The 233,973-nt window shown below is 45.3% G+C and overlaps 4 protein-coding genes across 7 annotated transcripts; 2 read left to right on the top strand and 2 right to left on the bottom strand.

The window, feature by feature from the left end:
* Window positions 1–57,310: 57,310 nt before the first annotated feature.
* LOC127691126 (putative mitochondrial import inner membrane translocase subunit Tim8 A-B) lies at window positions 57,311–58,061 on the bottom strand. The gene has a single exon (XM_052190710.1). It carries the CDS (start codon window positions 57,602–57,604, stop codon window positions 57,311–57,313), a length of 294 nt encoding a protein of 97 aa, XP_052046670.1. The 5' UTR covers window positions 57,605–58,061.
* A 16,620-nt stretch (window positions 58,062–74,681) lies between these two features.
* Ubac2 (UBA domain containing 2) lies at window positions 74,682–216,606 on the bottom strand. Of its 2 annotated transcripts, XM_052190591.1 has the most exons (9): window positions 216,417–216,605; window positions 191,044–191,171; window positions 189,109–189,228; window positions 188,331–188,440; window positions 126,737–126,860; window positions 116,349–116,396; window positions 105,760–106,005; window positions 88,741–88,863; window positions 74,682–75,845 (listed from the first exon to the last, which is right to left on the bottom strand). In XM_052190591.1, exons 1-9 carry the CDS (start codon window positions 216,445–216,447, stop codon window positions 75,738–75,740), a joined length of 1,038 nt encoding a protein of 345 aa, XP_052046551.1. In that variant the 5' UTR covers window positions 216,448–216,605; the 3' UTR covers window positions 74,682–75,737. The 2 variants fall into 2 exon arrangements, with proteins under 2 accessions (XP_052046551.1, XP_052046552.1); XM_052190592.1 differs by lacking the exon at window positions 116,349–116,396 and having other exon boundaries at window positions 216,417–216,606.
* Window positions 134,526–147,875, top strand: Gpr183 (G protein-coupled receptor 183). 3 transcript variants are annotated; one of them, XM_052190589.1, is made up of 4 exons: window positions 134,527–134,664; window positions 141,241–141,363; window positions 143,303–143,429; window positions 144,926–147,875. In XM_052190589.1, the coding sequence occupies exon 4, from the start codon at window positions 144,953–144,955 to the stop codon at window positions 146,024–146,026; it is 1,074 nt and encodes a 357-aa protein (XP_052046549.1). In that variant the 5' UTR covers window positions 134,527–134,664; window positions 141,241–141,363; window positions 143,303–143,429; window positions 144,926–144,952; the 3' UTR covers window positions 146,027–147,875. The 3 variants fall into 3 exon arrangements, with proteins under 3 accessions (XP_052046550.1, XP_052046549.1, XP_052046548.1); XM_052190588.1 differs by lacking the exon at window positions 141,241–141,363; XM_052190590.1 differs by lacking the exons at window positions 141,241–141,363; window positions 143,303–143,429 and having other exon boundaries at window positions 134,526–134,664.
* Window positions 178,902–183,167, top strand: Gpr18 (G protein-coupled receptor 18). The gene is made up of 2 exons (XM_052190593.1): window positions 178,902–179,139; window positions 181,959–183,167. The coding sequence occupies exon 2, from the start codon at window positions 181,993–181,995 to the stop codon at window positions 182,986–182,988; it is 996 nt and encodes a 331-aa protein (XP_052046553.1). The 5' UTR covers window positions 178,902–179,139; window positions 181,959–181,992; the 3' UTR covers window positions 182,989–183,167.
* Window positions 216,607–233,973: the final 17,367 nt, after the last annotated feature.

The raw sequence follows: 233,973 nt of genomic DNA on the forward strand, positions 1-233,973 counted from the left end.
ATACTCTGGGGTCTGGTTTGACTTCACTGCATACACTAGGAACTTGTTTCTAGCTTGTTAAGAACTTGGTATGAAAATGGGGTGGGAGAGCAAACAGGAATGATTTAAATAAAGATGAGGGCAAGGTGGAGAGTTAACTAACACTGAGGACCTATGAAAAAAGTAGAAATTTTGCAAGGGTTGGTAGCATACATTTTTAATCCCTGCACTGAGGAGGCAGAGGCAGGCAGGTCTCTGTGAGTGTGAGGCCAGCCGTGTCTACTCAGCATTCTGGGTCAGCAAGGGATACACATTTGAGACTACCCCCTTTTTTAAAAGCTTAGAAAGTAGGAAAGTTTTTTCCCCTCTATTTTTACCTAAAATATTTAACTTTTAAAAGTTTGAATGGAGGTATTCTGCATGGGGTAGAAAATGCTGCTCCCAGAAACCATAGGTTTCTAGATGAAAAAATCTCAGTGCTAGGTTCAAAATACCTCCCTACAAGGTATTTGAGAGGCCACCAGTCAACATGGGCTGCCGTTGCTTTTGGTTGTGCATCAGGACCAAATGGTAAGCCGCTACTGCTGTCCATGTTTTCAGGACACGTGGAGATCAAGCTGAAGCTGAGCTTCTTCCCAAGTGGCTCTCTCACAGTGCTGGAGGGTACAGACTGCTGGGGTAAATCATCGATGGCCTTCCCAGTCCGAGAACACTGTGTGCTACATATGTGCCAGGCAAGATAGACAACATGCAAAAGTGGCGTGACTTTTTGGAGGGTGTGATGGTTTGAATATGCTTGGCCCAGGGAGTGGCACTATTAGAAGGTGTAGTCTTGTTGGAGTAGGTGTGACACCGTGGGTGTGGGGTTTAAGACCCTTTATCCTAGCTGTCTGGAAGTCAGTCTTTCATTAGCAGCCTTCAGATGAAGATGTAGAACTCTCAGTTCCTCCTGCACCATGCCTGCCTGGATGCTGCCCTGTTCCCACTTTGATGATAATGGACTGAACCTCTGAACCTGTAGGCCAGCCCCTATTAAATGCTGTCGTTTATAAGACTTTCCTTGGTCATGGTGTCTGTTCGCTGCAGTAAAACCCTAACTAAGACAGATGGCAATCTACAACTTTCTGAACAAGTTCAGGCCTGCTCCTAGGAGAGAACGCATGCCTGGTGTTAGAAACTTGGTTAACAGCCCATGGCTGGAGAGGTCATGTACCGTGGGAGGGAATATATTACCGTTGGTTTGCTACATGGACATATATGCAATCTTCTATTTAAATTCTTGTGCTCACACTTATGGACGAATGCTTCTCTAACCCTAACCTTGGTCGGAGAAGCTTCTTTTTGTTGCAGGCAGAGGTTAATGAAGACTCATAATTGGTCAAAGTGTTTAACATAAGTTACTATGGAGTACAGTGAGACATCAAGGGAGTGGGACTTGGTCACTCCCCTGATGGCCAAGGAACATCAGAGAAGAGGGGCAGAGATTGGAGAGGAGAGTGTGAAATGTGTCTTCAGGACAGGATGCAGTCACTACAGTCACAAACACAACTGTGACTGCCAGCACAGGATCAGCACAAACACGGCCCTTCAACAGCACATCGTGGATGCAGGAGGGGCTCAGATGGTCCCACCCACCCCTCTCTGAGGAGCTACTGGTAGTTAGTGGTTGCTGGGGGGTGGGGGCAAGATCCATTTTCTTCAATGGTGTAGTCACTGGTAAGTTGCCTATGATCCAGCAGACGACAGCACCCAGCCTATGCTCATGGAGGTAATCCTAATTACATCCAATCGGTTATTTTTTAAAAGGACACGACAGGAGGACAATAAGACAGTGGCCATCAGGAGTGGGAGATATGACAGGGAGATAATAGAAATGAATAGATCACAATAATTATATATGTATATATAATTATATATTATATTTATAATACAATTATATATATTAAATTGTCATAAAATTAAGAAATGAAGCTGGTACTTGTGTTTTGATGCTGAAGAAAGAAGTTATCTGAGGAGGAAATGACAGTAAGACTTAGAACTACCCTTACCTCCTCTTCCTCCTCTCCCTCCTCTCCCTCCTCTCCCTCCTCTCTTTTTCCTCCTCCAAGACAGGGTCTCTCTGTGTAGCTCTGGCTATCCTGGAACTCACTATATAGATCAAGCTGGCCTCAAACTCACAGAGATCTGCTAGGATTACTAACTGACTCCTCTTTTTAAGGGTGCAAATTGCACCCTCATCCCAACCTAGTCAGCTCCCACAGGGCCCAGCTCCGATGCACTGTGCTGAGTGAGAGTCAATTCAATTTGTGAATCTTGAGGTAACACACACCCAGCTCATCACACAGATCTTATGCTGAAATCATAGTGGGTGGCTACACAGGGAAATGAGAGCCTGGCCGGCCAGTACCCTTCATCCTCTCCTCTTACCACTGACCCAGCCCCTCACCCTGTTGACGATTCTAGTTATTGTCCTCATTACTGCAGCCAAATTCTCCACAAGAGGCAATGGAAGGAAGAAAAGATTTATATTTTGGCTCAGGGTTTGAGAGTACAGTTCACCACACTGGGGAAGGTATGGAGGTGGGGGGGGGGGAACAGAAGATCCCATTACTCTACAATCAGGAAGCAAAGAGAAATGCATGCTGGTACTCAACTGACATCACCCTCCTTTTTCTTCAGTTCAGCAACTCAGCCCATGGGATGCTACTGACTCCATTTAGGGCAAGGTTCCCATCCTCAGTTAAATGGCTCCGGAAATTTCCACACAGACACCAAGAAAGATGAGTAGCAACAGCGAAGGTTCCTCCTCCTGGTGAAGGGAGTTGGGACTTTTCAGAATCCATAGTTGAGGCAGCGAGCAGACTAGATCCAGGGCACGCTGGACAAGCTTGTAGCAAGTTTGTGGTTGAGCCATTCCACAAACAGACCGGCCATAAAAGATAAGGGGCATGCCTGGGAAAACTCCTATGGGTCATACACTATCTGGACTGGAGTCTCCTGTCTCCTGTCCCTTAGATACAGTTTAAAATGACCTTCCTGCTAACAAAAATAAACTGCCCTCCTACATTGCTGACGGCCCGATCTGCATGTATGCCAAAAAAAAACCACCCTGCGCACCAGAATCCCCCGCCAATGTTTGAATCAGCAAATCATGTGTAACCGTGCCAACCCCCCCTGACAACCCCCCTGACTTTTCCTATATAAACCCCTAACTTTTGAGCCTCAGGGTCAACTCCTCTGTCTCCTGTGTGAGATACGCGTCGATCCAGAGCTCTGATAATAAACTATCTCATGTGTTTGCATCAAGTCGGTCTCTCATGTTTCCTTGGGTGTATGCTATCCCAAGAATGGAGTGGGGGTCTCCCCAAAAGGAGGTCCTACACTGGGAGGTCCTGCTAGTCTGGGGCTGTGGCAAGGGGCTCTTATTGATACTAACTGAGAGCAACATGACTAATACAGTTTGTCGGAATTTCCAAGGATTTCCTCTATCCACTGCTCTGTGCTGTGCTTAGACAATGCCAGAAGTTGTCAGACTTGTGTTGGCTTTTCATGCCTGGATCCAGGCAGCGGGGAAAGAAATGGCAACAAAGTATCTGAGACACCTGGAGTACAGCGAAGTAACAACAAAACGGGAAACTGTGATGGAGCCAACAGACCAAACTCGGACAAGTGAGCAGGCTTAACGTGATGCTTTGTATATGTTTGGAACTACTAGGAGGTGTAACCTTGTTGGAATAGGTGTGTCACGGTGGGTGTGGGCTTTAATATTCTAGTCCTAGCTACCTGGAAGTCAGTATTCTGCTAGCAGCCTTCAGATGAAGATGTAGACATTTCAGCTCCTCCTGCACCATGCCTGCTTGGATGCTGTAATGTTTCTGTCTTAATAATAATAGACTGAACCTCTAAACCAGTAAGCCAGCCCCAATTTAATGTTGTCCTTATAAGCGTTGCCTTGGTCATGGTGTCTGTTCACAGCAGTAAAGCCCTAACTAAGACACTTGGCTTTCATGCTTTCAGCTTTCAGATCTTTCTTTCTTTCTTTCTTTCTTTCTTTCTTTCTTTCTTTCTTTCTTTCTTTCTTTCTTTCTTTCTTTCTTTTTTTGTTTTTTTTTTCAAGACAATGTTTTCAGACTTTATCATAAGCATTCCCCACAGCAGTTGATGTGCTTCTGGGGGTTCTGAAAACCACCTCGGAAGGCTTGAGGCCAATCTTTTTAAAAAAATCAACAAGAAGTCTGCACTTCTGCTTCAGAAATATTTAAGTTGGTTTTATTATAACATTATATTTCACTTCTCTGAAAATCTTTAGAGAATGTGCGGTGAGGAACTGGTGCTGTGTCCAGCCATATTTGTGCCTTGATTACATATGCTCCATGACGGCACTCGCTGAGTGCCCCAGAAGGAAACAACCTCCCCTCCCCACTTTTCTCCAAGTCTAACCATTTCCCAAGTAAGGAAGAGAAGCATAGACTCTCTTCTTGTGTCATGCGTCTCCGGGCACAGGTTGGCCATTCACCTAGTTACATTATTTAGATCTTTTATTTCTGTACATTAATAGTGGGGAATTAGACTCTACTAGTACAGCAGTATTTAAACCCACCACTTCTTAGAACATGTATCCCTGCAGTCTGGAATACATTTGCATAGTGCCAGCTCTCCAGTGTTGTCACCTCTTAAAGCCAACATCCACCTTCATGACACTAATCCATCTCCTTCTTGGGAGCTCCCACTGTGCTTTTTTTATTCTTTTGTAACAGGGTCTTACTGTATAGCCCAGGCTGGTCTCAAATTTGTAATCCTCTTGCCTCAGAATCCCTAGTGCTAGGATTACAGGCATGAGCTCCCAGGTATTTTGCATTTTTTATGCCTAAATCATAGGCGATTAGCTGAACCAAAGAACGAGAGCTCAACCAGCAAAGGAATTGAGGACAGCAAAAACCTGACTGCTGTCCAGGGGAGAGTAAGGATGGAGCTGTGGCAGCAGGTAAGAAAGAGTGTGGAGAGGCTGAGGTGAAGGTTACAGGTACAACCTTAGAGAATTCTCCAGAAAAATAGATAAACAAGAACATTAAGATAATCAGAGCAGAAGTCTCTAGGTCAATGGAGACATCTGCTTCCTGTTTGCCTAACCTGACAGTTCACTTCTCAAACACATTCATCCAGCACTCCCAGTGCTTTACTGACTTGTAAACCAGCTCATTGTGGGCCTGAGGATGGAGCTGGGCATTGAGTTCAAACCAGAAAGAATCATCCTTGCATCCTTGCACCCACTATGCTACAGCAGTCTTTGTTAGGCATCCAGTCACTTCCTTCTATTTCTGCAATCAAGAAGGGCTGTCTTGGGTAAGAAGATACCCACAGGTTCAAGACATCAGCCAGCTTAAACCTCTGAGTAGCTACGAAAGCTGTGAAGCCCCAGATCGAGCTTAACTGGGCTCTGTCTCTAGAGATTCTATGCTTTGATTGGCCATATCCTAGTCCTCCGCTCTCAGGAGGCAACACTCACAAGATACACTACATGGAAAGCTTTTGGGCTTCTTTGGTGACACTGCCATAAAAACAGGATGTTCGTTCACTTGTCTGTAATTCCATTCCTGCTTAGACAAGGCGCTCTGTCAGATGTAGAACTAAGTCACTGAATGAAGACTACCGCTCAGCCACATGCCAGCCACTAGTCTACAGGGTGAGGACTCAATAGCAAGTCTAAAGTCATTCAAAGACTGCTGACCTGTGGTTAGTCAGCCAGAGGTCTTAGTGTTCAGACTTAGGTATGAGAACAGGCCTGTGTGCCCATATCCAGCCCTTGGCTTCACCATTACCACTCTGTGATCTAATACAATGAACAATGGTGTCCTGATGCACTGTGGTTTGTTTTGAAGATGGGCCTTTTTCAGCTGCCCCCCCACGTTGACTAGAAGAACAAGCTGAGTTTGTGGGAAGTCTCTGGAGGCTAAAGTCTGCTCCGGCTTGGCCCTGACCTCACTTCCTGCTTCTCCTCTGGGTTTCACCCTTAGCTTGAGCTGGATGATCTACTTTTCTGATTTTGAAAGGCATGAGATTATCTGGTTTTGAATATCATACTTTTCTAGTCCCTGGAGAAATGTCTTCCCCTGAAAAGTTGGTTATTTTTTGGGGGGGGGGGGTTTGCCAGGAGCCATTCTCACATAGATCTCAAAACCCCCTCCTCTCAGCCATTTCTAGCCTGCTTTCTCTAGCCTGCTTTTAGAAGGAAATGTACTAGTTTAAAGATTAGCCAAGTAAGTCCAGTACATGCAGAGCTTACTCGAGTTAGCTAGAACAAATGAAGCTCACCTGTGGTTAGGTTACCATAGCAACTCCTTCCCACTTCACCTCCTCATGATCAATTTTTAGTGCCAAGTTCCTACAGCAATTGCCAATTCTTTCCTGAGATTCTGAGAGACAATTCTGAGAAACTGTTCCTGAGAAATGATGTTAGCCCCCTGAGATTGTTCCTGAATACAATGACTTTCCCCCTTCACCCCTCCCCACACCTGCTTGCTTGCCTTTATAATGCCTTGGGTAAAAAATTAAAGATGACAGGTTGATCAGAATCTGTCTTGCTGTCTGTCTCTCATGTCTCGTGTCTCTTGTCTCTGTCTTGCTGTCCATCTCTCGTGTCTCTTGTCTCTCGCCTTCTCCTAGGTGGTCTGGGGACCCTGTTGACTGTCCTGCAGGTCAGGACAGTTTTTCATTTTTCTTTTATTCCAAAGCTTGTCTGTTGGGCCTTATTCGGCCAGATACAGAGACCCAGTGAGGGAACCTGAGCCTTTCCTCGAGGTTAGAGACCTGTCTCAGTCACTTCAGAACTGGAGTGACTCAGCACAACCTGCTTAAGCCTGTCCTTGCCTAGCTACCACTGATGTTGAATAACTTTATTGGCCGTCACCCCATACCCTCTGTCACCCTTCTCCTCTCCTATGTCATCTCACTCCACCAGAAATCCCCACCTCCTTCCTCAACCCTATATAAACAAGAGATTGATACAATAAAACAAGTTCCTGCTTTGACAGACTCCCTGGGTGGTTATTCTCCGGAGAGCCTTGACACTCACCCTCCTGCTCAGCCCTGGAGCGACTCCTCTCAGCCTAGACCCGCTGGCAGAGAGCCGCGCTTGTCTCTTTCTGGTGGATCCTTCTAAAGGAGGCGTGGTTTGATTCATATTCCCCTTGCTCTGCTCTGTTTTGCTTCAAACTTTGAAACAATTGCTGCCATCTGCAGTGCTTATGTCAAGGGTTCCAAGGAAGAAGGATTTCGTTTGCTCAACTCTGGCACTGTGTTTGTCCCAGTGGCAAGGACAGGGAGGCCTCAGCTGGTAGCACCACGGAGAGTACTTGTGATGAGCCGTGTAGTGCACCAGCAAAGGCAAGGTGCTCTTTATGAAGGAAGGACCACCATCTCTGAGGAGACAGGCTTGAGTCAGTCTGCCTACACATCCAAGGCTTACCCAGCACACAAACTGTCTCAGAATCTGGTTAAGTTGAAAAAATTCTGGGGGTCAGGGGGTAACCTGAGAAATAACAGCTTAGTAACTCCTTTGATTATGCCAGTGCTGCTGACCTATTGTGTGCTATCCTCTGACCTACTATGGGCTGTGCTCTGAGAAGCCAAGTGTTGTGGTCATCTTCCTTGAGGCAAAACACCATTCTGTCTCCTCAGCTTCCCTTGGTGCCCTGGTGTGGTGCCCTGGTGAGAACAGTGCTGAGAACAGGCCATCCGGAGACACTGAGATGGAAGGGTTCCCTTCTACTGCGCCTGCTGCGTGGAGTGTTAACCAGTTTTAAAACTAGAAACTAAAGAATGTCCTATTTCCTACATGTAAAGTATAATCAAGTAGAAGAGGCAAATGGAGGCATCTAGCTGATGCCATTTTAAATTAGTGGATGAGTTTATCATTTCGTAATAATTGGGTACAAGTTTAAAGAAAAAAATAGAGCTAGGACCTTATCTCACACTACGTATAAAATAAAAATTCTCCAGTTAAATAACTCTAGTTTTCAAAAGTATAAAAGTATTAAAGGGGAGTGCAAGAGGCTTGTTTTATCATCTCGTAGGGGAGAGATTTTCTAAACATGAGTTAGAACTCAAACGTTATCAAAATGATAGAGTTGGGTACCTGAAAACTTTGTATATAATGAATAGCATTATAGAAAGAAATGAGAACAGGAGCCGGGCATGGTCGCACATGCCTGTAATCCCATCACTTGGGAGGCAGAGGCAGGCGGATTTCTGAGTTCGAGGCCAGCCTGGTCTACAGAGTGAGTTCCAGGACAGCCAGGACTACACAGAGAAACCCTGTCTCAAAAAACAAAAACAAAAACAAAAACAAAAACAAAAGAAAAAGAAAGAAATGAGAACAGGAAACCAGGGCAAGAAGGATGCTCCTGCAGACAACCTGAGTCCAGTTTTCTTTCTTTCTTTCTTTCTTTTTAGATTTATTATTATATGTAAGTACACTGTAGCTATCTTTAGGCACATCATAAGAGAGCGTCAGATCTCATTACAGATGGTTGTGAGCCACCATGTGGTTGCTGGGATTTGAACTCAGGACTTTTGGAAGAGCAGTCAGTGCTCTTACCTGCTAAGCCGTCCATCTCACCAGCCCTGAGTCCAGTTTTCTGCATCCACATCAAATCACTGATTCCAGTGCCAGCCAGGAGACCTGATGCCTCTGGCCTCTGTGGTTGCTTGTATTCACATATACAAACACACCAACACCCCCCCCCCACACACACATGAGTGCATACAATCAAAATAATAAATCTTAAAATAAAAAATTAGGAAGACAGCTTCATTCATAGTGTAAAACCAAAGATATCCATAATATAAAAGATCCCCACAGCCAATTAGAAACCCAATGAAGATGCAGTTCAGAAGCAGGGCATGATGGCACACACCTTAATCCCAGCACTTGGGAGGCAGAGGCAGAAGCAGGTTAATCTCTGAGTTCAAGGCCAGCCTTGTCTGTATAGGAGTTTCAGAACAGCCACAGATACACAGAGAAATCCTGTCTCAAAATTATATATATACATATATATATGTATATATATATATAAAAAACAATGAAATATATGGGTAAAGAATATCAGCAGGCAACTTAGGGAGGAATGTTTACAAGCAATAAATATAAGAAATTATTCTTGACCTCAATTTCACTCTCATTCAAGAAACTAGGTATTTTTACTGAACTTTACCAACTTATAAGGAGGAAGGTGGGGGCTGTGGGAGCAGCAGATGAAGACTCTTGCCCCAAAGTCTGACACTGGAACGTACAAGAGAACCGTCTCTGACTCCCTTGCGCATGCGCATACCATAACACATAGCACACACGAGAACCTTTCTGCGGGATGTTCTCTGACTCCCGCACACACGCCGTAGCACATGAGCAATTCACACAACCAGCCCCCAACTACATTTAAAAGAAAACTCTTTTTGAAGGGGGAGAGTTTACTTCAGATTCAGAGGTCTCAAGCCTGTGATCAGTTGGCCTGTCGCTTTGGCCCCCTGTGGTGAGGACATAAAGGAGTGGAAGCTACTCTTGTTAGGCAAGCAAAAGAGACAGCAAAGGCCAATGTGTATGTGGTGTCTCTCAGGATCTCCTTCAAGGGGAGCCGCAGCTGACCTAACTTCTCCCTATTAGGTTCCACCTCTTGAAGGTTCTACCATCCCTGGGTACCAAACCTTTAACCCATGGGCCTTTGGGAGACATTCCGGATCCCAGCTTGTAAGCGCCTGCATTTACCTGGCCAAGGTCACCTCATCTGGATGTGATGAATTAAACCAGCCCAGTTGGAGGATCCACAGCAAAACTGAGGCTGCGGTTTATTGAAAACAATAAGACTTGTGATTACCCTTATCAGAAACAGAATATAATGGAAATTGCCAGAATCAATACAGTTGTAGTTGCTAAGATACAATGACGTTTGCGAGTTATACAGGGCACACAAGATTAATGTCTAAGACCAATAGTCCTGTCAAGCTTCCATGCTTTCTTGACTTCCAAGGGAATGTACAGAGAAACACAAAGAGACCTGACCGCTTCACTGCCTGAGGGAGTGCATCAGTCTCTCAGGGACTGGAAAGCACATTGTGCCCCAGGAGCCACTGACTCTAACCTGAAAACCCTATGATGCAGCCTCTCAGGGCAGCTGGGCCAGGTCAGCTCCACAGTTCTCTGCGCCAATGAAAGCAGTGCACACCACTACAGTCCCCAGGGCTGTGGCACAGAGAGGAGTTCACCATACACTGAGCTCCCAGGGAAGCTTGAATCATCTAGCAACAATGTATCATTCAGCAACAATGAATAAACTAAAATGCCTAAAACTAGAACAATACTAATTGGTCTTAGAATGTAAAATTCACAAAGAATAAGAATACACATCGCCAGCAAAGCCATCGTTTTTCCTGGGTAAAACCATCTGAGAGGGCCATGTTAGGGATTGCCATGTTTTGATGCTTCATTCTGGCACTGGAAACCATAAAATGGGCTTTTATGAAACGCTCTCCAAGTATAATAGCATTAGCTGTCTGACTTGTCCTCGTAACGCCAATGTCAAAACACAGCTGTTTGCAATATTAGGAGAAAATTATGATGGAACTCCTGGCTACCCTCAGATGGTTAATGCAAAAGAAACTTCTAGACTAGGAATAAAAGATGTCCACCAGGACCGTCACCGTCATGTGACCCAATGTCTCTCTCCAGCTGCATGCAGCTGGCTGTCCTGGTCTATTGCCTGCTTGAGTCAGATCAGTAACTTTGGGCACATCAAGAATACTCTAGGGCTGGAGAGATGGCTTAGCAGTTAAGAACACTGACTGCTTTTCTGAAGGTTCTGAGTTCAAATCCCAGCAACCACATGGTGACTCCCAACCATCTGTAATGAGATCTGACGCCCTCTTCTGGTGTGTCTGAAGACAGCTACAGTGTACTTACATATAATAATAAGTGAATCTTGAGGCCAGAGTGAGCAGAGGTCCTGAAGTTCAATTCCCAGCAAATACATGATGGCTCACGAGCATTCTGGTGTTTCCATTTGTTTTGCATTGGGGTTGACTGAGAGCTGGAGTAAGTGACGCCCACTCCTAGCATTCTTCCTCTCCCTGAAGCCAGGCTTTCTCCCAAGCCTGCGGACATCAAAAGGCTCACGCCCAGAAAGCTGCCCCTGATGGTTTCTCCTCTTGCCCCTTTCCTGGCTGCATGCCCCTTCTCTTAGCACTGCTACATTATTCATTTGAAAAGTCACACTCGTTTTACAAAGTGCCCTGGGATTGGGATGCTTTCCCTGATCCATTTTTGTTTGGATGACTCTCAATCACTGGAGTTATGCCCCAGAGTGCTAATAAGAACACTGCGCTCTTGGGCTGGGTAATAAGTACCTCAGATCCTCCCCTGACCTTTAGAGAACACTCAGGGCTCTCTATTTGAAGAAAACAAAACCCACACTAAGTAGATGACCTATCCAGCTCATAGCTATTGGTGTCTAGTACGTTTTCAGAAACAAAGCTGGATTCACTCCAACACTGCATGGGGCCAATTTACAGGGTTAGGACAGTCATGACACACACAGATAATGATGGCTGCTGGCCTGGAGTCCTGGGACTACAGGCAGTCTCTCCACTCTCAACAGGGTGTAGTAGTATACATGTCTATAATCCAGTGACTTAGAGAATGGGAGAATCAGGAGTTCAAAATCACCCTCATTTATGCAGCAAATTTGAGGCCACCCTGAGCTACATGAAATCATCTCAAAAAATTAAAAAAAAAACCCTTATCTCTATTTAAAAACAAAACATTTGGGGAGCTGAAGAGATGGCTCAGTGGATAGGGGTGCTTGCTGTGCAGGCATAAAGACCTGGTTTCAAATGCTCTTACCCTGCATAAAAAGTTCAGCATGGTTGAGCGTGCCTGTCACTCCAGCGTCAGGGTAGGGAAATGAGAGGATCTCTTGATTTAATGTTGCTGTGTTCCCAGCAGAGAAGTCCTCATCTACACAGTTATGAGTCTATTCCAGTCAGTTGGCAACGACACCTGGGTATTTGAGGCCCAAGTGCAGTCCCAAGCCTTTCTTGGGGCCCACATCCTGGGTGGGAAGTCCCCAAGGTTCCCTGCCCACAGCTGCACGCTAAGTAGATAGTTACAAAAGCCAGAATATACAATCTAGCAGTCTGACCCCTGAAAAGAGCCTGCATCATACCCTTGAATTTTTTTTTAACTTCCTCCTTGTGAGACAAAACCAGGATGGGCTTACCATAGTCAGCTTGAAGTTCTCGTCACATTCTCTGTCTGTTCCATGTGCATGGGTCAAATGGTAGACTCGTCCTGGGAAAGACAATCATACTGTTCCTTTAGGACTACAGATTTAGGTCCCTGATTCTTTTTCTAGAATGGGTAGCCAGGTTGTTCAGGATACAAGGGCCAACAGTTAGGGTCTGGAGGGGTTTAAGGGGCGGGTGATGACAAAGACCAGGGTGGTCAGCCAAGGTGACCAGAAAAATAGGGATTGATGCTGATTATTGGACTCAATGTCTTTCCTTTTCTGTCTCTTTTACGTTATTTTTGACATGTTTCTAGACTGATTAGCAAAGAAAAAGCATTTCCCCTGAGGCCACGTAAAGACCTCCCTGTTTCACAGAAAGGCCCAGCCCACTTCCGGTTTTGCAGGCCTCCCTCTAAGAGGGCATGAACTTGGCTCTCCTACCTGGAAATACAATTCTCCAAATGGCCTGGATCTAAGTCTATCTGGGAGCTTGAGTTCCCAACAATTAAGGCTGAGACGCACTAACTACACTAGGAACAGGACAAGAATCAGAGCGTGTTTAACCCTTGCATGAGCTTTCCCCTCTGGTCCGTTATAAACGCACATTGGTCTGGGGATAACAGACAGCGTACACAGAGGGGACATGTAACCGCCCAGTGAGTGGGGGAGGAGTCACACTTAGTCTAAGCTTAAACGTAAGCCAGCCAGATATTCAGGGGCATCAAACAAAGAACATGTGGTCCCCTAAGCTAGCATCTGTTTGCTGGATGTTTGAGAAAATCCAAGTATTAGGTGAGGAAGAACTGTGACGTGAAGATGTGATGTAGGAGCTGTTTCCTTGCAGGTCTCCTAAACTAATTTTAAGTTCTTTACATTCACATCTGTAGAGTCCCCAGTCCGAGAGAACATTTGGTTGGGCTGTCTCTACTCCTATATAGTAAGGTGGCAGTGGATCCAGACATAACCAGCAGTCCTGCCCTAAGCCAGAGTCTGGAGTGTCTAAAAGGAAATGGATTTTTCAAAGCCTGTCTAGAATGGAAGGAGGGGCTTCGACTAGAATGGGGTGGGGCTTTGACTGGGATGGGCATATCTTAATCACTGTCCTACTGCTGTGAAGAGACACATGACCAAGAAAACTTATGGAAAAAAAAGGATTTAATTAGAGGCTTGCTGAGTTTTAGAAATTTAGTTCATTTTAACCATCGTGGGGGGAATGGTGGCAGGCACTGGAGCAGTAGTCAGTAGTCAAGAACTACATCCTGATATACACAAAGACACACACACACACACACACAGAGAGAGAGAGAGAGAGAGAGAGAGAGAGAAAGACACAGAGAGAGACAGAGACAGACAGACAGACAGACACACATTCAGAGAGAGACAGAGAAGGAGAGGGGGAGAGAGGGAGAGACAGAGAGAGATACAGGGATACACACAGAGAGGCAGAGGCAGAAAGACAGACATGCACAGAGAGACAGAGGGAGGGGGGAGAGAGAGACAGAGTGAGAGGGAGAGAGGCAGAAAGGGAGAGACCAAGAGGGAGAGACAGAAAGACAGAGACATAGAGAGACAGAGAGGGGGGAGAGAGAGAGAGACAGACAGAGGCAGACACTGTCCTGGCTTGGGCTTCTGAAACCTAAAAGCTCACCACCAGTGACACACTTCCTGCTACAGAGCGACACCCCCTAATCCTTCTAATACTATCAAAGAGTTCCACTCTCTGGAGGGTAAGCTTTTAGGGTTTTGTTTTGTTTTGTTTTGTTTTTTGTTTTTTTTTTTTTTTGGTTTTTTGGATTTGGTTTTTTCGAGACAGGGTTTCTCTGTATAGCCCTGGCTGTCCTGGAACTCACTTGGTAGACCAGGCTGGCCTCGAACTCAGAAATCCGCCTGCCTCTGCCTCCCAGAGTGCTGGGATTACAGGCGTGCGCCACCACGCCCGGCGAGGGTAAGCTTTTAAAGCTGAGCCTTTGAGGGCCATTCTAGACAACCGCTGGGGATGTGAGTGAGTCTAGGCTCTCTGGTAGTCGGGCGAATGTAGAGTAGAGCAGGCTCTCTAGAGCCTTGGTCCTCTTTCAGGATTGGGTCTGGGATGAGCATATCAGAAGCGGGACTGATGGAAGGGTTTTGTTTTGTTTTGTTTTGTTTTCTGGATAGTAAATGAGTGCCTTGGGTCCCTTCCAATGGTATAAAGCAAGATTTTTTTTCCTGCAACCCAATGGTGGGTGCCTGTACCAGTCCAGGCCTTGACCTTAATGGCCATGAAGGTTACATCTTCCAGTGTTAGAGGTTGAAGGGGGTGTTTCTCTCTTTTTATCTGAATATAGGGGTCATCCCAAGTGATAATTCCCATTTCCTTCACAGAAGGATGGACCATTTGCAGGACAGGCACAGGACGGAAGCATCTTAAGCTCCCTCTCCTGGAAAAAAAAGCCACAACCCAACCTCTTCATGATGCTGGGAGGGAGGGAGGGTCATAAGGGTACAAATGTTCAACTAGAAAGTAGCTTGGCCATTCAAAGTCTGTGAACTGGCTGGCTTTGTATGTCAACTCGACACAGGCTGGAGTTATCACAGAGAAGGCCTTCAGTTGAGGAAGTGCCTCCATGAGATCCAACTGTGAGGCATTTTCTCGATTAGTGATCAAGAGGGGAGAGCCCCTTGTGGGTGGTGCCATTCCTGGGTTGGTAGTCCTGGGTTCTATAAGAAAGCAGGCTCAGCAAACCAGGGGAAGCAAGTCAGTAAGGAACATCCCTCCATGGGCTCTGCATTAGCTCCTGCTTCCTGACCTGCTTGAGTTCCTGTCCTGACCCTTTCTTCCCCAACTTGCTTCTTGGTCATATTTGTGCAGGAATAGAAACCCTAAGATAGTCTGGTTGAAGAGAATCTTTCCATCTCCTGTCTTTCTCAGTTCCCAAGTCCAGATTTCCTATCTATGGGGGTTATAGGCCCATCTTCCAGGGAGAAAGAAATAAATATGATACCCACATTTAAGGGACCAGGGTAACCTTATCTTTAGGGATCAGAGGTTCAGGGTGACAGTCCATCAGTCTATCAGTCTCTGTGGTCTCATTTAGTTGGGATTGAAGAATCCAAGGGAGGGGCAGTTGTCTTGACAGCATTGGGTGGTGATGATGACTGGGTAGTGTCCCTTCCAATGAGGCTCCAGGGGCTGGGCTCTCAGTATCCACATTAAGTCTCATGGTTGGAACCATCGGGTGGGGGGGGGGGAGCCATCTACATTACCAGAGCAGGGTGCATTCCAACAGTTCTGCATTCAGGGATTCCTCAAACAATGTAGGTGATTTTTTTTTTTTTTGAACACTTGTGACAACTAAGACTATGTTAGTTGACCACTCTCCAGATTGGTCCATTCAAAAGCAAATATGTGTTAGCTAGTCACACACAGGAGGCAGAAGAGGGCATCCTGTAGATCTAGGACAGGTTAGATCTTCCTTTCTAAGGGCAGCTGTTGGGGGATGGTTTTGTGCACTGTGTATTCAGATGCTGATTACTGTGGCCCAGAGATCTGGTTGCAGTCCAGACATCCGCACCGTCCACAAGCATCTCCTGCCTCAATGTAGTGCTAAAAAACTGTTTTCCATCACCTCTGATTGGTTAACAAAGACCCAATCAGCCAATAGCTGGGTAGGAGAGAATAAGGCGGGACTGTCAATACCTTGTTGGGGTCTGGGAGGAAAGAGAGAGGCAATTAATTCATCATGAGGAGTCACCAGAAGAGAACAGATGGAGCAGGAGCAGCCAATGTGGGCAGGTAATGCCACGTGGCTGGGAAGTCGCTAGGAGGTAGGTCAGCCCTGTGAGGTCGGATTAGACGAGATGAAAACCCCACCCAGCTATAGTGCTAAAAGCTTTTTAATAAATACACCGGGTCTCCGTGTCATTATTTCAGAGCAAGGCTGGGCACAGAAAAGCCCTGCGCCTTCTCCGGCAACAGGTGTTGGGAGGCATAGGGCTTGCTACTGTGGGGTGGATGGTCCCTGCCCCATTTGATGACTTCCTGTGGGTTTCAGTGCAGGAAGTGATGGAGTTGTTTCCTAAGAGTGGCAGCGAGTAAGGACTCTAGTCTCCCTCAATTGCTTGATGTGTCTGGCGATTCCTTGCTCGGCCTTGAGTAATGCTTAACCCCACCCCACCTCCCACTGTTGTTACGGAACTTATTAACTGAATTATGATGGTCAGCTGGTAAGCTGCTATGCACAGTGGGCTATACCCAAACAGCAGGGGACCTTGTGTTGAGTTCCTGTAGGTAGCCTAGAGGTAGTTCATCCTTCCTTGTGGCCAAGTCCTCCTGTCAAGAGGTGCTCCTCAGTTGAGAACAAGTGATGAGAGTGTTCGTAGGATCTTGGCCTAAGTCCAGAGCCATTCTGGGCTCCCAGGGCCTAAGGTGTATGGAGCCGTGGCAAGGTCAGTTTCCGGTTAGCTGAGGAATGGGGCAGCTTTTGTTTTAATTTTCTTTTCTGCTAGGACATCTATCTGCCGTGGCCTTCTGGCACATTAATCCATTTTCCAAACATTTTCTTTCTTTTTTGTTTTTTAAGATTTATTTATTTATTTACTTTATGTATGTGAGTACACCATTGCCCTCTTCAGACACACCAGAAGAGGGCATCGATCCCATTACAGATGGTTGTGAGCCACCATGTGGTTGCTGAGAATTGAACTCAGGACCTCTGGAAGAGCAGTTGGTGCTCTGAACCACTGAGCCACCTCTCCAGACCCATTTTCTTTTCCTTATTTCTCTATTTCTCTCCTGTCTGCTTCCCTCAGAGCAGTGATCACCACATGGGAGTTTCTTTCCCTGTCTGTCTTAGGATCAACTTCAGGTGTAACTGAGCAATTTCTAAAAGTTGAGACAGATTCATTCCCTCCAATTCCTCTAAATTCTAGAGCTGTCTCCTTATGTCTGAGACCGGCTGCAGAACAACGGCAGTTATTACCGGCTTGCTGGTTTTTGAGGGCATCTGTATCAGTGGGGGTGAAAACCTGACATGTCTCACAGTGCTTTGCAGACACCCACCCAGTGGCGATTCTTCAGGGCCTGAGTAACCAGACTTACCTCGGACAGACTGGTGTTTTTTCCGGCTGTGGCTTTTAGTGTCTGATAGCGTCTGGTGAAAAGCACTTCAAGGCACTTCAATGATATTGGGGTTCCAGTCAGCCTGGGTGGGCTCTATCAGGGTTTCGCTGTCTGACAGAGATCCTCCGCCCAGGCCCTGAGCCAGTTTTCTGCTTTCCAGACAGGCCCTGCTTTGCTTACTCCTCAGTTGACTGTGAACAAGGTGGTCCCAGAGTTAACAGTCAATCCAACCCAGCTGGTGAGTGTTAAAAGATGGTTTCCAAGAGACTGATAAGGGCCCGTGGTTTTTTATAGAAGGGAGGGTTTTGAGTGTTGTGATCATAAAAAGAGAAAGAGGCTAGAGAATATGTTCTAAGACAGTGTGGGGAGAAGGGGGCGCCTCCACAGGCCCATGCTGAGGCATCCCTTCCCCCTGAGGAACCAGACGCACGATGGTATAGTATAGAATAGAGTTTATTCAGGACATGGGGAGGGGAGTTAAGGGGGTGGTAGAGGCAGAGAAAGGCAGAGAGAGGGAGAGAGTAGAGAAGCAGAGGCCGGCCATGACCTTGTGGAGAGAGGAGGGAGGGGAGGAGAGCCCAAGAGGGGCAAGAGAGAAGCTGAGAGTGAGAGAATAGAGATGCAGGAGAGGGAGAAGGGGCAGAGCATCCCCCTTTTATAGTAGGCCAGGCCTACCTGGCTGTCAATAGGGAACTGTGGGGTGGAGCTTAGAATCCTAACATTGGGTCTTCCAATTATATAAGTCACTGATAGATAAGGTGACATAAGCCATGAACAGGGGTTGGGAAGTCTCCTCCCCATCCTATGCAGGCCTGCCTTCCCATACGTGGAACGGCTCATTGAGTGTGGGGGAAAGGCAGCCAGGTGTAGTAGTCTCCCCCTGGCTTCTCTCCTGAGGGGTCCGTCTCTCCTGGCCTCCTGTGCACCTCCCAAAGGTCTAGACGTAACAAGGAGGATTTTCCACCTCCTCGGTCGGAGCATGAAGAACTGGTGGTACTTTTGGTTTCTCCACGTGTTCTGACTGGGACCCTAACTTCCAGGGATGGGGTGGATGAAGGACTCAGGTTAGCTGGTGAGCAGCGTGGGGGACTGGTCAGGGTGTCCAGAAGAGCCGGTCATGGAATTCCAGACCGCCTTAACCACCTGGGAGTCTAAGGATCATAAGGAAATAAGGAGTCTAAGGCAGACGACCTACTTCAGATGAAGGCCATCCGGGTTCACAGAGGGTGCAGGAGTTTTCCTGGTGAGAAACAGACGCTATAATCACCGTTCTCTAACTTACATGCTTCCAGCATACATTTCAAAGAGGGTTTTTGGGCAACTCCAAATCCCTCCCATCACACCCGACAAGATAAACATATAAGCAGACAATAACTATGACAAGACAAACCATGGGCGGCCACCGAACCAAGCATCCATCCACCTAACTAACCAAGGGCTTCAGTGGGGTCTCGCTTGGACCCCGTGGTTGAGTGTGACCTCTTCTCTGTGTCCTAACCAGATGGCACCTTATACAGACCAGACTCACCTCCAGAGGTGTGCAGACAATATGACTTTCAAATTTGGGTGGCATAGTCAGATGCCTCTGGAGCATTTGGCAGAGACCAGTCAGAAAGGATTTTCCAAGGGCCGTGGAACATCTCAGGGTACACACCCCCTAGGAGTCCCCTCCAGCCAGTACACTCTTCTCTACTCCTGGGGGTCCTGAAGCCCCTAAGTGTCAGAGTCCAAATTCTGGAGATCTCACTGGGGCCTCCAAAATGTTGTGGGCACCCCCACCAGAAAAGAGTACTTGGACACAGGTTATGAGCCTATTGAAAGTCTTTAGTCGGCTGGTGACTACAGCTGGGTAACTGGGACCCAAGTACAGTGCTGAGCCTTTCTCAGGGTACACATTTATGCAAGAAGAATACACCCTGGCACACAATCTCTTTAAGCTTAGTGATTTTTGTTTCTGTTATAGCTAGACGCCTGCAACCATCCCTACCCCTCCAGCCTGTGAGGTGCCCTCTGCCCATTGGCAGGTCCAATTCTCCCCCAGCAGTGCTCCAGGCAACCACAAACCAGCCGTTGCTCTCTGTAAATTGTCCTTTGCCAGACACCTCGCACTGAGGGATTCAGAGCGGTGGCTGCATCTCTGAACCGCCTCTCCATGGCTCCATGCTCTGATCATCTTCTAGTGGCACCTGTGTATTGTCTGCTCGATTGTCCCACCCTGGGCCACAAGTCCCCAGCCCCCAGCGCCCAGTGCCCCATCTAGCCAGGAGCCATTTCTACAAGGCCACTGGCTTGTCTCTGTCCCTTTGTTCCACGCATCCCAGGGGACACCAGCCAGGTTCTAACTGCCAGCACCTTGTTTTCCTTTTCTGTGCTTCTCACTGGCCATGAACTCAGCGGGGGTGGGGGTGGGGGGTGAGGAGGTGGGGGGTGGGGTGGGGGAGGGCGGGGCTATGGACAACTTCAACCAAAGTGTGGCAGAGATCAGTGTGTGAGTTCCCTTTGTGGGTTTTTGTGTTGAAATGCTGACATAAACAACTTAAAGGCAAAAGGAAAGATTTTCATTTACAATTTCAAAGAGTTTGGTCCATGTGCCTTGGTCACAGGTGCTTGGGTAGGTAACAGAATCTCGTGGTGGGAGAGGGTAGCTTAACTTCACCTGAGACAGGAAATGAGAAGAATAGGAAGTAGTTAGGGATGTGAAACTATTCAAGAACCCTTCTCTAGAGACCTGCTCCCCCGAACTAAAATCTACCTCAGAAAGTTTCTAGAACCCCCCCAAAACCAGTGCCATCACCTGGACCCCATGCTCCCCTGAGGACCAAGTTGTGAACTGTAACAGACAGAACATAAACATCCCGTCCCTCACTTCCATGGGAGACCACAGTGTGCTTCATGCTGACTGCTGGATCACCCTGTGGTGCCTGGTCTCCTCACTGATCTGATGTCGACGACACATGAACTAGGTGTGTCTGTCACCAAGGGCAGTAAGCCCGCTAAGACCACTCAGGTTCAGACCTTCACTTTGCCTACTTATTAAAGGATGCAGGTGACAGACCAGGCCGGTGTGTCCCACCTAGGAGCCATGGCTGCACATTAAATGTGGAAGGAACTGGAGCACTTTATTTTTGAATAATTCCCAAAGTTGAGGGAATCTTACAGTGAACGTCCATTATACTTCCTGCCTAGAATCTTCTATTCAGATTTTATAGTTCATTAAAACCCACCTACCTTTTTCCATTTCTATCAGTCATCCCTTATTTTTGTTGATAAAAATTTACAAGCAATGGGATGCTTCTCTTTAGATGTTTTGTTAACAGGGTGGAAAGATGTCTCAATGGCTAGGAGCACCAGCTGCTCTTGCAGAAGACCTGTGGCTGAGTTAAGGTTTCTGCTTCTATGAAGAAACAATGCGACCACTGCAACTCTTAATTTCTTCTTCTTTTTTCTTAACCTCTTGCAATATTTTAAAGCTTGTTTTTTAATTAATGTGTGAGTACTCTGCTGCATATACACCTGCACACCAGAAGAGGGCGTCAGATCCCTTTATAGACAGTCATGAGCTACCAGGTGGCTTGCTGGGAATTGAACTCAGGATCTCTGGAAGAGCAGCCAGTGCTTTTAAGAGCTGAGCCATCTCTCCAACCACAACCATGGCAACTCTGATGAGGAAACATTTCATTGGCGCTGGCTCACACACAGTACAGAGTGAAGGATGAATGATGATGAATGATGATGAAGAAGGGGGAATATAAGGGGTTAGGTGAGAATATAGGTGAGTTAGGTGAGTGTGGCTAGGCGGCGTGGGGGAAGGTGTCCAGGCGGGCCCTTGCCTGGGCACCTCTGCCCCTAAGGGACCACACACACACAGACATGGTATAGAATAGAGTTTATTCAGAATAGGGGATGGGAGTTAGTGGTAGAGAGAGAGAGGTAGAGAGGGAGAGAGAGAGAGAGAGTGGAGGCAGAGAGAGAGAGAGTGGAGGCCGGCCATGACCACGTGGGGGGGGGGGGGGGAAGAGCCCCAGGGGCAGAGAGGTGAGAGTATGTGGGAGAGCAGAGAGCAAAGAGAGAGAGGAGGAGCAAGTAGCCCCTCTTATAGTGGGCCAGATCTCTGGGGCAGGGCATATCTGGCTATTGCCAGGTAGGTGTGGGGTGGAGCTTACACAAAACCCCAACAGTCCCCAATGTTTGGTTTATTAATAAAAGAAAAAGAAAAAAGAAAAAAGAAGTGACGGCGCATACGGCGAAGCAGGAATAGGGTCGTTGTTGTGATCTGACTGCTTCATGCTGACATTGGGGCGGCGTGTCTCTGGGGAACCTAGAGAAAGGGGTATGGGGGGTGATTGTCCAGTCTCAGGAGGACTGGCTGCTTCTTTGCTGTCCAGGGTTTGTAGAGCCATTTGAGGATAGGTCAGGAGAACAGGTCCAGTAGAAGCTGTCTGCGTCTGGAGAAGCTGAGAGGAGATTGGAGCATCTGAAGGTTGCTTCTCTGGAGTTGTCCTGGATATGGCAGGGGCCTGGACTTAACAAGATGTTGGAACACATTAGTATAGTTAGGGAATAAGACTAAGTACATTTGGGAGAAAGGAAAATTTTCTTAAGATGTACAATTGAAACCCAGAGGAATCCCACCCTTTGGAAAGGTAATAAAGTAGGAACTTGGGCAGATGTACTTATCTGGATGGAGCCTACTTGGTCCATGAGCAGTAGATTTGGGTAGGTTTCCTGTAGCTAACAAGTTTATTAAAGAGATAACAACATGAGTTAACCACATGAACAGTCTTTAAGATGAGCCTTTGTGGATCAGAAGGAATAGAATTGAAGGTTGGGAAAGTGACAGAGCAAGAAGAGGTAATATGAAGCATTTAATGGAAACAGAGTTTAGGTAAGGAGATAACTGTCTAGCTGTCAATGTAGTCAGAAGTCTGAGGAATAAACAATAACTTAGCAGTTATATTATTAAAGAATGACAGATTCCAGTGGCCAGCAGTTCTTTGTGGTCTCTGGTCTCCATGGTGGCTTTGGTTGTCAGTCTGGCTTTCAAGCACAGAAGATGCACGGCTTTTCTCTGTGGAATGGATACCCATGACATGAGAAATGGCTTACCTTTGTTTAGCTAAGTCATTTGATTCAAGGTATCTAGTTTTGTCCACTGCACTTTCAGGCAGCATCCTGTGGTGGTGTCCATCTTTCTTCTGAGACCTCCTGGGAGAAGCTGTCAGGCCTTTGGGAATTCTGTCTGTCTTAAATCTAATAACAAACTTCTGACAAGATTGAGCGCAAGATAGGAGAGCAATAGTTAAAGAGAGACTAGGAATGGAAGGCTTAAGTAGCTTTGACAGGTTGCATAGGTAGAGGAAAGTATATTGCCTTGGTTAGTAAAGATGCTAGGATCACAGAAAGAAAGCTGGCAGCAATGGATAAAATTGTGGTGTCTAGGCAGATTTAGGCTTGTTAACATCAACTTGAGCACTCAGCCTATAGGGGCAAATGAGCTAAGGGTGTAGGAACACAGATGGGAAGCAGGCAGGGCAAAGCGAAGGCTTAGACCAGAGATAGATAAAAGCTTGAATGTATAGGATTCGGTCCCATTTACCGGATTGCTGACAGTATGTATTAAGATCCCTTAAAACAATTGGATCTAGGGTGTCATTAGGTGGCCATTTTGAATTATTGTCTGGCTTATATTGAGTCCAGACCTTATTGTAGAGGTTTATTAGTTCAGAGACTTGAGATTTTCCAGGAGGCATCACAGAGGGCTTCCTGGGGGTACCGGCGAAGACGCTCTATTTCCCATCAGGTGTGTGTGTGTGGGGGGTTGTTATATCACAATTGGCGTCCCGGAGAGTGTATATAACAAAGAACGGCAGCTAAGCCAGAGGGTCCGGACCGTCGTGCGGACTCCTGGGAGCTGAGGCAAAAAGCCAGAAGAAGTAACCTGCCTGGGCCCAGGGTTTGAGAGAACGGCTGGAAGCCAATGGGGGGAGACTCAGGATTACTTCTGGAACGGAAACCACCTGTGGTTGAGCGTCATAAAACGAATGTTAGCTCAGGCAGCGTCTAGCTCTAGAAGAAAACTGGCCAGGTCTCTTCTGAACTTAAGAAACCGCCCAGCCAACCGAAAGACCTTACCTTCTTAGGCCGATGGTGTTTGCTAAGGAAGTGCAATCCGATATCCGGGAACGTGGAAGCCAGTGTGGATTGCTTGGCTGTGGGACCCGGTTCCCCAACCTTGCTTCACCTGCCTGTGCGTGGCTGCAAGACCAGTCATGGACTGCTGTAGGACATTGGGAGACCACGCAGTGTAGAAGAGGGAAGACAGGGTGGTAGGAAGAGCTGTAGAACTATGAGAGAATCGGGTAGTAGAATTGATGGGGGCGTGGGCTGTGGCTAGACTTTTGCAGGTAAAGGTCCTAGAAATCTGTGTTGTAGCCAGCAGAGTGGGACAGTATGGTGGTGGTGGGTGGGGCGCAGCCACTGGAAAGGGTGTAGGCTTGCTGCGGCGAGGAGGCAGCATCGCTCGGCAGGGATGGAGTGCAGCCGATTCTGAGAGCCTGGAGACCGTGCCATGTGTAACAGTTGCGCTACCAGAACCTGGTTTGGCTCTGATGGTAGACTGTCAGCAAGAAAACTGTAGCAGGGAAAGTTAGTACAGGCTTGCTGAGCCGAGGAGGCATCAGTGATCGCGCATGCACGGGGCGGAACTTCCTGTCAGCAGCGGAAGTAGGAAGTTAGGTAGCATGCACTGGGAAGTAGCTTGTTTCGTATCTTAGCAACGACGCGGGAGGGGCGGAGCTGTTGCAGAAGTGGCAGCGGCAGCTTCGCCAGCAGTTCTGGAGCGGGAGGGGGTCTGGCGTGGGATGCGCAGCGGGGGTGGTGGTGGTGGTGCCAGCGGCGGCAGCTTCCGCAGCAGTTGAGGCCCCGGGAGCAACCGCTACCGTGGCCAGCGTGCCATGAGTCCCGAGGGCCGCCAAGCCAGCGCGCGGGAAAACAAGGAACCAGTAATAAGACGCAGGAGTGAATTAATTAGCAGAGCCTGGTGGCACTCGCTGCGCGGGGCATTGTGGCTGCACGCCACTGAGTTCCAGCGGGAAAGAGGGAGGGAACAGAACACCAGCGTCCTACAGGGAAACGCGGGAAGTGCCAGACTTACCCATTGGTGGAAGAGGCTTAATATCCCATGGTGTTTCTCGTATCTGGGCCAACCGCACCAATGAAGGATGATGAAGTATGATGAGGCTTAAAGGTGGGGGTATAGTGGTGAGCATAGCTGCCTTCCAAGCAGTTGACCCGGTTTCGATTCCCAGCCAACGCACCAATGAAGGATGAATGATGATGAAGGATGATGAAGTAGGGGGAATATAAGGGGTTAGGTGAGAATATAGGTGAGTTAGGTGAGTGTGGCTAGGCGGCGTGGGGGAAGGTGTCCAGGCGGGCCCTTGCCTGGGCACCTCTGCCCCTAAGGGACCACACACACACAGACATGGTATAGAATAGAGTTTATTCAGAATAGGGGATGGGAGTTAGTGGTAGAGAGAGAGAGGTAGAGAGGGAGAGAGAGAGAGAGAGTGGAGGCAGAGAGAGAGAGAGTGTGGAGGCCAGCCATGACCACGTGGGGGGTGGGGGGAAGAGCCCCAGGGGCAGAGAGGTGAGAGTATGTGGGAGATCGGAGAGCAAAGAGAGAGAGGAGGAGCAAGTAGCCCCTCTTATAGTGGGCCAGATCTCTGGGGTGGGGCATACCTGGCTATTGCCAGGTAGGTGTGGGGTGGAGCTTACACAAAACCCCAACACAGAGGGCTAGTCTATTGCCAGGTGGCACGCAGGCATACATGGGGCTGGAGAGGAGCTGAGAGTCCTGCATCTGGATCTGCACACAGCAGGACAACAGAGTGACACTGGGACTGGCTTGAGCATTTGAAACTGCAGAAATCACCCCCAGTGACACACTTCCCCCAGCACAGCTACACCTCCTAATAGTGCCACTCCCTAGGGGCCTGTTGAAGCCATTTTCAGTCAAACCACAACAATCTGGGTTTGGATCCCAGCATCTCACATGGTGGAGTCAGTGCTGAACATCACATCCTGAAAGCCTATATTAAGCACATGCCCAATTACTGAGCTACTACACCCCAACTCTAGGCTATTCTTACTTTTATTATTGTGTATGTGCATGTGTGCATGTTTCTGTGTGTGTATGCTCTTGTGTGCATGTGTGTGCGCGTGTCTCTGTGTGCATGTTTGTTTCTGTATGTGTATGTGCGTGTGTATGTGTGTATGTTTGTGGGCATGTGTGTTTCTGTGTGTGTGTGTCTATGTTTGTGTGTGTGTGTGTGTGTGTTTTCAGGTGCACTTGTTTGGGATACACATCTGAAGACTAGATGCTGGCTGTCCTCTATAGCTCTCCACTGTATTTTCTGACACAGGGTCTCTTACTGAACCTGGAGCTCACTATTTGGCTACACTGGGTGCCATGTGCGGCCCTGGGATCAGCCAGTTCCCTCCAGTGCTGGGGTTACAGGAGCCACGTCACTCACTGCACATGGCTTTTACATGGGTTCTGGAGAACTCAGGCCTTCGTGCTGGGGTAGCAAGCACCTGACCCACGGAACCACTGCCCCAGCTCTGTTGTGTATCTGCACACTGCCTGCTGTCCTACAGAACTTAGACATTACAGGTAACCCCAGCTAGAGGATATTTTGGTTTAAAACAACCTCAATACCAAATGCTCATGCAATCATTGGAAAAAATGGTAGGAAATATTTAGTTCATCAAGTAGCCAGGATGGAAGGCTTGAAGGTGATTCCACATTTTGATCACAGCACATTCTAAGGGTAATGTGAATCAAGAGAGGACATTTCTATATCCATGGTGGAGTGAAATGCAGCAAGAGGGTGAAGTACCATTCTTTGCATAGGTCCTCTAGTGCCCTCTTCTGACAGGATGTGGTACTGCATCCAAGGCTGCCGTGGATGGTCCCCTTTAAGGGTCCCCCTCCCAAAGCACCACACTTCTGTTAAAGATTCTGCAAGCAGGCTAAGGACTGGTCAGGACTTCATGACTGTGAAGAGATGAAATGTTGCAAAGTTATCTTGGGCTGACTTTGGACCCTTTAGTTGCTCTCATTGCAAATCTGTCTGACCTAACATCTTGTGACCTTCCAGTGAAGCCTTTGGGATATATGAACAGACTCTGAGCCTACATTGTCCCAAAGGTTGAGAATGTCATGACAGAGCACAGCGCATGTTGCTCCCTTCAGTATGGTGAGATCCACAGCAGACATGTACCCATGCGGCGACCACCAATGGATTTGGAAGTGCTTTAAGGGTTTTTCCTATAGTTATAAGAACATGAAACTGTTCTTACATGTATGAAGAGGTATTTGAGGCAACCTGAATCCATCTTCACTGGTCTTAGTCACTCATGTTTGCTTCCAGAAGTAACTATCTCTTATTCCCTTTGAGGTGAGAGTTGTATTGTGTGTGGACAAATTCTGGTAAAGCCAAATTTTCTTGGAATAATGTTTGTAAATGCCTAAAGTAAAACGAAGAGTAGATGAATTATTGAATTGAAATACAGAGACACTAGCACTGGAGTGTGGAATAAACATGTTTGTGATTTAATACCTTATTAAATAATTAGTAAATTATATTTTCAAAGTTATGAAACATTAAACATAAAAACGGAGAGATGTTCAGATCTCTATAGCAATGGTAATCTGCACATAAACACCTGTGGTTTTGCCAGCGGAAAAGCAGTAGATGATGTACTGAGGAAGTTCTAACAGCCACCAATAACAGTATGCCACAAACGGTGGCTTAAAGCGAGACTTTCATTCTCCCGCTCTCCTGGGAGATGACATTCTAAACTCAAGGTGCAGTCAGGACCATGCTCCCTCCAGGGCCCCTGGGGACGATGCTTCCCGTTTCATCCAGCTTCCAGTGAGCCTGGGATTTCCATGGCTTGTGGCTAGACTACGCCATCTTCGCTCTGTCTTCATGGACTTGTTTCTATAGCTTTCATTATGACACGGGACACCCTGAACTGCACCCAGGGAACGGCTATTTCAGGACAGTAAGCATTCACTGTGGTCGCTGTGTTGCTGGAGCGGAGAGGATGCTCTTGCTGCTAAGCAGGGTCCAGACAACACTGTCAGGTAGCATGACGCTTCAGATCAACCCCAGGCTTCTAGCATTCCAGAGATCAAGGTGAAATGTGTCGTGTAGATGGGCATAGCCAGGAATCTTGTACTGAGGCTCTGGAACTCGGCTTGGAGCTAGGATGGTGGGAGAGTGAGAACCGTCAAGACAACTATCAGATGATGGGAAAAGAATAAGATTAAATAAAACCCCAGAAAGATTTTTGATACATAGTTTAAAAGTTATCAAGTACACACACACACACACACAATCACCACCACCACCACCACCTTGGCCATTGTAACATAAGCTAGGGTCATCTGAAGAAAAGAGAGCCTCCGTGAGAAAATGCCTCCACAAGACTGGCCTATAGGCAACCCAGGCATTTTCTTGATTAGTGACTGATGTCGGAGGGCTGAGCCCACAGTGGGCAGTGCCACCCTTGGCAGCAGTCCGGTGATGTCTAGGAAAGCTTGTGCTTCTAGGTTCCTGCCTACTTGGAGACTCTGAGTGTGAGATGAAATAAGCCTTTTCCTCTCCCAGCTGGCTTGGGTCAGAGTTTTATCACAACAACTTTGAGGAGGCTCGGGCCACCGTGCTTTGCCTTTTACATGGGTGCTTGAGGTCTGGATTTCAATTCTGGATGGCAAGTGCCTTACTCACCAAGCCACCTCCCCAGCCTTAAGATGTTTTCTAAAGTTTACTTTTTAGTTTTATGTGTATGAATTTTGGCTGTATGTACATGGGTGCACTGTGTGTGTGGGTGTCTGGTGCCAGCAGAGGTCAAGAGAGCAGAGGTCAGGAAGGCACACAATCCCTGCAACTAGAGTTAGGGTAGCTGTGAGCTGCCCTGTGGATACGGAGAATGTAGGTCAGCACCTCTGCATGAATAGCAAAGGGATATTAAGTGATCATCTAGCTTTCCAGTACTAACACTCCCCACGCCCCCACGGAGGCGGGCTCTCAGTTTTAGAGACAGGATCTCACTGTGTACCACTGGCTGGCCTAGAACTTGCTCTGTAGGCCAGGATATCCTCAAATCAGAACCATTGGCTTCTGCCTCCTGAGTGCTGGGATTAAAGGGATGTTATTCTATCACCATTGTGCTCAGCTCTGGGTAATCTTTATTGACTTATTTTTGATGTGTAAAAGTTTTTCCAGTGGTGACTACATGGCAGGCACATAGCCCATGCTGTCCTTGCCTGAATCCCCAGCAGTTGCAGTGCTGCCAAAGTCCTTCACTCATGCTATGGACCTGATCCTGAAATGCTTGGCAGAGCTGTAATGTCCCAGTGATAAGTAGACATGGTGTCTAGACAAGAGACATTTCCTTGTTACAGGTTCCTGAGAGTTTAGTTCTGTTTATTTCTAGGTGATGATCTGAGAAAATGATCAGGTCTGGTGGCTCAGGTCTGTACTCCCAGCTACTCAGGAAGCTGAGGCAAGAGGATCAAAAATTCAGTGCTTGCCTAGGGTACAGAGTAAGTTCGAGACTAGCCTGGGCAACTGAGAGAGCAGTGTGCCCTCAGCTGGCTCTCCCCATGGCAACCCCAGTGTGCCCTCAGCTGGCTCTCCCCATGAGATCTCCAGTGTGCCCTCAGCTGGCTCTCCCCATGGCAACCCCAGTGTGCCCTCAGCTGGCTCTCCCCATGGCAACCCCAGTGTGCCCTCAGCTGGCTCTCCCCATGGCAACCCCTGTGTGCCCTCAGCTGGCTCTCCCCATGGCAACCCCAGTGTGCCCTCAGCTGGCTCTCCCCATGGCAACCCCAGTGTGCCCTCAGCTGGCTCTCCCCATGAGATCTCCAGTGTGCCCTCAGCTGGCTCTCCCCATGGCAACCCCAGTGTGCCCTCAGCTGGCTCTCCCCATGGCAACCCCAGTGTGCCCTCAGCTGGCTCTCCCCATGGCAACCCCAGTGTGCCCTCAGCTGGCTCTCCCCATGGCAACCCCAGTGTGCCCTCAGCTGGCTCTCCCCATGAGATCTCCAGTGTGCCCTCAGCTGGCTCTCCCCATGGCAACCCCAGTGTGCCCTCAGCTGGCTCTCCCCATGGCAACCCCAGTGTGCCCTCCATGTGTGATCTCTCCATGGGATCTCCAATGGGTCCTCAGCCGTCTCTCTCTGTAGGAGCCCTGTTCTTCTGCCCTGGGCTGTCAAAAGTCCCCATCTCTGCTGTTTTACTGCTTCAGTCTCTCAAATGGAAGATCCTTTCACTCCACTGCTGGAAGTTGAGCCAGGACCTCCCTTGTGCTTGTCATCGAAGTGCTGTACCATAAGCTATACCCAGCACACTGTATGAAATAAAAATAATTTTCTTTGCCAAGAATCCACTTAGAGCTCGATTTAGAGAAACACTGATGTTGTGGCCTCTTGGGTCAGTGGCTAAGAGCAAGGGATTAGCCCTGTAGTGAAGCACTGGCCTGTTTCCTACAAGCCGTGTGACTCATCCCGAGAAGCAGCTTTCTACTCTATATATGGAAATAGTCATTCAATGAGGTTCTTGGAGCATTTTTTAAAAAGATTTTAAATCTTTATTTTAGCTGGGTGGCAGCCGCACACGCTTTTGATCTAAGCACTGAGGAAGCAGACGTAGGCAGATCTCTGCCTTTGAGGCCCACCTGGTCTACAGAGAGTTCGTTCCAAGACAGCCAAGGCTACACAGAGAAACCCTGTCTTGAAAAAATATTTTTTTATTTTATGTATGTGTTTTGTCTGCATGTATGTCTATGTATCAAATGTGTGCAGTACCTGTGTGTAGTACACATATGTGTACTGTATAGACATGTGTGAGGGCCCCAAAACAGGACTCAGGTCCACTGAATTTACAGATGGTTATGAATTGCTAGTTGGGTGCTTGGAACCAAATCCTAGCCATCTACAAGAACAGAAAGTTCTCTTAACTGCTGAGCCTGCTGCCCAGCCTGTTGTAACTGATGTATGAAAGAAAGTTTATAGAAGACTTCCCCAGCACACTTCTGGGCTACAATCTAATATTACATTACCATCAGTAGTCAACCAATATTATATTACATTGCAGTAGACAGCCAATCACACTGAAAAATACAGCTAACCTGCCAGGAGAATCTGCTGCGTTCTAGCAGTGTGACCGTCATGCTCTGTTTCTGCCACCAGGGGGCATATGATGAACCTAAAGTATTGAGAAAGCCAATCTGGTGCTTCCCCTCCGGGACAGCATGTCTAAAGTTGCATTCCTGGGTCCCCCTCCACTTCTGTTCATACCAAATTCTAAGGACCAGACTTTATCTGTGACAACAATAGCTGCTAACTGCATGTTTGTGAGGCTGTGAGGAAAGTTGTGTGCGTGCCTGTGTGCTTGCACATCTGCAATTGTGTGTATGCCCACATTTAAGTATATTCTTTTTTTAAAGTTAACTCTTTTTATTGTATTTTTTATTTTATTTATTATCCCCTTTCACAGTTTCCCCTCTGCAAACCTCCTATCCCATCCCCCCTTACCCTGCTTCTATGAGGGTGCTCCCCCACCCACCCACCCACTCCTGCCTCACTGCCCTAGCTTTCCTCTACACTGGGGTACAAGCCTTCACAGAACCAAGGGCCTCCCCTCACACTGATGTCAGATAAGGCCCCTTCAGCTCCTTCAGTCTTTCCCCTGACTCCTCCATTGGGGTCCCTGTGCTCAGTCCAATGGTTGGCTGCGAGCCTCTGCATCTGTATTGGTCAGGATCTGGCAGAGCATCTCAGGAGACAGCTTTATCAGGCTCCTGTCAGCAAGTACTTGTTGGCATCCTCAATAGTGTCTGGGTTTGTTGTCTGCATGTGAGATGGATCCCCAGGTGGGGCAGCCTTTGAATGGCCTTTCCTTCAGTCTCTGTTCCACTCTCTGTCCCTGTATTTCCTTTAGACAGGAGCAATTCTGGATTAAAATTTTGGAGATGGGTGGGTGGCCTAGAAAGGATCATCCTGAGCAGAGTAAATCGGTCACAAAAGAATACACATTGTATGTACTCACTGATAAGTGGATATTAGGCAAAGACCATGGAATATTCATGATACAACTCACGGACCGCATGAAGCTCAAGAGGAAGGAAGTCTTCAGTCCTACTTAGAAGGGGGAACAAAATAATCAAAGGAAGTAGAGGGTGGGAGGGACTTGGGAGGAAGATAAGAGGGGGAGGGGAAAGGGGCAGAATCAGGTATGGGAGGGGATGGAGATGTATACAGAGGGCTGGGAAATTGAACAGAGGTGTGTAGCAGTGGGGGATGGGGAGCTGGGGATAGCAACCAAAAAGTCCCAGATGCCAGGAAAGCAAGAGCCTCCCAGGACCCCACGGGGATGACATTCGCTGAAATACCCCATGAAGGGGAGGGAGAACCTGCCAAGACCATATCCAGAGGTTAGGCATGACCCCCTGGTTGAGGGATGGGGCCGCCCACCCATCTCCAAAATTTTAACCCAGAATTGCTCCTAAGTAAATTCTTAATATTTGGTATATCTCCAGGTAAAGGGCAGATGTTGCTGCCTGCAGCTGCTGCCAACTGTAGCACAGGAATCCCTGTTCAACAAAGGCTGGGAGAAGTTCACCTTGACCAGCGTCGAGTTCCTACCATGTGCGTGACACCCCGTTATGGCTCTGTACAGGCAGAGCAGAACCAGAATAGGAAAAGATTGAACAGCGAGGCAGAGCCAGCCCAGAAGAAGCTGGGCAAGTGTGAGTTTGTGGCATCCTCATCCACAGACACACACACTGTACACAGCGAACCTATAGCCCCCAAATGCACTGGGAGAGAAGTTGGGCTCATCAGCACAGGGCTGGGGTGAGGTTGGGCTCATCAGGAGAGGACGTGGGGTTAAAAGACCCCCGCCTGCTCTGCCCCAGAGCCACTCACCAGGGTCGCAGCTCCATTCATAGTTTTGGTGGGAAAACTAGGAAGTGTCCGAAACCACGAGACCCACTGGAGCCCTGTGAGACTCAAGAAGTTTCCACGTGGCTTTTTAAAAAAGGTTGCCATGGATTGAACGAGTTTGCCCAGCCAGGCAAACCCTCTGGAACCCTAGGGCCGCTTGGTTAGGTGCCCAGGCTGGCACAAGCATGGAGAGGAAGGAGTGGGCAGCTAAGGTGAACCACTGTGAAGCCAGATCCATCTCACCAGCCATAAAATAACATTTTAAAAAGTTGTTTTAGATTTTGTATGTGAGGTCGGAAGGATGACGGGTATGACTGAGAGCTATGTGCTGTTTTTGCGGGGGACCCAAATTCAGTTCAAAACCCACACTGGGTGACTATAACTGCCTGTAACTTCAGTTCCAGAGGACATGGGGGAATCTAACGCCACCTGCCCTTGTGTGCACTAGAACACATATACTTTGTATATGTCTCGGCTAGTCCTAGCTAAGCTGGACACAGCGTAGTGTGTTGTGTGAGATCAGAGACTAGAACAGCAGCACACCTTCATTCTGACGTCAGTGGGTGGAGTAGGATGCGTGTGGTCTGCGGGTGCAGAAGGAGTCACAGTCCTGTGAGGAGGGGAGAAAGGAGACAGGGAAGGTGTGCCTAGTGGTCAGGGTATCCACGTATGGCCCGTGGCCATGAATGTCCGTCTAACCCTCGTGAAGGTCCTCTGAGGGGTGGCTGTGGACACGAAGCGCAGAGAGCAAAGGCCTCCTTGTACCCTCTCCTGACAAGCTCAGGCCCCAGAGGAGCTGGCTCACACTCGGGGCGAGGGCCGCGGGAGGTGCCGTGCCACAGCGGAGGGGGTTCAGGTAGGACCAGATGGAGGTTTCATAGAGGAGCGGTGGCCACCAGCCACTCCTGAACCAACAGGTTTCCAGGACTTTCTGGTAGCAGGTGGGAAAAGAGCTCTGACTTGTTGAGGCAGGGCCCAGCTTCCGGGACGAGGGACGGAAGGGCCAGTGAGCAGGGTCCCACGTGCCTTTCCAGAGTCCCCTGTGTATTTCCAGTCAGTGAGCAAAACGCATTTGAAACCCAAATCCTGGCTGCCAAGTGCCTGAGACTTCAAAGCTGCCTCCTCAGTTTGTTACTTCGCACACAGGCACACGGCTAATAAGCCAGGTAAAAGACCTGGGGGGTTGAGCTTTGGCTTGTTTCTTTCTTAGCCCACTTGAAGGGACTCTGACCAACACGGCTCTGTCCGGCCTTGTCCTTCTCCCATTCCCTCTGCCTTGCTAAAAACCGCACTTGGCCGCTTCCTCCTCCTGAGGCTGACTACCAAGGTTCAGCTACCAAAATAGTGAAGTCCAGCGACCAAAAGCCCCCTTTGGTTCTAACTAACATGCCCAGTTAAAATCCACCGCTATATCCCTCATCCAGTCTCACACAGACCTCCCCCTTTTCGCTTCTTAAAAGTTACACTGGCGAGATCATCTGCTGCTGTTTTTCTGCCTGAGTCAGAGAGCGGCCATTTTAACTTCTTCCCGCGCTTAATAAAGGCTCTCTGTGGAAACAGGTGCTTGCTGTGGTTTGCGCCTCTCGGAGGTCCGAAGGGAACCCCCGCCCCCCGGCTGTGTGGGAGGGAGGCGGCTCCTAACACCCTTTATCTCCCTGTAGCCAAGAGCCATTTAACCGGATGAAGACTGCAGTTCTGGGTAGACAAAGCGTACTCCAGCAAACACTGCGTATCGTAAGGCGGCTGTTGCCGTCAGCACGCTGATCACGGGCTGCGGGGAAACCACACTCAACCTGGCCTTTTGTCCCCAGTGGGAGCCTAGTTACCCAGTACTCCACACCCCTGGGGAGTGGCGGGGCTTTTCTAAGGTATGGCTATGACCAGCGTCTCTGTCCTTCCTCTGGTGACAGAGCACGGGTGCTCACTGACACCTGTTAGTCTGACTAAGCCGCTACCACAGGCAGGGCTGTTCCCACAGGGATCCCTCAAGCTCTGGAGCCTGCATGGCCCTGATCAAAACACAGGCAGAGATGGCCTCTTCTCCTCGCCTCTGGGTCTCCGCCTGCCATTCTTTGTGTTCCAGTCACCTTTTCTTTTTTAAAGATTTGTTTGTTTGTTTCATGTATGTGAGTACACTGCCTCTGTCTTCAGACACACGAGAAGAAGGCATTGGATCCCCATTACAGATGGTTGTGAGCCATCTTGTGGTTGCTGGGAATTGAACTCAGGATCTCTGGAAGAGCAGTTCAGTGCTCTTAACCACTGGGCCATCTCTCCAGCCCCACAGTCACGTTTCCTTTCCTTTTTTCTTTTTCTTTTTTTCCTTTATTTATTTATTTATTTTATTTTTTTTTTGGTTTTTTTGGATTTGGTTTTTTCGAGACAGGGTTTCTCTGTATAGCCCTGTCTGTCCTGGAACTCACTCTGTAGACCAGGCTGGCCTCGAACTCAGAAATCCGCCTGCCTCTGCCTCCTAGAGTGCTGGGATTACAGACGTGCGCCACCATCGCCTGGCTCTTTTTCTTAAATATTTATTTTATGTATATGAGTACACGGTAGCTGTCTTCAGACACATCAGAAGAGGACATCAGGCACCGTTACAGATTGTGAGTGAAGGCATCAGCACCGCCTTAGATTCTGGTCCACGCATTGACCTCTTTCTTTTTTTGGGGGGGGGGGTTCATTTCCTTTTCACACATCCTCTGGGTATTGGAATTTGGACTTTAACACCTGTAATGATGTTGCAAGTGGCAGAGAAATACTGCGGAAATATCCTATTTCTCGTTACTGATCAGGATCTAGCCTGTGTTAGGCCTCAGAGGGGGCCTTCCTGACCCCCCCCCCATCAATGTGAGTCTTGTTCTTCGTGCTCAAGCCCCCTTGGAGGGAAGAGTCCCTATTCTATATCACTCTAGCTCTGGCTAAGACCCACAGGCAGCTTTCTACACCCCTGGAGAGCCCAGGGTTGAAGCACTCTACCTGCTCAAGGCAGTGAAGAGACTTTGTCACCACTGGGGTCAGACAGGCTGACTTTTCCAGAATGCACACACATGAGGGTGTTTGGAAATGCACATGTCAAGCACAGAAAGGCATGTCCACTTCTTTTCAATTCTGGAAAGATTTCTTCGCGCAAATCCACACCAGGTACAGATGCTATCATTTTGCTGCAAACCAGCGAGTGCCCAGCAGCCTCCTGGAGCTGCTTCTTTCAAGAGGCGGGAACGCACAGGTGGAAGCTGCACCCAGAAATGTTTCTTGTGAAAGCCTCCACCTGTCCTGGGAGCTGGGAACCCCCTCCCCCACCCAGTTTCATCTGCAGAGGGTTCCTGGGTAGTTTCCTGTTTCAATCCCACAGCCGGGGAAATTTCTGCTTTTTGCTTCTCTGAACTCTTAAGCAGAGCTATACATGTTCTTGACATGGGATTTTTCTGGTTAAAGGAAAGTCCTGTGTCCGTGTGCATGCTTCTCTGCAGATCCCGAAAAGGCCAGATCAAAGGTCACTTCCCATGAGAAAGCCTGTCTGACTTTCCAACCGCCCCCATGCACTCTTGGCTGTGACTCACGGAGCCTCCACCACAGACAGCCTCTGCTGGGTTCATCCTTGGTCCTGCCTTGGGCCACCAGAAGTCCAGCCCAGAAAAAGTGGTCAGTGATATTTACAGGACACAAAAAGCCAAGAATGAAGGCTCTAGCGGGACACCTTCATTTGCTGGGAGTTAGACCTTGAGGGTCCACACCCAGGATATTTTCTGATATCCAGAAATGTAGATCTCAGAGCACATGCTTTCTGAGGGGCAGTGAACATGACCAGTCTTTTGAGATACTAGCAATAACAGAGCACCTGCTACAGTTCTGATATAATGTGGCCTTCCCCAAATACTAACACCTTAAGGGTGTGATTCAGTGGTGGGACTTTTGGGAAACGACTGGCTATGGGCTCATCAATGGAACAATCAATCAACACTCATGATTTAGAGGCACGTTTGGGTGGCAGTGGGTGACACCTGGCTAGAGGACGCAGCTCACTGGGAGGACGCCTTTGGAGAGCCTTGCCCTCCTCTCTTCTTGTCCTCCCGGCTCTGCTTCTCGCTTTAGTTTCCTTCTCTGTTGATAAAACTCAAAATCCTAGGAGTATATTCAACAATGGTAACAACAACAAACTATTGAGAACTGCATACTACAAACAGAACCTCAAAATCATGGAATTCACTGCTGCCAGATACAAAAGGCCCCACATAAGAGTTTGCCCCCTCTCCCCTCCTTCCTCCCAAGTGCACTCAGGGTGTGTATTAGTTACTTTCCTGCTGCTGTAACAAAATACCTGACAAGCAATTTAAGGAAAAGAGGGGTTTGTTTTAGTTCAAAGTCTGAGGACATGGGATCCACCACAGAGTGAGGAGGCAGCCGACTACGTTACATCAGCAGCCAGGAAGCAGAGAGATCAGTCCTGGGGCTCAGCTGACATCCCTCGACCCCACCACCAACCTCTTTTTCCCAGTCCAGGACCCAGCCCACAGGACAGTGCTGCTGACATTCAGGGTGTGTCTTCCATCTTTAGTTAAATCTACCTGGAAACTCCCTCAAAGACACAGGTGATTGTGAGTCCTGTCAAGCCCCATCAAGCTGACCATGAATGGGGCCATGACACTCAGCTCCCCTGAGCCCTTCCTCTCCTTATTCTAGAAAACTTAGCCCTGTTTCAGCTCCTGTCCTGTCTCTGTCTCTAGCACTCAAGACTTTCCTCAGATATGCAGTTCAATCATTCAAGCTGTTTACCAGATAATTTCTTTCAAACACACCTAGGATTCTTCTCAGGATTCTTCCCCGGCCTCCATCTTATATAAGGTCAGAAGTTCCTTGAAGGACTTTTTCTCTTGGGACTCCGCAATCAATGATCCTCTTTGGGGCCAGAACGTATCTGTCATTGCCGTTTTCTAAACTCGCTGGCTGCCTTTTGTATGGATAACCTGGTTTTGCTGCCAGTTCCTGTAAAATCCTTGTCTCATCAAGTCTGGGGGCTAAACAGGTTCTGTGTGCCAAACAGGGTCACTCAACAAGCACAAGCACAGGCTATCACCAGAGAATCAGTGCAGTTTAATGCATTGAGCTGTCTAATTACCTCAACAGACACCCAAAACAGCATTTGATCAAGCTGAGCATTGAGAAAATGCTGAGCACTCCAGGCACGGAAAGCCACACGGCTGATTTGGCCAGGGTGCCAGCAGACACTTGTATGGACCACAGCTTCCACTTGCCTATAAAGCATCTAAGAGTAACTTAGAGTAACTTGCCACTGCTGCTACTCTCTGCCTTTAGACATGTCTCCATCAATCTGGTAAAATAAGACAAGGAATTCCAAAATATATTAATCAATGCTATCACTAGTGGCAGAGGCCTGGTGATGTACTCAGAAGATCCAATATACCAGCTAAAGATCTACCCAGAAGCTCATTGGTGGATGGATACAAGGTATCCATGACATCAGCTGAAGACGTACTGAAAAGTTCACTGGTAGATACAAGGTATCCAACATACCAGCTGAAGATGTACGGAAAAGTTCACTGGTGGATACAAGGTATCCAATATACCAGCTGAAGATGTACTGAAAAGTTCACTGGTAGATACAAGGTATCCAATATACCAGCTGAAGATTGTACTGAGAGTGTTCACTGGTGGATACAAGGTATCCAACATACCAGCTGAAGATGTACTGAGAGTGTTCACTGGTGGATACAAGGTATCCAACATACCAGCTGAAGATGTACTGAGCATGTTCACTGGTGGATACAAGGTATCCAACATACCAGCTGAAGATGTACTGAAAAGTTCACTGGTGGATACAAGGTATCCAATATACCAGCTGAAGATGTACTGAAAAGTTCGCTGGTAGATACAAGGTATCCAACATTCCAGCTGAAGAGTGTACTGAGAGTGTTCACTGGTGGATACAAGGTATCCAACATACCAGCTGAAGATGTACGGAGAATGTTCACTGGTGGATACAAGGTATCCAACATACCAGCTGAAGATGTACCGAGAGTGTTCACTGGTGGATACAAGGTATCCAACATACCAGCTGAAGATGTACCGAGAGTGTTCACTGGTGGATACAAGGTATCCAACATACCAGCTGAAGATGTACCGAGAGTGTTCACTGGTGGATACAAGGTATCCAACATACCAGCTGAAGATGTACCGAGAGTGTTCACTGGTGGATACAAGGTATCCAACATACCAGCTGAAGATGTACCGAGAGTGTTCACTGGTGGATACAAGGTATCCAACATACCAGCTGAAGATGTACCGAGAGTGTTCACTGGTGGATACAAGGTATCCAACATACCAGCTGAAGATGTACCGAGAGTGTTCACTGGTGGATACAAGGTATCCAACATACCAGCTGAAGATGTACCGAGAGTGTTCACTGGTGGATGGATACAAGGTTGATAAATAGTCAACAGCTCTCATACTCATCAAGACAGTGATGAGGTGGTGCAAAAAACATGTATGGAAAAGGCAAGTCTGTGCCAAGAAGTTAGACAGGAGGCTTCACTAGGGCTGAAGCTGATAGCAACAGCACAGTCTTTTGGGGATCATGAGAGTGCCCTGGTACTGGCCAATGGTGATAACTTTACATTTGCTAAAATGCATCAAATCACACTTGAGACCTACATTCTATGGTGTGTACACTATCCCTCAATTGTGATAATTAGCAGAATAAAACTGGACTCACTTTCAAACAAGTTCTCTGAGAATATTGGATAAAGGAGCTGTCAAATGATGGATGTGACAGGTCTCAAGTGACACCATCTATGGCGTCAACAGCTGGTCTGTTGGTCCTGGTCTGTGCTTCCCTTGGTGCTAACACTTCAGAGGATGCTCTTCTCAGTTGGAGTAGAACTTTCCCCGCAGGGAATCTAGCATGTCCCTCAGGACTGCAGTTATATAGGTGAGATGTGGTTATGGTCATCTTGATTCTTGCTCTTTAGAGCACAAACAGGAAACTAGCAGCCACTTTAAACCATCCGCTGAATGTCTAGACATGGTGGGAGGGTATAAGGCCAGAGGGAGCTCCTCCTTTCTGTAGGCCCCACCTTCCCCAAACCTCTCTCTGTTCCTACATCTTTCTTCCCTCCAGTCCCTTCCATGCCTTCCCCAGCCCTAGTGACTCAGGTCCTGGGTACTATCTCCCAGGTAAGCCTAGTTCTAGAGGTGGGTGACAGAATCAACCTGGACTGTCTCTAGGGTTCTCAGACCATTGGGAGAAGGGAGAGGATGTGGCTGAGCCTAAGCTGCAGTGGGATCCCTGAAGCCTTCTCAGCATGATGATAAGAGATGGAGGAGTGGAAGATGGAGGGCAGTGGGTGTGGCACTGTGGGGTGTGAAAGGCAGGCATTGTTGGCTGGGGGACAAATTGAGAGAGAGAGGGTTAACAATCTCTGACTATTTCTCTTTCTACTAAAGTTGGTTCCCAAGAAACTTACTGTGTAAATAAGCTCAACAGATGTTGCCAAGCACAGCAGCACATGGGGACCTGGGCTCCTCCCACCTTGCTGCCACATCCTCTTCTGAACAAAATGAGGCCTTGCAATGAGGAGGCACGGTGGCATGGTGAAGTGAGAGCCTTCTGAAGCCTCAGGAAGGTGATGCTGGTTGTTCTGGGGTGTGACCTGTTCTAATGTGTCAGACGCTGTTGGCTGCCAAAAGACTCCTAAAGTCAGATTGCAGTCTCCAAGAATCCCCTACTTTTCCAAGCTGCGGGAGGACCCTGCAGTCATGCTTGATAGGGCTTGAAGTTTCAGAAAGCTTCAGAGAGGCCTGGGAAAGTTTCAAGAGGGGGCTGGGGTGGGACCCGCTTTTGAACTGCCCCCTCCAAAAGCCCCTCCAGAGCCCTAGATTTAGAGATCAGCAAGAGTTCTGAGCATGTTTCCTCCCCCCTCCCAGCCACCTCCTTCTCTGAGGCCTCTTCTATTTTAATTCTTCCTCTCCTGTGCTGCACACATGAAAAACACTATTGAAACACACACACACACACACACACACACACACAAAGAATTCTGAAAAATGTCAAACCACAGGTCCTTTCCCCGGCTCCTCTCTTAAGTTTCTAGATTTATACTATTCCTGGCTGACCCCACAGCAGACAGGGTCAAATGGGGCACCCTTGGGTGAACACAGTAGAGATTCAGAAGAACGTCCTGACTTCTGGCTCCCCCTACAGTCTGCTGAACTTGGAAGCAGAAGAGCCCTTCCTACCCCCTTTATCGGCAGTAAACTATGAACCAGGTGAGATCAGTAGTTGAGAGTGAGGCAAACTCAGCTGCCAAGATGCTGAGAAACAGGGACACTGAGGACTGGAAGCCCCGTGTGAAGGCCTGGTCCAGGCTCTGCGTGGGAACACAACTTCCACATCTGAGGGAATTTGCCCTTTTACACAGTTGTGTTCAGAGGGCTGTAGCCTGTGTTCTAGGAAAGCCCTGATGTTAGGACGGCTTTCTTTCCCATCTGTGATGTTCACTCCACTCTGGTTTTAAAGCCACGAATATGACAACTAAAATGATCCCAACCCCGTTCTTACTGGTTAAGATGGTAGACAAATTCGGAAACAGGGTTTTACTCATTAACCCAGGCTGGTGTGATAGTCATGGTGGACTTCAGCCTGGCCTCAGCCTCCCAGCAATCCTGTTCTCTCCGCCTCCCAAGTGCTGGGATTACAGGTGAGAGTCACCACACCTGCCGTAAGATTGTTTCCAAATATGGTCCACGAAAATATTCTTAAACACAATATAACTACACAAAATGGTAAGTTTTATATTATATACATTGTCACAATTTTAACAATTATAATTATTGTGAATTTCAGTGTAAAGTTTGAATAAACACACCTTAGCCCCTTCTTTTGAGACAGGGTCTCATCTCGATATGTAGCCTCCCGGGACTACAGCTGTGCGCCAACACATCGGTCTCTTGATTACTATTACTGGTTAATTATTATTGCCAGGGATAGTAGCTCATTGAACACGAGTTCAAGGCCAGTCAACCTATGCTACATATTAAATTCAGGCCAGCATAAGGTTTCAGGTGAGATTCTAACCAGAAAAAAAAAAAAGAACCAAAACACATCATTATCATTATCATTAAATTGTGGTGGTGCCAGATACTAATCCAGAGCTTTGCAAATACTGCACAAATGCTCTAACACAAATGCTTCCTTCTCAACTATTCTTGTAAAGATTTTTTTTAAAAAAATTATGTGTCTGTGTATGTGTGTAGGGGTACAAGTGTCCCCTGAGCCAGAAGGTGTCAGGTTCCCTGAAGCTAGAGTTACAGGTTGTGTGTGCTGCTGGACATGTGCTGGGAACTGAACTCAGGTCCTATATATAAGACCTGAATGTACTCTTAACTGTTGAGCCATCTCGTGTGTGTGTGTGTGTGTGTGTGTGTGTGTGTGTGTGTGTGTGTGTATTTGCCACGTGTCCAGGTACCTGCAGAGTCCAGAAGAGGGTGTTTTAAGTTATGATAAAATGCTGAGAACCAAACTCAGGTTCTCTGAGAGAAGAGCAGGAACTCTTATCTACTGAGCCATTTCTCCAGCTGTCAATTAGTTTTGAAAAAAAGTCTAATTATATAACCACAGAGGGAAAGGGCTCCATTGATCAATTGATCAAAAACACTGATCAATTATAAATGCCATTTTTAGGGCTTTCTCCACTTTACGACAGTCTTCCATGTGGCCAGGCTGCAGTAAGCTCACCATCTGCCCGTCTCTGCCTGTGGAATTACGGTGGGATCCACCACTCTGCTTTCTCACTTGATCTTAGTCAAAAAGTCGAGAAGTCATACCACTCTGCTTTGTTATTTTTGAGTTTTAAAATACTTTCTCTCTTACTATTACTTTGTTTTTTTGTTCATTTGTTTGTTTTTTAGATGAGGTCTCACCACATAGCCTTGGCTGTCCTGGAACTCACTCTGTAGACCAGGCTGGCTTCAAATTCACAGAGATCTGTCTGCCTCTGCCTCCTGAGTGCTGGGAACTGAGGTATGTATACACCACCACTCTCTCAGTATTTAAAAAAAACAAAAACAAAAACAAAAAACCAAACAGCCCTCCAGAGCCTGAACCTGAACGCACCCCAGGGCACAGTAATTCCATGTGGGTGTCCCCAGGGAAAATGAGTGTGTGTGTGCTCAGAAAAGGGTGGGACAGAAATATTCATGGCAGCGCCGTCCACTGTGATGGTCCCACAGGAGATGCGGTTCAGTGTCATCAGAGGATAAACAAACACATCCAAGCAGAGCACTACTGTGTGAGATAAGTGAGCGAATGGCAAACACGTCTGCCAGGGCTCAGACTATGACACCCCAAATATGGTAGCATAGTAGTTGAGAAAGCCCCTTCCTCCTCCTTTCTGACCACAAGAGAATTCTCTGATCCCGCTGGCCTGAAAGTAGGTCAGAAGCTTCCATTCTACCCTATCCCAGAGGCCAAGTAGGGTCTAGAGTCTAGACGGAATCCTATCACCCCTCTTTTGCTCAAGTGTACGTTGCTCATAGCAGTTCCTCAAATGGAGAACATGATACCTTCCCCGAGTATTATCAAAGGAAGTCAGTGTACAGCGGAGGCGCCCACACGCCCACTTTCCTGGCCCCATTCACATAGCCACGTTATAGAGTTGACCCAGCTGCCCATGTGTGAGATGGAGAAATGTGCGGCATGTGTGCACAATAGAGATCTATTTGATCCCAAAGAAGACACATGCTGCTTGCAGGGAAAAAGTGAGTGAAACTGGATCACCATGTTAAACGCAATAAACCAAACTCACAAAGACATGCTTTCTTGTGTTTTCAGAATCTTAGACTTTAAAACGGCATAACGGTGGCAAGGGAACGACTGGGAAAGGGAAAGGGGACGAGAGGCGAATGACTGAAGAACGTTATGCATGCGCTAATATGCAGTAATATATGCATGTGCTTATATATCGGAATAAAATCGTTCTGTGTGCAACAGATATATGTTAGGTTAATTTTACACATGTGCTAATATGTATTAATATATGAATCTATATATTGAAATATTCTTTGTGCAATGAATATATACTAGGTTTTTTTCTTTGGGACAGAAGCTCTAGCTCAGGCTGGCCTCAAACTTCCTGTGTGGCCAAGAATAACCTTAAATTTCTTATCCTCCTGTGTCCATCTCCCAAGTGCTGGGATTGTAAGTGTGGACCACCAAGCCCAATTTACACAATACTGGGAACAGAACCCAGGCCTATGTGTGCACATCTAACAACGGTCTTCTGATCTGCTAAAGGAAGAAGGGTAAGGGAAGTTGAGAGTGACTTCCTGCGTTTTCAAATGCTGGTATGCCGTATCTTGGGACAGGGTGTCCCAGAGCCCATCACACCCCTCTAAGGTTGAACCCCTGTGGCAGGAACACTGTAGAAGAAAGGGAACCGTGTTCACTTCCATCACCCCCTGGTTCCTGCTGCCTGACCCAGGCACCACGCGGCCGGGGAGTGCTGCTTCCCTACCCCAAATCTCTGCCTTTCCAGAAGAGCCTGTCTAGTGTGGATGGCCACGTCGTCTGTGTGTGGGCTCGACATCTGAAGTCACCATGAGCAGTAGGCCACAGCATTTGAGATGCTGGCTCTGGGTCAGGGACTCAGCCCAGGGATCTCCCCAGAAGTTGCTTTTCTGACTAAGTTTCTCCTTGGGGCGCTTTCCTGTGAAGTTTCTGCCAGCTGCCTTCCTGCTCTGCCCTCTCTTTCTGGTCAGTGTGACAGGCACACAGGCTTGTGTGTGGCCTCCCTCAGGAGTGGGCTTTTCTCTTGGTTCTTACCCTCTTCGATGCCGTGAACACTAATTGAATTTTTTGAAATCACTGACCCAGAGAGGGAAGTAAGAGGAGGACACAGCTGCGGTGTCCCAACAGGCGGGCCTGGCTCCCTGGGGGCATGTGGCTGGGTGTAAGCTTTGCCCGGTAAGATCTATCTGGGAATTTGAGTTTCATGTTGTGTCTTTATGGTAAGTAAGCACATTTTTTGACACTTAGTTGAATAAACAAGTTTATTTGTAAATTTAGTCAACATACATAATTGACCTAAAAACTTCGATAGGAAACTTTTAAAAACCACTTGAAGGCCATCTCTATAAAAGTGATTTTTTTTTTTTTTTTTTTTGGCCAGGATAGTAACCAGGTGTAACAGAGGTCCAATAAGCTGAAGCTGTATTTTTACTCCCATGTTTATAAACTCTACAAGGAAAAACAAAACCTGTACAGTTTCTTCCCTTAAAGATTAAAAAGAGCCGGGCGGTGGTGACGCACGCCTGTAATCCCAGCACTCTGGGAGGCAGAGGCAGGCAGATTTCTGAGTTTGAGGCCACCCTGGTCTACAGAGTGAGTTCCAGGACAGACAGGGCTATACAGAGAAACCTTGTCTCAAAAAAAAAAAAAAAAAATCCAAAATCCAAAAAAAAAAAAAGATTAAAAAGAAACAAAACTGAACTCAGTCTAGGCATAAGAGCAAACGCAATGGAAAGCTGCACTGACTAGATTAGTAAAGGACGATGCTGGTGTGAAGAGCTTGTTATTTTACTCTAGATCCCTTATAAATAAAAGTATCCTTAGTGCTGTGTTACCAGCCAGAGGTAACGCATTAAAACAAAAACCACATTTTTTTAAAAGCACATTTTTAAAAAAAAAAATTTTTTTTTTAGCCTATCCTAGCCTTGGACTCACTTGGTAATCCAGGTTGGCTCTAACTCGTAGCAATCCTCCTGCCCCAGCTTCTCCCTGCTATAACACAAGTACACCACCATGGCTAGCTGGCTTTGGTTTTGTTTTCTTTCCTTATATAAGCAATGCCATCAGGAGTAGGCTTTCTGGCCTGTGGAAACCTGTGACTATCCAGACTTTGTAGGAAAGGAGACTGAAAACTGGGGGCCACAGGTGCCCCCCCTCCCGCTACCAATGAGGCATGAAGGTCACTTGCTTCCTGCAGTTCCTGAAACTCCCTGAGGTAATCAGTTACTGGGCAGCTGCAGCTTCACTGTGCCATTTTTGTGAGAAGTGTCAATCAAACTGCTGACTGGTGGGTGTTTCCTAGAGCTGACAGGCTAATAAGTGACAGTTTTACTTCAGCTGCAGACAGCGAAGACTCTGCTCTAGCTAAGGAAGCACCACTGCTGTGGCTGCCCTGGACTGACTGTAGCCAGCCCCACTCTGGTGGGCCTTCCCACCGGCAGCTGGTGCAGTCAGTAGCTAGCTGCTGGCAAGGCTCCGGTGTGCGGTTTCCAGTTGGTCCCTGGAAGGCAGGCTTCCCTGGGTGGTCTGGACTGCTAACTTAAGTATTTTATCTCGGGAACGGTGGATGTTGAACTGCTTGCCTGAGAAGTCGATGAAACCCTGTGGCTTCCAGCCTCCGTCATGGCCGAGTGGTCACAGCTACAAGTAAATGCATTCAGAAAGCAGAAGCAGAGACGTGCTTTGAAGAGCCGCGATTGAGGAGGCAATGGAGGCTGAAGACTGCAAAAGCAACACGTAGAGGGCTGGTGGGATGATTCACTGGATAAAGTCGCTTGCTGGCAAGCCTGATGATCCAAGTTCAATCCCCAGAGCTGCACTGGGGTAGAGCCAACCTGGATATACCCTGACTTCCACTTATATAGTGTGGCACATGTACACACAACACACACACACACACACAATTTAATCAAATTTTTAAAAAGTGCCTGGTGGATGAGATGCCACTGGAAGAATTCCAGAAGGCTTCCGGAAATGACCAGCTCTGGCTACCATGGAGTGTCCCAGAGGACAACTGACATTTCCTTTGACAACTGACCTTAGAAGCGGGAGGGTGTGAAGTGAAAGAATCATCCCACCAGCCCTCAGTGCGGTAAGCTTCTGACTCAAGCCCCTCGCTTTGAAAGCTTGGGCCATGAGCTCCTTTACTCTCCAGCCCTAGAGTTGTCTCTGGCTTTGAAAGCCCAGCACACAAGCACTCGTGGTTCATAGTTAAGAACCTCTGGTTTTGAGAGTCTAGAGTTGGAAGTTGGGTGTCCGGATGGGGTGTAGGCCTTCTGCTCCGAGGACCTAGCTCACAGGCACTCCGAGGCTCCAGGGCACCAGAAACAAAAAAGCCCATCTTTGCGTATTCTCCATTTCCACACTGGGCATCTGTGACGAAGTTAGAGTTGGCTCGGGTTTTTATTGTAGGTGGTAAAGGGAGGGGTGGGGTGCCCATTTCTTCTTTAATGGCATGTTTCAGAGCCCTGCGTAGCCTGGGTCTCAGCAATGTTAATGCTGCCTAGCTGACTACAGGTGACTCAGTCTGTGCCTCTGGGCTTCTGCTACATCATCTGAAACACACGGATGCTTAGGAGTCTCCATGCTGTTCCTCTTTCGGGTGACTCGGCCGGGGATGAGGTTGGCTTTACCCCAGCTGCCATCCTCACAGCACACACCACATGGTCCTCTGTGGCCTGCAGGTGTCTCAGGTTTGGCACCCACTCCTAACCATTCATCTACTACCTTCCAAGCAACTCTTCTCTATCTGTCGGGCCTGGTGGGACAGCAATGAGTGGGGGTTGTCACGTCCATAGGTGACTTTCCACCTGATCAGAGGTGGAACATGGTCATGTATAGTGTACACCAATCTGGAGACATGACAATGATGGTTAGAAAGGGAACATCTAACCAGGTAGAAGCAGCCAAAGAGGGTTGTTCCAAGGAAGTCTTGCTTGAAGACAATGTGCGCAGAGTTAATCAGCATACGCCAGAAGGAAAATGAGTGCCTTTCTCTCAAAGCGGAGGAAATCTGCAGCCAGCGAAGCAATTCGCACGGTTGGTACCCATCACTTACAGGTGCCTTGGATCATTCATTCAGGTGTGTTCCCTCACGACCCTGGGCCTGTGACCCCGTGAGCTGTTACCCCCCAGATGCACACTCCCAGATGCTGAGGCTCTTCCTGCTCCCTACTTACTCTTCTCCTCCTCTGGCTGTGGCTGCCTGGGCATGCTCGGTCTCTACAATGCACCACACCAGCTTGTGTAATTTAACTGGTGTGGCCACAAGCCCTAGAATGCTCCATCCACCTAGGCAGGAGCTCTTGCTCTGTCTCCCTGCTGCGTCTGAGGGGTCACCAAGCCCTTACCTACAAGCCTTCCTACCTACAGGCCCAGGAGTATTCTGGACTGCCCTAATCAATTTTCCCATGAGACATCGTCTTAACTGCCATCAGGAAGACACTGGAATTATAAAGGGGCAAAAGACGTAACTTAGACTAACACGGTCTGTGCACAAATAAGAAATAAGAAGCTCTCGGGGTTGGGGAAGTGGCCCTTTGAACTAAGATCTCCCACAGTCCATGGATACTGTCTGTCCCTCTAATTAGAAGGTTATGGGATATCATTAGATCTTGGAAATAGAAACTACAGGACTACATCTGTGAGGCAGGGGCCTTAATATAAGCTGTCAAGTATACCAGCTACCTCCTGCCACAGGAGGAACTTCGGGCAGGCAATCAATGGAAGAATCGACAGAAAAGGGAACTAAGACATGGATCTTCTGGTCAATCACTAACCAAAACTCTGAGGCCCAAGTCCAACCAAAAGCTCAGCCTCTCCACTGTCAGCTTCCCTTCCAGGCATGCTGGCATCTTGGGAATTCTCAAACCAAAGGGCCATACAAGACTGGTAGGTCAGCTGTCCTCTTGATAAGAGAGGTCACAGAGACCCAAGGGGCTGGGCTCTAATGAGTAGACATTCTGCAGAGAGGAAGGTCTTTGGAGAGGAAATTTCCTCATTGCTTTCACGAAAGGTCAGATGGTTGACACCACAATATGGCATAAGTGGAAGGGAAAGCTAAAGGAGCCTCGGAGTCTGTCAGGGAGCCCACAAGGAGTCACAACTCCCCTCCACACTCAAAAGAAGAGAGGGTAATCTGGGGCCACCCACATGGTCTTAAACACCCAAAGGAATGAAAACCAAATGTTGGAGTAGTGACGATACACAGTGGAAGGGCAGGCCTGGGCCTAAGGCACCTGCCTGCCTGTTGGCTGCTATGCTCAAGTCCCCGGTCGGTCGGCGGCAGTGACAGGTGCTGATGGATGCAAGCCTCTCTGGCCACATCTCGTTCTGACCTTGTTCAGACAGCAGAGGCACACCCATCAGTGCTCCTAAAGACCCACGAAGCCAGTCATCTGACACAGCTTTGGCCCGTTTGTAAAGGGCCTTACCAGGCCTTACTGAGCACCCTAAAGGCTGTCGAACTCCAGGGAAGTGTTTATCAATTCCACATGTCCAGAGTAAATCTATTTTGCATTCAGTGCTAAAGGTAAGGTGTAAAAGCTGTGAGTCAATCACAGACTAGCGACTTCTTCTCGAAGGACCCCCAAACGTTACTTGACTAAATCTGCTAACCCAGGATCCATAGCCTCTGCCTTGGTGATCCCTGACAGCAGATGCCCTGCCTGTCCTGCCTGCGCCTCACTGGACAAATTTATGCTTGCCTGCCATGCAAGCCCTTTTAAGAGATGCTCTTAGCTGGGCGTGGTGGCGCACGCCAGCACTTGGGAGGCAGAGGCAGGCGGGTTTCTGAGTTCGAGGCCAGCCTGGTCTACAGAGTGAGTTCCAGGACAGCTAGGACCACACAGAGAAACCCTGTCTCGGAAAAACTAAAAAAACCAAAAAACCAAAAACCAAAAAAAAAAAAAAAAAAAAAAAAAAACCAAGAGAGAGAGAGAGAGAGAGAGAGAGAGAGAGAGAGAGAAAGAGAGAGAGATGCTCTTCCAGCGGGAATGATTTACGCAGCTCTGAATAAACAAATGGAAGTCCATCATCTTTCTACTGAGCCCACCCCCCTTCCCTACTCTCAATCAAGGCTTCCAGAGCAGTTTCTCAATTGACCAAGTATTGGCTCTTCTCTTGGGGAACACCAGGACTTCCTCTCTCAGATCTCTCCTGCCCAACACACACCATTAATTTTTCTTTCCCTACTGCTGCTGCAAGTCCTCCTTCCAGGACAACAACATCTGCTGGCAACAATGGCGACTCTCAGCTCTGGCCATACCAGGCTGTTGCTGCTTCATCTGCTTTCTGCTTTCTCTGAGACTGTGAGGGGCAGGAAACTCTAGGCAGGGACAACATCCTAAAAAGTCCCTCCTTGTAAGAACATTAGTCCCTAGGGCTGAGTGACAACTCAGTGGTTTTCTATAAGCCCTACTCCTTAGAAGAGGAAATGTTGGGGGAGGCAGGGAGGCAGGGAATTGGCTAGGTGTAGGGAGGATGGGAATATTTCCAAATACTGTCCTTTCTGAAAAGATCACAAAACGTGAAGGTAACAGACAAAGTGGCATTAGCCCTTCATTAAATAGTGGGAAATACCAAAATATCCTCACGTTCTGAAACTAAACTATAGACCAGTGGCTATAGAAAATGGTTGAGTAGTTTTTCCTCAGCCCAGAAAAGAGAAATAAATCAACAACAATAAATTTTGCCATTGCCCACCTAAAATGCACACCTAACCGTTGGGCCACCAATCTGCCCTGCTACCTCATCGCGTACACATCACCGCTAACTCGTCTACCCAGCAAGGCACGAGACCTACAGGGAAGAGGTGGGCTTCTCCATGAGTGCTTATCTGTCATTTCACAGTGTGGGTTTCTGTCTTCCCAGCAGTGTCTCCACTAGGCATGCATGTCTGAGGACCTGGGAAGGAATAGCCTGGCCTTTCATATGGGAAACCTTGTTTTCACGCCCACAACCCTGCGCCACCCTAATTCCACCTTGACCTTTAAGACAAACAAACAAACAAGGCAGAATAAACAAAGACCCACAGCCAGTTCTCCCAGCCGTCTGTCCATCTGGCCTCCTGGAAGACGTACTTTACATTCTTGTCTGTACTCCTTCAAAGGTTCCTAACCTGTCCTCTGGTCTCCACTTCATCCTGGAGATCAGGAGGCATCCCTAACTTTAGCTGTGTCACCCAAGGACCTGGTTGTTTTTACCCAATTGATAACAAAACCACAGAGGCATTCAGATCTAGAGTTCTAGGATGGTCCCCCACAGACTCTAAAATCCCCCCTCTTCAGTGTGTGTGTGTGTTGGGTAAATGTTGCATGTACACAAAGCCAGGCTCAGAACTTTTTTCTTAAAACATGAGTTCCAAGAATTGAACTCAGGAAGGCAAGCACCTTACCAACTGAGCCACCTCCCAGCCCCAACGTTCTGTTTCTAAAATGACTGAGACCTGCAGTAAGTTAAAACAAGAAGGGCTGGAGAGATGGTTCTGTGGTTAAAAGCACACAGCGTCTTAAAGAGGAGCCTTAGTTCAGTTCTTAGGCATTTATGCCAAGCAGCTGCTGCAAATCCAGATCCAGGGAAATCCGGAGACCCCTTCTGGCTTCCTCAGACACCTGCACTCACCTGCAGAGATACGGACGTACTCATAATTAAATATTTAAAAGAGCTAACAAGGAAAGCATCAACACACTGTGAAGACGCTGTGGTTGAATGAGAAATGTCCCCATAGGCTCAGACAGTTAACACCTGGTCCCCAGCTGGTGCCACTGTTTGCAGAGGTCGTGGAAGTACAGTTCACATGCTGTCTCTCTGTCTCTGTCTCTCCCTCTCCCTCCATCCCCCCTGTTGGCTTCCCACTCTTCCCAGCTGCCTGATGTTGTGTCTGTCCCCTGAGTCAGCACAGCCATGGTATTCTATCACAGCAGCAGAGACGTAACGGATGGATACAGATGCCCTCCAAAGGCAGTCCAAGCAGACACAGTGTTCTGTGTGCTTTGTTAAAGGGCTGTGTCCTTAAGTCGGTAAAATAAGACAGTGGTTATGTCAAAAGGAGTTATGTCTACCAGCTCAACTAAGCTCCAAAGTGTGGTTTCCCAACAATTACAACTCCCTATTCTCAAAGTCTTTATAAAATAAAGCTGAAAAAAAAAAAAAGCATTTCTACTCTAATGGTGATACCCTCTCTATGGACTCACACTGCAGGAAAAGATCTTAAATCTACACAGGTCTTCCCCTTGGCCATTTTATCTGGCCTTGGCATTTCCGTGCTCTCCTCTTTTCCAAGCAAATAGTGATATTTAGGACTATTCTGTTTATTTAAGATGCATATTTTTGTACCTTGTTTTTTAACAGGAAGTCTTATCTTTAAAATATAAATTTCGGATTGCTTGGCTGTACAGATAAATTTGAGGTAATAAACATATAATAAAGGCTGACATAAGACCACTAATAAACTAGCCAGTGAAGAACCCCAAATGAAAGCTGTAAGTTCTTATTTTTATCTATACATTATTATGTAGATATGCACAAATGTGTACCTTAGATCTACCTGTAAACTTCTATCTATACATGTGTTTGTATGTTATGTATTTGTTGCCTCATTGATATGGGGAAAACTTCACTTACAAAGTTAACCTAAACACTTTTTATTTCTTTACATTTATTTGCTTATTTATGGGGGGGGGGCGGAGCACAGTTACAGTACAGCAGTTACAAGGTCTAGCTCAGGCTATCGGGGGCGGAGCACAGTTACAGTACAGCAGTTACAAGGTCTAGCTCAGGCTATCAGGGGCGGAGCACAGTTACAGTACAGCAGTTACAGGGTCTAGCTCAGGCTATCAGGGGCGGAGCACAGTTACAGTACAGCAGTTACAAGGTCTAGCTCAGGCTATCAGGGGTGGAGCACAGTTACAGTACAGCAGTTACAAGGTCTAGCTCAGGCTATCAGGCTTGCCAAGGAACAATTTCACTGGATGCGTCATCTTGCCCATACCTAAATCCTTAAATTTGAATAACTTTGAAAAATGGTGATATCCAAGTTTGTATAGCTTATAAAGCTTTAAGTTCACGTTATAATAAATTAAGTGCCACGTATGGTGGTATATGCCTTGCACTTGGAAGGAGGAGGCAGGACAGTCAGGAGTTCAAGGTCTACATGAGGTCCTGTCTCAAAACAACTACAAAGTCATCTACACAGAGTTAAATCATGTTCACTGGAGGTCTCAATCATTCCTAAATGAGTTAAAATAATAAAACATCATTGATTGTGTGTTTAAATTTTACATGTTTTAACATTTTGCTTTATTACTTCAAACAAGTTTACATATATTGGGTCTGTTTCCATATTCAAGAGTTGTTAGGAAATCAGCACATACTTTATAGATGTTGTAAGCTGGTCTGTACACAGGAGTGCTGAGGGTCATGACTGAAACTCCAAGTAGAAGGGGAACTGCTATCTCAGAGGAACATGGTGTGTGTTTTACAAAGGAAGTTATAAATACGGTGATACATTTTGAGACAGCTCTTGCTCTGCAGCCAAGTCATCCTGAAAGTGTGTTGCCCGGACTCTACTCAAACTCAATACCCACCCACTGCCCCCCCTCCCGCCTCTTGCTGTCTCCTGCCTGCTGGCATTACAGGCATGTGCTCACACCAGGCCAAGAAAGTGTTAATTTTTATTTGAGACTCTTGTGTGGCTAAGGTGACAAGGACAAAGGGTTGGAGAAAGGGCTGAGCAGTCAAGAGACTGGCTCCTCTTCCAGACGACCTGGGTTTGATTCCTGTACCCAAGTAAAGACTCACAACTACCTGTACCTCCCTCCAAATCTGACAACCAGAGCTCTCTTCTGGCCTTTGTAGGTACTGAACAGACAGACAGACAGACAGACAGACAGACAGACAGACAGACAGACACACACACACACACACACACCAGTGTTGACATCCAGGGCTCTCTTCTGGCCTTTGTAGGTATGGAACAGACAGACAGACAGATAGACAGACAGACACACACACAGTAAAAAAAAATCAATAATTATAGAACAAAAAGTAGAGAACAAAATTGAAGGCACAAATCGGAATATCATTTTGCTACTATTGCCTATTAAGGAGTAGATCTTAGAACAAAACCACCTGCTACTGTTCTAAGAGGCTAGGATATAAATAAAGCAAAAGAGAAGCAAAATTCAACTTAAAAATGGACTCCAGGTGACAGCCTAATGGCCAGCCTCACCTTCTAAACGAAACTAAGTCAGCCTCTTTCTCCCCAACACAGGACCGGATCACACCAACCTGGACAAATCTCACCCTGGCACCAAATGACCAAGACTAAATCACAGGAGTTTTGATCAGCAATGTATTCATAGAAAACTGTTCAGAGATGACGGATGAAGCTATCAAACAAGGCAAGCACGCATAGGAGGGAAGAAGGGAAGGAGGGAGGGAGAGAGGGAGGGAGGGAGAGAAAGAGGGAGGGAGAGAGGGAGAGAAGGAGGGAAGAAGGAAAAATGGAGACCCTCATGTCAGTCCTATCCAAAGCTGATAGGTTACAAAGCACAGGATCCTTTTTTTTTTTTTGACCTTTATTTTTATTTTGTGTGCATGAGTGTTTTACCTGCATGCATGTCTGTTTACCATGCGTGTGCAGTGCCTGTGGATGCCAGAGGAGGGGTAACATGTCGGATCCTCTGGAACTGGAGTTCCAGATGCTGTGAGCCACCATGTGGTTGCTGGGAAATTAATGCAGGTGTTCTGGAAGAGCAAGCAGTAGTCATCACTGCCTCATCTTGCCAGGCCATTATGTGAATATAAGGGTGCCATGAGTCTAGGATGCCCCGGGGGTCAGGAAAGGCTGCTGAGTCCGCCAGAACTGGCATTATAAACAGTTGAGAGCCATCGGATGGGCACCAGCTCTCTGCAAGTCTCTTCCCTGCTGAGCCATGTCTCCAGCCCTCAAGGAAGAGGCTCTTGTGCACAGAGACTGAGACTGGCGCCCCCTGAGTCCAGCTGCTCCATGTGTGTTGCCTGCTTCCTTCAGGCATGGATGATTTCAGGATTTTCTCATCAGTCTTGCAGCAGACAGCACAGCATCGGAAGCCCTAAGGAACAGGGATCTGAAAGAAGAGAACTTTCTCTAGGGAATCCCATTCACAAGTGAGAACAGCCCGAGCCCCTGGCAGCGCCTTCTCCTGGCTTACCTCATACATTGCAAACCCTTCTCTGTGTCTCCCTAGCCCTGGATTCCTCTTTCTTATACCCTCTGACCCTGCTGCAGACACAGCAATGAGAAGTTAGATCCTCTCTCCTCCCAGCTCTGGCCCTCTGTTTACTAATTCCTGTCTCCTACTGGATCTGAGTCAGAACAGGTAGTCAACAAGGCCCAGAGAGCCCTGCACTCTCTTCCTTCCTGATTACTGAAGAGTTTTCTCAGTCGTGAAGGAGCGAAGCTTTGGTTAAAACTTATTTTTCTTAAGCTTTTAATGACTTATTTATTGTCCTGAGTACATGCTGTCACAGCACACACGCAGAGGTCAGGGGACACCTCTGTGGACTTAGTTCTCTCTATTCACTTCTATGTGGGCTCCAGGGATCAAATGAAGGTTACTCAGCTCCTGTGGCGAGCACCTTTTACCCTTTGAGCCTTTGTAAAGGCCTCCCTTTACATTTTTATTGTGATTAACCAAGGCCATGATCAACTGTCTTAAACCCCTCTGTCTTTTAAACAGATATGTCCAAATCAAATTCTAAAAACATAGAGATTTCTAGAGGGCATCTGAAAGTTCAAAAGACCTGTATTTGCATAATTACAATACATAATAATAATGTATTATTAGGTCTTCCAAATGGAATGAGATACCTGGAATCAGATACATCTTGAAAGCTTTCAGTAATAATTGTAATGACAAATTCTTTTGATTTCTTAAGAAATAACCAAGCCAGCTATGGATGGTACATGCCCGTGTTCCCAGGGGTCAGGACACTGAGACAGAGGATCTGCTCCAAGTTTGAGGTCAACTTGATCTACATGGCGAATTCCAGGCCAGTCAGGCAACTACATAGCAAGCAAGATCCTGTCTTTAAAAAAAAAAAGTTGTCCATAGCAAAGCTACTTTATTCTGATATCTGTCCTTCTGTCTGTCTGTCTGTCCATCTATCTATGTATCTATATCTCCCTTCTTCTTTTCTCTCCCTCCCTTCTGCCTACTCCCCTTTACCTATAAGCATAACAGGTTGTGTTGTGTCTTCCAAGGAAAGGTTATGGAGACTGGAAAGAATTCTGAAAGTGAAAGGTTTGCTTTGGGGGTATGTTTTATTTTTCAAACCTCATAGATACTTTTTTTTACATCAATCAAAATAATCTAATAAGTGGATCTTATAATAATAATCACCAGGCATGCCCCCTCCCTGAAACTACACAAATCTTTATATTTCTTAAGGTACATCTTGAAATTTTTGCACCCTGCTATATAGACAGAGTACATTAAGTTCTTCCTTTGACAGTCTAGTAGTGAGAATTAACTTCATAGGCGAATTCCTTTATAAAAATGGCCCACCAAGTCTCTGGCTGCCTGCTCTACCTTGAGAACACACTGTAGGATAAATGCCTAATAAGGCATTGGGGAAGGAACCTACTGAAGGGCACTGTATGAGCATACTACAGATCTTATTCCCAGCCCTGGACACCACTAGATAAAGAGCCTCAGTCGAACGCCAAATAATTCTCCCTCAGCTGTTTCCTTCGCTCCTGCCTCCTCTCCCCTCCCTTTCCTTCTCTCACAAGTGTCAGCCATAATTGTTGCAGTGGTTTGAACATGATTGGCCCAGGGTGTGGCACTATTAGGAGGTGTGGCCTTGTTGGAGGAAGTGTGTCACAGTGGATGTGGGCTTTGAGACCCTTCTGCTAGCTGCCTGGAAGCCAGACTTTTTTTTTTTTTTTAAGATTTATTTATTTATTATGTAAGTACACTGTAGCTCTCTTCAGACACACCAGAAAAGGGTGTCAGATCTTGTTACGGATGGTTGTGAGCCACCATGTGGTTGTGGGATTTGAACTTAGGACCTTCAGAAGAACAATCAAGTGCTCTTAACCGCTGAGCCATCTCTCTAGCCCCAATGGAAGCCAGTCTTCTTCTGCCTTCAGAACAAGATGTAAAACTCTTAGCTCTTATACAGCCATATCTTCCTGGACATTGTGATGCTTCCTGCATGATGATAATGGACTGAACCGCAGAACTAGGAATTAAATGTCCTTTATAAGAGTTGCCTTGGTCATGGTGCCTCTCTGCAGCAATGGAGACACTAACTAAGACCACTGTAATGTCAATTTTGATTTCTTAATAAATTCTTAAGAAGTACCTGTATCTCATTATATAGCCCAGACTGCCCATGAACTTGCAGTCAATCTGCCTTCTAGTGCTAGGATTAAAGGCATGTGTCATTAAGCCTGACTTCACCTAATAATCCCTAATATAATATCTAAAATGAACTCACAGAAATAGGGATTTACCTGTGTGGTTTCAAATCATGGAATACAGTTAGTTCCACTATCACTTTCGGCAGTGAAGGGGACCTTGTCTGGAGCCAGGCCCACATCCACCTAATGCAGCTCTCATTCTCTGTGAATCACTTTCAGAACATTGCCATTTAAAACACAACACAGGCCAGAGAGATGCCTTAGTGGTTACGAGCACTTCCTGGTCTCCCTGTGAGACCTGTAACTCCAGCTCCAGGAATCTGAAGCCCTCTTCTGGCATCCATGGGCACTGCACTCACAGTAGCATAAATTCACACAGACACACACAGACATACACGCACATCTTTAATGCCAACACTCAGGAGGCAGGAGCAGGCAAATGCAGAATTCCAGGCTAGTTTTGTTTGCAGAGTAAGTTGCAGGCTGGCCAGGGCTATTTGGTGACACCCTATCTAAAAGCAGAAAGAAATAAACGATCACTCACAACTCAAACCCCCATGAACCTCAACCCCACAACACATACATACACACACACATACACACAGAGTAATTAATCTTTCTTAATTCTTAGATGACAAGATTACCCTCCATGTTGTTTCCATACCATCCCCTCAAAGCTCTCCATTTCTCCACTTACCTTCCTTTTCCAAAGGGGGAAACTCTGAGATCAGTAGGAAAGTCTTTCTGAGAAGAATGGTCTAGCCTTCTGGGTCTGCTCCAGTCGATTCAAGATAAACTGGCTCGTATCGATGAAGCGCTCGACGCAGTTCACCAAGCAGAGCTCGGCCCGGCCGTCCAGCTTGGGCCCGGGCTTGTCCATGCACTTCTCCCAGCAGAGCTCAGTCATGTGGTGGACGAGCAACTGCGCCCGCTGCTTCTGCACCTCCACCTCCATGAAACGCTGCAGCTGTGGGTCTGTAGATCCCAGGCTGCCACCCAGGGAAGACCAGGCGGACTCCATGCCAGCGAGCCAGGGACCGGAAGTTCCCCCCCCCAGGAGTCCTGGCTAGAGAACAGGAACCGGAAGTGTCATGGCCGCCTCAGGCCCACCTAGGAAGCTTTACCCCTTTAGTCTGCAGGCTGCTCTGCCTGGCTCTGCTTACCTTAGTAAAGATTTTAAAGTAACTCTTAGATTAACACTATTAGACTCCATAAGGCTTTCCAAATCGTTCATGAACAAGCTGATGGTTTTATAAAATGCCAGGCAAACTCAAGCTGAATGAAGAAGACAATGAACCAAGGAAGCAATGTTTTGAGACCTTTGGTTTATCCTAAACCCATTGACTTAAATTTCCCTAGATAAAATTTGACCGGACTTTTCGAAGAAACAGAAGGCTACAGACCATTCTCAGCATTTCTGACTGATGTCAACGCTTCTGACTGTCTGCCAAAGCTCAGGTCCTAATAGACTGCGAAGCCTCCCACCATTTTCAAGCCTGGACAGTCGTCATCCCTACCTCAGTCTCCTTGACTAGAGTATTACATCGGGTGGGGTGTCTTGAGGAGCACTCCTGAAGCTAGGATTTCAGATTACCCTTGCTTGTTCTGTTTGCAATATTCCAAATTAGGGGAGACGTGGAAGAAAGTACCTGGCCCAACGAACAGACACCATAAACACACTTGTATGACTTCAGCCTCCTGCACGCCTGCTGCCACCCCACACATTTATTTGGCCCTGGCCTTCTAACAGAAGTCTCTTCTTTCCTGTGGGGCATGACCACTGAATATAAGCCTTTTTAGGGATGTGAGATCTTCAGCTCTTTAACCTTTAAGAAGATTTTGGCCAAAAATGAGAAATAAAGGATTGAAAATGTCACTGTGTTGAGAACAAGCAAAAAAATTTTTTTCTAAATACTACATTTTCAGACTCCATTTAAACACAGGGAAAAACTAAATGCAAGGTCCTGGGCCCTCAGGGACTGGGGAGTTCCGGATAGCTGAACAGCTTCTGTTGTGTCTGAGTCCAGATGTCTCAGAGACAGCTTTTCCACCTTTCTGGCGGGGTCAAACTAGTTCATATTCCCAGGCCTAGGAACCAACACCTATCCCACTTCTCCAAATATTTTAATTGTCTTTTAACCAGTAAAGAATGTAGAAATTGTTATCTAAAGCAAGGTGCATAAGTTGTGAAAATATATAACCAATTCCATGTTTTGTTCTAATTAACCACATGCAGCTGGCCTGCTCCTTTATCCCCTTGTCACTCTGAGCTCAGGACCTAATGTCTAGGAGAATGCATTAAGGACCTTGAAGCCAGGTGCCCTGAATACAGTCCAGCCTCCAACAGGTACTCCCTTGTTTAACCCTAAATGTCAAAATACAATTGGATAACACTGCAGCTACCACCCTCACCCCCCATCCCATCCCCACCCCCACCCCACCCCACCCCCACCCCAGATCACCCATCTTTTAAAAATGTTGTACAATCTCCCTTCTGGCATGTGCTTCAGATCCAGAGCTGGCCACCTCACTGAACACTTGGAAAATAAAGCTTTCATCTTTAAGCTTCCATATCTGAAGCGAGTTTTCTTGGCATCCACCCTGAACCCAACAGCTAGAAGTCTGGAGATGGTCCAGATGTTAGAAACAATTAAAGTTCTCCCAGGGGACCTGAATTAGTTTCCAGCACCCACATGGCAGCTCACAACTGTCTTCTAGTTCCAGGGAATCAGACACCATCTTCTGACCTCTGTGGACACCAGGCGTGCAGGTGGTGTACAGACATACACGCAGGCAAGCACTGAAATACATTTTTAAAAATTTGAAGAAATTCTTCAGTCTGTGGAAATGCAAGAGACCCAGTCAGGCAGGTTTCTGGAGACTTGGATGCCATAAGGTAAGGAATACAGCCATCCGAAACCTACTCTACCGCTGGCAGGGATGCGTAAGTATTTACCAGTGAACCTCTCAGGCTGCTCCTCACTAGGCTAGCACCAAACTCTTAATCCTCCACTTCAGTCCCCTAGAATGCTGGGGTTACAGGTAAGCGAACAAGAGACCCTACTTTTTATTTTTTGCAGCAGTGCCGGTGACTGAATCCAGGGCTCCTGCATGCTATACAAGCACACTATCACTGAGCCAGGTGCCCAACCCTTTCCCCTATGTACATCTGTAAACCTGTGAAACCAACACCTTTGGGGTGCCATTTGGGGACTTGCTCTGGGCAGTTAGAATTCCTGTTTTCTCCTTGGGTGACTCTCCTCATTTTTGTTCTCTTGCAAGGTGTGCCTTGGCTGGCCCTCTCAGGTTGCTCAGCTTAAGTATGTGCGTGGACACAGGCACTCGGCAATCACACACGTGAACTTAGTGTGTGCCTCGCTCACACGGGCGCCTCAGTAAATGCTTGCTGGATGAATAATGCGTGTACACAGTGTGAGGGGGCATCCCATAATATCTTGCCTTTATCAGACTTCCTAGGTGGCACTGTTTAACAAGGGACTCTAAACGGCTCGAGGCTATAAAAGATATTACTCACTGGAGCTTGTGATCTGTTTGTCAATCATTTATCTGTAAAACTTGTTTCAGCTCTTCCTTACATGGGCAGTAGGGAAGGAAATTTATGGCTATTTAGGGCTTTTTAATTTGAGTTATCTTTGACAGACCTGGAGTTTGGAAGGAATCATTTGGGGCCTCAACTTACAAGTGGTAAAACTTCATTGTAATGGTCTTTGTGGGTAGGAGGGAGTTTGGGGTTTGCTGACACATTGTAGTCTGTGGGAAAGCAGAGCGGTGGCCAGATGTGATGCCCACGCACTGAGACCCATGCTACTCCGCCCAGGTTGTAGAGCTGGCTGCTGACAGAACTGGGTCTCACCTGGGATTCAGAGCCAGCCTCTGAAGAGAGAAACAGCTACATTTCAGTGACAACAACTGAAGCCCCATCTTAATCAATGGATGTATGAAGCCTTCTCTTAGTCAGTCAGTGCTCTAGTAGGGAAAAGCATTTTCTGTGAAATGGAAAGAAGGAAACAATGGTGGCCACAGGCCAGCTCAACCTCTTTTGCCTTTCCCTAATGGTGAAGAGACAATTTAATTTGCACTAGGGTGCCAGCCAGTCCCCCCACCACCCCCAACTATTCCAGCTAGCCTCCCCCCACCCCCTGCCCCCAACCTCAGCACTTCTTAGAGTGATGTCTATCTGGGTTGCAAGTGTGTATTTCCAGCCCAGGGAGTCTGGAGCCAGGGCCAACACCCTGTCTACATATGCGAGTCCCCAGGCAACTCTTCATGCTTTACCCGGCTCTCTGCTCCCAGTCAGAGCAGAACAGTGACTGCTCTTGAGTTTCCTGCATCGATGACTTGGTTATTGCATATGTAGTCCAAATCTCAGCCTGGGGCAGGTGTGTGTGTGTGTGTGTGTGTGTGTGTGTGTGTGATGCTCAGAAATGGAGCTGAAATGTAGCAGGCCTCCTGGGGTGACATTCCTCCCTCATGCTCCCCTTTACCTACAGAGTCTCTACTCTAAGTAAGGCAGCATCCTGTGGCACGGAGATCACCTTGCCTGGCACCCTGTTATTGGTTTGTTTTGTTTTTTAGTGGAGCTTTAAAGGGAGGAAGCTATAGAGTCTAGTACTGTGAGCTGGTTCATTTTCCACAGACGAGCATAGCCATGGGCACCCTTCCATACTTTGCAGGTAGGAGAGTGACTGCTCAGCAGGTCTTTGCTGACATCATGTGAGTTCATTGCCCTTGGTGAGTGAGGTGAGCTAGCGGGGACCTTCTTGGGTAGCGGTAAGGCCTTTGGTCAGCTTTCAGATGTCCTTTCATTATTCTGCTCTTGGTTCTAGCCCTCTCTGCTACTGCTGTGCAATCTCCTAAGCTCCCTCTGCACAGTAAACCATGCTGTTCCCTCTGGAAGGACAGGCCAGAGTCCTGTCCTCACACCACAGAGCAAAACCTGCTGATATGTCCAGAATGGCTCTCTGGGTTGTATTTGGAGGAGACACTTGAGAGTACTTTTGGAAGTCCTTTTGATAGTTCTTCCCACACGTGATTGTATTTTTGGTCATCAATTGCCTCTGAAGGGAACCGTACCTTACCCTTTCCAGTCACACACCTGTGGCTCTCTCAAAAGACAGGTACTTTTTGTGGGTAGGAAATGACGAGAGAGCAACTTCATAGTAAGGCTTCAGTGAGCAGTACTTCCCAAGAGCAGAGGCTGAACAGGGACAGTGGAAACTTTCGTGTTACTGAGGAAGAACCGAGAGACGAGCTGGGTGTAAAGTGCTGAGGAGCAGCACACCTTTGGCAGGCAAGGGGCCAGAGCTTACAGCGCACCAATCTGAGGGCCAGCCCTGAAACTGGTCATGTAGCACTGCCTTTTTTTTTCTTCTGAGTTTTGTACCAACACCAAGAAGTACAAGAGCAGAAGACATCAGTTGAGAGTTAGGGGGCCCCAGTCTGAGGTTTAAGGTCCCACAAGCTTCGTAGTTTAGTGGCTCCTGCTTTGGATCTCTGACAATTCAACCCATGCCAACTTCCCCAGAGCCACAGCTGTTGAGGCAGCTCTCCCTGGGTGTGGCTATTCTGTCTCTTCTGGCATACTGAGCAGTGTCTCATGCCTAGGACTGTGTCTCTGACTTGGTCTGTTGGAGAAGCACCATACATGAGTTCAGTGAGTTCCTATCCAGAGGCAGACAAGCAAGGAGGGGCAAGGGTTGCAGGTTCTGCAAGAGGTGGGAAGCTTCAGAGGAGGGGACTGTGGCAAGACCTCCAGGGAAGAACAGTCTGTGGAGAGAGAAGGGCCCGAACAGCGAAGGCAGCATGTCCTGAGGCAGAACTATAGGAAAACCCAAAAAGGGGGACCAGGTACTTGAGCCTTGAGCTAAGCCAAGGTGAGCCCAAACCAAGTCAAGAAATGCAAACAAATTATCCAGTGGCCCTGAGACAGCATTCTCTGTGGGCTTTGGTAGATTCTGGACAGTAAACCGATTTGTGGCTTAGATCCTCCTGAGCTGAACTTGGCCTTTGAACAGTTCCCCTTCCCGTACTAGGCACACTCACGCCCCTTCCCCATACTCTGTACCGAAACTCAGCATGGATTGAGAATGAATTATTCAGGAAACAAAGGTTAGAGGAAGAAGAGCACACTCCTAGTCACAGCTGGCAAAACCCAGCATAGGCACTGGTAGAGTCAGACTCTCTGCCTGTGGAATCCTATTTCCTACCTGGAAGCAGGGGTGGGTTATGTGGAGTGAGCAGATGCATGGTGTTTGTGGGTGTGTGGCAAGATGGCCATTTAAACTATATTAATCCTGCCAATCCAAGAACATGGAAGATTTTTCCATTTTCTGAGGTCTTCTTCAATTTCCTTCTTCAGGGACTTGAAGTTCTTGTCATACAGATCTTTCACTTGTTTGGTTAGTCACACAAGATACTTTATATTGTTTGTGGCTATTGTGAAGGGTGTCATTTCCCTAACTTCTTTCTCAGCCTGCTTATCCTTTGAGTATAGGAAGGCAAATGATTTGCTTGAGTTGATTTTATAACCTGCCACTTTGCTTTGTTTATCAGCTGTAGGAGTTCTCTAGTAGAGGTTTTTTGGGTCACTTAAGTATATGATCATATCATCTGCAAATAATGATAGTTTGACTTTTTCCTTTCCAATTTGCATCCCTTTGACCTCCTTATGTTGTCTAATTGCTCTAGCAAGTATCTCAAGTACAATATTGAAAAGATAAGAAGAAAGGGGGCAGCCTTGTCTAGTCCCTGATTTTAGAAGGATTGCTTCAAGTTCTCTCCATTTAGTTTGATGTTGGCTACTGGTTTGCTGTATATTGCTTTTACTACTACGTTTAGGTATGGACATTGAATTCCTGTTCTTTCCAAGACTTTTAGCATGAAAGGATACTGAATTTTGTCAAATGCTTTTTCAGCATCTAATGAAATGACCATGTGGATTTTGTCTTTGAGTTTATGTAGTGGATTTCATTGATGGATTTCCATATATTGAACCATCCCTGCATCCCTAGGATAAAGCCTACTTGATCATGTTGAATGATCGTTTTGATGTGCTCTTAGATTCTGTTGGCAAGAATTTGATTGAGTATTTTTGCATCGATGTTCATAAGGGAAATTGGCCTGAAGTTCTCTTTCTTTGTTGGATCTTTGTGTGGTTTTGGTATCAACACAATCCCCATGAAAATCCCAACTCAGTTCTTCATGACTTAGAAAGAGCAATTCTCAAATTCATCTAGAATAACAAAAAATCAGGATAGCTAAAACTATTCTCAACAGTAAAAGAACTTCTGGGGGAATCAGTATCCCAGACCTCAGGCAGTACTACAGAGCAATAGTGTTAAAAACTGCATGGTATTGGTACAGTGACAAGCAGGTGGATCAATGGAATAGAATTGAAGACCCAGAAATGAACCCATACACCTATGGTCACTTGATCTTCGACAAAGGAGCTGAAAACATCCAGTGGGAAAAAAATGATAGCCTATTCAACAAATGGTGCTGGTTCAACTGGAGGTCAGTGTGCAGAAGAATGCAAATTGATCCATTCTTATCTCCTTGTACTAAGCTCAACTCCAAGCGAATCAAGGACCTCCACATAAAACCAGACACACTGAAACTAATAGAAAAGAAACTGGGGAAGACCCTTGAGGACATGGGCACATGGGGAAAGTTCCTGAACAGAACACCAATAGCTTATGCCCTAAGATCAAGAATTGACAAATGGGACCTCATAAAATTACAAAGTTTCTGTAAGGCAAAGGATACCATCAAAAGGACAAAACGGCAACCAACAAATTGGGAAAAGATCTTTGCCAACCCTATATCTGACAGAGGGCTAATGTCCACTATATACAAAGAATTCAAGATGTTAGACCCCAGAAAGCCAAATAACCCTATTAAAAAATGGAATACAGTGCTAAATAAAGAATTTTCACCTAAAGAACTTCAGATGGCTGAGAAGCACCTTAAGAAATGTTCAACATCATTAGTCATTAGGGAAATGCAAATCAAAACAACCCAGAGATTTCACCTCACACCAGTCAGAATGGCTAAGTATAAAATGAATGGCTTGGGAGACAGCAGGTGTTGGCGAGGATGCGGAGAAAGAGGAACACTCCTCCACTGCTGGTGGGATTGCAAGCTGGTACAACCACTCTGGAAATCAGTCTGGTAGTTCCTCAGAAAACTGGGTATGACACTTCCGGAGGACCCTGCTATACCACTCCTGGGCATATACCCAGAGGATTCCCCGACATGCAATAAGTGCATGTGCTCCACTATGTTCATAGCAGCCTTATTTATAATAGCCAGAAGCTGGAAAGAACCCAGATGTCCCTCAATGGAGGAATGAAAACAGAAAATGTGGTATATTTACACACTGGAATACTAGTTAGCAATTAAAAACAATGAATTCATGAAATTCTTAGGCAAATGGTTAGAACTGGAAAATATCATCCTAAGTGAGTGTGTACTGGCTAGTTTTGTGTGTCAACTTGACACAGGCTGGAGTTATCACAAAGAAAGGAGCTTCAGTTGGGGAAGTGCCTCCATGAGATCCAGCTGTGGGGCATTTTCTCAATTAGTGATCAAGCGGGGAGGGCCCCTTGTGGGTGGTACCACCTTTGGGCTGGTGCTCTTGGGTTCTATAAGAGAGCAGGTTGAGCAAGCTAGGGGAAGCAAGCCAGTAAGAAACATCTCTCCATGGCCTCTGCATCAGTTCCTGCTTCCTGACCTGCTTGAGTTCCAGTCCTGACTTTCTTTAGTGATGAACTGCAATGTGGAAGTGTAAGCTCAATAAACCCTTTCCTCCCCAACTTGCTTCTTGGTCATGATGTTTGTGCAGGAATAGAAACCCTGACTAAGATAAATTGGTACCAGGAGTGGGGTATTCCTGTGACAACCTGACCATGTTTTGGGGAGGACTGTGGAAGGACTTTGGAACTTTGAGCTAGAAAAGCCATTAGAATATTAAGAGCTCGGTGGAAAGTTCTGTAGGAGCTTGGAAGACAATGCTAAGAACAGTGCAAAAGATGGAGGCCTGGCTTGTGAAATTTCAGCGGGAAGATTAAAGACTCTTACAGTGGACATGTTTTGATTGTGAAGATTCTGTGGTTTTGGTTAGCTAGGGCTGAAGAATCAGCTGTGAGTAACAAGATACCAGAACCACTAAAGCAAACCTTTGTGTTACTGGGACTATTGATGCTGGTTAGCTGGAGCTAAGAAATTAGTGGTGTTTAAGAAGAGACTAGCATCACTGACGTGAAATCTTCTGGAAAGTGTTTTCTAAGAGCACAGAGAGTGTGTTCCAGAGATAGCCACAGTTGTATTTTGTGCTGTGGCTGGACTTGGTACTGTGTAAGAGTCACCCAGATGGTACTGGCTTTGAAGGCATGAAGGGTTCATGAAGAGCAGCTGAGGCTCTTGGCACAGTGAGAGGCCACGGAAGGCCATTGGTGAAGGTGTAGCCTCAGATGCAATTGATGGCCCAGCACTTGAAGGGGTCGCGCATAGGAGCAGAGGCTTGTCACCATGAAGAAAGCCTATGAGAGGCTATTGGTGAAGTCTAATTACAGTGGAAGATAGCAGCGTTTTGGAGATGCCAGTACCATGTGATGACCACCAAGAACAGCAGCAGCAGTGGAGTACAGGCAGCTGGAGCCTAGAAGACAAGCTGTGTGCTACAAAGGGCAGAGCTGGAGAAGTGACCCATGCCCTTGGAGGAGCCCAGAAGATTGTGAGTTGGATCCCAGACATTGAACCATTGGAGTTTGAGTTTTGCTTTTGGTTGTGACTGTGCCCTGATATGTTTCCCTCTTGAAGGAAGAAAGTATTTTAGTGGAACCCACAGTTAAAAGACTTTGAATTTTAAAGATATTGGACATTTTAAGGTGATTGAACTTTTAATGTGTTAAAACTGTGGGACTTTTAAAGTAATTTAGATCTTGGGGATGAATAAGAAAGCAAGGGTTGAGGCTTAATAGTGATGTGTTTGTGTGTCAAGTTGACAAGGGGTCAATTGTACTGGCTAGTTTTGTGTGTCAACTTGACACAGGCTGGAGTTATCACAAAGGAAGGCGCTTCAGTTGGGGAAGTGAGGTTGGAAGACAGTTAGGTAATTCATTCACAAAAGAACACACATAGAATGCTGTCTCTGATAAGTGGATATTAGCCCAGAAGCTCTGAATACCCAAGACACAATTCACATATCAAATCATTCCCAAGAAGAAGGAAGGAGAGGGCCCTGGACCTGGAAAGGCTTGATGCAGCATTGTAGGGGATTGCCAGGACAGAGAAGTGGGAGGGGGTTGATTGGGGAATGGGTGGAGGGAAGAGGGCTTATGGGACTTATGGGGAGGGAGGAACCGGGAAAGGGAAAATCATTTGGGATGTAAACAAAGAATATAGAAAATAATCAATAAAACAAAAAACAAAAAACAAAAACAAGCAGTTCCTAGATCCTTCTCTACTTAAAATATGAACATTTGACTAATCTCAAGGCTCATAACTTGAATCTGGGTCTTTAGAGTCTAGTGTCATTCATCAAAAAAAAAAAAAAAAGAAAATTGATAGCTGAATATACTCCATTGTGTATATATACCACAGTTTCTATATCCATTCCTCTGTTGAAGGACATCTAGGTTCTTTCCAGCTTCTGGCTATTATATGCTGGGGACAGCAAACAATGACAGGCACTGCCTGCAGTGGGCCAGGATGGAGACATCTCAGAAGCCCGCAGCAGCTCCTTGTAGGAAAGGATGGTGTCTGGGACCCTGAGAAGCAGGACACACATCCCTCTAGGGGACCTGCCATCTGAAATAAGGGACTGCCTGCCATAGGCCAGGATGGAGACATCTTCAGGAGCCTGAGGCAGATCTTTGTAACAACAGTTGTTCCCATTTCTCCTAATCTTAGCCCTTGACAACGGCTATATAGATTTCATTTGCGTGTGACTGCTTTTCAGTTGTCCTTGGTGTGCATTCTATTGTATCTGACTTTCTTACTTCTTTCTCCTTTTGCTCTGGTAAATTCTGTGAAACTAGATGTTCCCTGATGTAATGATTCTTAAACAATTAAAAACTGAGGCATGGGGCACAGCACAGCACAGCACGGTCCTAATGGCCCAGGTGTATGCTGTGTTCTCATCTTAGAAACAATGCAATAACTGTACAATGGTAGTTCCAGAATAATGCTTGACTTGCAAGGGAAGTTTGATGAAATTATTAGAAAATGAATTAGAAGCCGGGTGGTGGTGGCGCACGCCTGTAATCCCAGCACTCTGGGAGGTAGAGGCAGGTGGATTTCTGAGTTCAAGGCCAGCCTGGTCTACAAAGTGAGTTCCAGGACAGCCAGGGCCATACAGAGAAACTCTGTTTCGAAAAAACCAAATCCAAAACACCAAAAGAAAAAAAAAAAAAAAGAAAAGAATTAGAGCCAACACTGGGACTCCAAAGGAAAAAAAGCTATTAAAGTTATGAAATAAGTTCTGCACAACATTTGAGAGTGGTTCCTGGATAAGCAAGTATAGAATATGTTAAATCTTAGATTAGTAAAACTAAGTCAAAACACTGGGACTCTTAGGAGAGTCATTGTGCGCAATGTGTAGAAGCAGAAAGCTAGGGGAACTACAGAGTTAAGGGTTAACTTGATTCTTTCTGGCCACTGCCTGGTAGCTTTGCCCATGTCATTTATCATTAGAGTTTTACAAGGAAATCCAAGTAGCTGGCCTCAGCTTTGAGCTCTCAAGTATAATGGTTAAAGTTAAAGTTTAAATGATGATAAGTTTGCAATTATTATTTTGACTATAGGCTTGGGAATAGGGAAGCTTGAAGCTTTGGGGAACAATTGTAATTCTGGATTCTTTGTGGGACATGGTTATTCTTTTGAATTTGATTTGGCAATGATTATACAATGTCTTTTTTATCTACTTTTGGAGTATCAATAAAAGACTGGGGCAAGAAGAAGGCAAGAGAGCATGTAGACTGCATGTAGAGAGAATGTAGAGAACATGTAGCGAGCATGCAGAGAGCATGTAGAGAGCATGCAGAGAACATGTAGAGAGAATGTAAAGAGCATGTAGAGACCATGTAGAAAGAATGTAGACAGCATGTAGAGAGAATGTAGACAGCATGTAGAGAGCATATAGAGAGCATGTAGAGAACATGTAGAAAGAATGTAGAGGATAAGTAGAGAGCATGTAGAGAGCATGTAGAGGGCATGTAGAGGGCATGTAGAGAGCATGTAGAGTGCATGTAGAGAGAATGAAGAGGGCATGTAGAGAGCATGTAGAGAGCATGTAGAGAGAATGTAGAGGGCATGTAGAGGGCATGTAGAGAGCATGTAGAGGGCATGTAGAGGGCATGTAGAGGGCATGTAGAGGACATATAGAGAACATGTAGAGAGCATGTAGAGAGCATGTGGAGAGTATGTAGAGGGCATGTAGAGAGCATGTAGAGGGCATGTAGAGATCATGTAGAGGGCATGTAGAGAGCATGTAGAAGGTATGTAGAGAGCATATAGAGAGAATGTAGAAAGCATGTAGAGAGCTGGTAGAGAGAATGTAGAGAGCATGTAGAGGGCATGTAGAGGGAATGTAGAGGGCAAGTAGTAGATGAAGAACAAGTAAGAGCAAATGAGGAGAGCATGAGAAGAGCTTGTGAAGAGTGAGTGAAGAGAGAATGTGAGATGTGTGTAAAGAGTGGGTATGTGAAAGGAGAATGCACGTGGTGTGTGTGTGAGATGTGTGTGTGAGTAAAAGGGAACACAGAGAAGTGTGAGCAAGAGAGTGCAAGAAAAGAAAAGTGCACCAGAGAGGAGCAGAGTGCGCAGGAGAATGCAGAGTGTATGCAGCCTCAAGCTGCGAGGGAATAAGCAAGAAGACTGAGAGCAGAGAGTGAGAGAGAAGAGAAACTTTAAGCCTTGAAAAATTGCCTGTCAGCTTGTACCCAAAAAGTAGTCTGTGTATATTCATTATGTACCTTCCAGATATCCCTGCTTCCAGTTGAGAACTCTGATCCTATGTCGAGGCTGGACCCAGGCAATTATAAATAAGGCAGCTATGAACATAGTGGAGCATGTGTCCTTATTATATGTTGGAGCATCTTCTGGGTATATGCCCAGGAGGGTATAACTACTATGTCTAATTTTCTGAGGAATCACCAAACTGATTTCCAGAGTGGTTTTACCAGCTTGCAATCCCACCAACAATGGAGAAGTGTTCCTCTTTCCCCACATCCTCTCCAGCATCTGCTGTCCCCTGAGTTTTTCATCTTAGCTATTCTAACCGGTATGAGGTGGAATCTCAGTGGTGTTTTGATTTTCATTTCCCTGATAACTAAAAATGCTGAATATTTCTTTAGGTGCTTTAGAGCCACTCAAGTTTCCTCAGTTGAGAATTCCCTGTTTAGCTCTGTATCCCATTTTTTAATAGGGTTATTTGACTCTCTGTAGATACAGAAACTGTGGTATGTATACACAATGGAGTACTATTCAGCTATTAAAAACAATGAATTCATGAAATTCTTAGGTAAATGGATGGAACTAGAAAGTGTCATCCTGAGCGAGGTAACCCAGTCACAAAAGAACGTATGCACTCACTGATAAGTGGATGTTAGCCCAAAAGCTCAAAATAAACAAGTTACAATCACAGAGCATAGGAAGTTCAGGAAGGAGGACTTAAGTGAGGGTGCTTTGGTTCCTCTGAGAAAGGGAACAAAATACTCACAGGAGCAAAAAAGGAAATAAAGTGTAGAGCAGAGACCACCCAGAGAAGGCCACCCAGTAAAGGCCACCCAGAGACTGCCCTACCTGGGGATTCATTCTATAAACAGTCACCAAACCCCGACACTATTATGGACAATAAGAAATGCATACCAAAAGGAGCATGCCATGGTTGCCTCCGGAGGGGCCCTGCCAGAGTCTTACACATACAGAGGCAGATGCTAGCAGCCAACCATTGGTCTGGGCATGGGCTCCTCCAGAGGAGCTGAAGGGGTTTAACAGTCCCATGGGAAGAACAATGATGTCGGTCACCCAGATGCCCCAGGACTCCCAGGGACTAAACATCAACCAGGGGGTACACATGATTCCAGCCAAAAATGGGGCAGAGGAATGCCTTGTTGGGAATCAGTAGGACGAGTGGTCCTTGGTCAGGTGAAGGCTCAACAGAGGCCCCAACAAAGGGACATGGGGGGAGGAGGTGGGAGTGGGTTGGGTGGAGGGGCATATACTTGGAGGCAGGGGGTAGGAGGAGGGGTTGGGGGTTTTCAGGGAGGGGGAAAACTGGGAAAGGTTTTACGATTTGAAATGCAAATGAAGATTATATTCAATTAAAAAAAAAAAGAAAATTGATGAATAATGAAGAAGGTGGGGAATACAGCTTGCTTACCAAGTGTGCTGCTATGTGCTTCATTCTGGGCTCTGGAAAAGAAGAAAGAGGAGGGTGCTTTCCCTAAGAACTGAGCTGCATGTGTTGGCAAATGACTCCTCAAAGCAAAACTTGTCAGGAGCCATAATGGAACAAGCTAGTAACTAGCAGGTGATCGTCCTGAGATGTCCTGCTTTGGATTATTATACAATCTGTGACAGGTCTGCCCTCATTAAGCACGGCTGTAAGGGATTCATTTTAGGAAAGAATCTTGCTATTAATATGCTTTTCCTGTTATTATTAAACATATATAACAATTACTAAGTAATAGCTGACTCCTTTGAGGAGATCTCTGCAGATCCATGAAGATATACTGTTTAGCAGTGCTGCTACATAGACAAATAGATGACTTCTTAAGTCTTAATGATGATCCTATAAGAATTTCTAAAATTATATCAGTGATTATTAAGCTCTTTTATAGTGGGACTCCTATTGGGTCACTTTTTGAATGTCAAAAGTACAATGAGAACTTTGTCAGTCTCCCAAGTGTCACCAGTTAATTGGTCTTAGACAGTAACCAGACTTTCTCCTACTCAGAGCACATTCCAAGAGTTTATAAAACAACTAACCAAAAGCCATAAAAAGGGAACTAATGATTTATTATAGGTGCTAAGACAGAAGATAAAATATTGATTGGGTTTAATCTATACAAAACTTCACTAATAACTTAGTTATTGGTTTAAACAGGTAATGGATGTTTAGCCAGATAATTACTCCTAATGGATATGCATGTAAACATTCTCTGTTGTAACTTCTATTTCAATTTATGATTTGATTTTTTGTGTAAACTTGTGATGAACTTTGTAACATGTGATCATGTATTCTGAAAGATGTGTAAGTACTGAGGACAAAGAGAATTTTTTCCCCTTTTCCCCCACCTAGGAGAATCTTTTCCTTTAGAAGAATTTTTCCTTTGCTAGAATTTTTTTCCCTTTCCCCACTTAGAAAAAATTTTCTCTTTCCCCACTTAGGATCTTTCTGCTTTTCCCCTTAGTAGCTTTCGTAGGAAACTCTTTACAACTTAGTAATAAATGCTATAATCACTTTTCAAAGTGTCCCTTTTTCTTCAGCAACTTCGGACTAGCAGGTTGAAAATTAGAGCCTCGAAGTTCCTGCTGAGACCATATAAAGGCTATTTACATAATCCTTTGCTGTTTTTAGGAATGTGCTAAGTGCTTGGAACTGCAGTTTTGGCCTCAGAGGATCTCAGAAGGCAGGTCAGCGACAGCAGCAGGTGACTTAGACTTAGATAAGTAAACTTTTTAATTATTATATAGCAACCCTAAATGTCTTGTAAGACCACCCGGTATCTCTTAAGACCAAGTCTTACCCTCCGCAGGCACTCTTCCCCCTGGGGTGTTAGGGCGGTGTGGGAAACTAGAAGGATTCGCCTCCTGATGGCTCCATTCAGCCCTTAGGTTTTGATAATAAAATCCAGCTGCAACCCAGTGGCGCTCTGTGGTGTAGACTGGATGCTCACCCCTCAGCCTATCACTCAAGAACTGAAGCAAAAGAATTGCTGAGATTCGAGGCCAGCTTGGGTTACATAGCAAGGCCCCCGTCTTTAGAGGAAAAAAGGACGACTCGGGGTGGGGGTAGGGAGTGAGGGAGAGCTTACGCAGTGTACACAGAGCTCTGGGATTGATCTCTAGAACAACAACAACCAAAACAACAACAACAACAACAAAAACCAATGTGGTGGTGCACAACTGTAACCCAATCACTAGGGAGGCGGAGGCAAGATGATCAGAAGTTCAAGGTCATCCTTGGCTATATGGCAAATCTGTAGCCAGCCTGGGCTACTTGAGACCCAACCAAACAAGCCAAAATAAAATACCCACCCAAACCTGTACCAATAACCAAAGAAATGGGATTTTTAAAGACACGAATAGTATATACTTCTACACTACTAAATATAAATTCACTACCAGTGCACAGCCTGAGTTGTGAGAGCTTCTAACATAGGAAAATCTTTCCAAAGAGTGGTGGTGATGGGCTGGGATGATAATTTGCTAATATTCGGTACCTCTAGAGGCAGAGGGTTCCTTCCCAGACTCACTGATGAGCGCTGACTTCCTGTTTCTCTTCTCACCTGTTCTGGGCCCTGATCTTCAGAACTTCCTCCCAGTTCTGAGAGGATCCTATTCTGCAACCCCCACCCCTGGCTTCCCTCACATCCCAGCTCTCGCCCTCGGGAACCTGCCAGCACCACGCTCCTCTGCCTTGCTTGTGTCCTTCCCTTTGGCCCTCAGATCTCCCTACCTCCCAACAGGGACTGCCTTCTGTTGGCTCGAGCCTCCACAGAGCTCCCAGTGCAGGGGTGCTCTCCCTCTCTCCAGCTCAGCTCCCCAGCCTCACATTCTGTATCTAGGGGGCATTTTCTCCTAGGTATGCGACTCTGTAGCCCAGACCAGCCTCTACCCTTCTCTGCCTTGATCCCCATCGCCAAGGAGCAGGGGTACCATTGGGAGCGACTCTCTGCTGGACATAGCTATATTAAGGACTTCCACAGGCATGTGATTCTGCTCCCCAACATTCTAGGTCCATCCTCTTATAAAGCACTACATCTGTTAGGGGACCTGAATTGAAAATAATCTTACAAAGGATACACCGTTTGCTAGCTGTGTAAAATGTGTATGGTTTTAGATACTTCCACTCAATTTAAGAACAGCTGTAAGAACATAACCCAGGGTCCTAGAAAACATTCTCAATGCCACTGGGATGTGTTGATAGTTTGTGTTGGATTTGCCTCAAGTTGCTGTTTGCTAATCCTATGCTGTCTGATTCAGCGGGGCCTCGGGGCAGGGTATCCCTAGGTATGGTGGCAGTTAATTTTCATTGTTGACGTTGTGTATTTAGAATCATGGAAACACCTCTGGCTGGGTGTTCCTTTGATTATATCAACTGATAATGTAGGCTGCACCATCCCATGAGCTGGGGAAAGGAGACCATGAGCTGTGCACCAGCAGACAGCTTGACCAACCACCTCATGCTCCTGTAGCTGTACCTCCCACTGTGACCCAGAGCTCCTCCCACTCCCCAGGCCCCTCCCACTCCCCAGGCCCCTCCCACTCCTCAGACTCTTCCCACTGTGGGCCAGAATAAAGTCTTCAGCTGTTTTTTGACAGTTATTTTGTTAACAGCAACAAGCACTAACACAGATACTGAAGGACGTATTGATTCACTATGAACAACTTTTCTCCACTCCTTTCCCATTCCAGTCTGGATCTGCTGGTCTGAAAACCATGGCTAATCTGTCAGCATCTGCACAAAGCCCGCAGCCTTGAAGCTTGTGTACGCCCCATCAAGCAATCGCACTTAGGGGAGTCCTTGCCCTCTTGAACCCAGTCCACTCAGTGATGCTGGGTAGGTCTTGGAGTGTGTCACTTTACACCCCTACCTCCAGGGGCAGTGTCGCTTGGCCCTGGTCAGTGAAGGAAGCTGGTCACTGTGTTCACATTGGGTTTGCAGAGCTACTTGAACCCTGTTCTGAGCAGCAGGGTCCCAGTCACTCTGCGCATGGTGACTGCATTGCAGAAATAGAAGGGAGTGCTCACTGTACAGGCCTCGGCCTTCTGAAGAAGTAGTCCTGGGTTCATTTGTCTTTTTGGTGGAATTGCCTAAAGTTTTATTTAGAGAAGTATCATAAAAACTATTGAAAAGTAAAACACATAAAAACTTTATTGTAAGTATCACACACCTAAATTTGCATCAATTTGACACATTGCTGCTCATTTCGCAGAACACACCCAGTGCAGTTTGCTTATGGAGTCGTCGATTCCTGGACCTGTTCCTGCTCACAGGCCTGCCTCCTGCCTACACCCCCGCTGGCTGTCTGCACAGTGGGCACTGCCTCACCCACTGCCAAGGGGCAAGGCTGGGGCCAGGGAGGAAGTGCTGCGGTGCTGCCAGAAGAGCGGGTGGTGTGTGTCAGGGCCTGGAAGTTGGCCAGGTTGGGTGGGCCGGGGCTGAGCTATGCTGGCCAGTGCCTGCTTTCTGCACAGCCCTCCTGGTCTCTAAAGCAACTTTTTTCTTTACTCCAATTCACTCCTTAGCCCGAGTGGCCACTGTAATACATTCTGAGCAAAATAACCCCAGGTAGGTCTCATGGGGGCATTCCAGAACTGCACATCAGCACTAGATTATTTTTACTGAAATCAGGAGGAGTTGGGACAGACTCCCTAGGCTTGAAGAGGCTAATCTCTGGTCTCCTCTGTCACTGAGGCCTCAAGGACACTGCCCAGTGTCTGGACAGTATGCGCAGAAAACCACTGAGATGTGAATACAAATTTAAGAGAAAAAAAACCAGTCCATAAAGAGTAGTGTGACACATCCTTTCTGAGGTCACATGAGCTGTCCCCTCTTCACCGAAGTGAGGACAAGCAGACTGTACACAAGCTGCAGGACAGTTTTCTCTCTCTGCAGTGTTATAAAACTGCCACCGAAACCTGTAACCGTCATGCATTTTAACACGTAAGAATGACGGTTCTCCAAACTGAGAAATGCCCAGTAAAAAAATAAAGATAGAAAATACATGCTAATTTAATGGCAAACTTATTTGATACTACACAGCAACCATCTTGGATTTAAGGACAGTGTGTGGTGGGAACCACCGGTCTCTTCTTGAGAACACCTGTGCTGGAGTCTGCTTGGTCCTCAGGCTGATGTGGTGTGGTGGTGGGACACATCACTGTCGTCTGGCAGCTGAATGTCAGTGCTGCAGTAGGAAGTTGGTGGCCACATTGAGGTCATTGTTCGAGGCTCTTAGGGCCTCCAAGGCGTCCCCTCTGGAAAATCCCATCTCCATGAGGCGGGCAACCTGCAAAGAGAGCAGAAAATGGAGGCTCAACAACACAAAGCTTCTCCTTACACCATTTGCAATAATGCGTGGGAAATAATGAGACTCATAAACAGCAAGCTCTTTGCTGACACACAGGGGCAAATCTGAGGTCTCATTCAGTAGTCTAAGTTTTCTTTCTGGTTGAAGAGCATGTGTCGGACACTATAAACATGGAAAGACCAGGCTCAGAACTGCTCTCCTGTTCAGCCTTAGCCTGGGAGTGACTGAGAGAGGCTGGCAGGGGCAGCATCTTTGTGATGCAGTAATACAAGAAGAGGGGACTGCTAGTGACCCAGAGCTCTCTTCTCCCAAAGAGGCGAGATTTGAGGGGGTGGTGACGCACTGCACACTGGTCTGGAGTTGGAGTTTCAGCTTGTCTACCGCTCCCCTCAGTTATGGTCATGAGCACATCGTGGGGACGAATGGGGTTTTAGATCAGTTGGCATTTCCCAAGACACATGCACAGGCTGCACTTCTCTCTGTGGCTGTGGTCTGAATGACCGGATCCCTGAGCTGATGTGGATACAGCTCAGCTTCTGGTGTGAGGACTGCAAGGCCATATTTCTGCTTCCTTTCCCTTCCTGGCTCTTTACTGACTGAGCGTGGCTGCAGGACAGGACGGTTGCCCCTCAGGATGGGAGGGCTGCTCACGTAAGCAGCTCCATGAGGCACTTGACCCCCTTATTTCTCTTCACAACTCTCTGCTGGCTCCCCTCTCCCGCTGGGTCTGCAGCTCCCCTTTGCTTTGCCATCTCTGGGGACAGGGTGCTCTTTGCTGCTGGCCTGCCGACTCTTCCTCACCCATGTTTAGACACTGGCTTGTTCCTTGTTTCTTTTGGCTAGAAGGATTCCAGATCTGTTTGCTGAGATAAGTTACAAAAGTTTACTTAGGCCCATCATGGTAGGGCCAGTGCTGTGGAGCAGGAGCAGTTTAGATCATTGTAGAAAGAACAGAGAAAAGGACAGTTCGGTGCCAGAGACCAGGCATCCCCAGGACCTGGTCCTATGGAGCTACATCCTCCAGATAAGCCCCACCTCCCGAACACTCACAGAACATCCCCACACACTAGCTAGGCTTTCACACAGGAGACTGATGGACATTTTGTATTCAAGCTAGAACATTCCACTCCTCTGGCTAGGGATGTATCTCAGTGGGTAAAGTGCTTGCCTAACACAGATGACATATGTTCCCTGTTCCTGGCATTGCTGAAAATACTACCTGCTCAGGTGATGATACTGTGACTTAGCCACACCACTTGACTTCCCAGATGTTCCTTTGAAATATGGGTAGAAACGTCCATGAGTCTGAGACCCCTGCCTGCCTGTAATGCAACATCACAGGGATGACACCAAGCTCTGCTGCCAACTCAAGCAGCAGCTGGACCTCCACGGACTGTGGCAGCAGTGGCTGAACCTGGGAGATATCTTCTCAGGCATCCCTGTGTAAGCAGGGAGCCCTGAGACTGCTTTCAAGGGAAAGTTCCAAATGAGTGTATAATATTACATCCTTCACAGCTTAGAGTTGGGTCTGGTTGGTCAGTTTCTGTGATGAATACTCTTGGCTGGCAATTTCACTACATCTGGAATTAACTAAATCCCAGGCGGCTGGGCACAACTGTGAGGTGAGAAGATCCACCTTTAATCTGAACCGCACCTCTGCTGGCTGCCCACATAAAGGACACAGGAGGAGGAAGTTTGTTCTCTCGGCCTGCTTGTTTGAGAACAGGACTTGTTGCCAAGTCTATTCTTCACTGGCATTACGGCCTAGTTCTTCACTTCGCCGGGAATGATGTCTATATTGGTCTTCACTGAAGACCAGCTGAGACATCCAGCCTCGTGGACTGAGAAACTAGTAACTGGATTCTTAGACCTTCTATTGGCAGACAGCCATTGTTGGATTAACTGGACCACAGCCTATTAATTCTCCTTTCTACATAGTTTATAATTTCTATATAATTCAAAGTGTATGTACATAAGTACACATACATACACACACGTACGTACGTACGTACGTACGTACATACATACATACATACACACATTTTATGAATTCTGCTCCACTAGAAAACCCTGAAGAATATATATGCTTTTACAACCTGTTTTTCGCTGTCCCACTAAAAAAGTGCTCAGCCTCTTTAGAAATACCACTGGTTACTTTAACAACCACACCCTTTATGCCTACAACTTTCTACATTACTTTTTAGGCCTGACTGGAGAGTTTTCAAATCCTTCTGGTCAGCTCTGCACTCTCAACTCTCGCTGAAAATATAGTCAAAAGCAGGCAGAAAAGGCCGAGCTTCAGCTTGGGTGCCATGCTATATTGAAATATCCCTACCAAATTAACTAGTTACTTTTAAACTTAGCCTCAACATCCCAGGACTGGGAAAAATGCAGACAAATTCTTTGCCAAAATGTAAGAAATTCCCTCTGGCCCAGTCTGCAACAGTAACCTCACAGCTTGACCTTCACGGCATATCTACTGGCATTCTGACCTTCTGTTCTCCCCCAGAATCACCCTGTAAGCTCTATTTACAGAATCTGAAGCTTTCTCTAGCTCATTCTTCAAACTCTTCCCATAAACCAGCTCCATACACTTAGGATTTAGTCACAGCAGTGACACTAATTTTAGTACCAAGTTAGCCTAGCCAGCTTTCTATAACTGTGGCCAGATCACCCAACAGAAGCAGCTTAGAGAAGGACAGGTTTATTTTGTCTCATTAAAAGGTCCAGCCCAGGGTTATTGTGCTCCCATGTGTTGGACAGAACATCATGATAGTGCTGTGTGGCAGGCAGGAGCCAGAGGATGACACCAGGAGGGACCAGGGACAACACATCCACGGGCCTGCTCTCCCCCAAGACAAGACACCCACCAGCCTGCCCTCCCACAGGAACAAGACACCCATGGGCTGCTCTCCCTCAGGACAAGATACCCATGGGCTGCTCTCCCTTAGGGATAAGACACCCACCGGCCTGCTCTCCCTTAGGGATAAGACACCCACCGGCCTGCCCTCCCACAGGGACAAGATACCCACGGGCCTGCCCTCCCACAGGGACAAGACACCCATGGGCCTGCTCTCCCTTAGGGATAAGACACCCACCGGCCTGCTCTCCCTTAGGGATAAGACACCCACCGGCCTGCCCTCCCACAGGGACAAGATACCCACCGGCCTGCCCTCCCACAGGGACAAGATACCCACCGGCCTGCTCTCCCTTAGGGATAAGACACTCACCGGCCTGCTCTCCCACAGGGACAAGATACCCACGGGCCTGCCCTCCCACAGGGACAAGATACCCACGGGCCTGCTCTCCCACAGGGACAAGATACCCACGGGCCTGCCCTCCCACAGGGACAAGATACCCACGGGCCTGCTCTCCCACAGGGACAAGATACCCACGGGCCTGCCCTCCCACAGGGACAAGATACCCATGGGCTGCTCTCCCACAGGACAAGATACCCATGGGCTGCTCTCCCTCAGGACAAGATACCCATGGGCTGCTCTCCCTTAGGGATAAGACACCCACAGCCTGCTCTCCCACAGGACAAGACAAGACAGTCATGGGCCTGCTCTCCCACAGGGTCAAGATACCCACAGGCCTGCTCTCCCACAGGGACAAGACACCCAAGGGCCTGCTTTCCCACAGGGACAAGACACCCACAGGCCTGCTCTCCCACAGGACAAGATACCCACGGGCCTGCTCTCCCTTAGGGATAAGACACCCACAGGCCTGCTCTCCCACAGGGACAAGATACCCATGGGCTGCTCTCCCTTAGGGATAAGACACCCACCGGCCTGCTCTCCTACAGGGACAAGATACCCACCGGCCTGCTCTCCCTTAGGGACAATACACCCACCGGCCTGCTCTCCCACAGGACAAGACAAGATACCCAAGGGCCTGCTCTCCCACAGGGACAAGACACCCTAGGGCCCTGCTCTCCCAGTGACCTGTTCCTTCCAATTAGATCCCATTACCTAAAGTGTCTAGAGCCTACGAACAGTGCCACCAGCTAGGTACTGAAGCTTTACTATATGAGCTTGTACTGTAATTTCACATTAAACTGTAGCACCGTGTCTCAGGAGCCAATGCTCTGAACCCAATCCTTTCTCAGTTTGTGTCATCTGAAAACATGGTGCCCAAAGCAGTGGATGGAAACTCCATGGATGTGTGCTGGTCGGTGTATATGTTACATTTGCACATATGGATATGTATGTATATACACTTACGTAGAGAGCAACAATGTGTGAACTGGTTGACCAGTTTAGCAGGAGCCTGCTAAAAACTCAATTTTCACCTGCCATATTCAGGGAAGTTCTCAAATCCTACAGTGACCTTGTACGTAAAAGGACGGCACACATCTCTGCCTATTTTCTAGCCAACTCAAAAGAATTATTTCTAAATGTCGTCAATCATCCCTCTCAAATGTGTATTTTCCCCAAGCATGCTTAGCAAACCTGCAAACTTCATTTGAATCATTACTGATGACAGTGTTTAGACACACCAGATCAAAGATAAAGCTCTGAGCTCACAAGAAAGCTCTGTGTTCAGTGGTTAATCAGTTTACCCAGTTAAAAACTGGGGCCATCTCAGTACAGGCTGGTGCTCTATCTGTACAGTGATGTCATAAATGCCATGACATTTTGTATCAACAGGGTTATTTTGGTGTCCTCAGACTGCAAAAGGTTTTTCGACATCTACAAGTCACCTGGTGCTAATCTGGCTTACATTGCCAGATACAAAAAAAAAAAAAAAAAAAAACCTTGCCATTCAAGTTTTTTGAATTAATCTTCTTCTTTCCTTTCGGACCTTTTTTTCCCCCTTTTCTTTTCGGTTTTTTCAAGACAGAGTTTCTCTGTGTAGCCCTGGCTGTCCTGGAACTCACTCTGCAGACCAGGCTGGCCTCGAACTCAGAAATCTGCCTGCCTCTGCCTCCCAAGTGCTGGGATTACAGACGTGCGCCACCACTGCCCGGCTCCTTTGGTACCTTTTTTCAGTGAGCATTACCCTTGCTCCTTCAAGCTCCCATCAGCCTAAGTGTCAAGGGGTTGGGGGTCTGCTGGACACAAGTCATACGGGGGGACAACCTGCCTGATACAAGCAGACTGACAAGATATTTTCAACCCTGGGTTTCAATGACATCTAAAGGTGGCTCTCTGCAACTATTTCTGGCCAAGGAGCACTATGGGCCGGCCTATGGGTCAGTCAATAGTTGGATGGATCCATTTCCTTCTGTGTATTGTGTGTGAACATGTTTCCAAGGCCTCCAGGCAGTCTGTCCCTTTCCTATGCTTGCTGCTACCCTGTATACTTCACACAGAGCTGTAGCTCAATTTGATTTTGAACCTGTCCAGGAACAGGGTTACATGCTGTTGACAGGCAGCAGTCTCAGGGGCTGGTAAGTCATAGCTGGAGCTAACAGAGGTGGGCAGAGATGTCTGGCCATAGCTGTGACCTGGTCTGTGATCGTTCCCTGTACTGATGATGCTCATGGGATCCAGAAGACACTGCTGCACAAGGTGGTACAGACCACACAGGGCCCTTCGGGTTTGGAATGGCTGAGAGGCCCTGTAATCAATGTCTGCTAGGAGAATGAACGCCTTCTTTGTGTGCAATCGCTGTGATCACTCCTTCTCAGATGTGAATGACCACATGTCCACCACTGTTGGCTTGACAATGAGCCAGGAGTGAGTGACCATGTGTCCACCACTGCTGGCTTGACAATGAGCCAGGCTTTCGCAGGTCTTTAAAGAAGAGTCTTCTATTGCTGAAGGTGAGCAGCAAGCCTGGTCCTTCAGCTGCCCAGTGCCACTGGTCAGAGCTGGCTTCTATATTTATGTATTTTGCAGGGCTGAGAAGACAAGTGTGTGTTCACTGCTGACTGGCCTGATATAGGCTTATCTGAGTCTGTGAAGGCCCTGCCCTATGGAGCTATGGTAAAGGGGAGTGGTTAGCAACCCACCCACTCTCATTTGCCATAGTTGATGACCTTGCCAATATCTGGGTCAACCTCTCTCCTCAAAAAGAGAGCTTGATACACACAGTATCCCAGACTGAATGTGAGGTGGACAGGCTCAGTGATGTAAGCTCCTTAAGGAAGTGATGGACAAAACAAAGAAGGTGAAAGTCACCCAGAGCTCTTTGAAGGGCATGCCATGATGGGCCAGTTTCCCAGCCAAGGCAGAGCAACTGGTCACCAGCAGGCCACACGACTGCATCCCATCATTACCAGATGCCAGGCTGACCAAAATTTGTATGGGAAACTCTGAAATGCCCCATGGAGTTTTCTGAGAAGTCTTTGACCCTTGCTGTCCCTCAGCCCACAGGTACCTTCCTCCTGATCCACAGAGGGAACTGTCTACAACCACTGTGAAGCACCAGCACAGCATGCGGTGAGACTTCTAGCCCAATTCTAACCCCACCTTTGCTCAGCTTTGTTTAGAATCCAACCATGGGTGACTACTGTTCAGAGAGACTGTTCTGCTTGCTCTGCTCTGCTCCGTTTGTCTGTCTAATTCTGAGACAAGGTTTCATTACATAGCCCTGGCTGGAATTAAACTATGTAAAATCCTTGCACCTCAGCCTTCTGAGTTCTGGGGTTACAGGTACCAGAGACAACACCAGCTCCTTTGCAGTCTTTCAAAGCTATTTATTCAGTCATTAAAGTTCCCCAAATGGAATATCCAATGGTTATGTTCTACGGCTGAAGTGCGGGCCTACAGAATCTACAGGACACCAGGGGGAGCCTCCTGTCTCTTTCTCCCTGGGTTGAATGTGCATCTGTTCTAGTGGCCGTACCTCTCCCGACTTGGGAGCCGATGGACTCAGACAGCTGCCTTTCATCACGGCCCACCACAGGCGTCAGGGGCCTTAAGCAGCCTCCTGTGACATGGTGAAGCCTCCTGGCTGGCTGACCTGAGGAAGGGAACATGGATGGAACTAGGCACAGTCACTGTCAGCTGACAACAGGTGGATTGTACTTTTCCCTCCCCCATGTTCTTCAAAAAACAGATCATACCTCAAGGGAGGAAACCAACACACAGAGAGATCACAGTTCTTTCCTAGTTTTCCTTGTTTTTGAATACTTTTTTCAAGTAACTCTGATGACCTGTACCCATCTCCCTATCTCGGGGTAACTCCACTCCATGCAGTTAGCACAGTGGTGCCTTGGTTCTCCACTCCCGGCTCGCCTCCTCTGTGCTACAAGTCAGAGACAGGCAGGTCCCAAGAATTTGCAGCAGTGCCTTCAATGACAACAGCTTGGTTTGCTCAACAAAGACTGTGGCTTTCTTTAACTTCCCTCTAGTTACGAGTGTCAAAAACAAATAGTGTTTTGGGTTTCTAACTTCCCGAATTCTGATGCTCATAGATGGAGACGCCCGCCAATGATGGCCCCACCCCGTCCACAGCTGGGCCGCCCTTCTGTGCTAGGTCGCATACACACTTGAATGTGACAGGCAGGGCCAGGGCTGCTCTGCCCTCCACTACAGGACTGCTAGCTGTTCCTGAGGGCTCCCTTCCCCCTGCTGCTGCTGCTGGCCCCTTGTGTGAAGAGCAGCTCTTCTTTCTGCTCTGATCTCCTCTCACCTTCTGGTGAACAGGGGATCTGCCAGTTACACCCTTGCCAGGGTCCCTTGTCTTTGACTTAGTACTGGACAGGTCCTCAGGGAAGGGCAAGCTCCCTGCCTACTCTTCCAGTACCGTTAGGGTTGGGCAGTCCAGCCAAGCAGTAAGCGGACTGACTAAAATGAAGTCGGAAGTGAACAGGAAGAGAATGAAATTCACCTCTTGTTCCCTTCGGTTTCAGCATAGGTAAGCCATTTGTGACCCGTCATCCGAGAGGTCCATTTCTAACTTCAGGAAAGGCACAAGAATCTAGCTTGACATCCCCTCCACCCCCCCCCCCCGCCCCCACCTACCCCCGCGCCCCTTTGGTTTATAAACAAATAAATCAGAATTACATTTGACAAAATCTCATTATTTGCCAATTAAAATCTTACTTATGGTTCAAGATTATGCACCTTGCCAGGCCCCCTCACAACATTCCCCCTTATAACCTTGCGTGGGAGTTAGAGGACAATTTGTGGGAGTCAGTTCTCTCCTTCCACCCTGGACTCTCAGGGGGCACTCAGGCCATCAGGAAAGGTGACACGCTCCTTTACCATACACTGATTTGCCAATTTTTAGTACACGTGTGGTATCAAAAATACCTGGTCAAAGAAAGATGGCAGCACAGCAGCCATGGCTCGCTGCAGCCAGGGTCCCTCACAACATTCCAGGACAGTGGGGGAGGGGCACACAACCCCAGCCCTGGCTGAGAAACTACTGGCAGTTCACAGCTGCTAGGGAAGAAAGTAATTCTTCTGTAGAGGTATAACCCCGAGTCCAGTGCCCACGCCCCAGAAAACACCCCACCTCCATGCTCATGCATGTGGCCTTAAACTCAGTGGTTCACTGGGAAAAAAAGAAACTGTGAAAGTGGGAGAAGGACTTGTCCAGAGGGAGTGAGAGAGGGTGAGAGAAGGAAGATGGGTCTGGGGATGATCCAAACAGTTTATGTTCTTTTATAAAACTGTCAAAGGATAAATAAAAAGTATTAAAAAGAAGAAAATATGGGGAGGCAGAGGAAGGAGAAAGCAGTTCTTGAGATAGACACTTTGGTACATTTGGTTCCAAAAAGGGCATTATTTGACAAGCTTTATTTATGCTTTGATAGGTTCTCATATATGCATAAAAGGACCATATTTTCCTTAGTTCAGCTTCCCCTTCCAGCACTCTCCAGGCTATGGGGAGCCTCCCTGATCTATCCACTGTTCAGTGTGCAGCTGCTGTCACCACTCTTCCCTAGCTCATGTCTTGCTACGACAGGGCTGCTTCTCAGTGTCATGCACACCACTGCTTGCCTGCAATAGACAAGCCAGTGTCTGTGGACTTGGGGTGCAGTTCTCATCAGAACAGGAAGGAGCTAGGCGGTCTAGAGGCATGCATGCCCTTCTTTCCTCCCTAAGTGCTCCAGAATCCTTCGCTTCCTTGTGGTAGGTACACGGTATCTCTTCCTACATGCTGTCTACTAACATCTCAGGGTGCCCCTTCAGCTGTTCTGGGAAACAGCAGGACTTACTACCCAGACTGTCTTCCACTCTTCTCTGCAAGTCTGCTGCAAGAAGGCAGCTGGAGACATATTGTCCCTTGGCTTCTTGGGGTCACCTTTAGAGACCCTGACGTGTGGCTGTAGCCTCACCCTCTCCAATGGGAGACAAAGCCGCAAAGGTGCCTGGAACAGGGTGGGTTCTGAGAACTCGCACTCTCAGGCCCAGCAAAGGCACAGAAACAGCAGAGGTGACGCACCGGTGGCTGTACACCAGCTTGTGACAGGATGCCTTTATGTATGTACATTTTCTTTGAATGTGTGGTTTATGAAGTCATGGGATTCAGATCCCACTGACTAGGTTTTCTTGTAACATGCTCACTAAAATTCCTAACTACATGTGAATAATAGAAAAACTTGAACATTTTAATGTTTTTCTGGATTAGAAAGCCACAGTTTCTTTTATGTTTAAAATCACATGAGTCAAGGGTTAGAAGAATGGCCCCATGGTTAAGAGTGCGCACAGCTCTTACAGAGAATAGGACTTTGAGTCTCAGCACACTGTTATTAAGAAGCACACTGTGGGGCTCACAACCTCCTCTGGCCTCTGTAGACCCAACATCCATGAGCATACACCCACACACATACACATAATTAAAAATAAAATAACAAGTCCCATGATTCAGGCTGAAGCTAGCAGAATGCTTGCTCAACATGTTCAAGGGTCCAGGTTTCATTGAGGAACTGAGAAAGAAAACACCACAGGACCCTAACATTTAAAAAAATACAAATGGATTTAATTGAAAAATTAAGGATAAAAACTTTAATCATACTCAAATATGTTAACATTTCTGATAAAGGAAAGTATAAACAAACTGAGATCATAAATCAATTATAACTTTCTGAACTTAGCTGTAGGTCTTTAGAAGGCAAACTTTTTTTTTTAAGACAGGGTATCACTGGGTAGCCCTGGCTAGCTTGGAACCTGCTGTGTAGATCAGGCTGGGCTCAAACTCACAAGATCTATCAGTGCTGAGATTAAAGGTGTGCATCACCACGCCCAACCAAGATGACCTTCTCATTTTTCTACAATAACGTGCCAAGCGTGTGCATTACAAATATAGTCTGTGAGACCCCGGGATGTTCTGCACCTAATCAGGAATGTCGAAATACAAGATTTGGGAACTGGGCTTGCAAGAGAAAGAGGATGGGGGAGGGTGAAGAAGGTAGTTTCATCTCCCAGCAGAGAGAAAGAGCTAGAGCTCCTCTAGGGAAACTGAGGCAGGGTAACCTGACCCCTGCCATTCTAGGAGGGCCAGGGGAAAATGACTCACTAAGAGAAAAAGCCTACAGACTAAACGACTGTTTTCACATCCCTCTCTCTAACTGCCAAGATCTCACCTGAAAATGCCTCCTACGGGTCAAGGCAGCCCTGAAGAATGTGACTCAGTGTTGTATCAGGGGAACAGTCACATAAAAGAATCTTGGTGTTTCTTTCCACCAAGACAGATGATTATTATATTATTCTCAAATCTGTCATTACAAGGATCTACCAAATATCAAATTATTTAGGCTTTTCTTCCTCATCTCTGAGATATTATTTGCCTATTATTATTGAAGACGACAGGACAGATGGACTCTGACTGGCCAGATGCACTGTATACCTTTAATCCCAGCATGGGAAGGTAGAAGCAGAAGGATCATGAACTGAGATCAGCCTGCACTTCAAGTGAGGCCCTGTCTAAAAATATAATAAGCAAATAAAAAAGAACTCTGGCTGCACATCTGTTCCTCTGTCACCAAAATCTAAAGAGTTAGTGAAATACAAGCCTGAGGCAAGAAACTGCCAGCAAAAGGGCTGACTGACCCGTCTGTCAGCCAGTCTCTATGGACACTTGACAGTGTCTTTCTCCCCAAGCACCTGCCAGGCCTATGGCAGGGATGTGGGCAGAGCCTTCTGAGTTACAAAGCATTCGAGGGACAACAGACAGTTTGGTCTGAGGACAAACTGCCTGGTCAGTGCAGCCCAGCTGTGGAACCGGCTGTGGAAGCAAGCAGCACAGGCAGAGGGAAATTTCAGCTGTTATCTCTGCCATGTTTTGGATTGCAACAAGGTTTAAAACGCTCATTTGAGTTAGTTTCAAAGGTGAAACTTCAGAAGTTCCCGAGAATGCTGCTGGCTCCTCACCCAGAGCGGGCTGTCTCCTAAGCCTCTGTTAGTGCAGCTGGAAAGGCTGGGGTCTGACACTAGTGATCCCATCCCCCACCGTCCACACCTCCAGCCAACTGGCAGAAGCTGCTTTCACTGCAGACTTCTCTCCCGTGCATTCAGCCAGGCACAGACTCAGTTAGGCGGAGCAGCTTCCTCATCTCCCTTGCCTGAGGCACTTTCTGACACTCTTATTTATGAATACAGGCTCGTATGAAGAAATCAGGCTACAAGGAATCAAGAATACTTTAAGCAGGTCCCTCAGGTTGAGCAAGGTTCTGTATGTTGAGTCCCTTTTATTGCATAAATAGTGATTCTTTGTTCCATTACTGGTAATGTTAATTTGATAATTGGGTGGTACCCAATTTCTTTACTATGTGGATATTATTTCCCGTGTGTAATAAATAAGTATCTTATCGATGGGGAGATAGTTTGAGAGTGTAGAAACAGCCACATTTTTCATATACTAAAGACTTTTCCTTAAATTAATGTTTATTATGGTTGTAAAGCTATGGGGTTTCTATAAGGAAAACACTGTCCTTTCTACTATCTGGAAACATTTTTTCTTTCATCTACGTACTTCTGTAATACTTCTCTATCAATATTAGCATAGTGGGCAGAATGAGAAATGTCTCGCATAGTCTCAGGCATTTGAACACATGGCTCCCAGTAAGTGACACTGTTGCGGAGGTTTAGGTGGTGAAGTCTTGCTGGAGGAAGTATGTCACTGAGGGTGGGATCTGGAATTAAAAACCTCACTCTGCTTCCAGTTTGTTCTCTCTGCTTCAAGCCTATGTCTGAACATGTGAGATGTCGACTTCCTGCTTCTGTTGCCGTGCTTCCCACTGCTGCTAGACTTCCCTGACAGTGAGACTCTTATCACGCGTGGTGAAACCATGAGTACACACGCACGCGCACGCACACGCGCACACACACACACACACACACACACACACACACACACACAAAGACCCCATGCTATGCATATACTGCTAATTTCATTCCACTCTCAGTAGCAGAAGTACATTTCTGAACCACTGAGAATTAACCCAAAGAAAAAGTCTAAGATTTGTTTTCAAATCATAAAAGTAAAAATGTCACAAAAATGCTGCTCTCTTCCTACCTCTCTCAGCCCTGGCACTCCAGACCCTTCTGCTTTAGCCTTCCTCACACCAGGATCACAGGTGCGTATAGGAGGCTAAGGCAGAAGGAGCACACACTCCTGTGTGCCTGTTCTCACTGGCATGCCCCTGCACAGACCAACCTTCTGTGTCCTTCCTAAGCTACTGTCCACCTAGTTTTTTGAGACAAGACCATCTTTGGCTAAGACCCAAGTTTTGCCAATTAGGCAAGCCTGGATCGCCTAGGTGCCCTAAGACCTTCCTATCTCTGTCATCCCAGAACTGGGGTGACAGTGCTGGCATTATTACATGGGCTCTGGGGATCCAGCTCTGGTCCTCAGGTTTGCATGGCAGGCACTTTACCGTCTCTACAGTCCCCAAATCAAGCTTTTATTTCTTGCTGGCTCGAACTGCTTCAAGTCTGTAGTATGGATTGGACTGAGTATGGGTGTCATTGGTTACCTGCTCTTCAGAAACTTCCAGGGGAGGAGATGGTCGCTGCTCAGACCGAGGTCCATCTTGATAGTTGATATTTCGTCGCTGACGTAAAGGGGGGAAAAGCCGATTCCAATTGATCATTCCTCCCTACAAAGAGAGCAACACATATCCATCAGGAAAGCAGCAGACACATGCAGTGCCCAGGGAGCCTTCCTAGAGGCAGCCAGAGTCCCAGCTGGGAATGAGAAGCTGCAGCACCCTCAGCCAGAGGAAGAAGTCCCTGCCACAGGCACAGGACAAAAAAGGCTCCAGGTAGTGTCAAGGGTTTTGTGTAACTGGCACAAGGTGGCAAAAGGCAGACTAGACCTCCTAAAGAGCCTCAGCTCAAGGACCCTGACCCAACACTGGCCATGGCCACAGCATACCTTAGGAAGTAAGAAGAAAGCCACTGCTCCTTGCATACCTACTTAAGACACTTCCCACCCCATGTTCTACTTATTCATTTCTGAGCATCTGTGGTGTGTGGTGTGGTAACTCAAGGCTGTAATGAAGCCTACACCCAGCTACTAGCTACAGGGCAATGGGCAAAAGGTTCACAAGTGATGGGTGATAACTTATTGAGTCTAGGCTCCGTGGATACTGAAGGTGAAAGGTAAATCCATGTCTGGCCTCAAATCCGAAGAAAAATGCATGACATTACGTGGTGCTTTCTGGAAATGCCTGTTTTTGCTATGTGCAGATCTTTGAATTTATTAACTTTAAAAGGTCTGTTTCTAGATGTCTTAAGAGTTGCTGCAAATGCACAGAATGTGACAGTCTGAAAACTTTCCTCCTTAAGGAGACCTAAAACATCCAAGAAAAATACGTAAAATACACACACACACACACACACAGACACAGACACACAGACACACAGACACACACACACACACACATCCATGCCTGAATACAAAAGGAAAAAAATGGAAATCCTAAGTAGACACTGGGAACAAGAGCAGAAGCAAGCTGGGACTCAGCCAGCCAACCAAGCAAAAAAGACCAAGAAACCAGAGGCAAACCCAAGCACAGAAGACTTCATGCCCGGGACTGGGATGATAACAAACCCGTGAGAATGGTGAGGTTAGATGCCTGTCTCTGACCACATGTGGAATACGTCCCACAGATTAGATGAGAACACAGGAGCTAGACTGTTGGAGCCTCTAGAGGATACATCCATGTCACTGTGAGAAAAGATTTCTCAAACAAAAATATAAAAAAAATGACTAAGAATGATTTTTATCACCAGTAGAGACTTTATTAAAAGTTGAGCTGTTGTCGACTACAACAAAATGACAAAGTTAATAGACAAACTAATATTGAAAGAAAATGTCCATGAGCTAGGCTTTTGAGAGGAAAGATTTTATTTCATCTTATATCTTACAGTACATTATGAATAGTGGTCAGGATAGGAAATCAAACATGAACTTGGAGGCGGGCACTGAAGAAGAGGTCATGAAGGAATAGACTGATTTCTTATTCCAGCTCTTCAGGGATGGCACTTGCAATAGGAAATCATCAGTCAAGAAAATACTCAATGATCTTTTTCCTTATTAGTCAATCCGATGGAGACATTTTCTCAACTGAAGTTTCCTTTTTCAGTTTGACTCCTATTAGACTATATTTGATAAAAAAAAAAAAAAAGAAAGAAAGAACAAAAAAGAAAGAAAGGAAGGAAAAAGGAAAGGAACAAAAGAAAAAAAGGAAGGAAGGAGGGAGTGAAAGGGGTTGGGGGTGGGGATTTTCTCAAAGAACCCGCTCCTGGTTTGGTTGATTCTTTGTATAGTTCTTTTTGTTTCTACTTGGTTGATTTCAGCCCTGAGTTTGATAATTTCCTGCTGACTACTCTTCTTGGGGGTATTTGCTTCTTTTTGTTCTAGAGCTTTCAAGTGTGCTGTTAAGCTGCTAGTGTATGCTCTCTCCAGTTTCTTTTTGAAGGCACACAGAGGTATGAGTTTTCCTCTTAGCACTGCTTTCATTGTATCCCGTAAGTTGGGGTATGTTGTGCCTTCATTTTTGTTAAATTCTAAAAAGTTTTAAATTTCATTCTTTATTTCTTCCTTGACCAAGTTATCATTGAGTAGAGCATTGTTCAGCTTCCACGTGTCTGTGGGCTTTCTGTTGTTTTTGTTGTTATTGAAGACCAGCCTTAGTCCATGGTGATCTGATAGGATACATGGGATTATTTCAATCAACTTTTGTGACTGAAGATATGGTCAATTTTGGAGAAGGTAACATGAGGTGCTGAGAAGAAGGTATATTATTTTGTTTTAGGATGAAATATTCTATAGATATCTGTTAAAACCATTTGGTTCATCACTTCTGTTAGTTTTACTACATCTCTGTTTAGTTTCTGTTTCCATGATCTGTCCATTGATGAGAGTGGGGTGTTGAGGTCTCCCACTATTATTGTGTGTGGTACAATGTGTGCTTTGAGCTTTAGTAAAGTTTATTTTATGCATGTGGGTGCCCTTGCATTTGGAGCACAGATGTTCAGAATTGAGAATTCTTTTTGGTAGATTTTTTTCTTTGATGATGTCCTTCATTATCTTTTTTGATAACTTTTGGTTGAAAGTTGATTTTATTCAATATTGGAATGGCTACAATATTGGAATGGCTGGAAAAATTTTTTCCAGCCCTTTACTCTGAGGAGGTCTTTGATACTGAGGCGTATTTCCTACATGCAACAAAATGCTGGGTCCTGTTTACATATCCAGTCTGTTAGTCTGTCTTTTTATTGGGGAATTGAGTCCATTGATGTCAAGAGATATTAAGGAGTAGTGATTGTTGCTTCCTCTTATTTTTGTTGTTAGAGGTGGAATGTTTGTGTGGCTGTCTTCTTTTAGGTGTGTTAAAAGAAGATTACTTTCCTCCCATCACATAATAGTAAAAACACCAAATGCACAAAACAAAGAAAAAATATTAAAAGCAGTTAAAAGGCCAAGTAACATATAAAGGCAGACATCTCACCAGAGACTATGAAAGCTAGAAGATCCTGGGCAGATGTCATACAGATCCTAATGGAACACAAATGCCAACCCAGATCATTATACCCAGCAAAACTCTCAATTACCATAGATGGAGAAACCAAGATATTTTATGACAAAACCAAATTTACACAGTATCTTTCCACAAATCCAGCCCTATAAAGGATAATAGACAGAAAACTCCAACACAAGGTGGGAAACTATACCCTAGAAAAAGGAAGAAAGTAATCTTCTTTCAACAAACCTAAAAGAAGATAGCCACACAAATATAATTCCTGTGTCGCACATTTTTTTTTTTTTTTGGATCTGTTTTTTTTCGAGACAGGGTTTTCTCTGTAGAGTCCTAGCTGTCCTGGAACTCACTCTGTAGACCAGGCTGGCCTCGAACTCAGAAATCCACCTGCCTCTGCCTCCCAGCCATGTGTTTAATCCCAGCATTCAGGAGGATCTCTGTGAGTTCAAGGACAGCTTGATCTACAGAATGAGTTCCAGGACAGCTAGAGCTACAAAGAGAAACCTTGTCTCAAAAAACAAAACAAAAAAATGTTCACACCATGTAACAGACAAGAACCAAGAAAACACACACACACACAGAGAGAGAGAGAGAGAGGGGGGGGGGAGGAAGGGAGCAGAGAGACAAAGACACAGAGAGAAACATACATATATTCATACATAAAAAGATATAAATCACAATCAAAATAAATGTTAAAACTGATACGACTGTTCAGGGACCCTATACTGGGGAAGAGGGGTGGAGGCTGGCTTTTGTGAAGACATCATGCCCCTGCCACAGAACAAGGCTTTCCAGTGCTTTACCTCTTGGCTTGCATAGTATGGAGAATAGCAAGAGCTGCTCACAGCAGCCTGGCATTCAGATGCCCTGAGGACCAAGGAGATCAGTGTCCCAGGACACTTCTGACCATGACACTGCATGGAAAAGCTCTACTCCAGATCAGGGAATGCCTAGACATAGTGGAAGCATTTTACAGTGGGTACCACTGCTGTGGTATTCAAGGACAAAAGGTGACCAGACTGCTTTATTGACATCAGCTGAAGTGCAATGCATAGAATTACCAAGTGTTTACCAGTGTCTACTAATACCTTATACAATGAATCTAGAAAGAGAATTAAGACAATGTTCATGCCTTGTGGAAGCTCACAATCTGGAATGCAAGCCATCAAGCGCATTTTCCTCTGCAGCCTTTTCTCTGGGCTCGGGTGACATCGTGCTTTTGTCTTTCTAGCCCTGTGACCCATCAGACAGTGTCCCTAAGGAGTTTCTTTTCTCCTTGCCTGTTCTGTTAGCAAGCTCTCACCTACTCACAGGGCTTTAAGCACTATGGCTGCAGTGAGGAGTCTGATGTTTGGATGCTGCGCCTCATAGCTATAGAGCCAGATATACATCCACCTGAATGTTCCGGAGGCATCTAATGCAGCACATCCCAAACCTACCTTCAATCCCATTTTCCTCCCATGTCCCAACACAGGGAGTGGTGTCTATGCATGCTGACAGTGTAAGCAGTACCTGCAGCTCTGTCTCTATCCACAACCTCTTACTACTCTGTACTGGGCCACTCTAGGGCAGGTAGGGACACGAGTGCCAATGTTCTCCTGCTCCATTTAAAAACCTTTCAACTTCCCATTGAGAAACACTGTGGCTGGGTATGGTGGCACACACCTTTGACCCCAGCACGCAGGACACACAGCAGGCAGATCTCTGAATTCATGGTCAGCCTTGTCTACAAATCGAGTTCAGAACAGCCAGGGCTACACAGAGAAACCCTGTCTCAAAAAAAAAAAAAAAAAAACAAAAACAAAATAAACCAAACAACACCAAAACAAAACATCCTTACTAATGAACAGCATATATCAATTCCTAATATTTTAAAGATTTTTTTTTTCATTTTACTTGTGTGTACAAGTGCATGCATTTGGGAAAATATGCAACAGCATGAATGTGGAGGTCAGAGAACATACAAGAGTTGGTTTTCTTCTTTGGGTTCTGGAGAACTGAATTCAGGTTGTTAGGCTTAGTGGCAAGTGCCCTGTACTGCTGAGCCCTCCCCTCCCAGGCCCTAGTTGCTAACACTGATGATATCTGACTAAGTAGACAGAAGGGGGCTGCACACGTGCATGTGCTTGGGCATCACTCCTGTCCTATTTGGTTTTGAAATAAATGAAGATAAACAGGAATTAAAGGGCAGCACACACAAAGACTTCTCAGATACTAAGAACCACACTCTGACACCCTCAACAGGTCCACAGTGCTCTTGGGACAATCCACATGTTTTCCAGTGGCTCCCAGTGGGGAGCCTGTGGTCACTCCCCATACGTGGGGCTATGGTCTCACCGTACTAAGTCAGCGGGTGCTCTGCACATTTTAGTTGCACAGTGTGACTGGCCTGGCTCTCACACCCCACCTGTGTCCCTGAGACTCCACCCTGCTCTGCGTAGACCTGGCACAGTTAGATACTTGGGAAACAACCACTGCATGGATAAAGGAATGGACAAACACAGTCAAGTGCACTGCTGAGCTGTTATAGGGAGCTGTCTCGACAAAGATCTCCGTTTACTAACCAGTGAAATTAGACAGTAGGTTAATAAAATGGGTGTGGTGGAAGGGTTGGGAGGGCTGGAGGAAGGAGGTTCATGGAGCAGACAGAGGCTGAAACAGACAAGGACAGAGGAAGAACTGAGGTATGAGGTCGTGAAGCCGTGGGGCAGCTCCTCAGGCTATGGGCTAATGGTCACTGTCTGCTGCTTCTTAGCTCTGGGGAACTGCGGCTCCCCAAGTAAGCATCCACACGCTCAGCTTCCACGCTTAGTGCGCAGCATGCCGACTGTCTTGGGAGGGCCAGGGGAACAGGGCTGCACTGAGAGATCCGACTATTTGCCTATGGCTCCAAAGGGCTTGGCTGAGCAGACAAACACACATTACCAACTGGCATTGAGGTGGTGCAGGGCAGCCCACCCAACCCTGAACTTATCATGAGAGAATCACTGCACAAGGCTTCAGCAGGAGCTTCCTGGAAGAAGGGGGAGAAAAGAAGAAAACGAGGTCCACCTCCATCACCACACATACGAACCAGCAATTCATTTACTATTTGAAAAGTAGGTGGGAGGGAACAAGGCTTGGAGTAAATGGCCATCTGAAAAGCTGAAGGGTTCCTCTCTGAATGCCCCACAGGCTTGGCGGGTGTTAGGGTGACCTAGGAAGAACCCCACACAGCCGGCATGGCTCTCGGTTTCAGGTTTTGTATGGTTTATCTTGCTCACTAGTTTTGGGCTGAGAGCCTTCAAATTGCCGGGTGTTCCCAGCAAGCCCGGTGGTGGTTGGATAGGAACTACTTGTCCTGCTGCTCAGGCTTGGAGCTTGGCTCAGGGGGAAGCAGCTCTGGCAACATCTCCATCCTTAACCATGTCTCTTTCTTCTCTTGCTGTCTCAGGCCTTGCCTGTTTCTTTGCATTGGCTGGGCTGGGGCCATGGCAGTGTTTCTGGACACTGAATTAGGGACAAGATCTTGTCCCTACGTATACCGAGGAGGGGTACAGAGGTATGTTGGAGCCCGGCAGCCCTTGCCAAGGACTCGTTAACCAACACTGCGCCTGCAGACAGGTACCCAGGTCTGCTTGTTGTCACTGAGAACCTTTCTCCTGAGAAGGCTGAGACACCCATCATGGCTCTTTCTCCTCAGATATGGAACCACTTTCACGATGTGTTAACAATGGATTATATTAGCTTCAACGTCCCTGCAAACTCAGTCATAAACATTTTGTCTCTGATTCAGTAAACAGGATGACCGATAAATCCTCAGTGGGGATCCACAAGGGTGACATGGGCACCTTGGAAGAAAATTGGTAGGACTCAACTTCAGCTTTCCTGGTCACTATGGCCACAGGCTTTGGACACTTGACTGTGGGCTCCTGTGAATACAGCCGAAGCCTGTTTTAGAAAGTTGTAATAACTGAGGGTACTACTGGGTATCCATGGATCATGCCACATGGCACGCATAACTGTTTCACTTGTTTGTTTGGCCACCAAGGAGGTGGTGTAGTACTGTGTGTGTGTGTGTGTGTGTGCGCGCGCGCGTGCGAGCACTGGTTTTTGAGGGGGATGAGGAGCTTCGAAGCCCCAGCTTTGACTGGGAAATCTCTTGCACAGGCAGATCACATTGCTTCGTAGATTAAAGGCATCATTACTGCTGTGATTTGACTTTAGTATTCATGAGCACCACACACACGTGCAGGTAAGATCTCCCACATACTTTACAGAAAATCTCCGAGCGAAAGCCTGCGTTCAACACGGACAGAGCCTGCCTCTGCCTGGGCCGCGGTTCCCCCTCTTTATTCTTGTCTCTTGCATGCATCTGGGCAGCTGGAGACTGTGAATGTGATGTTAACTAGCATGGTAATCCCAGCCCAGCATTTTAACATGGGGCAGGTCACCTGGCAGTGTCTGTCCCAGTCCCTCAGTCCTTTCATTCCTTCCTTTGTCAAGCGGCCATGTCTTTTTTTCCTAACTTTAGTTCTACACAAGAATTATTGAATGTTAAGTTAAAATTAGAATTATTTTTGATACTTGTAGCTGTACATGTTTTGACAGAAAAAGACACTGTCAAAAATGAAATACAGTGAGGCTATCTCCTCCCTGTGATGTGTCCATTTTCCTATCTCAGAACTCACTCTCACTCCTGACTCTGGTAAGAGCCTGACTAGTGCGAGTTAGCTTTCCAATCCACTGACTGGCAAGCTCTCCTGCAATCCTGGGGACTCTTCTGGACTCAGTTCTCTGCTTTATCTCACCCCCCACGCCCCAAACTCTCAGGGATGATCTACTCTTCCTTTGTGGGCCGGCCACTACTTACGTCTTTGTTGTCCTACGCTGAGATTATGCTGGTGGCTTCTTGATGACATAGATGCTATTCATACTTTCTCCAATCTAATCTGCATACTAGTGTGGGCAGCCTGCACTCAAGCCTCCCACAGTAACACCACTGTACAGTGGAAAGCTGGCATCACGGTGTCTGAGCCATCTGTTTAGAGGTCCAGGTAATCCCGTCCTAAACCATTTCTTCGTTTACCGTCCTGTCCATTTCTTCCCTCTTCCCAGAACTTTCCTTACTGAGTCCCCCTGAGCAGACGTACTCAAATGGTCTGATGCCTCGCATTGTACTCCCGAGTTTCCTGGTGGCTTCCCCTTCTTTTGTGCAAGCTCAACTCTTCTTTCACATCCATATCAGCTTCACTCATCAAAGTCCTCCTTCTCTCCTTCTCTGGCCAGGCTCAGAGTCAAGAAGCTGATTCCATACAGAACAAAATCTGCGGTCTGGGTTTTCACATATGAACAACAGCAAACCAAACTAGTTGGTTCTTAAGCTGACTGGGTACTTCTTTAGACACCAGGGAGCATCTAGAAAGCAGAGCAGTTTTCTTTCTGAAAGAGCCTTTTCTGTTAGAGCAGGAGCCTCACGCTCCTGCACAGTAGCTGTGGACGGGTTTCTGGCACACAATGGACATGCCCCTATGCCTCCCACTCGCAAGCTCCTTTGCCAGCATTACTGAACCCAAGACAGTCTACAAGGAGACAGGAGCTCCTTGGGTGATTATCCTACGAGAGTCAGAGCAATGGGTAGTGTCCACTCAAGTAAGGCCTATGGAAAAGCAAGCGGTCTCTCTCATCTCAGTGATGAGCTGAAGCACAAAGCATGGGCACACAATCTGGGAGCAGTGTGACGTGTGCACATGTAGCGCATCACCTCATCTGGAAGACTGCAGCAGACCTTGGTTAGAAAACCCATTTTATAATCTCTGAAGAGAGGTCACGGCTTACTGCTCTGGAAATTCTGGGCTTCTGCTGTCTGACGCCCTCTGCACACTCAGGGCTCTACATGCTGGGGTAAGAGTGAGGCTCCATGAAATCCCAGGCTTCTCAACTGGAGAGCACAAGTGTGTTCTGTCTCTGAGAACGGATGGAGCCGGGCCTTGGCGGGAAGAGAAGGGATGATCTCTCTAGTTGCAGAAAGTAGACTAGATGCTCTGTGTCTCACCTACAAACTCACTTATGGTCTAAATGTAAGTAGAAAGTGAGTCGAGAAAATGCAGCAGAGAATTCAAGTTGCTTGTCACTTTTATTCCTTCAAAGAGAAGTGTCGTCATTTACCTGTCTTCTTAAATTCTTGAGACTCTACAGTGCTCTTCTTTCTCATGAAGACACCAAAACAGAACGGAAAATAGAAATGGTTTTCATGAATGTCACTTAATGAGTCAGGCTTGGAAAAGTGTTAGAATTTTGATTGATCCTATCGCTCTGGTCTGAATTTCATCAAAAAGGTCAGTAAGAACACTGACGAGCCCACGAGGCACGCGGCGGCTTCTGCAGGAGGCGCAGATCCACATCAGCAGCTTTTAGCTTCGGCTTCACTTGAAAACAGAGACCTGAATCTCATTTTCATTTCACTGCAGATTCTTATCCACCCACATCTGACACTTCACACTCACATGCTCAGGGAGAAGAGTCATAAAGGGCCCAGCTCGAGCTGCTCGGACCTTGTTGACAAAGAAGCACAGCAGTTTAGTAAGAATTGTTCTCAAATCAAATCACATCAAAAAGTGAAAGAGCAGAGGGAAAGTGCAGCTAAATGCGTGCTCACTGTCCCACATGGCGGCACCTCAGCTCAGACCTGTGTAGGCCAGTTCCCATCAGGTCCCAGGGTCGCCTTGAGATGTTCACACAGGTAAAGGAATCACTGTCACCTCTGTCTGAATCTGACACTTTACTGTGATCGCCTCTTTCTCCTGCCACACCAAGGTCAGGAAGAGAACACTGCCTGGTTCACAGCTCCCCAGAAACTGGCTCTGCATTTTGTGTGGAACAGATGCCAATAAAAATAGTTGTACCAGAGAGGCCAAGAGCTGAGAGAAGCTTCCGATAAATGAGCTAATAAGTAAGTAGCCACGTGGCAGAAAGGACCTGTGATGGCACCTGCCAGCACACGGCTGTACTTAGTGGCCTTGCTCTCTAAAGCACGGAAACGCACGCACATGCTGCAGTATGTGGGAACTCTGAAAGAGTGAAGGCAAGTGGAAGAAGCCAGCCCAACGACAGCTGGTGCAGGCGCCACTCGCCTAGACCTTCTCATGAGGCAAGTTTAGAGACAGTGGGCTGGGAAGATGTTTGTAACAGAATCCAAACTTTTTAAAAAAACATTTAAATTAACTTTTGAAGTTGGCATAGAAAGTAATTGGTTTCATTTGGACTTCTTCATCTCCACACACCACCAAACTTGGCTTGTATTTGCTCTTTCCCAAACCTCTGCCACCCCTTCTGGCTTCCTTCCTCCCCACAGCTACTACCTTCTTTTGTTTTTCTCATCATATGTATCCACTGCCTGGACACAGAGTTTTTATTTGGATGCTAACAATGTTCTATATGACTGTGATAATGATGCAAAATTCTGAGACTAAGAATTAGTGACCTATAGACTTCAAGTGGGTAAAGTACTTAACAGACTACTTTGGATCCACTAGAAATATTTATTAAGTAACAAATATTGAATAGTAAAAAGAGCTGCCACAATGAGCAAGGCAGGTCTGAGTCACTGTGCAGGGTGGATGGTATCCCACAATGCTTGCTGACGGGAGATGAGGAGAGAAACAACTTTCACAGCCACAGAATTTTACTAAGGGTAGGTGAGAGAATGTAGCTGACACAGTTCAACTCCTCACTGAGGAAGTCACTGAACTGCATGTGCAAACGATGGTCGTGCACTTGCAGTAGCATTAACACCTGTCCTTGTTTGGATGAAGACTACTTATTACCAAAACAGTGGCAGGTAACCAGGAAGTACCAGGAGGCCCAATACATGGAGCATGGGGTACACTGACACCAACAACTCTGTTGTGTTGCCAAGTCTCCCAGCAGGCTTAAACCAAACACGGCAGGCTTCCCCTTAATCCCAATCCTGAGACAGAGTAGCTGAGGGTAAGGTTTATGCTCAGGTACATGTGCTGGAACTTGGGCTCGATGGTGAACAGCAAACCGGTTCACACCAGTGAGTGAGCAAAGTAGAGAATTCAGGATTCCTATAAAAAAAGCCGAGCTGAAAGGTGCTGGCTGCGTGCCTCTAGGGCAGGCATCACACATTTTAAATGGTAAAGGCCAGGTAATAAGTATTTAAGGCTCTGAGAAGTAGGTGGGAAAACTGAGGCTATTGTGTAAGGACATGACAGTAAGATTAATTCTTTTTAAAACTCTGGACTGTACAGAAGACAGGTGGTATGGCCAACGAGTCAGATCAAGGTGAGCTTTGTTCTAGAAGTTGAGGTTTTTCGGAGTATTGACTAACAGGCTAGCTCCCAAGTCTGGACTATGTCCCTACTTCCAAGAAGCACAATATTTATGCCCAAGCTGAACAGTTCAGCTCCAGAGACCCCCCTGGTCCCCAGCTCTTATCCTATCTTTTTATTCCATGGCAACCATCAGATTGTGCGCAGATCACCCTGTAACCCAGAGCTGTCTCCCCAAAAGCAACTTTCCTTTTGTGATTATGCTTCATACTGTGAGCATGTGGGTGTTACTAAGAGACACTAAAACAGTTTTGGCCTTAACACATTCACATACCAGTCAACACAACACTTTTAATGCATTGGGGGCGGGTTGGGGAGGGAGCTTCCTCATACCCAAAGCCATTCTTCAGGAGACACCACTCAAAGTCTTGAAACCTAATTCAAACATTATTCACAGAACTAGAAAACAAGCAAACCACAACAACAACAACAAAACCCTCAGCCTGGGCACTGGTGTCACACTCCTTTACTCTTCAGCACTCACGAGGCAGAAGCAGGAGGATCTGAGTTTGAGGCCAGCCTGGTCTACAGAGCAAATGCCAGTATCTCATAGAAAAACCCTGTCTGGAAAAGCAACAGAAACAAACCCATCAGTTACACAGGTCTGTTCCCACCTGCCCCGCTTTACCCGCGCTTCAGACTGGCTGCCCAGGAAACAGCCTCAGGGAACTCAGCACACACTTACACGTCCACACTTATTATGACGAACACAATGACCAGCCAGACAGAAGAGCACAGCAATGGGAGGCCGAGCCTTCTCTGGGCCCCAGCCTCCAGGAGCCTTCACGTCTCAGTTAAGATTACGATTTGAATCTTGTCCTTGTGGGTTCTTAGGAAGGAAGCGTTATAAAGGCAGCTGATGAAATCAATGGCCACCTGTGTTTAGCCACACCCCCCCCATCTGCCTTTTTGCCCCTGGAGATGTCTCTCATCACCAAGCTGGCTCCCCTGGCCAGGGGTACATGAAGAAAATGACCACCAGGCAGTGCAGAAGCCATCACCTCAGCAGTGCACTCACCTCCAGGAAGGTTGTTTTGTGTTTTTTCTTTTTTGTTTTCTTTTTGTTTCAAACAGGTTCTCGATCCACAGCCCAAGGGTAAGCTTGCAGGAGCCCAGGCCACTCTTTGACCTATGATTTGTGACTGTCCAGTGTCTGGATTGCCAGTGGGTGGCCATGCCTCATCTGTCATTGTCACTCCTTACAGCATGCTCAGTTCTTAAGCAATTGCAATCCTCTGCTGTCCCACAGCCTTTGGGGATTCTAGTGTTGTCCCCCTCCCCCCTTCCCCCCCTCCGGCTCTGCAACCCCACCTGTGGCCTCTTCTCGATTCCTGCACACACATTACACTTTGTGGGCTGCCATGCACTACTGCTGCTTTACCCTTTCAGCAGCTGCACACGTCTGGAAGAACCTTGGGCAGCTTTTTGCACATGCACAGGGAAGTAGGTTACATTAGAGTCCAAAAGGCACAAACAAGTAAAGTTCTCAGTTCTGTCCTTTCAAGAGCTCATGCCTCTTGAATTAGTAGGGATTAATAAAACAAGAGCCCATGTCTGGGTGTGGTGGTGCACGACTTTAACCTAAGCACTGCAGAGGCAGAGGTAGCTGGATCTCTGAGTTTGTGGACAGCCTGATCTATACAGTGAGTTCCAGGATAGCCACACACATTGTGATACCTTGGTCTCAAAACTCCAAAACAAAAATAAAAACAAACAAATCCCCACAAAACCCATGAGCCTATGAAATGTCAGACACTGGCCCTGGTAGCAACAAGTCAGACCCAACAGTAAAGTGACTGTGACCCACTGAAGCCAGCAACCGTGTCCACACAGAGATACAAGGGCACAAGACAAGAGGCAGAGGGAGCAGTTACCGTCTCTGACCCGCTGCCCTCAATGCTGCCCTGACTGAATGTACAGATGACAGGCACATGCCACAGAAAGACACATTAAGTAATACATCCAGTTTTCAACTCAACTAGCTCGAGTCAAGCACCCAAGCGCTTCTGGATCATGACTACTTGAAGAAGTATCAGAAAGACTTGAGAGGCCGAAGCACATCTGGCACACTGCAACATCTGGGCGTCATTAAGTTCCTTGTGTGCTGACTGTCCAGACAGTGGTCCGCAACTCCAGATGAGTGAAGTCCCAAAAGGCGTCACATGGGTCACTGTTCTCCAGGCTGCAAAGTAGGCAAGAGCTTCCCGTCTAACGCGGACACTCTCAGATCCTGCTAGAGGGGCTGCCATGGCCTCCATCTACTGACGCTCCTTTGCCAACAGCCACATGACAGGAGGAGGTTCTGACTGCCCCTGATGAGCATCTGTTCTTCCTGCAACAGCTCCGTTCCTGGCTACCCTGTTCCTGAACTTCCTGCTTTCTTCGTTCCTGGCTGCTTCAGTCTCTTTTTATCCCCTTGTCAACCTAAACACATGCATGGTCTGTTGTGACTTGTTTTCAGCTTGACCTTGCAGGACATCTGTGTGTCTTTCCAGCTCTGACTGCCCAGCTATATCCAGCTGCACAGAATTCGAAGCAACCCTGTCGATATTTACTATACACATTTACTCGGTAGTTCCCTAAGTATCTGCTAAGTTCCTATTAGTGCCAGTATTATTTGTGTTTTGGAGAAGCAGATAAGTAGTCACCCCAAAGCAATGGCAGGGATAGGTTAAGCCAGTCCCTAGTGAGAGCTGGGCTAAGGTTCTAGGCAAAGAGACTCAGGACTCCAGTGGGAGGCTGAAAAGGCTTCTCAGAGACACTTTGTTTGCAAGGAAAACTGGAGAGCAAATGGGAGTCAGGAATAAAAAACAAACAGACAGACAAACACCATAGTGTTCTCTGGGTGGTAGAGCTGGGTGGCTGCGGGAGGTAAGGTGTAACTCTGATGAACTGCAAATGACTCAGTAAAACTTGGGATAAACTCTAGGGAGGAGATGTAGTTAAATGGAAGCAGGCGGGGCCCATGTGTAACTGCCTTAACAGTTAAGGGGAACTACTGAAAGACTTCAGGGGGAGTGAAGACGTTCATCATCCTTATGTTCGGCACAGACAGAGAGCTAGTACCTTCCCAGTGCCAGTGGGAGTGCATGCTTGGGGAAGGACAACAGTTTGGCGTTTTACTTACTGGAGAACAATGTGTGGTGGCTAACATACCTGGGGTGGACAAAGACATTGTATAGCATTCGAAGCCATAAGAGAATGTAGTGGCTCCTGGGATACCTGGCATGGAATATACAAATTGCAGGGAATCACATTCCCATAAAAACCTACGCTATGCCAGAAAGAGTCAAAGTAAGTTCTGTGTGTGCAGTGGAGAGCCCTGTCGGCCCAGCAGAAACCCACTGCCAGATTGAAATGGCATACCTGGGGTCAACCAGGAAGTACCAGAGGGCACAAGTGAGCTTCAAAAAGCAGATATACCAACCACCATGCCAGCCAACTGCTGTAGCACCAAAACCTCTTCCAGCTCATACATGCCACAAGCTGTGAGTCTATGATAATCAATACCAGATGACAGTGGCCAAATATGGTTCCTGGGTGGGCTACTCAAAGTATTCATAGTTCTTCTCTGACACTGTGCAGGGCGAATCCCTGAAGTCAGAAGGGAGATCCTCCCATGGGCAGAGTAGGTTAACACCCTCAGTCACCTGCTTAGTGTAAAGAGAAGTGGCTTGTGGGTAATAAAATGCAGCATTCAGATTTACTGGGATAGCAAATGACTTGGCTGGTCATCCAGGAGACTGGAAGGTAGGGAGGGCCCAAGGAAACCCTAGGGAAGGCAAGTGCTCACAGATAAAGGAACATGTGGGAAATGTGGTGGTTGTTGTTTTAGATTAATTCCTACTATGGACATCCATCACAGAAAAGGCACCAAGCAGGAAGTAGACAGAATGACAGCAGCATTATTATTGTCTATCTCAGTACTAGCACAGGAGGAACAGCCATGGTGATGTGGATGGAGGTTACGAATGGGCCCATGGGCCCTGGACAATCTAGCTACTGCCCTCATGGAATAGCTAATCTGCCATCATCAGACAGCAATGAGCGGGCTACATTATCACCTTGGAGAAGAAATGACCACTTAGTGCCAACACTGGGCACTGATTATCTGGACTCATGACTCGGTATAATAAAGACTTGCCTCGGCGTGACTGTATTTATATACAGGGTCTTTAAGAGTTAATTATGGTAAAGTGAGGTCATTAGGTATACCCTAAGCCAAAAGGAATAGTTTCCTTACAAAAGGAGGATTAGGGCTCAGAACAAAATACCCCAAAGTCTGGCACCCTGGCATGCTGTGTACTTTGAACTGAAGGACCTTGGAACCCTCAAAACCAAGGCCTCTCTAGCCTTCTCCTATCATCTCATCCTAGAGCAAGTCACAGAGACTAGAAACCCACTCACCCAAAGCACACCACAGAAGCAACGAAGGCATTCTCTCCTCTTTCTGAAGACTCTCATCTCAGATGGTCCTATCCGATACCCAGGAGGGGAGGAAGCTACAGAGAGGTCAGTAAGAGTCTGAGCAGATGGGCTCTGCTGGGCTCTCTATGCTACCACACCACACCATCCTCTCATTCTCCTCCAGGGGGCTTGTAGGCTCTACTGCCTCCTGTTAGTCCCAAGGCTTCACTTCAGTCCTGTTGACTGTAGCTGGAATCCTTCCCACAGCTCCTTGCTCTTGGTTCTCACGCCTACGAGTGAGTCTGTAAGCTACCTCCACCCCCATCTCTCTGGGCTCGCCACAAGAGCACATGCCAGCCGTCCCGGAACATGTCATGGGTATCTGTGTCATGTGCTCCAGTCACGTCAACATCTAACAGGGCTATAAGGAACAACTTAGGTCTCTGTCGTCTATCACTTACTCCCCTACAGATAAACCCTGGCATTCACATTCCAAGCAGACTGGACTGGACTTTAATACTCTAGGCCACTGTGAGTCCTGAAGTCCCACCTCTTTTACCAGGGGAAGGCAAGAGACAGAAGGATTGCAGGAGAGTCCTGCATCTCTGACCACCCCAAAAGATGAAGGCTCTTTTGTGCTGGTCGTAGTGTGCGAGGAAGAGCATACCGGAAGGTTTTAGCTGGGCATAGAGCAACTTCCCCTTTCCCTGTCCAACTTGAAAGACAAGGGTCATGTCAGAATTTTGGCTAAAGTAGTATTTGTAGGTAACTGCAATGGCTCCTGATTACTAAGGGCTCATCTATGAAAATACAGCTTTTATATGATGTCGTCACTGGTTGGTCCCTTAAGGTTTTCTGACCTTTGTATTAGCTTTAACCAAGGAAAATCATAAAACTTTTCATCTGTTTCTCATCCATGGCACATGACTAGCACTTTAAACAGGAAGACATTGTGGCTTTGACACGATTACAAACACCGATAAATATCCTATCTTGCTAAGTAGGTCGGTGTTTCTCTTAGAATTAATGCTAAGGATAAGAATGTCCAATCTGACCAACTGTCCGGCTGTAATTTATTTTGTTACCTTAAAAACAAAACAACAGAAACCCCAGACGCTAACCAAAGCCACCCGACAGACTTGCACTCTCACTCTCCGGCAAACACACCACAGATCAGTGTGAAGCACAGGAGCTAAGCAGAGGCCGCCGCACGCTCTCACTTGTCACAGTGGGAGGAAGCACACACCTCCGGTCACGCAGGTCTTACCTGCTGCTGCCTTTGTCGCCTCACTTGTGCAAACTGAGAGAGCATCAGCTGCCGGTCCAGCTGCTCCATCCTTTGCTGCCTCTGGATGTCCACAGTGGCTCCCATCCCAACCCTGGCCTCGCTGGTGGGCTCTGAAGATGAGAAGATGGGCTCAAGGGCCCAGGAGAAGAACTGGGCCATCCTGCCAGGGATGCAGAGCACCTGGTGGACCTGGAGCACTTTGCGGTCATAGCACATGCCGGAAATCTACAAGGAAACATCCAACATTGTTCAAATGTAAGCAAGATTGACAGGGAGTATTAGCAGGGAATCGATCAATTGTCTCAGAGGGCATTCTTTTAGTCTGAGCAGTAAGTCTTATCAGACATCAAACAGTACAAACAATCCAACACAAATTTAACATACTTGGTAAAACAAACATATTAATTTGGAGTTAGCAAAATCCTGACCATTTCACACTCCAAATACAAGTACAGTATTTAAGGAACAATGTCTCAATTTTAAAAGAAATCCAGAGGCTGGGACTCCAGTGCTTTCTGGGCATGCTTGTGAACCTGAGTTCAACAGCCCAGCACCCAGGTAAAAGCCAGGCATGGCTGCCTGTGCATGTAACCCAGTGTTGGGGGCTGAGACAGCTGGGACCAGGTGCAAGTGCGAGGCACCTGCCGGAGCCAGGTGGATGACCCCAGGGGGATACCAAGGTAGACCTTTAGCTTATATATACACACTTCTAAAATAAAAAAAAAGTCAGATCTACAAAAGGATTGATTATCCAAACAGTCTCACGTTGTGCCAACCCAGTGGTACCATCGCATCATCACTGTCAGATGGCCACGAGAAAGACACCTGACCTGAGAAGAACAACCTCAAACTCTGGCTTTATTCACAGTGCTCAAGTACGGACGTTTTTCTGGATGTTTATCTATGCATTACTATTAGTAAGCGATTAAAACATCTGTAAAAATATTTTTCTTTTTACAAACAAATCTAATTTTTTTTTTTAATCTTTAAAGCCATTTATATGGAAGGAAAAAAAACCCTCAATCTTGTTTTCTGGATAAAAATGACCATACATATTCTTTTAAATACATTTAAAAAACCTTGACAAACTTTTAGTATGGGACTATTCACATTAGACAAGCGTTTAAGGACCTTTTTAGTAGTACCAGAAAAGTATACCATAATATTTATTTGTTTATTCTTGCTGTTTTATTGAGACAGGGTCATGTTATATGTAGCCCAGGCTGGCCTGGAGCTTACAATCTTCCTGCCTCAGCCTGCTGAGTGCTGGGATTACATATGCACTACCACCACGCTGAGCTTAAGTGAATCAGGCAAGAGTATCTCAAGAACCTGCTCTGAGAACACTGTAGAGGACCACGGAAGAAAGCTGCACACACAGCAAGATGAGCACTCAATGCACAGGAAACAGGGAACACATGAGGCCATGCGACTGTCAGATGCGCTCTGTGAAGGAAGTCACAGTGACTTAGACGACTCTTAAGAACCCTATCTCAGGATGACAGGGTGTCAGTGGAGACTGAAGATAAAACATTCCAACCAGAGAGAACTAAAGGTGCTCGGAGGAACGGGCATGCAGTGAGTGGGTGGAAGCACCAGTCTGGGGCCCAAGGGGACAGTTAGGGAGAGAGAGCACGAAGCAGCCACTGCTCAGTGTGTACGCTCTAATCTGAGAGTAGGTAGCACAGGGAGGAATGTGAAGGAATCCAGGGGCTTTGGGGTGAGGACGGTGAGCCCAGGGAGTCTGGTGCCAGCGGGGAGCAAGCAGCAGCAGCAAACGCAGCTGCTGAGGAGCAGTGAGGAGAGATCCATGGATGGGGCCCATGGAGGCCTCTGACCTCAGGACAATCTGGAGCAGAGTCAGGAACAAAGGACAGAATGGAGCAGGCTCCAGAGGGCACAGCGAGGAACTTGAATTTGTGGTTTCAAGGCACTCCTGTGGCTCCACTATCAAAATAGTACAAAACAAGAGAGAAAATGAAACAGAGACTTCCATGTACAGTGAAACCAGAGAGCCTCTGTAAACCTGAACCTCACACACAGCAGAGTGACTGAGACTCAGGCTCAGACAGAGCCCAGAGCTAGGGCTGCGGGAGGCAGCAGTGAGGTGGTTGATGACCCAGGTCTGTTTAAGAAGCACCTCCCTTCCTCCCCATGCTCCTCAGTCCCCCATCTCCTCATACGGTGAAGGAAGAACCTGAGATGGAGAGCCTACACACACCATCAGCCACACATCACAGAACCAGAGGAAGAAGAAAGGGTATGGGGACAGTGGGATTACAGATAAAGGGACAGCAGCTGAGAGTTCTTCAGGGTGATCAAAATATAACATAAATATCATGAACCTAAAATATAATTCAAAGTTAGGCTAGAGGGTTAGCAGGTAAAGATGCCAGCCCCTAAGACAGATAACCTGAGTGTGGGTCTGGGAACTCATTTGTGGAAGGAAGGAACCCCAACTTGAGCACCCATCACCCCACCCCTACCCACGCAATAAACAAATGGTGAAAACTTGAAAATACTAGAGTTTGCAAGAAATAAGGTTCACTCTACTTGTAGATGCACTGAAGTGCACAAAAGAGAAATTCTTAAAGGCAACAGGCAACTAGAAGGAAACCTTGACACACTATGAGCACATGCTATTAATAAACCATTAGGAATAAATCCAATTAAAACAGGAGCCCTGAGAGGGAAAACCAAAAGCAGAGAGAAGAAACACACATGCACTCACACACACACACGCAGGCACACAATTTACATGTGTGAGTATCTTGCTGCACATATATATGTGCCCCATTGTGTGTGTCTAGTACATGCAGAGGTCAGAAGAGGGTGACATATTTCCTGTGACTGGAGTTACGGATGGTTGTGAACCACCCCACGTGGGGACTGGGAATCAAGGAATCAAACCCAGGTCCTCTGTAAGACCAACAAGTACTCTTAACCACTGACTCATCATCTCTCTACTCCTTCAAAATAAAGAAGTCTTAACTAGGTGTTTGCTGGAAAAGAAATATGGGCCCACAGAGTCCTCTGGACTATCCATGGTTTACATTTTTTAAGCATTGTGGTGGGAAGATGAAGCTGGGCACAGATTACATGCTCTATGACATCATCCTTGTCTGATCAGCCCAGTGGTGAGCTGGCAAAGCCATCCATCCCACAGATGAGGGCATGTGAGCAGGAGCACGCACGGGAGGGGAGAGTTCACTTGTCTCTAGATCTTCTGTATGGCCCTGAGTTGTTAAACAAACAACACAGACTGGAAATGTTTCAGTTCACAATGCATTAGAATCTATCAAACTGAGCAGTTCAGTTTCCTATACTTGACAATCACATCAGCCCATTCCATGAAAAGACAGGATACCAGCAACTACATTGAAAATTTACCTAGCTGTTGCCCAGATCTCCATAGTCTTACTTATGCTATATTATTAATACTCCTAGTATTTGAGTCTGGCTCACTAGGCCAAGCTGGTTTGAACTCACTATAGAATGACCTCGAAGTTCAGATCACCCTGCCTCTGTTTCCTAAGTGCTAGCACTATAGATGTGCACTACCAAGCCCAGTTTCTAATGCTTTATGCATGCTAGCAGCACTGAGTTATATCCTTAGCCTGAGACAGTTTTCTCTTGAATGCCATGTTTTGTTGAAAAAAAATTAAAATTAGAGTATGAGCAGGGAAAAGAATTAGGTTGTAGAATACCAGCTGACATTCATGAGCAGGGAAAAGAGGATGTAGAGCACCAGCTGACATTCACAAAGCCCTGGATGCCATTTCCAGCAAAGACAGAAAGATGGAGGGAGAGAAGTAAGGAAAGAAGGTGGGGAGAAAGGACAGAATAAAGGTGGCTTGGGGTAAGAGTTGTCTTTCTAAGGACCTGAGTTCAACTCCCAGCACTGACACAGGGCTGCTCAAAGCCACCTGGCAATCCCACTCCAGAGGCTGACACCCTCATCAGGCCTCTGTGGGCAATTTTGCTCACATGTCCACCTGAACATGCATGCACCCAAACATGCACCCATACATAATCTTAGAATTAAGGCCATACCCTTAGACCTGCATTGCTACAGGCCAGGAGAACTAACCAGGGTCAATGATATCTTCTGAGACAGGAAGTCCAAACATCAAAGCGAGGTCCAGTGCACAGATCACTGCTTAGACAGTAGATGACTAGATAAAGCAGAAGGGAGCACACACCCACACGTCGGGGGCAACCAGATCTAGGATGGAGCACTCACTCAGCTAGGAGGTCAGGAGCCGTTTAGGAAACAGAACATGGGACCAAATGACCAGAGACTACTTTGGCCCACATCTGTGGAATACCTAGGCCAAGAACCCAGGGTATGGCCCTACATTACAGGTGGGAGCCCCCATATGGCAACAATGGACGGTATCTCCTGCACACATACGGGTTTTTCATACCATTAACCTTTTAAAGAAGGGAGTCAAAAAGTGACGCGCAAGGACAAATAAAGAATTTACTGGCTGGGAAACAGCATCAGCACTCTTGGTGAGCGTTAACCTCACCTGCCTTTTGGCCCTTGTTGGTTAGAGTTAACCTCACCTGCCTGCTGGTCCTGCTTACAGCTTGCCTGAAACCGTGATAAGCAAAGGCAAGCGACCATGACTTGGCAATGACACACAGCTGCTAAGCTCTTTCTCCAGCCAACAGAGACCAGTAAGACGCCTGCCAGGATAGCAGCACTCCCAGGGCCCTTGTGGAGCACAGTCCTACATTCAGGAACCCTACTGACCAACAAGAACAACAGACACAGAAGCTGCTTTCTCAGGAGAACACGGACCATCTACTGTGTCATCTATGTGACACAACATGCCTAGGAACACACGAAAGCCCTAAGACAGCAGACCCACTGAGAACTCATCCCTTCATTCAAAATATATCCCAGCTACTCTTATGAACCAGGACTTGGTGTCTAGATGCTGAGCACGGTAGGGAGGAATGGAGAAACCTTTTGCCCTGATGGAGCTTCCTAGTCCCTGCATGCTATGAAGCCAATGAGAGCCAGTGAGACAGTGAAGTCAATGAGAGGTTGGTTGTTCACCCAAGAATGTATTTGTAGGTCAGGGATCCTCAGAGTTATCTGTCATGTGACTAAGCTAGAAAAGATCACTGTTTTCATCACACACACACACACACACACACACACACACACACACACACAGCCATGTCGCTTTCTTTCCGGTTCTCAGATCCCTGGTCCAGCAGACAAGATCTACATAGGTTGATGAAAGTAGACACATGGAGGAGAGCATGTTGAAGGGTAGCTTGACTAAGCATGTGTTTCAGGCTAGTCTAGGTAACATAGTGATATCCTGTTTCAAGAAAAAAAATCCCTATGATGAAAGCAGTAGCAGCACATGTCCACTCACCCCTGCCTCCCTGTGTGACCTGCATTCCTGTGACCTGCCTCCCTGTGTCACCTGCCTTCCTGTGACTTGCCTTCCTATGTGACCTGCCTTCCTATGCGACCTGCCTTCCTGTCACATGCCTTCCTCTGTGACCTGCCTCCCTGTGTGTCCTGAACTTGCTGCGACTACCAATCAGATTGGGTGGTTTTTCTTAGTAGGTTCAGGCATCTGGGGTCAGCTGGAGTCAGCAGGGTCAGGATGCAGCAAGCAGGGGTTTCCTCAGAGCCCCGGTAGTCCTGATTCTCCATGTGGGCCTTTAAAGGCTAAGCAACCTTACAGCTTTAGCCAGCCTTGATTTCTCTTGAAGCCTCTCACTTTGTTTCCAATGAACTGCTAAATATGGGAGTCTAAATTCCCAAAGTTTAATTGAAGGGCTTGAGAAACACAAGAGTTATTCGCCCTGCCACCTTGCACTTGTTTAGTCAGTCTACAGAAGATATCAGTGGAAAAGAATACACAGGGGGGAAAAAAGGGAAGCTGAAGAGTAGAAGAGGAAGGCACACCCTTGCAGGAGACCCACACAGGACTAGATATTACCATCCAGGCCGTGGGTCAGAGTCCCAGAATTCACTCCCACTTCCATACTATGGTTTCAAGACAATGTTTTATCATCGCTTTTGGTCCTCAAAGGTAAATCATGTGAAGAAGAGACAGAGGAAAATCAGAGTCTATAAAGGAGATACCTGACTCCTTTGAGGCAGCTCCTCTTCTGTCAAGTATACCCGCTGAGAGCTACAATCTTGTACCATCTGAAGTGTTTGCTTGAAAAGCTTTGAAAAGCCTAACTGTCCACAGAAAACAACTCAAACTCGAACCACATTCAAAGTTCGATATAATCTGGCTTCCATGTACGTTTCTACCCTACAGTGGGTAAGACAGATTCTTGTTCACACCAAGACTGTTTGATTGCAAGATAAAGACTGCTGTGTTGTAGACAGCAAGTAACAAAGGCAGAGAACGAACAGGTACAGTGAGGAGCACACTGCCGCACGCACTCACGCACAATGAGAGCAGAGGCACTGGGTAATCTGCTCTTAAATAGCATGGCAAAGAACTAATGATGAGGACTTGAACCGTGGCTAAGTTAGAGCAGGGTTCTGAGAACCACAGTTCATCCTAGTGTGGATGACTCATTACTGTGATTCATGAAACTGCAGGAAATGCAGAAGTGCTGGGACAGAGACGGCCACAAAGCTCTCAGCAGAACCACAAGAAGAACTTCCAGTCTGATGTGTAAGCAACATTTGCTTTAGGAGAATACAATATTAATGTGTAATGAGACTGGGAGAATTATGAATATACATAATGGCCTCAATTTTTCAGTTTTCCACAAAAGTAATTCAGAAGATCTACAGGCGGAGGAGTTCACTAAACATGTCCAAGCACACAGAGCTGGAGCGATGGCTCAGTGGGTAGGAAATGTGCTTGCTATGCAAGTATGAGGACTACAGTTTGGGTCCCCAGCAGCCACCAAATAAACAATAAGAAGGCTCGTAGGTCTGCCTGCAACACCAGCACATGATGGTGGGAATGATCTACAGTGCAAGCTAGGTGTCCAGAGTAGCCAAACTGGCAAAACCTAGGTGTAACGGAGAGGCCCTGCCTCCATTTGTGATGAGAGCTAGGAAGGCATCCAGTAAGAGCTTGGGCCTCCACACACATGTGCACCCTGACAAGTAAGTGTAAACACATTAAAAGCACACAGATGTGTATACACATAACATTTTTTTTAAAGATTTATTTATTTATTACATGTAAGTACACTGTAGCTGTCTCCAGACACTCCAGAAGAGGGCATCAGATCTCATTATGGATGGTTGTGTGCCACCATGTGGTTGATGGGATTTGAACTCAGGACCTTCGGAAGAGCAGTCAGTGCTCTCAACCGTTGAGCCATCTCTCCAGCCCCACACATAACAATTTTAAACACCAAAGACAACTGAAATACCCACGTAAGCTAAGCCATATTTGCAGTCTTTCATAACAACTCTTATTTAAACAGAACTATGAAAGGAGGAAAGAGTCAACACCAAACACCATCACCACCACTAAAATCCAAAAACCAAAAACAGAACAAGAGTAATCTCAAAGCGGGAGTGGGAGTGGGCAGCCCAGCCAACCCCCTTCTGGGCAGCAGGAGTTCTCACAGCCCACCAAATGGAGCCAACAGCTCTTTTCAGCTTCCCTTGGCTCCTGATAAGCTAGCAATGACGTTTCCTCTGTCCACATCTAGCTCCATGACCAGCCCACGACAGAAGGTGGTGCTTAGGTGGTAAGTCAGTGAGTGCATCTTGGTGTTAACCTGTCCTTTTTATCACTGGATATTTTCGGACTATGTATTCAGAAACATGGATACTCATGCAAGAATGAACAACAACACAAAAGAAATAAAAGCTGTTAAAACAAAAGAAAAAAAATCAATTTATAATGAACTAAATTCAAACCAAAGTTAGCAGCTTTCCAGGAAAGCACAAGCAGTTTCTGGTTTCTAAGACTGCAAATAACAAATAACTTAGATTTTATACCAGTAGTCCTCAAAAATCCATTTCACTGCTACTGTTATGAATGGTAATATAATTATCTGATATGCAGGATATCTGGTCTGTGACCTCCAACAGGGCTGTGACCCACAGGCTGAGAAGAACTGCTGTTTTACATACATTTCCTTCCTGGTGTTAGGACTGAAGACAGGACCAAAACCAGACCTTATGCATGTCAGGCAAGCACTCTGCCACTGAGCTACATCCCCAGCCCTGCTCATTTGCCCTCAAATAAAACAAACCACATACTAATTGTAAGAGCTAAACAAAATTATTTCCTAAATACGGTGCTTCTGATACATGATAGCTTCCAGGGGTAAAAGTTTAAAAATGTATCTACAATACAGCTAATAACTTTTATTGCGAGAGTGTGTGTGTGTGTCTATTTTCCTTTTCTTTCCATGTGAGTCCTCAGATCTGTGTGTGTGTGTGTGTGTGTGTGTGTGTGTGTGTGTGTCTATTTTCCTTTTCTTTCCATGTGAGTCCTCAGATCATTGGGCTCGGCAGCAAGTACCTTCATCTACAAGCCACTGTGGTGACCACACCAATAGGTTCTGTAGCATAAATTCACAACAATGAATACTATGTACATATTTCTTCCTGGTAGCATGAAATTTGACTTTTGAAGTATTTTAGTTAGCATTAAACTAAAAAGAAAAAAAGAAAAAGGAAGTTAACTGCTCAGTAGGGAAAAGGAAGTCACGTTGAGCAAGAGCCATCTGGATGGACAGTGGCTTTGTGACTGACATGGACCTCACAGTTAGTGGCTGACAAGCCAGGCACTCACACACGCTACTGCTTTGTTTTGTTTGCTGGAGACAGGATCATACTGTGTAGCCTAGACTTGCTTTGAACTCACAGTCTTCCTGTCTGTACTTCTTGAGTGCTGGATTATATATAGATGTGTGCATCACCACATTCTGTATAATCATCTTTATCTTTTCACCATATTCTATATGACATATATCATAAGAGTGTGGGATTTTTGGATAACACCAGAAAGAACACAATAAGTTGGAAGCGAGCACCAGCATGTACGATATAGCATGGAGAACAATAGCCACAATTAGCACAGTTAACAATCATTTTATTTTAATTAACTAATTGGTGAGGGACTTTGCAAATGCCAGATATGAGCTCTACAATACATAGTTAGCTCATGGTCAGTTATCAGAAATAAACAGGGTATTATCTATAAGCTGGAAAAATCAAAAGGAGGTTAATATGAAGATTTATCAGATATATATAGATATAATCATTCTGAGATAATTACTGTGAAAGAAAACTCAACTGGCTCATGAATGACTAATGATAGTGGATTCCTTAAAATCCCCAGTCATTCTGAAGCACAATGTGGGCTCCAGGTAAACAATTGAATGAGGAGATAGTCTTCCTTCTTGATCCTCAGAATCAAAATCTGGAGAATGTCAGCAAAGAGGACATCAGCTGAAGGAAATAAATGACTGTGTTCTATCTGAAATGTCTTTAACACGGGGTTTGAAAAGAGCCAGGAGAGACAGAGGGCTCAGGACAACTCAAGGTGGCCTAATCACTCCCTCAGAAAACAAAGGTGACTGGTGCCAGGCTGGTGACAGGATCTGCAGTGCAGGGCATAATCACTTCTAAGTTCCCCTGTGATGTTGTGCATAGTCCTGTAAGTCTATTTTGTAATTTTCTTATACTTTTTTTTCAAGAAAGAAATTAAAACTATTTCCTATATACACTCGTTTATAGGAAACGATAACTCGAAATATATATAACTCGAAATTTTATATATAACTCGAAAATTTAATTTTCTTTTTTTCTTTTTCTTTTTTCTTTTTTTCAAGACAGGGTTTCTCTGCATAGCCCTGGCTGTCCTGGAACTCACTCTGTAGACCAGGCTGGCCTCGAACTCAGAAATCCACAGGCCTCTGCCTCCCAAGTACTGGGGTTAAAGGCGTGCGCCACCACTGCCTGGCCCCAAATAAATTTTCAAAAATTTATGTTTTACATTCAAGCCATGAAGCATCCAACTCAGCTGCATGCTCTAAATTTCTTTCAAAATGTCTCCTAAGGTGTACTGAATTGCTGTGGACATAGGCGAAAGAAGGGAATCCCCTCCACAGACTAGGTCCCCAAATGCTCCAGAGTGCTCCCTCCCTCCCCCTCTGGCCACAGGCACACCTGACCGGCAGTCACCTCATTTTCCCCCTCCCCCACCATGTGTCCTACACAGGGGACCAGCAGAGTGGCTCTCCTGCTCAGCAGGCCCAGCCTCTTTCCCTCTTACTATGAATTAGACTACTAATGCCCTTTAAAACCAACATTGGCAAAAAAACCTCATCTAAAAACCTTCATCAAAGTGACTCTGGAAACTGAGACAAAGCGGTCTCCTTTGTCTTGACTTTGGTTTTCCGTGTAACTGTCTATTTTAGTCACTAGGGAAGGAGTGTGGAGCTGTGCCTGACCTGGGTAAAGGAAGGGGGAAGATGGGTGTGTACTACCCACAGTTCATAAGCATCACATTTTTATTTTAATATTTTTCTTCCTTTCAAAAAAAATAGAAAGGGGGGAAATCAGGGGAAGGAAGTTAAAAAAAAATGACACTTACAAGTCCACTCATGGCTACAATCCAGATGTAGGACCCAGAGGTGAAAAGCTACAAAAGAAAACAAAGGCAACTGAAATGAAGTCCACTGCCAGCCACAGCACTCACTGCACACACTCCATGTGACCCCGCAGTTACATATTAACCAAGCATGCCATAATTCAGGGAAGCAATTCAAAAGTGAAGGCACGACAATTCTGTTTACTTAAAAGAAAATAAGACAGGAATCTTTTCACTGAAGACTCCAGACTTTCTGTAGCTGATGACATACGTGTTGAACCTGGCTACTGCCAAGCAAAGAAAAATACCTGGATTACACACTCATTCTCATTTACATGCCTTAGCTGATTTACTGAAAGCAGCCATAAATAAATGCACTACCAATGCAGAATAGTCACTGCCCTTACTCAGTGCTAAGGAATGACCCATAACAGCTATTCATACAACTTTCTCATTTCAATTTCTCATCATTACTTTGTCTACATTTAGATGGGAGAACTTGCCAGCATCTAAGTCCATGCCCAACAGTAAGTGCCCTTCTTCAGGGGTGAGAGCCCTCATTCTAGTTCACCCAAGACAAGAGTAAGCTGGTAGCATGAGGCCCTCTGTGCATATGTTATGGCTGCCAGTTAGTACTTTTATGGGACTCTTGAGTATGTGAATGATTGGGTCTCTAGTTCTTGTGACTTCTCTTAGGGCTCTTTCCCTCTCTTGGCTTGCCCTGTTCAACTTTGTTGTGGTGGCTTTGTCTTATTTATTATGCTTTATTAAGTTCTTAAAATTGAAGGGAAAAAAAGTATGCTACTAGGAACACAGTTTTAACTGATAGAAAGGTATGAAGGGCATTAGAATTAGACTTCATGAAATTTCTTGTAAAGAGAGTATCTTGTGTGTTGTATGGATGCATCGCCTGTCAATTAAAAACCCCATCGGTTAGGCAGGAAATGGAAGGTGGGCCACCCAGGAGGCAGAAAGGATTCTGGGATAGAGCCAAACATGGAAAAGCTCCACCTGGGGAAGATCTGAGGAGACAGACACATGGTACCTGGGCACAGGTAACCAGCCACATGGCAGAATGCAGGCTAGAATAAATGGGTTATTTTAGTTGTGGTCTAGTAAAAAGAGCCCGATTATATGGTTAAGGTATCTGTAAATATGCTTTGAGTCTGAGTCTTATTTCTGGAAGCATTAGGAGGAAGAGCTGAACCCAACTTCTACAGTTTTTTCTTTTGCTTGGTAAATTTTTATCTGAGAGATGTATGCTCAAGGTTCTTAAAAACAAAACAAAACAAAAAACAAAAAACAAAAATCACAAAGCATCTCTAAGTGTCCCTATATGATTGAAATGTCCTGTGGCTTCTTGCTTAGTTTGGAAGGTTAGGTTGGGAGTTTCAGGATCATGTAGAAAGACATAGAAGACTGAAATAGCAAAGCTCAAGATTCACTGCTAAAAATGTGCTAGATAGAAACCTCAGGGTTCTGTTCATGTAATCCAGAAACACAAAACACAGACAGAAATGGAAGGAAGGAAGTGGCAGGCTTTGCTCCAGTTGGCACAAGGAAAGCAGCTGTGGCTGCTGCTGTCACTTAACCTCCCGCCTGTCATGGAAGCTAGGTCAGTGCACACCTGTAGTGGGTTGGTCTGATGCTGCTTGTATTCTAATGCCCTCAAGATGTGGTTGCCCCAGACGAGCAGATCCTCACATACACCAAGGGATGCTGCTATGCAAACCTTGCTCCCTAATTTAACTGGGCTGTAGTGGAGAAAGGATCCAGTGGGGTTTGCAGGTAGAGGGAAAAGAAGAAGAAGATGGAGGTGGAGAAGGCTGTCATGAAAGGAGATGGACCATGAGCATGTGGGCAAGAGAACAGCAAGCAAGTGATAAGGGACGTCACAGTTGGGGAATCAAAAGAGCTCTAACCAACCCAATCTAGGCTTATGGCTTGTAAATAAAATACCTGGATTGAGTGTCTTTTATATGGGTTAGGTAGAATTATAAATTTGTTTTATTTTGGTGCTAATATTCAAATTGAAGGCACGGTTGACAATGGAGCAGACATCATTATCTCTCCGAAATCTGGGCCTCCAGATTGGTCACTTCAAGAGGTAGATATCCGATTTCAAGGAGCTGGGACTTTATTCAAGATAAAACAAAGTACCAGATGGCTGAAATGTACAGGGCCTGAGGGTCAGATAGGAAAATGAAGGCCATGTGTGGCTAATATAGCTATAAAATTATGAGGAAGAGATCTGTTATAACAATGGAAAACAGATTAACATCCCTCCCACTTTAGAGGCAAGCCACAAAATAGGTGATGCTCTTAATGAGAAATCAAATTAATTAAAAAATGTTATCAAAAACTCTTACAGGCTATCCATAAACAAGATAGAGCAGAAGCTGACACTTCAACTTTACATTGGGGAGCCATCACTGATAAACACCAACAGCTTTACCACTAAGGCGGTTACCGGCTGACTGCCTTTGGAATTCTTCAGTATTTGTCATTAAAAAGAAGTCTGGCAAATGGAGGATATTGACGGATCTCAGAGCAATTAATAAGGTTATTCACCCAATGGGTTCCTTGCAGCCTGCAATCCCATTGCCTTCCTTGTTGCCTAAGGACTGGCCTATCACAGTGATTGATCTGAAAGATTGCTTTTTTACAATTCTTCTACATGAACATGATAGGGAAAGGTTTGCTTTTCTTTCACTAGAAGTTGTCTAATGAAGAAATATCATTCGATAGTCCTACCACAGGGAACATGAAACAGTTCTACCTAGTGCCAATATTTTGTACAACAGCCATTGTAGGTAATTCATAAACAATTTCCTTAGTCATTTACCAGTACATGGAAGATATCTTATTGACTGATTTAGATACAGATGCCTTGGAAAGACTGTTTAATGAAATAAAGAAAACCTTGCATTGTTGGAGATTACAAATTGCCCATGAGAAAATACAAAGATAAAATTCTATCAATTATCAAGGATATACAAAAGGTTAGAATACAAAAGGTACAAAGCAGGAGAGACCAATTAAAGACACTTAATGATCCCAGAAACTAAGAGGAGGTACTAACTGGCTGCAGCCTACAATTTGCTTTGGCTATTCTAGAGCTAAGCAATTTATTTCAAACCTTTCAAGAAGATAAAGATTTGAGCTGGAGAGATGGCTCAGTGGTTAAGAGCACCGGCTGCTCTTCCAGAGGTCCTTAGTTCAATTCCCAGCAACCACATGGTAGTTCACAACCATCTGTAATGGGATCGGATGCCCTCTTCTGGTGTGTCTGAAGAGAGCAATGGTGTACTCATATATAAAATCAATGAATCAATCTTTTTTTTTTTTTAAAGAAGATAAAGATTTAAATACTCTGAGAAAATTATCAGCCGAGGCTGAAAAGGAGTTGGTTCTGATAGAAAGAAAATTAAAGGATACACATCTAGATCATATTGATCCAAAGATGACCTGCACCTTAGTTATCTTGCCTTCTACTCATTCCCCTACTGGAATTCTCATGGCGAGGGAAGATTATATCTTAGAATGGCTATTTTTTAACACATAAGCAGACTAAGAAATTAAAAACTTATATAGGTTTTAGAATTGATACTAAAGGGGAAAACGACACTTTGTCAATTAGGTGAAATGATCTAGCTGAGATGTGGTACCTTTTAATGCTGAAATTGTCTCATTATGAGCACAAGATGAACACTGGCAAAGAGCTTGCAGTGATTTTTTTTTTTTGAAGAGATTAACAACAAATATCCTAAAAGCAAGCAACTTCAGTTCATAAAAAGAACTAATTGGATTCTCCCTTGTATAAAGAAAAAACTCCAATTTCTGGGGTCCCTACATTTTATACTGATGCAAATAAACCAGAAAAGGCAGGGTATAAATCAGAAAATAAAAGTAAGGTGGTTTAGAATCCTTACAAATCAGTTCAAAAATCAGGATGAAATGCAATCCTTATGGTGTTATTAGATTCTCAAGAATTCCTTAATATAGCAATTGACTCAATATGCAAAAAGAGTTGCTTTACATATAGAAACTGCTGAACTTATTTCAAGATGATTCTGGATTGACTTCACTGTTTATTCAACTGCAACAAATGATCAGAAATAGGAATTATCCATTGTATATAACACACATCAGATGCCAAACAGGTCTGCCAGGCCCTCTGGCACAAAGTAATAGTCAAATTGATCAGCTATTGATAGGAAGTGTACTAGGGCCTCAAATTTTCACTTTAAAAAACCACATCAACAGCAAAAGTTTAAAGAAAGGATTCTCTATCACCTGGCAACAAGCCAAGGAGATCGTAAAGACATACCCTACTTGTTCATTATATAACCAAACTCCATTGCCTGCAGGAAGTAACCCAATGAAATTTGACAAGTGGATGTGTTTCGTTTTACAGAGTTCTGTATTCTCTAGACACATATTTAGAATTTCAATGAATGTCTACTTTAGCTTCTGAAAAGGCTGATTCTGTTATTACTCATTTATTAGAAGCTATGGACATTATGGGAATACCTAGACAAATTAAGACTGACAATGCTCCAGCATATGTCTTTAGTAACATGAAGTGATTTTTTAAACATATTATGATGCAAAACATACTGCAGGTAAAAAGCATTGGTAGAGAGATCCAATTGTACTTTAAAAGAAATGCTTAACAAATAAAAAAGGGGTAATAAAGACCCCCAGAGATAGATTACACGATGCTTTATTAACTTTAAATTTTTTGAATGCTAACAAACAAAGAAAAAAAACTATAGCTGCTGAGAGATACTGGATTATGGGGGAAAAAACCTGCTACACTAAACCAGCCTGTTTATTTTAAAGATGTCCAAGCCTCAGAATGGAAAACAGGAAATGTGTTACACTGGTGGAGAGGTTATGCTTATATTTCCACAGGAAAAGAAAAGCTTTGGGTTCCTTCCAAATTGATAAAACCCAGATATGAGACAAGGAGACCTCCTGAAGATCTCAGGTACAGACAAGAAGAAAACCCAAAGGACCAACATAGGTAATGTATGTGCTGATCCCTTCAAATGGAGCAACCTGGAACTGCCTGCATCATATAAATGTCTCCAGTCATCACTTCAGCTAGGCATGGCCAATAAATCTTTGGCTACAGACGTCCTCAGGATTCATCCTGCCATCCTTTCAAATGGCAGAGATGGAGATTTATTACAGTTTTGGTTATAATCCAAGTTAGCTTAAGAAAGATGTCTTTCACCTGCTCAAGCAAAGAGCAGAAAATCATGTTTAGCTGATCTACACACACTGATCTACACACACTGCACATTCCATACATTATGTTAATACAGAAATATGCATTACCTCTGAAAGCTTCTGTTCACAGGAAAAAGAAAAAAAGGAAAAGAAAACAACACTGACAAGAGTCACCCTCGGGGACCCTGAGATGCTGACAGGCACTGCTGCAGCCTCCTGCCTGATCCTACCTCAGACTGATCAAGGCTGTTTCAGCTAAAGACCTGTAGCTCTTTAGGTCCAGCCTCACAGGCTGATCCAGTCAGAACTTCATTTAAACCTGAACTTTCTCAGCATACAGAAATTGGACAACAAATGCTACCGCTGTCTTTCTTAAGACTTAACCGTTTTCTCATTTTTCTTAGGCCTCCCCAAAAGAAAACTATGCCCCAAATCAGCAGGAAGCAATTTTAAGAAAGAAAACTGTCTGTTTCCCATGAGGTGGGGTGGAGGAATTCTGGTCATTTGTTGGATGTCTCTTGTCATTAAGGGTTACAGTCATGGTCTTGGGCAAGGGGGAAATGAAATAGGGAGGCTAGACTCAGGGATTTCTTTTCTCTTCCTTTTCCTTTTTGCTATCCCTTCTTTCTTAGATAAGGGGAAGGGGGCTGAGAAGAAAAATGGAGGAATATAGGAATTTCTAAAAATAATAAAAAAAGGGGGAGTAGATTATTGAATCTACTTACTCTTAAACCAAAAAACTTTTTATAGACATAATCTTACATTGGTATAGATCTTTGTATTTTGATGCAAAATTAAGGTTTTGTTATCCTGGCACAGACTTTTGTATACTAATACAAATTTAAAGGTTACATTGGTTTAGATTATTGTATATGGACACAAATGTAAGGTTTTGATATATATATATAATGTATGTATGTCTTCAGCTTTTATATGAGATATTGTTCCTACATAATCTTTAAAGATACAATCTAAAGCTCTAGTCCTTTTAATAGCTGCCATTACAAACTATCAGGGATGGTTAAGAAATATAAGTTAACAGTTAAACTGATGATCATGTCAGATACTAGTATAGATCATCACAGAAATATATATCCTGATTAAACAGATAATAGGTAGCTGGCAACATTTGCTTGTTGCCATATGCTATGAATAGAGAGATGGTCTTCAAAAGTATCAGAGACTCACAGAATATGGCATTTAAAGATGCTTTTATTAATTTAAGGCTTTTTTTGACATTGAGACATGTCAGCTCCTTACAGCACCCCATTCAACTTGTAAGATGAAGCACACTGAAGAACCTCCATATGGAACTGCTTTAATTGTGGCAAGCTAGGCACTGGGCAAAGGAAATGCCCTTGCTTCAAGTATAGACAAAATGCTGTTCAGAAAACACAAGCAATGCAGGAAAGTCGACTGCCAAGCTCTGCCAAGACAGTAAGCAAGTCCTTCATAGTTCTTGCTTCACACAAGGTCTGTCAGCTATACTGGACCAGAAGGCTGACGATGGATGCTCCAACTTTACAGAGACTACTGGGTAGCTGTCCAGGCAGCCAGCTGTCTGTCAATTCTGTCTTAGAAGCTGCTTGTCTGCATTTCCTACTTATGCATTATTTCTCAGGTCTCTGATGACCGGGGTTAAAGGCTAGAAACTTTAGTTGTTTAGGATTTAAGATCTCTGTCTTAGAAGATGTTTTTAGGAGGGCAATACAAATTAGGATTGAAAATAACTTAGATACAGAACTCTGAACTCACTGAGATAGGATAGTGGATATAAACCCTTACCTAATAGTTTACATAATTGTCCTACTGTATGTTGTTATGGGAGAAAGACCCTGCTTATTTAGTCAAAAGGGGAAAATGTAGTGGATTGGTCTGATGGTACTTGTATTTTAATGCTAAGTACTGGCCTTCAAGATGTGGTTGTCCCAAACAAGCAGATCCTCACATACACCAAGGGATGCTGCTAGGTGAACCTTGCTCCCCAATTTAACTGGTCAATAAAAGGCTAGAGCTTGTGATTACGCTGTGGTGGGAGAAAGGGTGGGCTTGAGGATTGAATGAGGGGTTATAGGGAGTGGGAAAAGAAGAAGAAAGAAGACAGATGTGGAGGAGGCTGCTGTGAGAGGAGGAAGAGATGGACCATGAGCATGTGGACAGGAGAAACAGCAATTAACAAGGGAATTTATAGCTGGGGAAATAAGTGTTAGAATAGCTCCAAATTTGCCCAATCTAGGCTTATGGCTTATAAATAAAATACCTGGGTCATGTGTCTTTGATATGGGCTAGCTAGGATTATGAATTCATTTTACAAACACCCACCTCTCATGACAACATGGGTGAGAACAAGGACGACAAGGACTTTATAATTCTCTCCTGTAAGAAGAGGGATTCAAAGCCAGTCGTGACATTCTAGAGCCAAGCACGGCTCTCCAAGCTTCTCATGGACTGACTCTGGTTTCTTGTCAGCCAGTGAGGAGGGTACCCTGGGTGCTTCTCTGGGTCGGGCAGTAACAGGAGGTGTGACTGTGGTGTCCTGCCCTATGGCTCTGCGTTTGCCACCCACACACCTCTCACATAGAAGCAGAACAACCTGTCATTGTGTCAGTAAAAAACAATGATTTCTTTGGTCTCTGAAGCCCTTGTCTTAGTACCAAGTGTCTGTTTGCATTCTGAAAGGGTTTGAGTATGCCACTGGGCTGAACTCCATGTGGGCAAGTGTGCGCCTCACACCTACTCTGTAAGCCATCCTCCAGTGACCTGAGTATGTGTCTCCAAACATGCATTCTGGTTCTTACAACGATCAAAGTCATTTGCCCGCCTGCTACCCATCAGCCTGGTTTCAAGTGTCCACCGTGGGGAGAGAGAAAGTCAGAGAAATATGTATGAGAGAACCAGGGTGGGGTGGGCAGGCATAGGTGGCTCAGTGCATAAGGTGCCTGCCGTGAAGGCATGAAGACTCGAGTCCAGATCCCATAACACACATACAAGGTCAAGACGGTGATGTATGAACGTAATGCCAGCACCAGGAGTGTGGAAGGGCAGAATTGACGAACTTCAAATTTGGTGAAATACCCTGTCTCAAAAACAAAGGTGTTGAGCAATCAAGAAACACACTGAATCTACCTCTGGCCTTTATACACATGCACACGCCAACAGTAACAGGTATAACACACAAACACACACAGAATATGCAAGAATGCCCTGAGTGTGTGAAGGGAAGGGGAGGATAAAAATTTCAACCATTTTGACTTGAAAGTGAGGAAGATGAAGTGGGACTGGCTAGACGAGAGCCCAGGCTGCCATTCGGTGCAGGACTAGATACAAGCCCACTTCTGCTTACTGGGCTTTTATCCTACAGAGGTAATCAAGGTTAGGACAATAATAGAAATGTACACTGATCTGAAACCTATCTGAGACACATACTGACATGTCTGCGCTTGGGCAGGGCTAAGAGGATGTAAGTCCCTAGCCTGAACTCCCCTTGGTCCTACTGACTCTATGAGCCATCCTGAATGCCTACGTCATAACTAATAGAGCAAGGCCCTTTCTGTCCTTGATGCTTCCACTTAACTTTAGAGCTGGGAGAAACAGACATCATCATGAGCCTCAGCATGGATTTTGGAACTTGACACACATTTCCCTGCCAGAGAAACCCACAGCAGGACAGAGTGGGGACCCAGGTGTCATGGTAAAGAGGGTGAAGGGTAAAGGCTAAATACACCACATGAGACATGCCTATACAGGTGGTGAGGAAACACCTGCCCCAGATGAGCCTCTGATAATGGACAGCAGGCTGGGGAAGCTGGAGGAATGTTAAAGGTGAAAGGGGAGGGAGGAGTAGACATTTCACTTTAAAGCTGGTATCTGGTCTATGTGTGGGATAAGGACTATTGTGTTAACTGGGGGAATCAAAAAGCCAAGCTACATAGGGTGGCACAGGATGCCATACAGTGTTCAAATGCTGTGAAAGGAAATGCAAAGAACATGACAGAGGGGGGAGGGGAGGGGGGAGAGGGGGAGGGAGATGGGGAGAGGGAGGGGAAGTGGGAGAGGGAGAGAGCGAGCGCTGGAGAGCACATGTATCTTCTAGCACAGGCATCTGGCTGAGGGAGCAGTGGGCACATGCTGGATCTTAGGGAGATGACCTTGGAATTTGAGTTTTTATGTCAGAAAAAGGCTCCAGTGGCCTTCACAGCAAGGCAGCCTACACAGACGCACCAGAGTGAGTGATGCTTCTACCTCCTCTTCTTTGCAGAAGGGGGTGCATGCTGGAAATTGAACCTAGGGTGTCTCAGACACGCTAGGCAAACACATTACCACTGAGGTGTTCCCCATGTCTGTTCTGACTTAAAACACGATTTGTATTCTTTTAAATTACATGTCTGTGTGTCTTTATGTAAGTGTAGGTACCTGCAGACGTGAAAAAGAGGATGTCAGATCTGGAGCTGGAGTAAAGGCAGTTATGAGCTGCCTAACAAGGGTCGGGGATGGGAGGCTGTAGAGGTGTGCTGGGAACTGAGTGTGGGTCCTCTCAAAGAGCAGCATGCACCCTTAACCACTGAGCCACCTCTCCAGTTCCTAGTCCTTTCTTTATGTATTTTTAGAATTTTGGTTGTCTAGGGTGCCCAGTCTAGTCTTGAACCTACAACCTTCCTGTTCCAGCCTCTGGAGTTGGTGTTACAGATTCAGCTTGATAATGCTCCTTGGACACGCTACAGCTTCGATGGGCTGGGGTGCTGGGTTCTCTTCACAGCTTTCTATGTGGCACTGTACATAATAATTGACAATGACACTGATTTTCCATTTCTGCTATTCATATTTTTTCCATTTCAAACTACAATTCTTAAATGTAGTTACACACAACTGTAAGATTAAATGAATACTTTCCACTGATAGAAATTACAGTGAAAGCTTTTATCAGATTTCTAAAGGCTATGAATGTATTCTAGTACCTTCCATGCTCTGATGTTCTTACTCTATAACACTTCCTCTGAACACCTGATAGAGATCATAAAGCCAAACTTATGGGTGAAAAATGGTTTAAGGAGATCACATGAGAAAAAGACAAAAGAGAAAAGAACAAAATAAAACAAAAAACAAAAGCACCCAGATCTGCTTAGAGAAATGTGAACATAAAATGTATACTGTACCTGTAGTCCCAATATATAAATCAATGTCTTGTTTGTGATGGACAACGGGCCCAGGATCTGCGCCACCTGGACTCTTGGGATGGAGCAGTGAAATGGTACAAAGAGAGCGAACACGGGCGCCAAGCTAGGCAAACAGACAGAGAAAAACTGCTGTAAGATTGGATTCAAACACTCTCAGGAAGACACGAGCAACACCACATATTCATTTCAGGGTGAGATACACACGTTGGTTTTCAAACATCCACCAAAGGTAAAACAACGGTCAAGTGTGCATAACACGTTAAGGCAGCAGCTATCCCATCTCACCCTTTGATGCTCTGGTAAGCAGCTAATTAAATATAAGGCACCGTGAGCAAACTAAGTGGATACTCTGCTCAGTTCACAAATGGCCTGGAATCTGATGAAGGAGACTCTGGAGAGCGCTAGAGCCCATCACCGGCAAGCACACAAACGTCACATCAGAGGGCGGCCAGTCATCTAGCACCATGGCACCAGACAGTTCACTACTCTGCTCTCCATTCCTCAAACTTCTTCCTCTTTTTGTCTTACACCGTGCCACCCCTCCACATCTCTCCTGAGGGCCCTCTTGCTTCTTTTCTGCTTGCTCTAGTCTCTACCTGAACAGTCTCAGTGTTCTCTGTGGCTGGGGGCGGGGGGAGCAGGGAAGAGGTCAGTGAGTCCTAACAGTGGCAGCACCAGGCTGTGAAACACAACTTGACACCTTCCCTTTGATATGCAAATTAGTCACGTGTGCTTCTTGGCCACCATAGGGTCATAGTGCTGATTACCCTCAAGGGAGGACAACAGTTCTTCCCACTAGGCCCCAGGCCCCAGCTAGAGGGCAGGTGACTGGTAGGTCACTGGACCACCTGAAACTGTGCTCTTGATGGACACAGGCTCCACTGGGTGGTACACATGGACACGGGTTATCCTTTCACCCAGAGCTGCCTTTTTATTTCCCTGCTTAGCAAACTTCTCACATGGCCCTTGCTCAGCTCTTCGGGCTTTCTCTGACTACTCCTGGTGGTTAGCAGCTTTCCTCTTTGCCCCCCACCCCCAGGCACCAGCTTGGCTGTTTGGTGGGCATGTCTAGGAAGATGCCCAGCACAGGATCCTTCTGCACCATGAGCAAGAAGCAGATCCTCACTTCAAGGAGCTCCTTCCAACACTGCAGACTCATGTTCCTAACATGTATGTGACCATGTGTTCATGCATGCATGCATGAACTATGCATCTGTCAGTCTGTCTGTGTGTCTTAGTGTCTGTCTGTCTCTCTCTCTCTCTCTCTCTCTCTCTCTCTCTCTCTCTCTCTGTGTGTGTGTGGGGGGGGATATGTGTGCAGAATAGTTTGGGCATATCCTTGTAACCATTTTCATTAAACTCTTGGTTGGCTAATATTTTCTAATTTTGGAAAAAGCATCAATATAAAAACTATTTCATGATCATGAGGAAAATACAAGAACTATTTTACATTGTTAAGGAAACATTCTCACAGCACACCCCTGACCCCATAGCATTGTATCCCTCTTGGTCTTTTGTACGTTTTCTGATTCTGATAGCAACTATATTATACAAATCTCTCTTCTCAATTATAATATTGAAAACAAAACCACTACAGACACAAACAAGGAGGGGGAGGGAAGAGGGAGGGGAGGGGACAGAGAACATAAACATAAAACAGCTTTAACAGATATGAACAAGAATGGAACAACACACATATACATACACACACAGAATAAACATAAATGCTAAAATCCTCAATAAAATGCTAGAAAAACAAATACCAGCACAAATCAGGGCCATCCACATCCATCATGGTAAAGCTGGATTTTTCTGGGAAATGCAGAGTTGGTTCAGCATATGTAGCTCAATAAATCATAAATGAGCTTAAAGACAAAAATTGCATGACCATCTCAACTGATGCAGAAAAAGCCTTTGGCAAAACTAAACATGCATTCATGACAGAAGTTCCCAGAGAGTTAAAATACTTAAGGCTGAAAATGACAAACCCAGAGCCAACATCATTGTAAGTTGAGAGAAAAACTTGAAGCAATCCCATTGAGGTCAAGCATTAGCCTAGGCTATCCACCAGCCCCACTCCTCCTCAGTGCAGTGCCACAAGCACTAGCTGCAGTGATAAAGCAAGAGAGAATTAAAGGGTCAGAAGGAAAAGGACAAGTCAAGCCACCTCAATGTGCAGATGACATCATACATGAAATCCCAAAAATTCTACCAGAAAACTTCTAGAAATAATTCCACCAAAGTGGCAGGTTATAAAAGCAACGTACAAAACCCAATAGCTTTTGTATACACCAAAACCATACACTGAAAACGAGATCACAGACATACTCCCATATTCAGGAGCACCTAAGACAACAAAACACCTTAGGACAGACCTGAGGAAGGTGAAGGACCTACACAACAAACACCTCAGGGCTGGAGAGATGGCTCAGCGGTTAACAGCACTGACTGCTCTTCCAGAGGTCTTGAGTTCAATTCCCAGCAACCACATGGTGGCTCACGACTATCAGACACACTACTCTTCTGGTGTGTGTCTGAAAACAGCTACAGTGTACTCGTATAAATAAAAATAAATAAATCTTTAAGAAACAAACAAAACAAAAAACCAAACACCTCAAATCTCTGAAGAGATTGAGAGAAACACTAGAGAATAAAAGGCATCGTGTTTGTGGATCATTAGAATCAATATTATGAAAATGGCCATCCTACCTAAACCAAATTTTTAAATTCTAAAATTCATACTGCAGCATAAAACCCCAGAGAGCCAAAGCAATCCTGAACGAAAAGAATACTGGATACAGGAGAGATGAGGTGGAATGTGGACTAACAATGTTAGTCCTCTAACTAGTCCTCCCTCATTGGGGGACCTCTAACTGGAGGAGAGGGAGGGACAGCAAAACAGAAGAAGAGGCAAATAGCATTAAGGCTATTTGATAAAGCCTTGAGGAATTATAATATTTCATATGTACCTAGTAGTATATACAATGTATATACAGTGTATTTATAGATATACATGTGCGTACACACACACACACACACACATATGCACACACGCAGACATTTATCTTAAAGGAAGATAAGCTACTTGGGCTGACAATGTTCTCCACAAGAACCATAGACTAACAAAACCCTAGTGCCAAATACAAGAAATCTCCTTTAGAAGGCTTGGTGGGGGTAGTCTGGACGACTCCCACAATGATTGGGATTATCAACACAGCCCTGGGTTGCCTCTCAGAGGTTGAGGCTAAGCCTCTAATACTGAAGATACCACAGGACACACTGGGACTGGTGACTTGAGCTGACCTGAAAGCCTCTTTCTTGTGGTCTAACTTCTGTGGTTCTAGAAAATACTATGCAAGCTGCTAAGCTTGGGGGAGGGGGAGAGGAGGGAGAGGAGCAACTAAACAGTCCTACCCAGCTGCAATATCTATGAATCATGAATTACCTGCCTGGCAAAATATGCATAAAGGTGCAAGAAGTGTCAAACAACAGCTGTTCACTTGAATCTAAGGTCCACTCAGCTGAAGAAACATCATTCTGGCTACTAGAATGTAACCATCTTCCCAGAGGAGCCCCGGCCCAGCAGATAGAACATCTAACTTACTTCTCCTGCATCTATGCCTCTTTGGTAGATTAGAAACAAAGCAACTTCTAACATACAAAAAACCACATTTTGCCTAACCCTCCCCTAAACACAGTTGCTTTCTTTTCATCCAGGAGAACAAATTAGTCACCTGTAGGCTTAAAACCCCCTAAGAGCACCCTACCTCAGTAAAGCCCAAATTCAAACAGGCCCCATGGTGCGTGTTCACACCACACCTGCTCTCCATCTCTGACAGCAGCAATTTGCACAGAGCACAGCAGGGCATTGCAGCCCTCCCTGACCACAGCCCCACCCTACTCTGTGTCCCTACCAGCCCAGCTTTCTGGATACCTCCCAATCTGTAGGATCCACTCACGCAGCACCTCTCTTCCCAGTAAGAACACAAAGACAAGACAGGGATATTGGACTTTAAATATTTAGAAAAATACTGCTATTGTGCAGGATGGAAAGTATGTGCCACAGAGCATGTGTGGGTGTCAGAAGACAACTCTAGGAGTCCTCTTTCCACTGTGGGTTCCAGGGATTGAAGTCAGGTCACTGGGCTGAGACATGTCACTGCCTATCTAACTCTGGCTGTTTTGTTGGTGCCTTTTTCTCACTTTCCAGAACTGATCATTCTCAACACATATTTGTATAACAAATGAATCTTCCCTTACTCTAGAATAGTGGCCTATGGTCACATATCTTGGGCAGGCAGATGACACCCAGAGGCCTGCTCACAGGGGAGCCACTACCATGTGCAAGTATGTGGTAGAGAGGTGGAATAGAAAGAGAACTGGAATGGTTTGAGCATTATGAAGAGAGGTGGAACTGAAGACTTGAAGGTGGAGGGGAACAGCCTGTTGTGAGAGGCCAGCCCTGACACATACAGCCATGGTGGAGTCCCAGCCTGTGCTGCCAATGAGAACATGACTATGAAGCAGCAGGAGTGTGTGTCCACAGCCCATGTCACCACCAAAGACTATGTGGATGCCCCTAGTTTGGGCTGCCACTTGGGGCCATGTTGATGTCCAAGGGCTGCCTGTACAGAATTGGCCTTGTCCCAGACCCTTCGCTGGCTGCAGCACTCCCTGCACCTCACCTGGGCAGCACAGTAGAGCTGGCCCTGGTGACATGAGTGTGGAAGAACTGGCAGGCTAAGGCTAACCAACCTGGCTATCACCAAGGCCCAGACTGAGGGCTCTGAGCTGGTCCACCCCAACACCTACTCCATCCTTGAACTGCTGGAGCATGTGAAGGGGCTGGTCCTGCAGATCCAAAGCTGCGGGATCTCCATGACACAGGGCAACAACAGGATATCCAAGATGAGTCCGGGTCCTCACCCTCATCCAGTATTGATAGAGTAGCAGAAGCCAGAGGCCTCGAACCAGTCCAAGGACTCATGCAATGAACATTTGCAAGTAAAGAGGTTTAGACAAAAGGATGTACTGTGAGACACACTGACACACCACATCTGACAAGACGAGATTTGTTTCTTTGCTTTATCTTTAATCTTTACTTTCTATAGGGGCTGTTGCAAGGGTAGAAGGAAGATATGAAGGGAGGAGAGGAGTGGGACCAGGTGCATGGTGTGAAATCCAAAGGACCAATAACAAGTTAAAGAAATGGCAGCACAGAACAGCACAGCAGAACTTGCCTTTTGTTACAACCCCACTCACCTCCCCCTCTGAGAGAGGGGGGAATAAAATTCTCTGGGTCTGGAGAGATGACTCAGCAGTTAAGAACACGTGTTCTTACAGAGAACTTGGGTTTGATTCCCAGCATACATGTGGAACTATACATAACACACATATATAGGTATACAAGTGAGCAGAACACTCACATATAAATCTATAATTTAAAAAGTATTTCTTTATTTCATCACTTTTAATAGGATTAAAGCAAAGTTTCATGTCTGTACTCAAAATATGGTTTGGTAAGGTTAGGTGTAATGGTATCTCAGCACTTAGGAGACAGAAGCAGGAAGATCTTCATAAAATGGAAACCAGCCAGGGCTACATACTAAGACCCTGTCTCAAAAACAAGCAATCAAAAAAAACAAACAAAAATCCAACACACATAACAAGACAATGGCCTGGTATTCTCTGAGAAATACCAAACCCTCAGGGACAGACTCTGTGCCAAGAGGGCTTGTAACTCCATCTCCAAATAATCATACACCCTCTTCTGGCTTCTAGGAGCACATGCACATACATGGCACTCACTCACACAAACACATCAATTAAAACAAATCTTAAAAAAATAAGAAACCCCTTCTTCGTTAGACAGTTGCACTGGAGCTCCCTTGCCCTCTCCGCCTTCCCCCAACCACATCTGCATCATCTCAACTTAGAGGAGCCCTTCTCCTTACATTATCAACAAATGCAACATAAAAATGATGTCATTAAATAGCCCAAAGCACAGCTCTTGCTTGAGGTCACAGTTCAACATAACCTCTACCCTCCCAGAAAATAAATGACAGTAATTTCAGTGCCCACAGCTTGTATCTTATCCAGCAAGAGAAGAAGTGTAAAAAGTCCTTAGACACTAATCACTGTATCATTTCAAATGATGACTAAACAGGAGACCACATGTGGGAACTGTGCAAAGGCACACATTTTAAACCAGGGCTATCTGGGTTGTTTTGCTGAAATTTTGTGTTGCTATTTCTATATACACAAGGCATCACAAAATACCATAATGTTATTAGTCACTGACCAGTTTTTCCCTTTTCCTTTTTTTCTGACAACATCTATTCTTTACACTGGCAACAATCATTCACAGTGACCTTTTACGCAGTGTCAATAGCTAACTTCTGGGAGCCTTATCTTAAGCAAAGAGCTAGAAGCACAGAAGAAAATCAGTTAGCAGATAATTGATTTATTCCTTTAATATTATTACTAGTTACAGAGTACCTACTATACACTCATGACCATACTTCAGAGAGCAAACTAAGAAAACGCTTCATACAGATGTCCACTCACTTCTCTGGGACACTGAGTTTACTGGTAAAGATGCCACTGTAACTTTCAACAACAAAACAAGCCTAGTGTTTGATCTCCCGAGCAGCTACAGCAGCATCTGCGAGCTTCCGGGTCTTCTTAGACTTACTTCTTACACCAAAGATAGGGTGGATCCACCAGGCTTGGCGGATCTCTATGAATCCTGGGCCAGACATCTTTGTGGCCTGTCAACAAACTGAAAATTCCTAGTATGTGCCAGTCCCATTTTGCTTATATGCAGTGCTAGGTATATAAGCCAGGGCCTGGAATATTCCATTTTAAACAAAGTAGAGCCATCTGAGGGCTTGGCTTGAAAATCTGCTGTAGCCCCATCCTCTGACCCATCTTCTATTCCCCCCAGAATAAGGACAGTGACAGAAGCAGTATAAAGCCCCACTCTGCAAGAGGGTGGGGCTGCAGTCCTGTGAGGCCTAAGCACTCTCTGTTCATGGAATCACTGTTCTCCACTGCCCAGGCCAGCACAAGTGAGTCCTGTCCTTCCAAAAGCAGCACACAGGTATGACAGGCCAGATCGCAGGTGGGCATGGGTGACGGCCTCCTCTTTGGCTTGCCCAGAGCACCATACGCAGTAGATACTGCTGGGTTCAAGGAGTGAGCTCATAGGTGCAGAACAGGTCTCTCTGGTCCTGTGCACCTAAGGCTGGATTTGTCAGGAACATGTCTCCCAACTGTCCTTAATCATTCTGTGTTCACTGTCACTGAGTCAGTCAGTTGTCCTATACACTGAAAGTGTAACTAACTTACACACAAGGAAGGCCTTTCTCCATCACTACAGAAACCCACCTTTTACACAGCTGTTCAGATTCAGACTCTACACCACACTCCTGATACCACCATGTCTCCAGGCAGACACCACTATTACACTTGACATTTTTCCTTAACCTAAATTTTACATAAAATATCAACATAAAGTCACCAGTAGCTATACTTATCTCTCTCCCCTCCCCCTCTTTCAGTTTAAAGTTTATTGCTTCAAAAAGTTTTAAGACTTAAATCTTTATGGAAAAAATTTTTTAAAAGTTCCATAGATATCAGCATTTCACAAAGTCCAAGGGGCTTTTGAATAGTTTTTTAAAATCAGTATCAGAAAAAAAAAATCTCACTTCCCATTTGAAAAAAAGCATGTAGCATATGTGAGGTTAACTGATCACAGCTCTGCTCAGTCACAGGATGACAGGAAAAAGGCACCACCATAAAAGGACGCCTGCTCTGTCGCTCTTAAAGCAACATGACAAGCTTAGCTAACTCCAGTCTGGGCAGACACGGACTGCCACACGGAGGCCCTAACCACCTTCTGATATGTAAGTACCTGATATCTTCTTTTTAAGTTAAGGAATACTTTGAAAACCTAAGTTTCAAGGTAAAAGTGAAGGAAAAAGAATAAATAACTAGCTGTAATAACTGGCTGTTTAGATTTCCTTAAGGTTACTAGCAGCTTAAAGTAGCTCCTGAGATAGAAGCAATGAATGAAACATTATTTTATGAACTTCTGTATGAACTCACAATACAAGTATCAGCAAATAACATCAACATTTCAGAATTCTTTACTATAAAGAGAAAGGAACAGTGGTGATGAGACAGAGCATTCCTAAATTTGGATATAGTTTATACACAATATAACCATTTAGCCTAATTTTTAAAAGTTTATTACATCTAACTACATAGCATGCATTTATGTACAGAAAAGTATTTTTGATATTCTTAGGACAGACTATCAGCATCAGACTCCCTGGGGTAAAGGGCTTATTTTCTTATGCATCAGATATAGAATAGTATTTTCTAGTTTGCAAAAATATTTTATCAGTTTATCCTCCTGCCAGCAAAGATCAGCCTGGGCTCTGTTGCCTCAGAAGCAAAATCATTCTAAAGACCAACTATTTTAAATGAAAAATAAAATTTGTTATTTACTTCCTATTATTAGGTGACCAGTAATGCTAAATGAGCCCCACATTTATATTCTAAAAATTTTGAAAAAAAAATTGTAAAACAAAGATTATATGTAGTGATTTAAACATTCAATTTTCAGGGGAAGAGCAGAAGTTAAGAGAAACGTCTAACAGAATATAAGCCATGAAGGGACTTCCTTTAAAGAAGACTGGGGGTTGTAGGTGTGGTGGTACTCTCTGGTAAAGGTGCCACCCAGAGTAGAGTGTAATGTTAAGGGAGGGCTTGGACTCCTTAAACCCAGGGTCTATCATTTAGAACTGCTCAGTCCCATGCAGGTTGCTGACGGTTTCTGGTTTTGGTCGCTTCATCCAGAAAGTGGGCAGAAATGTTTCTGTCAAGTCCTTCTCTGACTCTCTCTCAAAGTAGGTGCGGGAACACTTCATACCTCCCACCCTGCCCATCAGCCCACAGAAGGATACATCTAATAGGCAAGGTTTCCTTGCCCTGTCACTTCTGTACAAATTATTTTCTTGAGCTTGTCTGAAGATGTCTGCTTTCTGTAACAGTGTATGGGAAGCTCCAGCTGTGGCTTTCTAGTATCTCAGAGTGTTTGTCTCTGGGGCTTCATGGTACTTTGTGAACCTAAAACTGCTAGGGCAGACAGTCCCACAAAGCAGCCTTGCTCGCAGGCTTGTAATACGTGGGTGGCTGTGGTAATAAGTCCTTTTATAAGCTTTTGGCGGGCTTCCTAGAATTAATTAGTGTTATGCTCAGTCACCTAGCAGAGTAAACTCTGTGACAACTGAGCTCCCTCCAGGACTTCCAAGCATGCATGGTAGACTTTTACTAGAGAGCTACCGTAGGCCAGCCTGCAGCAATCTGTGATGTGAAATGTACGTGCAAGACTCCTGATCCTGACCTGCAGACACCAAGAAATTAAAGCATTTACAGGGAGACCCTTCTCTTTGCCATAGCAAGAGGAAAGATACTGGAGGTGAGCAATGTCCTCCTGTCTGTCCTGGACTATTTGTGCCGTCCTGCCCATGGCCACAAGACTGGATCACACATGCAGAACCCTCTGCGTGCTGTGGAGGCAGAGACTCAGTGTTCTGGCAAGGGTAGAAAGCGTATTGTCAGATGTCCGTACAGCCCTAAAAACAGTACAAGGCAAACCAGCAGCATAAAGCTTTGCTGGGCTTCAAATTCTCTTCAGTTGAAACAGCAGTCAAAATGTTTTGTTGCTGAAATACTGTTAAAAGCAGTAAACTCAGTTACAAAATCTTTACTCAGTAGACATGGTACTACACTCCTTCCGTCCCAGGACTTGGGAGGTAGAGGCAAGAAGATCAGGAGCTCAAGACCAGCCTCTACCCATATAGTAGTAAGTTTGAGGCTAGCCAGGAGCACAGGAGACCCTATCTTAAAAACAAAACATATTCTAAAATACTCAACTCTCCTGTATTCACCTTAGAACATGCTCTACGTTAATGGCTGCTTCACTTAAGTCCCCCTATCTTGCCCATCTTTCTCAGACACAAGTGAGCAGGTCTATGTCGAAGTTCTGAGACACCTTCCTGTTTGTGCTTGCTTCCACCCACTTCTACTTATCTCTGTCTTGGAAACAGGAACCAGGGATAGCACGTCCTGTATTGAATGAGATTTTTCTGGCGGCAAAAAGCCGAGTTTAAACTTGGCAGCTACAGCTGTGACTTTAGTCACTTAGGCGCTCCTGCCCTGGCTTCGGAGAACGCTCCAAGGCAGAGGTCTGACCAGGAGCCATTACTGTCATGCCTGCTGTCTCCCGACGGAGAGCAAGGACTTGTGAGCTGAGATTTGGCCATTCTTTTCGATCTTTGGGGGTGTAAGAACTGCCCTCACACACACTCTCAGAACTTCACAGGAGTGAGACACAAAAGCCACAACCTCAATACTCTGCCTTCCTGAGGTGGAGTGGGAGAGGAAGCGGGAAGTAGAGGTCAGGAAGCTCCCTTGGGCAGCTGCTTTCCACAGAAGCTTTAGTGAAAAGCCATGTTAATGATGCAGGGGAAGAAGAGGGCCACAGGTTTCTAAATGAAAGACCCAGCACTCAAGCAGAGAGAGGCTCTGCTCAGGCTGCAGCCAGGGGCTGGGCCAATGAAGATGGCCAGTGACCCAGAGGAAGAGAGTAGAGATGCGTCAAATTACAGGAGCTGCCGAGCTTTCAGCCTGCCCTTGGTCTCTCAAGGGGAAAGGCCATCAGGCCACTGCACAGAGAAGAGAGGAAGGACTGCAGACAGCAGCTTCAGACAGGCACACAGCCAGATAAGGACATAGACATGGGGGGTGGGGTGCAGGGCACAGTGCAGAGTTAGGGGCTGCAAGAAAAAAACCCATTGGCTAGGGAAGGACAGAGCCCTGACTTCCCATGTAATCTTGAAACATTCTGAGAAAATGACTCAACTCATCCTCAATTCAGCATAGCCACAAATTAAGAAGGCTTAACTTAAAGCCTGAAACCCCCTCCAGCTGGAAGGGTACAAAGTACGGGCTATTTCTAGAAGCACCCTAAGAGGAAGCATATCAGGAACACACACCTTCATTTCAAGGCCTTTCTACTATGCAGCTAGTGATCCCTCGTGTAAGATCCCACACATATGCTTTCCTTGTGTGGAATGAGTATGATAGTAGCCTCTTTTTCACTCTTACAGTAACTTACACATGACATCATTACCTTTGATAAAGCCACATAAGGAATAAATAATTACTGAAAAGTGACAGAAAAGTATCTGGAATATGTCCAGCTCCAAACATGAGAGAATTTTCACCCATCCAGCACCCTCCCTCCAGACGCCGCACACTTTCCATTAGCCCCAGCAGGTAGCTTTCCAATGCAGCTGGTCTTCACCGAGGACCCACCGAGTCAGGCACCTTGAGAGGTACGAGGGCAGGTGAACTGCAGACTGCTGTGTGAAGAGTTCCCCCGACCTGAAAGATGGCTGGATGTGGACTATGACACCGGCTCAGCTGCAGGTCACAAAAGGTCATCTCTGTGGCTCCTTGACTCATCACACTTCCAAGAGCCAGAGAAAGTAAGCTTCCCTCAAAAGGCTGACCATGGTCAACCGTACCCCGAATAATATCAACTCAATCTATTCAATTTAGGGGAAGGATACAAGAGAAAATGAGATGACAGTGGACTGACAGAAACACAGCTATCAAACAGGATTCAAAACTGATTCCATGGTAAAGAAAGCACTGAATAATACATTTTCTCAACTAGGTCACTGTGGCACATTCTGATTATTGACAGCATATGGGAATGGACAATCAGACCAATGGAATCAATATTCCTTTAGTAAGCTGGATGGATCACTTGCCACCTGCCCATTTTACAGGCAAACAGCACATACAACAGCTGTCCAGTCAACTGAAGTGGGGTGGGAACAAACGCTGGCCTAGTGCTGCTGGTGTTGACACTGGGTTAAACTCAGTCTCTGTTTAAAGAGGAACAAAAAAGCTCTGTCCACACACTTGACAAATGCTAGCTAATGGGAGAAAAGAGCAAGGGTGACTTCTCCCTCAGGCCTGTTATCAAGGGCATCGAAACAGCCTCAACTACCTCTGAGCTGTGTGCCCTCCCTCAGAGGACAAAGTCCTTGGTATTCAGTCACCCTGTGGGCTGTTCCCTTGTTTTCCATTCATTTTATTTCCCCCAACTCTAAGCATTTTTCCACAACCTTATCTTTCCTCAAGAAAATAGCCAGAAGGAAGCCAACAGCAACTGGGGAAGAGTTGGAGTAACTGTAACCTACAATGCACCCAGAACTTTTTCTCTCCCTCTCCCTCTCCCTCTCTCTCTCTCCTCTCTCCTTCCCTCTCTCCCCCTTCCTCCCTCCCTCCTTCTCTCTCTCCCTCCCTCCCTCCTTCTCTCTCTCCCTCCTTCTCTCTCTCCCTCCCTCTCTCCCCCTCCCTCCTTCTCTCTCTCTTCCTCCCTCCCTCTCCCTCCCTCTCTCCCCCTCCCTCCCTCCTTCTCTCTCTCTTCCTCCCTCTCTCTCCCTCCCTCTCTCTCTCCCTCCCTCTCTCTCTCCCTCCCTCTGTCCCCCTTCCTCACTCCCTCTCCCTCCTTCTCTCTCTCTCCCTCCCTCTGTCCCCCTTCCTCACTCCCTCTCCCTCCTTCTCTCTCTCTCCCTCCCTCTCTCCCCTCTCTCCCCCTTCCTCCCTCCCTCCCTCTCCCTCCTTCTCTCTCTCTCTCCCTCTCTCCCTTCCCCCTCTCTCCCTCACCTCTCTCTCTCCCTCTCTCTCTCTGCTTCCAAGCTCTTAGTTGCTCTTCTGACTCTTCTTCAAGGCACAGCTTCCTCTCTAGCACACACAAGGCAAGCCAACCCTCTGCCTAAGGCAGATAGATCTCAATCCAACCCCATCTTGAGGTCAAACCTGACCAGCTCAAAACATTGTTAACCCTGTAGATAACAGAGTCTCCCTTCTTTATTTAAGACATTGACAATTCTCAGAATAAATGTTAGAGATAGTGATACCACTTCAAAAACCTTAAAAACCCAAAGACTTTTGCACTGGTTCTTTGGTAAGCTCTTTTGAATATAAACTTTATCAGAGTTTAGGCAATTCCCTTAAATACTAATCAATGAGTTTTAGGCAGACTTTTTTTCCTCTCCTTTTTGTGACTAGAGAAAAACTGTCACTTCATGTCAACATGTCTGGTTATGCAAAGATGAAATGATAACATCACAAGAAGTTTTGGCAACTCTATGGGCAAGGAAATAAATTTTACAAACACACACACACACACACACACACTACTTTCAAGAATGTCAGAGGAGGACGTTGGAAAGAATCTAACATTTATTCTGAGAATTGTTGGGGCCTTAGTAAAAAAGGGAGACAGAGTTAGGATGACAGGAAAGCTGAAGGGTCAAATGTTACATTGCAGACACAGAACAGGTTGTTTCTGCAGCTTAGCAGGAAAATCAGAGAATGACAAGATGGCTTCCAGGGGAGTGGAAGTTTGCAGGGTAGACCATACCATTTTATACTTTCATATTTTTGGTGGTTTTAGTCTACATATGCTAGATCCTGGGAGCGAAGAAATGATACCTCACTGACCTATCATAGTACTTTCAGGTTTAATTCAGGCACACACGTGTATATAGGTATATTTATATGTATGCTTACATACATACTCGAAACATGTCAGAAGCTGCTGCCTAAGAATAACTAAAATGAGGAATAATTAAATACATTCAAATGCAAGCTATACTTTGAATGATGAAAAGGAGAACCTGCGATTCAGACAGGCGCAGTGAGTATGAGCAGGACACTGGCGATGTGAGACGGAATACAAGCAGCAGTGCTAAGCCAGAGCCTCACAGGAGCCACATGACACTCCCCACACTGTCTATCTCTTTTTCAGTTCTAGACCCTCTTGCTCTGCATCCCTGGGATCCAGCATATTAGACTAAAAACACTAAAAGTACTGTTTGCTAAAAGTATGAAGCTAACTTAAGCCTCTCAAGAGTAATCCAGAGGATGATTAAAGGAAAGAACAAATTCTAACTCTGAGGGCATATAATAAATCGATATTTGTTGTCTTAGGAATTGGGTAACAGCAGCCAAGAATGTGAAAGGACTTTCCTCTTAATGTGGAGATAATAGTGTACTGAAATGACAGCATTGAGAACACAGGAAAAACAGAGACACGAATTAAGGAAAATGTAGAATCAATCCCCAGAAGCTGCTAAGTATCCAAAAGAAGTCTATTTTCAAACCATCTCTATCTGCTTACCGAGGTCACTCTCTGACCTAGCCTGTTTACATGTCTATATCCTAAAGTGCGGCCTTTGGCTGGCTGTGGCCCAACAGTGGTCAGTCAAGATCCATGTCCCAGCCTCGATTGGGCCTGACTTCCCCTGCTCTTGGGAAGGTTGACCCATCTACCCTGGGGAAGCTAACCATATATGTCATGCTGTCTGTACTCTGAAACCACAATCTCTCAGTTCTTTAAGGGCTCATGAGACAGCTGTTCCTCAAAGGACTGGAGGGAGCACCACAGAGAAGGACCCAACATGATCTTTAACTTCTCAGGCCCATATGAGGTCCTTAGCAGACACGATGTAAAGGTAGGCAGGCAGACTAAGCGAGTGCACAAATGTGAATAAGCTGTGAAGAACACTGGTGATGATGCTCTTGCAAGAAGAGCAAACTAACACTTCTTCCTCCAATTAACAAAATCATTACCTTACTTCAATCAATCTATGTTCAATGTTCCGAATTTAGGCTGTATGGATACAAGTCCCCAATCACTCATACAGTATTATCTGTTGGCACATATAATATCCAAGCAGGCATCTTTCTGTGTGCTCCTGTGCACATGTGTTTTTTGTGTTCACTCTCCCTCAGAGTACCATGTCATGCAATCAGCTTTCCTTAACATACTTCCAGTCAAGAAACAGTCTTGTTTTGCCACTTTCACATGCCACAGCATGCTGAACCGTTTAATGCCTACAAGACATCAACTGAAAGAATCTGAGCTGTTCACACTTTGCATCTTCCTGCTGCAGCCAACACTGGGTGGAATGCTCCCATACCTGGGCTATTTGAAACCACTCCCATTTTAGCTGTACCAGATGCTAGGACACAGTTCACAAGCTCGCCCGCCCGGCATCATCTGCAAGCTGACACACGCCGCTGCCAGTCCCTCCCTTGTGCTGCGGTGGCTCTTCTAATCTTTACTGTAGCGGTTAACATGGAGATGCTGCAACTGCACATTCTGCCCCATACCACTGTTTGAGATCACATTTCATGAACTTGCTATGAAAAGTGGTAAGAAAGATTTTCAGGAGGAAAATTCTCACACAAGTTAGAAAAGCATCTGTCAGAGTTGCTGGGCCGGCTCCTCAGTGCCAAGGCTGGTCTAGAAGCTGCACTCTCCCCATGTCTACACTTCACCTCCTGGACAGCAGAAAGCAGGCCTTTGGTGAATGTGCAGCTTCCTGTACTTTTTCATTTCATTAATTTCACAGCTGACTTTTTATTTACTTCTGTTCTTGCTGGGCAAATTAGGCTCCTCCTAGACTTAAGTGATACAGCAAACATCTATTTTCAATCTTTTTATTTTAAGCATCTCAAAAATTTCTAACACGGTATCTTCTTTAAGTCAAAGGTTTCTTACACATATATTTTTCATTTCCAAATTCACTCTTTATTGCTTTGCCATTGGTTTGTAGTTTGGCTGTGCTGTCCTCGGGCCCTGCAGTCTGCTTAACACTTATGATGGCTGAGTTTGAGAAATGCTTATGACTTCATCACATAGTCTACTAACTCTTGAATCGTGTTGAGCAAGCCTTCAGTGCCTTTTATTTTCTTATCTAGGATATTCAAAAACATATGATTACCTATTATGATTACAGACTTGTGAGTTTCTCCTGTAAACTATATCAGATTGTGACAGCACAGACACATCTCAAAATTACTTTTATGTCCTTTGTGGAGTGAGGTTGCTTTTTGAGGCAGGGTTTCTCTGTATAGCTTCAGCTATACAGAGATGAGTCCTGGAACTCATCTGTAGACCAGGCTGACTTTGGACCCAGGATCTGCCTGCTCTGCCTGTCTCTGCCTCCCGAGTGCTGAGATCAAAGGCGTGTCTCATCACAGCCTGGCGACTATTCTTAATTTTGGCAGTAAGGCTAGATTCCTACAGGCATCAAAGTTGCCTTAATTTCTTTCTTTTCTGATTGTGGCCCACCCTGTCATCATGACTTAGGTAGTATGTATCTCCCACAGCCTTATTCTGAACCTTTCTGAATTACTTTAAATTACATTTTCTTTGAGCAACATATAAATGGATTTAAAAAATAACAAAAACAAAAACCCTCCAAACTGGTAGTCTTCCCTATAACCAGCAGTTCCATCCATGTAAATCTGTGAGGGCATGCTTTCTACCTTCTTGTGCATCTTCTACTCTCCATCTTCATCGTGTCCCGTCACCTGTCCATTTCCTTTCTGGTCTTCTCTGAGACGGCAAGATGCGTCCTCTCACTTTGTTTGGTCTTCCTTTAGGTTTTATTTGTATTCTGTGAGGATACGTCTGTCAACACTCAACACCACAAGCAGAGCCCAGAGCCAGTGAGCATCCCTCTTCTCTGTCAGAAGTGAACAGAGACCAGGTCCTCTACGCCAGGCACAGGTAGGTCTGGAGTCAGTGCTCTAACCGTCGTCGACAGAGAGTCCATCCCCTTTAAGACACAGCAGCAGCAACCGACACTGAAAGAACTCCCTCCACATTAGTGACAGCCACATGAGACATACACAGTCTCTAGAGAAGGCTGGGTCTTTTCTTTAAGATACAATCACAGATTGTATTTCTTGGCTTTTCCACTTTCACTGCCATTCTCTCTCTTTCTTATATGGAATTTTACCATTAGAACTTTTAGATTTCTAATTTAGGACTTGAAATCAAGCTTAGCATTATTTATGCCCTAGAAAAAACTTTAAGTAATCCAAATGTGCGCCAAGGGAGCGGCTCCATAAATTATGTATTAACACACTGGATACTGATTCAACACTTTGGAAAACTGGAGTATCCATCAGATGCCTAATAAAATCCAGACAGTAAGTAAAAAGCATTAACTACATTGTCATGGAGATTTATTTACTACCAAGGCAAGACACAAAACACCACATTACACTACTCTTACTGGGTTCAACACACACTGTGTGCCCAATTTAAAATTTTTTATTTGAAGCAGCTTGAGTCCCTCCACCACACACATTCAATCTCACACATGAAAGAGAAGTGTGCTACTGCTGAGGTAGACTCAAAGTTCCTTTGGACCCGACTTTCCTTTTTCCATTCTGAGAAAGTGTCTCACTGAGATGGACAAGCTTCCCTCAAACTTGTGATGCCCCTGCCTTAGCCTCCACAGCAGGTACACACCCTACATTTATTTTTCCTTTTTTTTTTTATAGTTATGAATACTAATTCTTTTTCGGTTTTTTTGTTTGTTTGGTTGGTTTGGTTTTTTCAAGACAGGGTTTCTCTGTGTAGCCCTGGCTGTCGTGGAACTCACTCTGTAGACCAGGCTGGCCTCGAACTCAGAAATCCACCTGCCTCTGCCTCCCAAGTGCTGGGATTACAGGCGTGCGCCACCACCGCCCGGCACTAATTCTTTTTCATAAGAGAACTTAACTTTCAGTTCCTAATATGACCTAAGATTATTTCTCAAACTTTTTAGGTTAACACATATCAGATACTGTGTTAAGTTCATACTTCACTACATGTTTGACTGATTTCATTTCCTGGCAGTGATATGCATTTTGGAAGGGGGGAAAAAACTCAACCTAAATTCAATTTAAAAGCCAAGTTTAATGCCCGTCTAAAATGTGGGGAACTTTACATGATTTTATTCTTAACCACACCATGATTCAGAAAAAGGGGGATTTCTGTCTGAAGTTAGTGAGCTCCCCGGGGTTACAAAACACACTTGACCTATTTAGAGGGTTCCATTTCCTTTGCCCAAATTCTGTCAAAGCCACTAACTATAAAGGTAAACACATAAATTTTATTCTTGGTTTATTCCAGAGGGAATTTGCACACTGGAAAATTTAAAGTAGGTGTATAAATGACTGCGTTGCTGAGTTAAATAATTTTAGCTTAACAGTCCTTACTTGCTTTTCTCCTAGTAATTGTGACCACTGCTGGATACAGAAATGGCTAACAACTTTACTACACCATTGGCAACTTCTCACAGCAATAACTGTGATCTCTATGCACACCACAGCACAGCCAGGATATTAATGCCTTTGCATTACAGCCTGGTCTTTATCATTGGGCTGGTGGGAAACCTGTTGGCCTTGGTCGTCATTGTTCAAAACAGAAAAAAAATCAACTCGACCACTCTCTATTCAATGAACTTGGTGATTTCCGACATCCTGTTTACCACAGCTTTACCCACTCGAATAGTCTACTACGCACTGGGCTTTGACTGGAGGATTGGTGATGCCCTGTGCCGGATAACTGCTCTGGTGTTCTACATCAACACATACGCAGGTGTGAACTTCATGACTTGCTTGAGCATAGACCGCTTCTTCGCTGTGGTGCACCCTCTGCGCTACAACAAGATTAAAAGAATCGAATATGCAAAGGGTGTCTGCATATTTGTCTGGATTCTGGTCTTTGCTCAAACACTGCCACTGCTCCTCAACCCTATGTCTAAGCAGGAGGGAGACAAGACTACTTGCATGGAATATCCAAACTTTGAAGGGACAGCGTCTCTGCCATGGATTCTGCTGGGAGCCTGCCTGCTAGGCTACGTGCTGCCCCTCACAATCATTCTCCTGTGCTACTCTCAGATCTGCTGCAAACTCTTCAGGACTGCCAAGCAGAACCCGCTCACTGAGAAATCTGGTGTGAACAAAAAGGCTCTCAACACAATTATCCTCATCATCGTCGTGTTCATCCTGTGCTTCACACCTTACCATGTGGCCATCATTCAGCACATGATAAAGATACTCTGTTCCCCTGGGGTCCTGGGGTGTGAGGCGAGACATTCCTTCCAGATCTCTCTGCACTTCACGGTATGCCTGATGAACTTCAACTGCTGCATGGACCCTTTCATATACTTCTTTGCATGTAAAGGGTATAAGAGAAAGGTCATGAAGATGCTCAAACGTCAAGTGAGCGTGTCAATCTCCAGTGCAGTGAGGTCAGCCCCTGAAGAGAATTCACGGGAAATGACGGAGTCTCAGATGATGATCCACTCCAAGGCCTCCAATGGAAGGTAAAGGCACTTGGGACTTCACAGCACAGCAAGCTGTGGGATGGAAATGTTCTGCTCCCAACCAGAATGCCTTCCAGTTGTCCTCTCTGGGCACAATTTCCCACTGCCAACCCACCAGCCAACACACTGGGATCCAGACCAGATCACGAGAATAAAAAAGCAAGTTTAACTTCAAAAACGAAATATATGTAAAGGAAGGCTATCATAATAAGTCTCAATGTAAAAAGAAATTCTCTGTGAAATTACTATTTCTTGCTAATAGTTTGGCAAAAGAAAGACTAACTGCACTGTATATTGCCAGTGTAAAAATGTTAATATTGTAATATATGGAACATATTTCTTAATTTACACCACTTTCAATTTTAGATATTGTCTCCTTAGTAATATGTTCTTGTTTGCTTTGTTCTGAGACAACTGTTTTAAGAAACATTTTGTGAGATAAAGAACAGGTTCTAATGAGAGCATTAATATGCCACTATAAACTAACAGCAAAAGTTCCAAGTACAATTAACGGGAGGTAGATTTTAAGAGCAATGGTAGAGATGTGATGACAGAGGCGAAAGAAGTGTCAAGCCCTTCCCTGAGCAGCTGGGATAGTGCCTGTGGACCACTGCTCAGAAATACGACAGGGGCTTCCCACACAGGCATCCAATGAAAACAGCCACGCGCTGCCTTCTTTTTAGGAATAGAAAATGTGCACATATGCTTGAGTCTTGAGGGGACTTTTGTTCAGGTTGGTAGTACCTGGTATCTACACAGCTGTAGATTAGGTTATGAGAACTGGAGCAATGAGGATTACAATTATAATTGCCATAGTTGCATAAATAAATCAGGAAGTTAATGCATAATTTATAAATTAGTAGTTTTCAGGATTTTTTCTTTTTAAAAAATTTATTGTATGTTTGCCGGCATGCAAGTCAGTGCACCACATGTGAGCGGTGCCTGCAGAAGCCAGAGAGGGTGTCAGGTCCCCTGGGGCTAGAGTTATAGGTGGTTGTGTGCCATTACAGAGGTGCTGAAGATCAAACACTGATCCTCCGGAAGAGCAGCTAGTGCTCTTAACCACTGGACCTTCTCTAAAAAATGTTTTTTTTTTTCCCTTTTGAGACAGAGTCTAGCTATGTCAGTCTAGCAGGCTGGAATTCTCTATGTAGATAGGCTAGCCTTAGACTTGCAGATGAGCCTCGAGCCTCCTGCCTCCCTCGTGAGGGAGCTAGAGGTGTCCTGCTGGGATTCTCTGTGATGTCACACACCTGCCTATACAAATACTTTAATATGTACAGCAAGGTCTTCCTAAGTTCCTAAGCCCTGTTTACCCAATCAAATTTGGTTTGCTCCAGACCTGAAATCTCCCCAGTATACTATCTCACTTAGCAATGATACCAATTTAGATAATAGGGAAGAAATAACACTATACCATGAGCCATAATTTCAACTTTTATTGAGCTGTATGCCCAGGATATATTTCATTTTAGTAAAATTAACCTGTTTTGTCTTTTGAGACAGAGTTTCATTATATAGCCCAAGACTGGCCTGCGACTCACCTTGTATCCCAGGCAAATATTTAACTAAAGATCTTCCTCAGGCACAAACATGTAACCCCAACACCTGGGAGGCTAAGGCAAGAAAACTGTTGCAAGTTGGAGGCTAGCCTGTGCTAGGGTTATATACATATTATAGCAAGTCCCTACTTCAGTAAGAAAAATAAAATGCCCCGTGTTAGCCTGCTGTGGCTACAGGTGTGTGCTATCAAACCCAGCTTGAAGTGAGCTTGATCCTCACTACTGTAACTTTACTGGGTACAGTAATATCTGAATTGTGCTAATTTCACAGAATTAAAGCCTCTAACAACACATGGCTGGTCCGATGAAGGTGGTGCAAGTTTGGCTCCTGGTGCCTTTCCTTATCCCATCTATGAACTTCCCAAGTGAGGGCAGAAAGAACAAAACACTACATTTTGTCAGGGAGGCATGTAGTCACCTAAACGAGATCTCTCGAAAGAGACCACTAGTAAAAATCAGAAATAGATCCCGTACTTTCCCAGCCCTTAAGGCAAGCTATTTTCATAGTTCCATGATCACACTCACACCAACTCGCTTGTCTCACAACTGATGACCATGCAAATCAGTCCAAGATTGTGATCCTACAAGCCAGAGAGCATGTGCTATTAGTTTGCGAGTATAATATACTTGTGTGTTAAGCTTTCTATCTTCTCCATCTTACTAGAGGTAAGTGACTCTAGCTTGTCATCTGGCATACTAGCAGAGTTGTGACCAGTGAGCCTGTCTTCAACTATTAAAAGATTTCTATTCTACAGGTCCAGTCCAACTGGCTATCAGCTCCCCATTCCCGGACCTTCAGTGCTTACATCCATTCCCATCACTGTTCACACGTGACCTGGGCGTGCCCTCCTCATCTCTGCTTCAAGGAGCTTTCTTCTCCTCCTAGCAGATTCCCTTCACCAGCAGGAAAACTTGGTGCATTAGGGCAGTGCTGATTAACTTGTGTACTCTATGACAACAAAGGAAGTGGCCTTGCACTTAACTCTATCTGAACATCAAAACGGAGTATTTGCTACATAAACATGATAAGCTTTAACACTGACATAATAGGGAGCTATATAAAAAAAATAAAAATAAAAAAAAAAAACTCCTCTAGGAAAATGGATAGCTATTCAGCTAATCCAATTCCTCTTTTACAATCTCACTTTTATTTCTAAAAGGATTATTCAGCTAATTTAAAAATTCTCAAAGCTACTCAGTTTAAGATCTGATAAATGGGGCCAGAGAGATGACATTTGTGGTTCAGGGCATTGGTTGCTCTTCTAGAGGACCCAGGTTCAATCCCCAGCACATACATGACAGCTTACAACTGTCTGTAACTCAAAGATGTGTGTGTGTGTGTGTGTGTGTGTGTGTGTGTAAAATCAACATTTTAGTGCTATTTCAGGACAGTAAATACCAGAAAAAAACCAGCACCAGTTATACTTTGAAGAGCTCAAAATTTCCTAAAGTAAATGTCATTCTTGGGTTTCCACAATTCTGTGAACATGATGAGCAGACAGGCTTGTTCACACTAAATCCAGAAAAGGCAGCTGGTCAATCAGAGGCAAGATTGGGAGGATTGCCTTAATTCCATTGACTAGCAATGAAACTAGTGACCACGTAGACATAAATAAAGACATGAGGGGCTTTACTGCCATGTTAGGTCAGCAAACTACAAAACCCTTCCATAGGGCGACTCACTCCAGGGAGATTACAAAGTCTGCAGGCTGTGCACTGTGTGAAGACCTGGGCTTTGTGCGCACAAAACCTGGCACAGTGAAAGCACACTCACTTAATTGAACAGTACATACTTTGCATGATTACTAATACTGTAACACCCACTGAAATCTCTTGAGTTCTTAATTTCTCAATGACAAGAAATTACTCGAATGACTGATGGCATACACATACGTGTACTAGAGGATCCTTCAGGTTAAAATAGTCGTGTGGCGAACCAGAGCTCTTAACCAACAAATCAACAACAAAACCAGAGAGAGAAGTATACTTGGAAATAGTCTAGTGTTTTAGGAGGCAAAGGTGATAGTCCCAACAGCCAGGAAAGGCAGCATGCAACTATAAAAGGGGACACATCCACCTTAAATTAGCCCTTAAAACTATCTATTTTGGTAACGTTTCAGCATGCTGTAATTTGTTATTTTCCGCAAAGCTAAAAACAGCCCTGCTGGCTGAGTATTCAGTGAAGAATGAGAACGAGGAGTGAGGGACGGCCAGGCCTCTGAACACAGGCTCCGTGAGGTGCTACAGCTGACAGCAAAGCCCACAACTAGGAATGCCTGTGCTTCATCATTTACCACACAGCACCTTGCCATGTATCCAACCTACACGGGCACTGCATATGCTACACCTTCCACCATGCTGAGACCAGACACCGAGGCCACATGGAGGATGGAGCCAGGACCGAAGTTCAACCTCCACCACTGCCTACTGAACATGCTCACGAGGAACCACTGCAGTTCCTGTCTCTCACTGGGCCCTAGGCTTCCACTTCCTGTGGCTTTCTGTGCTTAGGACCTTACTCCATCACCTTATCTGAACCTCACTCCATTTCCAAGAACAGTCCGTAGTTTCTCTACAAACCCCATCGTTGCTGTCCTCATCATCTGCACCCAATCCCCTTCCTCTGATCATTAGACTGTTCTCCTCTGCTCATCCTTCAGAGTGCCACATCACCCCTACAAGCTGACTGTTGCACACCTACATTACTGCTGCCTCTTCCATCTGAGCCCTCAGCCAGAGTCAGAAACTCTGGCTTTCTTTAGGGTACCATCCAGAAAGTCAGATGTCTGCACCAATAGCCATCTAACCTACCAACTATTGCATAGCAGATTGCTCTATGAACTTTTTGCTCCTTCAGGCTCTACCGAGGAAGCTGAGGTGGTCAGGTACTGGGATGGAAACTAGGACCTCAAGCACACTAGGTAAATCCTCTACCATTGAGTTACACCCTCAGCTTAAGTTTTATCTTACTAAACACCCCTGAGTCCTCCTTACAAAACTAGCCTGCCCAAGGAAGTAGGAGCTTCAGTCAGTCGGGAGCCAGCTCAAGCTCTAGGTCCTTACACCCACACTACACTTTCTCCATAACAAAGTCACATGTCTCTCAGAGAGCCTTGAAAGAGACATCTCTAATGCATGTGTGCCCTGTGGTGTGTGTGACTACTGTTGGCCATGAGCTTGGGGAAAGTGACCTGTCACTTCTGGCTTATGTATGAGACATGAGTGAAACTTGTTCTACCAACCATTTCTATCTTGCCACAGAGAAGGCCCCCGAGTAAGGACAGGACTCCCAGTTAGGCCCTATGTACCTGTGTTGTACAGAGATACACAGTTCTGGGGCACGAGCATGCTCTTCCTTAGGCTCATCCCACTGGGCCATAATTCCATGCTCCAAGACTGAAGAGAAGTTCCCCATGGTCAAGAACATCAAGTCCAAGCTCCTCTCCCACTCTCCTTCCAACCTAATTCCCCAGTACTGCTCAGGATGCACCTTCTGAGCCAGTCTGCAGAGAAAGCATCCTTGGTTCTCACTGGCTGGGTTACTGTTTCCTCTACACACTGTTTACTTCTTATATCCAAATCATAACCCTTCCTTTAATTCTCAGTTGATTACTCCAAACTACCCATCTTCCTTTCTTCAACGTGTTTTAACTTTTCCAGTCTATGTCAAATAACTGGAATTTGATGCACAGTATTTTAAAACAAAGAAAATATCATGCTAGCATGTAGACCTAAAGCTTCAGTCCTAGCCAGCTGCTAGCAAACCTATCCAACTCTGTCTAGTACTGAGTCAGTTCTGGACATCAGGTCTCTTGGCAGTGACTAAAAGATGCCTACTATGTAAATCTGTCCAGCCACCACCTTCTAGTGTATGAGCAATTATTAGTTCATTCTTATAACCTTCGGCTAAAACATTAAACATTACTGGGGCTAAGGCCCTGACCTTTACTGCTCTGTTCTGGGAGATTCTGAGAATAGACCATCGAATATAGATAATGCTCAAAAAACCATGCTGACTACAGGTTGTCACACTGTGGCTACAGGCTTTGCATTATCAAACCCTGGAAGATGTGAAGCTGATACTACTGCATGTCATAACGCCTTAGGCAACAACAGGTAACTAAAACATGCTCTGCATTGAACTATTAATCATGCCAAACATACCAGATTGGAAGGTGGAATGACGGGCTGGTTCCCTTTCATTTCCTGTCATCAGGTAAGAAGGACACTAGCTCTTGCACTGCCTTCCACTACACTTCCACTACATGCCAAGGGGACGTAACTGTTTACACATTTATTTCTGATCACACAAATTCAAACTCAGAGACAGCAGCTGTCAGGAACTAGAGGACAATGTGGCAGGAAACACATGACACCACTGAGTTCAAGTCCAACTGTTTATTTTCCTCAGAACACTGAAGCCCCCTGTCTTCACTGGCGTACCTATGTGCTGCTTTTCATTATTATTGCTTTGGTAGGTGTCCTGGCCTTTTCTCGTTAATAACACAATATCAAAGTCTTGCTTACACAAATAACCTATAAGCCACCCCCAGGCTGGGAGTCACATTACTTTTTGTCCCATGTGGGAACTACTATAGTCAATTCAAAACAAAAACTTGCAAGTTTTGATTGGCTTTTTATCTTTCCGTTTTCTCAGAGAGTGAGATTTATTTCTGGGTTCTGTACTGTGTAAGAATGACTTTTCCCATGCAGGTTTTGATGGGGGCAGGGGGGAGTCTATCAGAGTGAAACTCAGTAGAGATTACAAAAGCCAGAATCATCTTTTTTTTTTCCTTTGGTTTTTTGGATTTTGGTTTTTTCGAGACAGGGCTTCTTTGTATAGCCCTAGCTGTCCTGGAACTCACTCTGTAGACCAGGCTGGCCTCAAACTCAGAAATCTGCCTGCCTCTGCCTCCCAGAGTACTGGGATTACAGGCATGCACCACCACTGCCCAAGCAGAATCATCTTCTAAAGAGTAACATTCTCTAAACAGCTCCACACCATCCCTCAGGCCTGGAGCGCCCATAAGAAAGGCAGATGAAAGCTCTGTCACCACAAATATATGGCAGATGCTACCTATTTTACCTCCCTCAATAGATCTTAGAGTCCTAGAGAGGCCATGGAGTAGACTGGAAACTTGTCTAAAGCTTAGCTGTGAAAACTCAGTTAAACTAGCACACCTAACACATGACAAGAGACTGAAGCAGTCCTCAGTCTGTCCCAGACTCCTCTGAAACACAGCACATGACCACTTCTGTCCTTATGCACTCAGTGTCCGGAGAGCCCGAGACTGGTAAATCTGATGCAGACCCATGGTTACGAAGCATTGCAGGCCTTGGCATGCAGGATTTAGGAAGCAAACAGGTAGAGAAAAACACAACAAATTCTCATTATCAAGTTATTTGAAGTTGTATGGTAGACAACGAGGTAGTAAGGTACTATTCTCTCCATATGTTTAACATTTTCTGTAATAAAAAAAATCTAAACTACACTAAATATCGTCTTTGACACTTTCCCACAGTTCTTGTGATAGCAAGAATGGAAGCTGAAACTCGGGGCTAGATGAAAAACAAGAGAGAAGGAGAACGGGAAGCAAATGGAGAGGGGGGAAGGAAAGATCTAATCACTGAACTGCAGCAAACCAAAGCATGTGAGAAAGAATACACAGCAGCCACAGTCAGCTTAAGATCACAACAGATCTTCACCAAGTCCTAGGAAGAGGCAGGTGGTGGGGACAGAGTCACCAGCAAAGGACGGGAATACCAGAAATTCACATGAGAATATGGACAGTTTCAGTCAGCCTCTTCTGCCTCTCTCTCCCCTTCTCTCCCACCCTGTCTATGTCTCTGTCTCTCTCTCTGTCTCTCTCTCTCTGTCTCTCTCTCTCTCTCTCTCTCTCTCTCTCACACACACACACACACACAAAACACACACACACAACACACACAGTCTCCCTCTGTCTTTCTCACTGTCTCTCTCTGTCTCTGTCTGTCTCTCTCTCATACACACACACACACACACACAAAATACACACACACACAGACACAGTCTCCCTCTGTCTTTCTCACTGTCTCTCACTGTCTCTGTCTCTCTCTCTCTCTCTCTCACACACACACACACAGAGTCTCCCTCCATCTTTCTCACTGTCTCTGTCTCTCTCTCATACACACACACACACACACACACACACACACAGTCTCCCTCCGTCTTTCTCACTGTCTCTCTGTCTCTCACTGTCTTTCTGTCTGTCTGTCTCTCTCTCTCATACACACACACTTCAGATCTGGGCATATTACTTTTCACACACATATATGAAGTAAAATATAACAGTGTTCAGTTACAGAGAATGGAAACCTCCCAAAGTACTTTGTATAGAAAAAGATTCAGTGCCCAGAACTGGGCTTTTATAAAGTTACTGAACTTATAGAGTTATTGATCTCCAAGGGGAGAGATCCAGGCATGCCTCCAGAAATGGTCTCCTGAAACTACACCTGACAAACACCAGGAACCACTAAGAGACCTGCTTGCTTCGTCCTGCTGGGTCTGCTGAGCTGCACCAATGCAAGGCAGATCTGTACTGGCTCTCCAGCTCATGCTGAATTCAAGAGCCACATGAGAAAGGTGAGCCGTGACTCACGAACAAGACTGAGCTCTCCACTGGCTGCCATGTGCATGCACATGCCTGAATATATACACATGTGGAGACAGACAGACACAGATACACACAGACACAGAGAGAGACAGAGATAGACAGACAGACAGACAGACAGACAGGGAGTTCTTTTTTAAGTTTACCTCATATGTATAAAGCCCTGGGTTTGATCCCCCACACCACTAAAATAAAAATAGTTCAAAATCTTAAGAAAAAAGGTAAATCCTACCAAATCTTTCCTCAAATAGAATTAACTTAATCATTAATTCATTTTATGTTACTCCACATATTTTCTGCACGTTGTTGGTAGTATAGATTGACAAACTGATCCTTAGTCTCATTATTTCTTTAAATAACAGATATTTAAGTGTCTACTTAATGTATCTTAAGTATCAGCCACAGAAGTCATGATAGGTCACCCTCAGAACCTCAGCTTATGTGCAAGTGGTATTAAATATGAAGTGCATGGTGAAATTTGATGAGAAAGAAAAGTCTTGAGTTGACTATAGCTTTGGCTACCTAGGGTGTGCATCCAGTCAGCAGATGCACTCACTGTGCTGTGTTACTTACTGGCAACCCACGCAGGCCTGCCCCATGCCTGGCCCCTCTGAACTGCCACAGGCCTGTCCTCCTCTCACCTCAAGTAACAGAAGATACAGCTATTTCAGAACTCAACGTGCAACATACACAAAAATTCAATTCCACCCTAAAATAGGTATGAGATTATTTTTGAGTATTGTGTATCTTGCTATGGTTACCAAGACGTGGTTAGGATTTTGAATTTTTTTCTTAGAACAATACAATGATCTGAATCTAAAATCTTTCATAAGGTGCAACTTTCCAATGGTAAACAAGAACAGGAAGCGAATCTTGACTACAACTACACTTCCACTTCCCCTGCTGCGAGGTGATCTACTTTGCTGTCACCTGAGTCTGACTTGACTTGCACGAGATTTCCCATCATCCAATCCTAAAGTTATTCACACTTTTATTTCTGTTTGAACAAAGTCTATTTCCTATCGGACTGGAAATTGTGACATACTCAAATATTTTAAGTCCAAGAGGAAGACAGCTGAAGCAAAGGACTTGAGGAGCAAAGCCTTAAAAAGCAGAAATGAAAACAGATGTTAAACTTCTTTGAAACAAGTTTTTACTAATAGCCTCCACCAAGACTATTTTAGTCAATTACTAGAATATCCTGTCTGATCTGGGGCTTCAACAAACTTCAAAGGCCATGAGCTCCTCTAGGGTGGGACCAACTCTTCCCAAGGTTCTATTTACCTCATACCACATGACTGCATAGTGAGAACTTATCCAAAAGAGCAAGAGATGAAGCCGCAATGTCAAAAGTGCCAATGCTGAGGCAACTATAGTTTTATTTAACGATGTCACTGTCCTTCATGTTGGAGTAAAAAATCATGCTTTGCACGACCTTCTGGTGATAGCTCATAGAGCCTTTTAAACAGGATGCATTAGATACCCTGGCAAGATGCTCTGGCCATAAAGTTTAAGTGTCTTACCACATAAATCAAGCCCCAGGGAGAGTGAGTGAGTGAGTGAGCGAGCGAGAGAGCGAGAGAGCGCAGAACACTGAGACTGGAGGGAGGCACTGTCGGCATCTCCAGGACTGACTGACCTTCCCTCCCTCCTCCCTCCCTAACATTCTCCATTGCTAATGCACAAGCAGAAATGGCTCGCTCACTTACTTGCGCTCACTTACTTGCGGCTTTTTCCTTCCCTGCCTCCTACCACAGCTCACAGGAAACAGCGCTGAGGTGCTGCTGAGCTGGTTCCTCAATGAAGCCTCACCTCCCAGAGTTACTCTGAGGACAGCTGGGAACATCCCAATGGCTAGGACAGGTGTTAGGGGAACAGTTCAACATCTGACTCAAGGCCAAGTGATAGATACAAGGTTCCAGACACCCAAACTCTGAATCAAAGAAAAAGTTTGAGAACCTTTTGCATGAGAAAGATATTCTATGAAAATGCAAATGAATGGATTCTGTGCTTCTAGGTACGGTTGGGCAAATGATTTAAACAAAAACAAAACATACAAAAATATTTCCATCTTTTAAAGCTATCATTGACCCCAATTTTCTTTTCATGTGAGCCCAGGAACTTGTGTGGACTCTCCTCCTAAGCTACACCCCAGAAATCAAAGATCCTTGTACTCTTTTTATACCTCGGATCTCTTAGGCAACGATTCCTTCAAAAGAATCCAGGAAGCAACTGGTATGCGGCAGGTGGGGAGTTCAGTAACAGCTGCATGCTTTGGGTATTAAGGACATCCTCACTGATGTCACACTTAGGACTGAAAAGAGACAGCAAGATTCCCCTGGAGTGGCCGGCTGGGTAAATAATTACGATCCCGGGTCCAGGGCAAGCACACAGTAAGGGCAAGTGTCACAGAGCAGAGGTCAGTGAGGCTCACACAGCTTCCCTTGTGAGGCTCAAGTGTGCCTGGCAAAGGGAGATGGAGGGAGAGAGGAAGCTGTGTTTTGGGCAGAGAGGCTGAAATGACAAAGGAGAGGCAGAATGCACTTCGGTTCACTTACTCTGGCAGGCCCACCCACACCCACACACCCCACCACCCACCTCCTGTGCCCACTGTGGAGGCCCACTATGCTGAGGAAGAGCTATCAGCTGAATGTTTGTATCTCCTAAAACTCACAATTAAATCTTACTTTTAAATGAATTCATTTTACTTTATGTGTATGAGTGATTTGCCTGCATGTGTGTCTGTGTCCCACATATGCATGCGGCTGGTGCATGCTGAGATCAAAGGAGGGCATCAGATTCCCCTGGAACCAATTGTGAGCCACCCTGTGGATGTCAGAACTGAATACAGGCCCTCAGAAAGACAGCAAACACTCTCTTAACTGCTGAGCCATCTCTCCAGCCCTTCTGAAATCTAATGTGGTGACAGTAGGAGGTGGGGCTTCTGGCAGGTTAGGTCCAGAATTCAGTCTTAATACATCAGTGTCCCTACAAAAGGCATTTAGATAAAAAATACTTTGACTCTACTGCCAAGGAAGGTCAAAGAAACAAACAGGAAACAGGCCTTCACCAAACACCTAACATGCTGGTCCCTTGATCCTGACCTTACCAGCCTCTTGATGGTAAGAAATTTGTATTCAGCATTTTGTTATAGGAGCCTGAGCAGAATAAGGCATTGGGGCAACACAGGCAAGAGATTACCATGGTCTCTCCTTTTCACAAAGCATATGTTCTAGTGAAAAGGCAGGTATCAAACAATTCCTTCCATATTATTTCATGAAATAATGATTTCTATGAAATCATTAGCAGTATTGAAAATAAAGGGGTCAAAAAACAAACAAACAAACAAACAACACCCCACAAGAGACTGTGACCCAGCTAAGGGTGAAAGTGGATGAAGAAGCATCTCAGGATGTGACCTGACTCTGCTGGATGGTGGCTACTTATCTCTCATTCCTTTTGTTCTAAATAAAACAGAGAAAAGGATTTTTCTTTAATCACCTTTATTTTGTGCAATCACACTCAAATCTTTATTTACTAACCGCTCTGGGCAGCCTACCCAAGCCAACACGTAGTGCTGGGAGGGGAGGAGGGGGACTGGAGGCATACAGATGCAGGGACTGTAAAGTAACTTGTATTCACCTGATGCAGTTGTTGTCTCTGAGACTTACTGCCTCTGTCTGCTGACCTAGGCCTAGTCCTGGAAGCTTCTAGCCTCTGTGCAATCTAATATAGGCCTAGAATGTTTTCAGCCTCTGAGACTTGCTGCTGAATAAGCTTATCCTTCCTAGTTCTTTCTCAACTCAGCTGTTCTGGCTCAAACTCCTCTCCAAGCTGACTGATTCAATCTGGCTCCTCTCGGCTTCTAACTGAATTGCTCTGCTTAACCTCAAACTAACTCTGGCAATCTATTTTGATCTTCTGGCTCCTCATTCTCTGGCTGGTTCTCTCTTTAACTGGTCTCTGTAAAATTCTCCCAGTAAAACTGTTCATTCTTGTATTCTCTCTCTCTCTCTCTCTCTCTCTCTCTCTCTCTCTCTCTCTCTCTCTCTCTCTCTCTCTCTCTCTCTCCTTCCCCTCCCCCTCTCAAGTCACCTCTCTTTCCTCTCTGTTCTCATGAGAGTTGGACATATCCTATTCTGTCAAATCTTTCTCTGATTCGTCACTTTGTCTGCTCAACTAGACATCACTTTTAAACATGGCTGCTTCTGTCTACAAACTAACTTTACCTTTACTGTTTAAGATTAAAGGTGGGTACTGAGGGCATGTCTGCATCCCAGCCAGAGTTGCCATGTTGCTGGAATAAAAACAGGATCCCACTACTTTTACTGGGTAAAGTCTTAAGTTCAGACTGCTAGGAATCATGTAAAAGTAGACATGGCAGTCAGTAACACTATAACTGGGTGTGGGGAGTGGAGACAGGAGGACTCTGGGGCTTGCTAGCCAGCTAGTCTACTGCAATAGTGAGTCCTGGATTCAGAGACAGAACCTGTCTGAAAAAACAAGGTGGGCAGCAACGGAGGAGGTTACCAAAGTGTGCAAGTGTGCGGGTGAGTGTGCGTGCACAAAGAGAAGGAGGTAATAGAAGTCTCAAGTCCTAGGCCTTGGCTATGCTAGAGCATTCATCTTCAACAACCTTTATTTTTAGGAATAAAAAATCTGAGCATCTGTTATAATCAATACTCAGACCATGCTCTACACATGGCAGACAGAATGAACCGCTTAGGCCAGCCTCTTCTCTGACTTAAGTATTGTGACAAGAAGGCCATATGATTTCAAAGTCCACTGTTCTGGAGGTAAAATTCCAACTCTAACAACTGAGTTAAAGATTCCTATACTGCCGGGTGGTGGAGGCGCACGCCTGTAATCCTAGCACTCTGGGAGACAGAGGCAGGCGGATCTCTGAGTTCGAGGCCAGCCTGGTCTACAGAGTGAGTTCCAGGACAGCCAGGGCTACACAGAGAAACCCTGTCTCGAAAAAAACAAATCCAAAAAACAAAAACAAAAACAACAACAACAAAATATATATATATATAAAGATTCCTATACCTTTTTTTTTTTTGGTCCAAGAATGGTTTTTTGCCAGTAAAACACCCAGGCTTATCAGATTAACAAAGATTCTTAATAGAAATTAAAGGGGAGTCAACACATATCAGGCCCACTAGGGTCTAGTTGGTCTAAGCAACATTTTAAGTGCACTAAAACAACCATTTCAAGTGGAGGTCCTGGTCACTCTATCTTGAGAAATATTTCTTGTAAATGATCACCTTTCAGGTTATGATTATCTAGGTCAACTTCATACCAGATAGATCAATAATTTAGAAAGTTAACTGCTGCTTTTTGTTAACTGTGCCCACAATACCCACTTCCCTTAAAAGTATTCCAACGGCTGATATTCAAACTGACCACAGATGAGGTAAGCAAAGCTCTCTGTGGCCTGTAGAGACAGCCTAATCCCTGACACATTCAAGGCAGTTAACACCAATGCTGGATACCAATTCTGTTGTCACAAGTAAACAGTCACAAAACTAAGGAATAGACAAAATATTGATGACTGATTCTTTTAAATATGTCCAACTGACCAGGCTAGTCCGCAAAGCAACTCCGGTGGGGTGGGTTTGTTTCTCCACTGTCTGTGTTCTCTGTCCTTAAGCACTGGCTTTAAAACTGTGCATGGAAGGAGGACAACTGCATTCAGGACTTCCAGAAACCTGTGATCTGCTCAAGACAACAGGGGAGGCCCAGTTGTGATCCTGGTTAGGTAGGTCTGACTGAAACTGGGTGCTTTCACAAGTTAGCATCAGGGTCCAGCGTGGGGCTGAGCTGCAGTAAGCTCTCTCCTGCTCCTGCCACAGCCCTCACCCCGAGTGTAGAGAAGGGGAGATGATCAGAATACAATTTGTGGAGAAATATAGCACATTCACTTGCTTCTCTGTTGCCATGCTGAACACCATGACCAGAGGCCACTGAGGAGGAAAGGATTTATCTGGCTTATGCTGTCACGTCACAGACATAAGGGAAGTCAGGACAGGAACCAATGCAAACAGCATGGAGGTACACTGCTTACAGGCTTGCTCTCCAAGGCTTGCTCAACTTGCTTTTTTTTATCCAACTCAAGACCACCTGCCCAGGGGCAACGCTGCTGAGGTGGGCTGGGCCCTCCCCCTCCCCTCTCAAGTCATATCGAGAGAGTGGGGCACAGACCTCCCACAGGCGGACCTGACAGAAGCAGTCTTCCCAGGTGACTCCAGGCTGTGTGAAGCAGACAGAAGCACATAAGGCATGAGTCCTGCAGTGAAGTTCATGTCAGTTTGGCTGAGCAGGAGTGCTGTTGAAGGAAGCTGGGTGAAGCACTAAGGACCCAGGACACAGTTTGTGCAGTAAGACAGTGTCTGTGCCAGCACAGGGCAGGATCCCAGCAACCCCTGCTCAGGCTTTCCTCCTCCCTCCTGACTTTCTAGGAATCACAGAAAGGCTGCTGGTGAACTGCAGCAGCGATCCCAGCCACAGCAGCTCTGCAGCCACCTTGTTTATCTTTCTTACTGAAAGAGGAAGGAAGAGGAAAGGTTTCTTGGCAACCCCTTGAGGCACAACCTGAGAACCATCAAACGGCAGACAATTATACCTCTCCCGGGAGGAGCCGAGCTCTGCCCACTCAGGTAGTCTCATCGTGAGATCACAGCCACCCCTTTAAGATTTGGATCCTCTGTGAGAAGCTGTTCTCTGCTGTGGTTTTGCAGCTCTTAATTTATGGCCCGAAGCTCCTGTTCTTGTGAGCAGGCTACACCTGTCTGAATCGCATCAGGTGAAAGATCCTGTAAAAGTCAGACCTCCTTTTGGGGGTGGGGGATAGACTCTCCAGACACTTTCCCCCATGCCACCCCTCACAGCAGCCTTATCTCTTTGCCCTTCCTGTGACCTGCACCCTAACAAAGCTCTGCTGCAAACTCCCCTTGAGGGCCTGTTAGGCTCTTTCCAATGTAGTTTCTTTCCAGTGCTTTCCCACCTGAAGGTCCAGGGCATGCTTCCCAAGCCCTGTCTCCTGGTAAAACTCACTACTGAAGGGCAACTTAAATGTGTGCTCCTTCCCTAAGCAACTCCTGCTCTGGTCCATTCTTCTCTTTAACATTGACTTCCCTCACTCTCCCTGGGAGAAACTCTCTTCTGAGGGGCTCTCTCTTAAGCCTCTTAAAAGCCTCCATTAAAATATCTTTAATAAAAATTTCAGCTATACCTCACTACGTAAACTGGTCCTGGGATTCTTTTCAGCCGCCACACCGTGAATGCTGGTTTGTTCTGAGTAGAGGCTCTAAAAAGTCCAAGGGAGCGCCTGAGGCCAATGAAGGCAACAAACAGTGTGGAACTGAACCTCTGTCCTCTTACCACTGACAAAATGACCTTGAATAAAAATCCTGAGTCCTTTAGAACTAATCTTGTAAATGGAAAAAAAAAACTGATTTCACAATTGCCAGTGTTCTTAAAACACAGCAGAAAGCAATACGGCCAGGTGAGGAGGAGCCTTGTATTCATGGCCTTCTTTGTTCGATTTCCCCAACTCTCCAGAACAACATGGAGAGGGTCCCTCCTGAAAGCCTTAAAACCTGTGTACCCCAGAACATTAAACGAGACTTTGCCATAACCCAGACTGACTTGTCTTTCTTAGGATGCTTGGCCTCCTTCTTTCTCTCCCCACCTTTGACCCTCAGGTAGTGCCCCTTCGGAACCCTGGAATAACTGGACCTGCTGGATGGGTCTCAGGCTGACTTGTTCCTGGTCGTTCCTCTTCCTAAAGCAGCACGTTGAACTAATCTCCTTTTACAGCTTTTCCCTGACAGTTGTTTAATTGGCTGAAGATGAGACGTTATAGTGGACATTAGGGCTTAGACTCTAACAACTACAGTAACCACAGTGTCAATTCATGACTCAGGCCTGTGAGGATAACAGTAGACCAGTTTTGCTGAGCTGGAGAAGTTCCTGGATTAACACTCAAACTACTCAGAGGCCCTGCTGGATCAGTGTCTTCTGGGACCATAAGAGGCAGCCAGAAACTGATGGCTCACCACTCTGTCTACTTAGAAAAGCAAAGTCTATTTAGTCTTTGTGCCATGTTCCTAGCAGAGAGCTCCTAAGACCCTGGGAATTCCTTCATGTAAGTGGCTTCCCCCACACAGTCTGCAGTTTCTGATTCATGCTCACCATGGTCCATAGGGCAGAAACCTAGACAGCCTCAGAGGGAGCCAGAAAGGCCAAGAGAGCAGAGGGCGGGAACTTTCACCCATCCATCTCCAAGAAGGGGTGGGAGGCACTGGGGATCCCTCCTGCATCTGCCTTCTCAGTGCTGTGATCACAGGAGTATGCTCCACACCCAGATTTGTCTGTGGGGGCTGTGGATCTGAACTGAGGTCTAAGTTTACAAAGCAAGCACTTTCCCAGCGGACCCATTTCTCCAGCCCTGTCACTCCACTTTCTAACTAGATCTTAAATATGAACTGCTGAAGGCTCAGGTTATGCAAAACCACTAATATCAAAACCAGAAAATAACAAGCAGAAAGAGAATTCAGAAAAAACAAACTCTACAAAGAAAAGAAATCTTGGGGGAAACTGGGAAGTTATACCTCAATGTCACAGGAAGATAAATCACCACGGCTGTGAAACAAAAACAAGACACCAAGAAAAACATTGAGATAGCCAAAATATTTACTTAAATAAAGAATGAGCCAACAGTTGAAGAGCTCAGTCTCTCAGTTGCTAAAGAAATGTTAACTACAATTATGGTGTGGTGTGTCCCTCAGCCCCACTATAATAAGTAAAACAAAAAGGACTCAGACTCTCTTGGAATGAGCTACCCTGTTAAAAGAATACTCCCACAACTCCAAGAAGAGAAACCAAGGCTTCCGACCCATAGCCACAAGAGTGAATCACTCTGGAAAATGAGTCTTCAGGTAATTCTGGTCTCTGCTGACAGGAACAGGATCAATACATTGCTCTGAAATTCCTGACCAACAAGAGAAGAAGAGGAAGAGGAGGAAGAGGAGGAAGAAGAGGAAGAGGAGGAAAAAGAGGAAGAAGAGGAAGAGGAAGAAGAGGAAGAAGAAGAGGAAGAGAAAGAAGGGGAAGAGGAAGAAGAAAGAACAAACTGGTTTAAGAATACAGAGAACTCCCAGTCATGCAGCTGAGTCCAGGCACAGAGAGAGGCTTGGACACAGGAACAGCAGCTGGGCACATAAGCAGCAACTGATGCCAGGCCTGACGGCACACGCCTTTAATCCCAGCACCTGGGAGACAGAGGCAGGCGGATCTCTGTGAGTTCAACACCAGCATAGTCCATAAATTGAGTCCAGGACAGTCAGTCAGGGCTACATAGGGAAACCCTCTCTAGGGTTGGGGGTGGGGAGAGCAGCTCAATACAGCACTGGATTATAAATTAAAACATGGATACAACAAATACTGCATTAGTGTGTGTGTGCACATAGATATCTATATATCTGTATATCTATAGATGGATGATAGATAGATAGATAGATAGATAGATAGATAGATAGGTTTTTTTGTTTTGTTTTGTTTTTACACAGATGTGATCCACAGACTGAAGAGATGATCTAGTGGTTAAGCACACTGGCTGCTCTTACAGAGAACCTAGGTTCTGTTCTCAGTATCTACACAGTGGCTCACAACTGTCTACAACTCTAGTTCCAGAGGACATGATGCCCCTCTTTTGGCCTCCACAGACACCAACCATACCTACGTGTGGTACACAGACATACATGCAGGCAAAATACCCACGTGTATAAAATAAAATAGAATCTTTTAGGAATGCAACCCAGAGGATGTAGACTACGGAAACCCATACACTGATGATTATAGCACAAATGTTACAGACACTGAGAGCCCTTTCTCTAAAAGTTCAGCATGTACTTGTCAAGATACCTGTGAAAGCAACCAAATGAAGAAAACCTGAAGGTCGATGATGGCCAAGTGCAGGAGTGACTTACAAAATCAGGGACATTTCTTTAATTCAGCAATAAGTACACTGGAGAAACAGCATACCATAGTCTCTTCACCCTGCATGCTGTCTAGGAATACAAAAGAATACTACAAGAAAAAAAAATATAATGATACTTTAAAATAATCAAACAGAAAGACCTACTATACTCTTGAATGAGAAAGGGCAGCCACCTTCCTTAATTCCCAAATTCCAGCTGACCATATTAAGATTTTGAGATAGCCTAAAATTTATATGGAATATAATATTTACATGAAAGAAACAAACAAAAGAGTTGACAGTTCCTGCTGAAGGACTACACTTCTCAGATTCCCCTGTGGAAGTCCTTTCTGCCCCTGTAAGGAGCTGCATCCCATCTTCTGTAGGCATTTTGGCCATCTGTACATGTGGGTGACAAGATGCTCCCTTGCTGTGAACAAACATCTTCCACCTGAGGTCAGACCAAGCCTCTCTTTCACCTTCTCTCTCTTTATAGCCGTCTTTTTAATAATCTAAGGAGACTGGAATTCTAGTAGATATTAATACATCTAATTTAAAATAGCTTTAAAAGAATCCCAGCACCAACAGGCAAATGGATGAGAGGACTGACCACCAGACAGCGAGGGAAGACAGGCACGCCATGTGTGAAGGCTGTCTGCTTAACCGGCTTCGAACTACAGGAGACAGGAGGAAGCCAGAGACCAGCAGCACTTCCCTTTGTCTCCTTGTGGACCACTATAAAATGACCAATCCAATCATACTTCAAGTTGTTTCTGTCTGGTGATTTGGTCACAAAACCAAAGAAATAACTATAAACACACACACACACAATACACAACACACACACACACACACACAACACACAACACACACACACACACATACAACACACACACACACCCTAACACTGTGGAGTGAACTGTATCCCAAGCACAGTCATTCATAAGTTCAAGTCCTAATAGCCCCAGACTATAACAGTATTTAGAGACAGGCTTAGAAGAGCTGATGCAAGTGTGACCCCATGGTGGAGCGTAGTGCACTCACTCTCTCCCAGCCCGATGGAGGACTCTGGAAGACAACTAGTATCTTCTAGCCAGCCTGCCTCACCAGAACCTAACGGTCATGCCACTCTCATCTCAGGACTTAAAGACTGTGAGGAAATAGATCACTGCCATTGTGCAAGCCACTCAGTGCCTAGTCCTCTGTTATAGCAGTCACAGTTCTGCCACCACACAAGAGTGAGTAGGGATCCATGGATCCAGGCAAACTCAGTGGTGCTAAGTGTTTACTACTCAAGAGGCTGCAGCTGAGACAGGCTGCAGTGCTTTAAAATTCCAGTTATGAACTCTGATGTTAGAGACTGATAAACATAAACTAAAACGTGCTATTCCAGGGGCCCACATACAAGCCCTGGGAATTGTAGGCTGAAAAGTGTTCAAAAGAGAATAGAGAATGAGCCAGACCAACAGAGATCAGTGTCTTTTATAGTCTGCCAAAGCGAAGGAAGGAAAGCGAAGGGAGGGAGAGTGGGAGGGAGGGAGGGAGGGAGGGAGGGAGGGAGGGAGGGAGGGGAGAATGGAGGGGAGGAGAAGGGGGAGAGGGGAGAGAGGAGAGGGGAGGGGGGAGGGAGGAGAGGGGAGAGGGGAGAGGGTAGAAGAGGGGGTAGAGGAGGGGGGGAAGAGGGGAGGGGGAGAGGGAAGGGGGAGGGGGAGGGGAGGGGAGGGGAGGGGAGGGGAGGGGGGAAAGGAGAGAAGAGGGGAGGAGAGGGGGGAGGGGGAGAGGAGAGAGAGGAGAGAGGAGAGAGGAGAGAGAGGAGAGAGGAGAGAGGGGAGAGAGGCAGACAGACCCCCACATAAAAATAAAGCACATATGGACACCAAAAGGAGACAAAGCTCACTGAATGAGTTCACAGTAAAATTGCAAACCAAGAGGTAACAAATTACCCTGGGAAAATGTTAAAACTTAAGAACTAGAATTAAAATTTAATTTGATAACTATAATTGTATATAAAATAATACATTTTAAAAGGAATGAGTCAAAAGATAAAAGCAGTACAAACTGAAAGTTCCATGTCCCTCAGGAACAAGCAAGAGCTCTTCACCACTGAGTAAAGGTCACAGTTCGGATAACATTAGTGCAAGAGCCTGCGAGATCTGTGAACTGGCTGCTGGTTAGTTCTTCAACTTGACTCAGAAGGACCAGTGAAGAAAGTTCCATGGGGGAATTCTGTGGATCAAGCTGATCTCTGGATGAATCTATGAGGGATTGTCTTGATTTTGTTAGCTGACGAGGATGACCCAGCCCACTGTCGTGGCATCGTCCCATAGAAGGGCATCTTAAGCCGTGAACGAGGAGGGACAGCAAGCTGAGTGCTAAGCAGGCACGCATGACACTGTCAGCTCTGACGGTGGGTGAGATGTGACTCTGTGACTTGCTGCTTCAAGCTCCAGCCCTGACTCCCTATGGCGATGGCTCCAGCCTGGAACTCTGAGCCATATAAACCCTCTCTCGTGAGGCTGTTCTGCCCGGGTATTTACTACAGCAACAGAGAACGAAGCGAGAATGCTGCCTCAGCTCTCTGCCCATCTCCCGTCTCTCCTCCTGTCACCCTGTCAGTTACCATCAGGGCCACGGTCACCACAGGTCACACCTCCATGGGGCCTTTACACAGGCAGGTTCCTCATACCTAGAAGACGATCCCTGAGATCTCACCCTTGACTTGCTCCTGATTCCTTTACGTCTTTGCTGAAATGTCACACACCTTCTGAAACCTACACTCAGAAAAAGTACAAACCCAACATCCGTATCCCTCATCTTCTGGGCTTACATCTGCATAGCATGTACCTGGAAGATTGCAGATCATGCGTTTTGTTTTATTGTTTTTCATACCCAGTTACAACAGAAGATTAATGTGGACAACTGTCTGTTCTGGTCAGAGCAGGATCCCAGTGCCCATGATTCACAGAGACTTCAGAGAGGTGAAAACCAGGAGAGCAGTCAACCTTACTATACACGAGGGACAGTTCCATTACACATGTGCATACGTGTGCTTGAATAACTGCAATGTACAGAACTCAGAGATGGTCTCCCTCCTCACCCTGGAACTTTTCTAAAAACTGATTAGAATGCACTTTTCAAAAAACAATTCACCATAAAACAGTGCATTTTCTAAGTTGTTTTCTCAGTTAAAGCACGAGGTGGAATAAAAATCACTTTCATGAATCAACTTCCTGTTCCTTATTTTTATCCTTCCTCAGAACTCACGTGCACGCTTCCACTGCCAGCCATCAAGTCCCCGGACACTAGTCCCCTTCTTCCTCCCTTCTGAGCGTTGAGAACACTTACTTATTGTTGACATCTACACCGCTGGTTAAAGGAACGCTAGAGGTAGGTACTAAGCTTCCAATTATCTGTTCTCAATATTAACTGTGGACGTGATATGAAAAGACAGCTGCTACAGTGTGTGCCGCAGGGTGATAACAGTCATATCCACTAGATAGGTACGACTGCTTTCCTATCAACATTTACTCAACAATTCAGATAAAAATACAGTTTGTGTGGCTCACACAAAAATTACTCAACAGTATCACTAAACCCCCTTGTTAAATAAACACACATGCGTATACACTATACAGTATATATATATATATATATATATATATATATATATATATATATTAGATATATATATACACACATACATACACATATGTGTATATACATACATACATACATATATACCTTCACCTTTCTTTAACTTTCAAATAATAGTAAGACTTTTTCCTTAAGTTACCATTAGAGCCATGACAACTTGCTACACACAAATTTGAAGCTTAGGGGTTAGAAAAGGCTCAGTGGATAACACTGCTTGATGTACAAACAACAAGACCAGAATTCACGTATCCAGCAGTCATGTTCAAAGCTAGGGGTGGCTGTGCACACACAGCTATAACCCAGCCCTGTGGGAGACAGAGACGGGAGGACCTCTGGGTCCTGGTGGCTGCCAGCTTACATCCGGTTCAGTGAGAGCCTCTGTCAGAAGGGAATGAGGTGGGGATCCACACGCAAGAAGCATCCCTATGGTTTGAAATATGCTTTACTGTGTAGTTTAGGAAAAAAATAAACACAAACACATAACAGTAATTCTTAATTCTCACTTGGGACAAGGTGCTTCAGAAATTGGGGGGTCAACTGTCAAAGCTGGTTCTGGATGCTCTCCTCTATCCTCTTATTAATTTCACTGAAAGAATATGTTATCACTTAGTAACATTTCAGCTCTTTTTAATATTTAATAACACTCAAGCCTCATTTAGTAACAATTTTAAGTAGAATTACAGGTTTTACCAAGTTCCAATACTGCCATCTAATGGCTATAGGCAGAGCTTAAAAACTGCCACTTAGGTTAGTTATTTATCACTAATGTGCAAACTTACACCATCTAATAAATCTAGGTAATAATATCTAGGGATTTATTCAAATATAGTATATTTCTAACATTTGACTTCATGAGTATCTTAAACGCATATCTTTATCAACTTATCTTTTTTTTTCTTTTTGTTTTCTGTCTGTGTTTTGAGACAGGGTTTCTGTGTAGCCTTGGCTGTCCTACAACCAGCTCACTAGACCAGGGTAGCCTCAAACTCATGGAGATCCATCTGCCCCCACCCCCATCCCAACCTCCCATATGCTAGGATTAGAGGCATGTGTCACCAAGCACAGCCTGCAACTCACCTCTTAATGTCAGGATTCTCTCAGTCTGTTCGGATTTATCAAGGTTTTCTACAAGTGTGTACTTCAAATTTTAAAAACCATCTTTGCTCACAGAAAAGCCATCAATCCCTCGGACTACAGTAATAAAATCTCTGTCTTTTTGCAGGTAGTTTATTAACTAATGGAGGTCCCTACACGGCAGTGAGTTCCACATGCTCTGCTGGACTGTGGGGAACTTCCTGGGACACAGTGCTGCCTCACTGGGCACTAGGGAGAGTCTCTCACTCTTTAGGCCCATTCATGAATCTAGATGTCTAAAGCAAGTACAGAGCTTGGGCTGCTCAGCGGCAAAGGGATTCACTCAGGTTCACACTAATGCTGGGCATTCAGACGTCATGCCAGACTTAGCCTGCCCAGGACAGATACTCCAAGGGTACTGAGTGCTGTGGCTACTCGGAGTGCCCAAGCTAAAGCAGTGTCCCGGGTTAAAGGCCTGTGCCACCATGCCGCCTCCTATCATAGCAGCTACCTATGCTAGCCCTCCCTATTCTCCATTCTTAATTGTTCTTTTGCAGGGCATTCCTCAAGAGCTGAGAAAGGTTCTCTGCTCGCAGCTCCTCCGTCTCCAGATGATCACATCCATCTGCTATTTCTCCTGGCCGAGAGCACATCCTCATCCTATTCTTTATGCCCAGAGCAAAGCCTGCTGCCCTGTAATCCTGATGACAGCCACCCAGTAGTGGTAACTGACAACTACATCATGCGTGATGCCACTTCACACACTGCAAACCACCAGCCAAGCACCACACCAGCTCCCCAGTCTGAGAGGAAAGCCACTGGAGGCTCTTCTTGGGTCCTTCTGCTTTTCATATATCTGTGACAGAATCCAGAACTTCACCTTGCAGGCCTACTGATGTCATTGCTACCACTGCTCCTCTGAGGAGCCAGTTATACTGTTGTACCCCCAACATACTGAAGCCTTTATCTCCAAGAAAATACAAGCTGCCAACTATCATTACACTTCCCAGCCTTTCCAACTAGTAATGGGGCTGAAGAGATGGGCCACCTGTTAAAGTGGGGCCACATAATCATAAAGGTCTGAGTTCTGATTCCCAGCAGGAGGCCATGGTGGAGTGTGTGTCTATTATCCCAGTGCTGGGGAGGCAGAAACAAGGAGGCCCTGGGGCCTGGCTTGGCAGGCAGTCTGGCTAAGGTATAGATACAGTGAGACATCAGTACCCTTGGAGACATCAAACACAAATGTAGAGAAGGAGGAAAACAGCTGATGTCAACCTCTGCCCTCTACAAGGGATTCTTTATTAATTGCTGATAAAGTGACTAGGACAGAATGTGGAAATTAATGTCATGGACAAGTAAATATTCTCATTTTTGTATTACAAAATAACAAAAGCACATGACTCCCAGAATATAAGGCAACAACGCTGGGCTGGAGAGATGGCTCAGTGGTTAAGAGCACTGACTGCTCTTCCAGAGGTCTTGAGTTCAAATCCCAGCAACTACATGGTGGTTCACACCCATCTGTAATGGGCATCTGATGCCCTCTTCTGCTGTGTCTGAAGGCAGCTACAGTGCACTCATATTAAATAAACAAACAAACAAATAAATCTTTTTTTAAAAAAAGAAAGAAAAGAAACTTAAAAAAAAAAAAAGACAGCAGCACTGGGAAGGGGGTGTCTGAAGGGAAGAAGTTCCTTCCTTCCTGGAAGAAGGAAAGGTTTCTTGTCTGCTCGATATGCTGAGTCATGTGACATCATCAGGAAAGGCTATGAAGGAACCCTTCACCTTTTACATGCCAGGAGCCAGTCTCACTTAGATCTCAAAGCCTCCTCCTTTCAGCCATCTTACATGTTCAAGCCTGCCTTTGGAAGGAGAAATATTAGCTTTCAGGTTTGCAAATATCAAGTTATATAACATATAGAGCTCATGTTGGTTAGAACAAACAGAGCTCACCTGCAGTTAGGTTACTATAACAATTTCTTTCTACTTCACCTCCTCGTGATCATTTTAGTTTGCTACCTTCCTTGAAGCCCAAGCCAGCTTTGTCATGAGATTGTGAGAGAAAATTCTGAGAAACTATTTCCTAGAGACAATGTTTAGAGACAGTGCTTGCCCCCTGAGAGACTGTTCCCCGGAGACAATGTTTGCCCCCTCATACCCCCTCCCTACATCCTGCTTGCTTTCCTTTATATTGTGGTATATAAAACAATAAAGTTTGACAGTTTGATCAGAATACTGTTTTGCTGTCTGTCTCTCTCGTCTCTTGTCTCTCATCCTCTCTTAGGTGGTCCGGGGACCACTGACTGTCCTGCGGGTCGGGACGTTTACATACAAAATTAAAGCCTTATAATTCATCTTTATCACAGGAATAAGACAAATGGACAGGTCTAACACTACAGCAAACAGTTTCATCAGACATAGCCCTCTACCATCGACATCGTTCCGAGTGCCCTGTGCCGTGAGAAAGCACTCAGCTGAGAAGGGCTGCTATCAGGGTATACAGAACACTGCTCCAGCAGACGAACAGCTGGACTACATGACGGAGCAGAGCACTTTAGCAGACATCATTACCTTGCTGCATAGACTCACATGCATCTACAACAAGCACATGAAAAGCTGCTCACCTTCACTTATCACTAGAGAAAGAAAATAAACCCTGAACCGCCACTTCCCTGTGCACTGGGATGACTGTTATCAAGAGGGAAAGGGCTGGACAGACTCCTCTGTGGTTAAGGACCACTTTCCCAGAGGTCCCGGTTCATCAATGGCATCCACTGTAGCTCCAATTCCAGAGCATCCAATGCCCTCTTCTGACATCCACAGGTACTGAGTACACATGTGGATAAAGACATACATGAAGGCAAAGCACCCATACACAGGAATACACAGGAAGGAAGGGAGGAAGGAAAAGGATCAGAGAGGGGAGGACAGAACAAGTGCCAGTGAGCCCTCAGAATCTAGAATTCCCATGGGCTATCGGTAGGGAGGTACATAAAGTAACTAGAAACAGTGATTCTTCACAGAAAGGAAGAAAGGAAGAAAGGAAGAAGGAAGAAAGGAAGAAAGAAAGAAGAAAGAAAGAAAGAAAGAAAGAAAGAAAGAAAGAAAGAAAGAAAGAAAGAAGAAAGAAAGAAAGAAGAAAGAAAGAAAGAAAGAAAGAGGAGGGAGGGAAGGAGGGAGGGAGGGAGGGAGAAAGAGAGGGGGAGGGGGAGGGGGGGAGGGAGGGAGGGAGGGAAGGAGGGAGGGAGGGAGGGAGGGAGGGAGGGAGGGAGGGAGGGAAAGAAAGACTTACCCCTCACTTCTAAGTTTATACCAAGAAGAACTGAAAGCAGGTGGGGGGGGGGGGTCTGTGTACCTATGTTCATAGCAGCCGAGAGGAGCAATAACCAGGAGTCTGATGGCAGAATTCTGAGCACAGCGTTGTGTTTACAATGGAATAGTACAGAGATTGTATGTTCTTACATATTACATCATGAACGGGGCCCAAGGGCTGTGTTAAGTTAGCCCAATGCTGGACCTGAAGACAACTCAACAGGTGTGGTGTTTACTGAATGTGGGACCTGAGTTCAGCAGTTGAGGACACTAAAGTAAAGCTGGATGCACAACTCTCATCTGAAATCCCAGTGTCCTACAGCGAGGTGGGAGGTGGAAAGGCTCCAGACTCAGGGGCCAGCTGGTAGGTGTAACTGCCCACAAGGATCAGGGAATGTGGCAGAAGTAAAAGAATGTAAGGGACCGGGAATAGAAATGATGGGAAATAGTCTTCAGGACATGACATGGCCATAAGAGACAAGTGATGGGAAGGAGTATTGGGAAACAGGACACAACATGACCACTGCACTCACGAATTCTCCACAGCTATGCCTACCTACACAAGATGGAGCCAACAAGATCAGAGGACATTCTAGCAAGCAGCACTAACTAGACTGAGTTGGGGGAGGGAGAATGTGAAGGAAGGGGGAGGAAGAGATGTTGGGGGGGAGGAGAGGTAGATCATGGATGCATTGTATCATGGATAAAATTGCCTAAACAAATAGTACATTTTTAAAAGTTAAGATGGTTAATTTTATTTATATGTATATGTATTTTAAAAAATATGACCTATTAGTTCCAATATTAGCCCAGGATTACACAGTCATACAAAGGAAATATGTTTCCTAAAATAAACAGGATGCTTCTAATGAGAGAAGAAACAGTCTGTAAGCCAAGATGTCTTAGAAGACTAAATGGCATGTTATCACAGGGTACCACTTAATATAGAAGCAAATATAAGTGAATGCTAAAACATTTGCATAATCTACCACCTTTTTAAAAAATTTTATTCCAATGTTAACAAGATTTCAAATCAGGTTAAAGGCCAAGAGTTCAAGTGTCACTGATCACCTATGTATTACAGAAGCATAGTACCCTATCAAAGCAACTGACAGCGTCCATCACCAAAAAGGAGACAAAAGTGAACGAGGAATTGGAAACTGCTCCATGTGCAACTAACTGCATAGAAACTCTTACATTAACTATGCTGCCACAGCTAACTCCTCTGGAAACAACAGAGTCACTCCACCCCAAACCCTGTCACTCCCTTTAAGGCAAGCCTGACAACCTATTTCTTGTTGTCTCCTGCTCTCACTTGATGTGCTTAAGGTGATATCTATCTGAAAATGTGAGGCATCCAGTTTTGAGCCACTGCTTAACTTTAGGAAAACATATCCGTAGCTGAATCACTACATCTATTTACTGAGGCCTCCACTATGCTAAGAAGCACTATGCTAGACAGAGAATTATCTGAGAGTGGCAGCTCTTCATTAATCAAACAAAAAGGTGGAAAAGAGCCAAGGGTCTGTAAACACATAACTGCAGTGAGATGCCACAGGAAACTCCTGTTACTAATTCTAAAGCCTATGACTGCTGATCCCCCAAAAGAGTGTGACATTAAGTGCCAGAAAAATAAATAATGTACTACAGGCCAGGGAAAGTCCTTGCTATACAAAGAAATGCTACAGTAATATGCTCCGGTCTCCAGGTCAGAACTTTCCAGCCCTGGTCTCCAGGTCAAAACTTTCCAGCCCCGGCAACCTGTGGTGGCGAGGATGGGGGAGGAGAGGACAGGATTGCAATATATAGATGTGCGTGGAAGTCAAAGATAACATTTCTCAGGCACTACCCGCTTTTGGGGGGGGGGAGTTGGAGGTATCACCCTGGCCTGGAACTTTCGAAGCACACTGAGAAAACCCTAGAGATGCCCCAGCCAGGGTTTCCCACCACTGGGATTGCAAGTCATCATGCTTAGGTATATGACTGGGTGGGTGGGAGGGTGGATGAATGAGTGGGTGGGTGGGTGGATGAATGAGTGGGTGGGTGAGTGGGTGGGTAGGTGAGTGAGTGAGAGTTTAGGGGTTCAAACTTCTCCCTCACGCTTAATAAGCATTTCACTGACTGAGCTAGCTCTGTGCTTAAGCACCTCACTGAACTGCCTTTGCTGGGATTCTTCTGAGGCTGCATGGCCTGCTTGTGATAAGAAACATACAAGAGTCACAAACTTTTTTGTCCAGAGACTGTCCATAGGGAAAGTGCTAGAGTAAGAGAGAAACACTAACACACCCATCACCTGAATGGTCACACACTCAATTGCCTGCATAAGCTAAGAGGAAGACCTGTGTACAGCTCTTCAGGATAACAGAGCCAATGCTATTTATTATCAAGGAAGCAGCAGCAAGTACACCTGTCTCCTGAGCAGGGTGATCATGTCTTCAAGAAGTTAACTCCAAAATAAATAAGGTAAAAATACACAAAAAAGACCACAGCAAAAATAAATGAGAACAAGGCAGCAAGGACCCTCAGAACACAGGTTCTTCTGAGTCCCTAGTGGCCCAGTGTTCCCTTAGAGGACAGATGGGGTGTCAGTAAGTGACTCCTGGGCACTCTGAGGTCCCAATCCCAACCAGCCTTCATTTATACTCTCGGAAGGCTAGAGTAAATACAAAGTAAAATGCAGGAAAAGGGGTCTGCCCAACTGTACAGTACTGAGGCTAACTTAACACACCTCAGATAATTTGTGATTCAGAAAAAGACTTCCAGCACAGACACCCAGCCCCAAGTTAGGACAGGGAAATTTACATACATGCCAGGACATTTCAAATAGGAAGGGACAAAGAGAACTAGTACTGGTATCTGCAGAACCCAGGATACAAGCTATCAGGTACACGGCAATTCACAGAGACCCCAGGTGGTGAAATAGTGCTCATGGGAACAGTTTCAGAGGCAGAGACACCTCATACCCGGAATGCCAACTCCAAAGCTCAAATTTTCCTGCAAAGGTCTCTCTGGATAGGATAGGAAATGTACCACACATACAGAAACCGTGGTGTCCTCAAAACCCATCTACTTCTTCCCCACTCCCTCGACCTTGCTCTGTCCCTGAGGCTGAAGGGTGGAATCTAACCAAAGGCTAGGAGCACCTGGCTTCCAGCTGAGTTCTGAAGGGAGGCCTGAGATGGGGGCACACTGATTCCCAGCTCCTTCCTCCACACACAGCCAAGCACACTGGGCTCTCTCTTTCCGGGTTCTATCGCCTCGTGCCTGCATCAATTTAGACCTAGGGTGAGGGTTACTATCCTAGGGTCCTGCCCTACAGGCATCTGCTGCTCCCTGTCTATCTGAGCTGTTTCTCCTCCACCAGAGCAGTGGCCACCACACATGGACTTCTACACATGGTTGGCCTACTTCGTGAAAGCCACAAAATGGAATCACCAAGGATTCCTTCCTATGTGGCTTTCTGTAATGAGGTTCATTCTTGTGGGTAGCTGCCTTTCCTGGTACACCACTCTCTTGACATGAAGAGCATTCCAGTGTCCATGCTACAGCTGATGGATGAGGGGTTGTTTCTACTTTGGGACTGTTACAGACAAGGCTGCTATGAACGTTTTTTACCTGTCTACTGGTCTCTCTGGCTGTATGTCAAGGAGTCGCCTGGGCCATAGCATCTGCACACCTTCATTTAGAACTTAATACCATGAAGTCTTCTGAGTTTTAACTCCCACCAGCAACATGCATGGTTTCCAAGTGACAGGTGCCTAGCATCCACACTGTCGCCTCATCTCTATGAGCACCCGGCACGTGGGTGATGCTATTTTTCAGGTTTAGTTTTCGTTTTTGTGATCACAAATGAAGTTAGCAGATATGGTGTTTGCTGATGATGTGAACACATTTGGGGTTTTTTTTTGTTGTTTTTTGTTTTGATTTTTTTTTTTTGAGGGAGGGTGTTCTGTTCAACTTTCCCACTAGATGGCAGAGTTCGTCCTAGACAGATCTACTGGCAGGGAGAATCTAGCCTTGAAGAATACCATTCTCTTCTGTGGAGAATACCAACGTGCTTAGTGAGAACAAGAAAGAGAGGTCTGTCTGTCTCCTCAGAAATGACTATTTCTGAGAACCAACTATAACAATAATGATAAGCACATGACCATGGCGCGTGATACAGAGCAGAGCGTACATACATTCTGGAAGCCACAAAGAGCCCATGACATCAACACCTCAGTTTCTTCAGCATACCTTGGGGACAACAGGAACTGAGTGAGGTAATGGGTGTGAGGCACACACGGCCTGACAAAGACACCCTTCCGACTGCCTTTCCCAACTATACAGATAATGGCGGAAAAATCAGTCGAATCATTAAAAAACATAAAATGTTCTTGTAATATACGATAAAATCCTCCGTCTCACATGCACTTGGGAGTTCTTACTTTATCATTCAGTGCCCACCATCTTTAAATTACTGTCACTCGTGCCTGAGATAAAGCTCTTAAACACAGAGTTCATCTGGGTTCAGCTTTAGTGGCTTCAGTCTGCCCCTGAGGAAAGGCATCACATCTCCCCTAAGGTCCTCACCACCTTCTGAGAATGGACTCCAGGCTGAAGACTAAACTCTTAACCATGGACTTCTGGAAGACACAGGTAAGAGTAACAACTTCCTGCAGGCAAAGGAGACTTAAACTTTGACCCCTAATCCACTGTCTACTGTCATACAGTCTGAAGCTACTTCTTTAGTTCTGTAATCCTTCCCAACCTGCAGTCAAGGCGAGGGAGGAGCACAGCAGGATCCCACCACCTCATGCACACAGACCTTTCACCACATCTCAGGCTGGTCAGTGTCCTTGCAGTTAGTTCTGGGCTCAGATAACCACCCGCCACCCCCCCCCCCATCTTCACTTTCTTATCTACTGAGCAACGTTAAATGCTCCTTATATAGAACTCATATCAACACCCCAAGCACATGGCATAGTGGTGGAACATCAGAGACAGGGCAGTGTGGGCCGACCATACAAACACAAGGCACAGAGCTGGGGCAATGAGTCACCCAGGCCAGCCCAGCTTTAGAGGGTAGAGAAGGAGTCCAATGAATAGGAAAGAACAGATGGCAGCTGTCAGGTGGTTAAAGGGAGGGTCTACAAGCGGGTTCTGCCGAGCTTTGGGGATGTTCCTAATCTGCCCTGCACTAAGAAATCGAAGTTCTCAACTAGGAATGCTGCATATGGGGAAAAGACTCAAGTCTTAATGAGAAGACACCCTAGACTCCTCGTCTGCTGACTGTAGCAGCACAGGGGAAGCTAATCAGTACTTCCTGTCAGAAACCTCCCAGACTCTGTGGGAAGGTGAAGAACACACTGGGTCCCAGTCAAGAGGTTTCTATGCGGCTGAGCTATGCATCATATGAAAAACCGTAACTCCATATAAAACAATTATGATGTGACTTGGCAATGCCAAAGCATGTCTAGAGAAGGTTTCGAGGCAGTCACCTCTCACCCACACAGGAGCTGCTGCAGTGGTCTCCAGTGGCTCTACAGCACATTATTCTGGAAGGCCACCACGGCTCCCAGTAGTTTGTTATCACAGGTAACTTCAGTACCTTTTGTAGAATGAAAGTTTAGCACTTCTGAGAAAAGAAGCAAAGTTCTCAAACTACCTCAAGTTCAAGCTGTGGTGGCTCACAGCTGGTGTCCGGCTCTCAGGGAGGCAGAGGCAGGAAGATCAGGGTAAGTTCAAGGCCAGCCTGGTCTACATAGTTCCAAAACAGCCAGTAAGGCCCTGCCTCAAAACAGGAAGAACAAGATGACAGGAGCCATCTTAAATCGCTCACACTACAGACACAGAGGCAGCCAAGCTCAGGCACCTTTTTAAAGCTGGCAAATCATATGCAGCTGGTGTAGAGATACTTAGAACTGAACAAAGGCTGGGGTACTTTAAAGAGAAAGTTAAATTCAAGAGTAGCTAGACAGTAATCTGGGCTGCCCGATCTTCCCTTCTGTGGGTTTCACTTCCCCTCTCAGCAGAGAACAATGCTACATGTAAATTATTCTTTCAACAGTTCCCTAGTCCTTCCTAAGGTTTGCAGGGGATGTTCATGGAAGAAAAAAATTACTGCAAGACTTCCTTGAGATAGAAAATGGACAACGTATAGGAAACACCTACAGGATCCAGGAACAGATATGCAGGGCAGGGCAGAGCAGAGCAGGGCTACAGAGGACATGGCAGAGGTGGCAGGTGCTCTGTTCACAGCATAGCAGAGCAGGGCCATGGAAGAGATGACAGGGGTGGCGGAGGTGGCAGGTTGCTCTCTTACAGGCAGGACTTTTCTGGAGTGGAGTTCTCAATCCTATCACCTGAGTATTGTGTATTTCAACTTGTTAGAAACTACATAGGGACAACAAAAGCTAGACAAAGTCATAGAGCTTAGAAAGCAGCTAGGCTTTGAACCTGCTCTGCCCAGTGTCAAATCTCCTGCCTATAAATGACAGACTCCAAACATCAAAACAAGCAGTTACTTCAAGAAGTTTTCCCTCTTTACACATGCCTTTCTTCAAAACATGCCACTGTTTCAAGAGCAGTCTAAGCTGAGCAGGACTTCATAAACAAATCACTTGTGAAAGAGAAAACCACATCCAGGGTAAAGTCCCACGCTGAGAAGTTTATTTCAGAGCATTTCCTGAAAAAGGCAGAGCAGTGTTCACAGTCCAACAGGCCAACCCCACTATCGGTACTACATCTCAACAATCCTTCAACAAGACCAGCCAGCGCAGACAAAAGAAAAACAACTCTAAGACACCATCTACCTGACACAGGCAACTCTGAGCACACTTTTTCCAGGACCCGGCGGAACAGCAAACGGTCACCTCTCAGACAGTCCTTTGACAGACAGGAGGTAAGCTGCATCCAATTCATTTCATGGCAAATCATTATCACAAGTAATGCTGTGTGTACTAAACTCTAAACTTCTCCATCTGATGAAGACCTTGAAACAACTGGTTATTCTTTTTCCAGGATTTGGCACTTATTTTCAATATTTTATATTAATAGTAAGTGTAGAGTTTTAAATGTTTTTATTTTATTTTTGAGATTCCAATATAATTATATCATTTCCTGCCTTTCCTCTCTCCAAATCCTCCCACATACACCTCCTTAGCCTCTTCCAAATTCATGGCCTCCTTCTCTTTTAACTGTTGTTGCGTGCGTGCACTCGTGTACACACACACACACACCTCTAAATCTATACAACCTGCTTGTCTGTGTGGTGTTACTCAGGCGTGTTTTCGGAGCTGACCAGTTAGTACTGGATAACCAGCTGGTGCGCTCTCCCATGGGAAGGCCTATTGCTCCCACTTTTAGCACAGGAGCACCAGTACTTCTTGGTGTGGGGCTGAGGCCTCACTGTCTTTCCCCTGTCCATTTACATTAAGTTGATAACATAATACATCATAACATAATTCAATGTCTTTGTCATGTAGTTTCAATTACTCTTTCACAAAATTACTTGGTTTCAATTAAAAAAGAAAATGCCAAACCTACAGATAATCATGGTACTTAAGTTTTCAAAAGTTAACCTGAAAGAATCAGTTTTCAACACTTACCCCAAACCTTGTAGAACATAGTTCCTATACTAATATGGAGACACACGCATCGCTCTGGAGCAAATGAGCACAGTGAGAACCGGAGCAGGTGGACCACAGAAAAGCAGCCAGGGAAGGGTAGCCTGTAGATACAGGCGTTTCCATGACAACATCGGAGGTGGGGGTAGGGATGCGGGAGAGGTGATGGAGGAAAGACTTCATTACACTGCATATGCTTCTTTAAAGCTCACAGAGAGTTAAAATGTTTAGCCTCTAAGTTTCCTTTGCTTAATATTAAAGATTTAACCCTCCTATGCAGTAATTTTCTCCTTTGTGTAGAAACCAGTATTCTAGTTATATAAATTTTGGGGGTACAGGAGTTAAACTATGTAGAGCAAACTGGTTTCCGAGATCCCCCTCCTTCTGCCTCAGAAGTGCTGGGTTTAAAAGCATGTGCCACTATTCTCAGCTTTATTTGGAAATTTTAATACAGGCTTTTAGATACACAGAATTTTATTCCAAAAATCACATTTAAGCCAAATATGTGGCAAACAACAATTTTCTAGTGTCCTGTCTACACAACTATTCAAACTAATTCACATCAACCAACTGTTAATCCTCCCTATAGTTTCACTACAGAGAGATTTCGGGCTGAATTAAACATAAGCATTCTGCACAGTGTCATTCGTAAGGAAAACTTCTCACACACCCTCACATTTTAGAGAGGCCTCCCTCCAGGTTCTGCTCTACACATGAAATACCTTTCAATTCTCTGCTGGCCAATGCACCCTGGGTAAGGGAACATCACACTGAGAGCTCTGCATTTATAAGCAGTATTAGAATCATTTCCCTTTTAAATAAACAGTTTTTGATAGTGGTACTATTAGTTTCTGTACACAATTAGGGCTTCTCAAACCTACTTCTCTTTGACAAAATTTACGTTCATCTAGGCAGGCCAGAAGTACAAGTGTGGTTAGACTCACAGAAACTTCTCTTCAAATGCTGCTTCTCAATTCAATGTCCCATTGATGTAACTGTACTTAAATTCCAGAACCCTGGTAATGGAAGTCCCTGCCCCAGATACTTCCAATTGCCCACCTGCTGCTCTAGGTTTCTGACAGATTATGACACAGAACAGGAGTGATTCCAGACCTATGATCATCTAAAGAGAATTACAGGACACTAGTCAGAAGTGTTTGCAACTTCAAAAAGGGGGTGGGGTCAACACACTTGACTGACAAGCCAGACAGTGCTGAGAATCACCTCCCCAAACACCATTTCCTTCACTCATGGTCCACCCAGCATTTCCTACTATGTGCTAGAAAGGCAGCAGAGGCAAAGAGAGAAAAACTGAAGTTCCTACCCACTCATACATGAGAATCAGTCACCAGCTGTTTGATTCTTCTCTTCGTGTTCTGATTCATGCTTTGTAAATTATGATTATATTTTGTAAATAAAAAGTATTTGATCATTACTTATTTGAGTTATAAGATATTTAAACAGAATAAAGATAATAAAAATTGGTAAGCCATTTTATAAGATTTAAAATACAGATTGGCCCTTTTCTTATTACTCCAGAGAATTCCTACTGTCTCCTACTTTGATTATTTGGGAAAGAAAGAGAGGAGCAGGGTCAATGAAACTATATGAAACTGGATGAATCTCCCAGAGCATCCTGGTGCCTGGGGCCATCTGAACTGACCAGCACATTATAAAGACCAGGACTGGGTGTGGTAGCACACACCTTTAGCCCCAACACTCAGGCAGGCAGAGTTGGAGAATGGCTTGTTCTAAATACTGAATTCCAGGACAGTTAGGCTATATAGAGAAACCCTGTTTCAAAAGAACAAAGTAATGGGGGAGGGGGGAGTCAGACAGACAGAGACAGGAATTCACAGTTCAGTGAGGTACATAGTATACAGAAGACCTATGTTCAATGCCCAGTGCTCTAAAATAAAACAGTTAGAGAAAGATAGTAAGCAGTAGCAGTAACTTCTAGGGTATGTGTTCTTAAACAGTACTAAAATATGTACATGGGATCTTCACTATAAAATGCCCTCAAAAAGAAGTTCTGGGGTTCTGGGGCTCTGCTTCCAACCAAACTCTCATCCCTGTTTTCCAACAATCCTCACAGTTTCTACATATCATGGGGTCCAACCTGCTGTAAGATGGCTACCTTGAACAATCACAACCAGCTTGCTCTTTCTAACGGCTCGCACCCAGAGGAATACAAAATCGCAGCCCTGGTCTTCTACAGCTGCATCTTCCTGATTGGGCTGTTTGTTAATGTCACTGCATTATGGGTTTTCAGCTGTACAACCAAGAAAAGAACCACAGTAACCATCTACATGATGAATGTCGCACTACTGGACTTAGTGTTTATACTGAGTCTGCCTTTTCGGATGTTTTACTATGCAAAAGGCGAGTGGCCATTTGGAGAGTACTTCTGCCACATTCTTGGGGCCCTGGTAGTGTTTTACCCAAGCCTGGCTCTGTGGCTTCTTGCTTTCATCAGCGCTGACAGATACATGGCCATCGTACAGCCGAAATACGCCAAGGAGCTGAAGAACACCGGCAAGGCCGTGCTCGCATGTGTGGGGATCTGGATAATGACCCTGACCACCACTGTCCCTCTGCTACTGCTCTATGAAGACCCAGATAAGGCCTCCTCCCCTGCCACCTGCCTGAAGATCTCCGACATCATCCACTTAAAAGCTGTCAACGTGCTCAACTTCACGCGACTCATATTCTTCTTCCTGATCCCTCTGTTCATCATGATCGGGTGCTACGTGGTCATCATTCACAGCCTGCTCCGCGGGCAGACATCTAAGCTGAAGCCCAAGGTCAAGGAGAAGTCCATACGGATCATCGTCACACTCCTGCTGCAGGTGCTCATCTGCTTCACCCCCTTCCACATCTGCTTTGCGGTCCTGATGCTACAAGGAGAGGAGAACAGCTACAGCCCCTGGGGAGCCTTCACCACCTTCCTCATGAACCTCAGCACCTGCCTTGATGTGGTGCTCTATTACATCGTCTCCAAACAGTTCCAGGCCCGGGTCATCAGCGTCATGTTATACCGCAATTACCTTCGCAGCATGCGCAGGAAAAGCGTCCGGTCAGGCAGTCTACGGTCACTTAGCAACATCAACAGTGAAATGCTCTGAGTCAGAGCAAGCTGCCTGTCTTCACTCTCTTTAACATTCTTTTTCTATCTACTCTCGGATGGACCAGTGTTCTACAGTATCCAGTCCTTTCTCTAATAAAGAGAAATAATAACAATAAACTTTAAAAAACATATGTAGAATTTTATTCCAGCAACATGATTAAATACTAAGTATTCTGATATGCTCATTCATTTTTATCTTACAGTAACTTGTACAAAATATGTTCATGACCCTTGTGTAGTGTCCATGTCTGTAATCCAAACAGTCAGAAGACACAGGAAGGCCAACCTAGGCTACATAGTGAGACTCTGTCTCAAAAACAAAACAAAAAAACCAATAACAGTAATAAAAATAACATGATCATGAATTACCTGGGGGGAAACACACAAATTAGGCTTCATAATCAAGCCTTATCTGAGAAGGTGGTTAGCAGGCTTAACATATTTAGATTCTGTATATACTCATAAGAGAAAAGAAAAGAAGCTATTGTCCAAAATAATTTGATGAATCCCCTTACATGGAGTTTACCCTTAGGGTGTATTTTATGTTCTAAGCATCAGCTTTCATAATTTCAATATAAGCAACTCTGCCAGACACCACAGAGCATAACCAAAGGAAGCAGGAAGCGCCACTGGCCTCCCCAGCCCTTTCTTGTAAGAACAGATGCACTCAACAAACTTGCTGCCTCCAAACCCTAAGGCAACTCACTCCTATATCATGAGATGCTTACAAAGCAGCTAAATCTGTTACACTACCAACAGCTTACTCTTCTTATACAGTAAAATACACAGACACACACACGCACACGCACACATACACAGCTAATACACACACACAAGTATACATATACAAGTACACACACACACAAAGCCAGAGAATCATAGGTGCTGATCCTAGCCTATCTATTTGATCTCTCCATAAAGAAACATCTTGTCTAAAAGAAACTGAATTACAACATATAAAACTCCTACTGTTCTAAACATGGAAACAGATGTTCAGACTTACAACTTCCTCTGCAAAATCACCTTTATTACTCTTTTTTCTTGTTTTGGAACAGGGTACAACTCTGGGTGGCCTGGAATTTAATACAGAGCCAGGGTGGCCTTAAATTCAGTGATCCACCTGCCCCTGCCTCTTTTCAGGTCTGATATTAATTTTTCAAAAATCATAAATGTTTGCCAAATGTCATAATTACAAGACACAAGAGCAAAGATGGTATGTTGATACAGTTTTTGAACAAAGGAAAAAATGATGGAAGAGTAAAATTCTTTAATAAGCATTAGAGAGGGAGAGCCCTTCGTTCAGCGTGGAGTTTAGGGTGCAAATGCAGTCACTGGGGGGCGGGGCACAGTAGCCTCGCAGGGGTAAAGAGGCCCTGCATCTGCCCAGCCTAGGGGGAAGAGAAGGTGCTTAGTCATGGCCTGTTTTCAACCTTTCGCACAATCTTCTCTTGGGCAGGTTCCCTGCAAGATTTTTCCAAAAGCTTTCCTTGAAGAACGTGCTGAGAGCATCAAGCACGAGAGCGCAGACACGACGCTGAGGTGGACCATGCCCTGTGGTCCTCACAGGGAACTGCATGTAACGGAAACAATTCACAAAAGCATAACTATTTAGCACTGCAAGCAGATGCTCTTAAAAATGTATTATATGTATGTACAGCATGTGTAGGCATGTGTGTACCGCAACATGTATGTGGACATCACAGAGCGACCTGTATGAGTGATTGCCTCCCTCCAGTCCGTCACATAAACTCCAGGGATCACACTCAGACATCAGGCTTGGCAGCACGTGCCATTACCCACTGATGACTCTCATTAGCACCAAGCACACTCTAACATAGGAAGACAAGTCAAATGCAATTAATCTGGAGAAGTTTGATTCTGGAAAATAAATACACACACATAAAATATAAACAACTAATAAATAATAGGTATATTAGAGCAAATGTGTCAGGCACAAGCAGGACATGTGACAGGACATAGCTAACATATTTAGCTTTTAATAATGTAGCTACATTGAAAACAATGGAGTTTTTTTTTCTGAGTTGAAGTAAGTTGTGAGCATCCATTAGATGCCAGGTGCATTTTCTACACAGAGCATTAGGGAAACACAGCCCAGTCTATGTAGATGTCAACAACCTTGCTTAGAGTCTAACTCAGACTCATGTTAGCGATTATCCTCTCAGAGTCTCTGAATATACCAAGTAAGATCCTTCACAAAGGCCTAGTCAAAAAATAATACATGCAATATATTAGCTGAATTAGTAAAACATTTACTGTAACACTGTACACAACGGCCTGAGCAATTCTACCTTGGCAAGAGGTATCCAAGAGCAAGCTGGTTGGGAAAGGCTGGTTGGGAGACAGCATCGGAATACAGGAGCTCAAGGAGAGAAGGGAACCAAACAGGGACGCAGCTTCAAGATGCTAGTTAAGGCACCACCTCACCTCTTCATGGCTGTGCAGCAGAGCGCCTCCAATCCATGAGTGAGAGCCAGCTACAAACCAAGCTCACACGCAGTATGGAGCACGGGCGCTTGCAAGAGGTCACTAACTAGTAAGTGGCACAGCTGGAACCCAGCCCTGTGCAGGCCAACAGCACGGTGCTGCTCCTCCTGCCACTCCAGATCTGTACAGGCCATGACCACACTACTGCGCCTCCCGCCCCTCCAGGTGGCCCCTGAGACTCTGACCCTTATTTTGAAGGAAGTGAAGATTTCAGGTTTGGGTTTTGGCTTTTAGTTTTTGTAATTCTACCACAGCTGTGACAGTTGTTTTCATCCTTTAACACTGATTTTTATAGCATGTGTCTGTGTGAAAGTATACTGTGAAAATGTGTGAGTATATGTGAATGAAAATGGGTGTGTGTGTGAATGTGTGTGTATGTGTGTATGAGAGTGTATGTGACTGGCCAGACCTCATACAGAACCTAAGAGAACACAAATGCCAGCCCAGGCTACTATACCCAGCAAAACTCTCAATCATCATAGATGGAGAAACCAAGATATTCCATGATAAAACCAAATTTACACAATATCTGTCCACAAATCCAGCCCTACAAAGGATAATTGATGGAAAATGCCAATACAAGGAGGGAAACTACACCCTAGAAAAAGCAAGAAAGTAATCTTCTTCCAACAAACCCAAAAGAAGATACCCACACAAACATTAAAATAACATCAAAAATAACAGGAAGCAACAATCACTATTCCGTAATATCAACAACAATGGACTCAACTTCCCAATAAAAAGACATAGACTAACAAAATATTTCTCATGTAAATCTTCAATTTTATCAGAAAATGTTTGTAATTCCCCTTTTAATTAATTTAGTAATGTTTTTTATGTCTACCATTTTATCTGCATTATTTTTCATGATAATTTTAATATGTCTTTCTATATACTTCCTCTATTTTATCAGAAATGTTTGCAATGTAAATCTTTGATTGTATCACAAATGTTTCTAAGTTCCACCTTCAATTTAGAGAAAGTTTTTATATCTACCATTTTATATGTAAAATTTTCCATGAAATAGTCAATTTTAACGTGTTTGTCTATATATTTCTTGAATTTTACCAGAAATATTTTCCATGTAAATCTTCAATTTTATCTGAAAATGTTTATAATTCCACCTTCAATCAACTTAGAGAGTGTGTATGAGGGAGAGTGTATGGCGTGTCTAAGTGTATATGTAAATGTATATATGTGAGTGTACATATGTATGTAAAAGAGTGTATGATGTGTATGAGAGTATATGTGTATATGAGTTTATGTGTGTATGAAAATGTGTTTGAATATGTGTGTGAATGTAAAAATGTGTTTGAGTATGTGTGTGTTATGTGTATGCATGTGTTTGTATATGTGACCGTGTATATGTATGTGACAGTATGTGTGTGTGTGTATGTGTGTGTGTGTGTGTTGGGGAGTATGTGTGTATATGTGTGCATACGTGTATAGGTCATAGCACACATATGGAGGTCACAGGACAACTCACTTTTCTCCTTCCACCTTTATGTGCATTCTAGGGATCTAACTTAGGTCATCTGGCTTGCTGTGTGACCACTCTCCAGTCCCATTCTTACACCCACAAATTGCACACCTGCCTCTAAAACTCAGCAGCCTTTGTTGAGAACCAGTAAGAACTGAAATGATGAGAAATATTCTGAGAGAAATGAATGCCTCAGCAATGCTATGAACAGAGTTCTCCTCCAGGACTACACACAGCTCACAGGAGTAGCCCGCACTCCCCAGCCGACCACACTAACACGAGACTTAACAAGGGTGTGCAGCGATGGTGACACATGACCATTCGTGCTGACGCTAACCCAGCACTACTTACATCTCCAAAATAAAGATCCAGCCTGCTTTACAATCAAGGGACCTAATACACCGAACAGTTCTCAAACCCATATTGTGAACTCAGAACAAGGCTAAAGTTAGCCTGCACAGAATTTTAAATATCCAGTCTCTCTAATTCCACACAATCATGTCTCTCAAACACAGGCTCATAGGCTTGATTGTGATATTCATTGAGGCCCTTTGCGCCCACTGTCAACACTGGTCTTGGCTCCCAGTTACTGCACATGTTTATACAGTCTTGCTTTGAAGATCAACACCATATGGAAGTATAACCAAGCTGGTCTGTCACTGTGGGAAGCACAAAGCTATTACCCGTACATCAACTTTCCTCTACCTTTGTGGAAGTACAGAAATGATAATCTAAAAATTTCTTCAGAAACTTAACTTCAGTATATATTTATTTTATCATCAGTCTATTTAATTTTGAATTTTTGCACTTAATTAGCTCATAAAATTACAATAGCAAAATATCACTATAAAAATATACAAAACAAATTCAGTCTCAAGGAATTTGGTTATAAACTTATTATCCTAGTACTTAGAAAGCCTGAGGCAAAAAAATCTTGAATTAGAGACCATCTTGAGCTATATAGGAGACACTGTCTCAAACAAACAAACAAAAATTGTGGAATAATGTTAGAGCTAAAAGAAAAAGAATTACTGCAAAACTGATCAGTTGAAGAACATGAGGATATGTAAGCACACACTCGATTCTCTTTACACACATACATACCTACTATACCTGAAAGTAAAGTCTTGGATTTTAGACAGAATAGCATTCACTATAGCTCGGGATGGCCTGAAACTCACTATGTAGCACAGGATGGCCTTGAAATCAGAGATCCACCTGCCTCTGCCTCCTGAGTGCCTGGACTAAAGGTGTGGCCAACTTAAAAGACTTTTGGTGAGAGTTTGTAAATGAGACATCATTTCAAATAGATTTAAGAATCCTAAATAAATGACTCCAAACTATGAGCTACTTACAATCCAGAAGGTAAATTACTGGCCACAGAGACACCAAGCAAACACTGCACGGCTTCCACGAGGATAAAGTCAAACAAGGCTGACAAGACCCAGGAGCCCAGCAGGAAGGACTAAAAGCAAAATGATAAATGAAATGAGTTAGCTAAAAATAGTTAACAGTTATTTAGTTAGCATGAGCTAGGGCGTGGGGGTATGAGTACAGTCTATATATACAGGTATGCACCGATACATATATATACATTACATATATATGAACACATGCATAAGCTTATTTTGTTACTTGTTTTTGTTACTTTTCAAAATTGGGAAGTAAGCCATAATTGTTTATATGTATTAGCTTCTACAATTTCTAGATATGTTGAAACAGACATTTAATTAAAACATAGTGCTAATAAGTAGCACATATACAATTAAGCCAATAAGTGACCAGAATTTCATTAGATAAATTTCTAATTAAAAATCGTTATTAATGACATATCCTTAATGTCTTGTATTATCATCACTATCATTTCATTATTTTATCATTATTTTTTCTTTGGTTAATGTCTAAGTCACAAATCAGATCTAGAATCACATAATTTAAGCAATAATTATAAATAACATGCTAAGTTTTTTTTTTAATGGAAGGCATTTTTAAAACAAAGCCCCAGAGCAGTGTTGTCCATCTGAGGTCCCAGAGGCCTACCTGGGCAAATCAGCATATGCAAATGAGGAATGCAGATATGGCCATTTCATTCTGGAACCTCAGTAGAAGACATTAACACGTGGGATAACTTACTGCGAACTTCCTGCTTCCGTATCTTCTTTCAAATATTCTGAAGTTATAAATGAGAAGACCACTACAGAAGGCGTCTTTCAGGTCAAGGCATATTATTCTTCCACATATCAGCCTCCAAATCTGCACAGAGGTTAAAAGCAGAGCATGGGGTGAGGTGGACCTTGGACTGCCCAGGTCACGGCACACAAGCAATGGGAAAGGCAGCCAGCAGCCTATCTTGGATAGAGAGTGCGCGCACATACACATACACACACACACACACACACACACACACACACACACACACACAGCAAAGCAAAGCAAAGCAAAGCAAAGACGTAAATGACAATTTGGGTAAAACTTCAACAATACACTTTCTGAACTTAATCACCAAAAAACAAAACATGTGGCAATTCTGGGGACCTGCTAATAAATATTTTCAGCTTAAAAAGACAATCAGCTTGGAATACCATGCTCTGGCTAGGTGGAAATAAAGGCACAAATAAGGAAAACACCACTTTGCAAAGGCCTATTTTGAGTCTTTAACGTTCTCCAAATGTGAGAGAACCCTGAGCTTCCTTTGATTTATTGTGAAACGGAAGTCAAATTTACCATGTTAACTATTTTCAAGCACACATCTCAGTGCTGTTGGGAATGTATAGTGCTGTGCACTGTCCTATTACCCTAAACACTGCACTGTGGACATTAACTTGCCACCTTTCCCACAGCCTTGGTAGCCTCTCTCTGTCTCACTCTCTGCCTATGAATTTGCCTTTGTTGGGCACATGCATTATGAGGAAGGTGTCAGCAAGCAGAAACACGTTTACACTCAGGGTGGCAAAGGGAGCTGCCAGGGCACCCAGCAAGCTGGTACTAACACCTGCCCCACACAAGACCCACACATCAGCTCTGAAGGCGGAGCGAGCTCTGTTCTTTCCACAGCACAGTTCTTGGTTTAATTCCCTTTACAGATGCATTAATTCAGAACATGTCACAGATGAGTGAGAGTAAACCTCCTCATCGAATATACAGAGACAAGTTTTGGAAAATGTGGGAGTGGATTCTCTCCTTCCACCACATGGGTCCCAGAAAATGAACTCAAGTCTCTCAGACTTGGTGACAAATGCCATTAGTGACAGATCCATCTCACTAGCCCACAAATTTTCTTGAAACTATAAACTGAATTTCCATGAGTAAAACCTGAAATAGAAACTACCAGTCAGTAAAAGGAAATGCTGAGTTTCTCCATAACTAGAAAGTGTGCCTGTGAATACAGTATTAGTAACATCTCTCACAGACTCAGGGGCTTTGTGCTCAGCCTTACATGAGGTATCTCTATCACACTCCCTCCTAAGGCCTAGGGAACACTGCCAAAGAGGGGATACCTAGCCTGTAAGAGCCAGGGGCTGAGGATGTGCCGTCAAACTGTCTCCTGGATGTGTCAAAGCTGTCACACTTGTGAACTCTCCGCTGTGGAGCCTGAATGAGACCCATATAAGATCAAGCCAGTCAACATTGTAGCATGGAGAACACAGGGGCTCAGAGCCCCAGCCCTAGTTGAGGAGATATCAGCAACTGATGGCAGTTGAAAGGGGCAGGATCTGTTTCTTTACAGGTGTGACCCCTGATGGACTGACCATTTTCCCCACACTCCAGAGAATGACCCTATATCCATGCGCAGATGGGCAGCAGTGATTGGATGAAGAGGAGGAAGAAGACTGGGAAGAAGGAAAGGAGGAGATAAAAGGTAGAAGGACATGGTGGGAGTGGGTCTGGGAGGAGCTGGAGGGGGACAGAGAGGATAAATATAATCAAAATACATGAATATACTTAAAACTTTAAAAGCTATTGTTGACACTTTAGGGGTTTTGAAGAACTAAGAAATTGTAGGAAGAAAAGTCAAGCCTAGAAAAACATCCCCTCTCCTCCCAGATGCCAAAGGAGCAGTGGGCCCACCTGGTAGTCGTTCTTGACAGCATGGAGGTCATACACGAAGAACTTCTGACAGTGAGGCAGCAAGAGAGTCAGCAGAAGGGACAGGGCGCTGGGGATCAGCAAAAGACTCTTTGACAGAGGTGCCTTATCTAGGAAGAAAACCATGTTCAGAATGACTGGGATTTTAAAAACAAAACAAACCACTCACAAGATGAAAAGCTGGGAGAGCTAATTTGTTTAGAATGAGAAGAAAGCCTAAGTCCTGCAGCTCAGGCATTTGGCTCTTCCTGAAACATCTACCAGCAGCTATGACCACTGACAGCAGGCAGGTGCGACTCTCTTAAGGCCTCACAGGAGACCAAAGGAAGCAAATACCCAGTAGCCTCCAGATAGCACGGATACCCCCTCCCCGCCGCCCCCCCTCCCCAGTTAGCATCTGGGGATAACAGAAGCATATATTGGTTTGAAAAGATTTTAAAGGATTTTAAATGATAACACTGCTGGCTGCAGTGACCTCCTGAGGTTTTCCACAGTGAACAGGAGGAACCAATATAAGTTTTTCAGGAAGGTTCCTGGAACCTCTGCCTTATCCTATGTGGCCATTGGGTGTGTGATCATTTGTAACCAAAACTACAGGCAACCAACACAAGACAAGAAGACATCCCAGAAGACGTGCTTCACAAGACAACTCCTCAGGCGGATTACATGACACTGACATCACAAGGAATGAAAACTACTGGAAACCCAGCCAAACTCACATGTAGGAAATTCACAATTTCTTATAAAGCACTCCATTTGTAACATGTTACAACAGACTGGCACTTCTCAAACCACTCAATGCTTTTGCAAAGAAGCAAAGCACTTTAGCGCTCAAATGTTTTTCACATGCTATGATATATTGAATATTAGTGTTACTACTTTCCTTGCCCTGTACATTTCTAACTATAAAGAGAGGTTTCAGCTAATGTGACCATTTGTACAGTCCGGCAGTCCTGAGGGTGCCTGGCACGTGCAGATCTTTCCACAACAGCTCCTGTGCACTCCTACCGCCCATTTCCTCCTAGGAAGAACTACAACCTCATCCTTGCTCAGCAGATCCCTACCCTTGGGGCCCAACTGCTCCCAGACCCACCTGCCTCCAATCCCATCTGCTCATCCTCTGCTATGTGTATCCTTGCTGCAACCCTCCTGTGCACCTCACTACTTCTTGTACACAGTGACTTTCAGTTCTTTTGGGAAAATGTTTCCAGACTTATTTCTCTTTCCTCCACAGCCTGAGGGAACTAGCCTAGACAGTGTCACCCACTCTGTGGCACTCAGGGTTCCCTGCAGTTCTAACTTACCAGTGATGTGTAGGATACCAGGAGGGAGTCCACAGACCAGAGAGAGGACATGCCCAGCTTACCAATGGCAAGGCCACTGGAGACACCACTGATGGACCCTTTCAGAGTCTATATGTTATTTATAAGAAATCCCTGTGGATGAACTTACCCATCAAGTTGGTGCTGTGGTTATCACGTTTGTGCAAGCCCAGCTATTTTCTCCCTGGTTAGGTCTTGCATACATCTATACCGGAACTACCATAGAGTGTTGAACTCTCTTCACCAAGGCTTGCCAGATCTCAAACCTGACAGAGCACCCTACTGCCTAGGGCCTCAACAGGACACAAGGGCCCACAGCTGTGAGCACAGCCAGCCTTAGTTTATCTTGCACCACAGAAGTCTCAGCTTTCCTTGCCTGTAGAATGGGGAATAAGAGCTCAGCTGAAATGGTAGGAACTTATATGAGGCTCCATGGTATGGCACCTGCCCAGTCTTCGTACCTCTGGGCCTCAGCACTGCATATGCACGCGCGCACACACACACACTCACACACACACACACACACACACACACTCCTACCATTGTCACCCTGACAACCCCACTGGAGGGTGGGTTTCTCTCCTGGTCCAGATGAGATCCTTTATTCCTATGACAAGACCAGAGAAAGGATGCAGTCATGCAGGCACACCCAAAGGACAGCAGCTCCTCTTCCCGCTTTCACCTTCCCTGTGACAGACAGCCACACCTGCCTGAGCAAGTCAACATGACTAGAGAAAACCACACAGCTGAGCTGTAGATTGATTCCTGGTCCCAAGTCTTATGCTGGACAATTCTCTGACCAGCATTCTCAACACTGCTCTCTAGAAACCTTCCCGGCCATCTTACTTTATGTCATCTCCTACCAGCTCCTCCCAAGGTCACTCTGCCAATGACCACCAATGAGGTAAGAACTTTGGTTATATCCCTGACCCAACTCTAAAATCACTAAGCACTTTCTATCCATCACAAATGTTCCTAGGCCCTAGGATTCAGCAGGGACATCAGGACAAAGGCTCTACTTTTACCATCCACATGAGAAAAAAAGAAAAGATTGACATGTGGAAACAAATGCTACAGAAAAGCCAAGCAGGCAAAGCCTAAGGCTGCTGTCCACCATGTAACCCCTTAGTGGGTTCCCAGACACAAGGCAGTGCCACTGATCCCCACCAACAGACATCATGTGTAGCAATGTGATTTGCTTGAGTCACATAAACCTAAGATATGTCACTTCCAGACAGATACTTAGAGCCAGGGAACCATTCATGTTCTTCCCGTCTACCAGAGCTCAAGATGGCAGCCACCCTATCCAAAAGATGATCCAGCTTAAGGCAGTGGAGGATAGGCACTCCCAATCCCAGCTTGATTCTCAATGGCACTGGGAATCAAGGCGTGTTCTTGTGAATCAGGCCTCTGGGCTTTGGCCTTGGTACTGACTGGGGAGAGACTTCTAGTGGAAGAGGCAGGTGTCATTCTATATGGGGCAGCCAGAGAAAACCCTCTTCAGCAGTAAGATCTACACAGAGACCTTAGCAAGTAAGCCTTGCAGATATTTGGGGAAGAAAATCTACCAACGGAAAATAAAACCACACATTCTTTAACAGAGCCACGTTCAGCAGGCAAGAGGCCCAGGCACACTGAAAGCACAGGCAAACAGGCAGACTGTACAGCCAAAGAAGTGGGAAGCAGTGAGCAGAACCTGGAGGCACAAGGAGGCTTTCCAAACCTTCCCTGAGAGTTGCAGGTGTCTGGGGTGGGGCCAAGGGTGTTAGGGGGAAGGATAATGCATCCAAGTTACATCACCATCTGAGTCATTAAACTGAGATTTCGGGAAGACTAGACTAGAAGAGGCATCCAAGCAGGAGGGTGTTCAGATGATCCAGGTAAGAAACACTGACAGTCAACCCAGGAGCCAAGGAAGGAAGGGGGCTGCCGGGCCCCCCTTGATTCTGAAACTACCCTACAACAATCTGTCCCATTTGTCCTGACTGTGACTTAGGTTCACCAGCTCTGTGACTGAAGTAGACTGTAAGAAAGCCTAAGATGTCACAAACTCTGCAGGCAGACTTCAGTTTAAAAAAAAAAAAAAAAAGTGTTTCTTTGTTAGTTCCCACCGCAGTTCCAGAAGAGCGCAGGCTCTTGGTGGCAGCAGCTGAGTCTGGCTTACTTGTGGCCGCAGCAGCAGGGGCTTCCCAAAGGCAGTCAATGGGCCTTTGTTAGATGCACTGGCTCTGAGGAAGAACAGGTATTCAAGTACTTACCCCACTGTCCACTGATGCACAATAAACCTACTGCACATACAGTTTCATGGCAACATACAGCCGTGAAAAGGGGGAGGGTGGCAGATTCTAATCATTAGACTGTGGGTGAACCCAAGGACACTGAGCTAAATGAAATAAGTCTGTGATAAGAAGGCAAATATCCCATGATTCTCTTTACAAGAGGCATCTAGAATGGTGAAATTCATAAAATCAGAAAGTAAAATGCTGGCTCACAAAAGCAGTTGGCACTAGGGAGTTGCTTGATGACACAGTTATGGTTCTGGAGGAAAGAGAGTCCTGGGGTTTTACACAAAACTGTGGATGAGCCTCATGCTGCTGACATGTGCGCCTGAACAGGCTACACAGTGCTATACTTTATTGAAATTAAACATGAAAAGAGGAGCTGGTGGAGCTGGAGAGGTGGCTCAGTGGTTAAGAGCACTGAAGGCTCTTACAGAGATCCTGAGTTCAAATCCCAGCAACCGCATGGTGACCACAACCATCTGTAATGGGATCTGACGCCCTCTTCTGCTGTGTCTGAAGACAACAACAGTGCACTCACATACATAAATTAAATAAACTTAAAAAAAAAAAAAAAAAAAAAGAGGAGCTGGTGAGATGACTCTATGGTTAAAAACCCTGGCTGCTTCTAGAAAACCCAGATTTGGTTCCCAGCACCCATGTAGTGGCTCACAACCATCTGTAACTCCAGTTCTGTGTGACTCCGACATATACAGACATATTTGCAGGCAAAACCATACACAGAAAATAAATTGTGTTAGAAAATCAAAAGTAAACATACTTACTAGTGAAGGCTAACGAGAAATAAAAACATCATGACACATAAGTCAAGTGCCTGACCGCCTAAGTGCGATCCCCAAGACCGAGGGAAAGGAAGGGGGCCAACTCTACCTGTAGTCTGACCTCCATGGCCGGCATACACCCGACCGCTACGGAAACTAACAAAGACCAAATGGTTTATTTTTTACATGACCAATTCAATTTTATCCAGGGCAGGTGGGAATATAAACTAATCAACATAATCTACCATATTAATGGGTTAAAAGACAATAAACTGTGATGAGTCTCACTAATGCGTAACAACAATTAAACAAAAAAGGCCATGAATCTGGAAGGAAGGGATTTGGGACACAGAGGGAGGAGAATTTGAAGGGAGGAAAGAGGGGGAAATTTCTGTAATTACAATTTCAAAAAATAAAATTTAAATAAAATACAGTATGTTGAAGAAAACATCAATTTCCCTTGCTCTGTGTCACTGCCTCTAGCACAGACAACACGGACAGCCCAGTTTATTCTATGGCCTTGCTCCTGGCACTCACTCCTTTCTGCATCGGCCTTGGGCACAGCTCTCCCCACTCCTCCAGTTCGGTTCTGTCCAGGACCCACTGCAGTCCCACCCTCAGGGCTTCAGTCTGCTGTGCTAGTTTCACAGTATTCATCTAACTCTTTGTTTTCGTCATCAGGCAGACTCTATGACAGCAGAAGGGTTTCTCTGCTCCCTATTCTGTCCCCACAGCTCAAACACCACCTGGCATTCAGTAGCCTTTCAGTACCTTTGGTGGTTAGGAAAAAAAAAAGAATCACATCCAGTTCTCAAGGCAAGCACTAGACTGAAGAAAAATGGCTGTGGAGAGTAAGTGACTTTGCATGACAACAAGGGCCTGAGCTTGGGTGCTCCAGACAGGAGAGGTGTGACAAAGGCTGGCAGGCAGGCAAGTAGTTAGCAGAGCAGCAAAAGTGAAGGGGCTGGAGGGTGGGGGAGGGGGCACACCTGATAGCATCATCAAGTTCCTGAACCACTTTTAGCACACCCTCTTCAAACCAATGACCCTCTCAACCCACTTCAGAGAAGCTTCTATTAGCAATAGAGAGTAATTAACACAGACCCACAACTAGCCAAGGTTTAGAGAGTAAAAGATTGTAGAATATTCAGCCCTAATATTCAACCTAAATTCACCCCTCCACCCGCCAAGGCTCAGAGATCACTGAGGAAGAGGGGGCAGAAAGAGTGTGAAAGCAGAGGTGGTGACAGAGGTGACTGGGAAACCCCCGCGGTCTGCATGAACTCAGAGTTAGACAGCAAGCCCTAGGGACCTGCTCTCAGGGGTGCAGGAGAGCAAGCACACAGTCCCACCCCAACAGCGCAGCTGCTGACAACTGTGAGCTGCTGTGAGAAGAGCACCTTCTCCGTGTGTACAGCCCCAAGTACAGTGATCACGCTCCAGGAGAAAACCATAGACCTAAGAATATTTTGGCAGCACAAATTATCTTAAGGGTTTTGTTGTTTGTAAAAGGTCACAGAGCTAGGTGGGTTAAAAAACGGTCTGGGAAGAGTTGAGTGGTGATTGTGACCAAAATATATTGTACAAAGCTCTCAAAGAACTAGCAATTTTTTCATCCTGTTGGCTCCCACCAACGTGGCAGATCAGCAAGGACCTGCTGAGATGCCTGGAAGAGTCGGTTACATTTGTACCATAGTGTAGACTGGTGCTGGCCAGTGTAGGGTGGAAAGAGCCTTGCTGGAGAAATGAAGAAGCATGCATAATCAGTTTACACCAAGTGGCACTCTGAGTGAGCCACTCGGGAAGAGACTGAGTGAGCACTGAGGTTGAGACACAAGTATCTCACAGTAGCCTAGCAAGCAACCAACCAGTTAAAGCAACCAATTAAAAATCAAACCCCGACAATCTGATCCTAACATAGCCTACATTTTACTACCATGCAGCTCCACTACGTGCTGTCCATTATGTAAAAGACATATATACTGTCACAAAAAGCACTAACAAATCACAGCTGTGCCTTGTCCATAACAAATACATGCAATTTTGAATGGAGACAGCAAAAGAGTACAGGGTGTGGGAAATGTGGTGCATACTTACTAAATGATGAAATTATCAAAACTAAGACATTTAACTATGGTGTTAATATGAAACCCACCCCAAAGGCTACTGAAAGCCTGGTCCAAAAGCAGCAATCATGGTGCCTAGATGGCGCTGGGACTAAACACATTACTGGGTTAGCTCAGAGCCAAAAGGCCTGCTGTAGAGTTGTGCTTCTTTCTGCAAGTGTCCTCCTCCTCCATCTCTTCTCTCCCTCTTTCCCTCCCCTTCTTCCTTCCCCTTACCCTCCACCCTCTGTGGCAACCAACACAACCTCTCTCTATGCCTCTCTCTCTCCATCCTTTCACCCATTCATAAGGGCTATGGAACCAGCTAACCTCAGATTAGCATTTCTAAAGCCATGATCTGAAGCAAAGCTTTCCTCTCTGAAATTGTTCTTCCCAGGCACCTGTCACTATGGTGGAAAGCTCAAACGCATTCTCATTCATTCTCTCTCTCTCTCTCTCTCTCTCTCTCTCTCTCTCTCTCTCTCTCTCTCTCTCACACACACACACACACACACACACACACACAGAGTCTCAAACACATATTCTCTCTCAAACTGACACTCTCTCATATACATACAATCTCTCTCACACTCACATACACTCTCACACACACACACACTCACTCACAGTCTCACACACATATTCTCTCTCAAACTGACACTCTCTCATATATACACACAAGTCTCTCTCATACACTCTCACACACACTCTCACATACACACATTCACTCTCTCACATACACACGTTCTCTCTCTCTCTCCCTCCCTCCCTCTCGCTCTTCTGGCATCATCTGTATTACTGTGAAAACAGTATCTGTAAGTGCCCAAAAGGAAAATGGGAAAATTAAATGAGGATCTACATGTAAGACGGAATAACATTCAACATTAAGAAATAAGTACAGAATAACATTCAACATTAAGAAATAAGTAGTATAAAAATACTACCTATTAGAAAGATGTTCCAAAAATAGTATTAGTGGCATTATCATACAAAACTTTAAAAAAAAATAGTACATAAATAGGTGTTTTATAAAGCATCTATCAAAATACTAACAATGATAACATGGTCTATTCATGAGATACTTTGCTTCTTATACAAATCTAATTTAATAGAAATTTGTTTTTGTTTTGTTCTTTGAGACTGAGTTTCTCTGTGTAACAGAGCCCTGACTCTCCTGAACTCGCTTTGTAGACCAGGCTTGAACTCACAGAAATTTACCTGCCTCTGCCTCCCAGAGTAATTTTTAACTAGTTACTTATTCAAGAAGTCTGTCACATCCTCATGCTCAGAGCTCAGACCAGTCACTGGCAAACTTCCAGTCTGTGAGTAGAGTCGGGAAGCAGTTCCCATATAAAAGCCCAGGGATTAAACAAGCAAGATTTTTAAAAGTTGTTTCTCTGACAGACACTTCTTTACCTTTGAAGACAGGAATGCTATGAGTTGAATGAACAGGCAACATGTTAATCTAAAAGTAAAAGGAAAACCATCCATGGCCAAGTGCTATAAAACACCAAAGTTAAGATTTCCTTGGAGCCATTAATCTCCAGCTTCTCTTGGGTATGACAAGAGTACACACTGTTGCCTGCATAGACAACACCACTTAGGCTCAGGAAGCCCTGGCAGTATAAAATAATCACACACACACACACACACACACACACATGTCATTATATGACATATATGACAATATATATATATTATATATAATATATGTACACCATTTTTCAAATAATATAAGAAAACATACTTTCTTAAAGTAAAATTTTGATCCACAGAAAGTCAAACATAAAATAACCATATGATTTATAAATTCCACTCTTATACCCAGGAAAAGTGAAAACATAATTTGAAACAAAAGCTTACATATGAATGTTTAAAGCAGTATTATTCATAATAGGTGAAACACTACCAAGGGACCACCAACAAATGAAGAGATTAAATAAAACCTGCTCCATACAATGGAATTCTGTTGAGGGGAGAGGAGTGAGGTTCTGTACTTGCTACGTGACACGGGCAAACTTCAGAGTGCCATAATACACACATAGCAATGCCAGAAAGTAAATGCTCTAAAGGGCTGGAAAAGAATCTTGCTGAGAATTTTGCCTGAATATTTTGAGCACTGAAGACACTAACCACAGGTTTTGCTTAACCATGTGAGCTATTACAAGATGCAGGCACACCAGACGCACAGTGGGGAGCAGCAACCTGGCAACTCAATCTGCCCCCACAAGTCTGGCCTGCAAAAGTGCATGTCAAAAAACCCAGTGTGGTTCACACCCTTGCAAGGAAGGACCACCATATTCTACCGCAACACTGATCTTCCCATTACTGACTGCTTAAGGGATGCTTTAGTATCTCATGAAGTAATTTTTGCACAAACTTTTTATGAGAAAGGAACAAAACAGAAAACAAGGGTGAAACTGTACAAAAGCCAAATCAGTCAAGCACTGAGCCTTCAGCTTACACACAATTCAATTCCCAAGCTACTCAGCTTCCTGAGACGAATCCTAGAGGACTTGTCTTCAGTATGAAGAATGCATGCTTCTGGTGACCAGCTTCATAAAGACCTCTGTAAGACTGCCAGAGGTCAAAAGGTTTATTCCTATTAATCTTGTGTGTTTAGAATGTGTTTAGAGGTTAAGACAAAAAGAAACAAACAAAAAAAAACAAACTGAAAGCCACCCATAAATGACCTTCTGCCCCCAAAGCACTGGGGAGCATTCAGTGACCACAGGTACCTGCCTCATTGACTGCACCTCACTCACAGAAGTGCCTGGCAGTCAGGCAGAATGCCCAGCTCAGGACGAGAGCCAACAAACACCTGTTAAAGTACTAGTGGTGGTGAAGTCTATCAGGAAAATAAACAGAAGAAAGTACTAGGAAGGTTAGGTGCTAGAGGGGGGAAAAACAGAAAGCAGGACTTGCCCTCTAGACGCACACACAAAGTGTTTTTCTAAAGCACGCAGAGGGGATGGGGGAGAGTAGAGGCAATAAAACGTGAAAGGCTGTCCTGAGACAGCACTGAAGGTGCAGGCAGCTTCAGGCCGCAGGAAAGCACAGCAGCCTTGCAGAGCTCAAGGACATCAGTATCCGAGACTTACTTGGTGTTAGCATAGCATAGACTTACTTGGTGTTTATACTTATTGGGAAATTTAATATAAACATTAACCCTTCATTAATCACAAAGAACAGTGACTGTTGAAAGTACTCATTACATGACACACACAATCTGATCATTTCAGAGTGAAAGGGGGAGACCGGTGTTACATAAGCACAGGGTACATCTTCACAGAAGCAGCAGCTCTGAAAGGTGAGGCAAGGGACTTGGGGAAAGTTCTCCAACTGTACAGTAAACTGTAAGAGACAAAGAAACATAATTTCAAAATGAGGAAACCTAAGGTGCTTTAAGATCTGAGCCCAGATACCGGATCAAGCTAGAAACCATTAAAGTCTGAGCATCTACACGTCTCCTAGTCCCTCACTAGCCTATGAGCAGACAAAGGCTAGAAACCGCCTAACACACCTCCAGCCATGGGGCTGAGGGAAAAAAAGCAGCACTCAAAGCTCAAACACTAAAGCCAAGTCCCCAAGAGTAAAGAGCCAAATAAAAGCAAGGAGTCCAGAAAGCGGGGGAGACAGAATCCCAGCTGACATTGTGCACCGAGGCCTTGTCTGCTGCGCCTCCTGTCCAGCTGTCCTGATAACAACCCTCAGGATGCCAGACAAGTGTATCCTTTCAAATGAGGCCAGGGCGCAGGGGAGCTCTGGGAAAGAACGTGAGAGGTTACAGTGTAGAGTACCCCACCCGCACCCTCTCTCCCACCGGAGCACCAATGTCCACCTCTTCCTGGAAGTCCCCACACTATAATCTGCATGCATCGATTTTAAAGAGAACTCTATGATACAAAATTATCCCTTGGTAATTAGAGATGATAACTGCAAAAATAACCACATTCTAAACAAAACAAAGGCACTCAGTTCTACTAATTTTATTGTTAGCTGAAAACCCTAGGCCCGCCTCCTGTTCTGTTACAATAGGAAACTGATCTGTTAGAGAGGTATTCGTAAGAACACGCTGAGACTTTTATCTTTAATAGAGCTGTGACTAAGGAAGACTAAATGGCCTTCACCATTGGGTCCTGCACTGTTTAAAGCCACCTTGAGTGGTAGCAATGCCGCTGAGCACACTGCTGGGCCACCGGACCATGACATCCCTCCCAAGCCTACTCTCACATCTTTCTAACAGACAGCCTCGCTGGAAAGAAGGCTTAGCCAGCAGATAAAATCCTACAGTAACATTCTACAATGGGGAGCGGCACACACAGAGAGGAAACTCTCAAAGGAGACATGAGCTTGGGGTGACGTCAAATTTCAAAGATGACAGTGAGGGTCACGGGGAGGAAGATGCGATGATAGACAGACAGACTTCACTCAGAGACAAAATTCACAAGAAGAGCTGAGTCCACCTGACTGGAATGATTACCAAATTCTCAATAGCCATCTGCTAGCTCCTGCCCCAACTAAACATCTGGTATAGGCAGCTTAGCTGCCCAAATGCTTGACTGGCATGCATGAAGTCCTGGGTCCCATTCCGCTGAAATGCATCACATATCGGTCAGGGTGGCAACACCATGCCTGGGATCCCAGCGGGCTGAGGTAGGAGGATCTAAGCTCAAGGTGATTTAGGGCTAGGAGAATCTGCCTGGGATATGTAAGACTCTGTCTCAATCAATCAATCAATAAATAAATAAATAAAAATAAAATAAAATAAAGTGGGGAGGGTTGGAAAGTCGGCTCCACTGAGAGCCTGCAGCTCTTGCAGAGGACAGGTTCCTTTCCCAGCACCCCCATGAGGCGGCTCACAGGCACTTATAGCTCCAGGTCCAGGGCATCTGATCCTTCTGTCCTCCACAGGCACTATGCACACATAATGCACATACTAACAAGTAGGCAAATAGATAAATACTAAGCAAATAAAGTCACAACCTATGACCCCACATGAAAGGTGCACTCCAGCAGGGAAACAAAACAAACAAAAAGATGCCAAGGCAGATGATACAAGACTCAAAGAGCAGCTACAGAGAACCAACCTGAACCAGGGTAGAAAAGAAGGTGATTTCCTAGTAAGTACAACCATGGCCCTTGATTCCACAATAAATACACAACCATAGGAATGAATGTTAGAAGAGCTAATGATGTTATTTTCCATATAAAAAGTCAACCCACAGACAAATCAGGGAAGGCTTGCTATTGAATCACATTGGAAACACCACTTATGACACATAGTTAGGAAGCAAAGTGCAGAGGAAACACTGTACATTTCTTCTCTTGTTTTCTTGTTGTGACACTGCCTCACTGTGTAGTCCTATCTGGCCTCAAATACCCAGAGATGGGCTCATAGCTCATTTTTATAGTGAAATCTATTGACTATGCCAAAAATTCATAAATTAAAAAATATTTGTGGCTGGGAGTAGTGGCACATGCCTTTAATCCCAGCGCTCAGGAGGCAGAGACAGACGTATCTCTGTAAGTTCAAGGTTAGCCTCCATCTACAGATTGAGCTCCAGGACAACCAGGGATACACAGAGAAACCTGTCTTGAAAAGAAAAAGTGTGTATGTGCATGCACATGCATGCATACATACATGCATTCCTTGAAATTATAGAAATAATATTGTAATACAAAAACCAAAAATGTAAGATGAATGGCTAGGCCCCACACAAAATATGAGAAATAGTCACTTTCCCAAAGAACTGGATGAAGAGAACAAGAATGAAACATTTAATCTCTCCATTGACAAAACTGTTTTAAATTATCATGTTTGATGATTACAAATGTGTGGTGAGAAAAACCTCCTCAACCCTGGCAATGGTAGAGAAGGAAACCAAGCTTCTCATCCGGGCTTGGCTGTACAATTTCTCGTCCTCTGATCCTGTAATTCCACACCTATGACTATTCCTGTTGGATGACTTCAAGAATGTGACCACTGGCCAGCATTGGAGGCACACACCTTTGATTTCACCCACTTGGGAGGCAGAGGCAGGAGGGCCTTTGTGAGGTCAAGGCCAGCCTGGCCAACACAGTGAGTTCCAGGACAGCAAGGGCTACACAGTGAGACCCTTTCTCAAAAATACAATCAATCAATCAATGAGAAAGAATGTGAGCACTGGGTAGAGAGGTGAGGTTGATCAATGGATAAAAGCACTGGCTGCTCTTCTAAAGAACCCAGGTTTGATTCCCAGCACCCTATGGGAGCTCACTTGTCTGTAACTCCAATCCAGGGGATCCAACACCCTCTTCTGGCCTCCTTAGGGCCAAACACACATGACCTGCCCAGCCATAAATGCAGCAAAACACTCATACACATAAAATTTTTAAAATAAGAATTTAAAAAAATAAAGCCGTCCTTTAAAAATGAAAAGAATGTGACCATGGGCATAAGGTGCAACTCCAGGGGCAGAGTGCTTCCCTAGTGCTCAATGAAAACCACCAACCAAGCCAAGGGACAGGGAGGGAAAACAATGTGACCCTAATGGCCAGAGATGCTCAGCTTAACAATTTCTTGATGGAAAATACTGGGGAGAAACATTTTAGTAAGTACACATTTATGTGCATCTATCTGTATGATAAGAACACACATTGCTACAGGAAAGCTATGTCAATGCAGCTCAGCTGGGTAGGTGGGGGCAAGTGACTGTGAGACACTAATCCTTTCAACACTAAATGTCTGTGTGATTTTCTTTTTCAGAAAACAGTGTTTCAAGCTTATAAGACAAAACAAACATATCACAAGTCAGCTTTGGAGATAAATAATGTGGTTAAATTTATTTAAGGTTAAAATTTCAACCTTAATCCTCCCTCTGTAGTCCTAGATACATAACACTTGTCCCAGTTTTGATTTCAAAAATGTTTACATACGGGAGAGGACAGAAGGAAGGCCTAACAACATCAAAGATGTTTGATAAAACCTCAAGGAATTGATTATTGTATTTACCTAAAATTGCACATATGTGTGTGCACGCGCGTGAGAGAGACAGACAGACACACATATTATTATATACATAACTAATAATAAACAATAATGTAACAGTAATAAGAAAAAGAGGTCATCAATTGGCGAGGCAGAGAAGACGAGGAACACAGGAGGGGTCGGAGGGAGGAAAGGAAGTAGAGGAAAAGAAAAGAACAATGTTTTCATGTACACACGCTCACGTGATAACATTTATACAGAGTTTAGTACAGGAACATTTACTATGGGAATGAGGATCAAGTCTGCCAGCATAATAGTTTGCTCTCCTTACATTTGGATTTTCCAAGTAGTAGGATTTCAATAAGTTAAAACATCTTTTTAGTTAACCTTTTATGAGTCCACTACATTTTTCATACATGTGTCACCATGCTTTGTTCCTTTCCCTATCACCTCCTGTCCCCACCCTACTCCTCCTGATGGCCCCTTTCGTGCCCCACAAGACACACACACACACAGTGTATGAGAATTTTTTTCATGCGTACGTGGTGGCCATGTATGATATTTGTGATCAGGTGGGTGTGCACTTGTGTGGATGTATGTGGAAGCACAGGGCTGATGTTGGAAATCTTCTGGTCTCCATGTTACCCTCTGAGGCAGGATCTGTCATCAAGCCCAGAACTAACCGTTAGGCTTGGCCTTGTCTCCATCTCCCCTGGCTGACGAGCGGCTGCACTCACTCACCGTGCCACCTGACTTTCACAAGGGTCCTGAGAACCAGAGCTCCAGTCTAATCACTTGTACAGAAGCTCTCTGATAAGCCAAGCAAGAAATTTATACGCTGGGCCATCTTCCCAGTGCTTTTTTACTGAAGAGCTGCTAAGCACCTTGGAAGTATTAATTTTCACTGCTGATCATACATGTGTCACCATGCTTTGTTCCTTTCCCTATCACCTCCTGTCCCCACCCTAGCATCCACTCTCTCCACTGTGTCATGCTACATTAAAGAGATTGAGGGAAATGATCAAGAAGAATGCTAATAACTCATATGAGCTAAAGAAAAACAACTCGGGTTGGGGAGATGACTCAGTTGGTAAAGTGTTTGTGCAAATGTGTGCTGCGTTTAATGCCCAGTCCTCATATAAAATCTGTAACCACAGAGCTGGGGGTAGGGAAGGTGGGGAGCAGAGACAGACAGATCCCTGACACCCGTGAGCAGCCAGTCTAGGTAAATGGATGAGCTCTTAGACTCTGTCTCAAAAAATGCAGTGGACACTAACTGAGGAAGGTATCGACATTGACCTGTGGCTTCACAGCACATACATACACATGCACACTCACCACACATGCATGCACACAAGAATGTGCACATACATATTCACACTTAACACACAAGCTTGCACAAATAAATGTATGCACATACACACATACACACATACACATCTGGGGTGCACTGTATACAACTACAAGATTTTCAATGAGTTACAATAAAGTAAAATGAGGATTTAATTATAATTCTCATTTATTCTTACGAAGAGTCAAAACTTTAAGCCCTCTTGGTACCATTATTTCCAAAACATATTCCCAAAATGCTGAAGTAAATGACTTATCAAGTTCCCCATATCAAACTTATATACAAGTGCATCTTAAAACAATTGAGGAGAGGTAGGTTCCATTTTTGTTACTGAAACATAAACTGGCTCAAGCTGAGTACAAAACGGGACACACACACACACACACAATAAGTGGGAAAAGGAAGCACACATACATGGATGGCATAACGATCTATTAGGTATTTAGGACAGGCACATCCTTGCTGAAAGCAAATGGATCCTGGTCCTGCTACAGGAAGGGAGAAACCAGGGTGTCAATTGTGTGACCTATGGAATCTGGGTCATGATTCTGGGTCATGGGTCACATCTCAGCTTATGAGACAGGACATTGGCTTGCAATGAGGAAAACAATAGCTAGCTTCATAATCTTCACAGAGCAGTTGGAATGATTAAGTAAAGCAGTCTTTTTTCTCTCAAACTGTCAAGTTTTAATTTAGTACTACCCTTAAGGACTGGAATTTGGCACTGTGCAAATGTTATAACCATACACCTTATTATATGTTTTATTTATTTTTGTTTAAAGACAGATCGTGAGTTAGCCTCAAATTCCCTAGGTAATAGACCTTGAACTTCTGACCCTCAAGTCTCTACTTGCACAGACTGGCTCAACCATATCAGATTTTATGAAGTGCTGGGAATGGAATCCAAGTCCTCATGCACACTAGGTTGGTATTCTATCAACTTCATAAATCCTTGGTCTATTTTACCTTCCTTTCATTGCTAGGAATACTTTGAAATCAAGGTGCTCTCAGCATTATTATAATAGCAAAGAAATGGAGAGGGCTTCATTATTCAAGGACAGCATACTAGACAAATACTTATAGTTACAGGGAAAGCCAGAACACCACAAAAGCAAACAACGCACAGTTCCAATTCCACCGTAAAAGCTTCTGTTGGACCCAAGTGTAGTGGCACATCCTGTCGATCCCAGGGCATAGGCACAGGAAGATCTCTAGCTCTATGAGTTCCAGGCCAATCCAAGGCTGTATTTTCAAACCTTGTCTCCAAAACAAAACAAGAAAAAGCAAAGCAATAGAAAAGATTCTGTTGGGTAAAATAAAGTCATACACAAAGTAATGTTTGAATGTGGTAAATTGGTTTTTTATTTATTTAGTGATTATTCTGTTTGTAGTTGAAAAAAATAGAATAATCCCCTGTCTTAGTCAGGGTTTCTATTCCTGCACAAACATCATAACCAAGAAGCAAGTTGGGGAGAAAAGGGTTTATTGAGCTTACACTTCCACACTGCTGTTCATTACTAAAGGAAGTCAGGACTGGAACTAAAGCAGGTCAGAAAAGGCCATGGAGGGATGTTTCTTACTGGCTTGCTTCCCCTGGCTTGCTCAGCTTGTTTTCTTATAGAACCCAAGAATACCAGCCCACCTTGATCAAGGGGCCCTCCCTCCTTGATCACTAATTGAGAAAATGTCCCACAGCTGGATCTCATGGAGGCATTTCCCTAACTGAAACTCCTTTCTCTGTGATAACTCCAGATTGTGTCAAGTTGGCACACAAAAACAGCCAGTACAACCCCCAAATGTCAATAAATGTCATTTATTTATTCTTAGTGATTTTCTACACATTAGAGTTTAAAGAATGTGTAGTTATATAACAAAATCAGTAACTTTACAATTAAAACATAAGTGTGTAGGAAAAGAATAGATAAGTAAAATGAGCTGTTCTTATAGCTGTACCTCTAATTTCTAAACTTTCTAAAAGGTAGCTAATTTCAATTTTTCAAGGTAAAGAAATATCCTTCCCTTGAGTTTCTCCCACTCTGGTTAATGTTTAATTTTTTTTCCTTCTCAGCTAAAATGTATAAATAAGCCATATGTTTCTTGGTGTTTCAGAAATACAGTCCTAAACCTTCTAAAAAATGAATAAAGGCAAGAGTTGGGCTTTACAAGCTACTGTGGAGAGCATGGAGAACCCAGATTTGATTAAAGCAGAAATGTGCCGGGCTGTGGTGGCACATGCCTGTAATCCAGCACTCTGGGAGGCAGAGGCAGGTGGATTTCTGAGTTCGAGGCCAGCCTGATCTACAGAGTGAGTTCCAGGACAGTCAGGGCTATGCAGAGAAACCCTGTCTCGAAAAAAACCAAATCCAAAAACCAAAACAAAAACAACAAAAAAAGGGAGAAATGCATTAAGTTTTAAAGTTATCTCTGAAAACCCAACTAAACTATCCTTTGCTCACAAAAGACAAGGTGATAAAGCTGAGCTATTCTCTTTTTTTAAAGATTTATTTATTGGGGAGGGGGGAACCAGGAAAGGGAAAATCATTTGGAATGTAAACAAAGAATATAGAAAATAATTAAAAGGAAAAAAAGGAAAAAAAAGAAGACCACTTTTGTGAGCCAGTCACTCTTGTAGGTTCTCAGAATTTAGTAGCAGTAAACAACAGAAAAAAACAAAAAACAAAAAAAACAAAAAAAGGATGTTTCTGTGCTCGTCATCTTAGATAATAGATGCCGTGACACCAAGACTCATTTTAAAAAGTTACAAGTATCCAGTTCAGTGTGCCAACAGTTCAGTATTTGCTCACGGGTGAGAACTTTTTTTCCCGTTTCCTAGTTTGGACCTGTAGGCACTTAGGTGTAGCCTGTATTTTTGTGAGGTGCTCCCTTTTGTGAGGCAGCCTTGTATTTTGGTGTCTTAGTGGACACGTCATGCCTTACTGGTTGTCAACTTGACATACCAGGAAGAGGGGCTGTGGGCTGAGGAATTGCCTCCATTGGATTGGCTTCTAGGCATTGGGAATATCTGTGAGGCATCTCCCTCCCTCCTTCCTTCCTTCTTTGATTTTTTGAGACAGGGTTTCTCTGTGTAGCTCTGGCTATCCTGGAACTCTCTATGTAGACCAGGCTGCCCTGAAACTCAGAGATTGCCTGCCTCTGACTTCTGAATGCTGAGCTTAAAGGCTTGCACCCCTATGTCCAACCTTGTGAGGCATTTTCTTAGGATTGACAAAGAAGGCTCATCCCACTGTGGGCAGTTGCCATTCAGGTTCCACTTCTCCTCCCGTAGCAACTTGATCAGTCTGTGATCACAACCAGTGGAGCCTCAGTGGAGGAGTGAGGCTGGATGGCCAGGAGCTAAGAGACAGCAGTGAGGGTGTCCATGAAGTCAGGACAGGAATGTGGAGGTAGGAACTGATACAAAGGCCATGGAGGAGTGCTGCTTACTGGTTTATCCTCCATAGCTTGTTCAGTCTGCTTTCTTATAGAACCCAGGACCACCAGCCCAGGGATGGCACCACCCACAGTGGGCTGGGCCCACTGTCATTAATAACTAGTCAAGAAAATGCCTCAAGGGCTTGCCTACAGATGATCTGAAGGAAGCCCACTCTCAATTAAGGTTCTTCTTCTCAAATGACTCTAGGATCGTGTCAAGTTGACAAAAATCAAGCGGCACAACTTGTTACCTAAAAGAACAAAGTTTTTGCCCTTAATGACTCACTGTAATGAGTCTCTACGCCTCAGACCCTCTGTAGATATAAAAGACACTAAGCAGATGTATTCAGGGGAATGAAGAGACTGGGGGGAGGAGGGGTGAAACCAGAGAACATTCCACTACGATGAGAACTAAAGCTGGGTGTAGCAACTCACACTTGCAGCCTCAGCACTGGGGAGGCTGGGAAGAGACTGAGAGATTCTGAAGCCTGTCTGGGCAGAATGAGATGCTGTCTGAAAAGGAAAAAGAAAGGAAAGGCAACAACCATGAGGAGAAGTGCCATGGGAGGTGATGGGGAGATGGCTCAGCAGTTGAACATACTTGCTGCTCTTGCAAAGGAACCAGGGTTTGGTTCCCAGCACCCCTGTGGTGGTTCACAACCCTCCACAACTCCAGTTCTAGGGAATTCAATGCACTTTGCACAATTCTACAGGTATCAGCATGCATGTGGTGCACACACATATTCACAGGCCTATCATACACATAAAATAGTATCTGAAAATCCTAAAAGTATTTATCCAGAGCTGAGCTGGCAGTGTGGTGAAACAGGCTCATCACAGCTGGTCCCATAAATAGAAGACAACCTCAGAGAGCTATGGGTGAGGGGCAGTGAGAAGCAGAGACGTGAAGACAGGTTTCCATGAAGTGCCACTGGGAGGGAGTGCTCTGAGAGCTGGGTGGGGCACCCAAAGGTCAAAGGAGATATATGCCTCCATATTTGCAAGAAAGAGCCCAGTAGAGACCCGGTAACACTTTGCCAGGCAGTGGTGGTGCACACCTTTAATCCTAACACTTGGGAGGTGGATTTCTGAATTCAAGGCCAGCCGGGTCTACAAAGTCAATTCCAGGACAGCCAAGGCTACGCAGAGTTTTGAAAAACAAAAAACAAAAAGACAGACAGACAGACCTGGTAGCATTCACACAGACCAAATATTTAGCAAGGCAAAATTCTAGGGAGTTCTACTACAACAATACCATTGTCCTTTCTATCATGAGGGATCTGAAGGACAGATGGTTTGTTTCACCATGCAGCGATGCACACCCAGGTCAACAGAGCGAGCAGCAAGTGAGAGGCTTCCAAAGAGACTCTGATGCATCCACAGGACAAAACATCACCTCGGCCAAGTGCCAGGCTTGTTCTCTCAGAAGAAGGCTAAAAAATAACAATGACAGTCTTAGACAGAGAAAAATATAACAAGTAGGGGAAAGAACACAGCTGAGTGTGAACAGAAACAAGCAGGAAGGTAATGGAGTGCCCAGATGATAGGCGCAGGTTTTGTACTGGTTTTAAGATTTATTTATTTAATGTATATGGATACTTTTGTCTGCATGTACATCTGCATACCAGAAGAGGGTATCAGACAGTTGTGAGCTGCCATATGGGTGCTGGGACTTGAACTCAGGACCTTTGGAAGAGCAGTGAGTGCTCTTAACTATGAGCCATCTCTCCAGCCCCCTTTTGTATTGTATTGTATTGTTTGTTTGTTTGTCTGGCTGAGTGTGAGATGTGGAACAATCTTGAAGCTAGAGATAAATAGCACACAGGGATGGCCAAATACAAGAAACTTAACAGTGAAACTGCCTATGGATCAGAGACCAAAATTAACACATGGTTGGAGTCTTATTCAACATGCACAGCAAGCCAGGAATAGCAGTGGCTGAGTCTAGAGGAAACTGCAAATGGCATACTTAACTACAGGGTCTAGACTGGCCATGTTAGAGAGAAGTGCCAGACAAGGCTGATACACCAGGAGGATCCCAGTCTGGGGATGGATATTCATTATAAAGAGACAGCATGAAGACGCTGAAGGATGTGTGTTTACACTGAAGACAGACGGTCCAGCTGGGCCAGAGACCAGATGTCCACCACTGCCTGCTCCACTGGCTCCTTCTGGTCACCTGCACAGACCAGAATGGCCAGCAGCTCTACCCTCGGCCTCTACTGCCAATTACTGCTGTTCCTGTTCTCACCCCCGCTTCATGCTCACTCCCTGAGCGTTCCCTGCATATCGCCAATGTCCTGCAGACACCTCATGCTCCAAAGAAACGAGCTTCTATTTCTCTGCATTCCCTACTTTAGTGAATGGTGACACCAGGATGTAACCAGCTGCCCTTGCCAGAAACCCATCACCTCCCCTCAATCTAAACACTTGACTAACACACCCTGCCTGCCTCAAACCTTTCAAGTCCTCCCTATGCTGTTTATACTGGTTAGTTTTGGCATAAATATAGTCAAGTGTAGGAAGAGAGAGTCTCAACTGCGGATTTGCTTCTATCAGATTAGCTTGTCTGTAGGGCATTTTTCTCATTAATGACTGACGTTTGGCGTGAGAGAGCCCAGCCCATTGTGGGTGGTAGTCCTGAGTTGTAAAAGAAAGGTAGCTGCTGGGAGGTGGTGGCGCACGCCTGTAATCCCAGCACTCTGAGAGGCAGAGGCAGGTGGATTTCTGAATTCGAGGCCAGTCTGGTCTACAAAGTGAGCTCTAGAAGGGCTATATAGAGAAACCCTGTCTCAAAAAAACCGAAAGGAAGGAAGGAAGGAAGGAAGGAAGGAAGGAAGGAAGGAAGGAAGGAAGGAAGGAAGGAAGGAAGGAAGGAAGGAAGGAAGGAAGGTATCTGAGCAAGCCATGGGCAGCAAGTCTGTAAGCAGCACTTTTCATGGCCTCTGCTTCAGTTTCTGCTATGGGTTCCTCCTGACTTGAGCTCTTGTCCTAGCCTCCTGCCATATGCACTGAAAATTATAAGGGGAAATAAACCCTTCCCTCCCCAAGCTGGTATCTTTATCACAGCAATAGAAGCCAAGGAGGACACTGCCTGTTCTCAGTGTTGCCATCTTAATCAGGCCTTGGGCATCTCCCCACAGGCCCACTGTTCTCTGGCCCTTACTGTGGGTCAGTCTCTTGCCTTGATATTTGTTCCACTGACTCTCATGGAGAGCTTTTAAAAAGACAGATTTCAGAATGCAGAGAAGGAAAAAAAGAAAGCCCAGATTTCTGGTACCCAAATTAGCCCTTCTGAAAGTCACTCTAGATGGGACCCAGAAAGGCATCTGGGATGCTCTGGGTTGGCTGGCTTGGTGTTTACTGCCAGGGCAGGCAGCATTTGGGAACTTGTGCTTCATTGCTGAAAAAAACCTCCCATTTTCTTCCCGCAGCGAGAAGCGGACTCACAGAGCTCCAGACCTTGTCATGTCCTCTTGCATCTTAGGACTTTGCCCTTTCATTTATTCCTAACTCGTCAGGCTCACAATTCCCCCTGGGTCTCTTCCAACCGTGTTAATAAGTGACATCTCTCCAGACCTAGCCTCTCCCCATGCCTGTGGCCACCTCAAAGTGCAGCTCTCCAGTCTGCCCCTGATGTTCCGAGTTCTCGAATGGCATCTCTAACTCACTGTCACCTCTTCATCCCACTCACCCCTTGGTCACCAGAACCTCACTTATCTCCATGACAACTGGACAAGCTGTTCTAGAGAGGTTCTGGGTGTGCCCTTCCTTCCAAAAAGGTCACTTTTCAGACTTGGTTTTGAATCTTGGCATTATTTGTCTACTAACTGCTCCTACCCTGGAATTCTCTCGTTAGCATCTTCAAGCATGTGTATACACACACACACACACACACACACACTCAAGTACGCACACATGTACACCGCCCTCAGCCACTCTTCAGTCTGCTTCCCCAGCTCCTCTGTTTCTCCCTCTACAGATGTTTGAATGGCCCCAGTTCTTGTCAATCCTTCCACGGCCCTCATGGCCTCACCTCAGGACTGTTCACTCCACCCATCATCAAGACCTTAACTCTTTATAACTCTGGCGTCCTGTCCTTGCCCTCCAAGCTCAGCCAGGTAGGCCTCACAGCCCCTCAACCCTCAAACAAGCGGCTCAAATACAACTCCTGACACCAGCAAATCATCTTAACAACCAAGTCTCTCCCCCATTATGCTGAGCACAGCTGTCCTTCCCCCCTCCCCCTCTTGACACTGAATTGCTTGGGAACTAGACCTGGAATACATTAAACATGGTAATTAGTGCCTATTGGGTGCATCATACATAGCAAATATTCTGTGAGCTTACTAATAAAATGATTACATGTATTATTTAGTACAGGATTGGTCTACATGTAGGAAATTAAACTGCATTAGGCACACTAATTATAAGCACTTTTACCCAATCCTAACTGACACAGAACAAAACAGTTTCAAAGAAATGATCACAAGAGCCCTTCCCCCTGGTTCTCTGTCCTGGCAGCACAAGCCTCCTGCAGAACCTTGCACACATCCTGCTGAGCTTTCTTCCTCTCTGTGCATGCTGCTTCCTTTCTTCAAAACAATTTTCTGAATGAACCATAGCATGTCTGGCTCCTTCACTTCCCAGGCTTTTCCCCCAAACACACAGCAGCGCTCCACCAGGACTAACCTCTGCCTTCATCCACTGCACATGACACTACTGAAGATTATTTTAATCACTTATTAACCTGTTTGGGCTGGAGAGGTGGCTCAGTGGTTAAGAGCACTGACTGCTCTTCCAGAGGTCCTGAGTTCAATTCCCAGCAACTACTTGGTGTGGCTCACAATCATCTGTAATGGGATCTGATACCCTCTTCTGGTGTGTCTGAAGCAGCTACAATGTACAATATACTTATTAACCTGTTTGATGCTGGACTCCTTTACTCTGTTTACCACATTACTGTCTATATAAACCATGCAAGGCTTCAGGAGGTGCTCACCAGACACCTGCTGAATGAATGGGAGCTGGGAGGAAAGTGGTAGGTAGCTAAGTGTTAACACTAAAGCACCTTTATCTCTTAATCACAAATGTCAGATGGGCAGGTACAGAAATGGCCAGAAAGATGGACAATCCCAACCTCTAAGGAGAGATATATCAACCCTCCTTCTGAGGATGCTTCTTCCTCAGGATCAGGCTTTTGACTTAACCACAGAGGCTGCTTAAGGAGCCACATAGCTGCCTACCTAAAGGACATCACTCAGCGGAGTAGCTGTGTAGGAGAAAACACTGAAGTAAGAAAAGTCACTGCATTCAGAAACCAGCAAAGGTTGATCTAGGGAGAACCACCACTAAGCTCTATTGCCAACATCAGAAGCACTGAACCTAAGACTTGCCTAACACCTAAAGCATGACCTGAATACATTTAAACAGCTCAAGAGAGCTCAAGAGGAGCCTATGACTTCAACTTTCCCTAGACAACGGTTGGCCCTGAGAATTCAAACTCACTCACCTGGGCCAGCTGTAACGAAGGATTACCTTTCTTAAAGCTGTGCTGCAAATGTGACTGACCTAACCAATAATGTGGTGCTCTCAATCAGACTTCTCCTGTGTGTGTGTGTGTGTGTGTGTGTGTGTGTGTGTGTATACACTGATACTGGGATGTCTTTCTCAATCACTCCAGTTTTCTTTAACACAGTAAACTGGCTGTCCAGCAGAGCCCTGGGGTCCAGCAGAGCCCTGGGGTCACAGACGCACACTGCAATGCCTTGGTTTTTACATTGGTATTGAGAATTAGAACTCAGATATTCGTGCCTGCAGGACAAGCTTCTTACCTACCTCGCCATGTCCCCAGACTCTCACTGTTTAGCTTTTACATGTATCTTTGGTGCAAAAGGATGCCTCAAGATGCTGAGAACAACTAAAATCAAATAAATGTTAGTCAGATCCACCCACATACTGTAAACCTAGGGAAGCCACCACTACCTTATTCCTCCAGTCAACTAACTAGAGTAGTTGTGATGGATTCTGGGGCCAATACATCAGAGTTTCCATAACTTATATTAGCTATTAAACATGGAAATCATAGACAACATTAAACCTACTTCAAAGCCTGAGACAGTGAGAGGTATGGATGATTTTAAGTTATGTAGCTGGCTCTGACAGTTACTCACTCTGAGACTATGTAACAGGCGTGTTCTCTGAAAGGCTCATGACGTTCACAACAGAATGTACCATCTGGAGATGCCAGGCACTTCTGTGCTCTAGCAACGTTCACTTCACACACAGAGGTGGGAAATGCCGACAGTGGTAAGAAACTGGGAATTGCAGTTTATGCAAACAGTTTGCTGTTGGTGTATGAGTGCCTAATCTCAACATTGTTTAGTTAAGAGTCCACTCTCTAAAGTCAATTCAACACAATGCCGTGGGGAAAAAGTTGCTTGAGAGGCTGAATAAACTCTGCCCTCTACCTGCTGACCACCGCTGACACTCCTTGTAGAGTGCAGCGGCACCCAGAAGCAAAGCTTGCGTTCTCTTGCCAAATAACTTCCTAACTTCACTTGAAAGCGCTTAGTTTTTCAGCTCGCAAAAACTCTTCAGGGGCAACGGGTAAGAAGTACGTGCAAGTTAAAACTGAGGGGGCAGATTCTGGAGCGGAGGATGAAACACGTTCCAGAAATCAGGTGGGTCCCAAAGAAGCCTGTATGAATGAAGAGGGAGAGGGAACCGGGCAGGGTTCCAGCGTCGCCCCCACGGGACAGCTTCAAGCCCCGCACTCGAGCCGTCAAGTGCGTGCGTGGGCCCGGGCCACGAGATGAGCGGGGCACCCGGCCGGACCCTAACTGCCCAGCCCACCTGCAGCAGGGCAGGAGCTGCTGCGCACGGTGCAGAAGACGCCGGGAGCGGAATGGACGTGGCGCCCCCCTCGGCCCTCAGCGCTACAGTGGGGGCGGCGCCCGCTGCCCCCTAAGAGCAAGAACTGACAAGGCTCGGGCGCGGGAGGCAAGGGGCCCCCAGTCTCCTGCAAACCCGAGTCCCCGCTGCCCCAAGCCGGGTCCGGGAAGTGCTCAATACGGAGCGAAGGGAGTCCCGAGGATGAGGAACCGGTACTCACAAAGCCCACTGGAGCCGGTGCTGGTGAACATGGTCCCGCCGGGCCCGGAGCCCCCGCGGGGCGTCAGGGGGAGGGGAGGCGGAGGTGGAGAGCCCCCAGCGACCGCGCAGGCGCACTGTCAACCAGCGAGTGAAGTCGGCCCGGCGAGGCGCTCCGGAGCCGCCAGGAAGAAGGCGCATGCGCAGCCTGTGGTGCGTGCAAGCTCGCCCAGAGCCCGCCCCTTCCTGCCCGGAGAGGAAGTGCGTAGGTGCAGACGAGCTGGACGTCGATTTCTTCCGGTAGTTCGGGGCGGGTTTGGAGCGCCGCGAGGAGAGCCGGTTCTTCCGCAGAAGAATGCCAGGCCTTTCTCGAGACCTCTGACCTTTCACAGGGCGAGACGGCCGCGATTTCCACGCATGCTCAGTATTTCCGAGTGGGCCTTGGCGCTAGTAGTCTGTGCTTCTGGCGACCCACCAAAGCTCCGGAGGTTGCAGGGGTGAGAGTGGGAAAGACACCTAGTAGAAAAAACATTTTTTAAGAATACGTACTATACTAACGGGCTGTGGTGGCGCACGCCTTTAACCCCAACACTTGGGAGGCAGAGGCAGGCGGATTTCTGAGATCGAGGCCAGCCTGGTGTACGGAGTAAGTTCCAGGACAGCCAGAGCTACACAGAGAAACCCTGTCTCGAAAAACCTTTAAAAAAAAAAAAAAGTATACGTACTGTAGGGAAATGTAAAGAACATGCCAAGTATGGACAGAATACTTTCAGGAAATCTTGAGACTTCGTAAGGTTTGGCCCACATTCTAAATCTGGATTTAGACTAGTAAAATTCTTGTCTTTTGTAGGTCAGAGTATTCACATTATTCTAAAACGTAAAAGCGTGAGTGGTTTTTATGCATTTTAGCCTTTTTAAAAGCTGGTTCAAAAGCATGAAGTACATTTAGCTGTATGTTCATCCAGTTGAATTATTTCTCAGGAAAATTATTTTCTGAGGCCTTGTGATGTTCTCAGAAGCTGATTCCCACAAGATCTGTAGCCCACATAAAACTGGTTATCAAACTAAGGGGTCCCTGCGAGCGCTGAAGAGTGTTCATGAGACCCAGCCAATTTTTGTAGTAATGATAAAATATTTATTTTCCCTTTACATTCCTTTTCATCAGTGAGTGGTAAGGTTTTCCAGTTAACCAGCACCTGATAAAGCAGCTGGAATTGCAGGACAAACAAGTGCGTGTTAAGACAGATCCCTAGTTGCTACTAATCTAGAAACCACCATTTAAACTTTTGACAAATTTTGTGGGGGGGAAATGCCCATTTAATCTAACCACTTGCTTTTCTAATTCCAGACCTACTCTGGGTGAGCTTTTCTTCATAAACTTCATCCAAAACATATGACAACAAACTAAAAAGAGAAGTACACAGGGAATCCAGCACAGGCTCTTGAGCCAGACATTAAAAGCATTCTTCCTTAAAATGGTTTGCATAGGAAAGTACCTGGTGTCAAAGCTGAATGGTTGATTTGGGCATTTTTTTTCCTAATTCATCTAAGAAATGACCCTATGGTGATTAAATACATAGAAATGACAGGGATAGATTAAATAAGTTTAGGGAAAGCTTCAAAGTCATGTCTCTTAAGTCATTGTTTTGAAATTTAACCTTGCCTACTTAAGTCCTATATATTATAAATAAATAGCCATTTATGGTAAAGTAATATCAACTATAAAAGGTTATATCCAGTAGGAAGAAATGAAGTAAATTCCTCATTCAGTTGAACACTAGCCTGTTTAGAAGGTTTGAAATCTGAAGAGAGAAAAAGCTATAAGATGAATTTCAGTCAGAAGTTTTATAGTAGCAGCTGCACATACTAACTGGTATCAACATGAAAACTCAGTGGTCACAAATTCATGGCTCATAGGAAATGAAAACATGGAGTGGAAATGTACTAACAATGGAGTTGTCAAAACTTGAAACTGTTAAAAATTATTCCACAGAAAACACTTTTGTGAGCATCAGGGCAGCAGTTCTGGTCACCTGAATTTATAAATACCGAAAAGTAGCAACAGCTAGTAAGCAAGTCACTGACGACCCAAGTCACCGAAAAACTTAACCACAAACCCACGTCACTGAATGTTGTCAGTACCTTTAACAAAATTAGTTCCTTTAATTAAAGATTATTTTGTGAAAAGTGGTTTGATCGTCTTGCTTTGCACAAGAAATAAAGCATTTCCAATTCTGTTGTTTTTAAAATATTTACTCTGTTTGCATTATTTTGTTTTTATAATAAAAAAGAAATGATACCAAAATATGGAACAATTGAACATGTATTTTACCTATGTCAGAAGTATTAAGCAAAGAGATTAAGTTGCAAGCCGGGTTAATATTATTGAAGAATTTTAACATTTTCAACAAGTTTAATCATTCTGAGAAGATTTCTTCACGGTTCCTTTGTGTAGTAGATAAGGCTAGTTCTGTGGACAGTGGCTTAGAACAGTATTCCTAATGTTTTTTTTAAAAGGTGTATCTCTATTTAACCCGTGTGAGTGTCTACTTGCACGTATATATGTGCACCATGTGTTTGCCTGGTGCCAAAGGAGGACAGCAGATCCTCTGGAACTGGATTTACAGGTGGTTGAGAGAGATCGTGTAGATGCTAGGACCAACCTGGGACTTCAGAGAGAACAGGCAGTGCTCTTCAAGGCTGAATCATCACTCCAGAGGCATACATCGTTAATCTTAAGGCTACTTTAAAAAATAATGCAATCTAGATCTAAGAATGTATAATAGCAGGCTAGATAATCCACTCACAAAGGATTTAACAAGTTAGCTTATGTTTTCAGGATATGTTTTAATCTACAAAAAAATTACTTGGAATTCAAAAGACTTAGTTAATGTAATTACTAAAAGGGGATTTGGCTAAAATCGTCATTAGACCTTCTTTAGAAATACCTATCATAGACCATGCACCTGTCATAGGTGGCACATGCCTTTAGTCCCAGCACTTCCACTCAGGATGCAGAAGCAGGTAGATTCTGAGAGTTCAAGGCCAGCCTGATCTACAAAGCAAGTTCCAGGACAACCAAGACTATGACACAGAGGAACCCTGTCTCAAGAAATTCAAACCAAAAACTATCATAGACTTTGTGCCAGCATTCTGGAGGATGTCTATGAGGCTAAGGCCAGTCTGTCTATAAATCCAGTTTGAGCTACCCAGACTACACAATGAGACAAACACAAAATATATTAGATTATTTTCAGTGCACATGCAGAATGGTTTTGAGGGAAAGGGTTTCAGGGCAGTAGAACAATTAATGCAAAAAATAAATAATAAAATGTAATTTGGCATCCCTCTGAACAGAATTAAGACCTCATTAAGTCTCACCTATTCTTGCCTTTCTGTTTCAGCCTAGATCTCCCAAAGACCGTTGAGACCAGACCTTGTCTGGAAAATGGTCCTAGGAGACTTCACCAATGCGAGGACTGAGAGTTCACTGAGATGAATTATCATAACAAACTAGCCCTGTGGGAAACTGGAGCATAATCTCCCAGAGACCCAGGGCTGTGCAGCAAGTCCCTCACAAAGCAAGAGGGTAGGCGTATGTGTCCACTAATTCCCAGGGCTTACTTCCATAGGTGGCAGTTCTCTACCACTTCCTACAAGGCACATGAGTAAGCAGGCTCTAGGGGCAGGGCGAGGCCGAGGTTGGGAGCCTTATTTGTGAAGAATGCTTAGACGTGCTGGTGGTAAAGATTCAGAAACCCAGCGGACGACAAGACCATCTGCTGTAGCACCCTGCACGCACCTTTTAGGATTCTGTAAAAGAATTTTTTTTTTTTTTATGAACTGAGAGAATTACATTTGGATGATATGGGGTGGGAGTTCTTAAGGGAACATGAGTGTAATCTGACCTTTTCCCCTTTTCTGGAGCACACACTGTAGAACACCACACCACTTTTCTGGAGCCCCCTTTACTTTCCATTTCATCTGTTTCCCACCACACTGCAGAGGATGTGGTCTCCAGGGTCCTTTTTAAGTTCTAGAAATGGAACCCATACCCCCTGGTGAAGGAGTCACCTTGGGTTTCATCTTCTTAGTAATTTATTAGAGAAAATCACACACTTGAAAGAGAATAGCAGGATCTGGAAAGATGGCTCAGCGGTTCAGAACACTGGCTGCTCTTCCGGAGGTTCTGAGTTCAATTCCCAGCAGCCACACAGTGGCTCACAACCATCTGTAATGGAATCTGATACCCACTTCTGGTGTGTCTGAAGACAGCTACAGTGTACTTACATAAATAAATCTTTAAAAAGAAAGGAAGGAAGAGAGAGGGAAAGAGGGAGAAGAGGGAGAGAGAGAGAGAGAATAGCACAGGCTAACCCAAAAGGAAGAGGAAGAGAGCACCCTGGGCTCTGTGTTGTAGATATTTTGAAACTCTATTACACTTAGGAGCAAGTGGCATAGGTCAGGTGACATCATGATGAACCAAATCTCCTGTTTAGGCTATTTCTCCTCAAGATTGTCACAAAAAGCCTAAAAGAGGCTGGCTGGGAAGGTCGATGCCACACTACAAATAATATAATGAAGATGAGGTCTTTTGTGTAACAAAAGGTATGTCCCTATGTTAATATACCTGTGTGGCACTCTAATTTTTTTATGTAGATTTATTTTTATTTTCTATGCACAAAGGATCTGCCTGTATATCTCTCTGTGCATTTTGTGTGTCTGATAGAGGTCAAAGGTGGCATCAGATCCCCTGAACTGGCGTTACAGACTATTGTGAGCCACCATGTGAGTGCTGGGAGTCAAACCAGGTCCTCTGCAGGAACAAGTGCTCTTAACTGCTGAGACATCTCTCCTACCCCAAGCCTTGATTTTTGATATAGTTAGTACATGCACCACACAGGGACATTCTGACCATCAGGTGACACAGCTGCCTAGCAGCAGAGACAGTTTCCTTTAGATACCTTACTCATATCTATTTGCCAACTCCATCTCAGTTTCAGAATAAGAAACTTAAGTTTTCTGTGTAACTTCACCACTATGTTCTTCAAATCACAGAGCAGTATTTGAAGCTGCTCAGACATAGCCTACCATATCGACAAGGCTGCCACATTTCTGTGTGTTCTCCACTGTCTGGAAGTTAAGTTTCTTGTCTCCTATTCTCAATATTACATGCAAGCATATTTGACCTGTCAGCACCTGGATGTCCACACGCATCCGATACTGGCTTTTATTCTTCTGTGCATCACCTTTGACTCTTTCGTTTTTATATCGTGGGTATCAAGGCTTCTCATCTCAAATCTCTGTATACAAATTAGTTTGTAAGTGGATACAGGCATTGTTGCCTGTTCTCTTCACACTCAAATATCTACAGGTCAAAAGATGTGCCATTTTACCGTGGCTCTTCTTTCTTCCTCCTTTATACCAAAATAAGGGTGTTGCAATGATTATTAAAATTACAGAAATCTCATTTCAGATGTTAAAAGCAGAACTACAGAGTGTTTGTGATTGAAGCCAAAGTGTTTGGTTGTTGGTTTACCTACTTAATTGTTTTTCAAGTGGGATCTCACTAGGTAACCTAGACTGCTTTCAAATGTCTGATCCTCCTGCCTCAGGCTCCCACGAACTGAAATGATGTGTATCTACATATTGTGTTCCTTCGATGTGACATTTTAAACCTGCAAGACATATCCCAGTACCTCAGAAAGTGACCTACCATCGAATTGGGGCTGTGGCAGATACAGGCAGTTTAGGTAAGATCAGAACTTCAACCAGTGTGCCTGGAGTTCTTATGGGAAAAGTCACAGGCCCACAAAGGAGAAAGTCATGTGGGCAGTGGCAGAGACCTGAGAAATAAGGAGTTGCAAGCCATACCTGAAGCTAGGAAGTAGCAAGGAACATGTCTCCAACACCAGGTTTCAGAGACAGTGCGGATCAGCCAGCACCTTCATTTTGAATTTCCGTCTCCAGAACTACCAAAGGACTAATTTCCACTGCCGATCTGCCCTGTTTATGACACTTGATTGCCACTCTGAGAATCTAGCTCAGTCATTGTTCTCTCTGATTTTTGAGACTCTTTCCCCTGGTAAGTGCCCCATCACAGCTGAGCCTTGACCCACTTCTCCTCGCTCTTCTGTACAAACTCTGTCATTCCAGAGGTGAGTCTGTGCACAGGTAGAAATCTTTCTGCAGGAAATGTCAATCAAACCTAAAGTTACAGCTGTGGTTTCATGATCTGCATAGTAATACATTTTTTATTAAAATATGTCTTGACCCCCAAAAGACTGATTTTTTTTCAGCTTTCAAAGCAAAGTGGGGATCAGTTAAGACTATGGTCTTAACCTTCTGTCCAGCTGTGAACTCACCCTGTTTAAATTTAACCTGCCTTTAAGAAAACAATGTAGCCAACCTTACTGCCCCGGGTGTCTCATGCAGTTCTTACAATCTAAATTTATACATGCTTTAATCTTAAATTATATACGCTTCTGTGCCTCTGACCCAGAGTGATGCATATGTGTAGGTGTGTGTTGTGGTAATCATTTGCTAAAAGCAGCCAACCATCAGTCTTGTTTTTTGTTTGTTTGTTTGTTTTTTGTTTTTTTTTTCCGGTTTTTTGGATTTGGTTTTTTCGAGACAGGGTTTCTCTGTGTAGCCCTGACTGTCCTGGAACTCACTCTGTAGACCAGGCTGGCCTCGAACTCAGAAATCCACCTGCCTCTGCCTCCCAGAGTGCTGGGATTACAGGTGTGCGCCACCACCACCCAGCTCCATCAGTCTGTTTAAAGCAGTGAGTGACCTTTTTGTTTTTTTGAGACAGGGTTTCTCTGTGTAGCCCTGGCTGTCCTGAAACTCACTCTGTAGACCAGGCTGGCCTCAAACTCAGAAATCTGCCTGCCTCTGCCTCCCAAGTGCTGAGATTAAAGACACACACCACCACTGCCGGGCAAAGCAGTGACTTTAAACAATAAATATCTTTCAGTGATGCAAAGATCACGTGGACATCGGTTGAGAGAGCCCGTTTGCAGCTGGTTCAGCTAAAAGTGGAGACCTAACCTGTTTAACTCTGTGTTGATTTCTGTTTGCAGTTGGTTCAGCTAAAATGGAGACATAACCTGTTTAACTCTGTGTTGATTTCTGTAAGACTCTTCACTCCTTCAAGCCATGCCTTTCTATACTATGTAATGAACATTTAGCAAAGCCTTTATATGGTATCAACAACCATAGTGCTAACTTTCCATAGTCACGCTGAGCTTGCTCTCTGTGAGGCTACAGTCCAGGAGCTAGGCCCAGTTAGGAAGGAAAAAGTTAGAAATCCCCCCCACCCCCGACCCCATCAGTGTGGCGTCGTCTACTGGACTTCACTTCCTTAAGCCCCTATGGTCCTCGAACTGCCCATGAGCAGTTGGTACTTGCTAAGCAGTGGTCACCCTGCTATATTCTCCATGTCCTCGGCTCAGCCCTGAGGGGCAGAAAATTGCTTTTCAGCAGCAATTGACACAGAGAATGAGGGAGCACAACATTAAGTCACATGGTGGCATCACCTACAATAGAACATCTGCTTTCCTGGAGGTTCAGCACCTACTGGACCCCCAGTGAGTGAGTGAGTGAGTGGCACGTGCCATGTACCTCCATCCTCCTTAGTTTTGATGTTAGTTTTAGTTTGTTTCTTTGTGTTCCTGATGAAACACTCTGGCCAAAGAAACATGCAGAGGAAAGGGATTATTTGGCTTACCTGTTATAGTCGATCATGGGGGCTGGGGGGAGGCCTGGACAGGAGTTCAATGCAGGGGCTTGAAACAGAGACCATGGACAGATGCTTCTTACTTACTGTCTGGCTCCCCCTAGCTTGCTCATCTAGCTTTCTTATACATCAGAGACTCACATGCCCAGGGATAGCACTGCCCACAGTGGGCTTGGCACTCCTCCATCCATTAATAATTTAAAAAATGCTGCCTATGCATGCCCATAGACCACTGTGATGAAAGCAGTTCTTCCACTTATTGTCCTTCCCAGGCATGTCAACAACTGATGCTGTGATTCTGCTGGCCGAGACTGTGATGGTGAATTTCATATCCACTCATTGAGGCCCGCAGCAATCAGATCTTTGCTCAGATACATCCAGTTGGGTTGCTTCTGTGAAGGATCCACCAGTGGGGTTTCAGGAAACCCAGGCTACATTCAAATCAGGGCATAGCTGAGGATGATTTTGAACTCCTGATCCTCCTGTCTTCCTCCCATGTGCTAAGATTACAAGCATGTGCCACTAGACCCAGCTTGGGTTTTTCTTAATTTTAGATTTATTAATTTTCTTTTTATATGTATGCATGTTTTGCCTAAATGTGCACCATGTGTGAACCTGGTGCCGGGGGGATCAGAAGAGGGTATCAGTTCTCATCAGAACTGCTATTTCAAACAGCTGAGATGAGAGCCACCATGTATGCATGCTGGTAACTGAACGTGGTCCTCCGCAAAAGTAGCAAGTGCATTTTAACCACTGAGCCATTTGTTACTCCAGCCCCCAGCTTGTTTATGGTCTTTGGGATTTTTTTTTTTTTACTAATTTGTCTGAGTCAGGGTCTTGCTTTGTAGCCCAGGCTGGCCCTTGTATTTGCTCTGTATCCCAGACTGACCTCAAACTCACAGCAACTCTTATGCTTCAAACTCAACCTCTCAAACCCACAGACTGTGAATCCGTCAGACCCTGAAGCCAGTTCCTCAAATTCTTCCTCCCCCCTCTCTGTCTCTCTCTGTCTGTCTCTGTATATTTCACACACACAATTGCACACATGCACAAACACTATTCTGTTTCTCTGGAAAACTCTAATACACAATCTCATTTCCTTCTGTTTATTAGTACCCTGCGTTGGAATGCCAGTCTTATTGACTTCCTTCCTGAGAGTTGGTGCCTATGTTACTTGGCTCTCCAAATAGAGGGTGCTAGTAATAATCCTCTGGCATTCTGCATGGTCCCACACACAGGTCACTGTGTGCTCTGTCTGGTGACGTTAGCCCATCACAGCCCTCCCCAAATCATGTCTACAGTTGGACAGGGCTGCCCTCAGCTTTCTACAGTACTAGCTCAAACTTTCCTCTGGGGTGGGTCATGGGCCCTTCCATTCCTGTGACTCGTGGATGTACAGAAGTGTCGACAGATGAATGTGTTCCAGGAGAGTCTTGGCAAGCCTACTGTGAGAGTCTCCTTATGTAACAATGATGTCATATGTGTGTGAAATGTGGAACTGATTAAGACCTGAGAGCCAGATGATTCTTGGATTTGTCAATCGCTCCTTATTCTGTTGGGGTGCAGGACCTTTAAAGGAGTTGTCACACAATAAGAACCCAGCCAACAGCCAAGAAGAAACAAAAGAATAGCAAACAGCTTTTGTGAGCCAGCAGATGTTTTGTTCTGTTGTTCTGGGGAGGCTAGGGAATGCTCTCCCATAGAGCTGACACCCACATTTGTAAACTAGATTTTTGTTTCCCCGTGCAACCTGCCTTGTGGAGAGTAGGACTCAGAAAAATCCTACATGGGGTCCAAGGATAGAGTGTATGTATGCACAAGAGTGTTGTGGGATCTGACACTGGCAGACCTTCTTGGTCACCCACATGCCTGCCTGGCCTCTGCCCTGGGGCTCCTGCTGTTGGCAGTCACTATGCCTCGGCACTGAGTCTCCTTGATTTTGCTCCTTTGCTCTTGCTCCACACAGTGGTTTCCGGCATAGCCAATCCACTGCTCACCGTGACTCCCGTGACTCGGGTATCCATGCTGTATCCTTCGTCTCCTCTGTTCGTTGACTTGATTTTCCAAACACCTCACAGCCTTTTCTTCTCCAGACTAAATATTTCTGTGACTGTCCAACCTTTTGATCACACACTTGTGTTATTTTGAATCCTCTCCAGTTCTCCCTTACTACTCCAACACTAGGGAGTTTAAATGATGTCTGAGTTTACCTAGACTAGAGGTATAACAGCCATTGATCCAGATACCTTCATGATGGTACCAGGTGAACTCTAGCTAATCCTTGACTCTCAACTTCTAGAGGAAGGAAAAGGGGGCTCCAACTCCATCTGCTAAGAAACCCGGAAGGATGGATTGGCAAGGAAAACAATCTACCTGATTTATTAAGATAAGAGGTATTATTTTTTACAGTTATTTCAAGGCAAGCATGATTGCACTTGTTTGTAATCCTGAGAACTTGGGGAGAATAAAGCAGGTCAGGCCAGGAGTGACGGTGCATAGCTGAAATGGCAGCACTTCAGGGAGAGGGACAGAGGACAATAGCTTTCAGACCAGCCTCACCTATGTAGCAAGTTCCAGGCCAGCCAAGGGAACATACACACAGATATCCTGTCCCAAACAAAACAGAAAGAGTTCAAGGCAAGCTTGGGCTACATAGTAAGACCCTGGAAAAAATGAGTCCAAACAAACACACACTAGAGCTTTCTTTCCTTCTAGTTTATATCCTTTCCAGCTCAGGACAGGGCATGGAGCTAAGTTGGTAGAATGTTTCCTAGCAAGCCTTCGCTTCCATCCCTGGCACCTCAGGATGCAGTGCCACCTACCTGTGATTAGAACACTCAGCAGGTAGAGGCAAGAGGATTGGAAGTTCAAGGCCAGCCTGAGCTACATAAGCTCTTATCTCAAAACAAACAAACAAACCAAACAAAGTATGAATTCTAGCTAAGACTCTCCATCACTCCAAATCTGAGGAAATCAGTGCCTCAGTAGTGACATTAAAAAATTATTTATATAATATCAGTGTTATATTTTAATTGTCTTAAAAGAGGGGTGTAAGATATAAACAGATATAAACAGATAACTATGTCATGTATATTGTTCATGTACTCTGCCATACTGTTAGAATGTTCTTCTCCTGGAAAGCAAGGTAGTGTATGCAGTGAAGGCTTCATGCTTGGGGCCTGGCTTCCCATGCTCCCTAGCCAGACCTCCCAGTGCTCCCTAGCCAGACTCTACAGTGCTCCCTAGCCAGACTCTACAGTACTCCCTAGCCAGACTCTACAGTGTTCCCTAGCCAGACTCTACAGTACTCCCTAGCCATACCCTACCGTGATCCCTAGCCAGACCCTACAGTGCTCCCTAGCCTGACTCTTCAGAGCTCCCTAACCAGACTCTACAGTGCTCCCTAGCCAGACCCTACAGTGCTCCCTAGCCAGACCCTACAGTGATCCCTAGCCAGACCCTACAGCAGAGTTTCTGAACCCCACCACCACCTCTCTGTTTCCTCACTTGCTCTTTTTATTTTTCTTTTGAAAAGTGACATCTCTACTTACTATTTTTAAAGATTATTTATTTTTAACCTGGATCCTCTCCAAGATCAGCAAATGTTCTTAACCAGCAAGCTGTCTCTTAAGCCCCTGTAGTTATCTCTCCCTTATAAATGTCATACATTTGTGTGGTATATTATGATCATAGCTATCTAACACTTCTCTCTCCAGCTTCTCCTAGTGTCCCTGCCCCTTGGCCCCTCCAGCTTTATGGTCTTTTCTCTTCTTGTTCATTATCAATCCCCGAGTCTCACTAGTGCCACCCTGAGTGCTCAGGAGGGTGGGGTCACCCAGTGGGGCACCCACAGACACTCTGCCAATAGCCACGGCCCCAAAGAAAAGTGACTGTCCTGCCGGGCGGTGATGGCGCAGGCCTGTAATCCCAGCACTTGGGAGGCAGAGGCAGGCGAATTTCTGAGTTCAAGGCCAGCCTGGTCTACAGAGTGAGTTCCAGGACAGCCAAGGCTATACAGAGAAACCCTGTCTCGAAAAAAACCAAAAAAAAAAAAGGAAAAAGAAAAAAAGGAAAAGTGACTGTCCTTCCTGCAGCAGAAGTCAGCTTCCATTAGCTGCTCCTGGAGGGGCGGGCCTTTGGGGAGGGGCAGGCCTTTGGGGAGGGATGGTAAGGAGAATACTTGCCTCTAGGGGTTTGCGTTAAATACACCGACAACATTTAAAAGCACACATTCATAACGGCCTCCACACACGAGCTTCCTGCTGCTGTCACCATCTGCAAAGCGTCACCCTCAGCAAAGAAGCCGAACACATATCAAGTCCCTTTCTTCAGGAGCACTCAAGGGACAGACAGCTCGTTCTATTCTTAATGTCGCAGTTAGAAATGAGCACCTAGAGTAGAGAGAGCCTGCCATTTGAAGGAGGAGCTGACAGCACAGCATCATGGTTCTCTGGGGGAGTCAAGCTGCGCGTCCTTGGGCTGTAATGACACAGAGAAAGCAGAAATGCCTTCTCCGCCTTCCTTTGCCGCCATTGTCCATCACTCACCCAGCTGAGGTCTAGGTGGGGCAAGGTACACTCATGTCTGCAGGTACTGTCAATGAGGGAAGCAAACTGGTGAGAAAAACACACATACACACTACACAAACACACATATACACCTACACAAACACACACATACACAAACACACACATACACAAACACACACACCTACACAAACACACACATACACACACACACAAACACACACATACACACATACACAAACACACACATACACAGGCACACACTTTTCATTGCACTGTAAGTCTCCACTTTCATAATAAAAGATATTCTCTTCCAGGTGATTTACTTTACACTTTACTACTTTTGGAGGCACAGACAGCGACCTGGTCTGTCGGGATCTTCAGCAGTACAGACAACAACCATCCTTAGAGCTGAAGGAGCAGTGGGGCTGGGAGTATATTGTGTGTCGGTGCTTGTCATGACTTGAGTGTGAGATGTCCCCCACAGGCCATGTGCTTGAGTACTTGGCTTCTACTGTGGTGCACGGGTTGGTTTTTGTTTTGTTTTTTTGGGGGGGAGGGAGGGGATGGAGGAAACATGGCAGGCAGAGGTAGGTAACGAGGGAAGAGCCGGTGAAGAGTACAGCTTGGCCCTGTTTCCAGCCACAGGTATCAATGATAAGAATATAATTAATGCCATCCAGTCCTACTCTTAAAATGCTTGGACTGCAAATTTTATTTACCACATTTAAGTATTTTTAAAATGGACTAGATAAAGATTAAAGCTAGAGAAACAGGTGGGTCCTCCCTCCCTGACACCTGGTCTGTCACATGTCCCCTCACTCTCCTTGAGAGTCCTATCTCAACTCACCCTGGTAAGTAACACTGGCCAGGTTTCACTCAGTGAATTCCTTCATGACAGTTACCCTTGGCCCTGCAGCCCTCCAGTACACGTGCAAGGGTGTCCATTCCTTCTCTTAGACACATAAATAGTAAGTCAGATCACCAAATAATAGTATCTAATATGGAATATTTACACATATGTCCACAACTACTATTATCTACAATCAATATTATCCATACTATTATAATTTTTCCATTTACAAGTGAAGAACTCAGCGTCCAAGAAAGTTAGAGCGGAAGAAAGATTTTGAGGTCACCTTTGTAAAGTGGAGAAACTGAGGTTGAAACCTGCTGAGGCAGAACCTGTGCCCTTAGACACAGCACTCTATTGCCCCCTAGCGGGGACCCCCTGTCTAGCATTGTCTCTCTCCAGCAGAACTCCTTGGAGGAGTCAAGAAACTCCTGTATTTATCTGTCTGGGTTACCCATACATACATACATACATACATACATACATACATACATACATACATACATACATACTCAGCCTCCTTCCTCTCCCACCCCCACCACGCCCCAAAGAAGTAATTTCACAATCAAGTCTATTTCTCATGCTTTCTTCTTTCATCCTGGCTCACATGGCTGTGCTACACAGGGCTGGTTTCCTCTGCACACCTAGTGTCCGGGATTCCGGCTTCCCAGGAGCACCTCTGGTAGCCTCAGACTCCCAGCAGCATCCTGGTGTGTTGATTACATCCCTGATTCACAGAAGAGGTTTCTGACATCCCTCTCCAGCAGAACCCCTTGGAGTGGTCAAGAAACTCCTGGATTGATCCATCCTGGATACTGTTGGGAGTAATTGGCTCTCCAGGTTTCTCTCTTGATCTGACTCTGCCAGATACACTGGACAGCTGGCTGGTTTCTCTGCCTTCCTTTGGTTCTACTGTTGTTTGGTCTTAAACCCTTGTTCTTATGGTAACTTTGTTTCAGAGGACTGGGACTCAAGAGACAGACGCAGGAAAACATCTGCACCCCATTTGTTTTCTCTGTGTGTTGCATGAGCATAGGCTACTATGCAACTCTTTTATGTTCTGGGTCTGCTGCGACTTTAGAGCAATACAAACGTGTCATGTTGTAGGAGGTGCAGTGACAAGGTTCTAAATCTTGAGTCCTCTGTTCTAGGGTTCCCTACCTTTCTGATGGCAGATTGGCAGACATGTCTTGGAACAATGAGAAGTTTACAGATATCAGCCCTTTGCCACCCCAGGCAATAAGGGGCATTGGTATCAGTTGCTTCCCACAACTTGCCCTTTCTTTACCCAGACATAAGCAGTGATTTTTGTGTCTATATGAATCTCACAAAAGGTCTGAAGTGTTGGCTTGATGTCTGTTTCCACGAGTGATCGACAGTCTGGTGGGATAGAGATGTCCCATAGTCATCTTGAAGCAGGCAATCACCCTTTTACCTCATGAAAAGAAGTTTTCTGTGTGTTTGTTTGTATTTAATAGCTAGGGGGACACTCCTCACAGATCACATCTGAAAATTAGAGTCCTATAAAACCATAAAAAGAAAAGAGGCTGCCAGAACCAGTTTTACATCTATTCAATCGTCCGGGGACATCCCGCCTTAGTGACATACCTTGAGAGTGGGCACCACATCTGCAGGTCAGATGGACACAGATGCACTCAGGTTGGACAACAGGACCATCCCAAATACTCGATAGAGCACAAGTAGCAGGTGCCACTGATTACAGTGCCCTGTCTGCTCTAAAGCAGATCCCTTACTTGTTAGGGTAGTAAGGGGAGGAAGGAGGTCCTAAACCATGTAACACAGAATGGGCAAACTACTGGCACACACTTGCCCCGTGCCCATCACACATCTGGCCATGCCCTGATGTTTTATTTATTTATTTATTTTTGGCTTTTCTTTTAGAGACAGGTTCTCTTGTATCCCATATTTGCCCCGAGCGCCCCATGTAACTGTGAAGGGGAATTTTGTCAACGTGACATACTGGGAAAGAGGGACCCTCAATTGAAGCATTACCTCTGTCAGATTGGCAAAGGCATGTGGAGGCATTTTTCTTATTACTAATTGGCATAGGAGAACCCAGCCCGCTATGGGCAGTGCCATCCCTGGGCAGGTGTGCCTGGGCTGTGTAAGAAGGATAACTGAGTGAGCCCTGGGAAGTAAGCCAGTAAGCAGTGCTTCTCCATGGTCTCTGCTTCAAGTTCCTACCTCCAACTGCAGTCCTAGTGTTCCTCAAAGATGGGTGGTAACCTGTGAGCCAAACAACCACGTTCCTCCCCAAGTTGTTTTTGGCCTTAGTGTTTGTTACAGCCACAGAAAGCAAGCTGGAACAGTAACCTTGAACCCTGACCCTCTTGCCTCTGCCTCTTGAGACCTGGAGTTACAGGCATGAACCACCACACCTAGTTTCTGGGAATCAAACCCAGGGCTTCACGCTTGACAGGCGAAGGCTCTAGCAAACCGGGCTACATCCACGGCTCCCTTCCTTGGTTGTTTTCATTTCTTTAACAGTTGGGGAATTATCATAAACTACACATACAGCTTACTGTCTTAACGAGTCTGTGCGTGCAGCTCTACAACATTAAATTCATGCATGATGTTGGGTAACAACAACCTCTAGTGTTTCCAAATGTTTTCATCATCCCATACCAAGACTCTTATCCATTTAACCTGAATTCCCAACCCTCCCCTCCACCCAGACCCAGCTCACCTTGATCTACTTTCTATCTCTAAAATTTTATATATTCTACAAATTTCATAGACAGGGACTCACATAATACTTGTTCTTTTCTATCTGACTTCTCTCCTTAACGTCTTTAAGGTTCATTCATGTTGTAGCATGCATCAGAATGTGTTTCTCTTTCAAGGCTACATACCACGTTTTCCTTACAGATGTATCTGTCGGTTGACCCTTGGACTCTCTTTTCAGGTTTTGCTGTTACCAATAGTGCTACTGTACATCATATGCAAGCATAACCGGTTAATTCTTTTAAGCTATTACACAAGAACCTACACAACATGCTTTCTTTTTACCTGTTGGCATTCAGAGCTTAAAAAAAAATATCAACAGGGCATGGTGATACACACTATAGTCCCAGCACTGAGGCTGACCTGGAAGGTTAGATGTTCAAAGTTATTCTCAGCTATATAGTGAGGCTGAGGTCAGCCTGGACTATGTGTGCTTGCTTTATTTATTTATTTATTTATTTATTTATTTATTTATTTATTTAAAGCCTAAAATAGTTACTGGCAGGCTTTTTACAGAAAAAACAGTGTTGACCTCTAGTCTGAGGGTGGGGTTAGTACAGTGACTATCCTGAGAGAACCCAATCTAGTACACTTGTTAAAGAAACAGAGCAAGAAATCTCTGGGGCACGGTGGGAACAACAGCTTGGTCTGGATTAGCTTGCAAGGGAGGTTGTAGCAAGTATCTTAGACTGGGTGTTTGGATAATAAAAATCTGTTACTCCCATTGTAGAAATCTCAGAAGCCTGCCTTTCTTTCTTTCTTTCTTTCTTTCTTTCTTTCTTTCTTTCTTTCTTTCTTTCTTTCTTTCTTTCTTTCTTTCTTTCTTTCTTTTTCTGAGACAGGGTGTCTCTGTGTAGCCCTGGCTGTCCTAGAACTCGCTGTGTAGACCAGGCTGGCCTTGAACTCAGAAATCCGCCTGCCTCTGCCTCCCAGAGTGCTGGTATTACAGGCGTGCGCCACCACCGCCCAGCTTAAAGCAGACATATTCTTAAGGACCAAGACTTAGAACATCAACATGCAAACAATAAAGAGACACAAGTGGGCACACTTACTTCCTGCAAGACATATCAATCCTCCAACCACACAACACATTCCTGCCCCAAACTGGTACTGATGGTATTGCAAGTGTGGAGATAATACAAAAATATCCTCTTGGTGTCGTAGATATTGACTTCCAGCAAGGCAGAGCTGCCAGCAAAGACAACTTACTTTCTAGGGCTTCTTGACTTTGTCTTCATTAAGCAATTAATTGCAGCGTTTCCTACATCTTTCTTAAGACAACAAAGAGTGAAAAAAAAAAAACTCCTCAGTATAATTTTAGCAGCAATTAACCTGAATTCTCCTAGAAGTGTATCTGCACTGCTGTTCACAACTCAGCAAGGGTGGCCAGCCTAGGTGTTCTGCTTGGAGTTCTGTGGCCACACTCTTCCCCTGGGCTGTGGGACACCATTACCATCATCCCTGTCTGTCACCATCTCCTTACTTCACAAAAGTAAGAGAGCACTTTGAAGGGATACCACCAGATTCACATTGAGGTCAAGAAACAATCCCTTCCTTTCCTGGACACACCTATCTATGGTAGACTTCACAGATTCACCTCTCTCTGCCTCCCAAGCACTGGGATAAAAGATGTGAGTCACCATCACCCACCTTAAATGTAGAGTTTTTATATCAAGTGGTGATTATATTGGGGAGTGGGGGGGGTCCTCTAAGA

This window comes from Apodemus sylvaticus, chromosome 8 (genome assembly GCF_947179515.1).
Source record: "Apodemus sylvaticus chromosome 8, mApoSyl1.1, whole genome shotgun sequence".
Taxonomy (NCBI): domain Eukaryota; kingdom Metazoa; phylum Chordata; class Mammalia; order Rodentia; family Muridae; genus Apodemus; species Apodemus sylvaticus.

Coding starts and splice junctions, on each gene's coding strand:
- Gpr18 (XM_052190593.1), top strand. CDS start 181,993: ATGGCTACCTTGAACAATCACAACCAGCTTGCTCTTTCTAACGGCTCG.
- Ubac2 (XM_052190591.1), bottom strand. CDS start 216,447: ATGTTCACCAGCACCGGCTCCAGTGGGCTTT. Junction 188,441..189,108: donor ACGGAAGCAGGAAGTTCGCA/GTAAGTTATCCC, acceptor TTTTGCTTTTAG/TCCTTCCTGCTGGGCTCCTG. Junction 75,846..88,740: donor TGGAAGTTTCTGAAGAGCAG/GTAACCAATGAC, acceptor CTCTCTTTGCAG/GTTGCCCGCCTCATGGAGAT.
- LOC127691126 (XM_052190710.1), bottom strand. CDS start 57,604: ATGGAGTCCGCCTGGTCTTCCCTGGGTGGCAGCCTGGGATCTACAGAC.
- Gpr183 (XM_052190590.1), top strand. CDS start 144,953: ATGGCTAACAACTTTACTACACCATTGGCAACTTCTCACAGCAATAAC.